General features: G+C 34.2%; 14 protein-coding genes, 4 long non-coding RNA genes, 1 other non-coding gene and 2 pseudogenes across 28 annotated transcripts in view; 10 read left to right on the top strand and 11 right to left on the bottom strand.

Moving 5' to 3' along the window:
* The first annotated feature begins 18,174 nt into the window (after nt 1-18,174).
* Nucleotides 18,175-25,466, top strand: LOC128193032 (uncharacterized). Its single transcript, XM_052866210.1, has 5 exons — nt 18,175-19,375; nt 21,899-21,970; nt 22,136-22,240; nt 22,495-22,566; nt 23,572-25,466. Exons 1-5 carry the CDS (start codon nt 18,964-18,966, stop codon nt 25,464-25,466), a joined length of 2,556 nt encoding a protein of 851 aa, XP_052722170.1. The 5' UTR covers nt 18,175-18,963.
* A 25,154-nt stretch (nt 25,467-50,620) lies between these two features.
* On the top strand, nt 50,621-53,575 carry LOC128165012 (uncharacterized). The gene is made up of 3 exons (XR_008241013.1): nt 50,621-50,682; nt 51,623-51,706; nt 53,260-53,575. It is a non-coding gene; the product is annotated as an uncharacterized LOC128165012 (long non-coding RNA).
* Nucleotides 53,576-60,152: 6,577 nt separating this feature from the next.
* LOC128193025 (uncharacterized) lies at nt 60,153-61,010 on the top strand. Its single transcript, XM_052866198.1, has one exon. It carries the CDS (start codon nt 60,153-60,155, stop codon nt 61,008-61,010), a length of 858 nt encoding a protein of 285 aa, XP_052722158.1.
* Nucleotides 61,011-87,195: 26,185 nt separating this feature from the next.
* LOC128174323 (uncharacterized) lies at nt 87,196-90,422 on the top strand (annotated as a pseudogene).
* Nucleotides 90,423-113,308: 22,886 nt separating this feature from the next.
* Nucleotides 113,309-120,055, bottom strand: LOC128158964 (uncharacterized). Of its 2 annotated transcripts, none has more exons than XR_008240078.1 (4): nt 119,934-120,055; nt 114,792-114,906; nt 113,511-113,661; nt 113,309-113,394 (listed from the first exon to the last, which is right to left on the bottom strand). It is a non-coding gene; the product is annotated as an uncharacterized LOC128158964 (long non-coding RNA). The 2 variants fall into 2 exon arrangements; XR_008240079.1 differs by lacking the exon at nt 119,934-120,055 and adding an exon at nt 115,145-115,246.
* Nucleotides 120,056-139,469: 19,414 nt separating this feature from the next.
* On the top strand, nt 139,470-140,124 carry LOC128185605 (uncharacterized). Its single transcript, XR_008243831.1, has 3 exons — nt 139,470-139,560; nt 139,733-139,910; nt 140,009-140,124. It is a non-coding gene; the product is annotated as an uncharacterized LOC128185605 (long non-coding RNA).
* A 6,207-nt stretch (nt 140,125-146,331) lies between these two features.
* Nucleotides 146,332-148,537, bottom strand: LOC128185516 (uncharacterized; annotated as a pseudogene).
* A 10,216-nt stretch (nt 148,538-158,753) lies between these two features.
* On the bottom strand, nt 158,754-167,770 carry LOC128161880 (gastrin/cholecystokinin type B receptor-like). 3 transcript variants are annotated; one of them, XM_052825224.1, is made up of 2 exons: nt 167,667-167,770; nt 158,754-160,330 (listed from the first exon to the last, which is right to left on the bottom strand). In XM_052825224.1, the coding sequence occupies exon 2, from the start codon at nt 159,979-159,981 to the stop codon at nt 158,809-158,811; it is 1,173 nt and encodes a 390-aa protein (XP_052681184.1). In that variant the 5' UTR covers nt 159,982-160,330; nt 167,667-167,770; the 3' UTR covers nt 158,754-158,808. The 3 variants fall into 3 exon arrangements, with proteins under 3 accessions (XP_052681184.1, XP_052681183.1, XP_052681185.1); XM_052825223.1 differs by lacking the exon at nt 167,667-167,770 and adding an exon at nt 161,850-161,938; XM_052825225.1 differs by lacking the exon at nt 167,667-167,770 and adding an exon at nt 161,554-161,628.
* LOC128161864 (uncharacterized) lies at nt 163,631-167,538 on the top strand. Its single transcript, XM_052825222.1, has 2 exons — nt 163,631-163,765; nt 165,246-167,538. The coding sequence occupies exon 2, from the start codon at nt 165,773-165,775 to the stop codon at nt 167,255-167,257; it is 1,485 nt and encodes a 494-aa protein (XP_052681182.1). The 5' UTR covers nt 163,631-163,765; nt 165,246-165,772; the 3' UTR covers nt 167,258-167,538.
* Nucleotides 167,771-169,739: 1,969 nt separating the features above from the next.
* Nucleotides 169,740-172,880, top strand: LOC128161275 (uncharacterized). The gene is made up of 2 exons (XM_052824532.1): nt 169,740-169,971; nt 170,469-172,880. Exon 2 carries the CDS (start codon nt 171,283-171,285, stop codon nt 172,873-172,875), a length of 1,593 nt encoding a protein of 530 aa, XP_052680492.1. The 5' UTR covers nt 169,740-169,971; nt 170,469-171,282; the 3' UTR covers nt 172,876-172,880.
* Nucleotides 172,881-185,847: 12,967 nt separating this feature from the next.
* Nucleotides 185,848-189,331, top strand: LOC128162978 (cholecystokinin receptor type A-like). Its single transcript, XM_052826431.1, has one exon. The coding sequence runs from the start codon at nt 186,684-186,686 to the stop codon at nt 187,908-187,910; it is 1,227 nt and encodes a 408-aa protein (XP_052682391.1). The 5' UTR covers nt 185,848-186,683; the 3' UTR covers nt 187,911-189,331.
* A 1,828-nt stretch (nt 189,332-191,159) lies between these two features.
* Nucleotides 191,160-193,324, bottom strand: LOC128158938 (serine protease inhibitor Cvsi-2-like). The gene is made up of 3 exons (XM_052821933.1): nt 193,203-193,324; nt 192,739-192,858; nt 191,160-191,292 (listed from the first exon to the last, which is right to left on the bottom strand). The coding sequence occupies exons 1-3, from the start codon at nt 193,246-193,248 to the stop codon at nt 191,192-191,194; spliced, it is 267 nt and encodes an 88-aa protein (XP_052677893.1). The 5' UTR covers nt 193,249-193,324; the 3' UTR covers nt 191,160-191,191.
* Nucleotides 193,325-195,370: 2,046 nt separating this feature from the next.
* On the bottom strand, nt 195,371-247,863 carry LOC128184628 (uncharacterized). Of its 3 annotated transcripts, none has more exons than XM_052854188.1 (50): nt 247,524-247,863; nt 245,286-245,369; nt 243,127-243,289; nt 242,699-242,874; nt 242,460-242,590; nt 240,553-240,691; nt 240,054-240,180; nt 239,201-239,307; nt 238,889-239,016; nt 238,481-238,608; nt 238,167-238,276; nt 237,069-237,221; nt 234,466-234,590; nt 233,931-234,068; nt 233,137-233,346; nt 232,692-232,781; nt 232,473-232,553; nt 232,139-232,262; nt 231,651-231,857; nt 230,266-230,383; nt 229,982-230,124; nt 229,255-229,363; nt 227,038-227,186; nt 226,468-226,637; nt 225,884-226,059; nt 225,253-225,342; nt 223,043-223,199; nt 218,933-219,031; nt 218,540-218,711; nt 217,791-217,845; nt 217,392-217,543; nt 216,906-217,045; nt 216,114-216,253; nt 215,662-215,857; nt 215,184-215,336; nt 214,938-215,094; nt 214,629-214,661; nt 211,421-211,536; nt 210,967-211,136; nt 204,151-204,235; nt 203,780-203,894; nt 203,379-203,534; nt 202,900-203,028; nt 202,251-202,376; nt 199,964-200,092; nt 199,270-199,401; nt 198,778-198,911; nt 197,718-197,805; nt 197,321-197,478; nt 195,371-197,166 (listed from the first exon to the last, which is right to left on the bottom strand). In XM_052854188.1, exons 1-50 carry the CDS (start codon nt 247,711-247,713, stop codon nt 197,029-197,031), a joined length of 6,696 nt encoding a protein of 2,231 aa, XP_052710148.1. In that variant the 5' UTR covers nt 247,714-247,863; the 3' UTR covers nt 195,371-197,028. The 3 variants fall into 3 exon arrangements, with proteins under 3 accessions (XP_052710148.1, XP_052710156.1, XP_052710163.1); XM_052854196.1 differs by having other exon boundaries at nt 214,641-214,661; XM_052854203.1 differs by lacking the exon at nt 214,629-214,661.
* Nucleotides 204,398-210,088, top strand: LOC128184649 (integrase/recombinase xerD homolog). 3 transcript variants are annotated; one of them, XM_052854228.1, is made up of 3 exons: nt 204,398-205,460; nt 206,287-206,667; nt 208,863-210,088. In XM_052854228.1, exons 1-2 carry the CDS (start codon nt 204,880-204,882, stop codon nt 206,321-206,323), a joined length of 618 nt encoding a protein of 205 aa, XP_052710188.1. In that variant the 5' UTR covers nt 204,398-204,879; the 3' UTR covers nt 206,324-206,667; nt 208,863-210,088. The 3 variants fall into 3 exon arrangements, with proteins under 3 accessions (XP_052710188.1, XP_052710182.1, XP_052710174.1); XM_052854222.1 differs by having other exon boundaries at nt 204,398-205,464; XM_052854214.1 differs by having other exon boundaries at nt 205,355-206,667.
* A 4,521-nt stretch (nt 247,864-252,384) lies between the features above and the next one.
* LOC128173185 (nascent polypeptide-associated complex subunit alpha-like) lies at nt 252,385-257,595 on the bottom strand. Its single transcript, XM_052838909.1, has 7 exons — nt 257,467-257,595; nt 256,873-257,005; nt 256,672-256,765; nt 255,969-256,099; nt 255,319-255,456; nt 252,614-252,736; nt 252,385-252,473 (listed from the first exon to the last, which is right to left on the bottom strand). Exons 2-7 carry the CDS (start codon nt 257,002-257,004, stop codon nt 252,459-252,461), a joined length of 633 nt encoding a protein of 210 aa, XP_052694869.1. The 5' UTR covers nt 257,005; nt 257,467-257,595; the 3' UTR covers nt 252,385-252,458.
* Nucleotides 253,336-253,425, bottom strand: LOC128170261 (small nucleolar SNORD12/SNORD106). The gene has a single exon (XR_008241770.1). It is a non-coding gene; the product is annotated as a small nucleolar SNORD12/SNORD106 (small nucleolar RNA).
* Nucleotides 256,376-256,665, bottom strand: LOC128173193 (uncharacterized). The gene is made up of 2 exons (XR_008242445.1): nt 256,509-256,665; nt 256,376-256,413 (listed from the first exon to the last, which is right to left on the bottom strand). It is a non-coding gene; the product is annotated as an uncharacterized LOC128173193 (long non-coding RNA).
* Nucleotides 257,531-268,901, top strand: LOC128173142 (annexin A6-like). Of its 2 annotated transcripts, XM_052838872.1 has the most exons (26): nt 257,531-257,628; nt 258,252-258,378; nt 258,741-258,894; nt 259,239-259,443; nt 259,568-259,709; nt 259,970-260,166; nt 260,556-260,718; nt 261,151-261,254; nt 261,398-261,473; nt 261,727-261,860; nt 262,050-262,131; nt 262,661-262,755; nt 262,865-262,978; nt 263,135-263,225; nt 263,335-263,661; nt 263,888-264,069; nt 264,245-264,323; nt 264,525-264,610; nt 264,855-264,936; nt 265,150-265,244; nt 265,691-265,804; nt 265,930-266,020; nt 266,260-266,586; nt 266,770-266,951; nt 267,072-267,156; nt 268,003-268,901. In XM_052838872.1, the coding sequence occupies exons 2-26, from the start codon at nt 258,267-258,269 to the stop codon at nt 268,014-268,016; spliced, it is 3,333 nt and encodes a 1,110-aa protein (XP_052694832.1). In that variant the 5' UTR covers nt 257,531-257,628; nt 258,252-258,266; the 3' UTR covers nt 268,017-268,901. The 2 variants fall into 2 exon arrangements, with proteins under 2 accessions (XP_052694832.1, XP_052694826.1); XM_052838866.1 differs by lacking the exon at nt 268,003-268,901 and having other exon boundaries at nt 267,072-267,221.
* Nucleotides 268,795-271,756, bottom strand: LOC128173160 (uncharacterized). Its single transcript, XM_052838880.1, has one exon. The coding sequence runs from the start codon at nt 271,600-271,602 to the stop codon at nt 269,905-269,907; it is 1,698 nt and encodes a 565-aa protein (XP_052694840.1). The 5' UTR covers nt 271,603-271,756; the 3' UTR covers nt 268,795-269,904.
* Nucleotides 271,757-271,860: 104 nt separating this feature from the next.
* LOC128173171 (ankyrin repeat and SOCS box protein 1-like) lies at nt 271,861-276,284 on the bottom strand. 2 transcript variants are annotated; one of them, XM_052838896.1, is made up of 5 exons: nt 276,201-276,284; nt 274,772-274,980; nt 273,653-273,873; nt 272,667-273,009; nt 271,861-272,370 (listed from the first exon to the last, which is right to left on the bottom strand). In XM_052838896.1, the coding sequence occupies exons 2-5, from the start codon at nt 274,905-274,907 to the stop codon at nt 272,228-272,230; spliced, it is 843 nt and encodes a 280-aa protein (XP_052694856.1). In that variant the 5' UTR covers nt 274,908-274,980; nt 276,201-276,284; the 3' UTR covers nt 271,861-272,227. The 2 variants fall into 2 exon arrangements, with proteins under 2 accessions (XP_052694856.1, XP_052694847.1); XM_052838887.1 differs by having other exon boundaries at nt 276,122-276,251.
* A 4,599-nt stretch (nt 276,285-280,883) lies between these two features.
* LOC128161847 (dnaJ homolog subfamily C member 27-like) overlaps nt 280,884-286,006 on the bottom strand; it is a 7,884-nt gene continuing 2,761 nt past the window's right edge. The window contains exons 6-7 of the mRNA XM_052825221.1: nt 284,955-285,115; nt 280,884-281,808 (exon numbers count right to left, since the gene is read on the bottom strand). Coding sequence (XP_052681181.1) covers nt 281,676-281,808; nt 284,955-285,115 — 294 coding nt within the window. The 3' untranslated portion in view covers nt 280,884-281,675. The remainder of the gene's footprint in view (nt 281,809-284,954; nt 285,116-286,006) is intronic.

The following is a 286,006-nucleotide window of genomic DNA, read 5'->3' as shown; positions in this document are numbered from 1 at the left end:
AGCATGCTCGACTCCATAGTAGGGGATTGTGGGAATACTGTTCTACTGTAGATAAACTGTACCATTTGAATTTCGTTTTATTTTTTTTCCTCGAAGTTATGTGTTTTATTGTGCATGTAAAAAAGTAACAGTAGCTTATGTCTTCTTATGCAACCTAAGTTATTTTCAAGCTTTATCTAAAAAATTTTCAAGCTTGGAAAACAACTTCGGATATGTTTTCCGAGCTTGACGGAAAGGCCCGAGAAGATACGATTGCTACAAAACAGTACCAATGATTCTTGAAACTTTCACTTCGAAATTGAAATAACAGTATATATTACATAATGATTAAGGCACAGTCAATGACCTATGCCATGTTTTTAGATTCCCAGTTCTAAATTGAGACCCCACTTAATTAATCGATTCAGAAATATAAACCAATATTTTAGAAATCTGCTTCTGTGTTTTATGATGGCTACAGCGCAAGCTGACCAATCTTTTAAAAAGATAAGCTCCATTAAACTACTTTATTACTGTGACTATTTATATATAACTCTGGAGAATTCTATTTATGCTTATTATTTATTTGTACACGTATGCTCCCCTTGTATCAAAATATTTAGTCTAAGTGAATAAATTGAACGAACTTGACAATTGATTTTTTCTATGTTTGAGCCGTGATCCAAATGGATATGTCATATGAAGAGGATAATCGTCATTCAACAGTACCGGTGTTGTATAGCAGTTTTTCCCCATGGTAGCTTTTCCCCCCGGAGAACCTACTATATAGTAGCCTTTCCCCCCGGGGGGAAAAGCTAATATATAGTAGCTTTTCCCCCATAGTAGGGTTTCTCCCTCACGTTTTTGGTTCAGATTTTATAAAAAATATTTATGGAAATCCAGTAAGGATTAAAATCAATGTTTCTACATTCCCAGGTTGCATACATGTATATCTGCATTCATCTGTACAGGTCAAGTTTCGTTTTGCTGATTTATTATTTTTATAGGCAATGCTGAAAGTTGAACATGTGTGTTGTGGAATTACACATAGAACTAAATTTAGGTAATTTATTGAAAAAAGTTTTACAAGTTATACACTTATATGCATAATTCTGTGTTCTGAAATTGTATTAAGCGAGAAGAATTTTTTGAGAAATCTATCAGACTGTTTGTCTGTTTGTGAAAATTTCATCCAGGTTCAACCTCTGTTTTAGAGAAATTTGTTTCCGATGGTTAAGAGCCCGATTTTTAAAATCCTATTAGAATAATTATAGTGCATATTCTTTAGGGTCCAATGTCTCATAAACTAGAGATGACCATATCACCATATTTTTATAGTGGCAGTGGTTTACCACTTTAAGATGACTCTGAAAATTTCAGCCCTCAGGGTAGGGGCCCTTGATGTTTCAGGCCCGATGTTTAAAACCCCATTATAATGATTGAATAGTGTTCTATAAGTGGGGACCCGAATCTCAAATCCTAGAGATGACCAATTAACCATATTTTCACAGTGATTGTGGTATACCACTAGTAGATGACACCGAAGATTTAAGCCCCCATGCAGGGTAGGAGCCTTTGTTGTTTTCGAGCCCGATGTATAAAATCCAATTATAAAGAATATGTATTTTTTAGGCCCCATATCTCAAAAACTATAGATGACCAGATGAACATATTTTTACGGTCATCTAAAAGTAAAAACATCATTTAAAAATACACAATCACTCATATATTTCTTTATCAAAATGATTGAAAATTACGTTTAATTCTGCTGGGTTTTTTTTTTATTTACGAACAATTTTTTTAAAAAAGGTACGCGGGTAAAATTCATTATTCTTCAAAACATTTAATCAATTTGTAAGATGACTAATGATAAAATGAATAATTAGATAGATAAATCAATGAACTTTTATTCATAAAAGGAGAAACCGAAAATCAAAAATAAATAACCAATCTAAGCGCATATACGACTTTTTTACTTGTTAGTTGATTAGAAGAAGCTTATATTTTTTAAAAAAAAAGTCAGCTCATCACAATATATGTGTTGGTTGTTGTTTTTTGTGTTTGTTCTTTAATTACCCTTGTTTAATTGTTCAAAGAAATAATATGGTACACAAGTAAATCTTTATTGCAAAAATATGAAACACATAAGTATAACATTTTTAGGTTATTGAATCGTATATCTTGATTTATATGGCATCGTTTTCAAAATTGTATATTCATAAATCACGTTGCAAACTTAAAAGTAGAAAAATTAGCAAATAGTGAGTGACAATATCAACATAAATTTAGTTCAGGCTCCATTTCACATTTTCCAAAGTACACGTATCCAGCAAAGATACCGACATTGTTCTGGTTGTGAAGACATTTTATTGTTTTCTAAAATGTTTACATCATATTATCTCGCGTTTCGTAGAAATATGCTTAAAAATATGAATATGCGTAACTATTAAACGAAATGGTAAACACTAACTTTACACATGCTTTTAATACATAACTAAATTACCCCTTACCCATGATTTAGAACCCCATCAATCAAAGTAAAACTAAAACATTTCAGTTTCTCATCATATCATTGCATCCTGTCTCCCGTTTGATATTTAGAAGAAGAAATATATAATTGTTTTTAAGATCGTCAATTCTAACGTTATTAATTTAAAATTGTTAGCCTTTTGGACGAAGGGAGTAATAAATTCCCACTTTTTATTCCCTTCCTCTACAAAATTAAGTCAAGATTGGTCAGTTAGTTCCCTGGGAGAAGCTTATACATTGATGGTAATACATTGGAAAATTAAAGTTCCAAACCAGCGTACTTTCAATCAAATGTGTTCTCACGTGTTCATAACGTCGAAGTCAAAACTGTACTGCAGATAAGCATCGATTAGATGGAAAAGATTCGAGGTATTCCGAAATCCGTGTAAAAGGTGTTCCAAAAAGGTGTGAGAGCAGGTGAAATAAACGATGATGACACATGAATGTTATGAAGGCGCATGCCTTAGTTCATATTTGAGGTTGAAAAACCATATATTTTATTCTATGTATTAATAAATGCCATAATTATCCTTTTTTGTGAGAAATTAATATCATATCAGTTATTGCAAATTATTGTCACGAATGGTCCGCAATAAACATAGCTGGAAAGTAAAAATGGGGGGAAATCCACTATATAGTAGGTTTTCCGTGGTGGTAATCTGGCTATAAAAAGGGGAAAAGCCCACTATATAGTCAGCTTTCCGTGGGGTAAAAACTGCTATATAGCCATTTTTCCGGGGAAGAACTGCTATATAGCCATTTTTCCGGGGGGGGGATGGCTAGGGGGAAAAGGTACTTTATAACACCGGTTGAACTTGAATATTTGCTTGGTGCTATATGGTTATTGTATTCTGTAATGAGTCAACACACAGATTGTCCATCAATTACTCCATTTTTCATAATATATTAATGTATGGTTGTTATAGCAATATTGTAATATTGAAAAGGTTGTGGGATTATTTTCTTTTATGAGAAAGTATACTCATGCATATAATCACGTAACATAGATTTGAATGACCAAGAATATTTACTATTGTAAAAAAAGATCTGAACATGTTTCTACAGGATAAATGTTTCTGATTCAAAAGTTTTGGCATTGACACATTTAGCCATTAATTGGGAAAGGAGGTACATTAGCTGAACAATGAACTAATCATCCTTTTGTTTGTAAAATGAAATTGTAAATCATTGCCAATATATTTAAATATGTTCAATAACAAGGTATTTATTCTTTATTTGAGTTTCATTAAGTGTCAGATGGGCAAGGATAGTGAATTTAACATATTTTACTTTATGGGGTCAATTACGAGGATTTAGAAAATGTTTATGCAAATAAATGCTAAGTGGTGAATAAATATTGAAATAGTTTTTAAAAATAGCTTTTTAAAATGAAATATTTCAGTTCTGCAACTTCTTTAGCCATTGCAAACAATTTAAATCAAAGTACTGAAAGTACTGGAAGCGCTAGGCCTGGGAGACAGTGTTAAGATATACCGAATATTCTGAAAATATTTGTGAATTATATTTGAATCGGAATTTGTTCATTTGCGTAAATATGCACTAACCAAGAATTCTGAAATGAAATAGAAATCAGATATATACAATAATCTTTTAAGCGATTAATGCATGTTGTCGTGTTTAAGTGAAATCAAAATACTGATGATTTTAAAAAGGTTACCGCCACATTCACAATTAATCCACGTACATCGTTTATTTGATTGTAAGGTCTAAATTTCTACCTTCATGATTGATTTGAAATTTTAGAAATTTATGGAAATCGAGAAGCTTTGTAGCAATTTTGTAATGTTATAACTAGTTAGATTTAGAAATATATTGCTAATATGTAGCAGAACTTGTAAACCACAAAATAATGAACTTATAAATATCGTGGTGGCAAATTACGTTAGCAAAATAAAACACCAAAAGGTTTTGAAAAAAGTAAGATAATACTGATCGCATTAATGTATTCTTATATACATGTACTTGAATAAAATCTTTATTAATTAAAATAATACTGATCGCATTACAAATCTGTCTAGTAGGAAATGCAAGCTATTCTTCTAAATTTTAGCTTTGTTATTCGAACAACATTAATTTTCTGCCCTTCTGCTTAACATATGGGCGTAAACACCTCTAACTTAATTAGTTAGAATATTAAACAATATGCAGCTGCCTCTCATATATTTAAGTACTGGCTAGATAGTCTATTCCGTGGTTTATTTTTATCATTAAATTTAATCAAGTCAAGCTCGCATCTCAACAGACGAAAAGTGTGTCGTGTTCATACCAAGTGTTACTAAAGGGAGGTGTGTGTTTTCTTAGATGCATATGAGGGTTCATCGTATGTTCTCTTACCGTAGGTTCACGTCAGAATATAGATGAAGCAATATAATCTCTGAATTCTCCTTTGAATTCTGGGCGTTTCGGTCCATAACAGGGGCTGATTTTTTTATGAGATTAAAGTGTAATTATATCAATGATAAATTACTAAATACAAGCAAGTAAAAGTAGACAACTCCATTATGGAGAAGCAAGAAAAGATAAATCTATTAACTCCTCTTGAATTATTTTTAAATGGTTTCATAATATATTAACTTTAATAGAGAGTTTCATTCTTTTTCTTTTTTAAATATGAATTTACTCATTTCTTTCATTGAAATCCTAAGCAGAATAAAATATCCCCCCCCCTCAGCCATAACCCTTGCCTTACATATCGGTTAAATTTTAATTAAGATGACAGCTTAATTTTTTTAAAAAAATTTTTTGTGTCAGTAGACGTTGTTTAAGCATTATATTAATTAATTGACACTAAATGACCATTTTTGCCACACCCTGCATTAACAACCCCTTCCCTATACACTATATGAGTGTTTTGGCCCCGTCCTAGATTCAAATCCCTATATTGGGAGACATGAAATTTAAAATTTTGATAGATTGCTTTATTTTCTTTCTTTATATGCAGTCAGTTTGTACTGAGTATTAGCAGTAGTAAAGAAGGCGAGTTTTTTAAATATTAAATGCATTACTGCTATATGATTATTTTCGCCCTTACCTCGAGAGACATGGAATTTATAATTCTGAGAGGGGTCATCTTGGTTTACAAAATCATGAATTCAGTTTTCCTTACAGGTGAGTGGAAGTAGAGAAGACAGTTTTTAAACATTATAAGCATTAACACTAAACATCAAGTTTGGCCCCACCCTATACTAGAGTCTAAACTGATTTTCTAGTAGACTTCCTGCTTAATATAATTATGAAGTCACTTTATCTTACAGATGTGTAAGAGTAGAGACGATTTCAAATCATTAAATGCATTTACACTATATAGCCATATTGCTTCCTCCCTTACGGTCTGATCAAATGGCTATGGATTTCACCATTTAGCTTCATTTTACTGGTTTTCACGGTCATGACCAAACACGCAAGAAAAGGTAAATTAAAAAATGTCATGCAAAGAAAGAACAAAAATACACATTCAGTTGCAAAAAACTTGTTTTAATCATATGTTATATGTTATGCTACAATGTATAAAAGAAATAAGAATTCGAAAGAAGCTGAAATATATATATACAGGTGTACTAAAATTAATAAATCAATGAGTTAATAATTAGTTAATATATTGACATCACAATTAATGGTAAGTGAAATAATTGAACTATGTGAAATGCTTATTTAAATAAGAATACACCAAATCAACCTTTTCTCCTGTGGAAGTATATTTTTATTGTAGTCCGCAAACAAGTCACTATAAACAATATCCGCTTGGGACTTTCTTCCGTTTACGAAACACACCTGAAAAAGTACGATTGGGAAAAAGAGTTTTGTTACGAGCATGTTGTATAAAACAGATTCATATAGTTTCTATCCAAAAATATGAAGTATTTTGTTTAAGATGCGTACATCTATCAATCTGTCAATGTAGTACAATAATCTAAGCAATGGGCACACTTACAGAGCATTACGGAAAGTATAAAGCGAATTAATAAGTAAACGTGTAATTGTGCAATATCGATTCTCCATCAGTAATAACAAAATTGAAATAGACCTATTGGTTTGAGCAAATAATTTTAAAACCTATCACTTTACATCTAAATTAGGTTTGTAGAACATTTGATCAGTATTATTTTGTTAACTTTATATGGTCATGATATCAGTATAACATTGATAAACAAAGCCTCAATAGTACATTAATGAATGAGCAAGCATAGACATTAATCGTAAATTAAATGTAAAAGCTAACGTGTGGCAACCCGTTTTTCGTCCCACTGTAAATGTGTATGCTTTAGCATAAATACATTTATCTCAGAATGTTTAAATGTTAGTTATTAAGATTTTCAGTAAATAGATACTTAAAATGAAGTAAAATTTCTTTTAAAAATTCAAACAGAGTCTGTTATTACATGGATTATCTGTTGCTCTCTAAATATTGTACCCTTGGCTAGCATAGAGACGATAGAAAACAACTGAAGAAAAATCATTAACTCACTCAACAAATAAGTGTTAACATGGTAATAATGTTCTATCGTAACCACACCCCCCCCCCCGAAAATGATGAATTTCAAACACATTACTTTGTTAAAATGCAGGAGGTAACCTTTTTTTGATTGGTTTATAACTTTTTCATTGTTTATATTTAGAGTAAGAAAAGTGAATGAAGCCGTAAATTTAAAGGAAGACAACAAAGTCAAACTTATTTGAAGATCGGCGAATGCGTGATTTTTATGACCGTTGTTTTGTTGATCTCAGCTAACTTTTATTCTTTACAGGTATTCAATACTGTAACAGTAAATTATGGAACGCCAAATTAACATATATTCAAATATTTGTACCTTTCTTCAAATAATTGTACCTATCTTCAATCAATTGTACCTATCTTCAAATTGAATTAGAGATAGGTACAATTCAATTATACCTATCTTAAATTCATTTGAAGATAGGTACAAATGCAATGAATTGAAGATAGGTACAATTGAATTAAAGATAGGCACAATTGAATTGAACCTATCTTCAATTACTAAAATATTGGCAATAATGAATACTCCCTGTATAGTAAGTGACTTATTCTCTTGTCCTTGTCTTGATGTGAACGCTTGTTTAAAAATGAATGCCACTGAATTTACCTTTATTTCTTCTTTCATCTTCGTTGTTGGTGCTTCCCTCGTTTCCCTCCATGTTGAAATGTCTTCAAGAGAGCGTTCATTATTTTAAACAATACACAATATGAATTGAACCTAGGTATAATTGAATTGTACCTATCTTCAAATCCTTTATAGATATGTCTGAATTGAACCTATCTTCAAATCAATTGTACCTATCTTTAAATGAATTTTACATATCTTCAAATGAATTAGAGATAGGTATAATTCAATTGAACCTATCTTTAATTGAATTGAAGATAGGTATAAATCATTTGTACCTAAGTATAATTCATTTATACCTATGTATAATTCATTTGTACCTAGGTATAATTATTTAGAGAAAGGTATAATTATTTACACCTATCTTCAATTCAATTGTACCTATCTTCAAATAATTGTACCTATCTTTAATTCAATTGTACCTATCTTCAAATGTTTTGAAGATAGGTACAATAATTTGAAGATAGGTACAAATATTTGAATATATGTTAATTTGGCGTTCCATAGTAAATGCAAGTAAAGCCGTCCACATCGCTTAAGGCACAAGGCAAAGGCTAACAGCCAGTTAGCCAGTAAAAGCTAGCAGAAAACTTATTTATGCATTAATCTAGACTAAAGCTAGCTGCCACTACTCTAGTTTCATTAATATTCAACGGTATCAAATTTCGTGGAAAAAGTGAAAATCACAGTTTCAAGGATACGTAAATTCGTGGCCAATGAACCTATCAATACAAAACGATAGTAGAAATTGCACTTCAATGAACATTTAATTTCATGATTAAACTTAACAACGAAATCCACTGAAATTGGTATTCAGTGATTATTGATGAAACTGCAGTATGCCCATAAAATTTAGCAGACAACTTATTTACTTTATTGATTTTATGCATAAAATTTTTTTGATATTTATTTAATTATGTCGATGATAACGTAAAATATATTTTTCTGTTTAAGTACTCTCGGTACTTTGATTATGTTTTTATTGACTTGTACGTTAGTGGCTGATAGTGTCAGCCTGGTTTTTATGGCGACATTGTCTTTTATATGTCATTGCGATTTAATAATGCGTTCACGCATTTATATATGATTTCTATTTCTTAACGTTAATTAAACTACTTTATTACTGAATGACTATTTATGTATAACTCTGGAGATTTCTATTTATGCTTATTATTTATTTGTACACGTATGCTCCCCTTGTATCAAAATATTTGGTCTAAGTGAATAAATTGGACTTGAACTTGACAATTGATTTTTTTCTATGTTTGAGCCGTGATCCAAATGAATATGTCATAAGAAGAGGATATTCGTCATTCAACAGCACCGGTTGAACTTGAATATTTGCATGGTGGTATATGGTTATTGTATTCTGTGATGAGTCAACACACAGATTGTCCATCAATTACTCCATTCTTCATAATATATTAATGCATGGTTGTTATAGCAATATTGTAATATTGAAAAGGTTGTGGGATTATTTTCTTTTATGAGAAAGTATACTCATGCATATAATCACGTAACATAGATTTGAATGATCAAGAATGTTTACTATTGTAAAAAAGATATGAACATGTTTCTACAGGAAAAATGTTTTTGATTACAAAGTTTTGGCATTGACACATTTAGCCATTAATTGGGAAAGGAGGTACATTAGCTGAACAATGAACTAATCATCCTTTTGTTTGTAAAATGAAATTGTAAATTATTGCCAATATATTTAATGTTATGTTCAATAACAAGGTATTTATTCTTTATTTGAGTTTCATTAAGTGTCAGATTGGCAAGGATAGTGAATTTATTTCACTTTAGGGGGTCAATTACGGGGATTTAGAAAATGTTTATGCAAATAAATGCTAAGTGGTGAATAAATATTGAAATAGTTTTTAAAAATAGCTTTTTCAAATAAAAACTTTCAGTTCTGCAACTTCTTTAGCCATTGCAAACAATTCAAATCAAAGTTCTGAAAGTACTGGAAGCGCTAGGCCTGGGAGACAGTGTTACATGTAAGATATACCGAATATTCTGAAAATATTTGTGAATTATATTTGAATCAGAATTTGTTTATTTGCGTAAATATGCACTTACCAAGAATTCTGAAATGAAATAGAAATCGGATATATACATTAATCTTTTAAGCGATTAATGCATGTTGTCGTGTTTAAGTGAAATCAAAATACTGATGATTTTAAAAAGGTTACCGCCACATTCACAATTAATCCACGTACATCGTGTAGAATGTTTTATTTATTTGATTGTAAAGTCTAAATTTCTCCCTTCATGATTGATTTGAAATTTTAGAAATTTATGGAAATCGAGAAGCTTTGTAGCAATTTTGTAATGTTATAACTAGTTAGATTTAGAAATATATTGCTAATATGTAGCAGAACTTGTAAACCACAAAATAATGAACTTATAAATATCGTGGTGGCAAATTACGTTAGCAAAATAAAACACCAAAAGGTTTTGAAAAAAGTAAGATAATACTGATTGCATCAATGTATTCTTATATACATGTACTTGAATAAAATCTTTATTAATTAAAATAATACTGATCGCATTACCAATCTGTCTAGTAGGAAATGCAAGCTATTCTTCTAAATTTTAGCTTTGTTATTCGAACAACATTAATTTTCTGCCCTTCTGCTTAACATATGGGCGTAAACACCTCTAACTTAATTATATTACCGGATGTTAGAATATTAAACAATATGCAGGTGCCTCTCATATATTTAAGTATTGGCTAGATAGTCTATTCCGTGGTTTATTTTTATCATTGAATTTATTCACGTCAAGCTCGCATCTCAACAGACGAAAAGTGTGTCGTGTTCATACCAAGTGTTACTAAAGGGAGGTGTGTGTTTTCATAGATGCATATGAGGGTTCATCGTATGTTCTCTTACCGTAGGTTCACGTCAGAATATGGATGAAGCAAAATAATCTCCGAATTCTCCTTTGAATTCTGGGCGTTTCGGTCCATAACAGGGGCTGATTTTTTATGAGATTAAAGTGTAATTATATCAATGATAAATTGCTAAATACAAGCAAGCAAAAGTAGACAACTCCATTATGGAAAAGCAAGAAAAGATAAATCTATTAACTCCCCTTGAATTATTTTTAAATGGTTTCATAATATCTTAACTTTAATAGAGAGCTTCGTTTTTTTTCTTTTTTAAATATGAATTTACTCATTTCTTTCATTGAAATCCTAACCAGAATATAATACCCCCCCCCCCCCCCTCCAGCCATAACCCTTGCCTTACATATAGGTGAAATTTTATTAAAGATGACAGCTTAATTTTTTATGCAGTCATTTGTTTCTGTGTCAGTAGACGTTGTTTAATCATTATATACATTAATTGACACTAAATGACCATTTTGCCACACCCTGCATTTACAACCCTTCCCTATACATTATATGAGTGTTTTTGCCCCGTCCTAGATTCAAATCCCTATACTGGGAGACATGATATTTATAATTTTGATAGATGGCTTTATTTTCTTTCTTTATATGCATTCAGTTTTTATTCAGTATTAGCAGTAGTAAAGAAGGCGAGTTTTTAAAACTTTAAGTGCATTACTGCTATATGATTATTTTCGCCCTTACCTCAGGAGAGATGGAATGCATAATTCTAAGAGAGGTCTTCATGGTTTACAAAATCATGAATTCAGTTTTCCTTACAGGTGAGTGGAAGTAGAGAAGACAGTTATTAAACATTATAAGCATTAACACTAAACATCTAGTTTGGCCCCACCCTATACTAGAGTCTAAACCGATTTTCTAGAAGACTTCCTGCTTAATATAATTAGGAAGTCACTTTATCTTACATATGTGTAAGAGTAGAGACGATTTCAAATCATTAAATGCATTTACACTATATAGCCATATTGCCTCCTCCCTTACGGTCTGATCAAAGGGCTATGGATTTCACCATTTAGAGGAGTCCGTGGATATCATAACCATGCATTCAGCTTTAATAAAGATTTTCTTAGATAATACATGTTCACATTACATTTGAGTTTATACCTGTTTAATATATGGCCATATTGGCCCCACCATTACTGTCTGGAGCCCTGACCGAGGGCCATGAATTTTACAATTTATGTAAAAAATTTGGCTTTTTGCATATTTGGGTTCAGCTCTAGTGCCCCTGGGGTGATAGAGCAATGAATGTCACATTTAAGAATCTTCTTACCATAGAGATGCTTCAAACCAAATATGGCAACAATTGGCCGTGTAGTTTTCTAGAAGAAGTTAAAAATTTAAAATGTTTAACCCACGACGACGGACGAACACTGATAGAAATAGGTCACCAGAGTCTACTCAGGTGACCTAAAACTTTAATGCTTCATGATAGTTGTTATAAATATTACAAAGGCAGTGATTGTCAAGAGACAGAAACCCAATTATCTGCGAAATATTGTCCAACAACAGCAAAACAGTTTTTCAACGTGACTGCGTTATCATTGTTAGACGATTCTTTCTCTGTTTTCGTTTTTTTGTCCCATGTATTTTTAAGAAACTTTTAATTTGCTCGAACCAACAGTTGTGGAACATGTCGTTTCTTATCTGTGAAAGACGAAGATGAACTGAGCATGACCAAAACATTAATAACTTCGCTCATGTTCAGAAAAAATAACGTTTATATACAATATAATAGCTGTCCAAAAAGACGTTTTTAGGTATATTTTCGCTAACTAGGTGAAAAACACCACAATATTAAAGAAAAGGGTGATTGCGAAAGACACACGCTCGCCGCTTTCGAATGGTATTATAATAATAAAAACAACCATTTTAAGAACTGTCATACACACTGCAGGGCAGATAAAGTTAGGTACAATGAACATTGACCGTATTTGCAACGCTAATTCAGCGACGGTATGCCCACCATGTTTTATAGAATAAGTTGCATTTAAAAATTTCCACTCTCCGTGTTTAGAGTGAGAGATACTCTTTGAATGAAATTGTTTAGAACTACTGACTTTCGTCAAACTCTTTAATCCCTAACAGTCTTAAAGTAATAAGAACAACAACATGTGCATCTTTCTGCCCTTGTGGTAGTAGATCTTTGTTGCAATCTGTAAAAAAAAATCTCAATAAAAACATCTTCATATGTCTTAAGGTGCGCCCAAACGAAGCGATTTTCCATCAGAATTTATCATCTGATTCGCCTTTGACTAAAAGCGTACCGTGTGACCACCTAAATAAGAATCCGAAAGCAAAGTCTGCGGTCGATTAATAATCTGAAAGTGCGTCCAATTTTCAATCGACTTTCTGGTGAGAATCGTGACGTCTAATTAGTTTTCCTGCACAACATATTATCATATCAAAGTAAAAAGCATTTTAAAAAAAGGATTTAAACAGATTAAATTCGAAGTGATTGATTTTATTTTCAGAAAATCTCCTTTAATTTTTTACCTAACCTTTGATTCGTTCTTTGAGAATGTGGGTTTGAATCTTTTATGAAGGACAAAAAACCCTCAAAAACCCCCAGAAGACAAAGAAACAAACAGAAATTAAGGGAAGGAAAAAAAGAACCGATAATCTTTCAATCATTACCAGCCAAATGGGAAGGGATGGAACGAAAACCCTTAGCTAGTAAAGAGGTAATTGCTTGTATCCCGATGTCATAAATGTTGTTTGCATACCTAAATGCGTGCAAATGTAGGTTATTATTTTAAAAATTAACTTTAACGAAGCCGGGTCTAATTTGTTTTGCCTTAGATTTTTGAATGACATTTTTTACATGAATTTCTACTGATATAATTATTATTTTTAGATAAAAAAAAATAAGACATTTACCACACCGTTTGTTTAAGGGGTCATCTCAAAGTTTGTTAATTTTTAACATTGGACCCTGTGGGAATTTGCTTGAAATGTATCAATTTTGCACATATTTTTTTTTACATTTCTTTTAAACTTTTGCCCTAGGGATTACTTTTTCTATTCTACATGTCAAAGTTATTGCGAAAAGGCATCAAATGGTCAAATAAAAAAAAAACCTTTTACCTCGTGGTTTGTTCCAGGGGTCTTATCGAAGTTGTTTGTTTTGTATGCACAATTTCCCAGTTTGTCAGATAATGGCTATTTTTTATTTGACAAAGACGAAAATGGTGATCTTTATATTATTATTAAAACATTCAGACATATTTAAGTAATAAATAAATATATAACATCACATATTAAGGGTCATTAATATAAAATACATGGTTACTAAAATATATGAATTAAGGTATATTTAAGAAAACGTGACATAGGGCTAGGCTTGCTGAACCCTCTTCACGTTTTCGACCCGAGCCTAAATATAGAATATAAATCGAGACATTTTTGTTTATTTCACAATATAATATCAGTTTTACGCATCAAACGAGCTATTTTCAACAAATTTTGCTGAATATCTGCAGTGGAAACTATTACGCCATGGCGTCAACCAAGCAAAAAGATGACGTCACAATACAAATGAAACGCTGCGCGAAAGACTGCGTACACGTTCTGAACTCGTTAACTGAATTTAACATTACTCCCAATCCCGATTAACTGCATGAAAAATTCAACCTTATTCAAACATCCTTCAAAACAAAAAAGCCAGGAATCTTGCAGGAGAAAGAATAAATGCTTCCCTAAATATTCGTGGAAAGTATTCTTCGCCTAGTAGGCATAAATATGCATATAAGAGTACAATTATACATACCCGCGCAAGTGACAAAGATAATTGTTGTTAATTAATTTATCATAAAAAACATGGAAAATTATAATGTAACATAAATGGTATTTATAAGTCTTATGAAATATAATATTTTTTATGATTAAGTAGGGGCTGATAAAATGAACGAAAGCAAATGACCAACGTTTGAACATCTCTAAACAGATTTTTAAAACCTCATTTCAAAAAAACAGAAGAAAACATTGTAAAATCAAGTTGTTATATTTCATGTACGAGACATCTTTACCTAGACAATTTTATTCTTTGCAAAGATAAAATTAGGATTTAATGACCTTAATGAAAATGATTCAATAAATAATAACGTAACTTTAAGTAAAGTTTTTCATTTTCAGTCATTAGCTGAAATTGATAAAAATGACGACAGCTACCAAGAAATGGCACAAACAACTCCTCTATACATACATGCATGATTCCTCACTTACTGTGACAGATGATGTTTACTTAGTAAATAGTTGTTAAATGCACCAGTACTTGTCCAGTTGTTAAAAATAATCCTTGAAATCATCACTGATGACTTTTGCATTTTCGCTGCAGTGATTCCCCCGACCTGCAGACTGACCATTCCAGTACCCTTATTTCATTGCATGTTCAATTCACAGGCAAATGATAGCAATAAAGTTGGGTCGCAGGAAGTTGTGTAATTTACAACACAGTACTATCTTTTTTACTTTTTCTGGTGACAGCAAAATAAATACACGTAATCTCAATATCCTGAACCTATTGCAAATAATGCCAAATGCATTTTCTACGATCCGGTGAGTTCTTGATAACCTGTAATTAAAAATTCTTTGCCCTTCGTCTCATAAGGTATTCCTTAGGATGGAAAGCTTCGTCCCCAATTATAACATCTGTTATAATTGGGGACGAAGCTTTCCATCCTAAGGAATACCTTATGAGACGAAGGGCAAAGAATTTTTAATTACAGGTTATCAAGAACTCACCGGATCGTAGAAAATGCATTTGGCATTATTTGCAATTGGTTCAGGATATTGAGATTACGTGTACCTATTTTGCTGTCACCAGAAAAAGTAAAAAAGATAGTACTGTGTTGTAAATTACACAACTTCCTGCGACCCAACTTTATTGCTATCATTTGCCTGTGAATTGAACATGCAATGAAATAAGGGTTCTGGAATGGTCAGTCTGCAGGTCGGGGGAATCACTGCAGCGAAAATGCAAAAGTCATCAGTGATGATTTTAAGGATTATTTTTAACAACTGGACAAGTACTGGTGCATTTAACAACTATTTACTAAGTCACAGTAAGTGAGGAATCATGCATGTATGTATAGAGGAGTTGTTTGTGCCATTTCTTGGTAGCTGTCGTCATTTTTATCAATTTCAGCTAATGACTGAAAATGAAAAACTTTACTTAAAATTACGTTATTATTTATTGAATCATTTTATTAAGGTCATTAAATCCTAATTTTATCTTTGCAAAGAATAAAATTGTCTAGGTAAAGATGTCTCGTACATGAAATATAACAACTTGATTTTACAATGTTTTCTTCTGTTTTTTTGAAATGAGGTTTTAAAAATCTGTTTAGAGATGTTCAAACGTTGGTCATTTGCTTTCGTTCATTTTATCAGCCCCTACTTATATCATAAAAAATATTATATTTCATAAGACTTATGAATACCATTTATGTTACATTATAATTTTCCATGTTTTTTATGATAAATTAATTAACAACAATTATCTTTGTCACTTGCGCGGGTATGTATAATTGTACTCTTATATGCATATTTATGCCTACTAGGCGAAGAATACTTACCACGAATATTTAGGGAAGCATTTATTCTTTCTCCTGCAAGATTCCTGGCTTTTTTGTTTTGAAGGATGTTTGAATAAGGTTGAATTTTTCATGCAGTTAATCGGGATCGGGAGTAATGTTAAATTCAGTTAACGAGTTCAGAATGTGTACGCAGTCTTTCGCGCAGCGTTTCATTTGTATTGTGACGTCATCTTTTTGCTTGGTTGACGCCATGGCGTAATAGTTTCCACTGCAGATATTCAGCAAAATTTGTTGAAAATAGCTCGTTTGATGCGTAAAACTGATATTATATTGTGAAATAAACAAAAATGTCTCGATTTATATTCTATATTTAGGCTCGGGTCGAAAACGTGAAGAGGGTTCAGCAAGCCTAGCCCTATGTCACGTTTTCTTAAATATAGCTTAATTCATATATTTCAAAACAGTAACCATGTATTTTATATTAATGACCCTTAATATGTGATGTTATATATTTATTTATTACTTAAATATGTCTGAATGTTTTAATAATAATATAAAGATCACCATTTTCGTCTTTGTCAAATAAAAAATAGCCATTATCTGACAAACTGGGAAATTGTGCATACAAAAAACAACTTCGATAAGACCCCTGGAACAAACCACGAGGAAAAAGTTTTTTTTTTTATTTGACCATTTGATGCCTTTTCGCAATAACTTTGACATGTAGAATAGAAAAAGTAATCCCTAGGGCAAAAGTTTAAAAGAAATGTAAAAAAAAATATGTGCAAAATTGATACATTTCAAGCAAATTCCCACAGGGTCCAATGTTAAAAATTAACAAACTTTGAGATGACCCCTTAAACAAACGGTGTGGTAAATGTCTTATTTTTTTTATCTAAAAATAATAGTTATATCAGTAGAAATTCATGTAAAAAATGTCATTCAAAAATCTATGGCAAAACAAATTAGACCCGGCTTCGTTAAAGTTAATTTTTAAAATAAAAACCTACATTTGCACGCATTCAGGTATGCAAACAACATTTATGACATCGGGATACAAGCAATTACCTCTTCACTAGCTAAGGGTTTTCGTTCCATCCCTTCCCATTTGGCTGGTAATGATTGAAAGATTATCGGTTCTTTTTTTCCTTCCCTTAATTTCTGTTTGTTTCTTTGTCTTCTGGGGGTTTTTGAGGGTTTTTTGTCCTTCATAAAAGATTCAAACCCACATTCTCAAAGAACGAATCAAAGGTTATGTAAAAAATTAAAGGAGATTTACTGAAAATAAAATCAATCACTTCGAATTAAATCTGTTTAAATCCTTTTTTTTAAATGCTTTTTATTTTGATATGATAATATGTTGTGCAGGAAAACTAATTAGATTCTCACCAGAAAGTCGATTGAAAATTGGACGCACTTTCAGATTATTAATCGACCTCAGACTTTGCTTTCGGATTCTTATTTAGGTGGTCACACGGTACGCTTTTAGTCAAAGGCGAATCAGATGATAAAATCTGATGGAAAATCGCTTCGTTTGGGCGCACCTTAAGACATATGAAGATGTTTTATTGAGATTTTTTTTTACAGATTGCAACAAAGATCTACTACCACAAGGGCAGAAAGATGCACATGTTGTTGTTCTTATTACTTTAAGACTGTTAGGGATTAAAGAGTTTGACGAAAGTCAGTAGTTCTAAACAATTTCATTCAAAGAGTATCTCTCACTCTAAACACGGAGAGTGGAAATTTTTAAATGCAACTTATTCTATAAAACATGGTGGGCATACCGTCGCTGAATTAGCGTTGCAAATACGGTCAATGTTCATTGTACCTAACTTTATCTGCCCTGCAGTGTGTATGACAGTTCTTAAAATGGTTGTTTTTATTATTATAATACCATTCGAAAGCGGCGAGCGTGTGTCTTTCGCAATCACCCTTTTCTTTAATATTGTGGTGTTTTTCACCTAGTTAGCGAAAATATACCTAAAAACGTCTTTTTGGACAGCAATATATTGTATATAAATGTTATTTTTTCTGAACATGAGCGAAGTTATTAACAGTGCGTCTACGAGAGAGTCAGGCAGATTCCAAAAATGTCAATTTCTGGAGTTTTAATAATTGTTATCATTTGTCTCAAAAATCCAAGAGGGGTTGCCAACAATGAAGAAAATTGATATTAAAGTTTGTTTATTTGGTTTGTATTCTAAGGCCATGGTACCATAATTTCTTGATGTAAGGCGGCGTGAAATCTAATACAACTTAAATGGGTTCCATATATGTGCCTAAGAATTTTGCCATAATTCAAAACATTTCATAGATAACATGTACATTTATTGATTACACTGTAATTAGGGGCCTAATTGATTGCAAAATATCAAAATTCCGATGTAATCTGTTGTCATGACAACCCAATAAATGTAACTGGTAACTGGCCAGAATTAATGTCTACCATTGCGAAAATAATCTCAATATAAAAAAGGGTTTGGACGCCCCATTTCAAATTTTCAATAAATATTTAGAAAAAATGATTGTTAAAAAATGTAGAATTAAAATTTTATGTTTGGGTTTTAAGGGATTATGAAATACTTCTAATTTTAGTGGAGGTGACTAGATAAATTTAGATAATTTAATACAAAAAATCCAAAAATTTAAGTTAAAATTAGTTTTCTGAGATATTATAATGCATAAATGGTTAGAAAAATTAAAATAAACAAATACGTTGCTCAATGTCTTCTAAATTTCGTATCATATGGTGGAAAACAGAGTTTAGATTAATTTCCCTTTGCTTCACCTCTGGTTATCTCCCCTTTTATTGCTCTCCCCAAAGGAGGTAGAAAATTTGTACCAGTGGAGGGAAATAATGGCTTCTCCTGGCAGGAGCTCAGGCAGCCCTTCTACTATCTGTGACTTTGCTAGGTCATACAGACATAGACCATGTGAAGGTTTGACAGAGAGTATTTCTTCCTTGACTGATGATATATTTCAACACTTAAAACGATGTCAAGCATCAACACGACATCAGACAAGAATCCCAGAAGGACTTCTGCTACTGTTTCGCAGTGGCATATTTGTTGTTTCAAAGGATGTTCTTCAATTAAATGTATGCAGAAGTCACAGGAATAGTCTTTGTACTCACTGGTACAAAGACTCTCGGTGCTGTATGCACCCTCTACATCCACCAAATCATAGGGAGAAGCCAGACAGAGGATTAACATGCACGATGGCTAAAGAAATATGGCTGCACGAGAGAGTTGTTGTGCCTGTTGGAGCTGGTAAGTCTTACGGTAAAGTTAATAAAGTATCTTATCTTTTATTCTAAATTCATAAACAAAATGATGTGAATGGGAGAGGGGCGACATGTCATTGAATATTAATTAAATGTGTGACATACAGTTGCCAGCTGGTTACAGGCCTATAACAGGTCAAGTACAATCACTAGATTTAGCTACATAGCTTGATTTAGCTTCATAGCTTTATTACTTTCCTGAAGTAGGATATTATTTACACTTAGGTGCCAAAAGTATGTCAATTTTTTTCTTTTCACTATATATTTCATTGAAAACCAACTTTTTTCAAAGACTCATTTAAAAATAACTCCTTGACCGATTTTAAAAAGACTTGGATTGATAAATTTAAATCTTCTATGACTTTTTGGCATCATATTTAATTATTTTTCCCACCTTCAGTTCTTGAGATTTGATGTTTACAATCCAAAGTAAGATTTTACGGCTCTAATATTGCAAAGGATATATAGTAGAGCACTTGAAAAATATCTTCGTGTTGTGTTTGAAATATGAAATTTTGCATATGAGTTCTCAAAAAACTATTTCATTTTATGTCAAAAAAGTGCAAATTGAATCTACTTTAATCAATAAAAATTTCATCAAAATTTTATTAAAATTAATATAAAAAACCTTTTAAACATAAGCCTTGTTTTCAAATGAAATATATAGGGAAAAAAGAAAAGTTGACATACTTTTGGCACGTGAGTGTAGCTACTTAATCATACTTGTCATAATTAAATGGGCATTTGTACTAAAAGTATCTGAAACAATTCATAAAAAAACACTCTTTAAAATGTTGCTCTTTTTGCACAAATGCAGTCAAGTTCTCAAAGTTTTGGGGCTATATACATGTATGTACAACTCTTTATGTGTTACCAAACAGTTAGTTTTTAAATGGAATAACAACAGGTCCAGCACAATCTCCTGATTAAGCTATATAGCTTGAAAAAGCTATATAGCTTAATAAAGCTATTCCGTATAGCTTGATTTAGCTATTTTGTCAAACAGTTTTCATAAATAAGGATTTTTTTCAGCATGTGAACAAAATCGCACTTTATTGCAGTGATAGTTTTCAACTTTGAACTGTTCTGTAAACAATGTATGTAAAGATAACCCATCAATATGTGTCTCTTTTAGAGACTTTGCATTCAAAGGTCCGAAAGTTTTGGGGCAACTGATTCATGACAGTTACTTCTTGTGTGTATATATAAAGAAGGTATGGTAATCAAGATAATTGATTGGTATTAATTCAACATAATCTTACCCACGCCTCAAACACTAGAAATGCATGTTTTTCTTAAAACTGCATAAGGTGGCTCACTACACCGTGAAATATTTTCTCAAATCAGCAGAAAATTACTTAATTATAATAAATATCATAATGGATAAGAAATTTAATTCAAATAGGCAAAAAATGTGCAATTTTTGATGAAAAATTACATTTTCAAAAATTTAATTTAGTAAACATGAGCAAAAGCTCCAGGCGGATTTGAACTCATGATCTGCGGTTCAGAAGCCCATAACTTTAACCTCTGAGTTGAACTACCATGCTATACAACCCAACTGAACGATATAAACAGTTTAACAAAACATTTAATTAGCCATCTTGTGACGTAGTGTCTTAAAAAGTACAAGTCTAGGTGTAGTGAGGTATCTTTAAAGCAGTGATGTTTTAACTATTTTTGCTCAGAGTTGCATTTATATAACTACAAAGTAAAGAAATAGGTTGACAGTTCCTTGGGACTTTTCGTCTGTTTTATATTTATATAAAAAGCTAAATTGCATAAAGGTAGCTAAATAAACCTACTTCAGGTAGGTTAATAAAATTATGTACGTAAATCTAGCTACATAGCTAAATCTAGTGATTGTACCAGACCTGTATAACTTTAGGAAAAAAATTTGTATAACTTTAAGAAAAAAAAGAAATTATTATGTACATTAAGACAAATGACAGGATTTAATAGTTTAATTAAATGTATTTACAGTTTGAATTACATGATTATAAGATATTTTTATTAATCTATTAATGAAGTAATACCTTGTACAGAACTAAACATTCCCTTGTTTCCCTTGTACACTGGCTAAATATTCTTTTTTTTTTAATCTCAGTGTCGTCTCCTCTACCATAGTACATGTATTATATATATGGACCTTTTGAATTTCTCAATAGAATATGTTCATTAATAATTTGTACACACAGTGCTTAGAATTAAATTCAATGATAAATACATCGGGATCGGCATACTTATTCTTAAAAAACTTGAGCTTTGTAAATAATTGATGATGCATTAAGTATGGTATGCAGGTCCTGTTGTATTATGAGGTCTGTACAGCAGACTGAGCCTTCATGTGCACTCGCCAAATTTTGCATTGCACTTTTGCAGGTATGAGAATTTAGACGAGTGCTTGCGAGCACTTGACTTGTTCTGCTGATCATGCCACACGTTGCAATTTGTACATGTATTAAACTTTTTTTTTGAATGAAATTTAATAACTGATTAAAATTTTCAGGTATATGCAGAAGATGTTCAGAAAGACACAAGACAACCTATACCACAAAAGTAAACATTGAAAGTGATGTGGGTGAGTTCATTTTTTGTAAACTTTCCATGATAAAAATTGGATAGCAGGTTTTATCTCCTTATATAACATTAATTTGTGCATATGTGCACCTTATATACAATGTTTTAGCACTAATACTGATCATTGATTCATCATTAGCATTGATACTGATTTGATTCATTTTAGGAGATTTTTTGAAGCTTGCTGCACATTTACAAGCTAGTGATGATGAAATTTTAAACAGTTTGCCAGATACATGTATATCAGAAGCAGATGAAGTTACTGTTGGAGGTAAATTCTTTTGCCATAAACAGCTCTTAATAAAGTAGAATCAGCAGAATTGTCTAAATACAAAATATGATGGAACATGGTCTAGAGTCATTGTTCAAAATGTATGAGGTGGTTCCATGGTAGGCACCCCCCTTGAATTAAAAAGTGCTTATATATCCTCTCTTATGAAGTTAGCCCTATCTTTTTTATTGCAGTGCTCAATTAGGAAACTTTATAATCACACCACATATAATTACATCTTGTTTATTTTGTAGGTACAGGTAATGAAATACTGGATCAAGCACAACATGCTCAAGAAGACAATAGTTCTTTGCATGATATATCAGGTAATATTTTGTTTCGCATTAGCTACGTTTACAGCATTATGCATTGTCGGAATGAATTTTAACATATTTTATGCCCCTTGAAGAATGGAAGGCATACTGTATGCAGGGTTATTTTCCACCCATTTTATTTCGCCCTTTTATACTTGTAAAAGAATTTGCCCAAACTCAGTTGTCTAAAAGAAATATATCTGAATTGTTTCAATTCACACAGTTTTGAATTTTGCTAACTGACAACAAGAGCAGAAGGGGCGAAAATAAAACGGGGGCGAATAGTTCTCTCTATACAGTATTCTTTGCTGCTGTTGGTCCATCGGTCTGTCTGTCTTTTCACTTTGCAGTTATTATCTCTGCAAAGGTTGCAAATACATGTATTGAAATGAAATTTGATATACAGATTTTTCAATTTTTAGTTTCTGGTCATTATCTCTGCAAAGTTTGGTACAGTAAAACACGGTTATAAAGAACACGCTTATAATGAATTGACGCTTACAGCGAAGTGAATTTCATTCCCCAAGTCTCTATTTCATGTTGTAAACTTGACGGATATAACGAATTACGCTTTTAACGAAGTTAAATTGGCCGTCCCTGAGAATTTGTTATAAGCATGTTTTACTGTATACTGATTTACAATCAGACAATTTTTGACAGAGTCATGCCCATGTCCATGGAAATGAGGGGAGGGGGCATAAATGTTTTATAAAGATCTCTTGTTTAAAAGTGTATGATGTATAGCATAACTTTGGTTACAAGTGTGACATGACATTATAAATGGTAAACTGTAAGATGGATTAAAAAATTACAAACTTGTAGATGAATGAATATCTCTCTCTCTCTCTCTCTCTCGTGAACTATTGTTTCTGATGTTGGCAAATTGGTTTATATATATAAATATACTTTTCTGTTCTAAATGTATATGTGTAGACATGCATCTTCATAATGACCATTCATAACGGTAACAATATTACTTACAAGTATTTACTGATCATTTTTATTTAATTCTTACAGAACAATCTAGTCAGCTCTCAGAATTTTCGTCCACTCAGTCCTCTCATGGAACTGATAACTGGCTACCACCAACATACGATCGGGATAAGTTGAACAGAAGCATGGAAATTCTCTCTGAAGGCAAATTTACTCCAATGCGATTTACCTTAAACACACCATTGGAAGATGTTCAACAGTCTACAAAGGATTATGTGACTCGAAAAGCCAAAGAAGTAATTCACTATGCTTTAGAATGCATTGCACCACAGCAGGAGGAAGAATTAATGCAACTGGTGTGTAGAAAATACTTCAAGGCGGAGTCAGATGGTATTGATATTATACCTGATGCTTTAACAGAAGCTCTTATCAAAGCCTACAATGATGCTAATGGACATCAATGCCAAATCCAAATACTCTCCCTGTTTGTAAACAATTTTTCAAAGACTGAACTTTGTAAAATGGTGCATGGCCTAACAAAGTATAAAATTGACTGTGCAAGAAAATACGCTTCCTTGAATGGACCAGGTCAGATTATTGATCCTCCAAAGGTTACCCGTGTTAGACTTTCGAGATGTCAAATACAGCATTTTATTGAATTTTTGTACAGTCCATCAATTTGTCAAGTGGTTGGATATGGTTCCAAGACTCTTCATTTATCATCTGGATTACAAATAAAAATTCCAAAAATGATTCGAACAATGATTGCCTCAAGAATTATCAATGCCTATGAAGTGCTCTGCACAGACAATGAGATAAAAATGCCATCTAGGGCAACGTTGTACAAGATCATAAAAGTATGCTCGGCCTCACAGAGGAAATCTTTGAAAGGTCTTGACAGTTATACAACAGATGGAATGGAAGCAATGGATTTGCTCCAGAAGATACTACACAGACTGCAAGAAAACGGACTTTCAAGAGACAAAACGAAAGAGTTATCAGAAAAGCTTCTGGATATAAACCAGCACCTGAAATTTGATTTGAAAATGCATCTCGCACAGTCCAGTACTTGTATCGACCACTGCCTAACATATGCATTGTCTGATGAAAAGACAGCAGAATTTACATCGGATTGTGATCATCTCCACAATCAGAACTGCATAAACTGTAGAAGTATTCCAAAAGTTATGGATGAAATTGCAAGTTGTTTATCAGCGGCTAATCTAGCAACTGATCTGCAGAAGGAATTGGCACATGATTTTGAACAGTCAAGAAAAAACATACATGAATGGAAGGCCCATATTGTACGAGCTGTGAACCAGGATATGAGTAAAAGCAACATCATTGAAAACTTAAAGAGTAACCAAGCACTGCTGATAATGGATTGGGCAATGAAATTCCTGCCTCAAAGTTTTCGGGAATCGCAGCAAAACTGGTTTGGGAAACAGGGTTTGAGTTGGCATGTTGCATGTGCAGTTTTTCTAGATCATAGTGCCAATGTAGAGAATCAGGAGAACAAATTTCACCTCGTGTCATTTGTACACGTATTACAAGGAGGAAGTCAAGGTTGGATCTCAGTAGCTATGATTCTTCAAGATGTTCTAGAAAAACTGAAATGCCTTAATCAGCATCTTTCCGAAGTTTATTTAAAATCCGACAATGCAGGATGCTATCACAGCATGCCACTTATGTCCTACATTTGGAAGAATTATGACTTGCTACAGCTCAAAGTAAAAGAGTATAATTTCAGTGAAGTTCAGAGTGGCAAAGATCTGTGTGATTCAAGAACTGGTACATGTCGCATGCATATTTTAAAGTATGCAAATGAAGGTAACAATGTGGAAAATGCACATCAACTGAAAAAAGCCTTGGAGAGTTATGGGGGAGTTAAGAACACATTCATTTCACTGGTTGATATCAATACAGAAAATCCTCCCGATTGTCAGGAAACATTAAAAACTTCAAGATTAGTCAGATGAACAATTTTGTGTTTGAAGAAGAAGGCATCAGAGTGTTTAAAGCTTATGGTGTTGGTCATGGACACTTGATCCCCAAGAGCACTCTTGAAAAGATATCAAGTAACTTTGCCTTTGATGAGACCAGAATTGAGGTATATACATGTAGTTTTAGACTGTGTATTATAACTTCTTTTGGTGCATGTTAATTTGATGAAAGTTCAGTGATCATGAGCATTAAATTTGCCTAAATGAGAATACTGAGTAATTTAATTCTGGTTGTAATGTGACATTTGATTGGATAGAAAAAATTAGTTACATTTGTATAACCTGGCTTGCACGTCACAAGACTTTTCACGATACCCCAATTTCAAAAATGTACTAATCTGCTTGACGTAACGTTTGACTTTGAACAGATTAATATCATTTTTAAAAGTAAAATGTACTCAATTTGTACATCAAATCACAGAAAATTGAATTACAAGGAATGAACTCAGTTTCCACCCAAGTTATACTCGTATAAACTGGCATGGAGCAATTTACGCTTTTTATACCTATTTATCGCAGATGCTTGAAATTTTAACACACTTTTTGTTTGTGCATGACATATTGTGGGATATATTTTTGTACCATTCGGATGCCAATTTTTTGTTAAATGTCGACTGCTTATTATGCATATTCACATCAGAGCCGGGGTATCACTAGTGAGCGTTGACCCACAGATACCTTGTTATCGGCTTTGCGGATCGTGGATTATAAAGCGTAAACTGCCCCAACTCAGGTTATACTCTCATAACTTGGGTAGACATTGAGTTAATTTCTTTATTATATACATGTATAATTTATAATTTTTTTTTTTTGAAGGTCATAGAAGATTCTACAACCATGCCAGCGACACATTTACAAGCAGCACAGTTGAGGCTACCGTTTGGATCTTCAGATGCTGAAGACAGTGGAGACCTGAGCTGCACTGAACCAGGCTGTATTCAAACCTTCAGGAAACCATCTACTTTAGAAAAGCACCTTGCTGTTGGAAATCATTTATACCACAGTTTAAATGGAAGTGCCGATGTTGCCATGGAGTTGTGGGCAGAAAAGTGTTCGGATTCTGTGTTTTATAACCAGTCTCACCTCATCCAATCTTCATTGATTTCAAGTAAAGACAATCAGGTACATACCTGTGTATCAAATTTGAAAACAGGATGGGCTCTGAAGTTGGACAGAAAATTTGTTAGATTTTCATTGGGTGTAAAAAAGTTCGTGAAAGACATTTTTGATGATGGTGAAAAAACTGGAAAAAAGGCAAACCCTGTGTCTGTTTCATTACAAATTCGTAATGAACGGGATGAATATGGCAACCACATATTCAGTCCAAATGACTGGATTTCCTCTCAGCAAGTTCGCAGTCTCTTTGCCCAGTTTCAGATAAAACTGACTAAAGAGAGCACAGACAGAGAGAAGAGACCAAAGTTAGAACTCACTCTTAAATCTGAGGAGGATGAAGATTTGAATGAGGTTATTAGTGATCTGAATGCCATGGAGGCATTCAACACAGTTAATTCTGTTACTGATATATGTCAGCTATGATTTCTATGTGAGCATAATTTACTTGGTAGGCATTTCATCTTGATTTTCACATACCGAGTATGCTAGAAAAAATGCATTTAATCGATGTGTAGGTGCATCAAGATTGTCAAAAGTAAACTTTCAAGTAGAATATAGTAACTACTGTATGAAATATTTTTTTTCATGTAAAAAAACCATGAATAGAAATTTATGTAAATTTATGCAGTTTTTGATGTTTGAGAATCATATGTATGACTTGGAATTCTAAGTTAAACACTGTCCTAGTACACAGAATGGATTTTGTATTTAAAATGCAAATCAGCTGGTAACATTACATGTACATGCACTATATATATTTGACCATTCATTGTAATGTAATGAAACTGTTTACATTTTAGGAAATGCTAAGTTTCATGTATTTAAAAAAATTGATGAAAATCATTAGTTATAGGTGATTGCATTAAAATTGTTTAGAAAAACATGTTACTAAGGGAGATAACTCACTTTTAAAAGTTGCAAAAAATGCAAGTTATAGAAATTCACGCAGTGTGAGAAATATTCAGAACCCGATTATTACCTTATGTGAAAAGATTAAGAAGTTACTTGTTTTTATTTTGACCCATAACATTTTAGTTTTAAAGCGTCCAAACCCAATTTTAAATTTACTTAAATTTTAGCAATTTTTCAATAATTTTGGTTTTTTATACACAAGAGTTATTTCCCTTGATCAAAAAATTATGTGGGGTTATTTTTGAAAAAAATTTAATGTGTCAAAATAAAATTAAATATTTATATTTTCAATTATTTTAACAGTTGTTGTTTTATTTTTATGCTTAGGGTATCAAAATGTCAAATGAAAATGTCAGTTTTTCATAAAAATCAATGCTTCATTATAGTGAAATTGTAATCAATATGGCAACCCCCTTCAATAGGGCTAAAAAATTAAAATTTTCAAAAAAGTGTTTTATAGTAACAATTTGCTTAACTTTAAATGTCTTCTGTGAAAATTTCATTGAAATGTGGTTTACTCCATGTATTACCCCCTGCCTGACTCTCTCATAGACGCACATATTGAACCTATGTAAACAAAAACATGGCACGAGCCTTGTTAACATGACGAAGAATTGTAAGCCCAGTATCTTGCTTAAAACTCAACGACTGGCACCTAAATTTCATATGGTCATTAGAAATGCATTCCTAAAGCATTGCAAATAATTAAAACAGAAAAATAGAATTTGACCAAAATTGTGACCATGCCCCTTTAAACATTAAAATCGGAAAAATAATTTTTGACCAAAATCGTGACCATGCACCTTTGAGTTGTCTTTAAACCATCTTTAAGTTCCCTTTAAGTCAAGTTTGATCAATCTGAACAATAAAAACATATATAAAATGCAAAAGCTCTTTTATAGGGATGGGAGGGGGTGATCCGAGTGATGATATAATTTCCAAGGAAGGAGGGGGGGGGTGTTCCAGGTGGTTTTAATTGTCGCTCCATTTAACATAGATCCCTATCATCAACAACGCTCCGGTGGACACAGACTGCCGTTATAAAATTCTTTATAATTTTTTTTTTTTGGGGGGGGGGGGGTTCAAAATTATTGTAGGGGTGAGCGCAGTCTCTGTATCTAAATTTGTGAATGAAATTATATTTAAGTATGTTTGTTTCCTATTATAAATTAATCGGTGAAATCTCTCTTTCTCTCTCTCTCTCTCTCTTTCTCTCTCTCTCTCAGTTCATCCGGTTATTAAACAAAATAAAGATACTGAACCAAAAATGCATGATTTAATTTAATAATCGGTTTAAGGTTTGTATTTTTTTCAATTTTAATTATTTCTAGGTCTAATTCTAGATCTGCTAGATACATGTTAAAGATGAAAAGACCCTCAACTGCCTTTGTTATATCGGGCAGGATATTACTGCTTTGTTTGTCTAGTTTTGTTCGTTTGTGTATATCTAATTAGAGTCGATTGTTTGTCCAACTTAAGAAAACCCCTGGAACTAACACAGAATGTACAAGATATACCCAACAGGTGTGTCGTGTGCCCAGGTGCAAATCAGGGTTTCAAAGGCGTTGAAATCTCAGTATGTACGTGTATAGTGAATGAAAGTTTATTTACATTTGTATTTAATTTTCATGGTATTATTTCCTAGCTCTGGGTTTTAAAAATGTTACGTCTACAAATTAAAGATACATGTATGTAATAGTAAAATCTAGAGGCTAATTAATTACTGGATCGGTATCATAAATAGGGGTAATTGTTTAAATATATGTATAAAAGTAAATATGTCACATACCCGGCCTGGTACATCATACACTTGTATGTACAAGTATATGTATACATCATTTGCAATTAATTGCTACATGTAGTAAATAAGTCACCCGTAATTGGTAATAAGAAGTAAGAATTGATAGTCTAGTCTAAAAATCATGTATACATAAACATACTGGAACGGCGCCGTGATCATGAAAACCGGGAAAATTGCGTAGAACTAATGCCCTAATAGTTTCAATGCGTTGTATAAAAGAAATGATTTCATCTTCTTCCTTGCATTTCATTTAGCTATGAATTAGATGAACGTTTATCTACTCGGTTTAAATTTATTTACTAAGTAAGCATAACGGTTTCCATTTAGGTATAATATATATTTTTTTTTTCCACAGGATGAATGACCATCTTTAAGTCCTCCTTAAAGATAGCTTAAAGGTGTTTAAAGGTAGCTTAAAGACGATCTTTAAGCCACCTTTAAGCTACCTTTAAGCTATATGTATTGCTTAAAGGTGTCTTAAAGAAAGCGTAAAGATGGCTTAAAGGCAGCTTAAAGACTATCTTTAAGCCACCTTTAAGCCACCTTTAAGGACAACTTATAGGTCCTTAATGTCCAAACTTCTTTAAGCCACCTTTAAGCCACCTTTAAGCTACCTTTAAGCCACCTTTAAGCCATTAAAAAAAAATTAATTCAATATTGTGCTTAATTTCCAACAAAATGTATTAACTTTATGAAAGAAAAGGTATTAAAACGGTTTTTGTTCTAGAAAGAAAAATGAAAAAAAAAAACCCAAAAAAACGGCCGCGATGAGAATTGAACCCGGGACCCTTAGTTTACTAGCATCACCACACATCCTCTGCGCCACGGCAACTTTCATATTTATAAGTGTTTTTATATCCTATATATCAGTGGATATTGAATCACTGTATTGAATGTGTTTACTTGAAAAGATTTTAACAAACCATTCAGTTTGTAACAATCAATTATATCTAATTTATAAATTACATGCATGCATGTATTTAGAATGAAATACAGAACTTGGTCTTCAGTGAACAAAAATATATTACACCTAAATGGAAACCGTAAGGTTCACTATAGTAGGCTTTCTTAGTTAATAAATTTAAACCGAGTAGATATACGTAATTCATCTAATTTATAGCTATAAAAATGTAAGAAAGAAAATGAAATCATTTCTTTTATTAAATGCATTGATACTATTAGGGTATTTGTTCAATTTCCCGCAATTTCCCGGTTTTCATGATCGCGGCGCCGTTCCAATATGTTTAAATATTTACATGTAATTGTATGTACATGATTTTTAAACTATCAATTCTATAACAAACAAAATTACCAATTACCGGTGACGTATTTACTGCATGTGGCAATTGCAAATGACTTGTACATACAATTGTATGATGTGCCAGGCCGGGTATATTTGACATATTTACCCTTATACATATATTTAAATAATCAACCCCTATTTATGATCACCGGTACATTAATTAATTAGCCTCAAGATTTTACTCTTACATACATGTATCGTTAATTTGTAGACGTAACTAATTGGAAACCCAGAGCTAGGAAATAATACTTTGAAAATGAATTACAAATGTAAATTATCTTTTATTCACTAAACTTATCGTATACTCGTACATACTAGGATTCAACGCCTTTAGAAACACTGACGTGCACCTGGGCACACGACACACCTGTTGTGTATATCTTGTATATTCTGTGTTAGTTCCAGGGGTTTTCTTAAGTTGGACAAACAATAGACTTTAATTAGATATACACAAACATGCACCTGGGCACACGACCCAACTGTTGTGTATATCTTGTATATTCTGTGTTAGTTCCAGGGGTTTTCTTAAGTTGGACAAACAATAGACTCTAATTAGATATACACAAACGAACAAAACTATGTCTAGACAAACAAAGCAGTAATATCCTGCCCGATATAACAAAGGCAGTTGAGAGTCTTTTCATCTTTAACATGTATCTAGCAGATCTAGAGTTAGAAATAATGAAAATTGAAAAAAAAATACAAACCTTAAACCGATTAACAAATTAAATCATGCATTTTTGGTTCATTATCTTTATTTTGTTTAATAACCAGATGAACTGAGAGAGAGAGAGAGAGAGAGAGAGAGAGAGAGAGAGAGAGAGAGAGAGAGAGAGAGAGAGAGAGAGAGATTTTTTCACCGATTAATTTATAATAGGAAACAAACATACTTTAATTAGTTTTATGCACATATTAAGATACAGAGACTGCGTTCATCCCTACAATAATTTTGAAACCCCCAAAAAATTATAAAGAATTTTATAACGGCAATCTGTGTCCATCGGAGCGGTGCTGATGATAGCGATCTGTGTTTAATGGAGCGACGATTAAAACCGCCTGGAACCCCCCCCCCCCCCTTCCTTGGAAATTATATTATCACTCGGATGACCCCCTCCCATCTCTATAAAAGAGCTTTTGTATTTAATATATGTTTTTATTGTTCAGCTTGATCAATATTGACTTAAAGGCCACTTAAAGACAGTGTAAAGGCAGTGTAAAGAGAGCGTAAATGCCACTTAAAGATGCTTAAAGGTGGCTTAAAGGTGGCTTAAAGGTAGCTTAAAGAAGTTTGGACATTAAGGACCTGTAAGCACTTGCTTAAAGGTGACTTAAAGGCGGCTTAAAGGTTGTATAGCCTTTAGGCTCCTTTAAGTCACCTTTAAGCCACCTTTAAGGACTTGCTTAAAGATGGTTTTTCGCCCTGTGTTCACTGAAGACCAAGTTCTGTATTTCATTCTAAATATATGCATGCATGTAATTTATAAATTAGATATAATTGATTGTACAATTTGAATGGAAGTCAAAATCTGTTCAAGTAAAAAATACACATTTAATACATTGATTCAATATCCACTGATATATAAGATATAAAAACCACAACGCATATGTAAGTTGCCGTGGCGCAGAGGAAGTGAGGTGATGCTGGTAAGCGAAAGGGCTCGGGTTCAATTCTCGTTTTGGGCGTTTTGATTTTTTTTTTCATTTTCTAGAACAAAAACCGTTTTTAATACCTTTTCTATAATTATCACATAGTTAATATATTTTGTTGGTAAATTAAGCACAATATTGAATTAAAAGATTTTTTCATGGTTTAAAGGTAGCTTAAAGGTGGCTTAAAGAAATTTGGACATTAAGGACCTATCAGTTGTCCTTAAAAGTGGCTTAAAGATAGTCTTTAAGCAATTTTTACGCTTTCTTTAAGCCATCTTTAAACAACACATGTAGCTTAAAGGTGGCTTGCTTAAAGATCGTCTTTAAGCTACCTTTAAGCCATCTTTAAGGAGAATTTAAAGGTGGTCATGATTTCAAATAACAGAGAAAAACGCAAAAAACTGTTTCTTTACTTGAAAGACTAAAACTTCTCTTTTAAACGCTCCAATGTTGTACATAATAACTTAATGTATTTAGATAGTAACAAAAAAGATATAAACATTGTTTTATATTTGTTTTTTATTCATTTTTACACATACAACCTTTTGCCTTTTAGGTGCAGTGTTACTTTTTACGTAAATTAAGGCAGTAACTTCCACATACTACTTTTCTGCATTTTGATATCATTAAACTTAAGTGGATTATGCTTTAAGTGACATTGATTTTTTGGCATTATAAGGTTGATCATGTCACTCAAAGGACAGGTAAAGTTTGGATATGTGCTTTTTTTATAACAGCTATTTAAAAACAAAACAAAGCTTTACAATTAAGCTTTACAAAACAACCCTTTTATTGGTACAAGAACGTATTTTGAAAACAAAGAAACATTAAGTTTAACATTTCGGCACAAAAACAATGGCAATAAAAAGGAGGTCAAACATAAATTGTAGACAAAGAAATTGTAAATTCATAAAATTTCAGAGTTCTGACGTTTGCTGATATAGGAAAACATCAATTATAATTGTGCATTTTTGTTCGTCGTTTAATCTTCTTTGTGAAGACCGTTTATTACAATTTGAAGCATCAACATCTGGAAAATTAAGCACTGTCTAACAAGCAAAGTTGTTATAAAATTATTTTCACATTACAGTGTGTCAATTTGCATAAAAAATGGGTTCCTGTACACTTAAATTGAAACGGTATAATGAAATGCTACTTGGCAAAACTTAACATAGAAAAAACAAAACAAAAGAGTCTCCGGGTGTCATAAGCTTTATGGAAGAAATGTCAATCTGATCGGCATTTTCATCAGGTTCCTTCAATGAATTGCAGACACTTCCCTTATGAGGGAGCTGAGGGTAGAAATCATGATGAACACGGGGAAATACATTTTTCTTGCACAAATCCATTAAGTCTTTGAATTTGGCATCTGAGATTGGGACTAAGAAAGAGTAAAGAGGTTTAAGATGATAATTTTTCATGTTCTTAAGTTTTGCCCCTCTTTATCCGCCTCGAATATCAATGGAATTATACTCTCGCTGACTGATTTCGTATTTGAAGAATATCTTGTTTGGCTCTTCCTTTCGATACTGGAATGAATGAATATCATTCAATTTCATTATTGATCCATCTTCTGCACGGTTCCTGTTGCCTATACAATCATCTGTAAGCTCTTTGAAATTCATAACATCCCTATTTTCAAACTCCTTCACTACATACCTAGGTGGGTTTACTATAGCATTGCGGACACCAACAATCCAATCACTTGGGGTAAATATATCTGAATGTTTTGTTGATCTTTCAATAGTTGCATGTACAGAATCTCCTTCCATCTGTGAGTGTCCTTTTTCAAAATAATTTTGTGTTATTTTTTTAATTGGGAAATTAACCACAGAGTAGAGACATATTCCACTAAATGGCAGATGTCTTTGCTGGCCAGTGCAACTGTCTGAGTAGTACGATAGTTCATCAATAGAACAACACTTTTGTTGTAATCTAGGAGACAGGAAGCTATTTCACAACTTCCCCGGTTTGCTGTGGTTTCCCACCACATATTACAGACAATTTCTTTGGATACAACATCAAATACAGTAAAGTTGGAAGTTGCAAGTTTTCTGCTGTAGTACAGTTCATGAATTTGAGCTTTGGAGGTAACGAGTACCTTCAGCAAATCAAAGTTTATAGTTTTGATCATTTCATTTTCCATCGATCTTTGCTTATCTTCCTGATTTTCATTCTGGCTTCGTTGCTTTCGTTGCTGATGCTTTCCAAATTCATTCCTATTTTCCTGTTTTCTTTCTCAGACATTTTTCCATATGCATAACAATTTGAACATACATCCTTTTTGGGTTTATGAAACCCCAAGTTGAACTCAGTGGAACAAATGTTACCATAAAACCAGAACTTTTGTGCATCTTGTGGTCCTCTTTGCATTTTTCTATGTACAGATTGTATATTTCCTAATGGAGAGAAAGTTGTCCAAATATTCTCTCTGGGTTGATTTTCTACAGTAATGTGATTCAGTTTTCGGAAAAGAAGGAATGTGTTCCCTGATAGGATCTTTGTTTTTATCTGAAATTTTTTTTTTTCGGAACATGTTTCCCTACGGCGGCGTGGAAGGGCCAGATGAGAAAAAAAATTATCTTATTCGTTCGGACGTATTCGCTATTTGTTCGGACGAATAAGTTATTTGTTCGGACGAATAAGGATTCGTTCGGACGAATTAGGATTCGTTCGGACAAATAAATTATTTGTTCGGACGAATTAAGATTTGTTCGGACGAATTAGCTATTTGTTCGGACAAAACTAGTTTGTTTTATAAGTAACTTAAGTAATTGTGCGATTATTACAATTCCACGAAGCATATCAGTTAACTTTGATCGTATACATGTATATGTATAAAGTTAAGGCGAAAGATAATTTCGTATGTCCAGTGTCCCAAGTAAACAGGAGAATGACTATATTTTCAATATAAACATCGAGAATCGAAATCCACCTGCGGAATCATATAATTATGACTATTGGAATCATTTCTTCTGGCATTGCGCGAAATAAAACTTATAGTTAGCTAAGAAAAAACCTGCGCTGCCTACAGTTGGCATACATCTATACGCGGATCTAGAGCCGGGGTGGTCGGGGGACCTTGCACCCCCACCTCGCAAACAAAACTATCTATCAGACCACCCCCTCCCCCCCCCGCCACCACCACCACCACTACCCCGGTAAATTTTTCTGGATCCGCGCATGATCATGTAAACTGATTAGACTTTTCACATTTATGTATGCATGATTATGACATCTCTCTCTCTCTCTCTCTCTCTCGCTCTCTCTCTCTCTCTCTCTCTCTCTCTCATACATGTACCACTATTAATAACTTATTCGTCCGAACAAATCCCAATTCGTCCGAACAAATAACTTATTCGTCGGAACAAATCCTAATTTGTCCGAACAAATAAGTTATTTGTCCGAACAAATATCTAATTCGTCCGAACAAATCCTAATTCGTCCGAACAAATCGTAATTCGTCCGAACAAATCGTAATTCGTCCGAACAAATAACTTATTTGTCCGAACAAATAAGAATTTTTTATTTTTTCATCTGGCCCTTCCACGCCGCCGTATTTCCCCCTATTATCAGTGGAAGTGAAGGGGTTCTCTTTCTTGTTTAATATATATGTTACTGTTTTTTCTCCAATGTCTAATGTTTCTAAAAATGTCTTTTTGCACACCTCTCCCTTATATTACATTTATCTATAGGCAGATAGTAGTGAATGGTGTGTTTTCTTCTTGACTCTTCTTCTGGATTTTTTGTCTTTCTACGCTTTTCAGTCATTCAGTCATAATTGCATAAATCTTATGAAATCTCTTTGTCGATCGTATGTTAGGTTCCAGTAACTTTGAAATATTTCTGATATTTTGTTGTCTGCAATTTTGTTCAAACATTTGTATTTGCATTTACAAGTTATTTTTTTGTGGTGTTTTTTCAGGAATTACTCGGCCTTTATTATTTGTGTATTTCTTTCCTTTATTTCGAAGTAGTTTTTTTGTTTCTTTACCATTCAGACGGATTTCTTTGCTTTCTCCTAGATTTAACTTGATAAGAAACACCAAAGGAAGATTCATTAAGACTGTTGTTGTTATTTCATTCATGTTTTTTTTCGTCTGCTTCTATCGTGCATTGCTCTTCTTTTTTTCTTCCTTCTACATTTAGTTTTCCTTTCCCTTGAAGAGCTTGAACTGTCAGAGGAAGAATCATAAGTTAATCTTTTTCTCTTGTGTCTCTTTGGAGGTACATACTCATCTGAGGAATCATCAAATTGATCAGAACTACTGTCATGCTGAGTTTTAGATTTTAAAGTGACCCTGCTTGTGTACCTTCCAGTCCTCTGACTTTCTGCACTTTGCGTACCATCAATTGGCACAGAGTTTTCAGATTCTGATACATTAATTTCATCGTTTCCTGCATTAATAGATGTGAGCTCAACCATAACTTCATTGCAGGGAATGCCACCAAGGGCATTTAGTATTTGGTTTAGTTGCTCTATCGATAAAGAAGTATCAGGATTTCTGTGGATATTGTATCGTCTTGTGAGCTTTCTGTCGAAACAGTATCACTTGTATTGTGTATCTCCTTAATTGAAATTGTGTTATCATGTGCACCTTCTGCTATCTTGCTTTTTTGGTGAACAGTTAGCAATGTTTGTTTTTAGTACCTTGGTTTTGAATTGTATTGTTTTTGACACCTTCTGTTACAACTGTGTTCTCTTCTGTACGCTCTAACACAACTGTCTCTTCTTGTGAGCCCTCTGTTGCTACTTCTTTCTTTTGTATGTCCGTTATGTTCTCTTGGATACAGTAACTTACAATAGGGTTTTCTTTTGTGCCCTTTCTTACGGCTGCATTTTCTCGTGTGTCCTCTGTTATAACTGTGTTCTCTTGTGTGCCTCCTATTACGACTGCACTATATTGTGTATCCATGCTTTCTACAACATTTTCTTGCGTACCCTCTGTTTCAAATTTGTTCTTCCTTGTACCAGTTGTTACAACTGTGTTTTCTTGTTTAGTCTGTGTTTCGTTTACATCACCTTGTGTGCATTCTGCTTCAACTGCGTTCTCCTTTGTACCCTCTGTTACAACTGTGTTTCCTTTTGTGCTCTGTGTTAAGTTTGCGTTCTCCTGCATACACTCTGTAATTGTCGTGTTTCCTTGTATGTTCTCTATACCAGCTGTATTCTCTTGTATCCCCTGTAAAACAACTTTGTTGTCTTGAGTTATCTCTAATAATATGATATTGTTTTGTGTACCCTTTGTTGACTCTGTGTTATCTTTGTTGTCTTTTCTCGACACTATGTTTTCTTTTGTGGTCTGAAAACTAACTTGTGTGTCTTCAACCCTGTCTTGTGTGCATTGTTTGACATACTTTTGTTTTGTTTATCTTTTGTTTATTAAATATTGTTTTGGGAGTCTTTTGAAGACACAGTGCTGATTTGTGTTTCATCTGTTGATCCTATGTTAAATAATGTTTTTTCTGTCGTCAATAAATTTTCTGAGGTGTTGCTTGTTGATTCTATATTGTCTTTTGTGACCTTTGTTGATACATGATTGTCTTTCTCACGTTTGTAGTTTTGTGTGCTTTTGTGTGCATCATCTTTTGCCATAATCTTTTCTTTTGTATTATTCAATGACTCTGTGCTCACTTTTGTAATTTCTAAGGATTTTTTATTACCCGTATAGGTTTTCTTTTTCTTCTTTTGAACATGTTTATTTAAAATGTTTCTGTATTTTGCCAAGGGTATATCATCCCTATCTAAAATATCACTTTCCCCTTGGAAAGCTTGACATAGTATGAGATCCTCATCATTGTCGAAATCTATTTTAGGACCTACCCTTTGAAAAATGTTGTGCAAGGTGACCAGACTCTACGTGTTCTTTAACTGCTTTGTTCCAATATTTTATCCTATCACAGAGTGAATCACGTCTCATTTTGTCGTTCAGTACATGACTGGCCCACATCAACTTTATTTCAGTTGATATATAGAGTTGAAATACATGTTCTCTTAGAGTTGTACAAGCAAAGGTATAATTGCTCAAAACTATCTCCTGCTGAGCCTCCAATTTTTTCAAAACTACAGGAAGTTTTTGACAGTAGATACAATTAATCATCTGAATGATGTAGATATGACCCTTTTGAAAAAAAATCATAACATAATTATAATGATTTGGTTTCATTCATTTCAAAATGCTTTGATTAGCAATCATTTCACAATTGCAATAATTATGAAGGGAAAATATATAATAATTTAAATTAAGTCTTTTTAAAAGCGTTTCTATAAATAGTCTATTATAAACAATCTCTTAAAGTAATTATGATTGCACTTATGACCTTTTTATATATATCGTCGCCATAGAAGCAAATGGTCGTATGTGGTAGATACTACCCAAAATAGGTTTTTAGCAAAATCCCTATTTAATTGGTCATATCTTTCACATGTCAAAAGGTCGTAACTGTAGCTGCATTTGTTAATGAGGAATACCAAGTACAATTTTGTTGTATATGAAAATAGTTTAATATTTGTTATAAGAATAAGGTCGTAACTCCATTTTCTACAGAAGCAAAAGGTCATAAGTGGCACATACGACAACTTCAATTACAGAAACTACCTAATGTATCTGCAGCAGTAGGTCTTATATACCACTTATGACCTTTAAAAGCTTTTGAGGGATTTAAAAACTATTTCTGAACTATATGTTAGTATATGTTTGGTAATATTGTGATGTTCTTATTAATATCTGTCTGAAATAAGCATCCAATAAACCATTTATTTACCTACACCATGCTTAATAGTCAGTCCGTGTCAGAATCCAGAGATTGACGGATGTGTATGACTGCACCAACATTGGTAAGCAAAATATTCTATTTTATAACATTATATCTTGCACACTTCATAAATATAAAATCACAAATAAAATTATAATGTATTTGTATAAGAATTTTGACTATCATTAAGTTCTGAACCATAGGGATAACATTATATCTTGCACACTTCATAAATATAAAATCACAAATAAAACTATAATGTATTTGTATAAGAATTTTGACTATCATTAAGTTCTGAACCATAGGGATTTGATATAAATGTACCTGTAAACACTATAATATATATATATATAAAGGTCATAAGTGCAATCATAATTACTTTAAGAGATTGTTTATAATAGACTATTTATAGAAACGCTTTTAAAAAGACTTAATTTAAATTATTATATATTTTCCCTTCATAATTATTGGAATTGTGAAATGATTGCTAATCAAAGCATTTTGAAATGAATGAAACCAAATCATTATAATTATGTTATGATTTTTTTTCAAAAGGGTCATATCTACATCATTCAGATGATTAATTGTATCTACTGTCAAAAACTTCCTGTAGTTTTGAAAAAATTGGAGGCTCAGCAGGAGATAGTTTTGAGCAATTATACCTTTGCTTGTACAACTCTAAGAGAACATGTATTTCAACTCTATATATCAACTGAAATAAAGTTGATGTGGGCCAGTCATGTACTGAACGACAAAATGAGACGTGATTCACTCTGTGATAGGATAAAATATTGGAACAAAGCAGTTAAAGAACACGTAGAGTCTGGTCACCTTGCACAACATTTTTCAAAGGGTAGGTCCTAAAAGAAATTCGACAATGATGAGGATCTCATACTATGTCAAGATTTCCAAGGGGAAAGTGATATTTTAGATAGGGATGATATACCCTTGGCAAAATACAGAAACATTTTAAATAAACATGTTCAAAAGAAGAAAAAGAAAACCTATACGGGTAATAAAAAATCCTTAGAAATTACAAAAGTGAGCACAGAGTCATTGAATAATACAAAAGAAAAGATAATGGCAAAAGATGATGCACACAAAAGCACACAAAACTACAAACGTGAGAAAGACAATCATGTATCAACAAAGGTCACAAAAGACAATATAGAATCAACAAGCAACACCTCAGAAAATTTATTGACGACAGAAAAAACATTATTTAACATAGGATCAACAGATGAAACACAAATCAGCACTGTGTCTTCAAAAGACTCCCAAAACAATATTTTACAAACAAAAGATAAACAAAACAAAAGTATGTCAAACAATGCACACAAGACAGGGTTGAAGACACACAAGTTAGTTTTCAGACCACAAAAGAAAACATAGTGTCGAGAAAAGACAACCAAGATAACACAGAGTCAACAAAGGGTACACAAAACAATATCATATTATTAGAGATAACTCAAGACAACAAAGTTCTTTTACAGGGGATACAAGAGAATACAGCTGGTATAGAGAACATACAAGGAAACACGACAATTACAGAGTGTATGCAGGAGAACGCAAACTTAACACAGAGCACAAAAGGAAACACAGTTGTAACAGAGGGTACAAAGGAGAACGCAGTTGAAGCAGAATGCACACAAGGTGATGCAAACGAAACACAGACCAAACAAGAAAACACAGTTGTAACAGATGGTACAAGGAAGAACAAATTTGAAACAGAGGGTACGCAAGAAAATGTTGTAGAAAGCATGGATACACAATATAGTGCAGTCGTAATAGGAGGCACACAAGAGAACACAGTTATAACAGAGGACACACGAGAAAATGCAGCCGTAAGAAAGGGCACAAAAAAAAACCCTATTGTAAGTTACTGTATCCAAGAGAACATAACGGACATACAAAAGAAAGAAGTAGCAACAGAGGGCTCACAAGAAGAGACAGTTGTGTTAGAGCGTACAGAAGAGAACACAGTTGTAACAGAAGGTGTCAAAAACAATACAATTCAAAACCAAGGTACTAAAAAAACAAACATTGCTAACTGTTCACCAAAAAAGCAAGATAGCAGAAGGTGCACATGATAACACAATTTCAATTAAGGAGATACACAATACAAGTGATACTGTTTCGACAGAAAGCTCACAAGACGATACAATATCCACAGAAATCCTGATACTTCTTTATCGATAGAGCAACTAGACCAAATACTAAATGCCCTTGGTGGCATTCCCTGCAATGAAGTTATGGTTGAGCTCACATCTATTAATGCAGGAAACGATGAAATTAATGTATCAGAATCTGAAAACTCTGTGCCAGTTGATGGTACGCAAGGTGCAGAAAGTCAAAGGACTGGAAGGTACACAAGCAGGGTCACTTTAAAATCTAAAACTCAGCATGACAGTAGTTCTGATCAATTTGATGATTCCTCAGATGAGTATGTACCTCCAAAGAGACACAAGAGAGAAAGATTAACTTATGATTCTTCCTCTGACAGTTCAAGCTCTTCAAGGGAAGGGAAAACTAAATGTAGAAGGAAGAAAAAAAGAAGAGCAATGCACGATAGAAGCAGACGAAAAAAAACATGAATGAAATAACAACAACAGTCTTAATGAATCTTCCTTTGGTGTTTCTTATCAAGTTAAATCTAGGAGAAAGCAAAGAAATCCGTCTGAATGGTAAAGAAACAAAAAAACTACTTCGAAATAAAGGAAAGAAATACACAAATAATAAAGGCCGAGTAATTCCTGAAAAAACACCGCAAAAAAATAAGTACAAATGTTTGAACAAAATTGCAGACAACAAAATATCAGAAATATTTCAAAGTTACTGGAACCTAACATACGATCGACAAAGAGATTTCATAAGATTTATGCAATTATGACTGAATGACTGAAAAACGTAGAAAGACAAAAAATCCAGAAGAAGAGTCAAGAAGAAAACACACCATTCACTACTATCTGCCTATAGATAAATGTAATGTTAGGGAGAGGTGTGCAAAAAGACATTTTTAGAAACATTAGACATTGGAGAAAAAACAGTAACATATACATTAAACAAGAAAAAGAACCCCTTCACTTCCACTGATAATAGGGGGAAATACGGCGGCGTGGAAGGGCCAGATGAAAAAATAAAAAATTCTTATTTGTTCGGACAAATAAGTTATTTGTTCGGACGAATTACGATTTGTTCGGACGAATTAGATATTTGTTCGGACGAATTAGGATTTGTTCGGACAAATTATGATTTGTTCGGACAAATAAGTTATTTGTTCGGGCGATTTAGGATTTGTTCGGACGAATTATGATTTGTTCGGACGAACTAGATATTTGTTCGGACAAAACACTTATTTGTTCGGACAAATTAGGATTTGTTCCGACGAATAAGTTATTTGTTCGGACGAATTAGGATTTGTTCGGACGAATTAGGATTTGTTCGGACGAATAAGTTATTAATAGTGGTACATGTATGAGAGAGAGAGAGAGAGAGAGAGAGAGAGAGAGAGAGAGAGAGAGAGAGAGAGATATGCTATAATCATGCATACATAAATGTGAAAAGTCTAATCAGTTTACATGATCATGCGCGGATCCAGAAAAATTTACCGGGGTAGTGGTGGTGGTGGTGGTGGGGGGGGGGGGGGTGGTCTGATAGATAGTTTTGTTTGCGAGGTGGGGGTGCAAGGTCCCCCGACCACCCCGGCTCTAGATCCACGTATAGATGTATGCCAACTGTAGGCAGCGCAGGTTTTTTCTTAGCTAACTATAAGTTTTATTTCGCGCAATGCCAGAAGAAATGATTCCAATAGTCATAATTATATGATTCCGCAGGTGGATTTCGATTCTCGATGTTTATATTAAAAATATAGTCATTCTCCTGTTTACTTGGGACACTGGACATACGAAATTATCTTTGGCCTTAACTTAATACATATACATGTATACGATCAAAGTTAACTGATATGCTTCGTGGAATTGTAATAATCGCACAATTACTTAAGTGACTTATAAAACAAACTAGTTTTTACTTATACTTTATAATATAAAAACTACATGTATATTTAGACTACATGTATCTGCTTTGGTAATGATGTAGATGAAAGGGGGGGGGGGGTCAAGCCACCCCTTTCCTTCAAATGATAAATTGATAATAATATAGACATAGGTGTTACATGTATACTATCTGACATGTATGCAATATCTGACATACATGTATTGTGCTGTTAAGCTTAATTTTCAAACTCTATCTGTCTAAAGGATTGGAGTTATATTATCATGGTGCCATGGGTTTCCGATAGTCTAAAACTAATGTTAACCTCAATGGTTGTCTCATTAGTCAACTTTGAATCTATTTTATTTTTAAAATCAGACATAGCATCAAAAATCGTCGATACAATATCAAAGTTAGTCGTCACCATATGCAGTTTTTATCTATAAATAACCTGGATGCCGCATTCGACCGATGAAAATAGGCGTCAGATGTTTACGATAGTATGATTCATAAACAATATTTTTCAATAATAGTTAAGAAAAATGAGATACAACCTTTTGAAAATATGGTATAAAATTGTCAATTGTTTTGTAAGCTTTTATTTCACCTTAAATCGTCCAATTATTTTAATTTCCCCCATAACTTGATTCAATCAGTTATGATTATTCAATCAGTTATGATTATTGATAATGTTTTTATTTGCGCTCCTAAGATTCCAAACATAGGAAAACTTTACAAAGCCATATGATAATTTTAACATGCAAATACGTCATCAGAGGTCTATTTGACGGGCAATAAGTATTTTTATCATTAAATTCTATTTTTATTACTTTTTTGCATTATAGTTAGGATGTTGGGTTATTTTGCTGACTTTATATTATAAAGTATAAGTAAAAATTAGTTTGTTTTATAAGTCACTTAAATAACTGTGCGATTATTACAATTCCACGAAGCATATCAGTTAACTTTGATCGTATACATGTATATGTATAAACTTAAGGCGAAATATAATTTCGTATGTCCAGTGTCCCAAGTCAACAGGAGAATGACTATATTTTCAATATAAACACCGAGAATCGAAATCCACCCGCGGAATCATATAATTATGACTATTAGAATCATTTCTTCTGGCATTGCACGAAATAAAACTTATAGTTAGCTAAGAAAAAACCTGCACTGCCTACAGTTGGCATACATCTATACGCGGATCTAGAGCCGGGGTGGTCGGGGGGCCTTGCACCCCCACCCCGCAAACAAAACTATCTATCAGACCACCACCCCCCCCCCCACCACCACCACTACCCCGGTAAATTTTTCTGGATCCGCGCATGATCATGTACAATGTAAACTGATTAGACTTTTCACATTTATGTATCCATGATTATGACATCTCTCTTTCTCTCTCTCTCTCTCTCTCTCTCTCTCTCTCTCTCTCTCTCTCTAATTCGTCCGAACACATAACTTATTTGTCCAACAAATCATTATTCGTCCGAACAAATAATTTATTTGTCCGAAAGAATCCTAGTTCGTCCGAACAAATCCTAGTACGTTCGAACAAATAACTTATTTGTCCGAACAAATAGCTAATTCGTCCGAACGAATCTTAATTCGTCCGAACAAATAATTTATTTGTCCGAACGAATCCTAATTCGTCCGAACGAATCCTAATTCGTCCGAACAAATCCTAATTCGTCCGAACAAATAGCGAATTCGTCCGAACGAATAAGATAATTTTTTTTCTCATCTGGCCCTTCCACGCCGCCGTAGGGAAACATCTTCCCAAAAAAAAAAATTCAGTTAAAACAAAGATCCTATCAGGGAACACATTCCTTCTTTTCCGAAAACTGAATCACATTACTGTAGAAAATCAACCCAGAGAGAATATTTGGACAACTTTCTCTCCATTAGGAAATATACAATCTGTACTTAGAAAAATGCAAAGAGGACCACAAGATGCACAAAAGTTCTGGTTTTATGGTAACATTTGTTCCACTGAGTTCAACTTGGGGTTTCATAAACCCAAAAAGGATGTATGTTCATTTTGTTATGCATATGGAAAAATGTCTGAGAAAGAAAACAGGAAAATAGGAATGAATTTGGAAAGCATCAGCAACGAAAGCAACGAAGCCAGAATGAAAATCAGGAAGATAAGCAAAAATCGATGGAAAATGAAATGATCAAAACTATAAACTTTGATTTGCTGAAGGTACTCGTTACCTCCAAAGCTCGAATTCATGAACTGTACTACAGCAGAAAACTTGCAACTTCCAACTTTACTGTATTTGATGTTGTATCCAAAGAAATTGTCTGTAATATGTGGTGGGAAACCACAGCAAACCGGGGAAGTTGTGAAATAGCTTCCTGTCTCCTAGATTACAACAAAAGTGTTGTTCTATTGATAAACTATCGTACTACTCAGACAGTTGCACTGGCCAGCAAAGACATCTGCCATTTAGTGGAATATGTCTCTACTCTGTGGTTAATTTCCCAATTAAAAAAATAACACAAAATTATTTTAAAAAAGGACACTCACAGATGGAAGGAGATTCTGTACATGCAACTATTGAAAGATCAACAAAACATTCAGATATATTTTCCCCAAGTGATTGGATTGTTAGTGTCCGCAATGCTATAGTAAACCCACCTAGGTATGTAGTGAAGGAGTTTGAAAATAGGGATGTTATGAATTTCAAAGAGCTTACAGATGATTGTATAGGCAACAGGAACCGTGCAGAAGATGGATCAATAATGAAATTGAATAATATTCATTCATTCCAGTATCGAAAGGAAGAGCCAAACAAGATATTCTTCAAATACGAAATCAGTCAGCGAGAGTATAATTCCATTGATATTCGAGGCGGATAAAGAGGGGCAAAACTTAAGAACATGAAAAATTATCATCTTAAACCTCTTTACTCTTTCTTAGTCCCAATCTCAGATGCCAAAAGACTTTAGATTTGTGCAAGAAAAATGTAATTCCCCGTGTTCATCATGATTTCTACCCTCAGCTCCCTCATAAGGGAAGTGTCTGCAATTCATTGAAGGAACCTGAAGAAAATGCCGATCAGATTGACATTTCTTCCATAAAGCTTATGACACCCGGAGACTCTTATGTTTTGTTTTTTCTATGTTAAGTTTTGCCAAGTAGCATTTCATTATACCGTTTCAATTTAAGTGTACAGGAACCCATTTTTTATGCAAATTGACACACTGTAATGTGAAAATAATTTTATAACAACTTTGCTTGTTAGACAGTGCTTAGTTTTCCAGATGTTGATGCTTCAAATTGTAATAAACGGTCTTCACAAAGATTAAACGACGAACAAAAATGCACAATTATAATTGATGTTTTCCTATATCAGCAAACGTCAGAACTCTGAAATTTTATGAATTTACAATTTCTTTATCTACAATTTATGTTTGACCTCCTTTTTATTGCCATTGTTTTTGTGCCGAAATGTTAAACTTAATGTTTCTTTGTTTTCAAAATACGTTCTTGTACCAATAAAAGGGTTGTTTTGTAAAGCTTAATTGTAAAGCTTTGTTTTGTTTTTAAATAGCTGTTATAAAAAAAACACATATCCAAACTTTACCTGTCCTTTGAGTGACATGATCAACCTTATAATGCCAAAAAATCAATGTCACTTAAAGCATAATCCACTTAAGTTTAATGATATCAAAATGCAGAAAAGTAGTATGTGGAAGTTACTGCCTTAATTTACGTAAAAAGTAACACTGCACCTAAAAGGCAAAAGGCTGTATGTGTAAAAATGAATAAAAAACAAATATAAAACAATGTTTATATCTTTTTTGTTACTATCTAAATACATTAAGTTATTATGTACAACATTGGAGAGTTTAAAAGAGAAGTTTTAGTCTTTCAAGTAAAGAAACAGTTTTTTGCGTTTTTCTCTGTTATTTGAAATCATGACCACCTTTAAATTCTCCTTAAAGATGGCTTAAAGGTAGCTTAAAGACGATCTTAAAGCAAGCCACCTTTAAGCTACATGTGTTGTTTAAAGATGGCTTAGAGAAAGCGTAAAAATTGCTTAAAGACTATCTTTAAGCCACTTTTAAGGACAACTGATAGGTCCTTAATGTCCAAACATTTTAAAGCCACCTTTAAGCTACCTTTAAACCATGAAAAAATCTTTTAATTCAATATTGTGCTTAATTTACCAACAAAATATATTAACTATGTGATAATTATAGAAATGGTATTAAAAACGGTTTTTGTTCTAGAAAATGAAAAAAAAAAATCAAAACGCCCAAGACGAGAATTGAACCCGAGCCCTTTCGCTTACCAGCATCACCTCACTTCCTCTGCGCCACGGCAACTTACATATGCGTTGTGGTTTTTATATCTTATATATCAGTGGATATTGAATCAATGTATTAAATGTGTGTTTTTTACTTGAACAGATTTTGACTTCCATTCAAATTGTACAATCAATTATATCTAATTTATAAATTACATGCATGCATATATTTAGAATGAAATACAGAACTTGGTCTTCAGTGAAAAAAAAATATATATTATACCTAAATGGAAACCGTTATGCTTACTTAGTAAATAAATTTAAACCGAGTAGATAAACGTTCATCTAATTCATAGCTAAATGAAATGCAAGGAAGAAGATGAAATCATTTCTTTTATACAACGCATTGAAACTATTAGGGTATTAGTTCTACGCAATTTTCCCGGTTTTCATGATCACGGCGCCGTTCCAGTATGTTTATGTATACATGATTTTTAGACTAGACTATCAATTCTTACTTCTTATTACCAATTACGGGTGACTTATTTACTACATGTGGCAATTAATTGCAAATGATGTATACATATACTTGTACATACAAGTGTATGATGTACCAGGCCGGGTATGTGACATATTTACTTTTATACATATATTTAAACAATTACCCCTATTTATGATACCGATACAGTAATTAATTAGCCTCTAGATTTTACTATTACATACATGTATCTTTAATTTGTAGACGTAACATTTTTAAAACCCAAAGCTAGGAAATAATACCATGAAAATTAAATACAAATGTAAATAAACTTTCATTCACTATACACGTACATACTGAGATTTCAACGCCTTTAGAAACCCTGATTTGCACCTGGGCACACGACACACCTGTTGGGTATATCTTGTACATTCTGTGTTAGTTCCAGGGGTTTTCTTAAGTTGGACAAACAATCAACTCTAATTAGATATACACAAACGAACAAAACTAGACAAACAAACCAGTAATATCCTGCCCGATATAACAAAGGCAGTTGAGGGTCTTTTCATCTTTAACATGTATCTAGCTGATCTAGAATTAGACCTAGAAATAATTAAAATTGAAAAAAATACAATCCTTAAACCGATTATTAAATTAAATCATGCATTTTTGGTTCATTATCTTTATTTTGTTTAATAACCGGATGAACTGAGAGAGAGAGAGAGAGAGAGAGAGAGAGAGATTTCACCGATTAATTTATAGTAGGAAACAAACATACTTAAATATAATTTCATTCACAAATTTAGATACAGAGACTGCGCTCACCCCTACAATAATTTTGAACCCCCCCCCCCCCCACAAAAAAATTATAAAGAATTTTATAACGGCAATCTGTGTCCACCGGAGCGTTGTTGATGATAGGGATCTATGTTAAATGGAGCGACAATTAAAACCACCTGGAACACCCCCCCCCCTCCTTCCTTGGAAATTATATCATCACTCGGATCACCCCCTCCCATCCCTATAAAAGAGCTTTTGCATTTTATATATGTTTTTATTGTTCAGATTGATCAAACTTGACTTAAAGGGAACTTAAAGATGGTTTAAAGACAACTCAAAGGTGCATGGTCACGATTTTGGTCAAAAATTATTTTTTCGATTTTAATGTTTAAAGGGGCATGGTCACGATTTTGGTCCAATTCTATTTTTCTGTTTTAATTATTTGCAATGCTTTAGGAATGCATTTCTAATGACCATATGAAATTTGGGTGCCAGTCGTTGAGTTTTAAGTAAGATACTGGGCTTACAATTCTTCGTCATGTTAACAAGGCTCGTGCCCTGTTTTTGTTTACATAGGTTCAATATACCAGTAAAAACTCCTTTTAAAGCTGGTTTGTCTATCTTATTATTCATTTTAAGCATAAATAAACAGTTCCTAACGATTAACACATTCATTTTAGGTCTAAAACTGGAATTTTCAGTTCAACATTCAAAATGTAAACAAACGCTTTGTTTACATAGCGAAGAATTGTAAGTTATGTAACTCGCTTATTACTTATCAAATGACACTCAAATTTTGATTGCCTATTAAAAATGCCTTACTGAAACATTGTAAACTTTAAAGTCGAAAAAATAATTTTTGACCAAAATCGTGACCATGTCCCTTTAAAATGCTTCAGTAAGGCATTTTTAATAGGCAACCAAAATTTGAGTGTCATTTGTTGAGTTATAAGCGAGTTACAGAGCTTACAACTCCTCGCTATGTAAACAAAGCTTTTGTTTACATTTTGAACGTTGAAGTGAAAATTCCAGTTTTAGACAGGGCATTATGAAACAGGGCACGAGCCTTGTTTACATGACGAAGAATTGTGAGCACTGTATCTTGCTTAAAACTCATCGACGGGCACCCAAATTTCATTTGATCTTAGAAATGCATTCATACAGCATTGTAAATAATGAAAAAAGAAAAAAAAATATGACCAAAATCGTGATCATGTCCCTTTAAAGGGAGCGTAAATGCCACTTAAAGATGCTTAAAGGTGGCTTAAAGATGGCTAAAAGGTGACTTAAAGAAGTTTGGACATTAAGGACCTATAAGCTCAGCTTAAAGATTGTATATCCTTTAAGCCACCTTTAAGGACTTGCTTAAAGATTGTTTTTCGCCCTGTGAATGGACGCCTATACTTACGGCCTTTCGCCTCTATGGCGACGATATGCACCCTCGTAAATCTCCCTGGAAAAGATTTTGGACTAGGAACTCTAAGGAACTTTGCCTCTATGGACCTGTGTAGTGAACATTCTCTAAAAATGCCCTATCACTCACTCGCCCAATTATTGTTATAATCATTTTTTATCTTCACATTCTAAGATGAGAATCAATTCTTAATAATTACAGTTTAGGTTATGTTGAGTTTTTTGGTTTTTTTAACCGAGGTTTGAATTCATATTCTTCGGGAAAGATGGTTTCATAGCTAAAAAATTCTGTTGAACAATAAACAACATGAATTAACAAAAAACGAGAAGATTTAGACCAACGTTTCAACACTTAACCGTATACGGTTTTGTTTATTATGAAGATTTGAGGAAAACACAAGATGAATTTCGTTCATTAAGGATTATTAAAATTTTAAGACAAAATGATTATTTTGGGTTGTTGCAATTCTCTCTAGAGAATGCTGTTTCTCCTAAATGAGGTTGTAGTTGCCGTGCAGTAGAATGGTCAGGTGTGTCACGCGTAATTTGAAAGGCGATCAGAGATTTCTTTTAGAACGGAACAACCTCTCTGGGGAAATCATTGATCTAATGATGGGCAATTGTAAAATTTCCTTTTTAAAATGTGGGTTGATGATATTGTATATATAAAGAAATGAAACTGACAAGCGCAGACTGAATATTTTGTAACAGTTTGACGATATATTCTTCATGTGAGTATTTAATCTTTTAAATTCTACCGTATTTTTCATTTGTCATATTTTTATATTATATATATACACAGTAGGTTTGTCTCTATTTTTAACTTTTGTAATAAGTAATTTGTTTAAAGTTATTTTCATAAAATAAATTTCAGAGCCGTATGGTCGACTTTTTGACTGTGTGTGTTTATATTAAAATTATTTCCCAGTTTACCACTAATAGCACGTAGTAAACTCGGCTTTATTTATTCAGATTATTTTCGCTCTGTGCATCTTTTTTACTACGATTACGAGTAATATTTTTATGCATGTATAAAACGTTACCTGAATCATTTATATTATGTTCATAAGGAATTTACAAATATAAAAATTCACACAAAGCTGTTAGTGCAAAGTCAAGAAAGTAGTGCTAGGCACAATGCGTGCGCAAATTAAATTGTAAGTTTTGCCGGATATCTATCAGATCGGATATATACGGACACAGTTGTAATCTGCCGAAGACACATTATCCAAATGTTATGAGATGTTTTGTCGGGGCAATTCTGAATTGCAATTTGAAATACTAATTTGAGAGAATCGTTAAATGACGTTGTAGGGAAATTTAGTTATGCTCATTTTAAATGAATCGTAATTGCAGTCGACATGGACTTACATGTATATCTGCGAATACAGAGAGAATTTCCGTTTAAACATTGATATCAAAATACATGCATTAAAAATATTTCCTTTATGAGCAACAATAAAGCTATTGTTGATCAAGAAATATATGATATTGCTAAAATATTTTTCACGAGTGTTTTGTGCTACATTTCTCATCCTGATTTTACCATGTAGGTACCAGTAAACGGATTATATTTGTACTTTTGGCCAGCAAAGAATAGAATACCATATACACAAACATATTTGATAATATTTTTTTGTGTAAGAATTTATATTACAATTTTGTTTGCAGAATTAACGTGGGCCATGTGTAACACAATTTTTGTGCTGTTTTTACTGGTGGCATTGTCTTCGGCCTTCAGGCTACCAATGGAAGGTACAGAAATAATTTTTAAAAAAAATAACAAAAAATGTTATACGTATAATTGACAATAATGAAAAAGATACAATGTGAATTCATACCCCCCTCCCAAAAAAAAACCAAAAAACAAACAAAGCGAAAAAAAAAATAAAAAAAATAATAATAATAAAAGCCCAAAACAAAAAAGCATGAACCGGAACCGGTTACCTACGTAAGTTTCCGAACTTTTGTTGATCATTGAAGAATTGCTACGTATTTGAATTACTTTAATCATGACCAGCAATGGAAAGGTTCTTTAGACATAATGAAAACGCCTCCTTAGAATAAACGTCTAGTAGATTAAAGCATTCTTAAAACCTTTCCTTGTGATCTTTATTCCCCTGACAGTGTGACAATGCTTATAATAAAAAGTGTGATTAAATTGGATGTATTGGAGCGAATTTGATAAAAAAAAAAAACAAAAAAAAAAAACCGTTGTTCAAACCGTGACCCCCTCCTCCTTCGACCAAAGCTGGGGCCCGAGAGGTGTTCAAAGTATTACCGAGAAACATATTTGGAAAATGTTTAAAAATCTTCTTCAGAAGTATTACAGTGCTACAATTTGAGATATCCTTGAATATTGTAGATTTTAAATTGTTCAAACCGTGTCCCCTGGATCAATACCAAGATCAAAAGAAGAGAACTGTTTTTAGTTCTTAGGATATGATGTCCAAAAAGTAGACTATTCTATGTACTTTTTTAATATATTGTATAATCAAAATGCTAGAAAAAAAACACAAGAAATTATTTCCGTGAACAAGACTAGGAAAACAGAATTGTTGCAATGGCATTTAAAGAGTATAAAAGACAAAAAGATTTTGAAAAACCTAGGAAAAACGACAGAAAAAGATCAATGATGCTGTTGATATTTTACACAATGATGGCATGTGGACAACAACGGAGAGAGTAGACTTGGAAGTGGGGAAAACGCAGAAAGAATGAGTGAAATTTAGAAACAAATTACATTATACAAGAATGTGTTTGCACTTGATAAAACTCTTAAAAGTTTCACAAAATTCAGTGAAAAGAGACAACAGTTTACTTTAGACAAAGTTATCGACAATTTGAAATATCTTATTGAAGGGTACATGTAGCAAATCAGAGGATGGCAACTCTTTCAATCCCCCAAAATAAGTTTCAAAACTATTATACTATGTGTGAACCAATGACAAAGGAGAGAACATTGAGTGGAATGGACAAATAATTAAGTACAAGAATGGATATTTAAAGTAATTTATTGTTGTTAAACTTCAAATGAACACTTTTTGTAACTTAACAAGTTTAAAAGGGTATGGTACTTAGTTGCAGGGTATGGTACTTAAATTTAGCATGTTTATAAATTAAAATATATTTATAGAATTTCAAATTTAGAAGTTTTCAAATAAAATGAGTCAAGGGCTGTTGTTTGGGTGATTGGTGTGACCCATGGTTTTCTTGAAATTCTGTGTAATGTTTATAATGCTTGATTAAAACATTTCTGATAGTCAGTTCAAAAATGCGTCAATCGTAGAGATATTATTTCTTTGTAGGTCTGAACTCGGAAGTAGAGCAATCGCCTAGTAAGCGAGGTTATTACCTTTGTGCCGAGCTGGCTGAGTACGACTGTGCGCGCCACCTGATGGGTGGGTGGATCAGGCTGATGGCTCGACAGAGATCAGCATACTGAACCCAACTATATCATCTTATCATATCTGGATTTGTTATTATCAGTTGGCTTTACTGAAAGATAAAAATAAATGCTTCAATGTATGGAAATGTGCAATAATGCATGCAGCAAACAATGACTTCAAATGTAACACATATATCTTAATGGTAACTTTATACACCATTTTGAAAATAAAAGTTTTAACCGATAGCTTTATCGTCAAATACTTCACTTTAGGATATATTTTCGCATGTAATTTCGATTGTTCTTCGTTATCATAAATTGTTCTAATGATCTCTTAATCACCTGCTTCATAGGTATATAACAATGTCGAGAAATTAACGATTGGTTGCTTTCGGATCAAGACATCTAGATTGCCGGATTCGAAAACCAGGCTGACGCTAGAAGCCACTACATATGTAACAGCAGCCACTAAGTCCGTAGAAGCTAGCAGCCAATAAGGAAATTCATCAAAGTACTGAGAGTACTCGAACAGAAAATCATATTTTACTTAATTATCGACATATTTTAATTATATTCAAACTGAATAATGCTCAATAACTTGTACGAGCATTGACGACTTCCGAAGCAGTAAAGCTCGCCTGGATAAGAGTTATAAATGCGTCTTTGTTGGATAGAAATGAAATATGTCTATGGGATTTTAGTTATGAAAGTAATGTTATCCTTCGTGTAGTCTTATTGATACAAATAGAAAAAAACTATATGCATCGTATAAAGTGATATGCAAACGTATTATGATATAAAAGCTATTATAAATTAAAGTAAATTAAAAGGCCGCATAAAACGATACAAATACAATAAAACCCCAAGCCAATCCAGTGTTCAGATAATTTGTTTACATCGAAGTTGAACATGTGCGTGTTTAAAAATTTATCCTCGGGCCTTTTCACTCCCCCGGAAACAATATCAATCGAAAATTAAAAAGACATCGTATTATTACGAATATGAGACAATAGAACACCCAGCAAGTGGATCCCAGGGGTTCTGGCTCATTTCAAGGGTTTATATCTCATAGGTGATAGGTCATAGGTGCCCTTTAACGCTTATTATGAACACCTTTTGAGGTCCTCTTCTTAATCCTAGTGTTTCCAAGTTCTTGTGGTCAATCTCAAGTGAGATATAAACCCATGAAATGAGCCAGAACCCCTGGGAGCCACTTGGTGGTACCCCTACAGCCCAAATTTGAGACCGCGAAATAATAGCCGATAGGTCCCCTACATTGCCCTGGTATCCGTTTGATGCACACTTCAAAGATAAAAGAGATAATGCCCCGCCTTTCACCCCTATATCATTGTGAAATGCGAAAATATGACAAAGTTCGGGTGAGCTAAACTGACCCTTTTAATTGTCATTGTTGTATTCTTCGAAGGTTCACGTCAAAACATGGCTGAGACAAAATAATCCCAATTTCACCTGATGATTTTCGCTGTTTTTGACTGCGACATATGATAATTTTTTTTTAGAATGAAATCACAATGCTGGGTGTCCTATTGTTTCATATTCGTAATAATACGATGTCTTTTTAATTTCGATTGATGTTGTTTCTGGGGGAGTGAAAAGGACAGAGCATAAACTTTTAAACACGCACATGTTTAGCTTCGATGTAAACAAATTATCTTGCCACACTGGATTGGCTTGGGGATTTTATTGTATTTGTATCGTTTCATGCCTTTTAATTTACTTTAATTTATCATGTCTTTTATATCATAATACGTTTACATATCACTTTATACGATGCATATAGTTGTTTTTTTTATTTGTATCAATAAGACTTCACTTAGGATAACATTATTTTCATAACTTATGACCCGTATAGACGTATTTCATTTCTATCCAACAAAGACGCATTTATAACTCTTATCCAGGCGAGCTTTACTGCTTCGGAAGTCGTCAATGCTCGTACAAATTATTGAGCATAAATCATTTTGATATTAATTAAAATATGTCGATAATTAAGTAAAATATAATTTTCTGTTCGAGTACTCTCAGTACTTTGATGAATTTCCTTATTGGCTGCTACATTGTAGCTTCTACGGGCTTAGTGGCTGCTGTTAGTGGCTGCTATCTTCAGCCTGGTGATTCGAAAGTACATGTAATATACATTAAAGCTGCTTCGTTCGATTTCTTTTAGGTGATACTATTATTATTAACTTATCAATACAAAAAAACCCAATTATTTATGAAAGCCAAAAAGACTAACCTATTTACATTAGCAGAATGATCCTTCAATGGTAATAAAAAAAAAACCAACAAATCTTATTTATGAAAGCCAAAAAGACTAACCTATTTACATTAGCAGAATGATCCTTCAATGGTAATAAAAAAACCCAACAAATCTTATATGCCATGAGCGTGTCCCATTTAACAAAACAGTTAGGTATTGCTTTTGTTTGTTTTGGCGTTGTTTATACTGCATTTTTAGTCTTTGATTGATTAAACATCAGAAAGGTTGGTGAATAAATTTCCTTAACAATATCTACTGAGTTTCTCCTTAATATTATTCGTGTCTTATTCTGTCAAAGCATAATACTTAACATATACTTACAAAAAAGGGGCGCCATCGGCTCGAACAAATACATGTTATAATGACGCAAACATTTTTGGTCCGGCCCCGCCGTCACCAGCTTTCCTCAATTCAATACTCAGCCTCAAGTTTGAGTTTTTACCTCTCAAATGTATGCACTTTCTTCGATGGATTTGAGATGAGGACTGGGTTGAGTGATTTTGAAAATGTTGGTAACGTTGGGGCCAGGCTGAGCTTTTAAGGGTCCGATTATAACATGTATCTTATTCTGTCAAAGCATAATACTTAACATATACTTACAAAAAAGGGGCGCCATCGGCTCGAACAAATACATGTTATAATGACGCAAACATTTTTGGTCCGGCCCCGCCGTCACCAGCTTTCCTCAATTCAATACTCAGCCTCAAGTTTGAGTTTTTACCTCTCAAATGTATGCACTTTCTTCGATGGATTTGAGATGAGGACTGGGTTGAGTGATTTTGAAAATGTTGGTAACGTTGGGGCCAGGCTGAGCTTTTAAGGGTCCGATTATAACATGTATCTAAATAAAATATTGAAGTGCAAGTAGATCTTTTCCTAACAATCATGTATAGTTAGGGATAACAATACTATGCATACACAAGTCTACAGAGAGGTGTAGGTCTGCATCAAAGAGCTGGTAATCTGATTCCACCTGTATGTACGTGAGTCACTTGTATGTACGTGAGTCACCTGTATATACGTAAGTCACCTGTATATACGTAAGTCACCTGTATGTACTTAAGTCACTTGTATGTATGTAAGTCACCTGTCGAAGAACAAGTGATATGTTGAAAACCGTCTAGGAACACGGTGTCGCATTGTTTGCTGGTAAAGGGAATATGTTTCGGAGGACAAGCTATAAGCTTGCACATAAATTTTCAAAGAGAGATTTCATATGAGTTAGAAGGAATGGACCAGATGAAATATGGGTTTTGGTTTTGGATAATAGATCGGAAACGGTAAAAGTAATTGTTACTTATCAATCTGATGTTGCGGTTTGTTTGGGGAGCTTATATACAGCAGATGTTTATTGGAAATGTTCTCCAGGAATGAAAATTAAACACTGTGCCGGATAATTATGCCAGTGCCAAGGTGGCATTTTTGCACCCGCTTAAGCTGCATATATCGAAAAATTCAAATATGTCATATGATAGAGCATTGCTTAAAGAGTTAACAACCACCTTTGTTATCAGTGTACCTCACCTGTCAGGTAAGATATTAACCTTTCAAAAATAAATTCCTATAGGAAAATAATTTTTCCCATAGGAAAATCAATATTCCTATAGGTAATTTGAAATTTCCTATCGGAATACAAGAACTTCCCATAGGAATTTGAATTCCCGATAGGATTTGATAAAATCCGATAGGAAAACTTAATATCCTCTAGGAAAACTACATGTCTGAACCAAATTCCTACAGGAATTACCATTCTCCTATAGGAAATATAATTCCTACAGAACTTTTAAAAAATCCTATAGGATTGTCAATATTTCCTGTAGGAGAGTTAATTCTCCTACGGGAATTATCATTTTCCGATGGGATATTAATTTTTAAAGGTAAATATATCACCTGTCAGGTGAAAAACACTAAAAACAAAAGTGGTTATATACTCTCTAGACAATGGTCTATCATTTGGTAAACATGGATTTTTCCGAAACTGCATCTTAAGCGGGTGCAAAAAATGCCACCTTGGCACTGGCATAATTATCCGGCACAGTGTTATTAGCGCGTTAAGAAGATATTGTTACGATTCCTGGGTTGAGACTATATCATCATTTGTGTTAATTATTTGTGTGTTGTTGTGACTTACTTGTTTTTTTTACATGGCTATATAAATCCTTTTATTCCATTGGAATACTGACTTGTTTACTTTCGTTCGGACTAACCGCCATGCTTGCGGTATATTACGGACTTTGGGCCCGATGTTTAAAACTATTTAAACTCTTTATAACAAAAAAAAATGACAATCGAAATGAACGATAATAATTGATGTAATTTAACTTTAATAATTGTAATTTTGTATCATAATGTAAAAATGTTAAATATCATGTATTTTATGTCGGTACAACGTTATCATATAATTATTATGAGATAAAATGCGCCAAGTTAGTTGACGCTTATGACGTTGAGGTTGTCAACGCCTCAGCATCAACATAACAAGTTAGGGCATAAAAAGACGGTGTTTTGAAAGCAAAGTTCAGTTGACGGTGAAGAGCAACTCGCTTGACAGTGGTATGTATTGACATTATCAAGTCTTTTTGCTATTACGGTAAAGTAATATAACTTTTGTATTAGGGCGTCCTGGATTGGTTCGTCGCTATACTTATAGGAATTAATAACGTTGTACCAACCGTACTGTATAATAGTAATAATTATACGTGTTTTCATATGGAACCATTCGTTCGTTGCAATAAATGGTAAAAACTTTATACGGAGTATTTATATTAGTTTCGGCAAATTGAATATAATAAGTGAATCAACGATTTCTATGAACTGTGACCAAAAGTTAATTCTTTTTGAACCTTGACGCAAGATAATAATTAAACAGCGACCCATAGTTAAGTTTAAGCTTTTAACCGTACCCTCGGTTCGTTACATTGGTGGCAGCGGTGGGATCAGCTGTTTAAAAACTGCAACACTTTTACAATTACGACGATGTCAAGGAACGAAGAAGACGTTATGGAGGAAAACGATCATATTGAAGAACCTCATCAAGGATAATTTATTGATGGTACCCCAAGTAGAGAAGTTCTTTTACGGGTCAATAACAACAACGACCACAGCATAATTGGCGATAGTACCAGTGTAAACCTATGTGCGCAAAATAGTTTACGCATGATTCTCGACGAAATAAAAACTTTGAAATCACAAATGAACATGTTACAAAATCAAGTAAAACCAACAAGTGAAGACAAGCGATCGACTGACCAAAATAATGTGCATTTTGGCATCAATACCAGGTACGAGGACGAACATACGCACAACGTATACCAGCCGTACAGAACCACATCTATGCCGAATTCGTACGATGAACCTCGTAACTATGATTATTCCAGAACAATTTCGTCATATCAAATAACATCAACAAGTTCTATTAATCACGGGAACGACGAATTTCGCCCAATCAAGCGTCCATTTGAAACTATCCAAGAGAGAACGCACGATCGTTATGAACACGACGTACCTTACGATGGCTATTCAAGACGAGCACCGGAACCCGAATTCAGACGAACACAGGAACCGAGAGGAAGAAAACCGGCAACATTTGATGGTACTATGAATTGGAACGATTACTTAGTGCATTTTGACATGATCGCTGAACTCAACTACTGGAACGACGAAACTGAAGCACTATAGTTAGCTACGAGTTTACGGGGACCGGCATTAAGCGTTCTGAGTGATCTACGACCAGAGTATCGATATAGTTTTTGTCACCTCATATCTGCACTATCGGCAAGATTTGAACCAGAATATCAGAAAGAAATTTACAAGACACAGTTAAAGAGCCGAGTACGGAGGAAAAACGAATCTATCACAGAATTGATGCAAGATATCAAGCGACTTGTAAGGATGGCTTACCCAAACGCACCCCTAGATTTCCGCGATCAGATTACCAAGGATTCGTTCATTGAAAGTTTAAATGAGCAAGAGATGGAATGGTCAGTATTCCAAGGAAGACCTAGAAATTTAGAAGATGCAGTACGACTAGCATTAGAATATGAGGCATTTCAACAAGCACGTGGAAGACGAAACAGAGTCACGGTACGGACGCAGAGAGAAGAACCGATGGATGCAAATATCAGAAATGATGCACACCAAATAGCTCTCATCAGCCAGAACACAGAAAAGAAGTTCAACAAAATAGGTCCATGTTTCTACTGCAAGAAAGATGGTCACATCAAGAGTGAATGCAGGTTACTACAACGACATCTGGAAGCAGAGAAAAACAAGAATCAAAGAAAATCGGGTCACACCAACAGCGTAATGACCAAAGTACCAGAGAACCAGGAAAACGTGCAGTAGTTGACGCCAGCGGCCGAACGTCAACTACACAACAAAAAAGGCCACAAGTTTTAGAAATAAAGGGATCAAGTCATAACTCATTAACACTTGATGTCTTTGTTTACAATTTGAAAATAAACTCTATCATTGACACTGGTTCGTCTATCACAGTCATTCATCCAAAGAAATATTATGAAATAGACAGATGTATGAGACCAAAGTTAGAACCAAATTATAGTAATTTAGGAAAGGCAAATGGTGACCTTGTTGTCCCAGAAGGTCAGACTGTACTACAATTCAAAATCAAAGGGGAAATAATCGAACACAGAGCAATAGTTGCTGACATTGATGCACAAATGATACTAGGCTTTGATTTCCTCAGTGAACATAATTGTCAGTTACACCTAGGGGAAGGAACTCTAACACTTGGTGACCAGAGGCTAGTATGCGACACTGTCAGTGATCAAAGTAGTGTGTTCAAAATTTCTGTTCAAGAGACTTTATCTATTCCCCCAAGAAGTGAGATGATAATTGAAGGAAAAGTTCACCAAAATCTAAATTATAAAAAACTCCTCATAGATGGAACGAAACGTGACCTTCAACAGTCCGGATTGTTAGTTGCAAGATGTCTAGTAAAACCAAAAGAATGTAAGGTACCCATTCGTGTAATAAATGTTAGTGACCATGAGCTGAAAATTTACAAAGATACTTCTGCAGCTACATGTATAGCTGAAATAGAACCAAATGTGAGTGAAGTACAAACCAAGAATGACACCAACATGGAGCCAGATGTAGACGCAAGCTTTACAAATTATATGAAACCATTATGGGACTCTTGTACCAAGAACCTTTCTAAGGAACAAGAAGAACTGGTAAGGGATCTTTTGCAGAAGCACATTAAAGTATTCGCAAAATCAAAGACAGACCTAGGGAAGACAAATATTGTGTCCCACAAAATTAACACAGGAGACGCAAAACCAATCAAGCAACAGCCTAGACGGATACCTCTTCATAAGAAAGAAGCAGCAAAAGAGGAACTGCAGAGAATGCTTAAAGAAGGAAATTAGAACCATCATCTAGCGCTTGGAGTGCACCAATCGGATTAGTAACCAAAAAGGATGGTAGCATTCGATATTGTATCGACTACCGAAAACTCAACGAAGTAACGCAAAAAGATTCATGCCCTCTCCCACATATAGATGACTCACTTGATGCATTAAGAGGATCACAATGGTTTTGTTGTTTAGACCTAGCAAGCGGTTACTGGCAGGTAACGATGGACTCTTAAGATAAAGAAAAGACAGCATTTGTTACCACACATGGTTTTTACCAATTCAAGGGCATGCCATTCGGCTTATGTAATGCGGCAGCCACATTTGAGAGACTAATGGAAAATGTATGAGCGGGTCTGAACTTCGAAATTTGTCTCTTATATATCGACGACATAATTGTTTATTCCAAAGATTTCAACAGCCATGTAAATCATCTAGATGCAGTACTGCAACGATTACAAGAAGCTGGATTAAAGGTTTCTCCCAAGAAGTGTGATTTCTTCAAAGACCAGGTAGCTTTCCTTGGTCACATAGTTAGTCAAGAAGGGATATCAACCTCTCCAGATAAAGTGAGCGCAATTAAGGAATGGCCTGTACCAAATCAGTCACAAATGTGCGAAGTTTCTTGGGTACATGCTCATACTATCGAAGATTCATAAAGCAGTTTACAGATATAGCCCGACCTCTACACAAACTGACAGAGAAAACAGAAAAGTTCAGTTGGACCCCTCAGTGTGACGAAGCATTTAAAAACCTAAAGATAGCCCTCACTTCAGCACCTATCTTAAGGTACCCGAACCTGAACTTACCCTTTGTGTTAGACACAGATTCTAGTGCATTTGCTATGGGTGGAGTTCTATCTCAGATAGAGAATGGAATAGAGAGGCCTATCGCATACTATAGCAAGTCATTTAACAAACCAGAAAGAAACTACTGTGTTAATAGACGAGAACTTCTGGCAGTAGTGAGTTCAATAAAACATTTCCATCATTACTTATATGGAAAAGACTTTCTGGTCAGAACCGATCATGGAACACTAACCTGGCTCCTTAACTTCAAAAATCCAGAAGGACAAGTAGCCCGCTGGCTAGAGGTACTACAAACATACAACTTCAAGATTGAACATCGACCAGGAGAACAGCATGGTAATAGTGATGGACTAAGTCGTCGTCCATGTTCACCTTGTAATCACTGTGAACATCGACCAGGAAAACAGCATGGTAATAGTGATGGACTAAGTCGTCGTCCATGTTCACCGTGTAATCACTGTGATAAGAAAGAAATCAATTACCAGAGCAAAGAACCTGAAAGTAATACAATACTGAAGTTAAGAAAAGATCAAACGAGCACTCAAAATTGGTACATGACGAAATCACCAGAAGATCTACAAAAAAGCAGAACACAGACCAATCATTAGCCAAAATCATCAAGCGGAAGTTGGAAGATAGAAGACCAACCTGGCAGATTGTTGCAAAAGAGTCGACAGAAGTTAAAACATACTGGTCGCAATGGAAACGCCTAATTATAAGAAACGGCGTTCTTTACAGGACATGGGAAGAAAACGAGCAAACCTATCACCAGATAGTGGCACCAAGGGCCTGCGTCACTGAAGTAACGAAGGTAGTGCATGACAACCCCACAGGTGGACACTTGGGAGTAGCCAAAACCACCGAGAAAATCCGAGAGAGACTCTACTGGGCATCCTATAAAGAGGATGTGTTGAAGTATTTTAGATGCTGTACTATATTTGAGGCACGGAAGAATCCGTTAAGAGCAGCAAGAGGAAAACTTGATCAGTATCTAGTTGGTGAACCTCTGGAGAGGGTAGCCATAAACATCCTTGGTCCTTTACCACGGACTGAGAAGGGTAACAAGTACATTGTTATCATATCTGACTACTTCACAAGATGGATAGAGGCATATCCGGTAAAAAAAAAAACAGGAGGCAATAACCATTGCAAAGGTTTTTACAGAAGAATTTATCTCGAGGTATGGAGTTCCACTTCAGGTCCACACTGATCAGGCCTGGCAATTGGAGTCAACATTATTTCAAGATTTGTGCAAGATGTTGCGAATTGAGAAAACAAGAACTACACCATACAACCCTAAGAGCGATGGTTCGGTCGAGCGATTTAATCGTACCCTGGAAGACATGATTAGCAAGTACGTTCAACCAAACCAAAAGAATTGGGATGAAGTTTTACCTTTGGTGATGCTCGGTGCACAGATCCTCTGTGCACCAGACCACAGGAAACAGTCCAGCCAAATTAAATCTGGGAAGAGAGTTGAAACTGCCAGTTGATCTTGTGTATGGCCCTCACCAAGGGGAAGACCAGTTATATGAAAATTACGTGTACCACGACTTTGTCGAGAAAATGAAAACCAATATAGGAGTCATCCACGAAAAGGCCAGGCAAAAATTGATTGAAGTAAATGAAAATCAGAAAAGAAAATATGACATCAATACAAATCAAAAGCAGTATACTCCTGGACAACATGTATGGATCGCGTCTAAAGCCAGAACCAAAGGGAGAAGTCCGAAACTTCAAAACCATTGGACAGGACCCTACATAGTACTAGGCGCTGTATCCGACCTCGTGTATAAAGTCAAAAGGTCAAAAACAGAAAAACCAAAATATATTCACCATGATCAGATGAAATTATTCCGAAGTGAAATAAATGAAAATAAATCCCAATAAAGCGCGTTCGATAAAAACAGTTATAATTTATTTTTGTTAAAAATTGTGCGTGAACCAATCCAGTGACCTTTGTTTCTGATAACTTTTCATAATATGACCAATGAAGAAAAATAGTGATGATTGTGCAGTACCAATAACTTTATTTGATTTCAGTACCAATGATGTTGTCTTGTAAAACCTGCTTCAGGATATACCCTACATGGCGCCAACTTAGCAGACACATCAGAAATAAGCATGACAGCCAACCAGTATGTGCAATACTCCCAGTATGGATGTGTTTTGGCCTTGTCAAGATCAAGAAAGAGCCAACTACTGGCTCATGAAGCAAAGTGCAAGTATCACCCAGTCAATGGTGGACAAACTATAAACCATAGAATTCATCCACAAGTTGAGAGAGATATGCCAGGGACACCAGTTCAGGATGAGCGGCCTGCAATCCAACTGGTTGAGCTACCTACCACCCCGTCACAGAGGTCCTGCATAGCGTTATTCAAGACCACCTCACCTCTGCTTTCTCCCCTAGCTCAATCGCCACAGCCAAACCATATACAGGATCAAGAAATGCGGGAGATTGACGCACCAGCAACTATCATCAGCTCCATGGATCAGATGAACGAGACAAATGAAGAATGGAGAGATCTGCAACCTATGGATAAGGAACAGGTAGGAACAAATGTCTATGACCACCTCCATCTGGACCCAAGATTTTTTTTTCTTGGGTGCTCCATCCAGTTACAGAAAAGAACATTGTGCTGAAGAACTTATCAAGGTTAGGGAGAGATCCATTCGTACGGGGACCAGAGCAGTATCATTTTCCCCCCAACCCTAAATCACATCAGGAAGGAGGAAACAGCCATCCTACCTGATGGGACCACCTACCAATTGCGTTCCTTCTGGTATCGTACATCGACGACAACTAAATGTACAGCAACCCAGACGGAGGAGACCATCAACTCATCTTCATCTGTGAAACGTGATGCGCAAACTCAGTGTTCTGTCCATTTGCAACTTGCTGATTGAGTGAACCAAGTGGAAACGAGGACGTTTCAATTAAGAGGGGGGTAATGTTACGATTCCTGGGTTGAGACTATATCATCATTTGTGTTAATTATTTGTGTGTTGTTGTGACTTACTTGTTTTATTTACATGGTTATATAAATCCTTTTATTCCATTGGAATACAGACTTATTTACTTTCGTTCGGACTAACCGCCATGCTTGCGGTATATTACGGACTTTGAGCCCGATGTTTAAAACTATTTAAACTTTTTATAACAAAATAATGACAATCGAAATGAACGATAATAATTGATGTAATTTAACTTTATTAATTGTAATTTTGTATCATAATGTAAAAATGTTAAATGTCATGTATTTTATGTCGGTACAACGTTATCATATATAATTATTATGAGATAAAATGCGCCAAGTTAGTTGATGCTTAAGACGTTGACGTTGTCAACGTCTCAGCATCAACATAACAAGTTAGGGCATAAAAAGACGGTGTTTTGAAAGCAAAGTTCAGTTGACGGTGAAGAGCAACTCGCTTGACAGTGGTATGTATTGACATTACCAAGTCTTCTTGCTATTACGGTAAAGTAATATAACTTTTGTATTAGGGCGTCCTAGATTGGTTCGTCGCTATACTTATAGGAATTAATAACGTTGTACCAACCGTACTGTATAATAGTAATAATTATACGTGTTTTTATATGGAACCATTCGTTCGTTGCAATAAATGGTAAAAACTTTATACGGAGTATTTATATTAGTTTCGGCAAATTGAATATAATAAGTGAATCAACGACTTCTATGAACTGTGACCAAAAGTTAATTCTTTTTTAACCTTGACGCAAGATAATAATTAAACAGCGACCCATAATTAAGTTTAAGCGTTTACCCGTACCCTCGGTTCGTTACAATATTTTTTAAAAGAGACTGGTGAAAAAATAAAAAATGATTAATATTCATAATTATTTATTTGTGTCTATTTGTTAAAGTAAGTGGACGACTCGAACCAGCTGGAATAATTATTCATTGACTCAATCCACCTCGTATCCTATTCTTAGATTTGCATGTTAAAGAATTCTATGACCTGAAGCATATCGAATAAAATTCTTGAATTTGCACTTTAGTGAACACTGGCACAATCATTTTTTGACTCAACCCAGCTTGTATCTCATTTCAAAATATGCATGATAGTATGAACTAATTATTGCGGTTTTGGCAACAACATCGAGGACATAGCTGTCCTCAAAGTACAGTAGAGATATCATTTTTTTAAAATCTTGTTTTTGCATAGGATACTAGTTAAAGCTATACACGCTATGATTTGCGTCAGTGTTAAATGACGGGGAAAATGCACGTGTTTGTTTACTTAAAAAAGGTATCTTTATGCTGACTGTTAATTATAATGCCCAATTCGATCACATAATAAAGTCTAAATAATAAACAACATAAAAGAAATCAAACACGTGCATTTTCCATGTCATTTAAAATTGACACAAATTGCAGCAGGCATAACTTTATCACTTTTCTTTCAATATATTCCCATAGAATATTTATCAACTCAGATGCAGTTGTAGAAGAGACGCATATAGCAAGCGATGGACCCTTGTAAATCTTCCATCCAAAACTTGCCACAAATCTGAAAATCTCTTCAAAACTGGCTGGTTCCCGTTTTTTCTAAAAATGAAATGACATATTTTATACAGTTTCTTCAAGACAACTCTGTTCACTCTACAGTTTTTGAATACATTTCAGTGTTTGAATAATGACATCTTAACATTTTATCAAATTGAAACTGACCTGTTTGTTTTCTGGAAGTCAGTTCGTTTACTTTATCATACTTCTCTTCTGCTATCTTATGACGCTCAAATTCATCGTGCTTACTTAGTTTCCTAGAGGGATGTGTTCCAAGTGTAACGCCTTGTGTAATAAATTTCAAGTCTTTCCGTTAACCATTTCTAGAACTAAAAAGTTCACAATATTTGCACTTAACTATTTTTGGAACTACTGAAGTAAAGCTATGGGAAAAGACGCTCGAATTGATGAATGCGAATTTTCTCTGAACAGGAGCTATCGAAAGAGTGCTGCTTGTATTTAACATTGTCGAATCCGATTTATCAGGCCCAAAGCTGGATTTGGAGTCGTCCGATGATCAAGTTGTGGAACTGTTCTGCATCTCAACGCAGTCATGCTCCTGATCGCCACATGGCTTGAGGTTGAGGACTGGGGAATTTCATCTGGCAACACAGGCTCTAATTCATTTAAGAAGAACTAATTATCCTGCATACTTTTTGTCTTCTTTTCTTAATTCTTAGGGATAGTGTTTGCTGTAATGTGACATGATCTTGTAACATCACCGTACATCGGACATGCTCGCTAGAGATAATTCTAGAACAACTCATCATGATACAGTATGGTATGCACAAAACTGACCAAGAGGTGCCGAATGAAAAATTAAATAGTTTGTACTTGAAATCGGTATCCATAATTAATCAAAATTAAAACAACACATTTTGTGGAAAATATTTTTTTTTTGAAATTTTACCAGCAAATTCGGGAAAATGAGCCTATCCTCGATTAATTCTACTCGATTAGGAATAGGGCCGAATATTGGCCCCCTGAAAAGGGACTGATAAATTCCTGGTGTACAGTGAAATATCTTTAGTTAAAATATATTCGCTAATAGTTGTGAGAAGTAGTATAAATAGAGCCAATTGATCAGTATATGCCACAACCATTGCAGATATAGTAAAATTGACAACTTTCACCTTGTTAAAACGAATGTAAACACTAAAAGCATGGAAAATGTACACTAATGAGCCACAAATAAGTAAAAATGAGGTGAAAAACCCCACAATAAAAAAGTACCAAATTTATAAAAATATATGTACAGCAAGACTTAAACCTACATTGTAGCCAAAATATGCCCATTTAAACTAACAAATGTAGTGTATACATATATGGCTTGGTTACGTATATTTCGGTTTTTAGACAACATAACACTAGCGTCACAAGCGCTTAAAAGACCCAGTGTTTTATAACAGGTGGATAAATGACAGAAAAACGCCACAAATATGGTGCTTGTCGCTAGAAAACAGAGGTGTACGGCCATTAAAGTCATTAATCTGGCAAAAGTCTTTACTTACTACATTCTCAGGTAGATGTAAGCCAGACATACAAAGTCATGTGCGCCTCGAATATTTTTCCATTCCGTCTATTTTCTAAATTTATGATTGTGGAGATTAATGAGTTCAGACATAATGCATTTACGCAGTTTTTGATTGCAAGAATATCTAAGAGTATATAACCGTGGATTTCCTGGTGCCCTACTTTACATTTGATTTCCTGGTGCGCTACTTTACAATTTTGATTGTCGTTGCACAAGTACTTAATATTTACTTGGCACATGTATTAATTTTACTTGGTTCAGTATACCAGTCACACTAAGTAGACATCAATACATTTAATAGTATCTTCACAGAATTACAAATTTTAAAATATCATTGTAATTTGAAAAAAATTACTAAACTTTGAGTCGAGTGTGTGTTTTTACAGTCCAAAGTTTACAAATCTCCACATTAAAATAAAAAAATAATAAAAACCACATTTAATAATTTAAGGTATCCCACTACTCAATGTTGTTGTATAAAGATTTTCTTGAGAAGTATATCATTGAAATCTGTAGACAAAACATACTTGAAAAATACAAAGATAATGGGGGGTCAGTATCCATCCCTCTGAGTAATGGCCTATTTAATTTGACCTTTTCGCACCTAAAATGCAATTTCATCCTGATTAGGATTTGTTATCAGTATTTTTGATTAAGCGAACTTATTTCTTCAAATATTGTTTTTAATAATGCACAATGGTCACACTGAATAGAGGGATTACGAAAAAAAATTGTACGAAGCTGCATAAATTTTTGTGTGACCTTTTTGCACTTAAAATAGACAATTTTTATAATAGTTACAATTTGATTTGAAATAAAAACTTTTTGAATATCAAGAATTTTATAAGATTAAACCAGTTTGCCTAGATATGTATTCAGTATTATTTTGACATAATATAACATGGGGGTCAGTGATGTCAAATTTTAAATATAGGGCTTCAAAGGTAAAATTCTCGCAAAATTTGGCTTAAAAAATTCAGACATGTTCTATATATTTGCATGATTTAATGCTAAACGGCTATCACATTTTCAAGATTTGATTTTGTACATGTCACACAGAACCTAAAAAATATGTTACAAACCCATCAAATGTTAAAAATGTGAATAATGAATAAAGTATTATAAAAAGAAAAGTATATTGAAAATTCATAAAATTGCTTGTTTCTGTCATTTTCGTCTAAAAAACCTTCCGCACGAAAAAATAGCTCCCCAAAAAACTTGTTTGTTTCTTCAATTCAAATGGATTTTCTTTATGAATGTTGTGTAATTATGAAATAATAATCTATCTGTGATGATTAAATAAATAAAATCATATTCATTTTAAATATAATGATCATCTGCGCAATGAAATCAAAACATGAGGCGTGAGTTACCTTAAACCAGAGCTGAAAAGGAGAGCTTCTCTATGTATGAACCTGATATCCAATGTATAAACAAAGACATTCATCAATCATTAAGCAGTGTCCACAAAATTTCTTCAAAGTCGCTGTTTAATCAAATTTGTCGTTGCAGAAGTAAACAAAAATGATGCATCACATATGTAGACTACATCAGTTTTCACGAGCAATTTGCTACGTACATTAGATTTGAATACAAAGATAATTCATCACTGTTGAATCAATATCTTTTGCAATCCGCTCAATTTTACTACGGCATTTATTATGGTGCATGAAATAAAGTTCAGTGGTTATATACAAAAAGTTTGATACCATATATATCTACGGTAATGTAGTGCTCCGGATTGTAATCTGGGAAGGGGGCTCAAATTTTAGTTTGTTTTGAGTAGAGCTCTTCAGTGCGGGAAGTTTATTTTGTATCACATGCCCGCCAATAAGGATCTGGAAACTGCAGTGTCTCCTCCATATTTTTCAGGTAAATATGCATAATGTACTTGTTTGCATAACAATGACAGTTGGCAAGCATAGGTATTATGTTTCATATTAATCGGCACAATAAGCTGTTGATGTATTTTTGAACGCACCAAGGTATTTTATTAGATTTTTCGGAAAGCAAAGTTCAAACCGCATGGTTGTGACGTCACATCAAATTTTTGTGTACTGAAGTTCTAGTCGGTTTATACTGTAGCTTTACATATTTTGATATCTAGTCATTCATTGATAAATGTTTTTAACTTTATTCATAAGCATCATATCTGAAAGCTGTGTTCAACTTTCTGTCAGTATTAATTATTATATAACATTGTTTGGTCGGTAGGTAATTAACATCTGGCTCCAATGCCTGTCATCTTAAGAAAGAAGGTCATGCATCTGTCAATGGAGTTATAAATAAGTTATTGTTTAATTTGTTGCATATTTTAATACAACTGTGTATAAAGATCTCAAGGTATATTATAGGAGACCTAGGGCCCATGTACATGATTATTTGTGCATAAGCACTCTGAAAAACTTTATTGTTATTATGAGGACTGTATATTCTCGTAAATTTTGTATCATATGCCCGCCAGTAGAAATCTAGAAACTGCAGTGTCTCCTCCATATATTTCAGACCCGGCAACATTAACACAAACTTCCCTTTATTATTGGTCTTACCAAGGTAAGCTTGGCTAAATGTTAATAAAAATCGAAGTGCCCACCAACTTAATACGGACTACACGCCTAACATGTTAACTTTAGTACAATAGAATCCGAAGCAAAAAATTTAACAATGAAAGGTACAATGACACAAGACTGGAGACGGGGACTTGGACCACCCATCTAACCGTGAAAGTGAGCTGATTCGAACCTTAGAGAAGGTTCCACACCCGCTTCCAGAATAAGGCAAATCCTAGCAGGTCTGTAGCTCCCGGTCGGAAAAAATTCGGATGGACGGCATTGGAGCTACAGTGCCTCCCATAGTTAAAAGGCTTCTATTTACGGCGCAGAAAAAATGCACCAAATTTGGACTGATTATTTCTTATATCCGAACATTCTATACAAATATGTGATTCCTTAAAAAATCCTCGGACATTTTACTACTGATATCATTACTTTACTTGCTTTACCTATTTAATCATAGGGAATATAAAAACTATCAAAAATAAAATTTAAACCGAACACATTTTTTTATAATTATTTTTTTTTTTGAAAAGGGTACAACTCTTCAAGAAAAGGAAAAGGTCATTTATTAGGACACACACCCCTCTTACATTTTGATACTTATATATAAAAATTTTGTCCAAGTATACAATATCTGTTATAAATCAAGATTCTTTGAATCTGGTGCTATTATGGATCGAATACCTTGAGTGGTGCAGTTATGATCACATGTAAAAATGGCGACTCTCGATCTCGACGTGAATTCACATACTTCTATTTCCGAGGTCTGCAGCGTTTTTCAGAGAAAGTTTGAGGCAAGTCAAGGACCGATATCAGTGGTAAATTGAATGAAGATTTTAATGGTACTAATTTTTTCCACAGAAAATAAAGAATAGGTATCGAAAATTTCTCGCGCGCGAATTAAATTTTGTTTACAGTATGTACTCATAACTAGCGTTAACAAAAGTAACGAGAACGTTAAAAGTAACGACGAGACTTCTCACTTGTAAAATCAACTATCAGAACCACGTTTTGTTTATGTTACAGACGAACATGTCTGAATACTAAATATAATCTTATCACATAACATGCACTAGTAAACCATTAAAGACGTAAACAAAACGTGCTTAGGTCCAGTTAACAATCGGAATATATACTCGTACTTCGTCGCTCAAGATTGATATATTGTAATATGTTGTATTGTTATATTAGAGTTATTAGTTTTTATTCGAGCTTAAAGCTTTTCGAGGTTACAGACAACCCAAATCAATATGGAAGATTCCTGCAAACTTACTATCATGAGCGTCTATTCTTTCTTACCAGCACCGAAGTGAATACTACTTTAAGCTTATCTGATATGTTAGGGCGGTTGAATATTGCGAAGTATATCAACTTGTGTGGGAGCGTGAGTAATGTACTAATAACCATATTCATAATCAATACTATTTGTTTGTCTCAAACCTCATAAAATGCAACACATGTGCCTTAGCCATGCTTGTTTACAATGAATTCTAAATGACCTTTATAAGATGCATCTTATTAGCTGTGATAACAGATCCTCTTTGTTCTCACAAATGTCAATTTTCTTCGAATACCAAAAAATGTATGATCATAAGATGCGCTAACGAGGATGAAAAATAAATTTGACGTAAATGATTGTTAATTTATTAATAACTTAGTTGTTTTGATGAAATATTGAATTAACTTGCGTCTTCGATGAACGTTCGTACAATAGTAAGACTTCATAACTAAAGCCAATCGATGCTAGATGTTTTTTTATTGTTGTATACGCTTAAAAGGTACCATTTTTGGTGAACATCTTAAAAACACAACGGATATGAATAATAAAAATGATCAAAATTAATTAAGACTTTACTCTGTTCTTCTAAGATCTTGAATGAGCCTCATGTTTGTCATGTTTTCTTGTAACTTCCGGTAATAGATTCGTATCCAAGCACTCATCAGGAAGTTGTTGCAGCTGGTCACCGACATCAAGGCATAGAACTCGCAAAATGCGGGCATGTTCTTTTTAACTGGGAAACGCTCCACACCACCTAAACCAGGTCGTAAAAAAGAAATAATTACATTTAATATAAGAATACATAGTCATTTTTTACTAAAAAAGATTCATAAAACGTTATTAAAAATTAATATAACGAGATAATACGGATCTTCAAAGCGTGGTTAGTAGGACGAACCCAGACCGATTACAAGATCAAACACTGAAAATTTTTAAAATTAAAAGAGTTTGTTCCACTCAATTAAGATTTTGTCAAAACTTCAATATTTAAAACTTAGTTTATTAAGTTACCATCAATTTTATTTAGATTTCAATACTGATTGATGATTGTCGAGTGATAACTATATTAATTTGTACCTTCCCATTCATCGTCAAACAGGTTATAATAGAGTATTTAACATAACGGGTCTAGAGGAGGTCAGGAAAGGTGGTTTTCCTCCTTGAAAATTCATATTGAATAAATTCACATGATAAATTTAACGAAAATAGGCCTCGGAACACCCCCTCCAAGTACGACCCCCTTAAAAATTGTTCGCATGTAAAAATTGTCAAAAATATTACATTTAAATTGTAAAATAAAATATTGCACAATTAATAAGTTTGGAAAAGGAAAAGAAGTAACAACTAGCCATTTACAATATTTTAACCGACTGACACTCCTTTTATAGGAGAACAGTTCCCTTGTCCTCTTAAAAAAGCTAATACAAATCTGTCGAATTTATTCTTACCATTTTGTTGTTCTCCATTGACAAGACAGCAGCATAACAGGATACCAATTGTGTACAACCGGCTTGAACACATGCTTGAAATCGCTCTCAATCAGACCCTGAATCCATGCATCCGAGCACCTGCTTTTATATAGCCTGTCTTCTTATTAACACCTTGTTATAATTATCCAACCACTCACTTTGATTAATATACTTGCGCATTCTTTTAAAAAATTAATCCATAGTATTTTGATTATTATTTTTATCGATTCCAACTAATAAGGCGCAAAGGCCAAACGTTTATACCTAGTTATTACAGTAATAAACACTAGTGGATCTATGAGCTGTGTTCCGGACCACCCTACTTCTGGAAAATTTCAAACTTTTAAATTGCATGTAGTAAAATTACCAGCAATAAGCTTTGACCCCCCCCCCCCCCGAAATAAAAAAATAATAACAGTTTTCCTCCTTGGAAAAAGTCAGAGATGCGAGCATAAAGCAGATGCGTCATTTACTCAGGCTGCCTCTGGATTGGACAGTGGTACACGTATTAATCATGAAAATTCGGTTAAAGTTCCCAAAATCAAGTTTTTGTTGTCAAAAGCGTTTTTGATGATGAAATCCAACATATTCAGTTGTGGAGAGGGTAAAATCTGATGTCAATGTGTGAATTTTGAATTATTACGATGCCCTTATTTTATTTACAGGACAGAAATAATTGTTTAGCCTAATTTGATCAAAATCGGACGTCACGAAAAAGAACTGTTGTAATCAGGTATTAAAAAAACCTTAGAAGCAAAAATGTAGGAGACATAATAGTGTATATTATATTGATCATTGGATAGACAATACGTTTATCTATAATTTTCTCCAGAAAATGTAATGGCATGAATGACGTTACGATTCTCTCTTATCGATTTACATTTTCAGTAAGGTTACATGCCATTTGATAAAACTGATCACGAAGTTACGAAGATATTAAAAAATTACTGATTCACAGAAAAAAGGTATCATTTCCTTAAAACATTTCACAAATTTTGATAATTTCCATTTTAACATTCAATTACGTTACGCGATCTTGAATACAATGTCTGAATGCTGAGTCAGTCAACATTGTTAAACTTGGTACAATACTGAATTATATAAAATCTTGATCTGAGACATCAACAACTTGATCAGAAAAGGAAACATTTCTCTTCCCAAATCTACAGCTGCCACTGGGTGACCTGGTCAACCATTTTTGCAGTGATTATTTTCACCCACTAAAAAACAAAACAAGTAGCCACGAAAACACATAATTTTCTAAATTTGACAGCATTTGCATGAAAAAATGGCAATTACAAACTGTCAATCATGCATCTTAAAAAAATCCATAAAACGAAATACAAATTCAAAGCAGAGCAACACGGACATCTAAAAAGGTAGAGGTAGGATCAGGTGTGCGTGTATCTAAGTGTGCCAACTCATGATGGAGGTCAATATGTCTCTTTTGAAGTTGATGACTTTAGACTTAAATTTTCTTTTAAGATTGCCAAAAATTACAGCTGATGGGTTCGTTGGGGCAAACTGGAGACGCAGCCATTGTTCTGAATTGTATTCTCTGGGCAAATTCCCTGAACATGTCGTACATGTCGAAGGTCTTGTACCGACATGGCTAAGTCAAGATGTGTGAAACACTCATGTCTACGTTCAACAACTGCAGTCTCTACCACACTTTCCAAGTCCGGAAGCTGCTTAGCATGGTCAACAAAAAATTAATATTCGGAGGGCGGCCCTATTAGGGCCGGTACACACGATAAGACTTGTTTTACAAGTCTAAAACTTACTTTTTTTGCAAGCCTTACGTCTCTAGTGTCCACAAGCTAAGACAAGCCTCAGGCACGTAGCATCGTTTTGAAAGTGGGGGGGCCAGACTCATCCAAAAAATCTTGACAAGCAAAAAAAAAAAAAAAAAAAAAAAAAAAGGAAATTTAAACTTCTCCAAAATCTTCAAAATCCAAATCCGTTGGGGGGGGGGGGGGGGCGGTAGTGTATAACTTCAATTTCAATCCTCATTTCCCAATTTTCATAGCAATTTTTCACATACTCCCAATAAAGTGGGGGGGGGGGGGCCAACTCCATGGTAACTTCGATAATATTGCAGCGTAAAGTTCATGTTAACTTTGTTTGTTTGTGCATAACAGAACTATAAAGAAAGTGAAAGCAAATATTAAACTACTCGGTTTTCTTTTGACGATTGTGGGATAAATATAAGAGCTGAACACGATGATTTCCGATTGATGCAAAAAGGTAGATAGGCAGCCGATTGCCGACTTTAAAGAAATCAAAGTACTCAAAGTACTGGAAAGCGCTAAGCCAGCCTCAAAGCTACTTTTTTCAAATCATTGTTAATTGTTAATATTTTAAAATCATAAATATACAGAAAGAAAAAACAGTTTCACAAAAATGTATCATATGTATGAGATCCTGACCATACCATTTCAATCAATTTGAAGAGAGGAGTTTTTAATTTACATGTATGTTAACTGATTAGACAGCCCACGGACTTACTAATTAAGTTGGGATGAAAATTCGATTGTGCTTGTGTACATTGGAATTCTGGGAAGGAATTAGACAGTCCTCGTTCAATTTAAGAAATTCGAAGTTATGGAACTGGCTGTCCTTGGGTTCCGGAGTCCGCATATGTACATTTCTCGAATTTGAGAGGATATGTGGTTTAAAATTCATAGAGCGATCTTTACAATTTTATTTAAAAATCTAATTATAAATAACTTTAGTTGGTGCACAGTCATACACTGTAACGCTGCACGGCTGTCTCCTACCTTATAGTTATAACAGTAAAGCGTGCAAACTCAATGTACACCCGCATCATATTATTGTTCTATACATTATATATCTTGTATTTTTATAGGTTGTATATTCACTTTTGCTCTAAAATTAATTTTCCGCTGGCTGACTTTATTTCCTTTTTTAAATGCTAACCTTGTTGATATATATAGTGTACGGCAAGTTTTGAATACACTTGCTCGGTGAGTGAAAACAAGACTAACCGTACCTTTTCACCAATTGAGACCGTAAAATTTGACTAAATGTAATTGAATTTAATATCGACAAATTGCACGAGAAAATCACGACATGAATCAAAAGATAAAAGTTACACGACAAATACTTTTAAAAACATCAAGTTGATAAATTTGTCGGCCTTTGAGGGTCTCAAATTTTTTCAGTGTAAACTTTTGGTATAGCAACAAGACAAGGGAATATCTCTGATCGCATGCTTTGACACTCCGAGATCCGCACCACTGGCCATGGTTTTTTTTAATAGCACAGTGGTCACCCAACTTGCATCTCATAATCATGATAACAGCAGCATGGAATGTCTCGTGGCAAAAAAAAAAAAAATATTTAGATATTTTACCCCAGAAATTCAGAAAAAATTCTTGGTAAATTTTCGTACTTCAAATCATCATCTACCAGTTGAACTGGGAAGATAAGAGGTTATCCCTTTAAATGAAAGATTTTGTCCTCTCTGTAAAACAAAACGTATAATTGTGTATATTTATTACAAAGATATACGAGGTAGGCTGAGGTTCATTTTGTATAACTTTTCCTAACTCTATAACCCTTATTAAGGTCTTCCGTTTCCAACGGAAGACCTTATAGTTTTTGTACGGTTTCTTCTTATTTTTTTCCACAAATTTTGTGCACGCGATATCTCCAAAACTATTCGGCCGATTTCAACCATTTTTTCACAGATGATTGCCAGTGGTCATTATTCTAGAAGTTTTTTGAAATTTTGAAATCGTCACTTCCAGTTCCGATTTACGGCCGATTTTGTAAATTTTTACGACCAATTTTGTGCAGACATAAACTCAGAGACTATCAAAGACGTGAATATAAAATTTTCAGGATAGGTAGACCATAGTTTGAAGTTGTGCACAAGACATATATAATAAAAGTGGTAGAGAATTAAAAGTTCTTTCCAACAAAACCAAGAAATAGGGGCTGGTCCCTTAGATTAGGGGCCAAGACACTCGTAAACTCTATTACAAATAACTTAAATACGATAAAGATTTTGTAATGCATTATAGAAGCAAAGTTGTTTTATCTATCAGGTAAAATCATTGCCACGCCCATTTATTACGTAATAAGACGTGATGACGTAATTACGGATTTTAGGGGACTAAAATCTTAAATCTTTAATGTTTTGTATGTGAAAAAGCAAAAGGTTTTGTTAATCATTTAAAAAGATATTGACAATCGTATACATTATCTAAAAGGGAGGGGTTGAGTGGAAATTCTGAAATTTCATTGATATTTTAATCGTATCGTTGAAAAATTGAACGGAAGACCTACTCGTTACTCGTAACGAGATCGTATCTAGTATTTATATATGTTTACCTCTGACCATGTTATATGTATATTATAATGTTTTTTTTTGTCCTCATGTACCATATGTTTGAAATGGTTTTGAGCGAATAAATGAACTGAACTGGCATGTTTAGTTGTGTAATCGCCAATGCACCCTCAGACTTCACTGATATCGTGAAAGTTTGCCATTTGATCTGATCTTGACTAAATAAACCCACAACTCTACGTTCTTTTGCAAAACCTGGGATCTAAATAGAAACTTAATATACCATGATCTTGCTATTTTTAGAATTCGATTGTCGGTCAGTATGATCACTAGGTGGCGCTTATGAAAAGATCATGAGATTTGGTGCATCCCTAATAAGCGCTAGCGCATGCGCTTAGCGCTTAAAAAGATGGATCACCCTAATCTAACTGAGCCCGAAATTTTCTTTCCACACATCCCCCCAAAAAATAATACGTCGAGGAAAGCCATTTTCAGAGAGACGGGGATGAAAATCTAAAATAATTTTATGTGGCCCGAGACAAGCAAGCTTTGTGTCAAATTTTAGCTTCTGATTATTTCCATTAATACAAGACGTGACACAGACAGGCATAAAGCATTTTTTAAACAATGACCTTGAACTCTCTCAATTGACCTTGGGTCAAGGTCATGACACACCCTTAGGTCAGAAGCAATCTTTGTGTGGAGTAAGGACTTCCAATGTTTCTCCAAAAGAAAAATATAAACCGGACACGAATTTTGCACCTTTTCTGCCCTTGACCTTGCCCGAATGACACATACTTAAGTCAGAAGCAATCTTTGTGTGAAGTAAGTACTTCCAATTTAATGTTTCTCCATAAGAAAGATATAGACCGGACACGAATTTTGCACTTTTTCTGCCAGTGATCTTGACCGAATGATTTAAAAGCAATCTTTGTGTGTAGTAAGATCTTCAAATGTTTTTCCATAAGAAAGATATGGAGCAGACACGAATTTTGCACAGACAGACGGACGGACAAGGTGATTCCTATGTACCCTCCCCCCCCAAAAAAAAACTTCGTTTGCGGGGGGTATAAATATTTATCAATACATTTCTACTATGTGGCCATACTGGCCCCACTCTATGGCCAGAAGCGATGTCCCAGGGACCATGAATTTTCTACTTTAGGTTGAGAATTTCTGGGAGAGAATATTTTCTAGGATCTAATACTTCTGTACTATATTCTTGCCAACTAAAGGTGTGAACCTCTAACAAATTAAAAGAGCTATAAATTTCTCAATTTTGGTGGAAGGCTTCAATGACACGGTCAATATACACTTGCATTTAGTTTTCTTTCCCACATGTGTTTGAGTAGAGAAGATTTTTAAAAATTTGCCCTTTTTCGTTTTTGGTCTTGCAAATGTGATTTTTCTTACCATAAAGATGTTTAACACCAAACCTACAAGAAATTATATTGACCCAAGCGTCAAATGAGCCGCAAAAAATATAATTGTTGTATGAATCATTAGTTGTTTACATAAAAACACACCACAAAGAATAAAATAAGAGTTGGTTGTACTAATCTTTATGGTAAATTTTAAAATAATTTCAGCAACTTGTTTTGAAGTTTTACATTTTACTATTATTATACTTTCATGTTAAATACTGAAATCTGATTGGTTAAGACAGTTGATAATCCGTCCTATTACCCTCAGCGTTAGCAACACACTTAGCAACGGGTAACACAACGAATTTTTACATGCTCGTAAATTATGCGCGTACGGTTCGGCGTAGAATTCACGTCATTTCTATACAAAGGCAGTAGAAAATTCTTTAATATTAAGACATTCAGTATAATAAAATAAATAGTGCCTGTTTGGGAGGATAACAGTTGGAATTGACACCCCTCGAAAACCATTGTCAACCTCCGCTTCGCGTATGTTGACAATGGTTTCCTCGGGGTGTCAATTTCAATTGTTACCCTCTCAAACAGGCACTATTTATATATTATCATGAAGAATCGAGTTCGTTACTGTAAGCATTTCTAACGATAATTGTATGATTATCGCCATAGTATGAAGTAATTGAGAACACATTGATTTGAACATTACTCTAATACAAAGTTCAACTCATCATTTTTGTCCCCCGCCGCAACGCGGTGCGGGGACATAGAAATGCCGGGCGTCCGTCCGTGTGTCCGTGGGTCCGTGTGTCCGTGTGTCCGTGGGTCCGTGCGTCCGTGTGTCCGTGCGTCCGTCCGTCACACTTTTTTTGTAAGCGCTCTCATGCCAACAAATTTTGCCGGATTTTCATTAAATTTATACCAAATGTTTATATCACTATTATCTTGGTCAAGTTCGAAAATCAGCATTGGTCGATACTTTTTGTTGGAGTTATGGGACTTTGACCACAATAATGACTCCGTTTTATCAAAAAATTGACCTTGTAAGCGCTCTCATGCCTACAAATTTTGAAGGATTTTCATTAAATTTATACCAAATGTTTATACCACTCCTTGGTCGAGTTCGAAAATCAGCATTGGTCGATACTTTTTGTTGGAGTTATGGGACTATGACCACAATAATGACTCCGTTTTATCAAAAAATTGACCTTGTAAACGCTCTCATGCCTACAAATTTTGACGGATTTTCATTAAATTTATACCAAATGTTTATACCACTAATACCTTGGTCAAGTTCGAAAATCAGCATTGGTCGATACTTTTTGTTGGAGTTATGGGACTTTGACCACAATAATGACTTCGTTTTATCAAAAAATTGACCTTGTAAGCGCTCTCATGCCTACAAACTTTGACGGATTTTCATTAAATATATACCAAATATTTATACCACTAATACCTTGGTCAAGTTCGAAAATCAGCATTGGTCGATACTTTTTGTTGGAGTTATGGGACTTTGACCACAATCATGACCCCGTTTTATCCAAAAATTGACCTTGTAAGCGCTCTCATGCCTACAAATTTTGACGGATTTTCATCAAATTTATACCAAATGTTTATACCACTATTACCTTGGTCAAGTTTGAAAATCAGCATTGGTCGATACTTTTTGTTGGAGTTATGGGACTTTGACCACAATAATGACTCCGTTTTATCCAAAAATTTACCTTGTAAGCGCTTTCATGCCTACAAATTTTGACGGATTTTCATTAAATTTATACCAAATGTTTATACCACTAATACCTTGGTCAAGTTCGAAAATCAGCCTTGGTCGATAGACTCGATACTAGTTTGCCTGACTGGCGGGGGACCCAGGAATTCTATTCTTGTTCTCTTGGAGATTATGAATTTCAAACCATTTTGGGTTTTTTTTATTGCATTGTATTGAATAAAAACTTCATGCTTTAGTTTATATGATTTCAAGGTACCACATGATAAAATAGAAATGGATTAGTTCAAATTTTCCAGACAATTATAATTTTTATTTTTGTCATATTTTTGCGTAAATAATTGATATGGATGTCGTTTCATTTTACATGGAAATATAATTAATAAACACACAAAGTCATTTTATTTGACACGGCACATAGAAATTCAAATAAATCATTTATATAAAATTTAATGACATTCAGGTCTTTAGTATTTCAGGTCTTTAGTGTGTCCCGCATACCGATCCCGATGCATTGTTTTGAAAAAAAATGAAGAACGAGAAAATTATAGTCTCGATAAAAACGCACCAAACACGACAACCTACTAAGTATGACCTATTTTTCATTTACGAGTAAAACAAAAATATGTGATATTTTTTAAAAAGCATAAAACATATTTCTACATGCAAATTTACTTTTATTTCATAAAAATAAGCATAATTATATTAATTCTATTAAAAAAGAACTATCTCGCAGAAACGCAGTACCAGTATTTAAATGTATATCAAATAACGGACCGCCTTCCGGCGACCCGTAATAACAAATGCCCTAGTAGTTTTCAAGTTAAAAATGTAAAATTGCGATCGCACCACACCACAGACAACACTCGACGCACAAGGACCAATTGCATAGGCCACCTGAGTGACTTAAGTGACCTAAAAAATCAAAAAGATTTGCATTCGTTTTTATGATGCTTATGTCCATATATTTATGTAAATTAATATGGATGTTTCAAAATGACGTATGATAGAAAAACTGAAATTGAAATTAATTGATATTATTTGATGTAAAATAAATAAAATAAACATCTTGTCAATTGTGCTTGGTAGTTATTCCCATCTTCTGTAGTTCCATTTGAAACCTGTGGTAATACATGCGCACCCAAGCACTCATCAGAAAATGTCTACAGTCGGTAACCGATTGAAGATGATGAAGCGAGCAGAAATAGGCCATGCTTTTCTTTGCTGGGTGGAGCTTTATCTCACCAGAATTCACTGCTGTAAAAAAAAAAAAATATATATATATATATATATATATATATATATATATATATATATATATATATATATATATATATTATATATATATATATATATATATATATATATATATATATATATATATATATATATATATATATATATATATATATATATATATATATAGTTCGTTTAAACATTCATTACTTTTTAATATGTAACTCGTCTCAAAAGTACAGTTTATAAACAATCAGAAATTAAACCTATTATTCAAGAAACTTTCTCTGCAAATACAATAAATTTTCTCAAAAAACAATAACATGGGGCCGATGGGCGCTCAAAAGATATTGTGCCACATGGCCTCTCGGAAGAATAAAAAAAAAAATTTTTACACTTATTATGGCATACATTAATTTTTGCCATTGTACCTTTATGGAATTCTATTTTTACCCAGAATAAAAAAAAATCCTACGCAAGATATAAAACTAAACATTTGGTAAAGGTACACAGTTTACTTCCAATTCCCTATATTTTCGTTCTGCCCCCCCCCCCCCCTTTATAAAGCGATCAACATATATGAGAGTATGTAGGTACATTTCCTTCCTCAACTACTTACTAGTTATTGTATTTTAAAAAAAAATATAATAGTTATTGTATTTTATATTAAAAAATCCTAGATTAAGATCATAGATGTTAAGAAGAAAACTGTTCCTCCATATTCAAAAAATTTATTCTCTTCTCCATTATAATTAAATGACTGTTGTTTACCTGGCGTAAACTCGTGCGTCTTTTATAACTTTACTCACACTTGATTCATAAATACACTGGAATGAAAAATGTTGTTACGTGACATGTTAAAGAGCTATAAAAATCAATGATACTGTATTGACAGGCACATCACTCTATTTACTAAGGCCCACCCATTATTTTCATCTTTATTCAAAAATAAGAAATCGCTACAAACCAGGATATTTTTCAGCGGTAATATTGTCTTAGGAATAGCGATAAGATCTTTCTCCCTGCAACAGAGATGTGTCAGAACTATGAAAACTGTTTTAACGGTGTCCTTTTATTTACTCGTGTCTGAAAAACTATCAAATTTGATGTAGATTTCACATTATTCATTGTATAAAGAGGGGGCCCAAGAGAGTACATGTAGTTATATACAGCGTATCATCCTTTAATTTTTTTTGTAAAAATATTTAGCGAGACATTTCTAATGATCAAGCAAAATTTCAGCGTCAATCGTAGAATTATAAGCAAGATACAGAGCTCACAATTCTCTAGGTTTGAGTCGGTCATATTTTGTTCACATGAGTTTATTACATTCAGCTTAAGATTTTTACATTGGCATTTCCTATTCAGTATTTAAAATGGAAAAAAGAATGGCCTCAGATCTGTGTACAAACATACAGTTTGCGCAAATCTCTGTATTTTGCTTATAATTCGAAGCTTAACACTCAAATAATTATGCTTATTAAATAGAAATTGTAAACATATAAACATAAGAAACATGCACTTTAACAAATAAAGAGCACAATTTATTTTTCAAAATGAATCATATACATGTATTTATATTTATTTATATAATATTTATGCACCGAACAAAGAAACCTGCAGAATTGATTTTTTGAAAGGAATGAAAAGATTTATCATTAAGAATTCTATAAACACAGAAAATGTTATCTTATGTGGAGATTTTAACTGTCATCTTGATGGGGAAAATACTGATAAAAGTTCAAAAATATTGAGCGACATTATTGACAGTTTACATTTAAATGACTTATGGAAAGATAAGTATGTGAATAGCAGTGGTTACACCTGGTGCGATGCAAACAATATACCAAAAAGCCGTATAGATTATATCTTTATAAGTACATCTTTGTTGATAAAAACAAAACAAATAAGTATTCGTAGAATTCCCGGTACTCATAACAACGGGACCAGAATGTCTGACCATAGAGCAATAAAATTTCATCTATCTGTATATGATAATGAACGGGGAAAGGGGTATTGGAAACTAAATACGTCACTTTTAGGAAGTAATGAATATAAATGTCAAGTCAACAAAATAATCTCAGATATAAGTAATAAAGAAGGTTCTTCTATTGAGAAATGGGAGTCTCTAAAAATATCAATTAAAGATTTTTCTATAGCTTTTTCCATCAAACGCCAAAAAACATATAAACAATTAGTATTCCAAATTGAACAAGAAATTTCCGAAATTGAAAATTCTAACCATTAAGCAATGGATATGAACAGAAAACGTGAATTAGAAAATCAGCTAAACAATCTATATGATAAAAAAAGCACAAGGGGCACAAATTCGTTCGAGAGCAAAATGGGTTAGTGATGGTGAAAAAAATACAAAATATTTTCTTAGTTTAGAAAAGAAGCACCAAACACAAAATGTTATCCACGAAGTTTTAAGTGAAAATAGTCTTCTCACCGAAGATGACGATATTCTAGGTGCAATGTGTGACTACTATGAAAACCTGTATAGTTCAAAACTAATATCAAACGAAGACATCGACTTATATTTAAAAAATTGTAAAGTAAATACACTATCTGAAACTGATAAAAACATGTGTGATACATTTCCGTCAATGAATGAGTGTAAAGAAACCGTTATGAATTTAAAATCAAATAAATCCCCGGGCCTCGATGGTATACCCAATGAATTTTATCAATGTTTCTGGCACCAACTATCCTCCTTATTTTATAACATGTTAAAAGAAATCTTTTTGAACGGAAAAATGACATTCTCTCAAAGACTTGCAGTTATCTCCCTTATACATAAAAAAGGAAGAAAAAATGATTTAAAAAATTACCGGCCGATTAGTCTTACTAATACAGATTACAAAATCATAGCATTTATTTTTGCACGTAGATTACAAACCTTTATTTCAAAGCTAATTGGTAATGAGCAAACAGCTTATATAAAAGGCCGATATATAGGTATTAATGCCCGTTTCATTTTAGATATTTTTGAATATTTTGAAAATTTTAACAAAGAGGGGATCTTGCTATTTTTAGACTTTGAAAAAGCTTTTGATTCAGTAGAATGGAATTTTTTATTTAAAACACTAGAAAAATTCGACTTCGGGGAAAACTTTCTAAATTGGATAAAAATTTTATATCAAAGCCCAATATTCAGATTAAAGAATAACGGATGGATTTCAAAAACATGCGAGATGAAAAGGGGAATAAGACAAGGCTGTCCAATATCAGCCATTCTATATCTTTTTGTTGCCGAAATTTTATCTGAAAAAATAAAGAATAATGAAAATATACAAGGCTTTAAAGCTAACTTTATGGAAAAAGAAGTAAAAAATATACAACATGCCGACGACATGACATTAACTCTACAGAATATTGAATCACTTAAGGTGGGTCGCGGGTTTGCTTTCGTCATCAATTTATGTACGCAACTTTGACGACTCGAGCGGCCGATTTGTGTACATTTAATTATGACGTCACAATGGAGACATTTCACACTATTTACATTCTATAACCTAACTCCACAGGTTCTATTAGAAAAAGATAAAGATAACGTTTGATTCTATGGCTTTAAAAATTCATGTATGAAGTATAAGGAGGAAGTGCAGGAACAAAACATATTAACGTTGATAATCTGTAAAAACTAGAGCTAGCGACATTGTGTTTCAGTATAAGTGAATACATCAAAACTCATTAATGTCAATAGTGTAGTCACAGACTTGGGTATGTAAAATAATTCGACGATTAAATCTTTAACAAAGAAACTTCAAAATGAGCATGAACTGTAGTTCAGTATATTATGTATGCCTATATGGACCCAGAAATAGAGAGGAAAGTAGTCAAGTAATTTTATAAATTGCCAATGAAAAGTCCATAAGATAATACGTTTAGAAAGTGAATATCACCCATTTTTGAGACTGTTTACTAATCAGAACATGGAAACATTTCGATGGGGAACCGGGTACTCTCACAAATATTTTTACAAATCTAAAATGTCTTCCTTTCCCTGTTCATAATAAATATGAAATATTTATATTATTCTACAGTATATATTATACAGGACATGTAATGTACAAACAATATTATGCACGTTCCAATATTAAATAAGAGGGATGTGGTAAGGCATTGAACTCTGTTTTCTGATATTAATCAAACATATTAGTTTATACATTTTTTAAACAGTCTTTTTAACAATACATATAAAGAAATTGATAGAAGGTGTTGTGCTCCCTTTAAATTCATCTTCACAATTTAGATATACGTAACAATGGAAAATTAAACAATATTATGACAAGTTGTCAATCCTTATAATTGGGTTTTTTTTTCTGTAGTTAGATGTTTGCGTCTGACTTATTATTATAGAAATTTTCATTTTTGCGGGAAATGGCTTTACTTTTTATGTCATGTATGTATATAAAATTACGTCATAATAACATTACCTGTCATGGATTCAATATTTGAATTCTGAAAATGCGACACAAAGGAAGGATCATTTCTGCAAAAACTAGTAAGAAGTTTTCCAATTTAAAACTTTTCACCAAAAAAGAAGAAGAGGAATGTGTTGAAGAAATTCACACAACAGAAGAGTTCGACCGTCAGGCCAATGTATGGAACGGGGAAAGGAGAGTGATAGAACTAGACATTTTGATCGAGGGATTGCGATCCTGTGTCCATTGCTCCAATCCTTTAAGACTCGAATGGTGTGTCAGTGAAAGGAAATATGGTCTAGCCTCCATTTTTACATAAAGTGTTCGGAGTGCAATGGCATCAGTCCAGTATATACGGGGAAAAAGCACAATACAGCAAACAAGTCTGGTCCCGCTAAATGTTTTGACGTAAACACAAAATTCGCAGCAGGTAAGAGGGCCTTAATTTTATTAGATTCAAATAGTTGAATAGGAGTACATAATAAATTTATAACAGGTCAATATGTACCTATAATTTCAAGATTAAATTTAAGTAGGTTAAGATGTTAATTTGTAAGTATATCAATTTCTGAGAAAACATAAATTTAATGTCGATCAAACGTTTGGGGAAGTGTAGAATGTGGGCGCTAATCTGAGACAATTGATAAAATTTGAGAAGCATTCCGAATAAAATAAATTAAACGTTAACACGGTTAGAAAGAAAAACCACTCTTGCAACTTTTGCACGAATTGTCCGAAGCGTTACAGTTTACATGAAAAGCTATATTGCTTACACAAAACATTTCTCGCATGGAATTTGTATGCTTTTTGTTGTATATATATGCATTTCATATCAAGTTTTTAATTCAATTAATATAATTTAAATATATTTCTAGATTTTGAATGACAAAATCTTCATAGATTTAACATGATGACAAAGATATACATATGTTTTAAATGTACTTCCCATTCTCTATGCAATATTATATGATCGGCTGGCATATTCAGATTGGATTTTTCACAATTACAGCAATGATTAATGTTGGCATAGGGGAGCAACAAATGAACAACATTTTAGCAGAATTAAATATTCCATCAATTCACCACAAAACTCTAAAAGAAAGAGAGAGAGAAGTTGGACGTGCATTCGAAGAAGTTGCAGATAAATCATGCAATAATGCACTGCTGGATGAAATTTTATGTACTAACAGGTATTACTTCAATTAAAGTTATTTACAGTATTTAAAAAACACACATTGGAAAATGACTTCTATTTCGTGATGCAAAGTAAAATTAACTCTAACACTTCCCATGAAAAATGTTTATAGCTGTTCATATTATGCTGCGTTTATCAAGCGACATGTGTTAGGCAAGGGGGGGGGGGTGTGATTATATATAGAAGGGATTTTCAAACACAATGTTGCATCAAACTCACAGACGATATCGGGATATTTGTTCAAATAGATATTTAAACAATCCGTCTTAGTAAGCCGGGAAAGAGGGGCGCAGGATAATTTTATATGGAAAAGTAACTTTGGACTACCCCTTCCAAACGCACGCACGCACACACTTCCCAAACATGAACACTCTTAATCATATCCAAAGAGTAAAATATGAAATGCTTATCTCATGAATTATACACACAACATATAATATCTACAAATGATTTTTTTTATCTGTTCTAGCGGTGACAGAACCCAGGTTCCACAGGTTTCCTGTGATGGGGCATGGCAAAAGCGAGGAACGGGTCAGAATTATGACAGCCTTTCAGGACACGTAACCGTTGTCGGCAAATACACCAAAAAATGTCTCGGATTCGGTTTAGCATGCAGATCATGTCGGAAGTGTACATACGCCAGATGGAATAAAACGCAAGTTAAAAATCATAACTGCAAGAGAAATTGGACAGGATCTGCGAAGGGAATGGAACCATTTTTAACGGTGAAATGTCTCAAGTCATTGAAAGAAAAAGGCTTTAATGTCAAAAAGCTAACCATGGATGATGACACAACCACATTCATCAGAGCGAAAAAAGCAATCTCCCCGGAGTTAACGAAATCTAGCGATAAAAATCATGTCATCAAGAATCTTGCTAGCAATTTATACAAACTTCGACAGGATAACAAGAACTTGAGTGTGAAGATTATCAACTATTTCAAGAAATGTTTTTCATACGCAGTCCAGCAAAATCGAGGTAGCCCAGCATCCCTGCAGAAAAATTTGGAGGCTATTGTTCCCCATGCATTTGGAGAGCATGTCAAGTGTGATGCACACTGGTGCGGATTTTTGAAAGCCCCAAATTTGTACAAGCACAAGTCGCTACCGCACGGCAAAGACCTACACGACGAGGGTCTGCGGAAGTCACTGTCTTGTGTATTCGCTAAATATGCCGCTAATACCGACAAACTTGCTGATTTGGAGTCTTCAAATTCAAACGAGAATCTCAACCAAATGATTGCAAAGAAGGCGCCAAAATCACAACACTATTCTGGGTCAGAGAGTTTAGCCTATCGCCTATCTGCATCTGTAGCACAGAAAAATGAGGGACACAAATATCTGTTAGAGGTCAGTATTTAAATTTAAAAAAACCCACGTTTATAATTCGTAAATTAGGGGGGGGGGGGGGGGGGGGTGTCAGGGTGATGGGTGACCGAATTATCGGAATATTTTTGTGTAAGAATGTTTTTTTATAATCTTGTTATACATAATTGTCTCTTCTAATTACCTAGGTCAACAAAACGTGCAATCTTTCACCTGGAAAACACACAGCAGAAAGGCTTCAAAAATTGGACGTGAAGAGAAATGTAAAGAGAGCCAAACAGGGAACTGTCCAGGCGAAGCGGGATAGGCTAAGGGCGAAGGAAAATCGGCATTCTGCGCAAGCACTAGAGGAACTTAAGGAAGGAACAACGTACGAGTCGGGTGTTTTAATAAATAAAGAAGAGGCTCAGCTTGAAGAAGAGATACAAGAAATTCCTTTACCAGCAACCGACAAAAAACGGACTGTGGTTTCCCCTGCTCCGTCTTCTTCTAGTTCAATTATTGTTCTTGATCTAGAAACTACAGGATTTGGTAAGTGTTTAATATACATTTATATAATGAATTGATGAAAATATAGAATCTAAGTAATTATTTGTTTCAAAGATGTGAGACATTTTGTGTATTTATTTTCAGCTACAGAAAGCAGTATTATACAAATTGCGGCAAGAGATATAAAAACATCTGATCATTATGTGAGATTTATCATGCCAGAAAATGGTTTTGTCCCGCCTGCCGTATCAAAGCTGACTGGCATCGAAGTTCATGGACTGACCATGTATTTTAACCTTGTTCCGGTAGAATTTACATCATGCGAACGTGCAGTTGATGAATTCCTGGCATGGCTGAAACAATACAAATCGCCGCTGCTTGTTGCGCACAATGCAAAGTTCGATGCGCGCATCCTAGTGTCCACCATGTGCAGACTTAAGATGGATGACCACCTAAAGGACATCGCTGGATTTAGTGATTCAATACATCTTTTCAAAAAAGAATATCCAGGAAGAGGCTCCTACAAACTGGAAAGTCTATCAACCGACCTAATGGAGCAGCAGTTTGAAAACATGCATAACGCCGAAGTCGACGTCAACATATTGACAGCTCTATTGAAAAGAGTGTCAAACGTAAATGAAAAACTGATAGACATATCATTTTCAACTGAAAGTGTTCTCGTTAACAATCAAAAACTGATCAACAAAAAAATGTATTTGTCAAGTTTCAGTGGTTTAATAAATGAACAAGTACTCTCTAAAACACAGTGCAGCAATCTAGCCGCGCAGGGAATTGGCGAATTCCACATATCTTTAGTTAGAAAACGGGCAGGAACGGAAGGGATAAAAAATATGCTGAGGGGGAAAATTACAAAACTTGACTCTGTTTTAGAAAAACTTTCCAAGTTCTACAGTTCAAATAATGCACAATGAATCATGGTTAATGTATGCATGTGATCTTACAAAAACAACGTGTTATAAATGTATAATTAGGGTCAAGTAAGCCTTCTCTTTTCTTGTCTTGTCAGACAAAATGATCTCTTTTGTGCTTTCAAATTAATATCCAAAATCTCATTATTACCATTTTTTTTTAATATTATGTATTTTTAATTAGTTTACTGATTATAAGCCTTTTTATCTTTTGAAAAAAATCACTTTTACTCAAATGTTATAAATGTATGAATTTGTACATGTACGGACTATCAGATAAAATGTGCTTATACTTCCACATTTTTTTCTCTTTTTTTTTGGGGGGGGGGGTGCTTTATAGTGCTATGTAATGTTAAAAGGAAATCCCAGACATTCATTCAATATAACTCTGAAAAAAGCTGCAGTTTTAACAATTCTAAGTTAATTCTCTTGTAAATCCTATAAGAAAATTTAATGAAAAAGATTAATAACGAGTTTTGACGTTGTACTTACAAGCATGACGTCAAATACGGAAAAGCGACAATTTTCGGTAAATAATCGGAAATAAAAAATTAAATAGCAAAAAATCTAGCGAGAACACATATCAATTTTTTTACATAATTAATTTGTAAATCACCTTTACTTTACGTACAGAAAATGTTGTTAGATTCGTCTAAGTTGTTAAAAAGTTATTTACAATATCTTGAAATAACTTCAATTCGAAAATGAAGAAAAAATGATCATTTTCCTATATATTTCATTAGAAAAGCGTCAAAACAGCACAAAAAACAATGCTAAGTTTGAAGCGGCTTTGCATGAAAATAATTTAGGCAAAGTTAATAATTTTTTTCTATAATGAAGTTTAAATGCTAATAAACAAATAGACAAATTTTCAGGGTATGTTTTCTCGTAAGATTTTTTAGGGGGTAAACCCGCGACCCACCTTAAGCATGCTTTAGAAACAATAAACAAGTTCTGTATTCATGCGGGATCTAAGGTTAACATTAGTAAAACTGAATGTATTGTGCTTGGTCCTTTTAAAAACATGTTTACAGAAATCGATGGTATATCAGTCACGAACAAAGCAGTAAAATGTTTAGGTATTCATGTAGGTCATGATAAAATTGAATGTTATAATAAAAATTGGATGAAAATTTATCATGATATAGACACTTTATTCGAATCTTGGAAAAGAAGAAAATTAACATTATTTGGGAAATGCACCGTAATAAACTCTTTAGCATTATCAAAACTCATATATGTTGCAAGTATTTTGGAAATTCCCGATGAAGACTATATCAAAAGTATTAATAAGTTGATATATAATTTCATTTGGAATAAAACTTATAGGATCAAAAGAAATACGTTAATTGGTCACGTAAAAGAAGGCGGACTAGGTATTACTGACGTCGAATCAAAGATTAATGCATTAAAAGCCGCATGGGTCCCCAGATTAAAAGAAACAAAACATTGTATTTAAAGTTATGTAAATAGTTATTGCACTCCAATCAACATAGACATCAACTATTTAACTAATACAACTGAAAATAAAATTGAAAATTATGAAATATTAAAAACTACATGTATGCCGCTATTCTATAAACAAGCTTTTGCATGTTTTAACACATGCAAAGACTTACAAAACAAACCAAGCCCCGAAACATTTTTGAAGCAACCGATATGGTCAAACCTGATGTTTTTATACAAAGGGAAAACAATATTTTTCAAAACTTGGCTTAAAAGTAATATTTTGTTTGTTAAAGACTTATACTCTGAGGCGGGAACTTTAAAATCGCCCGAGGAAATAGCAGACATATTGATAAACAAAAATAACTGGTTGTGCGAATATAAGATAATTAAAACAATATTCAAGAATTATGAAAACAAATTGGATCTTAGAGTTTGCCAGTATATGAATCAAGTACAATTATATACCCCTTCGTACAATCAATACTCAACTAAAGATTTCTATAATCATTTTATAAAGAAGAAATTTCAAAAACCAACCATGCAATCAAAATACAATAAAGAATTTGATATTCTCAAAAGCGATTGGGAAAATATCTATATGAATAAAATCGTTTTGACAAAAAGATTTCGGAATTCAATTATAAATTGTTAAATAATTTACTTTCAAATAATTATTTTGTGAGTAAGATAAATAAAAATTGTGATTATATGTGTAAAATATGTACAGAAAAAATTGAAAATTCACACCACCTTATTTTTGAGTGTGTGAATGTACAACATACATGGAAGTTAGTGAGCAATATTTTTGGTTTTGATGTTAAATGGAAACACATAGTTATTGGTTTTTACTCTGTAAGAAATGAAACCACTGCCATGTATAATTTACTTCTATCTTTTGTTGCATTAAAAATTTACAAATATAAGATGTTTTGTAGACTAGAAAATATTGTAGAAACATCAGAAGGAATCGTATGTAATTTGAAATTATGCATTCAGAAATACTTAGAAATTCTACATTGTATCGGAAATACTAGATATTATTCATTCTTCAAAACGCTCTTGGATAAATTGTATATAATTTTATGTTTCCATGGGTGACCTGGCCCATGGTTTTTCACATAAATAGGGAGGTAAAAAGAGACTGTGGTGACGATGGATCTACCTCCCTACAAAACGCTTTTCTTATTACAACCCATCAACTTCAATATTTCTGTACACTTCTCTTTATTCAGATCAATCAATAATAATATTATCTTTGTAAAAAAAATAACAGTGATTTGTATGAAATATTATTGTAACTTTATATATATATATATATATATATATATATATATATATATATATATATATATATATATATATATATATATATATATATATATATATATATATATATACATATGGTACTTAGTCAGATATAATAGCTGTTATTACTACTACTATTGCTCTTATTACATGTATTATTATTATTATTATTAGGGTCTTCCGTTTCCAACGGAAGACCCTCTTGTTATTCTTCGGTTTCTTTTTATTATTATTATTAGGGTTTTCCGTTTTTCAACGGAAAACCCTTCTGTTATTCTACTGTTTCTTATTATTATTTTTTTTTTTTTCCCGCAAATTTTGTGCACGAGATTTCTCGAACATTTTTTGTCTGATTGCTATGAAACTTCCAGGGTATGTAGATGATATTAATATCTCTAGACGTTTTTTTCAAATTTTTAAAATTCACTTCCGGTTATGAGTTATTGCCCTTTAATTGAAAATTGGGGGGTCTTTTGTCCAGAGTTGATCTCGGGAACTACAAAAGATAGTTGCATGAAATTTAGCAGAATTGTTGGTAACATTTTATAGTTTTGCTGGCATGAAAATTTTGGTAATTTCTTTGTTAGTTTTTGAGCTATTTGTCGCCAAAGTTTAAGATTTTTTCGGGGCTGAAATTTTGTTGCTTTTTGTATTATAACCTTTAAACTAAAAATATTTTGTTAATACATATAGAACACAAGTTGTTTAGAATAACGAGAGCTTTCATTTAAAATTAAGAAAAAAGGGCTGGCCCCTATAATTAGGGGTCAGCAGCTCATACACGTATTTTTCTGATAGCAAAAATCGTTATCATTTTATGAAAAAAAATTAATTCAGTTATTGTTAATATATTAAATAATGTCATTTGGTATCAAATTAAACAAGTTCTGTGCTATATTTTTTTTCAAATTTCATAAAACAAATATGTGAGAATCGTACATGACCGAGTTAATATGTCTACATAGACACACAAGCGAACAAATGCCACATTTAGGCCCAGGCATTTACTGCATTACGTTGTGTTGCGTCTTAGATAAATTGTTGTGATTCAATTTCATTTTTTTCATCTATATCATTTATGAATTCAATGAACACACATTATTTAAACGTTCTATGTGCAACTATTTGTCGGGGCGCCCCTGTTTGTAACCCCCGCGCGCGCGCCGAATGTAAACAGTAACGAACGGCATTGTAGAAAAGAAAGAGCCGTAATGCAGAAGAGAAGTTGTGTATTCTTTCGGTGTACACATGCATTTTCAATTTGCTGTGAAACATATGAACATGCACAGGGAACAATACTACATATTTGTTTAAGGAGGATATTTTTCTCGTGTGAATCATTTACGAGGAAATTCTGACAGCCACATTTCTGTCGACGATCAGCCGTTGATAAGCTACGAGTAATAAAGGAGAAAAGATGGACATTAAAGTGTGTGATTTATGTGGATGTTACTGAAGAAGGTGAGGCTTTTACTCCTTTTAAAGTTTCTTGTTAACTGGTTAAAATTTAGTATATAGTATAGATGTACATGTAAGTACGTGCACACTGTTAGATGTTTTTGTTATGGTGTGGGTGTTTGTTTACTAACGTGTAATTTTTACATGTTTACTGGATGTTTAGACTCGCTCGAGGTTCATGGGGGACTGGAAAGGGTAACTGAATTTATCTATTTAAAAAAATAACAGATTGTGAATTTTCAACTCAAAATTCAAAGCAGGGTCTAATTAGAAACATATCATATATTCTTGTGCAGAAGACTCCAAATGTAGTCATGAATACCCTGTAGACATGACTTCAAGTAGGCCTAAATAAAATTGTATACTTCAGACTTCAGAGTTAAAACATGACTTTAATATCTTTATGATGCCGATCATTGTATCATTAAAGAGGTTTAGCAGACCAACGGGTACCCGGTACAAGTACTTGTACATGTACGTTACAAGTTAGAACTATGCCTACCATTCTACCAGTTCACATAATTTTTCTTGTTTAGCAGTTATGATGTGTACTTGAATTGTCCTTGTTAATGTTTTAAATGTAATTTTTTATTCTCTTTTTTTAATCTGACTACTGGCAGTATTGGCGTGCGAGCAGTTCTCGCCGAGGACCATTTCTCGCTGGTGCACTGTTACATCATATTTTCGTATATAATTTTATGTGTTGATAAAATGACGTAACAATGCACTGGTGAGAAATGGTACTCGGCGAGAACTGATCGCACGCTAATATTGATTAATTACAGACAAAAACTGAAGGTTGCGAGTGTTATTTTTTATTGAACAACATTGTTTAAAATAATTCTTTATATATGTGACGATCAGACCGGTTTGAATACCAGTGCCAGATAGCTCAGTTGGTGGAGCACCTGACTAGAGATTCAGGGGGCCCAGGTTCAAATCCCGGTTTGGTCCTTCATTATTTCTCCCATCCTGTTACAATATTGGTGTTGTGACCAACCCCTGGAACTAACAGGTTAACTCGATCCTGCCAGGGATGATCTTCGAGGGTGAAGATCATTTAAGGGGGAGGAATGTGACGGTCAGACTGGTTTGAATACCGGTGCCAGATACATGTAGCTCAGTTGGTAGAGCACTTGACTAGAGATCCAGGTTTGAATCCCACTTTGTTCCGTCGTTATTTCTCCCATTTTTTACATATACATGTATATCAGATATATGACAGATGATTAAGGTCATCACATGTTTTGCAAGATGCAATAAGTGTTAAAAACCTTTACTTTACAACAGAATACATTTAAGTGAATATTTATGTTTCTTGTTATTATTTGGTGTGGTTTTCTTGACAGTGTCACATAAACAATTTACCCGCTCCTAAAACACAAACTTTCTTTTTGTGGATTCAGCTTACCGCTGATTGGCTGCTGTTGCAGCAGACAAATAAGATATGCACGCACAAAACACAATGAACTTATCAGAGAATGAGTTGAGTTTATTTAAACTGTTGGAATTTGGGTATTTTTTTTTAAAATGTATACTTGTGACAAAACATATTTGTGGTACATACAGCTGTAGCTTTATGAAGAAAATTTTGGTTAGACCATATATACCTATCATGCAAGTAAATGATATTTACAAAAAACTTGCAATTTATGGCGCACGAAATATACGCTAGTTTTATAAAGATTGACATACATGTAATGTACCACATTCTTTGAAAAATAATCTATTAAGAATTCTTCATTAAGTTTACTCATACATGTTTTATGCTTATTACACGTAGTATTGTTTTTAAAACATGTAATTTATAAGAAAATAAACAAAAACCCTCGCTAAATTTATTTGCAAAAAAAAAAAACACAGTAGAATTGATAAAAAAATGGTATACCAGAAGCTAATACCAGTACATGTACTTTGACGCTGTTCGGTGGGTAATATTCGTTTGTAATTTACGAATTGAAATATTGACTGTTGCACTACAAGTACGGTAATAAACTCTCTCTCTCTCTCTCTCTCTCTCTCTCTCTCAAACTCTCTCTCTTTCTCAATTTGATAAGTGTTTATACCTATGAAATTTTTTTAATATTATATTATGACTTGATATGCAAATTTTTGATCTTGTACTGCCTAAATGTTATGTCATGTATTGGGATATGTCATACTTATTAAACTGCATGGTCAGTGTATTTTTTACAGAAATACTATGCATATGTTAATGTAAACACAGCTATTACTAGTACATGTATGTAAACACAGCTAATTATTTTTTTTATTTATTTCAGCTCAAAACAGACTCTTGTTTCCACATGGCTTTAACCGGTACCTGTTGATTCTTGTGGGTCAGCTCCTGAGATTAACCTGTCACCTCTATCCACATGCATATTCCTTGTGTTCTACAGACTATTTACCGGTAATTCAAATTAAATCCGATAATGCATGAACAATAATGGAACTTGAAGAAAGCATCATGCCATGTTGTGGTTTGTGTTTGATAAGAAATTATGAAACAAAATTAAGGCTGTTTAAAGAAATTCATAATTGCTGTGAAAATTTGTTTTTCAATAAAAGTATACAATTATGTTTCCTTTATTTTTTATTTCATAAAGATATTTAGATGTGTTTACATAATTGAACCCCCCCCCCTCTATTTAATTGTCAGCATTAAAATTACATGTAGGATATGTAAATGTACATTTGACTAATTTGAAATAACATCTGCTATGATAATTACTTTTGAAATGAACAAGAAACAACCTATTTCTACCTTTCTAAGGTATATATGCATAAAAAAGTAGAAAAACATGTCAAATTTGAACATTTTTCATTGAAATCAACTCTGTCTCCAGCTACCTGGGTGTGTTTGAATTTAATTCTAATTTAAGGCAGATGTCTAACTTGTAGGTTGTAACTTACTGTTTTAGCATGGTTAGAAGAAGACTAGAAATCAGAATAGATTAGATATTCACTAAATATGATTGTTAGCTTACTTTTTTCATGAAAACAAGAAATCACAAGCAGGACAGCTGTCTATTTGTTAATTAAAATGGTACAAATCATACAGTAAACAAATAAAGATCAAATTTTAGAATCATTGATGATTGTTTTCAAATATGTGTGAGAAATGACTCAAGGAAATTGCCACACGTTTCATAAAATTAGGTAAAACATTTCAAACCATGACTTTTTATGAAAATCAAAAGATTGGGGGGTGGGGGGTATACATGTAAGGGTATTTCTAAGTGATGTGAAGCTTTTATCATGATTATATCATGTAGGCATATGTTGTATTGAATAAGGTTTCTTTTTAAAGGTGGTTGAACAAAAGTTGACCTCTAAAAGGTCAGGTAAAGATGTTTTACTATGGAGAACCCTGTAAATCTGTGTTTACTAAAGGAAATTGGAAATGGTGGGTTCACTTAAATGGCCATATTTTTATTAAACCTCAATGGAATTGGCAATATGTTGTATTCTTTTTCTCAGAATTGCATTAGCTTTCTTATTCTAAGACAAACCGTCTTTTCATAAAAATGTTAGTGTACTAAGTTAAAGATACAAGGAACAGTTTCGGATAAAGTACCGTCAATATTTTTGTAAAATTGAGAGTGACTGTACTTGAAGGTTTATCATTGTTGCGTAGATTCATGAAATGAATTTTAATGATTATCAATAGTTAGAGGGATGTCTCTTGTTGGAATTGGTAAGCAATATTAAGGCCCCTAATTTTAAGTACATGAGAAGCAGAAATAAATTGTGAAACTTGCGGCTATGACAGATATGTTGACTTTACAGTGAAATTGAAGGTTACAAACGGGAGGTTATATAACATGAAATGTAGGTGGATGGGATATTATATGCCTATTTAGTATTTACTGGGTATGAGGACAATAGCAAGTTTATTGTCCCCCAAGACAGCAACTATTTAATGAGGCAAAGCCAAGGGAAATAGTTGCTGTGGAATGGGACAATAAACTTGCTATTGTCCGAATAGTCAGTTAATTGGTATTTCATTATACAGAAGAAAACTTTATTTGTCAGCGATGCAGAATTTCTTGATGATAAACAAATTAGAGTTAAATCAAACTTTGTAATTAATGCGGCGATCTTATTAGGTCAGAGGTGTTCCGAGTTTAAGGTGATATGGGACACTTCCATGTTGTGACGTATTGATTATCGAAATAAACAATAAAATAAAGTGTAATTATATAAGTACATGTAGTTTCTTTTCAAAAATGGTCACCTAACTCCTTAGCACAGTGGGTTAGAGGGTTTACTAGGAACCTGTAAGTCATGAGTTCGAATCCCGCTGGGGTTTTTACAATTTTTACCTTTTCAAATATTTTTAAAAGCTATTTTTTGGTTAAATATTGTAAAATTTGAAAATTCTAAACCGGTGAAAAGTTTTCAATTATATAGTACTTTAATCCACATTAATATCGACAGATGTCCCATACCACCTTAAAAAGGAGGGAAATCAAATTCTGCTGATGAATGGTTTTGATGACTATTCACCATGGGCAGGTAGCATGGATACTATTTTAAATTAGATAAAAAGGCATGTTTATGCGGGCGCCTTCTAGTGATCAATTTGTCCGTCTGTCCATCCGAGATGGCTTGACAGGAGCATAGCTTCTCTCCCCTTGGCCCAATCTGGCTCATACCTCATCCACAGGGTTCCTTTGGTTGAAGGATGTGCAGTGACCTTGAACCATGTTTTTAGGTATAAGGTTAAGGTCATAGTAGAATTATAAATATAAAATCCTTGTCTGGGGCATATCTTTTTTCCCTTTGGTCCAATCTGGCTAATACTCACAGAGTGTCTCTATGGTTAAACGATGTGCAGTGACCTTGCATGAAATTTCTAGATAACGGGTGAAGATCATATCGGATCATGCAAAAATCCTTTTTTGAGAGCATATATAATTTCTACTAACCCCTATTTGGCTCAGAATTCACATAAGCAGAGCTTTTGAGTAAAGGGTGAAAGGGTGTGTAGTGACCTTGAACCTATTTTCAGTGAAAAGAAACTGCGAAGGTCATACCAGAATTATATTTTTAAAAATCCTTGTCCGGAGTATAGCTTCTCTCCCTTTGCTCCATTCAGCCTCATACTTCACCCACATGATGCCTTTGTTCAAAATATATGCAATGACCTCGAATGATATTTGTAGATGGAGAGTCAAGGTCATATCAGATCACACAAAAATCCATATTTTAAGAGCATAGATATACTCTCCTTTTAGCCCCTATTTGGCTAATATTTTACCTTTACAGAGTTTATTGGTTAATGGCCTGCAGTGACCTTGAACCAAGTCCGTCAATGTGAAGGTCATAGCAGATCTTTTTAAAATTAGTTTTAAATAGTAGATTATTTTCCAAATATGCTTAATCTTGGTCAGATTGAACAAAAATGCATGTATGTTAGGGGGAATGAAATTGAATTAAAAGTTCTATGCCAGCTGGAAAAATTTCAAGTTATAGGTCAAGGTCAAAGCAGAATTCTCTGAAATAACATAAGCGGGGCCCTTTGAAATGTTCACCATTTCAATGTTGTCTGGTTCATAGTAATTTTACATAGAAAATATTCACAGAAGTACAGTAAAGTAAACTTTACATCGATAAGTTTCTGACAATTAATGACGCAACGATTCAACGGATTTACATGAAACTTTCAGGGATTATGACACATCACTGTCCCTAAAAGATGTTAATTTTTGAAGTACAACATCACTTTCGTTTTTACGTTACGTCAATTTTTAAATTTTAAAAAAGTGATTTTGTCCAGGGCGTTTTTCAAAAACGCTTAAAGATAAAGACTTGGAATTTTCTGTGTTGAAGCATTGATCGTTTTTATTTGGACATAAGGCTGGAATTTAGTTTCCGACACTTCCGGTCCAAACCGGAAGTGTTTTAAAATTTTCAAATTTTCGAATTTTTTGTTTAAATTTCAAATGTTTATGAGGTTTGTAGAGTTGGTCATACTGAATACGAAACTGAAATCCGTTTGAAAATCGGAAGATGCATTATAGAGATATCGGGGTTTAAAAATTGATTTTTCCGGAAATTTTCTTTCCGCGTCCTTGGTTTAAAAAATAGCGTAATGTTCAAAGTAAAATTAACTCGTACCAAAAATAATTGCTACGTCGTACTTGAACACATTCGGATTTTTTTTGTTAAGTCGTTCTTAAAATCAGAGAGGTTTTTGTTAATTCGTACTTAAAAACATTCGGATTTTGTTAAGTCGTACCAAGAATAATTTGATTTTTTCATCTTTTTATTGTTGTTACTCTTGTTATTGGTTCAAGAGCTCTGCTTCTTATAGGAACTTCCAGCTTTACTTCCGACATTAACGGAAGACCCACTCGTTGCTTTGCAACGAGCTTTGCTCTAGTTATTATTCTTTTTCTTTTCTTCTGACTCCTTTTTTGCCTCATAACTCAAAAGGTTTTTAACCGATTTTAATGAAATTTTCAGAGATTTTTGCAAGTTGGCGTCCCTCAAAAATGTAAAAGTTTTAAAGAGAACGTCACCTCCGTTTTGACGTGACGTCATTTCTAAAAATTTCAAAAAGTCATTTTGTCCCGGACTTTTCTCAAAAACGCTTTAAGATAGAGGCTTGAAATTTTGAATGGTTATGATTTGATCGATTTACCTCTGTAATAAGGCTGGAAATGAAAATCTATCACTTCCGGTCGAAATCGGAAGTAAAACAAATTTTTCGAAAAAATGAATTTTCTGATTTCATCAAAAATGTATATGTGTTTTGTAGAGCTTATTAAGCTGAATCTAACACTGAAAGCCGTTTTAAAATCGGACGATGCATTACAGAGATATCGGGGTTTAAAAATTGATTTTTCCGGAAATTTTGATTCCGCGTCCTTGGTTTAAAAAATAGCATAATGTTAATCGTAAGGTTAACTCGTACCAAAAATAATTGTTAAGTCGTACTTAAACACATTCGGATTTTTTTTGTTAAGTCGTTCTTTAAATCAAAAAGGTTTTTGTTAATTCGTACTTAAAATCATTCGGATTTTGTTAAGTCGTACCAGGAATAATTCGATTTTTTCATCTTTTTCTTTTTATTACTTTTGTTATTGGTTTAAGAGCTCTGCTTCTTACTGGAACTTCAAGCTTTACTTCTGACATTAACGGAAGACCCACTCGTTGCTTTGCAACGAGCTTTGCTCTAGTTATTATTATTATTATTGTCACTAATATATTAAATATTATATATTTGTTACTACAAATACATTTGAATATTGTAACATGTACTTTTGTAAATAAATAATAATTGAAAAAAAAAATATACATGTATATACTTACATACATGTATTTCCGTCAGCGATATTAAACTTTATTTAAACTGAATAAACTCGAGAAAATGCTGAGCATCTCAACAAAACACATTGTATTCATCAACCATTACGCAGAAAATCATATCGAATTACCGATAGAATGAATTGCATTTTGATACTTTGTTAATATATCAGATTTTGCTTAATTTGTGCAGGTAAACAGTCAACTATCTGATTTACTAGTTCCCAGGTTACAAAGTATAAATAAAGAAAACAAAACGAAAATCACAACAAGCTAACCCCACCGTCTTATGTGAAAACTGTCAACGCATTGAAATTTTTAACCTCAATTTACTTCACAAAATCGGCACCAATGTATTTTGCATGTTTCATAGATTCCCTTCGTAACAACAAACAAATTCATCATTGTCAGACCGACCCGATTATTATATGTCATGGCTGCTTTAAACAAGGAACCTCGTTTTAGAAGTATTAAGTACGCGGTATGAGTCTTGGTAAAATGGGTAAGCAAATCCGGGCCGGGGCAGATCGGCAATCGTCAATTCTAAAATACGCATTGTTTTGCAGCAATATTTACAGCGAATACAAATATACTAGTCCGTAACACATCCTGAAAATTTTAATGAGATTGACAGATTGATAACTGCCAATCTTTTGTTATGCCCCGGCTCCGGGTTTTAAGAGAAGAAGTTCAAAATGTAAAAAGTTTACAGACGGACGACAGACGGAATGTGATCAGAAAAGCTCACTGGAGCTTTCAGTTCAAATGAGCTAAAAAAAAACTGTACCAAATGTTTTGGTGACCATTCATAGACGAGTGAAGCAACCGAATAATGAAACATTAGATAACATACAACATGACAGAGTATGCAAAAAATTATTCACCACACCTCTTACAGCTGCATGCAGTAAACAAAAAATATAGGTGATCTAATCACTATATCCAAGTGAAAATCAAATGAAATTCAGAGAAATTAATTGATTTATGGTTAAGGCTAACTCCTGACCTGACGTAGCGGCCCTTATTACAAATTTAAAAATACATATGATATTTATACTGCCGATACCCTCTTGTTTACTTATGGCATAAATCAATTGAACAAATGCTTCATTAAGGTCATCGGCATTCCCTCAGTGTTTTGTGTGAAGTTATATTTAATAAGATATTTTGATTTATTACTCATTCATGCCATAAGTGACTTCTCTGGTGGGCGTTTCTTACATGCTGGTTAAAATTTTTTAATGTTTCAATTATAAAGAAAAATGAAATATTGTAATTGAAAAATGGATCTTAAACAAACAAAAGAAACAAAAAAAAAGACGTAAACCAAACCTTACCTTTCTCTTTTCCGAATACGAAAGTATAAAGTAATACTATCCCAAGTAACGTATTATATAGTTGCATATTTGACTTTCAACTGAAAAAAGCTACGTTTCTGTATAGAACTTTTCACCCTTGCGTTGTATTATTAAACCGCTGAGGTTCATACTTAAGGCTGCACATTTGTGTATATATAAATATTTTGACGTCAGTGTATCCAAGTGTTGACTTCCTTGTTTATACCATGTTGTATATAGCTCCAATACGTCTTTTGTGAATTGATTAGCACATGTTAGTAAGTTGTATTCGTAGCTTTTCATAGATGTAATAAATACATACTATATATACGAAATAATTTTACCAGTAAACGGAGGCGTCTTTGTAAGATACACCGATTAGTGTAAATAACTAGAGACGAGCTCGTTGCAAGCAACGATTAGGTTTTCCGTCGTAGCTGCGTCATACTTGTGACGTATTACAAAAATTGATAGCTGACCATAGTACAATATTAGATGTGTAAACACTGAGAAACAAAAGTATTATATTTCTGTGACCGCGTAGATTTTACGGTGATAGAGAATTCGTCTGGATCTGCATCGGTCGTGTGCAGTACGAACCGGGTGATGGAATGTTGGTGTAAAGTGTATAAGGTAAAAGGTTGGGGCGCGCTGTGGGCCGTAAGCTAAAACGAAGGGTAGGTTTGCCGTATTCCCGTAGGTCCACCAGTATACAGTTCCAGAGTAATAAACAGGCAATTGATGCAGGATTCCACATTATTGGACGAGACTCAACGATGGCAACATTATAACAATTTAACAGACAGACATGTTACAAACAAGTCGGATATGGCCAGAAGTGGCCTCCGGACTCAAGACTCTGGGAGAGTCGGACGTGGCCGGGGCTGGCCGCCGTATTCCAGACTGCGCATTGACAATTGTACATAACTATTTATAAGAATCTTAACAATGAGTATAAATTGACAGGTAATGATATAAGTAAGCTGAGTGAAAGGTTCGCAGATATAAAATAATTAAATAAACTCAATGAGTCTTTGATGTCCAAGAAATGAAAATCTGATAATTGCACAATGTTGTTTTAAGAGATTAATAGTCATTGAGACATGACACTCTGTCTCTTTGAAATCACATATAAAGTCTGAAAAGTGTCAATCACTAAATTAAAAAGTACTATGTAAGAAATAAACTGTGAGATAAAATTACGAAACAGATGTTGAATTTTACAAGTAAAGTAAAAAAAAAAATATAATTAAACAGTGCATTTTGCACGATGATACTACATGTTTATAAGCAAATACAAATCTTAACACGTTGTGTTTAGTTTGATTCGCAGCATTTTATTCACAAAGTGGGACTGTGGTTATGACCGGTACGACGGTAAAAAGACCATTGGCAAACGTTTTACACGCATTTTTATCGAACGCAAGCGCCAATGAATATTTTAGTATATATGCGGAGATCCTGGAAATTTTACAAGGGGTTTTGAAGAATAATTTTGTATTTCGAGGAGGGGGAACATGCGCGGATCAGAAAATTTTTCCGGGGTAGGGGTTGAAAAGTCAGACGGTTATTTGAGTTTGTCAAGGGATGTCCGAGGCATATTTGGTAAGTTTATAATGTACACGTAATTGAAAGAAATTTCGCTGGGGGGGGGGGGGGCTTGAACCCTTCCCCTTCTAGATCCGCGCACGGAGAAGACCGATGCCGGTAATTTTACTGTAATTTTAACCATTTTTATTTAATTATTCATGTTCATAATTATCAGAAAACCAATATTACGTTTCAAAGCAGTTAAAACTTAAAACGTAAGATACGAACCATTTAGTCTCGGTGAGTATTGCGTCCGCGTACGAAAATAATGGCAATTTTCAAGAAATTCGGATGGACGATCTGTGTCCTAGGTCGTCCATCCGATTCTTTTTCTGACTAAAAACTACAGACCTGCAGTTAGAGATTGTCAAACTCTTATTGATTATGTCAATTTGTTTGTCTCAAAGAATCATTTTTTAAATCAATAAAGTTTTACCTTAAAAAAAGAAAGAAATCCGGCACACTTTTCAATGTTAGCATTTTACAATTTTATAGTCTAATAAAATTTCAAGAAACAACTCTTCATTGCTTTATCCGAAATATTGCATGAAAAAAATTTACATCGCATTTTTTAAATTAAAAAAGGATATTCAAAATGAACTTGGATTAACCGCTAACAAACAGGCATAAAGAGAGACTAAGAACCAATTTCTTCTCTTTTTTTTTTACATCAAAAGAAATTCAAAAATAAATCAAAATATATTTTTTCTTTGTATGCGTTAATGAAAATGTAGATCAGCAAGGGGTTCTTTTTCGTGCAAGCACCTATTTAACAGATTGTTACACGGGTCTACAACGATGACAAATATCGAAAAGGCAATATTGTGGGTGAAGGATGAATGTGTAGTTTGTTTTTTAAGTTTATTTTTGATACATGTAATTATATTTATCTGGATCGGTTATGTTTGTTAGTTTGTTTTGTTTATTAAAGAGGGGAATAAAGAAACGAGTAATTTCCAAGCACGTAGCATCGTTTTTGAAAGTGGGGGGGGGGCAAACTCATCCAACAAATCTCACTCATAATTTCATGATTTTCAAACCATTTTTTGTACATGCTACCAAAATGGGGGGGGGGGGGGGGGGGGGGGCAACTCCATGATAATTCAATTTTTTAATGTAAATTTTATAAAATAGTTGCTTCGAGAAAAAGTGGGGAGAGGACATCTTTATGTCATATAACATGTGAAACTGATTTCATTCCACCCACAAGCTTGAAATAATGAAATAAATATAAATAGACGTCATAAATCCCATATCAAACGACAAATTACCACTTGATTCTGTGCGTCTTTTTAATGAATTTATAAACAGCGGCAAATTCTAAAATGTATTTTTAAAGGTAATGTTAGCTGCAAGTCTGTAGACCTTGTATGAAAAATTTCGGATGGTAGTCAATTTTTCCGTGATACAGACCGAGCGGTACATATATGCAGCTAAGGTAACTAAGAATGATTCCAATAAAATACTTTGTTGACTAATGCAAGCTTTTAAGAAAGCAATTCTTATATTTGTTTAAAATATAAACCCAAATACTTTGTCTTACATTCGCTATTTGAAGAACAAGCAGAACCAGTATCAGTCTGACCGGCCTCACCATATACATTGTTGGAATTTTATTGTCCTAGCATTGCATTGCTCTGCATGTACACAATTTCTTTTAAAAATTAAACACTTAAAGTGTTCATCTATATGGCAACACATAACGTACACACGTGATTCAAAATAACCCAGACGGAAAACGGCAAAGAATTAAGTCATTGAGTCTACATTTCATAGAACTTGTAAAAAAACACATTGCGGGTCTGAATCTTTGTTGATATGTCAATCTATCAATACACAGTTTGTTAATTATTTTCGATTGCTAAGGCTACAGCGTATTTGATGAACATTGAACAACATTTTTTCCATGCCACTTTTTTCCATGGAAGATAGCGAATACAAGTATAAAACATTTATAAAATTTATTTAATTACCTCTTTAGAATTGTGTATGGAATAAATAATTTATAAGTTGCTGCTGAAGGTTGTTTGGTATTTTCGTTTGTAGATGTTTTGCAAGTAAAAATCCTGAAACGCGGGGCAAGTCATAATTAATATCCCTAATAACCGTAACTTAAAACTAGCGGCTTTGGATTCAAACATTATCGTATACGAATATTAAGTTCACTTTTTAAAATCATCTCCACGATGATAATTATATTATATCCATCGCAAATCAGTTTTTTATTTTTTTGCTTTAAAAGAATTGTTCTATCGGGAGCAATCCCGCGTTCGTTTAAATTGCCAGCGTACATTTGTCATGTCAGTAATACACATTGTGCTTTATATGACGGCTGTGTATACGTATTGTAGAAAAGTTGAGTTTAATTACCATGCATTGGAACCATTTTATTAACACATCTCCCAGTACTGAAACAATTCAAATGTCTCTGTTACAGTAACACAGTGAGGCGTTAAACGTGTACGTCCAGCTCTACAAGCACATGCACTGTCGTCTAGGCGACGGCCTGAATACAGCTAGCGACTCTCCTATCGATCGGTTACCTGAGTCTCGTAATGCATCTAAATATAGACAGGGGCACAGTTATGAAACAAACAACAAAAATAAGGTCGAAGAGGTTTATCTATATGAAATGAAAATGTACATATGTATAAAAACATTTGGAAATTTTATGTGGAATTATTTTTACGCGCTACATGTATCAGTTAGTGCATTACAAGAAGCCCTGTCATAACCTCATAAACGTGCGCACCCCCACAAAAATGGACCGAACTGACAACAATTGTTTCTGCAAATACTGACTATAAATTACGAAAACATTAAATTGAATACTATAGAAGTATTCAAAATTAATTTCTTTACAACTTTGCTTCAATAATGCATTAGAAATGTTTATTCCTTTTTAAGTTATTGACAAGAAACTTTGGACGCCTCTAACTCCGTAATTATAAGGGCTAGCCCCTTTTTCGGTATACCGAATGAAAGGTCTGGGTAAGACCAAGAACTTTTAAAATACATGTTATAACAAATTTTTATCAGGTAGAAAACTAACACGGAAAATACGCGAATTTTTTTGATTTTTTTTCTTACCTTTGTTTCAACATCTATACCACCCCTTTTAATTGCATTTAAATAATAAATAAAATATATCTCGCACAAATTCAATGTATTGGCTTCCAAACCAGCCCATCTTTGAGACTCTGCCAGTCATCGTTAAAGCTAAACCTCCTGGACAAAAGAAGTCGTTAAATTTTACTAAAAGGGAAATAACTCAAAACCGGACGGGGATTTTCCTCAACTAAAATATGCAACGACAACATCACGCGGCATGTTATCAGTCCTGAAAATTTCAAAACAATCGGTGAACAAACGAGCGAGATATTAAGGATCAAAGTTGGCGTCTAGAAGAAAAAAAAAAATAACTAGAGCAAAGCTCGTTGCAAAGCAACGAGTGGGTCTTCCGTTAATGTCGGAAGTAAAGCTGGAAGTTCCTGTAAGAAGCAGAGCTCATAAACCAATAACAAGAGTACCTTAAATAAAAAGATGAAAACATCGAATTATTCCTGGTACGACTTAACAAACACCGAATAATTTTACGTACGACTTAACAAAAACCTTTCCGATTTCAAGAACGACTTAACAAAAAAAATCCGAATGTGTTACAGTACGACTTAACAATTAATTTTTAGGTACAAGTTAATTTAACCAAGAACTTCATACTAATTTCTTAACCAAAAACGCGGAATCAAAATTTCCGGAAAAATCATTTTTTGAACTCGTATATCTCTGTAATGCATCGTCCGATTTTAAAACGGCTTTCAGTGTTAGATTCAGTTTAATAAGCTCTATAAAACACATATTAATTTTTGATTTGATCAGAAAATTCATTTTTTCGAAAAATTTGATACCCTTCCAGTTTCGACCGGAAGTGACAGATTTTCATTTCCAGCCTTATAACATAGGTAAATCGATCAAATCATAACCATTGAAAATTTCAAGCCTCTATCTTGAAGCGTTTTTGAGAAACGCCGCGGACAAAATGACTTTTTGAAAATTTTAAAAATGACGTAACGTAAAAACGGAAGTGACGTTTTCAAAGAAACTTCACAAACTTTGAGGTATTATATTTGCACACAACCTCTGAAAACCTCATTAAAATCGGTTGTAAACTTTTTGAGTTATAAAGCCGAAAAGGAGTCAGAAAAAAAAATAAAAAGAATAACTAGAGCAAAGCTCGTTGCAAAGCAACGAGTGGGTCTTCCGTTAACATCGAAAGTAAAGCTATATGTTCCTGTAAGAAGCAAAGTTCTTAAACCAATAACAAGATTACCTAAAACGAAAAAAACAAAAATCGAATAATTCTTGGTACGACTTAACAAAATCCGAATGATTCTGAGTACGAATTAACAAAAACCTGTTCGATTTCAAGACCGACTTAGCAAAAAAATCCGAATGTGTTTAAGTACGACTTATCAATTATTTTTGGTACGAGTTAATTTAACTTTGATCATTACGCTATTTTTTAAACCAAGGAAGCGGAATCAAAAGTTCCGGAAAAATCATTTTTTAAGCCCCGATATCTCTGTAATGCACCGTCCGATTTTAAAACGGCTTTCAGTGTTAGATTCAGCCTAATAAGCTCTACAAAACACATATTCATTTTTGATTTGATCTGAAAATTCATTTTTTCGAAAAATCTGTTTCACTTCCGGTTTCGACCGGAAGAGACCGATTTTCATTTCGAGCCTTATTACAGAGGTAAATCGACCAAATCATAACCTTTGAAAATTTCAAGCCTCTATCTTAAAGCGTTTTTGAGAAACGCTGCGGACAAAATGCCTTTTTAAAATTTTTAAAAATGACGTCACGTCAAAACGGAAGTGACGTTGTCAAGAAAACTTTAACATCTTTGAGGGATATTAGTTTTACATTATCTCTGAAAGTTTCATTAAAATCGGTTGGAAACTTTTTGAGTTATAAAGCCGAGAAGGAGTCAGAAAAAAAAAGAAAAAGTATAATAATAATAAAAAGAAACCGAAGAATAACAAGAGGGTCTTCCGTTGAAAACGGAAGACCCTAATAATAATAATAGAAAGAAACCGAAGAATAACAAGAGGGTCTTCCGTTGAAAACGGAAGACCCTAATAAGAAATTTGAAAATTTTTCAGAATAATAGTAAGGTTTTCCGCTGAGAGCGGAAAACCTTAATTACTTCGATGTTGTTTTGCTTCAAGAGGACACAAACTGTGCAATTAATAACAAGTAATACGTCAGGCAATCACTCACATTTCATGGGAAGCAAGATTTATAGCGCACTAAGGTGACATATTGCAATTGGTCTACGTCTGGCGTCGTGTGTTAAGAGTAACACAGTTTTTACTTCTTGAAAAACATCAGACCAATTTTCCATTATTTGGTGTGAAGCATCTCTGTAGAAAGAGGAATGTAAAATGTGAAATTCATGGCTCTTCCACTTATTTGGCCCAGCTCAGGTGACCAATTGCTATCTGTTTTCGTCCGTCGTCGTGCGTCGTCCGTTAACAATTTTACATTTTAACTTCTTATAAACTACAAGATGAAATTGACGTTAACTTTTTTGACTCAATTTTTAAGCGTTAGTTTTTTCATATTCGATGATTAAATCAATAAAGCAATTCTTCTATTGAACTGAAGGAAAAATGTGTACAAAATATAAAAAATTTACATGCACCGTGAAGAATATTTAATCATAACTGGACAACATTGAGATGGTTACCATCACAAAGGGTCCCGCCTAAATAATGGACAGAAGAATGAAATGCATTTCAAAGAATTTTTCTTTGACCTTGCCCTATAACTTAGAAATTTTCCAGCTGGCAATAAAAAAAGGCAGAATAAAAATCATAGTGATTCTTCTCTCATGAAATTGAATTTACATGACTGAAGATGCGGACCTATTTTGATATAGTTTTAGTTTTATTAAGATATAAAATTTCCTTGTTTATTCAGTAGGCCATTTACATATATGATATTATTTAGTTCTTTCCCTATCATAAATCTGTAACAAGGTATTAAAATGAATTCTTATCCATGTAGAATTTAATCCTTTTATATTATTTTTTAAGTCAAACATTTTCAGAATTTTTGTGCAACAATCTTTCTTTTTACTCCATTAACATCATAGATCAATAAGAATCTTAATATAATGCTATTTAGTTCTTTAAATATTACAGGTTGTGGGTTTGGTAACGTTATAAATAAGTGGTTAACTTGAGATATGATTAGATATTTAACAAGAGTTATTCTTCCAATTGGGGTTAAGTTAAGTTTGTTCATTGTTCTTAAATACTTTTTATTTTAACCAGTTTTTGTCATAATTTATTTATTTTCTTCAATTTCTTTTTTTTTCAATTAGTCTAAGATTACACCTGTTTTATGTAGGAAACTTGTTAATTAACAGTGTTCAGCATTCTTTTAACAATTTATATTGAACATTCACATTCCAAATGTTTATTCAACATTCACATTTCAAATGTTTATTCAACGTTTGAACAGCTACCTTGTAAACACTTGTCATCTTGATCTGCAAGAACTTTATTCATTCTGGTCCTCCACAATGAAACAATAATGCTTTCCTTTGCTTTGGGTCACTTGCCATCTTTCCAACAGCAAACTGTTCAAAACTCCATTGCCACCTTTTCCACGCCTTATTCAACTGCAAAGGTTCTGCATTTGGGCCAAACTTCTAACTACTTTAAAGGTATATTCGTTTCCTACCTCCAGAATTTGGACCTGAATATCTCATTTGTCTCAACACTGCAAACGAGCAAATTAGGATTACTCTTGCAGCTCTCCAATCGAGTCTATCACTGTTGCACTCTTTACTTTTTCTCGCCAGTGAAGAATATAAAAAATATATTTTTATTCATGGAACATTTACATCTACATCATGCACTTGTGAACACACCTATCAAATCTACCAATGCGCGATTGTCTAAATTTATTAATGTAAAAGAAAACAATGCCACGATAAACCGTCATTATCTTCCACAGTCGTAAAAGCACTGTGAAGATCGCGCTGTAAACTGGTAGCGCGATGAACAGGAAACAGCTATGCAAGATGAGATAGATTTTCAAGTTATGCAGTACCCATTTTTGACAAAATTAATGATCTTTTAGAAACTCCTTTTAATAAAATACACAAACTCCAGCCTTGTGAAATAAAATATTACACAGATTTCCCTTGAAAGAAGTAAGTTAAGTAGAAGATTTTGCATATTAAGTTCCTTAAAATACTACATGTACTCATTTATGTATGTAAAAAACGAGCCTTGGGCATCCATTTCGGGGTAGGGAAATGCTTTAAATTATAGGCTCTCCGTACAAGTCTGGTTGTACGGAGAGCCTATAATCCGTACAAACCTTTCATCAATATTGGAACAAAGACATTGAAATGTCGCGGAATGCTTTATCTGCCAACTCAGTAATGTGGACAAGAGAGTGAAGCACACGAAAAGGGTTTAAACGTTCACATAGCATTTTGTCTCCTACTGGCAACTCATCCGAATCTTGCACCATTTCTGGTAATATTTCACTTCTGTATAACTTCAAAAGTTCATTAAATGTTTTTTGTTGCCGCTCTCTCTGTCATGGTATTCTAATAAAATGAAATATATATGAATAAAATATTCTGAGACATAATGGTGTTCTGTGTCGTGTAGTCTAAAAAATCTCTTTTAAGCCATGTAAAGTATATTCCAGACTTAGTTATCAGTTCCATTAATCCAGAAACAAATGGTGTCCCCATTTATAACATTAATATCTGCACATTCAGATTGATGACAGTGGTAGCTGAGGCAAGCGGTTTCCCTATACCAGCTAGCTTCAGTCTTGCAGCAATGACTTGCATGATTTTCCAGGAGACTGTGTTCACATAATTAAAGTTCCTCTTACTGTGTTCGACAAAATTGTGCAACTCTACCTTTACAAATTCTACAAACCGGTAGGGGACGTGTATTGCTTATGCAATACTCTCAGAATGCTTGTTTCTGATGTTCTCTCTTGAACTTTGTGAGGACGGGATGCTTATTTTGATGTTTTATAGTTCTTTTCCTATCTTTCTTAACACGACACTACCTGTTTCTGGTTTTGGATTTAGCTGTGAGATTTGTGTGTTTGACTGCTGAATTGGTAACACAGATTTTTTGTTTCAGAATTTATCAAGGTTCTTTTCTCCTTTTTGAGTACATTTTTTGTATTAAGTTTTTTTTTAAAGTCTCTGATAATCTCTTGACTTGTTAATAACAAATATTAAATTTTTGGGAGGCTCCATCTATTACGTTGGCTTTTTTAAAGACAGTGATTGTGACTTTAATGATTTCCCATTTTTCAGAAGTGCATTAAAAGTCAATATTTCGAAAGTGTGTGTTTGTTTTTGACTGGAACTTCAATTCAATAAATGCAGTCCTAGTGTTTTCTTTAAATGGAACTTTCCCCCCTCTAGCTTTTTCATTGGTTCAATATGGTTCTCATAGAATAAATCAAAACAAAATACTCTTATGTTATCTAATACATGAGTTTTAAAACACAAATATTACAATTCCCATACATGTGGATTATGTGTTATTTGAAATATATTTCTTACATTGATATATTTAATTCACATTTTAAAAACAAACACTTTAGTATAATTGGGACTACATGCAGGTGGTTTTTCAGAATCGGAGTCGGAGAGATAATCACTGGATTCAGAAGTTAGTGTCCAACTGTTGTAAAAAATAATAATACACAAATGTAGGGTTTAGTTTTACTAGTTTTATTTTGTACTTCTATTATCATTAATAAAAGAGTTACTTTAAATAATATTTATAAAATAAATTACCCCTTGAGAGCCTTCAATATCTGATTCTTGTAATGATAAAACTTCTTTCTTGAACTTGGAGTTGGTGGAATAATATTAATGCCAGTTGATGATTCCGAGTCTGAGTCCAACTCTGTCTCAGAGTCGGAGTCTTAATGTCCAGAAATTTGCTCTGAGAAAACGACATCACCAATCAATATTTTGGTTTGCAGGGTTAAAGTGTTAACAATTATAAGTTGACAAGGGGCATTAGTCTGAGTAGAATCTTCTGAAGAAATTCGGGTTAGTTGTTTTGATACCGTAGCAAAGATAAGTATTCCTTTTAAAGGAATGATCGGCATGTAATAACATTGGTAAGCTTTGTGAATGTTTTACTTAGCATTACGCTACATGTAGTAAGCTATATTTAGCATTTTTATTGATTTCTGAACAAGCAAGGCATAAATATAAGCTTTACTTTTGGTAGGCGCATATTATACTTCCGATAAATATACTAAAGTATATGAAAAGAAAGGCGTGATTTTGAATCATCATGTATGTAACTGTATAAATCTTCTTTATTTAAAGGCACGCTGATAAGAGTAAAGATATTAATATACCTTTAATTGAAGATTTAAATGAGGTTGTTATTGCATAGAAAATTAAGTGGTGCAGCGGAGTGCATGCGCAAATATTAAAAACAGGCGGATGCTTCATATAGGCACAATTGTGATCGGCCGAAACCGAAGACGATCACATAAACAGAATTTGATGATAAATGCAATTATGTAATTTGATATATGGATATGTAATAAGAATACACAGGTCAAGTTTGAATTGTGCCTCTTGAATTTCACAGTTTCCGCTCTTTAACTTTTGAGGGGATGCATTTATAAACCTGATATTTCATGTGAAGTCTATTTACAAGAAAGTAAAGATCAATTGTGAATATAATTCCGGTCCAATGATTTGTGATAGACGTATGCCTCTTGAACTTAGAACAAAATGAGAAATTCTGTTTCAGATTTCATAAAAGATTAATTTATAAGATTCAATTTAATAGAATTTGAACTTGGTTTTAGTTCGATAATTTTAACAGAGTATTGCCTCTTGATCGAAAAAGAAAATGAGTAATTTTCATAGATTTGTGATTTATTTTGCAATCAAAAAATTGTTCAATAAAATTTGGCATTTGAAACTTTGGTCGACTGCGGGGGCATTTGTGGCGTTACGAAACATCTTGTTTAGTTAATCATAAATATTGTTGAGGTTAATACACAAGAAATAATATCATTTTTTTTTGGAAAATTATAAAATATTTACCGTAGTCCTCTCGCTAAATCAGGCCTATCAACAATTTCGGCCAAATATGTTGGAAGTCTGGAGAAATGCAAGTCAACATCCGCAACACTGCCTACTGCTCAAACCCAGTATCTTTCTGTTAGATGGTGTATTTCATCAGTTAGTTCATAGGTGTTGTAAAATTTAAAATATGATATTATACATGTGTATTTGAATTTTTTTTTATACATTGGACCTTTTAATTTCATGTTGCTCCAATATTAAATTGCAACTGAAAAAAAATTTATCAGGAAATTAATCTAGGCTTAAACGTGAAGATATCTTGACTTTTGTATTAACTCTGCTAAAATGAACATTTCCTTGTAAATAATTACTCAAGATGATAACTGGCTTAAGTGTATCACAAAGAACTGTTGCAGATGCAATGGTCTTCTTTTCTGTAAGCATGTTTCTGAAATCAAGAATCACATATTTGGTATGGTAATATGTCAATTATCATTTTAAAGACTTCCGACTTCAGTATATTTAGCTGCACCATCTATCTCTGAAATTTTAATTTCTTGGCCAATGCTTTTCAAATTGAGTATGATGCATCTTTGGGATAAGAGGAATATAAATTGTAAATTTCATGACTCTTATCTCATAGGGACTGTAAAATGTAGTGTTAATTTAAACAATACATAAATCTTCCTCTTTACTACAGCTGGAACTTAACTGAAACTGGCCGCATATTTAGATAGACTATAAAGCCCTTCATCTAAATCGTTAATGATCCTCAGGACAGGGATTCCAACTTCAGGGTGTGGCAAAAATGGGCATAACAGTATTAAGGTAGTCAATCCATAACTGAGGTGATTTTAACAATTTTGATTGATTTTAACTATTTTGAATATCCATTTTAAAATTGCTATGAGGCCGACATAAACCAAATTCGGGAACATGTATGCAGTCGACTAAATGAACTTTTTGCACTTGGAACTTTTTTAAACAGTTGTCTGCCCCTTGCAAAAATTAAAAAAAAATTCGATTATCAAAAATATTTGTGGTAAATATTTAATTTTTTCAGCATTGTCGAAGAAAAGAAAAGCTTTTACAATTTCTTACCAAGAGATTTGTGAGAAAATTATTTGTACTATAAAGATATATTTAAAAATGCATTTTTTCCCATAAACTTCAATGTTAACTTCAAGATGGGATAAATTTGTTTAAATTCAAAATTTTAATTTATTTTAAAGATAAATCATTATTATTACATAAACCCCTTAAAACCACACTAAGATATTAGTAATCAAACTTGCAATCTATTGGATATGAAATATGATTTTTATGGATGGACTACCTTAAAGGTCATATGAAACGATATCCTGACCATATTGAGTTATATACGGGAATGAGTTCATAAGTGCCTATTTAATAAGACTGACATTGTTTTTTGGATATTTTATGCAAAATGTGAGCGCCACAGTCGATCAAAATTACTTAATCGGGAAAAGGAACATTGACTTACGCGGCTTACCTCCCTTGCTTATGACGTCAGTAAGACCCAATCGCCTCATAAAGATATGTTGTGAATACAAATATCCATGTCATTTTGCAGCATTTTAAAAGAAAAAAAATACTATTTAATATAAAAACGTGTATAATTATACAATAATCAACCACGTCAGTATTTTTTCTCTCAAGAAATGAAATCGTGTGCGTTTTTATTTACATGTAATAGTGTGTACATAATGATATTCAGTTTCGAGACTGCAGGGAGAATAAATGATTTTCTTCATAGATCCACATGCAAGTATAATATAATTTTAATATAAGCATATTTATATGTTTTATTTTGATCTTTTTAATGAAATTGACAAATTCAAAAATAAGTCTGATCGTTTTTTCCCATTTGCACGTTCATGCAATTCATTAAGATTTTTTTTCTAAACAACTTGTAGGCCTAATTGTGCCTCATTCGCTTCACGATTATATTGTTTGTGTTTCACTTTCAAATTCACAAATATGTTACCATTTAATTATTTTTAGTCTAAGAGAAATTTCTTCAAATGTTTTGTTTTTGAAACGTGTACTTGAATGTGCCGTGTTTTGATTTTAAAACGTGTATGTGAGGTGTTTGCTCACAGATCCCTTTTATCTCACTTTCTTCCGCAATGTTTTCTTTCGGTTTTTTTTTTTATCATTATTGATGCTTGTTCTTAATAAAATCTGTTGATTATCTTCACATTCGTTCACAACTATTTTTATCAAACAACCGATTTATTTTACCGATACATTTCTAAATCCTTAAATGCCATATTTCCGCGATCTAATTTAATAAAACGTTAATACACGTGTACACAAATTATTTTCTAAAGATATTGCTACATGTATATATCAATAAGTCAGAAATTTATATTATTTCGAAATAAAATTTAAGAATAATTTTGCGGCATTTTATAGCAGCTCTTAAATACAAACTATGTACACAATGCCTCAAACATTTTCATTGGCCTGCCTTATATACTTTTTTATGTGACAAGATAAATCAAATCAATTTAATTGCTTTAATTCCCTTTAAATGTAGCTCAATCATTATACGTACCGAAGAAGAAAATGATGTTTCTATTTCAAAAGAATAAGGTTAATTCATTAATCAGCTGTAAATGTTGGAGCATTTCTTTCGTTAAATTTCCACTCCAGTATGGGATCTTCATCGTGATTTTACTTTTGTGAGAAGCTGATATTAGATTTATTCATTCAAGAACGATAAGCGGGCAAGAATTTTTTCAGGTGCTCAGTTTTCACGGTTATTTCTATGTAATGCAAAGGCAAAAAAATCTTACATCATGTATTTTAACATTTGTTTATACCAAGTTTTATATTCATGAATGAAAATCATAGTGTTAAAAATCGTTTCATATGACCTTTAATGAATAAAATGTTTGACCATTTTTTATGTTCACTAACAAGAATAGAAACTGATGACTGGCTGTATATTTTGAAAGACCATCAGCTGACATTTTTTTTATTAAATTTCATGACACCTAAGGTAAGGATTATGACTTAAAGGATGTACATTATGTTTAAAATTCTTGTAATTCTAAGAATTCGAGGGGGTGGTGGTGTTGAAACTATTTATTTTTCGTTGGTCATATCTAATAATTAATCGTTGTAAATAATATAATTTAGAAGTTCAATGATTGAAAGAATAATACAGGAATTAATTTTTATTATATACAACCAATTTTTTTTTGGTGAAGTTTTTAAATAAACAAAATTAAGACTTGCTGATTATTATGTAAAACTCGACTGCCCCCCCCCCCCCCCCAAAAAAAAACCTGATGTGTTTAACGGGTTCTATGGCTTGAGGGTAAAATATTTGATAGTGTCTTCTCATTCATTGGGTGAATACTGAAATGCTTAACGAGGCCGGGTGTAATTTGTTCTGCCCTAGATTTTTGAACGAATTTTTTATTACATGAATTTCTACTAACATAATTATTATTTTATGATAGAAAAAAATAAGACATTTACCATATTGTTTGTTTAAGGGGGCATCTCAAAGTTTCTTAATTTTTAACATAGGATCCAATGGGATTTTGCTTGAAATGTATCGATTTTGCACATATATTAAAAACTTCTGCCCTAGGGATTTCTTTTTCTGTGTACATATTAAAGTTATTGCTAAAAGGCATCAAATGGTCGAATAAAAAAAGCATTTCACCTCCTGGTTTGTACCAGGGGTCTTATCAAAGTTGGTTTTTTTGTATGCCCAATTTCTCAGAGTAGGCAGATAATTATGGCTTTTTTTATTTGACAAAGGCGGAAATGGCGATCTTTTTAGTATTATTAAAATATTCAGAGATATATAGTAATAAAAAAATATATAACATCACATATTAATATGAAATACATGGTTACTGTCTTGAAATATATGAATTAAGCAATATTTAGGCTTAGAAAATATTTAGGTTAAGAAAACGTGACAGAGGGTCAGGCTTGCTGAACTATCTTAACGTTTTCCTTAAAGCTGACATGTATTCATGAATACGCATCATTTCCCTTTTTCTCCGACTAACGTCATATTAGTTGTCGATTTCTATTGTTCTGCTTATCGCTACACACCCCCTATATAAGGCCGAGAGCACTATTCATGCTTCACCGCATTCAGGTATTTCATTCACCCAAACACGTTACCTTGGACGAAAAGACGTGTAGAAACACTTTGGGAACAAAAATAATATGACACCACCTTCGCTGGCAAGGCATATCAAATGAATGACGAAACAAGACAGACTGAAATCCAGCCACAAATACTTCCAAAATCCTCGATAAGTGTAGACCGTTTTCCTGTGTATATTATAACATCGCACATGCGCAAACTGCACACTGTGGCAGATCGAGCAATGTCAATGATCGCATGGATTTTAGAAACGGAGCGTTTTTGTAGGAACGGATGGAAACGATGTAACGTTGTTTCTTTCTTGGATTGACTATCATTTAGCTACTGTGTTTGATGTACTGCCGCCGGGGTTTTAAAAATGATGCAGACGTTATGCATTCTGTATGAACGGCACACGTGTTCGATGTGCTACAAATGATAAAATAAAGATGAATATGAGCCAGAGAATGAAGACCATAAAGGGAATATCAACTAGCTTTTAAAATAAAAGAGACAGTTATTGTTCAAGACCGTGAGATTTCACGTGGTTGAGATGTTCTTATGTCTCTTATTAAGGAACTAAAATCTAAAGGGTTATACAGCCAAAAACTGGAGCAGATCCATTTACAGCTGCAGCAGATGAAATCCAAAAGCATTTTTTCAAAAGGATAACTTGTAGCATGTTAAAGTAAATTTGCACGCAAATATATTGAATTGAATAAAAGTACGTCTTAAAACAAATTTTTGAACACTCTTAGATTTTTATATTTTAAAACAAATTCATGATCATTGATTCATGCAAGAAGGTTAAACAATTCCTTATACTTTGGTCGGAGATCAAGAGAAGAATATAGACAGCTCAGATGGGGAGACGTAAAAATAAACAAGGGAACCTCTAAGCAGAGCATCCCCTCGTGACATGAATGTGGGGAATGCATTATTTAGAATATATAGTTATGTAAATGAGGAGATCTCATTCTACTAACTCTCCATTACTACAAAAACTAGTGTTTCTTTACCTGTACTAGTTCTAAATCCAAAAATTTCAAGTTGTTGATTTGAACTGCTTACTTTCACTTTGGTTTCACAGAAGTGAAGCGGAAGTAGTTATTGTCAAGTCGTACATAAAATTTCTGTATAAAACTGTGTTATTTTTACTATAAATTAAAAAGTACTCAACTAACTGACTTGAAAAATTATCAGGCTTTATCCTTTTACCATGCCAAATACTTTTACGAATTTTGATAAATATCCGTGCAATTGTTTTTCTTTAAACTTGCTTCCAAGCTGAACACACATACACACGCACAGCACCGATGCTATATCCCCTTCGCAACAAGTTGCGCGAGGGGGTAATAACAAACTTTCAAACACACATTGCATTTGTTTTAATCTTTTACAATGAGGCATATTTGTGCAAAGGTTGAGGAAAATCTATTGGAAGGTTTTTTTTTAATTTACTAGAAAATTGAAATAGAGTGCACACACACACACACACATACACACACGCGCGCACGGTAGCGATACTATATCCTCTTCGCAACAAGTTGCGCGAGGGGATAAAAAAACATATTAAAGGTAAAAAATAATGCCTTGAGCACATGTATACAGAACGACTTGCAGAAACATCAATGGGCATGCCTAGGATGTTTAGACTATTTGGTGCCAATTGTTTGCAGGGCTGGGTACTTCAATGTTTGTAAAGAAATATTTAATGCACAGTTCAGTTCTACAAGAAATACGACCGGCACCGCCCAGTACAAATGACGGACCCAGAAAGTCTGGAATTTTTTTAAATTTTTTAAAATAATTAACAATGATGTTTGGTATATATCAATCAGACAATGGGTAAGAAACCCCTGTCCAAAAGTGCGACAAGGCCAGAGTAGAATGTCGGAAAACGAATCGCAGCTTACAAAAAATAAGCTACTCTCTGGTGCACGCTGAATCTCTACCTTCCCAAGGAATGCAAATCAGCGACCAGAAAATATATAATATATAAACACTAATTATTACAACTCTGATTACATGTATATGGAACAACATCCTCTGTGGGGTATTTTCTTAATTAAGATGCCTTCAATGATATCTTATTGGGACTGCTTTGGGAGAAATAGAAAACTTAGAATTTAGATTTAAAGCCCCAATATTCCCCAAGGTAAGTTTCCCCTAGTTTTAAGGAGCGACAATGATATACAATGTGACAATATCATTTTGCATGAAAATTCTAACCAGGACTAGATATCATAGGACTATATTTGACGAAAGTGAAATTTGCTATAATAAGAATTAACATTTAACTATGCTTCTTGATTTAATTAATTTATTGCGTAAAGCTTTCATTTGAATGTTTTTATTAAAAATATTTGTCTTTTATTATTAAAATTATTTATGATAATTTATATTTTCTAAAAGTACACGGTATAAAAATCATGACAATTTTGGTCATTTCATCACCCCGAGGTTGCTATTATCAGCCTGATATCCGAACCATCTATGAGGTCGATAAGCCCGATATACTTCCGTAGTCAGTCGGTAACAAACCTATTAAATATTGGTATGGTCTTAAATATTCAAAGTGGCTTCACCCATTATAATTACGCCCTTTCATCATCATAGAGCTCCTGGCATTAAAAGTCTACAACTATTTTTTGGATGACTCTGAGAACAAATTATTAACACAGATAAAGTATCACGCTCTAGTAAAACAAATTCTTTTCCAAAAACATACATGATTATCCCGCATTCGCTACATATGTATCGCTAAAAATGTTATTGAAACAATACTTTGTTCACTTCTACTAACTATTGATAATATCCTATAAAAATGCAAATAAAAATTTTAACAATTAAAAGTGTTTTATTAAACTTTTAAAAATATGCTGACTGTGCTTCTGGCGGGAGGCGGCAAAAGAATGGTACATTAAAGTGATTGCGATTATTATATTGTTACTTGAAAGCCTGTTACCTGAAGGTGAGTTGCGAATAATTATGCTATGCATAAAATCCATACCTCTGTTTTATTCAATGAAATCATTAATTGATATCAAATATGATATTTGAATAAGGTACGTAGCACAGAAAACCTAACCTACATTTTTTTTCTGGAGTTATTATGTTTATTTTAAATCGAGAAATAATGTGCAGTATCTTAGACTGCCTTTAGTAAATAAATCGATGTACATTTCAGTACTAGTGTATTTAAATATACACAAGCCAATATAGTCATACTTATCAATTTCTTGCTAGTCGCTACACCCACTCATTCAAATAATAAACATAAGCCGTTTACCTCACACGTGTTCGATGTGCATGCTAAGAAGGGCAGCACTGTCTGCAAAATAATACGGATACCTTGAAAATTCGTTCAAAGAATGAATATATTTTGTATTTCATTGATTGTTGTTTCCTTTATTCTTTATTTCATCATTTTACTTCAATGTGTAGTTCATGCATTTAGACGTCCATGCAACCTGAATGCCTCGATCGGAAAGCAACCGACCGTAACTTTCACAACCGGTATATATACCCCAGTGGCAATAGAGGAGCGATCGAAACTAATATGGCGACCAAAAGCTTTTATGAATTCATGTCAGCTTTAAGCTTGTTTGTCAGTAACTTGCCTCGCCTTAGAAACTATTCATACGAAGAGCATGCTGTTGTGTATCGAATTAAATGAGACAAAAATCAGATATAGTTTTCTATGTAAAACTACGAATACGACATATTTTGAAACAGAGTAATACTTACCTTGACTGGAGGGACGGTGTAATGACCTGATGTGTGAAATGTCCTGATGAGATATATTTTGTAAAATAAAACATTTAAGAAAATGCACCTAATAAATTTATATTTAATGTTATTAATTATATTTTCTTTCCATTTAAAGCTGAACACCGGTCGTAACTAGGCACTGTCTACCAATTTTTTTTACCACTGCTGTTCACCTGTGTGGACGTACATCTTGTTTCGCAGTGCTACTCGGTCGCGATAAAATTATGAAATTTATCACACTTTTTTCAAGCCAGGAGAATACTAATATCAAATAAATTTGTCAATGCATTATTTACAAACAGAATATGCTCAAAGAATAAGAAATAAATGCAGAAAATCCAAAGACCACGAAAGGAAAATTACACGTCGGCCACGAGTTTCAGATAAGCAATCGGGTGTAACGAGCGGTGTTCAGCTTTAAGTAAAAGTTTTGTTGTAATTATTTATAACAAGATGTAATTTATAATCTCTATTCCAAAGTTTTTAATGAACTGATATTTTGTGTAATGACCTGATGGCACTTTTTCTCGTTTTGCTTTAAAAATATGGATAGAAATTATTTTTTGACGCTTGATTTATAATAACAAATTTATTATCTATGATATATAGTAAAAATCTTGTAAATGACGCCAAACATCACATTCCTCTTCTTTCCGGCCTTGCAACCGACCATTTCCTGCATTAACTTGGGAAGCCAACACTTAGTGCAATCATTATTAATGTCGATATAGTTTACTTTCTTCTTATTCAGTTTTGCTTTCGTTTCGATAGGAGGGAAGGGTGTAAAAAGGTCCTTTTTCAGGCAATACACTAAATTGTCTCGGAGATATTTCTCGTTATACATCAGGAGATCTTTGCCGATGTAATTACTATAGCAAAACTGAGCAAGGTTTGCTAAGACAAATAGCCCGCAGTCGACGCCATTGGTCTGCTGTTGAATAGACGATATGCGAACTGTAATATTGTTAAAATCTCCATATTAAAGACTTGCTGCTGGAGACACGACTTTCTGAAAGGACTATATATGGTTTGAGCCTAAAATGGCCCCTATAAATGAAAATTGTCATTTTACTTCAATTCTTTGTTTTATATGTACAAATATACATTTGAAGTTTTTTCATAATTTTCATTTTGATTTTAGTGCCCACAATTTAAATATATGACATCATAAAGTTTACCTTTTCCCGCCATTTTCTCATTTTAAGCATAAACGGCTTGTTTTGAAGCAGTTTTTCCTTAAGGAAACATTGAGCGACTGCATGAACAAACAAAATATTTTCACCAAAGATGTATCTATCCTATACTTATAAGTGACAAAAAGTTCGTTCTTGTTCAAAGAGTCGCTCTATCTTTCTCATTCGAAAAAAGATAAGAAAAATGTCAATTCTTGACTGATTTTGAATGAATTGTAAAAATAGCGTCACTTCTGACGTCATATACTGCCAGTGAGTGCATATAAATCAAATAAATAGGTGAAAAACATATTTTATGTCAACTCTTTTATAAAATATCACAACAAATTATTGTACCTGAATCATTTTAAAAATAGCGAATTATGGGGGCCAAATTTGACTAATATCATATATAGTTCTTTGAAATGATATTTTCATTTTAAGCTGTCCTCATCCCACACTGGAATTCTTTCGGTTGTCTGCAGACATTGGATGTCAGGAAACTATCGTTTTATCATTTGCTAAACATGGTTCATGATGTCAGAGCAGAGTTCTTTGTTGTTGCTTATCGTGTTTTTATGCTCTTCCGTTAAACTGCCTTCCCAAAATGTAGAATTGGCGTCTGTATCTGGAATTGTTCTCTTCTTGGCTGGAAGACACGTTTCTTCTTGTTGTATATTCGATGTTTAAAATCTTAATTTCTTTTTGGTTTTGTGGTGTTTTGGTGAAGTAGAGTGCGCTTTAGGGTTGTTAGATTTCAGCTTTTTCTTTTATTAGCGTGTTTGGTTCTGCGTTTTGTTCTTGAATGGAATCTGGATGGAGCCGGATGGACAGTTGTGTTTACGTCTTTAGTACGAGGCTTTTTCCTTCGTGATTTATTGTCACTTCTTTTCAAACTTGTTTTATAGAGCGAACTTAAACTGACTTCACGGTTGTCTGCATCAACTGGGAGACCAACAAACATTCGTACTGCAAGATGATGGTGGCATTTTGTTGATAACGAACACGGGCATATCTCCGTGTGCAATGTAACAAAATATTTCTTGTCATTGTGAACTATATACGCATTGCATTCCGGAACATGTGTAACACCTTTTATTATCGAAGATATACTTCGCCAAGGATGTTTTACTCAATTCCTTAGTATCCCTGTGGTACATGGACTTTTCTTCGATTTTATCTGTTTGACTTGGGCTATCTTCATGACTGGAAGAGGTATTGAAACTCGGCGATTGTGTCTAACAATAAGCAATGGGATTCTCTTCCTGATAGTTGTTATCATCTACAGATGGTTGTTTTCTAGATATTGTTGATTGACGATTTTACTTATTCGAAGATTTCGTCAGGATTTACAATTTTGTACGGTACTCTGATCTCATCCTTGTTAAGACGAGCTTTCATGTACTTGGACTTAAATTTGTAACACCCAATTCTAGCCAGTCTTATCTGGCATTTTACAAAATAGTTATTCTGAAGGTGAAACGAGTTAAGCATCATGCAGTCAACTGGAAGTTCTTGCCAACCTGTCATTTCAAAACTGCATTTATGCTTTCGGATGGGTTCGTGATCCCTGAATAATCCATCGTCCAGAACACGATAGCAGATCTCTCTTCATATGCCGACCGAAATACTCTTTAGCCTTTTCCACCCACGTTGCTGTCAAATTCTCATTTACTTTTTTCTAATTTGTCCTCATTTTAGCACTGGGCAATCTTTAGTTAGTTGAATGAACAAGTAAAATTATAAAATGGTGTATAGCTTTATCAAAAGAACGTGGGTGAATAAGCCGAGGCATAAAACCACTTAATTCCATTTGAAAAACCAACATTTATTCTTTACAAATCACTTTTGTTACATTTTTTAAACCTATGTATGCATTTGCATTCAGTATTGCCAAAACCTTAAAAATTGACTTTAAATTTTCATGGTATTTAGACATTATAGCTGTTTGGTCCGGTTTTTTGATATTACAGTATCAAATAATTTTCCAAACAAACCATTTGTTTTAGAAAGTAATGGACTCTCTCTTATTTACACCAGCAGAATCGGTCTCCTTTCAAAGTTACAAATATTCAAAGTAAATAAAAATAATTTCTTTTTGGGCGAACGAAAAAATAAACTAAAATGCATCATGGGATCTTTAGAAAAGGGAACTGTTTGGTTCCGTCCCCCAAATGATTGGAGTTATACAGCCCGCTTGCTATACATTGATTGTAAACAAAGCAAACCTCAGAAATTTTAGCAAACAAAACGTACATGTACACAGGTTTATTGTAATTTGCCTGAACATTATGACCTTTATTTATAGCGATGTCAAAATCGTAATACAACCATACCCGACGTTAGGAGTGAATTTTAACATGAGGCGAAATAAAGCTTTACCCATTTATGTCGTTTGCTTTGTAAACAAATTTTGTACATATTTTTTTTATTGAAATTTGGCTCAAGGTATTCGATGTATAACGACCACATTTTGTACCTAATAAATGAATGGTCCGATATTCTTAATCATGATATCATTTTGAAGGTTTTATAAAATAAAATTACTCCACCAAAGGAATTTTCAAAATATTAATTATGGTCCCACTAATTACACCTTGAATTTTGCATTGAAGTCTATGGGCAACGTGTGTTTTATTAAGATATTGTGAAAAGTAACGTAAAATTAGTAAAAATCTCTTGGTTAATACATGTATAAACTTTCTCTTTATTAAAATATGAAATAAAATGAATCATTTACCGCAGATACTTTGGCGAAATTAAAATTTTCGTCTTTTTATCAAGGGGAGATAACTCAAAAAAATTTTAAAGTGCAAAATGACCGGCTTTTGTTGTTAGTCATGTGAATTTGGTTCATTTCACTTTCATTGTTATCTAGCAATACATATTTAACTAGTTTAAAATGGTTCAAAATTCTTCAATACCCCTTCATTATACATTGAATACCTGAATTGACTGGGAAAACTACTGCAGTGTCTATTATTATACATATACTTAGCATTACCATCGTTTAGAAACGTGCATAAAATTTGATATAAAATCGGACTAAGCAGCTTTAAAATATGTACTTGTATATGCTAATTGAGCAAAAGGATGCTAATAAAATTCAGACTATAGTTTTTTTAAAGAGTGGGTCATCATACATGTACCAATTTTTAAAGAACGTGTACTGATAAAACATGTAAATGTGTATCTTTTTCTATTTAAAATAAAATGGTACTAAGACCCACTCTGTGGTAAAAAGCAAATTGTTTTTTTCCTTCAATATTCCTGATGACCATCAAATGGCATTTGCACAATACTTGATTGAGTTTGTTTTTTAAAGGGAAAAAAATTAAACCATGCGATTCCATGATGTAGTGGTTAGCGAGAAGTTCTTGTTACATAAGTCCTTAACAAAACGGTGCTACATATTGAAACGGAGGTTTGCCAAGAAAAAAGTCGCGATTCGCGACCCTTACCAAAATATAAGGCCTCTGGCAAACATGTTTATACATGTACATGCATGCATATTTATTGCAAATAGCGTAATGCTTTCCATTTACATTAACAGAACTGACCAATGATATTACATACCTATCATTTTTTTAAAAGGAATACTTAGATAACTGCTAAATAAGTTATCTTTAGCAGGTACAAAGTATGGACAAAAGATTGGAATTCCTTATTCTATGTACAAGCACATAATAAATTCTCTGGAGATTATTATGTAAGCAAAGGAATGAAAAATTTGAAGTTAATACACAGATTATACTAATTGGTTCATAATCATTTGAAAGGGTTTTGGCCACTTGTGAATATATGCCTAGGCCTATTTTCCCAGGTTCCTATAGGATATAAAATGAAATTATTTGTTCTTTATAGGTATCCGGAAACGACTACTTATCGGCACAAATGAATCCACGAGCGTTCCCTCTCACATCACTAGGGTCGGATTCACAGCTGTTACAACGGATCACCAAATGAATATGGGAATGGACCAAACTGTTCAATTTCCTAAAATTATCACAAATATTGGTAATGGATTTGATTCTTTAACTGGGATTTTCAGAGCTCCCGTTCCTGGTTTATATCTATTTAGCGCATCTATTCTTAGCCATGCTGGAAATGAAGTTCGATGCCAAATTGTACATAATGGAGAAGGACTGGTCTTTATATTTGCCGGAGATACTGCGACATTTTCAACTGGGGCAAAGTCGATTGTTCTGGACCTCGTCAAAAATGATGAAGTATGGATAAAAATAGTTCACAGTGATGATAACATATTTGGAAGTTCTTGGTCTTCTTTCATGGGAGTTCTGATTATTCCGTGAATGTAAAAAATAAATAAATGAGGTCCTTTGTATTTCATATCTACGGTTTACCTTGTACCTTGTATAAATTGTTTCGATATAACAAATAAGTATAGGTACTTCGCTACAAAAACATAAATGTCATGCGTTTAAAGAACAAGGGTTAATTTGGTCGAATCCTGAAAAATAATGAGGTTTATATGAGTCATAGTTGCGAATTTTATCTTTCTTATGAGACATAACTTAATTCATCCGATCATTTCTAACAATCCGGATTTAGTGTTTAAGGAAGTTGGATCCTGCGATCAAAAGTCTTTAAGTTTTTTTCTTAAGTATTTTTTAAAATAGGCACACATACTAGATTAAGCAAATTTCAAAATAAAATTTTGAGTCTATGTGCTTCTTTCAGTGCTACGATGTATTTAATGTGACCTTTCTGCACTGAAAGTGCAAATTGCACATAAATCGCTTTTCTTTCTGTGACTTTTTTATCGGAATGAACCATGACATTTAATACAATTTTATACTATTTAAAAATTAAGATTGAAATAAACAAAAAGTTTGAAATATTTCTTCACCCAATTGATATTTTGACCTTTTTTCCATTCACAATTCAACATGCAATGAAATTATTTAAAAGTCTTAATCTTTTTCTCAAATTATATTAGACTTGTCAGAAAAATCTTTTTAAATTCAGAAAATAAAACCAAAAGTATGGGTTTATGATGTAAAATTTGAGATTTGGCGTGAAATAAGCTGATTTTTCTTGACTTTTATGAAATATTAGTTTAATATGCCAATATACAGTCAAGGGACAAAGCGTTGCGTTTTCTCCGCATGGTCTGTAAAGCAGGGCTGCGCACTATAAATAGACACAACATATCTCTTTTCTAATTTTAACTTTATGATGTAATACTAAAATTGATGACGTACATACAAACGATTTTTGTCTCCAGCTGTATTGTTTGCTGATAAATTTATACGAAAACAGCAGTGCTGAAAGGGAAAAGAATTATCGGTACGAACGTCAGAAATATGATCGTGAAAGCTTACAGAGAAAACAGAAATACATCAGAGTTGGAAAGAACGTTAGGAATTCCTAGATCTACAATACGTAGTATCGTGAAAAAATTTGAAGAAACGGGACATGAAGAAAATCAACAAGGAAGGTGAAGGAAGAGAGTGTTTACGGACAAAAATAAAAACGAACTTTCGCACGTAGTTAAAGAAAACAGATGAAGTACTTACGAAGACATACTTGTAACTGGTATTGTTAATGAGGGCAACAGTCATAGATGTTGTAACAGAACCATAAAATGAAAAATTCAAGAGCTTGGATACAAACGGAGGTTTGCCAAGAAAAAAGTCGCGATTCGCGAGGTCAACAAAAAGGCTCATGTTAAATGGTGTAAGGAGAGGAGAAATTGGACTGTTGATCATGACTGGAATAAATGGGTGTTTAGTAATGAAAGCCGGATAGTAATTGGAAAAAATAAGAAAGTTTATATATGGAGAAAGACGACGAAAAATACAATGCGCAACTTGTGTGTCCGCCATCTCGACGACATCTGAGTATCATGATCTGGGGATGTGTATCTATAAAGGGAGTAAGGAGTTTGACTGATGTAGAAGGTAACATAAATGGCAGAAAATATATTGAAATATTAGACAATAACCTTTTGCCCGTTTTAGCCAGACATTTCCCTGATAACCAATATGCATTTATGGACGACAATGCTCCCGTACATAGAGCCAATTTAGTAAAAGAATACATTGCCGATAACAATATAGTAACAACATCATGGCCTGCCCAGTCTCCTGACCAAAATATCATCGAGAACATTTGGTAAAAAATTAAAAGAACACTGGAAACCCGTGCCGAATTCATTAACACCAAATAACAACTCATGGCGGAAATTCGGACTACCTGGGAAAATATACCTACCGTTTATATTGAGGACCTTTATGCAACTATTCCTGTAGGGATTATTGAGGTTTTAAAGACGAAAGGCAGTCTAACAAAGTATTGAGGTAAGATAAGCATTTATTAAATTTTTAATGCATCCCAATTGTCAAGGTGCGCAAATTCGAAGTCCGGCGGCCATTTTGAAGTGGCGAATAATTACTGTAAACGAACTACACTTGGCTGTGTATTTTTTAGCGCTTTTGGCGGAATGTGGCTTCCGCTGAATTAAGTACATCGCTAAACGACATGCATATATGTATAACAATAGTCATATTCAGGAATACGCTTATTCAAATCCACGCCAAAAACCAATTTCCCCAAATATCGTATACCCCAAATCTAATACGTTTACAGTATGTCCCTTGACTGTATGTCGAAAGAAATATTGAAAAATTGTTAAAATAATTATGTACTTCGGAACAACTCGGAAGATATACCAATGCAGAAACTATCTGGAAATTTAGTCTGCACTGAAAATAAGGAAACTTAAGTTATGGATTTCTAAAACAAATTATTTATGAAAAATGTTAATTTTCTTCCTAAAAACGTTACGCCACAACATATAGTCCCTTACTAGAGTCTATAAATATGTAATTTTCCCTTATCTATTTCATTCAAAATAGTTTAATTTGGCATTGTTAAATATGAATTTACAAAAAGAATTAATATATGATATATGATTTCCAGACTTCACGTGACCCAAAATGGCTACCTAGGAACGAGGAACGAACCTCTTTAAAGCGGTTTTTAAAACTCATAACGTCAGTTTTGACGTTCATATTCTATACGACACGACGTCATTTATTCTTTAAAACGTTCGGTGATAATCGCGTTTTTGTCATTTTGAATTGGTTAATAGTACATATTGAGTACTGAGATGTATGCCATATCAATCCAAAAATAATTATAGAGGTTCTGAGGGTTTTATTCTAAAATATTGCTGTATTAACTTATCCGATCTATATTAGGACCTAATTGTTCTAAACTTGAATATCACTCAAGTATTAGATACTGTTATATTAATTCAAAGCATTTTACAGTAGAAAAAGATCCGAGAGAAATGTTTGAAAATATCCTTAATTAAGCAGTAATTAATTAATGAAGATTGCATAAAGGTCTCTGGCCTCCGATGGACTTTTATGGATCCAATACCTTGAAAAGACTTGGACACGATTTAAGATAAAAAAAATATTGTTTTTATGTGTAAAATGGTTTACGAATGCATTTTTAATGATTGACCAAAATATTGAATGTTAAAGTCAAGTTACAAGCGAGATACAGAGGTAAGAATTGATTGTTATGTATACAAAGCTCGAGTCTTATAGTTGTTTACAAAAAATGTATTGTAGAGAATTACCATTTCTTATACAAAATGACATGTAAAAAACATTTTAAACTAATTCAATATCTTCATAAATACTGTTATCAACAAAAGAAAGAAACATTATGTACATTTGATTGAAATTTACACCAATACAAAACATATGTAAATCAAAGTACTGAAAGTACTGTTAGACGGTGGCGCCGTTTGAAAGTGGCATATTACATGTATGGTAATTATTGTTGTTGAAAATCCACAGCCAGCATCTCATACGTGTACTAATACCTGACGCTTACTCGCACAACTGGACATGGATAATTATGTGGAAATCGTAGTTGTGATCACAATCCACTCTTTACAAATGTTGTGTCTCTTTATCGTCATCTTTTGGGGAAATCCTATAGATTTATCATAGTAGCCTTTGTAGTATAGAAGTTTGTATCTATATGTTTGTATCTATATGTTTGTATCTATATCAGTTGACATTAAAACTCCGTTTTCGGTTATACATGTACTACATGTACGTATTTTGATTGCACCAAAATGACTCATTAAATATGTGGGTTGCCACCACATATCAAATGAATAATTCCAATCCAAAGCGATTTTATCACAGTACGCCCAAATATTTGATTGTATAAAGAAGGGGAATTTTTTGGGGTTTTTTTCTTTTGACCTTTGAGTTGACCCCGCAAAGGGGAACAACTTTTGAAAATTGTGGATTGGACTATTGTGCTTTAAAGATATTGTAGATTTCTCAAAGTAATGAGAACAAATAAAACTTTGGTATCATAAAATACTTATCAGGTTTTTACTAACTATTTGGGCATACATGTAGTACGGTTATTGTCCCTCTCGACAGCATTTTCCCTCAATTTCTTCACGGGGGGAAAAGTTGCATCATCACACTTGCTTGTGGACCATGTGCATCACACTTGCTTTGTCCTCATAGTCAGTTAATAAATTTAGGTGTACAGAAAACGGAATGGTTTAGAAGAACCTGTTTGAGAAAACTGGTATTGCTTCTGGAATGCACGTCATCATGAAACAGAAGAGTCAATCAATATTTTATCTTCGACTTAAGTGGATTATTTCCATTTGCTCGCAACGAAAGTGAATACAAATTTGAAAAAAAAAATCATACAATATTCAGTCGCGGCAGTTTCATTAATCCAAGTTTTAAAGAACATTTGTCTTATTGTATTTAGCTATAGATTTATTCAAATCATTTGAACGAATTTGGGAAAGTCACATGTATATCTTATCGCTTCTCAGTACACTTAACACGCATAATTTACTTGCTACATTAAACTTTTTTTAGTAAACTTATAACAAATATTGATTAATTATTCAAAATTCAAGTTGAACGCATGTTTTTTCTGACCGTACAGCTGTGTATATAAATTTCATTTTATTCTTTGCATGTATTATACAATAGATCTAGGGTTTGCAAATCCCGGCAATATTTTCGGAAAGCTATATAGTTCTGTAGCTCAGCAGAATACTACAGTTATCTATGAAGCACATTTTTTTACCTTCATGTTTCATTATTTATCGCAAATATAGCATGGATGTATACGCTACGGCCGATGTAGCATTTCGTTGAGTGATGACAGGTGTGTATTTCGATTGCAAACTGACGCATTTATATAGGCCCGCCTATTTGTAAATGAAAACAAATGTCTAAGATAGCTCATAATAGAGTTGTACTCGCGAGTTAAAAATTATTTGAGAACAAAAGGGGCGATATTTACGTACATGTGTAATAATGTTATCTGTTAGCGACAAAATCCCCCAAAACCAAAGAAAAAGTTCTCTTATAGCAGAGATGGGCGCATATGGATTAAAGTCCGAATTGTGCTTCGCTCATCGAATTGCGTTATTCAGTTTATTGTGAACAATTCATCAGAAACTGTTAAGTGAACAAAATTATTATATCTTACATTACCGTTCACAATGTACCATAAATGAATATGGAATATTGCATGAGTTGAATCGATTGTTTTTTCTCACAAAAAGCTAGCGTTTGCTGCAAATTAGAGATACACGAGCTGACACGCCGAGAAATCCATAAGACGTTTTACAGCATGTCTTTAATCCCTTATTTGCTTACAAAAAAATTTGAACTGAAAATCTTTGAAGCATCGTAAAATGTGGTTTGTTTATTCATGTATACATGTAAAGTTGTAAAATGGCGACTTGATTGTTGATTTGCACGTGAATTTTCCAATCCGAGGTCGATCGATTAGCGTGTTTGAGAGAAAGTCAGCAGGAAGTAAAGCGTCAACATCAGTAGTAAATATTGTCTGATGAATATTGAGGTGCCTGTAATAAAATTAATGTTCCTACAGACTGAGTGGGTTACAAAATTAGGTAAATCACAGGTCAGACCAAAATTAAACACATTTGTATCGTAAATTTCAAGCTTTTTGTATGTTTAAAAACACATGCACACTTGTAGAAGAAAGTGTGCCATTGATCGGTTTAAGTTCAATAAAATGTAATATAAGTAATATTCATTGTCAGTATATGTTGTGAATTCTTTAGAATAAGCTACAACAAAAAAAAAATATTCTGCCTCAACTAAAATTAATGCGTTGAAAATGACTGAATTTATCGATGAAGCATAATTGCTGAAATATGAAATGGCAAACCTGTTTAAAAAAAAAACAAGAAGCGATTATTGTGAGATTATTTAAATATAGGTACAAAATGATTAGCAGCTTTAATGCTTAAAATATCTGATAAGATTAAAATTAGTTCTCATACTGAATTCGACATATAGATAAAACATTGCGTGTAACACTGCATACCGAACAGAGTTATCGTTCCTTATCCGCTAGGGTCCCCGTGAGAAATACTCTTCCGGTCAGGACCGTAGCAATAGACCGTGGCTATTTATAGCCACCGTCTAAAAATGACAATATTCGAGCTTTGTTTACAAAACAAAGAATTATGAACCCTGTATCTTGCTTATAACTTGATACTTGACTTTCAAATTTTAACATAGCATTATAAACTTCTATATTTATCAGTATAAACATTGAAAATAAAAAAATAAAATTTATAAATTTTAAGTCAAATCGTGTCCAAGTTCCTTTAAAGTATGCAGCCCAGTGTAAAAATTGTCCAAATTTCTTCGAAGATGTTTAGTTATGAATATTTCCAGTTAATTACAAAGATGTCAAAATATCATTGATATTTGAAGCCTTTAAAATAAACATAGTTTTGAAAGTTAATACGACAAGAGTATGTCTTTAAAAACGCCAGAAAAAGCGATGTCGGCTGACCGCACTGAACAGCGCACCTAAAAAAAAATCTTGAGTTGACTTTGGTGAAACATCGACAGCAACGGTGCAATTGGCTTAGCAAACTGGAAAACATCGAAATATTTCACGATCAGTTTATCAAAAGTGGCACAATGGATATTTTGATGGAGGCTGCGTGTACCCTCTGAACAAACGGTTAATGCGCCTTATTACTCCAATATAGGAATGTAAATTACTATGATTTTTATATACACACATAATAATATCTATAGTCAATATTAAAATATTATTATAACAAGGGCACCGCAAAGCGGAGCATCCCCTCGCGACATGACTTGTTGTAGGGGGAAATGCATTATTAAGGAAAATACATGATGTAAATTTTTCAGATCAAAATTTATCAGATCAAAATAAATATGAGACAAGTATTTCTAAAAACTATTTTGAATTCATAATATCTATTTTATCCTAATCCCCAAGCTTTGTGGTGTATAAATTGGGGGAGAGGGGGCGGGGGTTACATGTATGTGGTTGCACAGTTTTCCTATTCCTAGCAGAAACTCAACACATGTACACATGTTCTTTAAAGTTAAATAATTTAGATTCATTAAGTGACATTTATTTTTATATAAGCATACATAAACGATCCGTACATAATATGAAACGTAGCTGAAGATTTAGCGATCTGTAGTCTGCTCTGATGGACAATTCTAGTTCCTTGTGGTATGTCAACCCATAGTAGGAGATATGCAGCTATTATTAATATGAAACAATCTTCGCGTGATAAATGTGTGATATCTGTCAAAGTCTGCTCTTTATTTTGGACTAGTTCTATTGTACATGGAAGTAATACGGGAAAATTTGTCCGAAAGTCAACTGTTTGTTTCGATGTCAATTGGATGACTTTAATTTCTTGCCCGCTTCAACTTTTACCTATGGGCAATCTTCTAACCCTCCAATACTACAAAACGTTTGCTTTTTTTACCTTTGATAGATAAAAATCCCAAAAATATCAAGTTGTTGATTTGAACTGCATGCGGTAGCGATTTACTTAAAGTCGTACATAAAATTACCGGAAATGTCTATTGTCAAGTCGTACATAAAATTAATGTTTTAACTTTGCTTTTTTACGATAATTTAAAAAAAATTGAATCAATTGACTTGGAAATCAATAGGGTTTGTACTTTTACCATGCCAAACAAGTGTACAAAGTTTGATGAGTATTCATTATAGGGTTTTCTTGGAATTTTGCTAAAGAGCTGACAATGGACACACTCACACATACATACATACATACATACATCATGTACATACACACACACGCACAGCAGCGATGTTATATCCCCCTCGCAACAAGTTGCGCGAGGGGATAATAATTTTCTAAGAATAGCATTGTTATTTAATGAAATGAAAGTACATGTGTCCACGAACTTTTTAAGCAACCGTCATTCATCCATATAGTAATGATAAATGGTGCGGTAAAATATTACATAGATTAAGCCATCGCCATTAAGAACAAAATATCTTGATAACAAGGGGGGGGGGGAGGAGCAGATCGACTTATTTTGACATGAAAATGTATGCTGCACCATAAAAACGCGCGTATTTAAGTAACAAAACATCGTCCAGGTGGTCCGCCCAGATGCGTACTCCTTTCACCGATGTGGACTGGTGCCGTGCAAATGCAAGGTACCAAACTTCACTTGTGATATGCGCGCAGCATCAGACGACACGCTATCCAGCCTTGCATATGCAGTACGAGGATTCAATAGCTCCTTCGCCGTGGCGTATCCAACACAGATATTTTTGGACCGAAACGTAGCGACTTCGAATGTTTGCGCTGACGATTTATGGCACATCATTTGATATGAGAATATCATAGGCGCCATTTTCATGTAAATGTTCGTATGAGTACGCCTTAGGCATCTTTACCTGGTAAGTTCCTAATGTAACGTTGCGAAGTTCTTCTTCAGTAAGAACAGGAAAATCCGTAGCTACATCAACAGGATCAATCACTTCCCACAGTGTAGACCTTTCCCATCTCTCATTCTCCACCAATTCCCGCAGCTCATTTCCTTGTGATAAATAAAGCATTTTTGATGCTATCGCCTGGTCATCTTCAGCGGTAGTATTTGTTAGAAATAACGGAAGCGATGTGTTCATAGCCCCCTATGAATGGAATTTGTGTAATATAGACAAAGTCCATTACACGTACCTTTATCACTTTATTCTGCCGGTTGATGACTTCACCACCCAGCACACCTATTCAAAGATTATAAAATACTTATTTTTGATAATTTAAAACAATATTTAGATAAACGAAAATATAACACATAAAATTCAATGATGGATTTTGACAATATTAATTTTACATGCTTATGTTTTGAATCAATTAAAATAATTTCCTTGGTTATCAACCTGGAACTGTAAGATTGCTCGGTTGTGTGTTGCTTTGTACTTTCAAGGAAACATGGCATCTCCATTTGAATGCTTATATCGGATAAAATATCAACTGTCCCTGAAGCCACGATCAACAATGAAAGTGTCACCATCCTGTTACCAGTTCTGCATTTCTTCTGCATATTTGGGAGTTGATTTTAATCAACTCTTCTATGCAGTTACTCAGGCAAACCGAAAGTGAAACAGTGTTTGGACATAAGCACAAATTAACACCGCTCACAACATTTACTTCTAATCAATAAATTCGATGCAATGAGATCTTAAGCATTGTTCTTCAAAGAAATTCATTTATAGATACCTTGTAAATAATCAGATTTTAATTGGTACGAACATTTAAGATATTTTTTGAAGTCGTACATTTTATGTATTCCTACGCCAGAGTTCAATATAGTCTCGTTCAACCAGACTGTCTCCGTAAATCTCCGACAAGCATAGAGTCTCTCTTGCTTGTTGGAGATTAACGGAAGATTAACGGATACAGCTGATAGTCTGGTTGAACGAGAGTAGAGTTCATTTTTGCTTGGATATATACAATTTCTCATAACTATTTCGATAACTAATACGTAGTTTGATGGAGTAATTCTTTGAATATTATACAACATGATTGATATTTGATTTTCACGAAATTCCTGTAGGATTCATATATGCGTAATTCAAATACTTAAAGAAATTTTCTTGCCATGCAAAATAACATATCGTTGATTTTAAAATAAATAACAATCGATAAAATCAACTCCCGTCAGTACTTTGATTATTAATCATGTGTTTGAGGATGTTTGCGTCATTGTTTTTGGAACCTAGGACAAAAATCATTATATCCAGATGTTCTGAAAACCATCGTGGGTTTTTACAAGCAGTCTCTGCTTAGGCTGGCTAAAGGAACGCATGGAAAAACTGAAATTGGCAGACTTTTGGACGTATATCTACATTTCGTCAAACACAAGCAACACTGCGATAGACTTCACAAGACCGGATGAAAAGACCTCATGTGCTAATGGTATTTTACATGTTTGCTTGGCTATGACATCGTACGAAGCCCAAATTGTGGTTTGCTTCATCAGGGAACGTTTGGCGGAGGAAACAGCTCTGTGTACCTAAAAAAACACAGAACTATACATATCAAAAGTTGTCTTTTTTATTTGGTGACTATATTAATGGATGTAATAAACGGTTATAAGGCAAAATTCTCAAGCCTAAAATACCTCCTCTCTCCTCAATAATAGCATGACTAGTACTTATTAACGCACCTGCTATATTTTCATATTGAAAAGGATGACATTCATATTTTGTCTGAGGGACATCTTAATTTCCTCAGCGGATGCTTTTAGATTTTGAAGTATTTATTTCCCCCACAGAAGCCATAAGATCATCAAACTGGGGCTGTGTTAATCCTGTCAGGAAGATTTTAATAATCGTCACACGTAAGTGAGTCCTCGCAGTCAAAATCAAGACAAATGGAAGCATTTCTTTTCGCATAAGTTCTGAGACTGTTCAGGAAAGACAGGAAGTTTGCGTGGTTTCTTTTCATAAACTGCACAAACATCATGTCGATATCCAGTAAACGGAATAGGAAGTGCCGTACGTTTTTCCGTTGGGACAAAATTCTTTTTATCAGCATTAGGATGAAGTCCGGGGCATAGTGGCCTTCACGGTTACTGCGGAGCTGTTCTCCGCGCATGCGTACAAACGCTTCCGCAGGGCAATTTCGTTTTAGTGAAAACGCCTCTTTCGGTTTAATCGGCTCTAAATTGATTACGATGGTGCGAAGCTGTAGTGTGTACATGTGTACTAACAGGGAAGATGCGAAGGGAAAAGAGAAGGGAATTAGTTTTTTCAGGTAACTGAATAGGTTTTTATTTAAAAACATATGGGAAGCGTACCCCTTTTAAGGCGGGTTGTGTGGGTTAATGATTGAGAAAGGCAATATCACTGGGTAAACCGAAGTCGTTTGACAATTATTTTGCAACAAAATAGATTTGAAATACATTACATAAGCATTTTTTTGTACAAATGGATTGCTGAATAAATGTAATTGTATTCTAACGTGCATATAAACAAATAACATACATGAATATTTGACATTTTTGAGGATACATGTACACATATAGTAGTCTAAACAGTCTGTATATATAGTAGAAGTTTTATTGTGCATCTTTTGATTAATTCAAGATTCCCTAAAGATGCAAAGAAACGACGACTCTGGGTGAGAGCTCTGAATAGGTAAGATTTTGTTCCCACTGACCACTCTTGTGTGTGTTCAGAGCACTTTATTTTTGGTTGGCACAGTGATGATCCAGCGGATGAGAATTATGTTCCCACCATATTCTCATACAAGGAGAAACCAGTGAATGCTGAAAGGGAGAACAGAGCAGCCAGAAGAAATATTCGAAAGGTACATGAATTAGAATTCTACCAGTATTTTATTTAGTGTTTTAAATTAAGGTTAGGCAATAGACAAAATAAAACATCATGAAAATATAATAAAATATTATGATATCATACGTAATAAAAAATTCATTGCTGTTTTAAATGAAGTTGTAACATTGTTCTTTTATAAATTGTAGGACTTCAGAGAAGAAGAGTGTAAGCAGAAGGAGTAAGAGAAGAGACAGTTGAGTTTTTCTACCTTTATTCATCCATCCTACACCAAGAGCAGAGACGAGGAACCCAGCAGTGATACAGAGGGATTGGTGATTGAACCAGATGATGTTGACATTGGGGCCAGACATACAAGAGATGCAGGTATTTTTAAACTTTAAGGCAAAATTTAATGAATTAATATAAACCTTAAGATTTGCATTTGCACGATATGCCTGTAAACATAATGCAATTCACTGTAGGTGTACAGAGTGATCCAGACCCACTCTTACTAGAAAACCTGGCTCTGAAATCTGAGACCAGAAGGTTGCAAGGTCTACAATGGTCTGTTGACAAGATAAAGGATGATGACACCAAGCTCCGATTTCACAAAACAAACTTAAGTTTAATCTCAAATCCTGAGAATTTACTCAGCTGAGATTTTTCTCAAATTGCGTTTCACAAAACAAACTTAGTCAATTCTCAGCTGAGTCAAATTTTTTACTTAGCTGAGTCAAGAATTGTCATAGTCACAAGTGGCCCCTTATAACTTTTCTTGTTTTTTAAGTTATTCTCATTAAAAACAATCGTCTGCTTATGTTTTCAACAGAGGAAAATCGGATTAGATTTACAAGAGTCATAAAATGTTCATAAGTCATGAAATGTACACTTTGTTATGCTAAGTATTGATGACATATCTACATGATCTTATATATTATATAACAAACAAAAGACCACATTAAATACATTATGGTTACCTTAAAATCATTAGAAAGTAGAATCACTGCACAGTTATTCCATTTAACACAAACAAATGAATTAGTTCCCTTTGTTTACATTTTTGTCAAGGGAGATAACTCCGCCAAAATTATAATTTTTTAATGAAAAAAATATTTATCAAACCTGCATGAAACATTGCATAATCGCTGATTATTGAGTGGAATAGATCTAAGAAATGAACATTAAAGACAATAAAATACTGAATTAATGATGTTAATGACATATTCATATTTGAGATTTGACTTAAGTCTGCTATGGAGGTAACTTAAGTTTTTTCTCAAATTGAGTAAAAAACACGACTAAGATTTTTTTGTGAAACGCAGATATTTGAGATTTCTCAAATTTGAGAAAAAACTCAAATATTTGAGAAAAAACTCAGACTTAAGTCTGAGATTTGACTTAAGTTTTTTTTGTGAAATCGGAGCCAGGACAAAATGCTATACTGGACTGCCTAGCTTTGCAGTGTTTATGTGGTTATTCAAGTAAGTGGTTGTTTTTAAAAATTTAAGTTTTCTTAAACTCAACAGCCTTGTTTGACATGTGATTATTTTACTAGCATACCTCATGTATTAATCATTAACATTAATCACAATGTTTAAATTTCCGAAACAAAATGATTAGATGTACAATTTGTATGATTTCCAAGCAAAGAAATCAGTTGATGGAATTCGTATCTGCAGCTATCTAGTGCCTAAGTGCGAGAAGATGGTATATTATGGAGAGGTACCTCTATGACCCCTACGGAGAGGGCACGTCCAAGACGATTGATGTCATTGGAGCCCATAGACCAGTTTCTTGTAACACAGATGAGACTGAAAGTTGGATTGTTTGTCGAAGATATTGCTGAACGCTTTGGTCTGTCTAATGTGAACCCTGTGCCAAATGTTTCACCAGAAATTCATTCCCTACATTGCCTTACAAATTGATTGTATATTCAAGATATGCTGGTATATTTCTCTATGGGCATGTTGGAATAGACAGATTTTTCTATAAATTTTCATGAATATTTTTGAAAAGATATTGGAAACTTTCACTTACACATGGAGAGTTGCTCAAGTATCAAATATGTCAGTACTGACCATGTAAGCCCTAAAATTTTGTATGACAATTATAAAATTTTACCATCTTATCTTTGTTCCAGGAGTTTCTGTTGGAACCTACTCAGAGTATTTCACAACCTGGGTCTGCTTGCTTTACCAGGAGCTGAGGCCATTAAACCCCTTTCCTTCCAGGGATATCATTCAAAGGAATATGCCTTCTTGTTTTCATTCTTTCCCTAATTTAAGAGTTATTTTAGATTGTACAGAAATACTTGTTCAGAAATCTAGCAGTCTTGTTAACCAGAATATTAGTGTAGCGGCTTAGGTCAATATTTCAGCAAGATATTTCACTTGTGGATACAAGCACCAAATTTTGCATGAAGGTTCCTTGAACATTACTTGATCAAAAAATATCGTTGGCCATTAAAGTTTTAGTCATTTTCAATATGGCCGCCTCTTATTTCAAAATGGCGTCTTTTTTCATAATGTTTTCATGATATTTTAAATCTTTCTGGGTAATGTTTTTATTTTCTGTGAAATTATGAAGAAGAATTTGTTGTATAATGTAATTTGATGTTCATTTCATATATGAACACTCTGCGCATGCGTTTAAAAAGATGCTGCAGCTCATTTTTGAATGTACATGATCTAATCGTCTAAGGAGATGCACTGCAAAGAGCAGTGCAAAATAATTCGGACTTGAAACATTTGCATTCCCCAGAACAACTAATATTACATCAACATTTCAGTAATTTTTGACATGAAGCCGCAATTGATGGTAAGGATGTCCCGTGTGAAACCGAAAAACCGCAATCTTATCCCAACCCTATCTGGAAGGGGATGCTGTGGTTTTTTACTTACATAGTAACTGACCCAATGTATTGTGACCCATGGAAAATGCACAAGTCGGTTGGTATTCGTTTTACAAGATTTATTAAAACTCCGCAACTTATTTCACTGTATTGGAAGTGCTAGACCGAACGTACATGATGTGTACAAATTCTTCTAGTTTATTAATTATATATTCTGTCACACTGTCATAAGGAGAACTTAGCAAAATCTGAGTACCTCTGTTACGTTCTCAAACACATTTCAGCCTGCCATTCTGTCATTTTACCTGTCTCAAAAAATGCGAACTCTGTATCCCAGCCCGTGAATGCATGAAAGAATGACATTGCTTTGATCTTGGACCCAGTGATCCAACAATGTCATGAACTGGTATCCATCGCAAATCCTTGCCCTTTCCAAATGTCACCCATAACTCATCATCATTTTAATCATCAAAAACAACGACACCAATAACAACAACAATCTGTATCCGAACTCACTGTGATGATTGAATTGATAGTACCCACGGCTGCATGTTTTGCATTTGCATTTTGCATTGATTTGCATTTTTTCGTTTGTAACAACTATAGTAGTTTCTGTCGTAATAGTAGCTGATACGATTTGGTCTGCTTAAATCCAGATGGTCTTGTTTTGTTCTCGTTACACCGAAAAAAAAGTGTTCCAGGAGTTTGGCGGTCTAGTGTTTCTAGTTATCTTCCGTCTAGATCTAATGCCTCTTTTTCTTCTAGTTTCACCTTCAACTTAATGGTTATCATCTTTGTAAACATTGAAGACAATAGCCTTGCGCAAGCGAAGTGCGCTAGGATAATGTAATTGACATAGTTATCAAAGGTTTGACATTGTTTGGTTGTTTTGAATTGACTATAATGATGGGCCGTCAATAACAAATGAGGGAACTCTCGGTACACTGTTTGGCAATACTTGAATAGCTTCCAAAATAGGCATCGACTGAGATTTCACACCAGTATTCAAAAAAACATTTTGAGAAAGCGAGGGGGGAATTTCTGGTTTCATATTCCAAAAATTCTTGTAAATCACATTGCTCTGACAGGAAATAAAAGTCTAGATAACAGGCTAAAGTCATTTGCTAACTATGTCTTTGAAGAATCAGCTTTTTGTTTGAAAACTTTACCATTAGAAAAAATGAATCACTGAATTTTTAAAGCATAGCCATTGCACAAGCCCATTAGCAGAACAGTGCAATTGTAAAAGGTGATGATGGTGCGATATCGCTAACTGTCAAAGAATCTAGAGGGTAGGTTACTGGAAACAGTAGACTTGGAACTCTTTTTTTCGGTGTATCGAGAAAAAACTGAACTATTGGGTTTTAAGCAAACAAAATCGCATCTGTAACTATAACGACAGAAACTACTATAGTTGTAACAAAGGAAAAGATGTTGTCAGTAACAGAGCTATAGATACAGACTTTGTATCATCTTGAAACCATGAAGAAGCTGACACTTGTATGTTCCTACATACAAAACATGCAGTCTTGGGTAGTATCAAATCAAGTTCGGATACAGATTGTTGTTGTTATTGGTGTGGGTGTTTTTGATGATTTGAAGATTGATGAGTTATGGGTGAAAGGGCAGGAATTTGCGATCGATACCAATTCATGATAATATTCGAACAGTGGGTCCAAGATCAAAAGCACTTTTATTCTTTCATGCATTCACGGATTGTGATACAGAGTCCGTATTTGATTGGATATGTAAAATGACAGCATGGCAGGCTGAAATGTGTTTGAGAACGTTGAAGAGGTATTCGGATTCTTAAGTTCTCCTTGTGACTGTGTGACAGAACATATAATCAATTTGTACACATCATGTACGTTCGGTCCAGCACTACCAATAGAGTAAATGACACGCGCCTTGACCTCTTTGCTCGTAAGCAGCGTCCGTACAATAGCATCCCTCGATCCCTCAGAAGCTGCTCTTATAGAGCATATTAAGAGATCTGTATTGCAAGCTAAACATACATTGGGTCAGTTACTATGTAAGTAACAAAACTCACCATCCCTTTCCAGATAGGGTTGGTATAAAGATTAAGATTTTCAGATTTCACACTGGACATCCTTACCACCAATGGCGGCTTCATGTTAAGAACTACTGAAATGTTGATGTAATATTAGTTGTTCTCGGGAATGCAAATGTTTCAAGTCCGAATTATTTTGCATTGCTCTTTGCAGTGCATCTCCTTAGCCGATTAGATCATGTACATTCAAAAATGAGCTGCAGCATCTTTTTAAACGCATGCGCAGAGTGTTCATATATGAAATGAACATCAAATTATATCATACAACAAATTTTTCTTCATAATTTCACAGAAAATAAAAACATTACCCAGAAATATTTAAAATATCATGAAAACATTTTGGAAAAAAGACGCCATTTTGAAATAAGAGGCGGCCATCTTGAAAATGACCAAAACTTTAATGGCCAACGATATTTTTTGATCAAGTAATGTTCAAGGAACCTTCATGCAAAATTTGGTGCTTGTATCTACAAGTGAAATATTCCATCCGCTACACTATATTTCTTTTTCACATTATAACCATCACACAACTATTAAATTTCTTATAGGAATCACTCCATCAGGTGTCATTTCTCTAATTTCAGAAGGATTTGGTGGACGAGTCTCTGATCGACAGATGATTGAAAAATCTCTACTTCTTGACATGCTTGAGGAAGCAGATGGAGTTATGGCAGATAAGGGTTTCTATTGCAGATATGCTTGAGAAAAAGGGCTGTTCTTTAAATATTCCTCATTTTCGTTCATCTTCTTCACAGTTTTCCTCTCAGGATGTGTTAAAAACTCAAGAAATTGCTAAATTAAGGATTCACGTAGAAAGGGCTATAGGGCGTGTTAAGAATTTTCACATATTTGATGGAGTACTTTCTCTTTCCATAGTGCCACTGGCGTCTCAGATGTTTGCTGTGTGCTGCTGGCTTACAAACCTTGATGTACCATTAGTTGAAAGCTAGAACATGTACATGTAAGTAATTTCGTAAATCCCAACGTACTAAATGTGTGAAAGTTTGAGTTTATCCATATGATTAAATCTGTGACATTTTATGTTCGCTACTCACAAAAACAACAAAATGAAAAAATAAGGGGCAATTATGATTTAATGTATGAGGGTGAAATATTTGAAATGAACCATTCAACAAGTTATGGTAACATAAAAGAACAGAAATCAGGATCAAAATAAATTCGCTCCACAAAACAGTTGCTCTGCTCACCTGCAGTCCACACCTGAATCTGGGCATAGTAGCTGTGATCCCTCATAAGTCTTCGGCCATTCTCCGACTCCTCAAGACAAAAACCTTTCATCCCTACCAACTCGTGAACCTATTGAAAAGCAAATAAATGTACTGTTCATAAATTGAGTTTATTGACTCATAAAAACAATAAAAATAATAAACACATTAAGTTTACATTTACCGGTATAGAAAAAGTGTACCTCTCTGTGTAATGACATCATTAGAGACGGAGTACGGACACTTTATCTCCAGAACTCCCTTCTGGTTTCCCTCTGGCATGGACTCATCATACACCTATCCATCACTGGTAGCTCCTAGAAATGCATGGGATGGATATATGGTGAGTCCAGACTCCTCCACTCTCAAACTGGTAACGGCGTTCTGGAGGGCCAAGTAATCCCCCAGGGCATTTTGGTCATGCTCAACTCCCCACCTGACTGGCACAGGGAGTGTCGGATACCTAGAAAATTAAATTACATATGACATAAATTCTTTGAATTTACTTATTAAAAAATTTAGTTAGATTCAGATGAACAATGGTATTCATTGGTATTTTTCAAGCATTTAAAGTCTCAATATCATACCTGTCCAACAGTTTTGAATAGTACATGTATAAATTCTCCGTTAATTATTATTATTATCACTATAATTAAACTAATGACTTGATATCTTACAGTTCTCTGCTGACAAGATGAGACCCTTCATGGCAGTCTCCATTGGATCTTCCAGTGTCCTAACTTCCTCTTCCATTACAACATCAGGAGTGTCATTGGGGATGCTCCACAAGTGACTCATGCCTAGAATTGATTTTGTTTTTTTATTTCATAGACTTATACATGTTCAATTTTGTGAAACAAATAATATAACCCATTGAAAAATGGTTTGATTTTATTTTTTTGTGTGTATCCTACCAGTTTTGGGAAATAGGCTTTTAAGGGTTTGTAGTTGCTTAAGTGCATTCATTTGGTTGAATGTCCTCTCTTCGGAATGCCGGGGATCAAAGTTGATTTGTTTTCTCTCTTGAAACTGGAGTTCCCCTTCAGCTGAAATTTTTGGTCTGCCCAAGTTCCACTCTTTTAGGGGTTTAGAGTCCATTTTCATCGGACAAGGAACATTCCACTGTCAGATCTTTGATGTTGCACTCTCCGACTTCAGGACTTCGGTCAGATGAAGGTGGTGCAGATGAAAAAGCAGCCCCCTATATGACTGCATGTCTGGGCAAGACTATAATAGATATTACAAAAACATTTAATTTTCTCCCATTCGAAATTCAAATGTAATATTTTCTCAATATATGATGACTTTCACTTTTCCAAATAAATTTACAAGTCCATGCATATATCAATGCTCATCATTCATAAGAGTTATAGAATATAAATTTTCTTTAAATAATAGTTGTACAATTTAGCATTTTAAGGTGGTATGGGACACTTCCATGTTGTGACATAACGTTTGTTGAAATAAACAATAAAGCCAAGTGTTATTTTATAAATAGTTTCTTTCCCAATTTTGTCATCTATCAACATAGCGCAGAGGTTTAAAGGGTTTACTACGAATCTGTAAGTCACCTCAACAAATATTTTAAGAAGCTATTTTTTGGTTAAATATTGAAAAATTTGCAAATTCTAAACCGGTGAAAGTATTTTAATTATAATGTACTTAAATCCACATTAATATGGACAGATGTCCCATACCACCTTAAACTGGTAATATTGTGCCTACCCAACAGGACATTCACAAGAGGCAAAATGGACCTTTGTCTTTTCCTCGATACAAAGGAAAACTTTGTATTTCATTTTTTTCATAGATGGCAAACAGATAGCTCTGACATAGTCAACTGAGTCCTCAATCTGCAATGTTAAAGTTTAAAATGAGTGTTTTGAAGGAATAGTTTTACAATAGTGTAGACACAGAAAAATTATGTTCTTGTAAATGCTTATCAGCTATATAATATTTTAAAGATGAGAGCAGGCTGGAAAACCATTGATTTGATACGTTTATATACGTTAAATTTCACCTTGATCTAATCCGAGGCACGTTTATAAGCATTATGATATGTCGGGGGGGGGGGGGGATGTATTTACATGTACATTTACATGATACATACCTGAGCTGTCATAATTTGTGAATTATCTCCAGCCTCAAAATGCTTAACAGCCCTGTCTAGTCCTTTAAAGTTTTTTACTTCTTTACCTTCTTCTGTATGTCGCAATACCATCATATGATAAATTTGCTGGAAGGAGATCTTTGGCAGGGAGGTGGGCGTGACGAGAGAATACGCGGCTGACTGCACTGGGGGGGGGGGGGGGGGGTTCTTGGCCAGAAACCTCTGGTATAATACCAACTGATGATGTTGCCTGGTATTTGATAAGGATTTCCGTTAATGGCCCTCTCCTTTTTCTACTATTTCCATCCTCAAGATTACGAGCAGCCATCTTCGCACGTAAACAATCTCGTAAACTTGCCCGTTTTGCACTAAATTCCGTTCTCGTTTTTAAATAATTTGCAGCAGATACTTTTATTTTTAATGCATAATATATACAATTAACACCTCAAAATAACATAGCATAAAAAATCAAACACACTTTCATATAAGAATCGTTTATTTCCATCAAACAAAACGGCGCTTTTTCTATCGAGTACTATGTATCCAATGTACACATTTGCCCTGCGGAAGTCGTTATGTGCATGCTCCAAATTTATCGTGAAACAGTCTATTGGATTCTTGTTTCAGGGAACAGTAGTTAAACACTGCGTCATGTTCATGCAATTCTGTAACAAACTTCCGTGAAGCTTTATTTCTAGAAAGCGGTCTTCGTTCACTAGTCTTGATGCGTTTACATCGCACGAGTATTGTCTAAGTTTGGATGACATACTTCAGAATCAAATAAAAATGCATAACTTTTTAGGAGAAATATTTAGACTGTTAATGTTCTAACAATTAAAACGTAGATATTTTATAGACACGAATAAAACGATTGAACTGAATATGTATCAATTATGTGTATACCTTCTTTCGGTATTACATTTCTTTGTATGAGGTGATCAGATAAGGTCAAATGTAATCAATCTTCGGGCTTTATGATAAATCACGCCAAACCGTATTTGATAACTCATAAATATTCAAAGAGTAATTCCTTATTCATTATATTATAATTTTCAACAAGATAACGATTAAATATTAAAAATACTCCTTGATGAAACGTATTGGGACTACGTTACAAAATCGATTCGTATTGTTATCACAGACAAACACACTGGATAATGTAAATATCTACAAAGAAGTGACCATTTTACGTTTCAGCTGAATTTCACGTACTATGAAATTTAAATTCACTAAATCTGTATCTAGTTATAAAAGGACATTTATCTTTACAATATATCAAAAATAATTGGACTCTCAATAATATTGCAAATATATTGTCTTAAAACTGGACATTTTTCTACTTTTAAAACTCTTCAGAATCTGTAGTTTGGCGTTAGCTTTACATTGTCACATGTATATTTTGAGGAAAAAAACCGACATATTCGCGAGCCAAGCAATATTTTACTGAACTGAAGGGTTGCTTCAACACATTTCAGGTTTTTTTTTTTAAATCAATGCCATTTAAACGCGAGAAATCATGGGAAAATGGGAATTTGAATATACGTGTAAGCTGAAGTGGACTTAACAATTTTTTAAAAATCTTATATTTCTCACTATAAATGAAAGAAAAAGTAAGCAAGCTTACATACCCCCATTGTTTGCCAGTGCTACACATTAAGGCAAGCAGAGTGGCCATTAGATACACGAATGAATAACTACAGGGGCTAAACTACAAAATTCAAAGTACTGAAGTACTTAAAGCCGGGCTCTTTTGGTGTGTAATTTTACATATTGTTTACTACAGATTCATTGACAATCTCTCCTCTCCCCCCCCCCTCTCTCTCTCTCTCTCTCTCTCTCTCTCTCTCTCTCTCTCTCTCTCTCTCTCTCTCTCTCTCTCTCTCTCTCTCTGTTAATTAGATAAACATAGTGATACATGTATTATGTATTGATCTTTTCATTTTTTTATACTTGAACTAGTGGTCTTTTAATTCAGGAAGTAGGACCAAATTTCAAAGCCCCCCCCCCCCCCCAAAAAAAAAAACCCCAAAACAAAACAAAACCAAACAAAAAAAAACCCAAAAACAAGCAAACAAACAAAAACCAAAAGGATCACCTCCATGGAAAAAAAAATGATTAAACATATCTTTGTTGAATTTAACAGACAATTTTTTAAAATGTGGAAGTGGTAAGGAACCCATTGCCAATGAATGTCCGTCACATTGAATGATCATAGAATAAGGTACATGTAGATTTGGTAATTATTTTTGTCCGACAGTATAAAGGATTGAACTTTTATTGTGTGAGGGGTGGAGGGACCCGATATCAAGCCTGAAAAATTGTTAATAAAAAATATAATACATCATAAATTACGCTTAAAATTTGTAAATGTCAGCAGAATATCAGCGTAATATAATATAGAGACACATTTTATAAGCATTTCATTTTTTCAAGTTTTTTAATCACAAGACAATAAGAGAGTGTAAAAATTTTGACTTTTTTTATAAGACTGCTTCATAACTCTGGGACCAGGTCTTCTTATGATGGGTTATGATTAAATAACATCAGAAATAACAATCCCACAAAAACAAGTTATGATGTCTATATCAATATTTGGGATAACTTTTTTATACCGGTAGTTTATGTTTATATTTACATGTATATGCGGTTTTCGCAGGTTGAGATCCCCGGGGAAAAGGGTAACCTAACATCACTCATTTTTTTCCTTTACAACTATATTTTAGTTTTAAGAAAAGGTACAAACTTTAATTTTTTCCAAGAGGAGATAAACTGCTAATAGAGAGGTAGGGAGTAGAGCTCTTTATTAATTTCAGATGTACTTACTGTGTTACATTCTCAAGAACTAAAAAAACCCTGGCCCCCCTCCCCGTAATTTCAAGATTCCATGGATATTATAACTTAGAAAATAGTCTGATTCATAAAAAACCCAGAGATGTTTGTAAAACACTTATGCCCCCTCCCTTGGAAACATCCACAAAGAAAATAAACGGAAACTGCAAATAACTGGAATTTTTTTAAGTCCAAGGACCATAACTCTTCCGATAATTGCTCTATCATACCCTATATCGAACTTGACCTAGATATTCTCATAATAACCCTGTATACCAAATTTCATTTCAATATGTTTATACTCTGCGAAGAAAATGAACGGAAACTGCAAATAACTAGAATTTTTCTACGTCCAAGGACCATAACTCTGTCGAAAATTGCTCGATCGTACCCATGCAATATCGAACTTGACCTAGATATTCTCATGATAAACCTGTATACCAAATTTCATTTCAATATGTTCATCCTCTGCGAAGAAAATGAACGGAAACTGCAAATAACTGGAATTTTTCTATGTCCAAGGGCCATAACTCTGTCGAAAATTGCTCGATCGTACCCAATATCGAACTTGACCTAGATATTATCATGATAAACCTGAATACCAAATTTCATTTCAATATGTTCATCCTCTGCGAAGAAAATGAACGGAAACTGTTGGTGGACCGACCGACCGACAGACAGACCGACCGACAGACAGCAGCAAAGCAATATGCCCTCCTTTCTTCGAAGGGGGGCATAAATATGTGAAAAGTATGGAACGCCAAATTAACATATATTCAAATATTTGTACCTATCTTCAAATAATTGTACCTATCTTCAATTAATTGTACCTATCTTCAAATCATTTGAAGATAGGTACAATTGAATTAAAGATAGGTACAATTGAATTGAAGATAGGTGTAAATAATTATACCTATCTCTAAATAATTATACCTCGGTACAAATGAATTATACCTAGGTACAAATGAATTATACCTATCTTCAATTCAATTTAAGATAGGTTCAATTGAATTATACCTATCTCTAATTCATTTGAAGATAGGTAAAATTCATTTGAAGATAGGTACAATTCAATTATACCTAGGTTCAATTCGTTTTGTGTATTGTTGAAAATAATGAACGCTCCCTTGAAGACATTTCAACATGGAGGGAAACGAGTGTGTGTGTGTGTGTGTGTGCAATATATTTGCAAAAGGCATCACTTACTTATTAAAATATACATGTATATCAATAAGTAAGCCAAAAACATGTATACCCGAATACCCCAAAAGTGACGGAGTTAGGGTAGTGACGTAATTAGGGTCACTATATACCTAAATAAAAAAAACTGGCTTTATTTTTTTCCATAATTTTATCAAAGAATGTATAATTCAGTTGATAATCACTCTATTTATTAACGCGGTAACAATTATTATGAGTTTGTGTTTGTTTTAAGGCTCAATCTTTCGAAAAGTTGACAAAATCATATTGTCTATTTTATCATCCCGATCCCGATTTTATTGTGACGTAACGAAAATGACGTACTATACAGGGAGTATTCATTATTGCCAATATTTTAGTAATTGAAGATAGGTTCAATTCAATTGTACCTATCTTTAATTCAATTGTACCTATCTTCAATTCATTGCATTTGTACCTATCTTCAAATCAATTGTAGCTATCTTCAAATGAATTAAAGATAGGTATAATTGAATTGTACCTATCTCTAATTCAATTTGAAGATAGGTACAATTGAATTGAAGATAGGTACAAAAGAATTGAAGATAGGTACAATTGAATTGAAGATAGGTACAATTATTTGAAGATAGGTACAAATATTTGAATATATGTTAATTTGGCATTCCATAGAAAAGAAGGATCGAAGAAATGAAATACAGCTTACATCATAAATTCTTCCATTGGGTGGATCAAAACTGTCAATGGTACTGCGCAAAGGCATAGTTATATTTGATAAAATTGATTTAATTATGATTTTAAAATTTAAATGCGAATCACATTGAAAATGTGTGCAATTACTCACTTTTACATGTATTTATTTGCTAAAGAAATTCAAACAGTCAAAATTAATGCTTATAGGAGTCTAACCTTAACACCTGCAGGGTGGTTTATAGATGGTCAGTGAAATGTACACGTATAGAAATGTGATGTCTCCGATGATAACGATGAAAAATTGCATGAGGCATTCCTAGTGAATTCCGAGTTATTTCAACATAGAAAAAATAATCTACCGTGACCAGGGTACGCTCAGGTGGTGTGTTCTCCGAACGCCTACTCCTCAATTAAAAATAATAATTGGTCAAGGCAATTATGGGGCCCTCTAAGGGGACACAGGTAGACTTTACCTGTATATACTTTGTGACACAGGTAGACTTTACCTGTATATACTTTCGTTCACGGGTAGACGACATTGTCTTATTTTTAATTTAAAAAAAAAGATGCAAAAAATAGTGCTAATGGCTGCATGTACCTGACATTATATTAAAAATACCATATTTTTTTTAATAACCTAAATGTTTCACTGAAATAAAATAATCATTAAAAAAAAAAAAATTAAAATTAAATATTTTTCTTCATTTTTAAACTTACATCTTAACAAAATAAGAATAAAACATTATTTTTTAAGGTATGAATTAAAATCAGAGATTTTAAATGATGATTATCTAAATTATGACTGAGATAAAATTATGATTAGATAAAAAATCACTTTCTTCAACAAGTTTGTCCAAGCTTTGAATAAATAAATGAACGTGAAGAAACTGATAAGAAGAGCAGCCGTCCTACCCCTAGTTCCTCTAGACAGCATCGAAGACGTGTGGTCCTGGAAGACCGCGATGAAGCCGACCTTACGGAAGTGAGAGAGACCTTTACAGACTATGTGACAGAACAGTGGGTGAATGGTGACAGACTTATTTGGAATCATTTCGGAACCAATGGACCACGGACCAATAACAACTTAAAAGCATGGCACGGGAAGCTGAAGAGGATGGCCCTACACGCGCACCCAAACATCTACACTGTCATCAAGATCTTCAAGGACACCCAGAACGGCAAAGAAATTCTACAGATCCAGAAACAAAGAAGTACGCGAACATCAAGAGGAGACTGCAGACCCTGAAGGAGCGATACCAAGACGGGATCATCGACCTTATGACCTACGCAGATTCAGCTTCGGAACTTCTTTATTTAGGACATTGACATAGTGACAGTGAAAGAGAAAAGACATTATGACAGACTCCGTGCCCATACTAGTATATGTGTAAATATTGTATATATACTGGTATGAATTATACTTTTTAAAACTTAATGTCATTTTGAATTGTTATTTATGTTTTAGACAACCATGTATTTATGAGTTTGTTATAAAATAGTGCTATGTGTCAAAATAAAAAGAAAACTGTATATAAAATGTTATGCAATTTTAAAACATTATTTTATTGTTTTAAATTATATGTAGTGCTAATAAATTAAATAAATATATTAAAATTGATTCAATGTTTTCTTTTTATTTATGCAACAATTTTAATTATAAAGACATTCAAAATTTAACAAAAATTACAAACTGTTATATTATTTTTCATTTAAGGAAACACAGGTAAAGTTTACCTGTGCCCCTTTAGAAGGCCCCATAATTGCCCAGTATAATTGAATAATGATAATTGGGCAGTAGGCGTTCGGAGAATCAGCCGCTCAGGTCAAACCGGGTCCGTAGGACATCCGTCATTTTCAACATACCCCATTATAAATTAATTAAAGCTGAACACCGCTCGTAAATAGGAACCGTCACACAGGTACCTGGTATATAAACCCTTCGATTTCGTTACACCCGATTGCACATCTGAAACTCGTGGCCGACGTGTAGTGTTCCTTTCGTTGTCTTTGGATTTTTATGCATTTAATTGTTATTTATGTGCACATTATGTCAATAAATAATGCAATGACCAGTTCATTTGATGTTAGTACTCTCCTGGTTTGAAAAAAGTGCGTAAAACTTGACAATTTCATCGCGACCGAGTAGTACTATGGCGAGGCAAGATGTACGTCCACACAGGTGAGACCTCTACAGCGATATACTTTGAACTGTTAAGAGGTCTATGGCTTATATAGGGGTGTAGGAAGAGCGGTGCTGAAAGAGAAATATGGCGGACAGTGCCTATTTACGAGCGGTGTTCAGCTTTAAATCTTTGTAAGAAACCAGTTTTCGTTTTTGTGGATTTTTTCGAGTAAAAAAGTATAATCTGTGAATGAGATTATCTTGGAAAAATTCCCCTTCATCTACTTTAACTGCACTTCTATCACAAGTTTGTATATTTTGATTAAAAATCGTCCAAATGTGCTGCTTAATTATATCGGGACAGAAAATAGCAGTTTATAGACTAGATACAAGTCTTCATCAAGCTTCAATATGTGATGTAGTGAATAACACTAACAAGATGGGGACATTTTTGTGCAATTAAAATCATTCAATATCAAAACATATATTAACAACACTTACAGCATTTCTCAATACTTAGCCTGAACTTGAACTTGTTTAGCTTTGTCAACATTCTGACTAGTTTACCTTCTCTACAAAAGAGCGCAACAATTCTAACAGTAGTAATGAAATGCAAATGTAATGAATAAGAATTCTTTGAGAAACAATGATAACAACTAATTTAACAACAATAAAAGCAAAATAAGGTGGGTTTTTTTCACGTTTGATTACAAATATTGACTTCAGTGGATTAAAATCGCTTGTAAAATAAAATTTCAAAAACCAACAAATTTTTATTTTATTTGAAAATGGGATGTTTTTGTTAATTTATTACTTTTTAGTCTTTAATAGTCCAAAGATGGATTTTATATATTTGTAACAATACATCAAACAGTTTCTTATTAACAAAAAATTTCAAAAAATAGTGCGCCACTTTCTGAGAAATTCTTTCTGAAAAATTGACAGAAATGTATAATTATCATTTCTTGGCATCCTGCCAACATTTACACCCTTGGGACTTCATGGTGTAAATAGAAATATGAAAAAAAAACGCAACGATTAAAGGTTTGAACTTCCTCTTTAAGAATATAATTTTATTTTTTTCAAACATTGTTTATACATTTTGTAATTAATTACTGAATTTGACAATTTTTCTCTTAACTTTTCTGGATTTTAAAGCCTAATTAACCAGAATGCAATACTGGCCATAACTATAAATACAAACATCCAGTACAAAAACAAACATCATATATCGGACACTAGATGGGTATCCTTTAAATCTATGATAAAATTCTGTTCATTCTTGAGACTTGCTGCCGCAGCTTTTTTCAATATTTGCATGGTTTTCTCGTAGACATGCTCTTAAATACACTTACAGTAAAAATATGCCAAATTCCTATGTCTCTACCAGGGTCCTTCCACCTAGGAGCAAACAATATACTGATTTTGATTTTATGGAGAAAGTGCGTTAAATTTAAGACGAAGTAAACCCACTTTAAAAAAAAATTTCAAAGTACGTTATGAAGGTATATCAACATTTTTTTTAGTATCGAGACACTTAACGCACTTTGGACGTTGTAACAGGGGTCTATCCTACATGTAGAACACGGGGAACACAAGCACAAACTGTCTTCTTTCCGAGGTTTTGTTGTATTTTTTTTCATTCACCTTATTTCTTTTTTTTATATAACATTTAATGGACACCAGTTTCAGTGTATCGGATAGACAGCAACGTAGCTGATATCAGCAAACGTTGTCAAAGCTCTGGATATTCGCCCGTTACTTTATGATCATACCAGAATATTTCAGCAATGAACCTAATATATTCACTTTATTTTGAGATAGATACATTTTGGTACAGTACCTTTCACAACAATGTTTAGTGCAGTATTTTAGTGATTTATTAGATTTTCGTTGTTTAAAAAAAAAGAATTAGTAAAAATAAACCTCCCCCTCCCTAATATCGCTCTACGCCATATTAATTAGATTCACTTGAAGAGTGTTTAATCACATAGGAAGAACCCTAACGCGAAACTTCCGGAAAACAGAGACAATCGATTAGTACCATCGGCGACTCACCCATCTCTCGAGTCGAGTGCGAGATACAAGTGCGAACACTCCCGTGAACGGTCTCAAGGTCATTGCGATCATGATTCCTGGCCGTATGACAATGTGTCACAATGGACGAGTCGGAAGCGAGGTGAGGGTAAAATGCGGAAAAAACGAGGACGTTCAAGAGTGCTCGGTGGTCTTTGCCCCTCTGGCGTAACAGTTCCAAAGAACGTAATGAAATGTTAGGTTGACTGAAGACTCTTAGCAAAAGCTAAAATATACATGTAGAAATAAAATGGTTTGCAATTGACAGCATTTCGAGTATGTTGATTTTACATGATTTTGTTGGAAATATGACATGTAGCACATACCGTAATATTCGTTTCGTTTGTTAAAGTTAATTTATTCAGTATATTTTAGTAACAATTGTATGCCTATCTTCCTGACAATATATTTAGATAAGCTGTTCTTTGCATCAATATCAACGTTTTTTGGTAGGTGGTAGGTGGGTGGTGAAATTATACAATCGCAACTGGGATATACAGAACTAAATATGTAAACGGGAAACCATGCTTTCGTGATGTCGATTTCCTTTTACATGAAACTAATTAAATATATATAAATACGATTTCCTAATTCTTTGCCATGTTGATGATTTTAACCCTTATAAGCAGATAACAGCAGCTGTATTTAAACAACCCTGTCTCAAAGATTTGTCAAAGAGGGGAAGCACATCCGTAAAACCAGGGACCATTGATTGCATTGTCTGTGTAATGAAAATATAAAACCATTTTAATAGGGATATTGAGAAATGAATAACAGTTAGCCGGTCAAATTCTGTAAAGTCATTGAAAAGCATTGAACGCTAAAATATAGATTAGATTCACTTACCCGCGGACTTTGAGTTTTTATTATTTTTTTATTAATTTCTAGATATTGAGCTTATTCTAAGTCAGTAAGTCACTTTTAATGTTTTAGACTTAATTGACAAGCTTTGTTTAAAAAAGTTGCTCGACACTTTTTGCCTCGTTGGATTCTTTTTGATTTTTATTTTTATCATCTTTTTTTCAAAAGGGGGTATTTGATTGTTATTTTTTTGTTTTTGTTTTTAATATAATAAATTTGAAGTCAATTAAAACACTCAGAGGATTCACAGTTTTTGAACAAATGGGGATGAAATGAGGCTGCCAAGTGTCTTCTATACTTTATGAACTTGCAAAATAAAAAGCAACATGACTGTTTCTTGTCAAAGATTGTTTTAGATTAAATTTTTAGACTTTAAAATTACACAATTCTATCATTAAAGAACAATGCAATCAATTTAGGCGAAACAACTCCCATATTTTTTTATTTTTTTTTATATCAGCTCTTGAATTTTAAGAAATATGTTTCTAACGAAAATTTATTTTTGTTCATTAATCTGATTTAAAACTCCTTTATTCATTCGCAACTTTTCGGGATACCATTTTTTATTTTTTTTGACATTAGTATATGGGTACGAATAACCGTAGATTAGATTTCAATTAGGCGTCTCATAGAAAAAAAATCTTTAGTTTTTAGTATAGTAATGAACGTATTTTAGACAGAGTATTATGTGATTATTGAATCATTAAACAAAAAATATGCAAGTTTTATAGTTACATTTCATTTCAATGTTGTCTTGCGCATCGGTACTTCCAAACAGAGGAAACTTCGATATTATAAAATTTTGTCCACTGATGTAATGATTTTTTTTACAGAATTGTGACTAAAATATTTGGAGAGAGAAAGGTCAATTCTAGATGGACGTAAAGAAGGATATAAGCGAAAACTACGAAATATTTATGTAATTGAAGTTTAATAGAACAAACAAAATATATTATATATTTTACAACGAATTTTTTTTTTCTAATGATTATTATTTATGAAAATATTATCAGATCTTGATAATCAAAATCAACTGCCTAGCAATCCCACACCTGTATGCATTTTTGAAATCTTTAAACGCATATGCCTGTACCATCAAATAACATTTCATTTTTTTTTAAATCAAAAACTAAAACAAACGCATAAGAAAATATAAAGAAAGTGACTGGGGTTTTTATTAAAATATTTTAAAATGTAACACTTTTTCTAAAAAAAAAAATAAAAAATAAAATTCCACATAAATTAAAATATTGCAATGAAGGTCCGTTCAGCGACGACAGCATTTAAACACCGAGTACAACTTCTTGCATTCCCGCCGAAATCGATCGTCAAAAAAGCTATACACAATAGGGTTTGTCACATTACTCAAAAAGTACCCACGTAACAGGAATCCTATGAAGGCGCCCAGCTGTGCCGTCATGGACCGATAAAGAGTACTGTTCACCGCTTTTATTATCAGAATAACACTATTGGGAAACACCCCAATGTAGGACACGCCCGTCGCCACGATGAACATGATGGTTATCCGCCTACTGCGTCCCACGCCGAGCTTTCTGCGTTTGGTGGACAATCTGTTCAGAGCATTTAAAGGGACAGAACTCAGGGAGCGGAGAACACTCTTTTTACCTCCCACAGAAGAACTCTCCCGGGAACCGGTCGTCACTGAGCTGGACTCGCTTTCTACGTCATTTGCTATCATTGACTGGAGCTGCCCTCTGTGAGTTTGCTGGGCTTCCATTCTGAATTTCATTTGTTTATATAACACTCGGCCAACAAATATGTACATCACCGTACAAACTAAAAACGTGCTAGTACTAAGAACAAGCAGGAGGCCGTAAAACATTTTGTAGAATTTGTTTTTCCGGTAGCTAGGTAAGACTTTACAGTTGTACACTATTAATCCGTGCGCCTCTTTTTCGGCAGATCCATAAAAAACAAGCACAGGGATGCTAGATATAACAGCGAATACAACGGTCGCTATACAAGCGACAAAAGCTCCCTTGGTTGAGAGTTGTTTTAGAAAAGGTCTACAAGCCTTTCGGAATCTTTCTACAGCTATTACCCCTAACATTAGACCCGAACTCAGCACAACACAGTGATTGATGTAGCGGAACGTTTTACACGTATTTGTCGAGGTAAATGTGTATTTGTACCTCATGTCAAAAATCTCAAACGGAATAACTACAAAGCAGGCAAGAAAGTCAATCAATGCCAGCGCTACCACAAACGTCCGATGGTTGGAAGAATTGTACCGGAAAAAGTAGACACAAAAAACGTGACCATTTCCCACGGAACCGATGACGGACAGCAGGGCCAGAAAGACGGCGATAGCCAGGTCATTGTTCCTAAATTCCTCCCACTCCAGGGCGGCCACACTGACTAGGGAGGAGTTGGTCAGGTTAGCACCCCCTCCACTGGAGTTGTACCCCAGCTCCATCATCTGCCTCTATGTCCAGTCGATTGTTTATGATACTACAGTGTTATCTCAACGAGGAAGCTGTGGCAAGCTTACTTACGGATCTGCCGGAAGTGGCTCTGTCATACACTTATCGTATATATTTCCGCCTTTTCTTTTCAATCAATATCGATCTTAACGGGCTCATTAACAAATAATAATAATAAGTAATCTTTCTGTAATAGAGATCCGAAACGCATGTGCTGAATGACGTTCGCTCAAGTTTTACACTCCTCCCGCCCTGCTTAAAGCTCAAGCCGACTTCACAATTCCACGTAACACTGCAGTGACACAATAATGTTCCCGTCTCTTGAGGTCATCTGCGTGAGGTCATCTGCGTAAATTAACAAACTTGTTATTATTTACAAACAATAGCCGGATCGATATAACCTTAAGACACTTAAACAATCAAACCAAACTGTAGACGCTTTCTTTTAAATTTAAAACACCATCTTTACAATGTTCTAAAGGATAACATATTTTAACGTGAATTCAGGGCTCATTTCCATGTGTATGCTCTTTTTAGCATCTTAAATGCTTTTAAGTAGCATAAGAAAAGATTCTTATTTGTCAAATTCCCACTTATCAAAATTTTTTAAAAGTCATAACATGACCTTAGAGTGGAATTATTTCCGCAAATTAAATGATTTTTTTTTCTCATTGATGTTAGTTTATTTTGCTTGTTTTCTAGATGTCTGTTTTTGTGTTGTATTAATTTGTTTTAGTTTTTACCATTTTACGCGTACATGTATTTACATAATTTGATCGGTGTATTATTATAATGATGTGTTGCTCAACGTGCGTTTTGATTTGACCAGTCTGCAGTTCTTGATAAATGACATTGATTATGTATTTGACGTCGGGTCCCGTCAGGTTCAGGTGAATACCAATAGATAAAAAAAGTTCTAATCATAAAAATTTAGTTGTTTTTTATCTTGTGTTTTAAGTTGATAAATCAAATGGATTTACATTTAGATAAAATATCTTACATGTGTAAGACAACGTGCAACATGATACCCGATGGTTGTAAATACATAGTATAGAGAGCTTTAAAGTGCAATGAATAGTTCAAATAAAGGAAGATGCAAAATTCAGATATATATCTAAAAATAATATCTAATATCTATATAAAAAATATCTAAGATGGCCGACTTTGAAATTCTCATTGCGCAATTTTTTGAGCAGCATTGTTAAATACAGTGCATTTACGCGCCGTAATTTTCTATTTCATATTTACTAAACATTAATTGCTCTGAATATATTTATATTGTTTAAAACATACAAATGAATTTGCTACGAGTTCTTTCAACTTAATATTTTTAATCCTCTCTAAAATACTTAATAAAGAAAAAAATTAAGGTAACAAAGGCTGTCACATGAAGTTCGTTAAATATTAACCATATTTTGAAAATGCTATATATACTAAATTAATTTTTAATGTACTTTTGTATGCATGAACATATTTTTTAGTTCATATCATTAACTTATTCCTTTAGTAATACACTACAAGTAAAAAGTAAAACTTGTCAAAGTGAAATTTTAAGATGTTTCTTAAACCCAAAATGGTAATATGTTGTGGTTTTTGTGGCCTCTTTTTCGTGAATCTTTACAGCTACACTTTAACGCCACTGTCTGCAAAACTGGTAAAGAAAAGGGTTTTAATGGAGTGAAAACATTAACATAAAAGTATATATAACGATATTCGCTCCCCTAGGCTACATGCATCGTTGTATTCTTAACTAGTTTGGAAAATTGTCTTAAAGATTATTGTGTATTGTAATACTTTGGATAAAAAATAAGTAAAATCAAGAAATGAAAAAGGTTGGTAAATGAAAACTTTAAATCTCACTAACCCCAATTGCGAGGACAAATCCTGCCAAATAGTTACTTCATAAATTGAAAAAAGGATGAAATGAAAACTCATCTGTATTATTCCATTATATTGTTAAAAAGGAAGTAAGAATACTCTCTTGTGAAAATCAATCTGGAGTATGAATATAGTGTTATTTATAGATAAAAAAAATGAAACATCAAAAGATAATTACTTTACTAAAATTGTGAATACGCGGAAATCAGTTTACAGATCAATTGATGCCATTACAATTGTATATGTGTACAGTTTGTTTCGTCGTATTAGTGCCCATACATTTTAAAATAAAGTTCCGCCAAATATTAGAAGCATCATTACCTTAAACAATTTCCCTTTACAAATACACATACAGTACCGATCAGACCCAACCTAACCGAAAGTAAACCCCAACTAAACCCTGTGTTTACTTTCTGGGTTTACTCTGGGTTTACTAGAGTGGACCGATGGTAAACCCCAAGTAAACCCAGAGTGGAGACAGAGAGTAAACCCCGATCAGAAGTATACCCTGAAAGCCGACGCAGTAGGATAAGATACATGTAAAATAAAGGTCTGCTTTACACTTCAGTGCATATAGTTGACTCCAAAAGCAATTCTCGAGTAAACCCAAAGTAAACCCCGAGTAAACCCAAAGTAAACCCCGAGTGGACCCAAATTTTCAAAAAATAAACCCAAAGTAAACCCAGAAAGTAAACCCCGGGTTTAGTTAGGGTTTACTCTGGTGTTAGGTTGGGTCTGATCGTTACTGTATTCTTTTCTCACTGTGTCAGTCTCGTTGTTACTATTTTTAGACAGCAATCGCAAATACGTGACACTTAAATAAAATATATATCGGATTAATTCTGATGGCATGGGTTGAAGCTGTAGGTAATCACTATGAAAGTGTGAAACCTCCCGTATATTTAAACTTAATTTTTTTTAATGCCGTTGTCACAGTCTAAATGATTTAATCGTATTAAGCCACCATATCACTTTAACGTCATAGATAACACACATATTAACTAAATATATAGGGTATTAGAAAAAAATAGGCCACTATGATAATAAAAGAAATATGATACAGATATAAATAGTGGTAAGAAGGACAGCACTGTTCTTTGACACGGATAGCGGGGGAACACCCAGTAAGTGTCACAGTGACTCACCACATCCTACCATCCCCCACCGAGGCTTACTCTAACGGTGTCCCCTGAAACCACTCGGATGTGATACAGAGTCCTTATATGTTATACAGCACTTCATGTACAGATGTTTAATGTTGTACTTCAATAATGTTTTTATTGTTGTTTAAGTACAGTGCGCAAGTTAATGGTTACTGTAATGTGTATTATCGCCATTGATATTGTTGCCAAATAATGTATTTTTTTTAATTGAATGTTTCACATAAGGGCACTGTGAAAAAAGTAATTCTTTATCTACAATCGCGTGGATAGATAAACATAATAAACACTCGAATGTTTGCTTTGATTTTTTTATGAAGAGAATTGAGATGAACGGTCAGCATATCAGAACCAACGAACCCCCTTTGCCTTCCCCTTAAAATATTAAAATGCTGTATTTTACTTCCTTTGAATTCTTGTAGAAAGGCGATTTTTGTTTAAAACCTCGTTGCAAGTGAAAATTCCGCTTATGTTGACTTCGTAATAAGGAAGTTTTGTTCAGGTAACATATAGTGCTAAAACGCGAAGGGCTTATCTCCCACAATTCTTTATCGTCACGGTTGAATATTTACATTCTTAAGTGCCTTTGCTTGTGATTACACTACGTATTGATTTTTAACTAATCTTTACAGTCCACTTAATTCAAATGACCTAAAATAAAAGTAAACTGTTGTTCCGAGTGTCATGTACTTTGTCTATATAAGGAACATATATTGTAAAGTATCAGGGAAGACAACATATGGTGAGTTTTTTTTTAAATATACGTAAAACTTTAGGAAACTATTTTACAAAATGACGTAAGTTTGCCTTGTATATCACATTCTGTGTCCTGATTTGATTATTGAAACGTGTTGTGCGATAAATCATGCTTTCCTTATTATGTATGTACTAAAAAAAACATTATTTTGAAATTTTAACAGACAATTTAACGGGCAATATGTTCGTTCAACTGATTCAACGAATATAAGCTATTAACCAATATGTCAATAGGCTATCTGTCAGTCAATTTACATTTGTATATCGAATCTCAGTAGTTTATATAAATGGTTTTTGTACTGGCAGAGTTTGTTAGAGGCTCTGGGTTTACGCTTCTTTCTATTTTAAAATGTATTGGGTTTTTTTCTCCTAAAATTGTTAGTACATGTATGACATCATGGGTAATTAAAAAGCAAAAAAAAATAAAGGCCTTAACTACAATGTAGTTCTTTTTCTATATACAGTATGCGTACCCCTTTCTCGTAACATGTTTTCAGCAAAATTTAATATTTTACCATTTTAAATACATTATAAGGCAAAACAATTTTAAGTTTTAAATTTTCTTTTTTATTCAATGATAAGTACATTGCAGTTGCCGTTTCATTTACTATCAGATGAAACAAAATTCACTTTATAAGGATAGCAGATTACCTATTTAAAAATAACCCAACATTTGACATAGTTTGACTATTTTTGTAAGATTTATACATGTATTTTGATATTGAACTTATAGTTACTTATAATTTTTCTTTGATAAAAGTCGATCAAAAGCAGTGCATCGAAAAGTTGAAGCGAAGATATGTTGTCGTCAAAGAACTATTTTAACAGGAGCTTGGGTTTTGTGTGGTTGTGTCAAACAGCAATGTGACGTAGGCCTGTCTATTTTATTGGCGGCCATTCGGCCATGACTTTTTGAAATCAACAAGATTTGTCTTGCTAATGACCTAAGACTACGCAAACTGTGTACATTTCACTTGAAACCAGCGTCTTTTCAACTTGTTCTGACGCAAGAAAAAGATACGTCCCACCGATCGCCCTAGATCTTATTAAAATGGTTCTAAATTAGTTTTTAACCTTAAAGGGTTAAAAAGTATTAAAGTGTCAACTTTCAGGTATTCATTGACTTCCTAAATTCTAGTCTATAAAGGCAGTACCTATAACTTGTTTGCCTTTTTGAAAGGGCAACATTAAATAAAAAATGTCGCCTCGAATATAAGTTTTATTAATCTCTAATTTTTAAAAACCATCGGTTATAAAAATAGAATAAGTTTAGTTTGATCAAGATAACCGATTCAGTCTAAACATATAAAACAAAAGTTGATAATAATTTTTTTGAAAAAGGTTTGCACAGCAGTGATCTTATTTAGGATAATGTCATTAGATTTATGACGATCTTATCTACAGATAGAGATTATTTTTATTGTGTAACAGAGAACTTATCGGTGATTTGTTTCATTATATTTTAGAATGTTCGGCATTAGAAGGAATGAGAAAGACATATCTAAACACGAAAAAGGCTCGATATGTTAAAGTTCTCTGAACTCATGTCAAATCAATCAGTTCTGTATCTGTGCAAAAATTGTGTGTATTGATTTCGATGCTGTCTGTTTCCCTTTGTTCCTGATACCGAAGAGTTATATAAATATGATTTCTGTTATACGTCAATTTTAACTGTCTTTTTCCTGCTTGACTATGCACGTATACTTCTGATAATTTGTATCCAATTTTATTCTGTATATATGTTTCTCTTGTACCAAATTATTTTGATCAAGTGAAAACTTGAATCAGAACTTGATAATATATTTAAGGACCTTAATATATTTAAGGACCTTACTACATAATGACTGACGCATTCGTAAAATATATTAACAAAACTTTATGTGAATTTCAAATCGAGGCCGATAGAGTGGCGACGTCTGATATAGAAGCTGGGATAAGAACGATCATAAAAGATATTTTGGATGCCATCAAATAAACAGTCCCAACATTTGAAATGTCGGATGTTATACCAACCGGAAGTTTTTATGAAGGTACGAAAATTGGAGCACCAGACGAGTTCGATTTCATGATAGTTTTAAAACAGTTGACAGGACCTGACAAACTCAATCTACACAGAGGATGCTCTGACTGGTACCCACAGATAGAACTAAAACAAGGAATGGTATTTTCTCGAAAATACATGGTAAATACATTTATTAATGACGAACAGAGACACAAGAACTATCTTGGGAGTCCTAGAATCCTCGTTTTAGACTTCTGGAGGGAAGTTAGAGAAATGCTAAAGCGAAAAACATTTAGCATTGACACTGCTCGGGGGACAATATCATCTGAATCCTGTCAAAAGAAAAAATTGGTGTTCTTTTACAAACACAAAGTGAAAAAGTCATTACCAAAGCCAAAGAATGAAGCGGAAGCTAAACTTGCCATGGTCTTTGTAGAAAGCTTGAAGATTGGAGTAGACCTTATGTTAGCAATCGAACATCCTTGTTTAGAATTTATTCTTCAACTTCCTGGGTTTCCAAATAGCTTCAAAGAATTACTTTTTGAACATAAATGTCACATTGTTGCCAAATCCTGCCACAAAGATCACTCATGCTTTCCTGCGTGTTGGTTTATTTCTTTTTCCACTATGGAACGTGAACTAATGAACGGCATGAATGAACATCATAAAAAATGTTACAGAATTCTTAAATCGTTGATTGCGAGCGATATTTCGATTTCTTGGAAATGTATGAATCTGTCATCGTACGTTTTGAAAACTGCATTTTTATTTCATGTGTATGGAGAAACCAAGTGTTTATATTCGAGAACGTTGTCTACTTGTATTAAGGATGTCCTAAACTATTTATCTACCAATCTGTTTCACATTCGAATGCCGTGCTTCTTTGCAAGAGATATGAACACATGGGGTCATATTCTGGAAACTCCTTGTTATCATTGGGGAAAACCTAATTTGCTTCATCATGATGAACCTGAATCGCTTAAAGTCTCAACTCATCATTTTGAACCAGAATCGCTCAAAGACTCGTCTCATCATGTTGAACCAGAATCGCTCAAAGACTCGTCTCATCATGTTGAACCTGAATTGCTCAAAGACTCGTCTCATTATGTTGAAATGGAATCGCTCAAAGACTCGTCTCATCATGTTAACCCTGAATCGCTAAACATTTTACCTCATCCAGTTGAACTTTGCTGGATAAAACTTATGTATAAATTTATACAGTTTCTAATTGTATCCTTTGAGAAAGCGACACTACAATCTCAAAGCGAATGGGATGATGTCATTTTTAAATGTTCATATTTCAGAGCGGCAGTATCAAGGTTGATGGCACTTTATTCGGACCGTACAAAAAACGATATATTTAGACTTGAAGGAGATCTAGGTACTTTAGCCCCTTGCACAGATGAATTATTTAATGACTATATAAAAAGTTTGGATGTGAATTTCTCCATCAAGCTTTATTTCCTCATGCCTTAATTACTTCATGTAAATATTTTGTATAACCATGTACACCTGTATTAGTAATATTTAGAGATGTTTTATAAAATTCTGTCTTATTCATCATGTCCTCAAATAAAATCTTTTTTTACAAATGCAGCTGATATGTTTCTACTCATTTAAAAACTTAATTTTAAATGCTAGTACGTACGTTCCTATTAATAAAAAATAGAATTAGAATACTAATGAAATTTATTAAAGATATTAAATTATTTTTATAATGTAAGTTGTTGATTTTTTTTTCTTTCGGTATTAGAATTTAACTATTCTCTGATTCAGGATTTCAACGACCATGATTACTTTAAATATGGTGAATATATTAATGGTTTTCAGTTTATGATTTTAAACATAATTAAATCATCACGTAATGTCAATAAAACTCGCTTACCTTTATGATGTCTTCACAATTCAAATTGTTTTATCGAAATGGGATTTTGATTATTGGTTCGCATGGTTTTAACCTTAATGAGTAATATAAGTGTTAAATCTGAAACAGCTGTGTATCCAAATGCAGCTTGAAACATGTTCTTCCGTATTGGCTGAAAATTTATCACATTCCTTTACTAATTTCTCATTAGCCCACGCCGTTAGAAATTCTTGTTCAAGGTCCCACTCACTCGTGACAAATCTTACAAATAGTTTCATTTTAAACTTCCCGCATCAAAGATTCGTTTTTTCACTTTTATTGATATGCTTATATCAAATATTTGATGTCTGAAACTCCACAGACATTTGAATACAGATGTTACTACTTTACTTGACTCTGCACTTTTTTAAACACCCTCACTAGCCCTATGAAGTAAAATAAAATAAAGTGTGGAAAATGTTTATTCTCGAACTTCGATTCACATTAATTTTATATTATTTTCTTTTTGAGAAGGTAAATGTGTTTGAGAAAAGTCTTGGGGCAAGTACACTGACGACATAAGTAATAATATGACAGAAGAATTTTGTATAAACCATATCTAGTTGCAAACCTCTTCATCAAAATTTCGGATGTCAGACCATTCAACAAACCGTACTTGCAACACTTTAACAATTTACTGAGAACAAAAATGAAAACTTGATAGGTTGCTTTTTCTTAATATATTAAGACAGGTGTCCAAAGAACAAGAAAATAAACTGGTAGGACCGTAATTGGTTCGACATTGAAAAAAAAACGCACCTAAAATACGATTGAAGTACTGCTCAAAGATGCTTTGTACTTGACTTGGAATATTCATTATAATTCTTATTAATTCATCTTGCTTTAATTATTTGAAATAATAGTCATTAGTGTATTTGTACAGACAATTGCGCACATAAACATATGAATAAAACACAATAAACATTAATTATATATATATATATATATATATATATATATATATATATATATATATATATATATATATATATATATATATATATATATATATATATTATCATTTCCAAATTAAATAATTACCATTCTAGAGTTTGTTAAAAGTAATGATACTAATAACTTAAGGAGAAAAATATTTTAACCTAAACATTGCTGTTTATAAATACACCTTAATTTTTTTTTTATAGTGTGATCTACATTTCCAGATTATTCATCTAAATATTCATTTCCTTATTGTTCTCAAGCTTATTGATTTATTGTTGCGATCAGTTATCATCAAATTGTGTTAACCAAACATGGTCATCTCCTCCTCTAACACAGATTCATGTCATAACTTCCGTATCGAATAAAATTAAATCACCCTCCTCTACAAGTTTCTGATGTATTTGTTGACCTTTTGTTTTTAAATATTTATCGATGCTGAACCCTGGTCTGCAGCAACAAGAAGGTACAATGTAGCAACTGTTAAGCATGCAGGTGTCCTGGACGGTGCTTAAAGCTTCCCTGTTACTATAAATATGTGTTACTAAATTGTACAGCAATGAGACAAGTCTACCGGATGTTGATAAAACAAGGTACGGATATTACAGCGGAAGGCGGAACAGAAAATTTTGTATCAAGTTATTCACCTAACATTCAAATTATGATGTAAGCGGTTAAGACATATATTTTACAACCTCGTTTTATCATATTGTTTTTGTGAAAAGTTATGTATTAGAATTTGTTGAATTTAATGAAACATATTAACATTATAAATTTTCTGTTATAATATGGATCGGGTTCGGAATTCAACATTGACAACGCACCTTCATGGACTTATTGGATAAGAAACTATTATTTAACTGACCGATCACAAATTGTTGGGCTGTCGGCAAAACCAATCATACGTGTTTACTTCACATGATGTTAAAATTTATCATCAAAATGGAGCCACTTTACCGTAGTTAGATGGCCTAGTCTGACCTTGTTTTTGTGATCGGCTTCGTGAACTGACCTCAATCATAAGAAGATGCCCAATGAACTGATCTCGATCTATTGATTTTGCATAATAGAGGCTAGGAAGACGGCTTGATTTATAAACAAGGTTACGTTATAATGCGACCTTGTGACAATCACTGTTCATATCGAACACACCCGATTTTATTTTTCCCATAATTCTTTGCAACGTGCTTGGCCGACCCTAACAATAGGCGCTAAGTTATACCCGGCCGAGCTGTCCAGCAATAAAGACGTGCTTAGTGTGTGAAGGGGGTATCGTGTTAGAAGCCTGTGTGGCATGTTTTAGTTTCACAAGTTCAGCATTTGACGCGGACACGGATAGCTGACCGTGGTAAGTATTTATTTAGTTTGGTGTAGTTTATTTGTAAATTTTTGCCTTTTTATTAGTATTACGCAGTCGTCCTATAAAGTCACCTTGACCATTGTTCACTGTAGAGTTACCTGTGTGTTCACTGATGTGTGACTTTAGCGAGAGTGTTTAAATGGAATTCGTCTTTTTCTATAGTACAGTTTTTGCTATTGCTGTATAAAGAAACGGTGATTTAAAGGGCTATTTTCTATGCGTTATTTTATTTTACAATTTATTGTCACTTTTTCCACTTAACTACTTGGGCGGAAGTGCGTCACCGGAAGTCTCAGACGCCATATTGTTTACTGTAAACAAATAACTTAGTTACTATATACTTACAATATTTTGAGATGTTGCTTTTAATATAATACTATTTATACATTATCATAGTTTGATACTATCAGTGAGATACTTATATGATGTATTATACAATATTGTTTTATTATGGTGTTATGGTGTCACTTGTACACTTATTGTAGTGTCATATTGTTGATGTTGAGAAGATGATGATGTTATGGTGATGTCGATGACTACGACGATGATGATGGTCATGTCGATGATGATGGTGTAGATGATGTCGTTCATGGTGAAGTCGATGACGATGCGATGTTCATGTTGATGACGACGATGATGTTATGGTGATGATGACGACGACGATGATGATGGTCATGTCGATGAAGATGATGTAGATGATGTCGTTCATGGTGACGTCGGTGATGATTATGGTGTTGTAGTTGATGATGTTGACGATAGTGGTGATGATGATGATTGTGGTGACGAAACTACTCTAGTTGTGGTTGTCCGTAGTTGGTCCAGGACTACAGCCCCGGAGATTTGGACACTCTTCTAATTTATTTTTGGTCATTTGTATAAACATCATATTTTTTCTTGTTGAGTGAAAGTTGTGTGAGTGTTTGTGTGGTTTAGTGTTTATATTTCTATCTTTTCTTTCTTTCTCTTATTTTTTTTTGTTATTAAATTTTGTTAAATTTAAGATGTCTTGTTGTTGTTTGGAGTAGCCTCCGCTCATCCCGTTACAATTGGTGGCAGCGGTGGGATGAGTTGACTCCTCCAGATACTACAAGATATCTTTATAAGTGAACAGTTGCCAAGGTTTATTTTATTTTTCATTTTTTGATCTTTTTTGTAGTACATGTAAGAGCAAGTGTAGGTCGTTGTTTCCTTTTCCCTTGGTGAGTACATTACGTTAGGCAGATTGTTTTGTTAAAAGTTGAGAAGTTAGTCCCTTTATGAGATAATTTTGAGGTAAGTTGGTCTGTCAGTCAATGCACCATGTCTACTGTCAAGGAGATGCTGGAGCTACTTGAAGTGGGGACCAAGATGGGGATGAAGGATGAAGACCTTCAACAATTTGTGAAGGACGAACAGGCCAGAATGCGGGACGAACGTGAGAAACATAGAGTCGAGAGACAGGAGGAGAGAGACCGCGACTTCAAACTACAGATGGAGAAAGAGCGCGCCGCAAGAGAACATGATGAGCGAGAGCACGCCCGATTGAGAGAACATGATGAGCGAGAGCACGCCCGATTGATAGAAGAAAAGAGACATCAGCAAAAACTAGAAGAACTGGAACTTGATCACAAACTGCAACTCGAGAGATCTCACATGAAGCCGAGTGTTGTGACTAAAGAGGAGAAAGAAACTTCTCAAGTGATAAAAGGACCAAAACTTCCTCCGTTTGAGGATTCGAAAGACAACATTGATGCGTACATTCAAAGATTTGAGATATACGCAACAACGCAGAAATGGAATAAAGACACGTGGGGGACTCATCTTAGCGCATTACTCAAAGGAAAGGCACTGGATGTGTTCGCAAGACTCTCACCCGAAACAGCACTTGATTTCAACGAGTTGAAGAACGCCCTGTTGAAACGATTTGACATGACGGAGGACGGTTTCCGCAAGAAGTTCCGATTTTCAAAACCAGACGGAAGTGAAACTTTTATGCAATTTTCTACCAGACTGGACAGTTACCTTGAGCGGTGGATTCAGCTGTCTAAGACTAACAAGACATTCGATGATCTGAAGGACTTGTTCTTACGTGAACAGTTTTTATTGTGTTGCTCGAAAGAACTTGCCTTATTCCTAAAGGAGAGGATTCCTATGTCGATCCAAGACATGGCGCGATACGCGGACCAGTTTGCTGAGGCCAGAACAGTGACATCTTCTTCACTTACGCAAAAACCGCTCTTTGACAGACGACAGCAGTCCGATAGACAACCGCCGTACAAAGATTCCGTGCAACAAAACCAATCTGGAAATGCAGTGAAGTGTTATGAGTGCGGACGACAAGGACATAAAGCCTTTAACTGCAACTTCCGCAAAAGTCCGAATAACAGGCCGTTTAATTCGAGCGAGAAACAAGAAACAACACCGAAACATACTTACCCTAGTGATTTTCAACGTGGGTCGTACAATAATGGGAACCATGGATATCCAGGACGCGGTAGAGGTCGCCAAGGAGCCGCGAGTGTCGTCGAGAAACATGGAAACTTACCGTGTGTTGGTGATTCGGTTGCTTTCTGTGAAACGGAAATGCCAGTTGTGAAAGGATGTGTTGGCAATAAACTAGTGACTGTGCTAAGAGACACAGGTTGTAGTGGTGCCGTTATTCGTAGAGAACTGGTAAACGATGATCAACTAACAGGGACATCTCAACGATGCAAGTTAGCAGACGGTCGTATTATTGATTCAGATGTGGCTAGAATTGATGTCGATACTCCTTACTTTACCGGAAGTGTTGATGCTTGGTGCTTTGATTCGCCTTCGTACGATCTTATTCTTGTTAATATTCGTGGAGTAAGGAAACCACATGAACCAAATCCAGCCTGGATTCATTCCGTTGAAAACATAGCAGCTGTTTAAACGCGTGCGCAACTGAAAAAGAAACAGTCTCCATACAAACCATTGAAAGTACCGGAAGCAATACGGGATGTATCGCCGGAGGATATCTTACAAGAACAACGAAACGACGAGACACTGAAAAAGTTATGGAGCTTAGCTGAGAGTGGACAGCTTAAACATTTCAGTGACGGCGGATTTTCAAAAATGTGTGAACGGAAGCAAATGTTGTTCAGAGAATTTTGCAGTCCCAAAGTGTCCAGTGGAAAACTTTTCCGACAGTTAATCGTTCCTCGGAAATACAGAACTATCGTTATGAAGATAGCACATGAAACGCTGATGGGTGGTCATCTGGGATCAAAGAAAACAACCGACAGAGTAGTGTCCGAATTTTACTGGCCAGGAATTCAGTCAGACATTAGACGGTTTTGCAGATCATGTGACGTGTGTCAGCGGACTATTCCGAAAGGAAAAGTACCTGCAGTACCGTTAGGACAGATGGATTACAAGATCGATATGGGAGGTAAGCTGAAAACTTTCCACGCAAATCTTCTTAAGAAGTATGTTGAACGAGATACATTGAACTGTGGTGTTTTGTCAACATGTGCAATTTCACTCATAGACTTTAGTGACCTAGATGATGATGAACAACAGGACTCTATTCTTATGCCACCTGTTACTCAAACCGAAACAGCAAAGGACATAAAGTTTGCAGACAGACTAACATCAGATCAGTTGGAAACTGCTAAATCACTGTGTGATTCGTTCTCAGATGTATTTACGGATATACCTGGAATGACGAACTTAGTGGAGCATAAGATTGTTGTGACATCGTCTGAACCTGTGCGTGTGAAACCATATCCAATTCCGTTCAGTACAGAGAAAACAATTACAGAAGAAGTTCAGAAAATGCTACAGTTGAATGTGATTGAGCCATCATCTTCCCCTTATTCAGCTCCAGTTGTCATAGCTCGGAAGAAAGATGGAACGAATCGATTTTGCATTGATTATAGACGACTGAACTGTGCTACGGTATTTGATGCAGAACCAATGCCCAGTCCAGAAAGCATATTTTCCAAAATGACCGGAAAGAAGTTTGTGTCAAAGATAGACTTAAGCAAAGGATACTGGCAAGTACCGATGGCTGACGAGAGTAAGCCGCTTACAGCCTTTTCCACACCATCCGGATTGTACCAATTCAGGACAATGCCGTTTGGTCTTGTAAACGCGCCGGCAACATTTAGTCGTATGATGAGAAAACTACTTCAAGGTATGAACGGCGTAGGAAACTTTATCGATGATGTCATTGTTTTTACAGATACCTTTGAAGAACATCTACACATACTGAAGACTGTGTTCGAACGACTCAGAGATGCGGGACTTGCGGCCAGACCGACAAAATGTTTCATCGGATTTGACAAGATTGACTGTTTGGGACATATGGTGGGCAACAAGTGTCTAGAACCAGAACAGGACAAGATTGATGCAGTCAGAAATGCGCCAATACCACAAACCAAGAAACAGGTTCGTGCCTTCCTAGGCTTAGCAGGATTCTACAGAAAGTTTATTCCGAATTTCTCTGCGATAGCCATTCCACTTTCTGATCTTACGAAGAAGGGCCAACCAAATAAAGTTATTTGGACTGAAAGTCAGCAACGAGCTTTTGATACATTGAAACACATGTTATCAGAAAGGCCAATATTGAAGTTGCCAGAATTTAATGAAACCTTCATTTTACGCACGGACGCTGCAGATGATGGGATAGGTGCTGTGCTGTTACAGATGGAGGATGACGAGAAACTACCCGTAGCGTACGCCAGTAGGAAACTTCAACCAAGAGAAAAGGCATACGCTGTTATCGAGAAGGAGTGTTTGGCGGTAGTGTGGGGAATACAGAAGTTCCACCAGTACCTTTATGGACGCGAGTTTCTACTTGAAACTGATCACCAACCCCTGACCTACCTTAACAAAGCAAAGACAGAGAACTCCAGACTGATGCGTTGGGCTTTGCAGCTTCAGCCATACCGCTTTAGGATCATTGCGATCAAAGGAAGCGACAATGTGGGTGCGGATTACCTGAGTCGTCAGTGAGATGTATAGTAGACAGTACAGGTATGTATATAGGTTTTATTGTAAATACGTGAGAATTTTCAAAATTCAGTGATTGTTTATTTGAAATTGCAGGACAATTTTTTAAGGGGGGAGGTGTGTGACAATCACTGTTCATATCGAACACACCCGATTTTATTTTTCCCATAATTCTTTGCAACGTGCTTGGCCGACCCTAACAATAGGCGCTAAGTTATACCCGGCCGAGCTGTCCAGCAATAAAGACGTGCTTAGTGTGTGAAGGGGGTATCGTGTTAGAAGCCTGTGTGGCATGTTTTAGTTTCACAAGTTCAGCATTTGACGCGGACACGGATAGCTGACCGTGGTAAGTATTTATTTAGTTTGGTGTAGTTTATTTGTAAATTTTTGCCTTTTTATTAGTATTACGCAGTCGTCCTATAAAGTCACCTTGACCATTGTTCACTGTAGAGTTACCTGTGTGTTCACTGATGTGTGACTTTAGCGAGAGTGTTTAAATGGAATTCGTCTTTTTCTATAGTACAGTTTTTGCTATTGCTGTATAAAGAAACGGTGATTTAAAGGGCTATTTTCTATGCGTTATTTTATTTTACAATTTATTGTCACTTTTTCCACTTAACTACTTGGGCGGAAGTGCTTCACCGGAAGTCTCAGACGCCATATTGTTTACTGTAAACAAATAACTTAGTTACTATATACTTACAATATTTTGAGATGTTGCTTTTAATATAATACTATTTATACATTATCATAGTTTGATACTATCAGTGAGATACTTATATGATGTATTATACAATATTGTTTTATTATGGTGTTATGGTGTCACTTGTACACTTATTGTAGTGTCATATTGTTGATGTTGAGAAGATGATGATGTTATGGTGATGTCGATGACTACGACGATGATGATGGTCATGTCGATGATGATGGTGTAGATGATGTCGTTCATGGTGAAGTCGATGACGATGCGATGTTCATGTTGATGACGACGATGATGTTATGGTGATGATGACGACGACGATGATGATGGTCATGTCGATGAAGATGATGTAGATGATGTCGTTCATGGTGACGTCGGTGATGATTATGGTGTTGTAGTTGATGATGTTGACGATAGTGGTGATGATGATGATTGTGGTGACGAAACTACTCTAGTTGTGGTTGTCCGTAGTTGGTCCAGGACTACAGCCCCGGAGATTCGGACACTCTTCTAATTTATTTTTGGTCATTTGTATAAACATCATATTTTTTCTTGTTGAGTGAAAGTTGTGTGAGTGTTTGTGTGGTTTAGTGTTTATATTTCTATCTTTTCTTTCTTTCTCTTATTTGTTTTTGTTATTAAATTTTGTTAAATTTAAGATGTCTTGTTGTTGTTTGGAGTAGCCTCCGCTCGTCCCGTTACAGACCTAAATAGCAAGTTAAGATGGCATTCAATGTTTTTCAGTCGCATTAAATTATTTTAATACAACTCATTCTTTCTATACGTGTTAATGCTCTTTGAAGAGCCCTACTCAGTATTCTAAAGAAGAAAAAGATACATTAACATTTAATAATTACGTTAAAGAAATAAAACTAGACAAGGAGTTTACGAACGGCTTTTCCCAAATTTATTTCGAAATTAAATTTGTTGACGGTTTATAAATAGTGATGAAATTATGGTGTACAGATTCAAAATATTCTATAGTTTGTAAAAATACAGTACCTTTTTAATTATTTTACATTAAACTGATCACGTTGATTGCTTCTAGCTATCAATACATCATTATTGCCGATCATTCTTTAAAAGGAATACTTGTTGTTATATTTTATACATACTATTAATATGATAGAAATTTGAATTAATTTGAATATTGTGCACTTTCTAAATGCCCATAGTGTCTATAAACTTGTAAATCTAATACGTTTGAAAGTATATTGTTCACAATACACAGCTTAGTGCATTGAATGAAATTTATAATCAACGGTGCTGTACATAAGTTTGAACTTCGTACATTTTTATTTAGATATTCGGCTTTGTTCAAATTTCAGGTAAAGATTCAGGATTTCCTGATGGTTTGAGATCAGTACATTTTGCATTTTGTAGAATAAAAAAAAAATGCAATGCTGTCAACATTGTATATTGATATAAGTATTAGTTTTCTTCACCATAATCTTCTTTAAACTTGTGTACAAATGAAAGAATTACGGTGTTTTAGGCACCGAGATTTCTCCGAACCAGCAAAGACGTTAAGGCACGAAGACGTTTTGGCACTCATAAATACAGGCACCAAGAAGTTAAGGCACCAAAACGTTTTGACACTTATATGTTAAGGCACCAACTTATGCCCTTTTGGTACTCGTTATTTATGTATATTTAAAAAACTTTTTTGCACATCTGTATGCTGGTATGTACTTGTATAATCAAAAATAAAATCTTAAACCATGAAGACCTTAAATATAAAGTAGAGTGACCTGAAATTGTATTACCCGTAAATGATTTTATTTTTTATTATCAGTAAAAATAAGATGAAAGTCACTACGTACATGGTTTTTTCATATTTAATGTGAAACGTGCTATAAAAATACAATGACACGACATCTAATTTATATTATTTGCACGGTTTACATTACTTTGCATGATTCTTACCAATTAAGATGAATGTTTTGCTTAAAATTATTTATACATCACACTATATCACTATATTTAAATTTCATTATGAATATAGTTATTAGGAGAAACTGTGCTCTACAAAATACCAAACCGTCAAACTTTCTACGTTTATGAGCACGAAATACATGTTTATTAATCATCATTTCAGCCAATGATTGTTTTTTAAATGTTGCGCGTTCAACATGTATGTAGATGATTCTCAGTCTCAGCTGTGATCGTCTTCGGCCGCCAATCACAGTTGGGTCCGTTTGAGGCATCCGGCACATTTTAGAATAGGCGCACACATTGCGACTCGCACTTCTTTGTTTACTATGTAGTGACAGTTTCGTGTAAAACTACATGTATATTACTAAAAACAGCACTACTGTAATGCGATTAATACCTTGAGATTTAAACATTTATACAGTTACATAATGATTCAAATCAAGTTTTTTTTTTTGCATACGGAAGTATTTTAAACGGTAAACACTTCGCCTACTAAGAGTGAAAATTATTTATTCCTTTTTCGGAACTCAACAAAATAGTGCGATATGTTCTTTTTATCATGTTTATTTCATGTAGTGCTTTTGCATTACATTAACATAAAGCTTACTGATGCCAATCATTCCTCTAAAAAGAAGACTTGTTTCCTTCTGAGATGTCAGTAACTTGTTTCGTTACACCCGATTGCACACCCGAAACTCGTGGCCGACGTGCAGTATTCCTTTCGTGGTCCTTGGATTTTATGCAGTTTTTTCCTTATTTTATGTGCATATTCTGTTTCTATATAATGCATAGACCTGTAATTTTTAGTTAGTATTTTACTTAGAATTTTTTTTTTTTGTATTTTAGTTAGAAAATTAACAACTTTCTTAACTCTATAGTTTTAGATCACTGTTACTCTAGTCTCCTAATTTTAAGCGCAGACCAAACTATAAGATATTTTCGGTATAACTATATATCCATGTTCTGAAAACATTTTTGAACAAAATTTTGATATTTTTATCAATATATTTTGGCATATTTAGCTTATATGTCAAAGAAGTCAAGAAAAAATGAACTTGAATTTTTGCCTAAAATTAGCTTATTTCTTGTCATATCTCAATTTTTTGAGATGTGAACCCTACTTTTTTTACTTTTATATAAGGCATTAAAAGTATGTCTGTTTGTATGCAATGTTTATGAAAGATGGCATTACTTGTATTTTTTTTATTTGTGTTATAATTTGATTACTCCAAAAATTTCTACAACCTTTACATTTGCTGTTGTATTTATTATATACTTGCATTTCAAACCATCAGTAAAGCAAGGTTTTTAAAACTATAACTTGGATAATACTTTTATAGTCACTACATATGTTCAACTTCATACTGTATTGAAATCATAACTAAATAATAGTTCAAACTATAAATATTTGTTTGATTTCTTCAATTTATTTAATCAATTTCCTTGCCAAAATTAAGCCATAATTTCAGGAAAATTATCATTTCTGTTTGGGGACCCATATTTCAAAAAAATGGCATGTGACATAGGTAACAAATAAAATAAATGAACATGTTAGGTCCCCATCTTTATATCCAAGATGTTTTTGGGTGATTGACAGTACTAGTATTTCAGGTGCTAATCTCCTTAAGTCAGAATATAAACTGATGATTTTAAATTTCTTTTATTTTAGATGTTATTATATTTTAAAAACATTGTAGTTTTAAAGTAGACATACATGCGTACTTTAAATTGGTATTTTGTTATTAAAGTTTGTGTTTAATTTTAAACTGTTTCGATTTTTGGCTATTTCAATGAAATCAAATATTATAACAATAAAATTGGGAAAAATTTAGCCAAACCACTCAAAATCAAAACCTCTTATGCTAAACAAATAGAAAAATAATTGTTTAGGAAACGGATACAATAGCTTGTATGGTGAATTTCAATTACCATTTTACTTTTCAATGGTCTGAACTTTACTCATAAATAACAATCAACGTCCGGTTTGAAGTCATTAAATTAATTAATTAGATGTTTAAATGGATGTCTGAGTAGAGAGAGAGAGAGGTTGCATCTTTTTTTTTTTTTTTTTTTGCTTTTCATCAGAAGTGCATTTGTTTCACAGAGGTATTGCTCATAACCACCAAATAAACAACAATGATTTGTTTAATTAAGAATAACAACTATTCAGCTAGCTGCTTGATATCAAACTTTTAAGATACTAGTATCCTCAAGAAAATCTGCGACATATATGTTTATATTTAAACAAGATTATCTCTTAAAAAAGAGATTAAGAAACAAGCGCAGTTGAATGCACAGTGTAAATTAGCACAGAAAAAAACAATTTAATAAACCGTTGGTTCTGAGTATATTTAGTTCCCTAATTTTTATCTTTGCTGTCATAGTTTTTTAAACTATGCAAAAACCTGACTATACATTGTTTATTTTGTAATATTGCTAGTATTATGTGTTATTTTAGTATCTTCAATGAAAATTTAATTTGAAATTTTACATATGAGAAAACTTTAATAGTATGTGGATTATATGACTTTTTATGATAAGGTTTGTTACTGACTGGTTAAGTTGTTAAAGTACGTAGACACACTGTGAAGTAAACTACATGCAGGTTTTAAATTTTGTTGCAGAAGACCAAAACATATTGTGTATAGTAATGAAACAAAATGGTGTATATAAATCTACAAACAAAATAATGGCAACAATCACTTGCAAATTCTTGGCCCCTTCCGCCAAACATATAAACCCCAATTTTTTTCTAAGCTCTGTCAGCATCAATCACATTTTCTGTTGTTTTAAGGAGATATGGGACATCCTTCATATTGTTATGTACCTTATTTCGAAATTACTGTAAAATTTAATCCAAGTCATGAGTACAACAGCTTTAAATTTACAGTTTTTACCTTACTGTGTGACCGATCGATAGACTGGTTAGAACTGGATCGTGTAGATTTCAGTCCTGTCAGTTTCTTTACAGCTGTGAATTACAATCGATTTTCGTACGAACCAGAGGGAAGAGAGAAGCATCCCTAGTTGATGCAAATATTTATGTATGAATATTGTATTATCAAGTATATGTTGCACTTGTGTATGCATATTTTACGTATTATTTAAGAAATAAACAACGTTATCTAGTGAACATGGCGTTATGAATAGCAATTGCTCTGTTGGCATATTCCATGATGCGCGCTAGCTGGAGAATATGCCAGCAGAGCAGTTGCTATTCATAACGCCATGTTCACTAAATAATCGTTGTTTATTACTTATATTTGCATTTTACCACTCGCAAATGCCCTGTATTAGCATAGACCTTGACATTTAGCTATTACATCAAAAGTAAACATTCAGACTGTAATGTATCTTTTTAATACTCATATATTTGTTAACAGAATCAATGATATGTTATAACAGTAATTCCTTTAAAATGTTATCAAAACATGTTTTAATATTACATGTAAATACGTCAATTTTAATCGAGTTGGAGAAAAACACATGATGTATCGTATAGTGATTTAAATCTATAACGTCATGGAAAAGTATATATAACGTTACACCTTTATGACGTCATAGTATACTGACAGAGCAATTGCGATTATAGAGAAATAATTGCAGCTCCTCCGTATGGGCTTACAATGGGAAAGAACAATGGAAATGCAAATATATGTTTGTAATTTTTTTTAAATATTCTATCTTTGGTTGAACTAGTGTATTTGTACGTGTCGTATGTTAATGAACCAATGTGATAATGTTTATATGTGTAATGCTATTATGATATTGTTGTGTAATACTTGTGGTCCGAAACGATGCTTTACGAGTATCCTTATTTCAATAAAACATATGTACGACTCACTTTCTGATTGACACTCATATTTCTAAGAAATAATGTAAGCAATGAAATAAAATACATATATTCACATAGCATTTACCTCTAAGATATTCTTCTAAAGACATTTCGATACGAGAATCATTAGAATATTTTATGATATAAAGCATCTTTTAAATCTAAAAAGTATAGTCAATGAAAATTAAATTCTAAAAATGTAAGCAGTAGCTGGCAGATTCCTATAAACCCCAACAGCGGTTTCAATAACTAAGGAGAAGGTACCGTTAAACATTTTAAATGATAATCTTCTTCACATTCAAACTCGGAATCAGTTGTTAAAAGTAGCAAATAATTTAAATCGACCTTTCCAAAGTTCTCCTTATCAAGTTTAATGTATTGACATTATGGAAAACATCTACGGGATTCAATTCAACTCAATTCTTTTCGCTCAAGACCAGTTCACTTGCATATGAGGTTCAACATAAGTATATACAAATGAAGACAACCACAGGCATGGATCACAAGTTCAGTTTAGTAATAAAGATTTTAAGAAGTTGGATAGTATAAAACAGTAGTACAGGTTTGTTTTAGGAAGAGCAGACTTTGAAAATTTTCTTAATAACTTACAACTACAATGATTTTTGTTTTTCTACATCATATGTATTTATCAGGATGATAGAGCACATCAAAAGGTCACATGAAACGATTTTAAACACTTTGATTTTCTTTTTATGATATAAAGATTGGCATGAAGAATGTTAACATACGTGTGGTTTGCTTTTGCATTACTTAGATATCAACTTCAAAATAAAGCATCTGAGAAAATTGCTTCTCGCTTATCTTTCCTGATTTCACGACGTCACACAGACCCACTGATGCAATAAAAAATGCATTAAAACTAGTGTCATTTTACATTAGGCTGGTTGAGGGATGCTCGAGCACATCAAAAGTCACAGAAACGATTTTAAACACTTTGATTTTCTTTTTATGATATAAAGATTGGCATAAAAGAATATAAACTGGTTTGTGTACTCATATTAGCATTAACAATTTAAAATAAATCAGCAGTTGTTGTACATTGATAGAACATGGACGGTTAAAGAAATAGCATCTATCATTTTCTTAAATAGAATAGAAAAATACTTGAGTTATAATTTGTTTCTTAGCGAGGTTATCAATCGCAAGCTTTACCACAGAGCCTCTAGTTTGCACACAGAACAATATTGTAGTAAATATTCTTTTTCAATAAGTTTTGATCTTTTGATTGGAAAATTAAAGCATCATTAAATCAGAAAATTTCCTTTGTGTTCGGTTATTAGATAAAACGTTAAGATGATCCCGAGCCACGTGACAGAAAGCGGCTTTTTTGGAGAGGTTATAAAAGGCCGACGCTCTTTTGAACGGAGTTGAGTTGGCGGATAGTTACAGAGAAGAGAGGAACTCTACGGGTAAGAATTATAGGTCTCATTGGCGGTGTCTCAAATTAATGCAGACGGACCATTTTAGATTAATATATTCTTCGGTACTGTACAAGTAATTAATACAAAGCCAAGAGGGTGATTTTAAGCAAAGGTTTTAGACTGTGGTCTGGGTGGCTTTGATTCAATAAAGGTCTCAAGCACAGATGGTTAAAAGGAAAATCTATTATATCATTCAATCATTTTTATATTAATTATGATAATCAAACTAAACGTAAAGTAACATTAGGAAAAAATAATATCATTCGTGGTTAGAACCCATAAAACACATTGCAATATGTAGAATCTCATGTGTATTGCTTTTTTATATTTTGGCAGCAGTTTTGGACAGCTTAGGGCAAAAACAAGAAATGATTACATGCTTATCTTCAAATGGACAAGATGTCACAGAATCCTCCTGAACATTCTTTTAATTCCAATTTATTACATTTTAACTGTTAATGCATGAATACTTTTGCATTCTTATGATGACAAACATGATAATCCACATATCTAGCGACCATTTGCATTTTTTGGTTTACCAAGTCCCAGTTTTTGAAGAAGAAAAATTTCCACACACTTTTTTTCCAAAAAAGAAGAAGATAAAATACATCGGGGAGGGCTATTTCCAGAGAAATGGGCGGAGATAATAATCTAGCAAATAATCTTAAGTGTCCTGACACAAGCAAGCTTGTGACAAGCGACAATGGTCGCTTGATATGTGGATTATCATGTTTGTCATCATAAAAATGAAAAAGTATTGATTGATAACCTAGCTAAGAAAAAATCATAACTCAAGTATTTTTCTATTTAAGAAAACGATAGATGCTATCTCTCCAGCCAACCATGTTCTATCAATATATTACAACTGCTCATTTATTTTAAATTGTTAATGCTAACATGAGTACACAAACCAATTTCTATTCTTTTATGCCAATCTTTATATCATAAAAAGAAAATCAAAGCGTATAAAATCGTTTCTGTGACCTTTGATGTGTTTTAATGGATTTTAAACCGATTTTAATCAACCAAAATGTGGAGAGATGACCCACTATACTTTAAAAATATCATTTTGTAGCCCAACAATTGAACGTTTTAGAAAAATAATACAAGTCCGTAAATTCGTGGCCAACGTCTCATAAAGCATTTAAACAAGACACTTTGTTGTGAATAAAATGGCTCAGACATTAGGTAACTTTATAGACTGTAGGTTTTTAGGTTGTAGGTTCGATACCACCAAAACTTTAGGATTTATTATTTTTTCTTATCATTTTTTGAATAATTTTAAACTGAATATAGTTAGAAATTACCCTTTTGTAAACTTGTATTATAGCATATCAAATATATTTAATTGAAAAAAGTGTTAAATTTGAAGTTGTATTTTACGACTAATCCAAATGGGCAGTTGTACCATCTTATTCCCCCATCTTCTTTTTGATAGTGTTTCGAACACAAGTGTATGAAAGCGACGCTTTTTAAACAGTTTCCATAGTCCTGCCACATTATTATTATGAGAATAAAAGCATTATCGCTGTTCTTAAAAAACTACTGCAATGGAAAATCATCTTTGTTTGTAGACATTTGTGGGGGTTTTTTTTTAATAAAGATGAAAATAATGGGTGGGCCTTGGTACAATAGAGCGACATGTCTGCCAATACATTAATTTGAATTATAGCTCTTTAACATAGGTGACATCATTTTTCAGTTAGGTTTATTCTTCAATCAAGTGAGTAAAGATATGAAACGTCATACGTATGAATTCATGCCTGGTAAATGACAATTGTTTATAATGGAGAAGGCGAAATAAATTTTTCAATGTTATTAATTTGAGGAATTGAGCGCATTTATTCTGGTGCATTGAGGTATACTTTTCTTCTTTCACATATAGGATTTAAAAAAATAAAATACAATAACTAGTAGATAGTGGAGAGAGAAAATGTACCTTTATGCTCTCATTTATAAAGTGATGGGGGGGGGGGGGCAAAATAAAGGGAACTGGAAGTTAACCGTGGACACCAACTAAAAATTTAGTTATTTATATTGCATATAATCTTATTTTCGGTAAAAATGGTATTCCATAAAGGTAAATATGTCAAAGATTAAGGATATGCTAAAATAGGTGTAAAATTCGGATATTCATTTTTGGTTAATCTACCGAGGGGCCACATGGCACAATATCCTTTGAACGACCATATAAAGCCAGTGTTGCTCAGGTGAGCGATGTGGCCCATTGGGCCTCTTGTAATACATTGTTTATTGCATCAGTGGGTCTGTGTGACGTCATGAAGCCTAAAAATCAGGAACGATAAGCGAGAAGCAATTTTCTCAGATGCTTAGTTTTGAAGTAGATATCAAAGTAATGCAAAAGCAAACCACACGTATGTTAACATTCTTCATGCCAATTTTAATATCATAAAAAGAAAATCAAAGTGTTTAAAATCGTTTCATGTGACCTTTTGATGTGCTCTATCATCCTGATAAATACATATGATGTAGAAAAACTAAAATCATTGTTTTAACTTATTAAGAAAATTTTTAAAGTCTGCTCTTCCTAAAACAAACCTGTACTACTGTTTTATACTATCAAAATTTTTAAAATCTTTATTACTAAACTGAACTTGTGATCCATGCCTGTGGTTGTCTTCATTTGTATATACTTATGTTGAACCTCATATGCCAGTGAACTGGTCTTGAGCGGAAATAATTGAGTTGAATTAAATACCGTAGATGTTGTCGGTCGATTTAAATTATTTGCTTCTTTTGCCAGCTACTGCTTATATTTTTAGAATTTAATTTTCATTGACTATACTTTTCAGATTTAAAAGATGCTTTATATCATAGAATGCTTTGAATAGAATCTCGTATCGAAATGTTTTTAAAAGAATATCTTAGAGGAAAATGCTATGTGAATATATATATTTTATTTCATTGCTTACATTATTTCTTAGAAAATGAGTGTAAATAAGAAAGTGAGTCGTACAGATGTTTTATTGAAATAAGGATACTCGTAAAGCATTGTTTCGGACCACAAGTATTACACCAAATTATCATAATAGCATTACACATATAACCACCATCACATTGGTTCATCAACATACGACACGTACAAACACACTAGTTCAACCAAAGAAAAAATATTTTAAAAAAAAATTAAAAACATATAATATGAATGCACAAGTGCAACATACACTTGATAATACAATATTCATACATAAATATTTACATCCACTAGGGATGATTCCCTCTTCCCTCTGTTTCGTACGAAAATTGATTGGAGATGTAATTCACAGCTGTATAGTGATGCTCACTGTTAAACAAATGAAAGTCTTTGCTGACCTTTACAGAAATCTACAGGAAATAAAAAAAAATAAAATCTGAATAGATCCAAGGTAAGATTTATGATAAACATTATGGTTTTATTTCCTGTTAATGCAGATTTAAAATGTATATTTAGTTTGTCCGTTAGGTAGCTGATTAAAGTTTTCGAGACAATGCTGAGTAGTTTTTGAAATGTGATACGGTTGACTTAAACAAAAAAATGTTACGAATGCAAGTGATAATCACTATAAGATATTGTTCACATCTTATGTACTATTTATTTGAAGTATTATATTGCCGAGGCATAAAGACTGGTTTGTCGAGAGGTCGGAAAGATTAACTCCACAAATCCTTGTTGTTTTTATTATGGATAGCGGCTGAGAGGTATGCGGGTCCTTAGAGCCTCAAAGTGCTTTTCCGAGTGATTACTTTCCGGAAAATGACTTCATCAGGATTATAACTCAGCGCAGCAGCAGAAAGCTACGAATCTTCAGATTTGAATGAGAACAGTTCAAGGATGGACTCACAACCAAATGTCAGTTTGAGCAATTCAACGGGCTCAGTGATATCAATCGAACAGTTCGAGTTTCAGGAATTTTTGAAAGACGACATTGCTGTTGTGATATACTTAATCTTTTTGTGTTTCGTGGGAACCATTGGGAACGGCCATGCTTTCATTATCTACCACGTCAGGTACAAACCTTCTAACCACAGAACGTTCGTTGTGTGGCTCGCTGCCATTGATTTCGTCGCATGTGCAGTGAGTGCTCCGTTTGAAATTGTCGACATCAGGCATGGCTATACTTTTAACTCGGGTGCCGCTTGCAAGTGTTTTCGATTCATTAACCATGTGGTCAGTATTGCATCAGGTCTTATGCTGGGCGTGATTGCTGTAGAGAGGTATCGGAAGGCGTGCTGTCCTTTCGGAAGGCAAATATCAGAGAGAGAGGCATCCATCGCCTGCATGGTGACTGTTGGAGTATCCATTCTTCTGTCTACAGCATCGTTCTATTTGTATGACGTGGCGATAAAACTAACAGACATTCCAAACCTTTCAGGCACTGATTGTACTGTAGGAGCCAGTGACGGTCAACAATCTGTTTTCCGGTTTTACTCTTTGGTGTTGCTGTTGATAAGTACTGTTATATTTATTCTGTGCATTGTAGCCTACTCCTTTGTAGGTAAGAGTCTGTACAAACAAATGAGGTTCCGCCAGTCAGCGCAGCTAAAGAACGTTCAGAAGACGCTAAGCGGGAACTCGGTCAGCAGCGACAATAAGATGAGCGTGTCTTCTCTACGTCATAAAATGGTTATAGAGAAACCCGAAGCAAGCAGCTCGCAGCAAATTCACGATGAGGAATCAAGCATGTACTCAGATAAAAACAAAGTAACTCTAAAACCCCTGCAACAATCAGCCAAAAACCCCATGGTTCCGGGCAAGAAGCGCCTAGACCGTACCCGACGGATCACACTAATGTTCCTGATAGCCACGGCGGTGTCTTACGTCGGCTACCTCCCCAATCTGATCATCCTGGTGGTGCGCGCGGCCCGACCCTCCGCCTACCTGTACCTGCAGGCCGGCCTGGGCATGCTCACACCCGTGCTTCTGCGCGGTTACTTCCTCAGCAACGTGACCAATCCCCTGGTCTATTGTTTTGTTGATGACAGATTTAGACATGAGTGTAGTTTGTTATACAGTAAAATATTCCAATTTCCAGCCAAGCGGAAGCCACTAGCGCTTTAGTTCAAACTGGCATCAATTAAGTCTTTCCGATTTTTGGATCATTGTCATAATGAATCATGTCCAAAAAAAATAAGTGTCTTATGAGATGTTCATTGTAAACGAGATTTGACACTTCCTTTTATGAAGATTTTTTTTTACATTTAAATACAATATTTTTGTATAAATCGGTTTACCTTTCTGTGTTATACACTGTTGTTATTTAAGTTCATGTTGTAAAGTAGCATTGTAGCCCCAAAAGAGCTTTTTTTTAATTAACATCATAACAGTTTTTTAAAGATTTTTTTTTATATTTGCGCAAACGTTAATACCAATGATAGACAAAAAGTGCAAAAGTGTCCAGTGATCACTGAATGGTTTTCAAATATCTGGTTTTATATTGTACATATCAGAAATGGAGAACTAGAACATAACTTCTTTTTTTCATCATAGAACACTGCCTTACAGACAATATAAAAAATTATTCCTGTTAATTATGATTCATCACCATAAATGATTATGTTTAGTAAAAATGAAAACTCGGATAACGAATCATTATGAAATATTTTTATAAGTTCGTATCGCTGTTCGTCTATCCTCCTGCTAATTTGTGAATAAATCATTAATTAATAGCATTAACATGGAGACCATGCATAACCCATACACCGTCAGTACGAAACATACACCCATTTTTGGTGTTATGACGTCATACTAAAAAAATTAAAAATTGTATCACGTTTGTAACACGTTTACGTTTCGTTGTTTATATTTTCTATTTATGATGTTCACAAAGGCAGTCGGAAAAATATATTCGTTTCATGGTTTTCAGTAGACATAATATGGTTTATACTTGGTCGCCCTCGCCCCATATGATATCTACTGACCAGGTACATGAATATACCATATTAGGTTTACTACAAACCATGTTAATAATATATAAATATATTCATTTTCAGCTCACAGATTTAACATTCTATAGATGCAATACTTTTATATATTCAATGTAGACTAAATGTATTTTAATCTAAAACCTGTGAGATTTTGTAGCATGATTATAAATATTATAAGAAAGACTTGTTGAAAACCGAAGTGAACATTTTTCAAATTGAGTGTATTATATTCATGTTGATGATTTTGTGTACAATTATTCGGAATAATGTCACCTTCTTAAAGATATTGAGCGGTGTAGCCAAAAATATTTAATCTGTTGAGAAAAAAGTGAGAAAAAATTACAGTTAGGAACAGAACGAATGTTTGTCTAATCTGCTTAGTATCTTAAGGACGATGACCTCATTACGATATTCACCGAAGACTATCTGTATAAACCGATTTCGTTCAAATTTTGTCTATAGTATGATACTGTCTGACTTCGTGCACATATTTTCAGTTAACCTTTGTACATTGTGAAATGTTTTACTTGTGTAAATAAACATTTTGAAAACCTACTGTTGTTGGTAACAAGTGTTGACGTCCTGTCCGCACGTGACTAGTATCTAAGACCGCGGACAACGGAAGTTAAAGAGGCAAAGTAAAGGGAATTGCACTCGCTATGAGTACCTGTTTCCGGACAGCACTCTCAAAAAGTATTCACAGGTACTTTATGTGCGATAGATTTTATTGTTTGAGTATGGTGATGCACTGAATTGATTCATGTTATCAGTACTTTATAGCAACATTATTATATTATTATTAACATTTTCTGATATACGAAAGCAATTTGTTAAACGTTATGCAATAATCATATAATGTATGCTGTCTCTCTCTGATGTTTATTTAAACAATAGATTGCTTTCATAGGTGATTTATGCGGGATATGAAGGGAGCGACATTGCAGAAAAATACATAACCCGCGTTATCTTAACTATCGTAAATTTTTTCTCTAATGATCGCTACCTAAAATCCCGTATGAATCATCAAAGAAAGCATTTTATTGTTTATATTAACATCTTTCTTTTAACAAATTATTAAAGTAAAATTCACTAAATTTATCTTAATGTTTATTAGTACGTTAGCTAAAAGAAACAGCCAAATCGTCTCCTATGGGAATTTGAGTCTATACTCTGTCCCAAGATATTCTGGATTCACATTTTGCTTAATTGCTTGATATTTATAAATACCTCAGGAGTCAAACAATGTTCATTCAAAAGCATGAAAATTTTTCAAGATTTCTCAGTCGAAACGCCCCTGTTAGCTTATCAGGTTTCAATACAATGCTAAAAAAAGTGATGTCTACGGAGATTTTGTATTGCAGCAAGCCCGGATGATAACGTTGAAAAATTGTGCGATATATTCCGAGTGTATTACGAATAGAGAAAAGATGTAAACATTCCCCATTATAAATCTCCGTAAGGAATCTGTTTTCGTTCCTGTGAATTTTTCCGAGTGAAAGATGATAATGTGTCAATGAAATTATCTTGGAAAATATCCCTTTCAACTATTTCAATTGCACTTCTTTCACAGGTATGTGTATTTTTAATAAAAATCGTCCAAATGTGCTGCATAAATATCTTGGGACAGACTCTAACATCATCATGATTATTTCGTTCAGTCCGTGATTTTGCGAGGTCGTTGTAGGTATCGACAAATAAAAAATGTGGCGTGAATATTTTAGCCCTGTTAGTGTCTACGACTGTTCTATAGAGCTATGTTTTAACTCTAGTTTCCGTAAGAAATAGAGGGAATCATGCACGGTAGACGTAAATATGTGTCAATACGTGTAGGCTGTATGACAATCTAAAAAAGAGTCTGGCCATCCCCGTATCTGTAAAACTCATCTCACAGTAATGGATCAATCCAAATAAACTAAGGATAGACATTTTACTCATAAGGCATATATAAAGCTTACTGGTTTTAATATAATTACACAGTGCAATATAAGTGACATGTGTGAATTTTTTTTGTACATGGGTATATAAACATGTATAAAATAACAATGGCTACCAAGCAATAGAAATTTAAAAGTTAGCATTTAATAAATGATTTTTTTTTAAAAAATTATCAGTAATTTTATCGTAATGCTTTATGTGTTAAATATATCCAACCTCTGGGTTCGAAAACAGAAAACACTCAATTAACACTGAGGAACCTTATCTTCAACTATAAAGGACTAAAATGTATATTAATTTGTGTCTCTATTTATTTAAGGGCACAGACATACGAATATTATAATGTTTGTGATCAAAGTCATATATTAGATCATAAAGCCCTAACAATTAATGAAACCTAAGTATCGTGCAAATAACCATCTTTTCAAAAATATGACGTAAAAGAACACTCATTTCAACTGACGTTGTTTATTATTCTGTTCAATTGTCACCTAATTCCCCACATTTGCAATGGCCGTCGATACAGTGATAATGATCATGGTGAGAACACGTGCGTCGGCAGTCATCCTTCTGTGAACAGGCTAACCAAAATGAAAACAGTAGAGTTACAGTGAATGCACTATTAGAAATATCCTCAAGGAAAGTATTTTTTCGAGCTATTGATAAGAGCGCCATAGTCGTAAACCCATGACCAGCTGCCTAGTCATTAAACTTTGTTATCTAAAACTAGATTGGACTGTTTAATAACTTCAAGATACCTAAGTATTCGAGATGTCGAGGGTTACGTGATACCTCAAAAATAAGTGGTTGGGACTTACAAATCACTTCGACATGTCCATTGTATTCGAGATATCAGTTTTGTAGATATCGAAGTTCAACTGTAATTTTTGAATATATTCTGTGAAAAGTCTGATATAAAAGAATTCTTGACAAATTTTACTTTTGGTTCACCACTTTACTTGCCTCATACCTTATGTTAAGGTATCGTATTGTCATTTAAAGTAAAATGTCTTCGGAAAATTGGGGGATTAAAATTTTCACAGAATATAGTCCTAAATTAGTTTTATAATCAACTTTTTGTGCGAAATAGATATACATGTACAGTTTTTTTTGGAACTGTAGCTCCACGGTCCGCCACCCAAATTTCCCTGGAGCGACAGTTTTGCAGCAGGCATTGAATAAACGGGAGTTTGTAAGTTGAAAAAGAAAATCATGATTCTAGTATATGATTAAATATTTCCGGTGTCATATATTTAGGCTACCCCCACCTCCCCCCGGAAGAACCGCTATAATATGTTGTGAGTCTTGTCCCTTGGTGAAAAAACAGCTATATAGTAAGGTTTCCATCTCACTTGTTCGGTTTGAGATTTTATTTAACCAAACGATATAAACTGCATTAGAGCCTGTTTCATAAAAATTAATTACAGTATTAAAACTATCATCATTAAAATTGGAAAAATAATTGATTTACTTATTCATTTTACCATAATAAGCAATATTATTGCAAACACCATATATGAAGGGGGCAGTCTCGCTACGAAGGAGGAAAGGCGGGCTATACAGAGAGCCCCCCCCCCCCCCCAGGAAGCACGGCCATATATTGAGTCCCCCCCCCCCGGAAGACTGGCTATACCCCCCCCCCCCCCCCCCCACAGAAGAATGGCTACATGACGAGACTTTCCCGAGGAAGGCTTATAATATAGCCAGTGTTCCGGGGAAAGTCCTGCTACCAGTACACACCACCGGCGATATTAGATGTATAAAGTTCACCTTAATGCAGTTGCTAGGCCAGCTGATTATTTAAGCCCATATATTCCATTTTTCCTATACTACAATTTATATGATTATAGATAAAGTTAATTTTTGTCAAACATTAGCAACACTAGTATCGACTCAGCGAATTTTTGGCTGATTTAAAATTTATAGTATTATAGTTTTTTAAAAGCATTGATAAAGATGGCTACAAAGACAATATTATTAATAAGAACATCCGAATGTACAAAAAATGATGAAAGCTAATAGCTTACTTCCAGAAGAACTTCCGTTTGGTCTACACACGCAAGCGTGATTGATACAAGCCCAATGATTGGAGGAAAGGTCACAGCTTCCTGAACATTCAGATGCTATGGAACATGCATAGCTCGAGGCTGAAAATGTCAAATTGTATAATTAGATTTACCAACATTGTTTTTGGCCACTTTCTGTGTTGTTAGAGATACAGAAAAATGCATCGTATAAAGGTAAACAAAGACAATATTTGACAGTGCACTTTTAAAACTTCCTAATTTTGCTGTCATGTAAGGAATTTCGGTAGTCTCTTGCTATTTGTTACCTGTTTTGGCATTAAAATCCAGAAACCTAAATGTTTGGTTAGACTAAATTCACATTTTGCAAAGTGTTGATTGGAATTTATCAAATGATGGAACTAATTTATACTAATGATATCAAACAGACAACAGTTCTAAGGTAGATGTGTTATAAAGACACTTACTTAGAAGGACCAAGCCCAAAACACAGAGGGTTAAAACTGCTTTCATGTTGACTGGTGAAATCCTACGGTCGATATGGAATCCAACAATATCAGGCAGTCTTATCTATAAAAGCGTGAATACTGATCATGCTAACCCCAACGTATGTTATCTCCTAACAAGTCTAATTTTTGTTGGTAATTTTGAACTGAAAATATAAGTAATTCAACGTACGCTTCTGTTGGATATGAGTTATACGGCATCTACAATACTGCCTCTTAACTTGTATTCAAACTTGCCACATAAAAGCCATTAAGCTAACACATTTACTGTAAAACTAAACTTGTGGGTGGGTGGCTGAGTGCGTGGGCGTATAATACATGACAGGATCAGAGCAAAAAGCTATGATTTTCTTACATTACGGAAATTCTCGTTTTATTCTTAGTAGTTTCGTCACACACGAGTGACTTGGCGCGTAATTTAAATAGGTTTTCATGTGTCATTTTGGTCATTGCGACATTTGTCACAAGATTGTTAGGAGTTAACCCTCCTTGCCCGCCCTGTATACTGTTATGCATAATTTACACGTTTGTTGATATATAATGTGATTATGTTACACTGTATAGATACGTTTCGTTTCGTTTATATGTATGTAATGTGATTAAAGGCGATCGTGTAACGAACGCACCAAACCTTAATTCGTTCAATATGTTGGGGTTTTTTTTAATTAGACAAGAAAAGATATATTTTCGGAGGAGTGAAGCGAGGGAGAAATTGATTGGAATTATTGACTTATCCCGAGCGCTCGACAAACTCATGCAGATCTGTAGAGAAAGGAATTCGGGTTGACATACCGTAGAGCTTCAGTTCAGACGCCATCGTTTTACTTGACTCTGTAATTATTTATTTGAAATATTATTATCCGCAGTCCGATAAAGTAAAGTGGTTAGATATATAAATATCATTTCGGTTCAACCGGAATGCATTCTTTTTGTAATCAAAAAGATGTACCAATCCTGTTAAAGATTGCCTCTGCGTGTCTTAAAACATAATCCCCACTCTGTGTAACCATATGATCTTTCCATTACGTACATGTTTATTGTTTACTTTTGAATGTTTTTAAAATATATTGTAAAATTAATAATTTTTTCTGAATAGCTGTACGGATAGGCACACAACTAAAAACGTTCATATCATAAAGCTGCCTGTAATCTTAGTTCTATAAGCTTTTATTTGATTATATTGTATTCGCATATGCATCATTTTTTAGTACATCTTTGAAGCAGTTGACACATTTGGAAATCATTCAATTATTTTTTTTTATCTGAAAGGTGTTTGTATATTTGCGTATCTTATATCAGTATTTTATGCATGTACAAAACTTTCCCCATCTTTAAGCACATTACTCGTATCAAATGGTTTGGAGGGATGCTTAGGACAAACACAACTGCTTGCTTGGATACTAAGTATCTCATGTCTGGTTTTACTTTGTCACGTAAAAAGCTCAAAATTGTCGCTGTTCCTCGTTTCCTTAAGTTTCAAGTTCCGTTTTCCGTAAGCCGTTTTTTTTTTATCTTATAACAAACATGCATTAAATTGGATGCCAATTGATTTGGTAATAGTTTAATGCATTGTAGTCCTTACCTAAAGTGGATTTGGGCGATCCTCTTAAAGACAGCTGTTGTTATACCGTGTGGTTTGTGACATTGCTAATGGCCGATATACATCAATATGTTACTCTTAAATGAAATTTAATTCATAACTAGATGATATCCCGCGATGTGATATAAACACAGTGTAATTTTGATATATTTGTTTATTTATGGGTTTTATTTTACTCCAAAATAAATTTTCTATTTAAACACTAATTAAAAGGATAAGGGAGTTACTAGTTCAGTAGGCCTAACATATATTGAGTTCATGTGCGAACCATATGTAACGACTGTAGCTCCACTGGAAATTCGGGATGACGATCCGTTGAGCTACAATTCCATCCATACAAAACATGTATATTTCTTGCGCACAGAAAGATGCGCAAGGTTTAAACCCGATTTTCCCGTTGATCTAAAGTTCTGCAGCTAGTAACGAATTTATAAGGATTCAATTATACATCCAGGTTTTCTTCTATACCTGCAATCCTTACACTGTTTTTCTTTTTTTTTTTTTTGTAGAAAAAGACTACATAAAACAATTAATGTACGTTCATTTAATGTTGTCTGATAGTATAAAGAAGCAAGTATAAAGTAGACGATTTCTTCACAAAAGCTTAACTGATTAATGAACAACAATGTTACATGGTTTATTTTACTATTGCTTAAATTCCATTCATTGTAACACAGACTTGAACACGTTATAGTATACATTTAATTATCATTTTATAAAATGCAACTTCTTGTATTAAATTTATGAACGAAAAGACAGTGATACCAATTAGTAGCTGAATAATGTTATTGCCATCAAAATAAACTACAACATAATATAAACAAAGGAGACATACAATAAACAGTGATTATTATGTCATTATAAGGAAATTTGTTGGACAAAATTGATTAAATAGAGACATGGTGTAGACATTATGTAGACTAAATATATACAGTGATAACAAGGGGTAGACATTATGTAAGCACAAAGTAGATATACATTGACGAGAAGGGTATTGTAATACATAAATATTTTGTTCTACAGTAGTGTTGTTCACTGGAATACGTAATATCCGATTGTTACATGCAGAAATGTGGCAAAGTATATAACTATACTAGTCAGACAGACAAGAAAATACATTGACATTAATTACGGAACAAACATCTTCATTTATAATGACACAGGCATAACTATCTATTATGGAAAATACATACTTATTTACTACGTTACAGATGAACTTAAAAGACTATCTATACCATTAGTCAGGTACACTTCAATCTATCTATATCTAGTATGGAACAGACACACAAAGACTATCTGTAATTAATACGAAGCAAGTAGACAGAAAATTCTCATTTACATTCTAGCATGTTTACATTCAGCAAACAGACAGCGATGTCTATCGAGACTTCCTATGAAACACACAGACAGGACCATGATTTAACCTAAAGATACCAAAATCTACTGTTTCTTTACTTTAAGCAAAGTAAATTCGTTGTCTACTATCTAGCAAAAACTTATCTATTCCCTCTCAAAGTTGTTCACTTTGTTTTCACACATTCACGTCAAGTCAGTCAAGTATTCTTCACCAAATTTGCGTGCAGTATTTATCGTTAAGTAATGATGCATGTAAATACCCAATGACTCAAACAATCCTATAATTATATCAAGCAAATGAACAGCATATTAAATTCTCATTATGGAAAAAAATACATGTGCGTCTATTTGACTTATCTCTGGATGAACAGGAAAACATTTGCTACAAACCTTGTAAGGTGACTGCATATTAGTTACGTTAATTCAGTGTAATAACTGGAGTTGTTTTAAATATCTTTTTTGAGCAAGATACTAGTAATTTGACAACGGAAAAAAATATTTTGACGACGGAAAAAAATTATAAAAATCACTGCATATATACTTTCAATCATACTTCAAAACTTATACAAGCACAAACATTCTAATCCATCTTATGGTTTTGGCACAAAATGTACAATGAATGAATTGATCAATTACTCATAAGCAGGATATGTAACAATCATTTTCTATGAGAAAATGGGTAGAATCTTTAAATATTACTACTGAAGTATTGTTATCACACATTATTGCCATGCTTACTATACTGATGTTTCAACAATGCCAATTTGACTCCTTGTAAGAGAGATTGAAGATTGAATTTGATGAAGAGATATTTCTGGTTTCTAGCTTCATTCACGCGGCTGTTCCTTCTACAGAGGGTGTGTCACTTGACTTCCGGTCCACTGAGGATGCAGCCTCGTTATCAGATTTCGGGTGATCGTAATGAGGATTAGAGAAACCATGGAGACCGTTGTCATCGTCATGCTGTAGCTATCAACAAAGACTTTGTAAATAAGAATGACACACAAGAACAATTGATGAGGTCACAAAACATTTTTGAGAGACAAAAGAAACAGATACTTATTCGATTAATTTTTTAATTAAGGTACAGATTCTTAATTAAGAACGATTGAAAACTACTCACAGATCGGCTGAAATTCATTGTGACACTGTTACCACGATTTCTATATTTTCTTCTCATAATAAAGATGGTGAGCATGGCAACCAATACAATGAGAACCAGTATACACACTACAACACCGGCCACTTCTCCTGCTGTCAAGGTCACAGCCGCTGGGGCTTCTGAGGAAAAAAAACGTTTTACAGAAAATGAAATAAAACTATAAAAGATTCACGCTTGCTTCTAAAACGATAAAATCATATTTTTATTGGGTTTTCACGCTAGTGAATCGGCAATTCTTGAAGAATCCCAATTATACGAAACTATTTCAATCATTCCATTCATACATTAATTAGTTAAGTTTGCATATTTTTGTGCATTATCGTTTCAAAGCCTACAAAATCAGATAATAAATAGTAACCATTCGTGGATTTCTGTGCTGCAGGAGTACCATAAAGTGTCTGTGAACAGTCGTCACCGAAAAACCCAGGCTTGCAGATACACCTTCCCTGTAAACAGAGATTTTGATTATAAAAAAATAAAACTATTCACCAGAATTCATATTTTATTAACCCCTTTTCATAAAAAAAAAAGTATCAAGTATTCGTGCTATATTTCATTCAAGAGCGATGCACTGGCCATTTTAACAAGCATTCTGAGAGTATTGCATAAGCAATACACGTCCCCTACCGGTTTGTATTATTCTATGAAAGCCTCCAAGCACACAACTATTTCAGAGCTATTGTAAAATGTAAACGAGATATCATGCTTTAATCAGAGAAAAAAGAACAGAGGAAATTAAAACTATATGGTTGATATAGAAATTAAATACAAAATAGGTGAAGTAATACTCTTTATTTCATCTCCTGTAATTTCGCCAAGTCTATCCTGAATTCGCTGGTAAAAATTTGTGAAAACAATGCACTGTTATGCACAATATCATTTCTTACCGTCTTCTGTACCCCGAATCAAACCAAACAGTTAAACAGCCCAACCCGACAACGAACCCGATTGTAATAATTCCAAAAAAAACCCTGCCGATTAAATTTACAACTGTTCAGCAAGTTTCATATTATTCCTCAAATGCATAAAGAAAAAAAGTGTGGAAAACTGAAGTGGGACAGACAGACGGACTGACGGACGGACAGACAGACGGACGGACGGACGGACAGACGGACTGACGGACGCAGAGGAAAGCTATAGTCCCCTCCGGTGAAACCGGTAGGGGACTAATAAAGACGTTAGCAATTATTCTTCGGATTATTAGAAATAACATGTTTGTAATTCCTGTGTATACAACCGCCATATTTTTAATCCCGGGATCAGAATTTGAACAACAATCAGATCTATCACCTTTATCGGTATAAACTTAAAAGCATTTCGCCTGGTCATGTTTGCAAATTAGAATAACACAGTATAGTACAGTCCTAATAAAGTAAAGATAGTTATAAGTAGTACAGTGCTCTCAGTAATGTACTGACCTGATGACAAGTTCCGCCGTTCAAACACGCCCCCGCCAGGCATGGACAGTGACCATTATTTGGTAGGCAACTCTGTCTACACGTAGAGGGACAGTCACTCTGGCAATTCACTCCCCACGATCCAGAGGTACAACCTAAAACCAAGGCTCACTAATCAATCTCAATCAATCAGTCAATCAGACGACCCAATCATTCGTCCTTGTCATTAATGTTGTTTGCACAAAATCAATAATAAAATACAAGTATATATCCAAATTATGTAAAATCGATACATACTGTAGTATTCGTTTATAATACAGATGAACACATTGCTAATATAAACAAAGTTTTCAAGCTTAGTATCTTTACCCATTTCTTTATCTTCTAATAAAAAACCCAGACCTCCTGTTGCAGACAAAAGTTGGGTGATTCATTGCAACTTCCTTAATCCCAAAAGATATATTTTGTTTGTTTGTGGACGAATAAATGCTGTACGGCAGGAATAAGTCTTACTCTGATCGCAGATATCGCCTATGAACCCCGGGGTACACTTGCACTGTCCGGTCACACTGTCACACACCCCATCATTCCTACATCCGGGGCACTGACTGCTACATCCGGCACCGTATGTTCCTTCGGGACAACCTGTAACCATTTGTCAGGTCAGTTATCAGATCAACATGGACGTAATCACGTTGACTTGATTTTATTTTTGAAGTGCATTAAATCAACATATGATTGAATCGACAGATCAACTTGCAATTATTCATTGATTCATCTTATCAAGTCGAAACATATTGTAACTCATCAAATCATTTCAACTTGTTTTCTTTTGTCCATACATAAGATGAAATTGTTATGAATACTCATTACATAAGAATGTGAAAGATAACGATAATGCAACCTATCATTATGTACCTAATCGTCGGTCCAACTTATCATTCTTCAAAAACTTGTCAATTCATCAAACCCACTTAATACTTGTCGATCCTTGATGTCAACTTTAATTTTCTTAATTCGTTATTTGAACTTGCGAGTGCTTGTATTTGTCATTTTGTACTCACTCGCCGATTCGTCAGTGTTAATGTTACTCACTTAATTCATCAGATAACAAGGACACTAAGTCATACTCATCATAACAACTCATGAGTACTCGGAAACTCAGTAGTGTTTACAATATTACCAGACCGCCAAGAAGCACACCTACTTTTCTCGCACAGGTTGCCGCTCCAGCCCGGCGGACATTGGCACTCCCCGCTCACCTTATTACACACACCTCCGTGCTGACAGCCGCAAACCTGGGCGCATTGAAAACCAAAGTAGGCTTCTCCGCATTCTGAAATAATCAAGTATATTTTAAAAAATGAAGGAGCTATGCAAATCTTCATAGCTTACTTTAACATATACACAAAGAATATTGTCATGATTTGATTACATGTTTTTTATGTTCTTGCAGCAATGAAAATGTCTTTTCGTTCATTTTCTAGTGTGTAGTGTGATATCCATTGTAGATTTATCCATTTTAAAAGATTTTGTCTTTACATTTTCGAAAAAGCTAGAATGAATTTTCATTAAACACCCTTCACATTTTTAGGTTTACATATACAGCTACATTTTTTATCTCTACTTGATTACATGGTTTTGAGTAATGACAATGATTGTTTGTCCATTTATTCATTGTATATTACATTGTAGGTTTTGTTACATCATTGCGACTTTTCTAACTATGAAAAATTAAAAATTTACTCATTAGCATTGTACCTCTTTGTGAACGTTGTTACATATTACCGTTGAGTGTACCTCTTTATAAAGGTTGTTTCTTATTACTGTTCACTGTACAAAATATTGTTACTTGTTACCGTTCATTGTACCTCTTTATTAACATTGTAACTTATTACCGTTGAGTGTACATATCTATTATCGTTGTTACTTATTACCGCCCAGTGTACAAAATAGTGTTATTATCAACGTTCAGTGTACAAACTACTGTTACTTATAACCGTTCAGTGTACAAAATAATGTTACTTATTACCGTTAACAAAATAGTGTTAATATCAACTTTCATTGTACAAAATAATGTTACTTACTACCGTTCAGTGTACAAAATAATGTTACTTACTACCGTTCAGTGTACAAAAAATGTTACTTATTACCGTTCAGTGTACAAAATAATGTTACTTATAACCGTTCAGTGTACGAAATAATGTTACTTACTACCGATCAGTGTACAAAATAATGTTACTTATTACTGTTCTGTGTACAAAATAATGTTACTTATTACCGTTCAGTGTACAAAATAATGTTACTTATTACCGTTCAGTGTACAAACTACTGTTACTTATAACCGTTCAGTGTACAAAATAATGTTACTTATTACCGACCAGTGTACAAAATAATGTTACTTATAACTGTTCTGTGTACAAAATAATGTTACTTATTACCGTTCAGTGTACAAAATAATGTTACTTATTACCGTTCAGTGTACAAAATAATGTTACTTATTACCGTTCAGTGTACGAAATAATGTTACTTACTACCGATCAGTGTACAAAATAATGTTACTTACTACTGTTCAGTGTGCAAAATAATGTTACTTACTACCGTTGAGGGTACAAAATAATGTTACTTATTACCGTACAGTGTAGAACATACTGTTACTTATTACCGTTCAGTGTACAAAATAATGTTACTTATAACCGTTCAGTGTACAAAATAATGTTACTTATTACCGTTCAGTGTACGAAATAATGTTACTTACTACCGATCAGTGTACAAAATAATGTTACTTATTACTGTTCTGTGTACAAAATAATGTTACTTATTACCGTTCAGTGTACAAAATAATGTTACTTACTACCGTTCAGTGTACAAAATAATGTTACTTATTACCGTTCCGTGTACAAAATAATGTTACTTATAACCGTTCAGTGTACAAAATAATGTTACTTACTACCGTTCAGTGTACAACATAATGTACTTATTACCGTTCAGTGTACAAAATAATGTTACTTATTACCGTTCAGTGTACAAAATAATGTTACTTACTACCGTTCAGTGTACAAAATAATGTACTAATTACCGTTCAATGTACACAATAATGTTACTCACTACCGTTCAGTGTACAAAATAATGTTGCTTACTACCGTTCAGTGTACAAAATAATGTTACTTACTACCGTTCAGTGTACAAAATAATGTACTTATTACCGTTCAGTGTACAAAATAATGTTACTTATTACCGTTCAGTGTACAAAATAATGTTACTTACTACCGTTCAGTGTGCAAAATAATGTACTTATTACCGTTCAGTGTACAAAATAATGTTACTTATTACTGTTCTGTGTACAAAATAATGTTACTTATTACTGTTCTGTGTACAAAATAATGTTACTTATAACTGTTCTGTGTACAAAATAATGTTACTTATTACCGTTTAGTGTGCAAACTAATGCTATTTATTACAATTCAGTGTACAAAGTAATCTTTTTATAATACCTTGTTCGCAGTGGTGCCCTATTTTCCCTGGGGGACACATACAGACCCCTGTGACAGGGTTACAGGTCGCTCCCCCACAGTTACAAACACTGATACACTGACTTCCCCAGTACCCCTCTCCACACACTGTAATAGACAAATGTTAATCTTAAATTCATAGGCAGCAAATCTTCTAGCGCGAGGTTGTCTTTCTTTTGTAAAATTTAAATCCTATTGTTGTTGAAATTTTAAACATATATTTCCAGATTATTTAGTGAAAAATTATTAGCAAGATTTATCAAGATTTATCAGACTCTTGTGTTTATGTTTTTTCTTCATAACCTTGATTTCGACGAAAAAGTAATATAGTTTTTGGAGTCGAAAATTACAGGGAAAATAATGAAATGGAAATATTAATTATTTACTTTTTTCGTAAGGGGAGGGGGCTTTTTGTATGATGGCTTGTTAGCTATCAAAAATATCTTTTCTGAAAATTCTGAAAATTCAGAATGTAAAGCCTTGCCCAGAGATAGAACACGTAAAAATTGCTGTTAACAGATAACTTATAAAACCACAATTGATGACAATATTTAATAATTGACTAGCTAACATCAAGTGCTTACATGGCGTATGTAATGGTATGTCGGATTCTTTACGTCGGTAGACATACCTTGATTACAGTAGGTTCCATTGTACCCAGGGTCACATACACAGACCCCAGTCTCTCGGTCACAGTCTCCATTGGAACCACACAGACATGTCTGAGAGCAAGAAATTCCCCATGTACCACTGGGGCAATCTGAAAACCAGCGAGTCGCTTATACATCAAGTCATGCAGCATAACATCTTATGGATAGAGACTATGTTTATTTCACTCTTACAGACAAGTTCAGGTGAGCTAAAATGTCATCATTTGCACCCACATAAAATAAAATAAGAATTTCTAAAAGCAGTGGTATAAATATTAAACAAGCTGAATAACGTTCATTATTATACAGCGTATATCACGGGGACTTCAATTTAAACTTACTGTATGACCTTGTATAATGAACTAATATCATATCTAATGTAATTAACTTATGGATAGTATCACAACGACTGTATACTGAGGTAGGCACGTGTCTAATTACAGTAACAAGAGTGACCTACTTTGATCACATCTTGGTCCGGTGTACCCGGGTCTGCACTCGCAGCTGCCGTTGACAGGGTTACAGTTCAGCATCCCGCGTACATCACAGACGTCCCGACACGACCGCTCACAGTTCGCCCCATAGGCCAGGCTGGGACAGGACTTCTGACACTCGTCTATTGCAGTCATAGATTTGGAAAACTTGCCATAAGTTAACAATATGTACAATTTTTTTTCTATTAACTATAATTGTTTGTTTTGATCTATCAAAGAATATTTGTTTTGTTTAAACTAAAATCTATGATGTGCACTTCTAGTAAAATTTTATTTATATATTTACCCACATAAAATATGATCACAAAATAAACTTTGCTATCATTGAAATATTCAATTAAAACATGTTGAGACAAAAGAACTTTACCACCAGCATATCCAGGAAGACAGATGCATTTTCCGGTAAGGGCGTTGCATCCTTTGGAAAAAGCTCCACACGTGCAATTGAGGGAGCAGGCTGATCCATATTTCCCTAAGGGACACTGACAAAAGAATTCTTAACTGACATTTAATCGCAATGGGCAATGCCACTGAATATGATATAGTCACGTGCTAATGAAAGAAGATACAAGGATTGAAATAATGTCATTAGCATCATACAAGCCTAGATTACTAATATCATTAGTCTGTGGAAGTGTAGAAAGTCTACAGTTATATTTTTGTTTCAAAATATTTTTCTTATAAGTCATATACAGTACTGCTATTTGTACTATACAAAGTAGCAAGGCCCCTACTTACTTTCTGTGAACAGTCCGCTCCCATGAACCCCGCGGGACAAATACAGGTTCCATTAATCGTATCACAGTCTCCTCCATTTAAACACCTATAGAAATTTTTCGACATAAATTAGTTATATCTTATTAATAAAAATGATCTTATTAGAGCTATAGAAGAATGTTCAACATACATAATTGATAATATTATGTTAACAAGATTTCATCATTATCAATAAACCCCTTGTCATTTCATTCTAGGTTTTATCAAACAACAATTATGTTAATAATTGTATTTATGTGTTGAATGCTATAATTTTATTTGCTTATTTATTGTATTTTTCATGTTTATGTTTGATTAGATAAGTTGCATTTCTTTCCCAGGCCTTGTAGTGGTCGTTGGCCATATAATGTGAATTTCCCTGCAGTGGTCACTGTCCATGTCTATTTTTAGCCCAAATTCTTAGTCTAAAAACCTCCCAGTGACCTATCATGTAATTGATAAAAATCCAATGGTGAAATTCTCCCCAAATTTAATTTAATAGCCAATCAAATTAAGCGATACGGTAACGTGGTTTGATGCGGTCAGTATCTGACCGGTGAGATTAGGGTCATTCTGTCTTCATCTCTGATAGTGTTAGCACGAGTAATGTTTTGATACAGTAAGTTTTGAAACGCAGTTTCTAGTTTTTTGTTGTATGCGATATCGCATGATTATTTGTGCTGGTTCTGGTTGGGGTACAATATGTAAACAATGAGTATTTTAAATGTGTGCGTGATTAGACATTCTTACATCAGAAGATTAAGAGATTATGGTATGCAGACAGAAACAGACAATCTAAATTTGGACCCTGAAGTGTTTAAAGTATCATTTAGAGGAAAAGGGGGTTTGAGATTAAGCAAGCGTGTCTTCAGGTCGGAGATTCTGCATTTTGACTCAATTCCCGATGTGGTGTTTTTACAGATTGGTGAAAATGATATCTGTGAAAATACAAACAGTGAGAAATTAGCTAGGGATATTATATCTGTGGGACAGTATTTAAGAGATGGTGTTGGAGTAAAGGTAGTGATAATAGGCCAGTTAATTCGCCGAATGCAGTTTGCATCATGCCAAAATTTTAACGTCTTTGTGGTTCAGACTAATGAACATTTGAAACGTTTTGCTGAGCCACTTGGTGGAATTTATTTCTGGGGACATCGGGGGTTTTGGAAGGATTTTCATAATTTAGGCCCGGATGGTGTCCATCTGCTGTGTACCCCTGCCGAGGACCAGCCCATGAGGAAGTTTCGCCGCAGCATTAGGAATGCGGTGATCCTGCACTCAAAAGTTTTGAGGCCAGTATGATTTTAGATCTTATGTGCTATCACTCTAGAATAATGATATTCAATAATATGTGAATGTATATATCCATATTTATATATATTTACATTTTATTTGTTTGAATTAAGACAGTGTAGGGGCACTTTATGTGTTAAGTCCCTGAAATTTAAATGCGTGATTTTTCGTGTTGATGAGCATCAGTTCAAATTCTACCTTTCATTTTAATTAAGCGTTTTGGCTGGAACTGATAAATTTTATGTTTGTTGAGTTTGCATACTAAAGAATGATGAAGGAACATTGGGTCTGTGTTACCCATATGGTCAGTGGGACATGTTCCTTACAATTATGAATTTAATGTTAATAATGTTATGTAATTAAAGTCATGTTGGGACTATTCAGTTACATAATGTTTGAATCTTCATGTACTAATAATGATGAAGGAACATTGGGTCTGTGTTACCCATATGGTCAGTGGGACATGTTCCTTACAATTATGAATTTCATGTTAATAACGTTATGTAATTAAAGTCATGTTGGGACTATTCAGTTACATGAATGTTTGAATCGACATGTACTAATAATGATGTAGGAACATTGGGTCTGTGTTAATCATATGGTCAGTGGGACATGTTCCTATTATTATGAATTTTATGTTAACATGTACATGTAGATCAAAATCTTGTTGGTATGCGCTTAACTGATCAGGTCAAAATACCAAGTACATGATTGAAATCATCTGTTAATGCAAAAGTTGATTATGAAAAAAAATTTTTATGGGTTAGGCTAATCATATATGTGAAAGGATAGGATTCATACCTATTATTCTTATTATATATTTAGCCATTATGCCACCCAAAAAGAGAGCCAGGAGAGATGATGTGGCAACTGGAGGATTACCACCAACAACACCACCAACTGAAGTAAATAAGGGGGAAAAAGGGCAAAAATGAACCCGAAAACAGTCGGAGAATGACACTGTCAATGTGCTACCAAATATTGATTATGAACTTCTGGCAAAAGAAATTGTAAACCAACAAAAAGCTGATAGTGAGAAACAAAACATCAGTGAAAGTGTTGGGCAACCTCCGATGGTGAATTCTGTTGAGGATACTGCACCAGTAGTTGGGGAAGCTACACCGGCCGCTGCCACAATTCCTGCCTCTGCGGCTGCCACAATTCCTGCCTCTGCACTTGGAACATTACTGGATAATGTGTTCACAGGTGAGCCCGCAGGCAATTTATCTCGGAGTACTGGTAGTAGTTTTGCATGCTCTAGTAGCCCTCAAATTCACGTATCAGATTGTGTGCCTCTAGGGGCATCAGTTTCCTCAAAACTGAAACTTAAAATTTGGAACAATGAATTTGTTGACTTAAAAAATTTATTGCCGACCTCAGGAGATGAACCCCTTTCAATTTTGGTACAAGCGGGTAAAATTGAGCTACAACAAGCGGCTTCACATAAAACACCTATTACAATCCATCAATGGACAGATGCTTTTCTGGTATTCAGTACAATTTACTTACAGAAATTTCCCCATGAGGCATGCAATCTGTTAAAATACATGTTTACAATTAGGGAGATTCACAAGCTTCATGGGGACCAACCCTGGAGAATGTATGATGAGTCATTTAGGAAAATAAGAGAGACATCCCTCCTGCCGTGGGAGAGAGTAGTAACAGAGTTGCGACTTAAGGTAGCCTCTATGGGTTTAAAGTCTCCTACCCAATTTCAAGCTTATAATGGTAAACGGCAGCCCTTTCGGGCAAAACAGTGCTACAATTATAACAATGGGCAAAAATGTCACTCCCTACCTTGTCGATTCGCCCATACTTGCCAAGCCTGTAGTGGACCCCACCCCCGATTTAAGTGTAGAAACATGTCATCCAAATCTTTCACTTCAAACAGGAATGATCCTGGTTCTTCCAACTCCAGTAAACCCGTTAAGACTTCACAATGAACTATTAGGTTATGAGGCAGATGAATTGAAATTTTTAGTGAATGGCTTTACATTTGGGTTTAGATTAGGCTGTGTTAAGTCCCCTTCCATTCATCCTCCTCATAATCATAAGTCTACATATGAGCACCATGAAGTTATTGAAGATTACATTCATACGGGTTTAAGTAAGCAGAGGATAGCTGGCCCATTCACAAGACCCCCTTTACCTCTTTTTAAAACTTCTCCTCTGGGGGTTGTACCAAAATCCGAGAAAAACAAGTTTCGAATCATTCATGATTTATCCTTTCCTGCTCAGGACTCAGTTAATTCTAATATACCTAGGGAATACTCTCAGGTTCATTATGATTCAATTGATACGGTACTCAGTTTGGTTCATCAATATGGGATGGGTTCTCTTATGGCAAAAACAGATATAAAGGATGCCTTCAGAATAATCCCCGTGAACCCAAAGGATTATCATTTTTTGGGTTTTACTTGGAAAGGTCAATTCTACTATGAACGCTGTTTGCCAATGGGGGCAAGTAGCTCCTGTCAAATATTTGAGAAGTTAAGTACAGCTCTTCAATGGGTTATGTTAAACAAGCTAGAAGCAGGGGGTATGTCTCATATGTTGGATGATTTCTTTTTCATCGGGCCTCCTCAGTCTGAAAAATGTAAAAATGATTTGATGAATTTCTTGGATTTATGTGGAAGGATTAATATTCCAATTAATGATAAGAAAACTTTCTGGCCAGTAACATGCATCACCATTTATGGTATTGAGGTTGATTCTATTGATATGATGAGTCGGCTGCCACCAGACAAATTAGAAAAATGTAGGACTCTTGTATTTCAGTTTAGTAGGCGTATAAAAGTTACTTTGCAGGAGCTTCAATCATTAATTGGAGTCTTAAATTTTGCTTGTTTGGTAGTAGTTCCTGGTAGGGCATTTTTACGTCGTCTGATTGACTTGACTATAGGTGTGAAAAACCTTATTATCGAATAAAATTTAATAATGAGGCAAGAGCTGATTTAGCCATGTGGCTACATTTTCTTCAAAATTTCAATGGAAAATCAGTTCTTCTTCCAGAGGAATGGGAATCTTCAGATGTCACGCGACTATTTACAGATGCTTCTGGTTTGTTAGGATTTGCTGCTGTTTTTGGTTCAAAATGGTTTGCTGATGAGTGGAAACACACTCTTCTACCTTTGCAAATTGCCGTAAAAGAATTGTTTCCAATTGTTTTGGCTTTGGAAATTTGGGGTTCAGAGATGGCAAATAGAAAAATCTTATATATGTCAGATAATATGGCAGTGGTAGAAGTAATCAATAAACAGTCCAGTAAGGAAAAGTGCCTCATGCATCTACTTCGGCGTTTAGTATTGGTGTGTTTATCAAAAAACATATTCTTTAAGGCAAAGCATATTCCTGGAAAATATAATGTGGTAGCTGACTCCCTGTCACGTTTGCAATTTCAGAGAGCCAGGGAGGCAGCACCATATCTAGACCAACAACCAACTGCCATTCCCGAGCATCTATTGCAGATTTGTCCTCAACCACCCAAACAATCTTAGTAGCAGCTTTGTCTCCCTCTGCACGTTTATCATACAGACGTTCATGGGAACTTTTTCTCACATTTCGAAATAATCCAGTGTCGTTACCTTTGTCTACCATTGATATTTGTAATTTTATTGGTTTCCTGTTTGAAAAACAATACAGTTCCAGCAGCATTGCCTCACATGTATCTGCTCTGAGTTATATACACAAAATTGTAAATGCGCCTGATCCAACACAAACATTTATTGTTCGAAAACTCCTTAAAGGATGTCACAAGCTTCTTCCTTCACAAGATGCTAGATTACCAATAACACTGAGTATAATGCACAAAATTCTCTCTGCATTAGTTTTCACTGTTCCAAATGCATCAAATCGGGTACTTTTGCAAAGTCTTTTTCTTCTTTGTTTTAACGCCTTTTTACGTTTAGGGGAAGTTGTCACAAAAAAGGTATCAGATAAAGACAGAATACTTCAAGTTCAAGACATTACTTTTATGGGAGATAAGAACAATCCTTCAGCAGTTCAACTTGTTTTACGATATCATAAATCACAAAAGAAAAATGATCCTATAATCATATCTATAGAAACCAACCCTGTTTCCAATTTCTGTCCAGTACAGTATCTCTATAGATATAGATCACATTTTCAACATGTTTCAGGCCCCTTTTTTCAATTGATCAATGGCTCTCCAGTCACATATTCTTATGTTAGCAGTGAGCTTTCGAAAGCCATAGCATTTGCGGGTCTTGACCCCAATAGATATAAAGGGCATAGTTTTCGGATAGGGGCAGCAACACATGCTGCACAGTTAGGCTATTCTGAGAGTTTTATTCAGCATTTAGGCCGCTGGAACTCCAATGCATTACACAGATATATTAGAATACAATCGTTTCAACTGTAATTATTTCTATCTACAATCTTTCTTTCTTGTTTAACTGTTGGTACATTTCACTATAAACTGTGATTTGTGTATGTGTTCACATCAGCATCAACAAGTGCACAACTCACCTTGGATGGCACAATGGAATTGCCAATTGGCATTATGCAATTCACATTTGGTGGCATGTTTTATTTTTTGAGGTGCCATCTTTTTGCTGGTTTTGTATATATTGTATATAATTTTGAACAAAATATTGTTTTTCTGTATTTTAAGGGGATCAGCATATCGATAAGTTATTTAACATTTTGTGTGAACAGCTTTGGGTCTGATCCCCTACTATGTAACTATGTTGTTTATATTTTTCTTTACTTTCGTCATTTTTAATAAATGACATATTTCATCATGCACAAGTGTTGAGTTCATTTATCAGACAGCAAAAACTGAGCTGCGGTGGGGTTGTGCAGCATGAGAAAACATAAAACAAGATTATCATTTTTACAACTCCACATTAGGATAATGCAAAGCAACACATATTTTAAAATGGGGTGCAAACTATTTAACGGTGGGATTATAAAAGTATTGTACAGTTCCTGATTTGTTGGAATTATTGGTAAGAGTTATCAGGAGCATTGAGCAACCGCAAACAACATTGATTTCTAGGTACATGTATTTCGTTTTTGGATAGTGTTAAATTACTAGTAATTTTTAAGCAGTAAGCATAGCTCAGTGCTTTATTGTCGTTAGACTTTTACTTCCGGTGCAACGAATAACCGCCCCTACGAGCATAAGTTTACATCATTTAAACTGGTTAGGAAACCAGATCCAGGAGCTGCACGGGCTAGTACGGGCTTCTGTGAATTTAATGTACGGGGCTTACATACATCATTGCAGGGGCTAACACATGAGGAAATATATTGCGTATACAGAAACTGAAATGTTATACACATATATCTTTTATATACAAACAGAAGCTGGGTTAGCGCTTTTCAGTGTTATCAGTACTTTGATTAGTTTTATCTACGTACAAAACTTTCCTTTGGTTACTTTTTATACAATTTTAAAGAAGTAATAGCTTAAAATGCAGTCTTGAAATATTCATCAAAGCGAAAATTTCTGTCAGAGAGTACAAAACCCCAGAATCTCACCGGCAAACCTGTTGACATTGATTGCCATAGAAACCATTAGGACATGGCTGCGTGCAGAAATCCCCTGAGTACCCGGGCAAGCAGTGACACTGGCCAGTGATAGAGTCACACGAGTTGCTATGGACACACTGGTCACACTGGTATATACAATCTGGTCCATACTCCAAAGCCTGCAGACAAAGGAATAACACAGCAAATTTAACCAGTTGCAGAAATACTACTGGTAACTCATTATGTTGTTTATAAGCGAAAGTAATTATATATGCTGTGTCTGCATACAGAACATTTGCTCGTATAATACAAACAGATTTGCCGATACTACATGTACAACTATTGTTTATTGTAGTGATATGTATGAAGTAGATAGTTTATTCTAAAGTACACGTTTTATAGAAACATATTGTAATCAACAATAAGTTACAACAAAGTAATGCTCTGATTCGTTGTTCTTTACCTTACAATTCTGGTCACAGTTTCGTCCATAGAAGCCAGCGTCGCATAAACAGACATCCTCGTTGAAATGACATCGACCATGAATACAGTTCGGACATGCTGGTGTACAGGATAGGGCTGTTACCATGTAAAGTAAAGCTGTGTCATTTCTTGATTACAGTAGCAGCTTTTGTAAAGTTACTTGTTGAGATATAAATAATTACTCTCTTGATTAAGATAAACCACAGCTGAACTTAATTTGCCACATTTATGTAAATACCAAGTAAAACAAATATAATTCAAAAGCAAAGTCTGTATTACTTAACAGAATTGAAATTTGAATATACATGTACATATAGGCTTAAAGGACTTTTGAACTGGGAAACATCGAGCGAAGGCTTGCTCAGGTACCATTTTTGGGTAAGATGTGTATAATTTTAGGAAGAAAAACAAACTTTAAAATCGTATTTGAGCAGACCTGCTCTCAATACTTCTGAATGCAAAATATAAAGAAAAAATGACAATATTTAGATTTTTTTGCAAAAACGTCATAGATAAACAGCGAATGAGTAATGATGACTAAAATCAAGATTAATGTGATAGACATCCTCAGTACAATGATTTATGGAGGTCTGATTTTTATACGACACTATTTATAAAATGGTTAAAATTTGTGGCAGAAATGTAACCATACCAAATATAGTCCTTTTAAAAGAATTATATTTTATAAAAATTCTCAAAATTGATACAGCTGTAATATGAAATTTCATATCTGATTCAATTGTCCTTAATGTTTCACTCTGCTGCTATATTTGCAGGAAAGGACTATATATGATAAGGGCCTAAAATGGCCCCCTAAAATGAACATCATCATTTTACTATCATTCTTTGTTTTCTTAGTACAAATATGTATGTGATGTGTTTACATAATATTCATTTTGGTTCAAGTGCTCACAATTTAGAAATATGACAATGTAAAGACAACTTTTTCCCGCCATTTTTGCATTTTTAACGTAAAACAGCTTGTTTTCAAGCAGTTTTTCCTTCCGAAAACATAGAGCACATTCTTGAACAAATAAAATACTTTAATTAGAGATGTATCTAGCCAAGACTAATAAGTGACAAAAAAAATTTTCCTTGTTCAAGCATGCGCTCTATATTTCCAAATCGTAAATAGATAAGAAAAATGTCAATTTTTGGCTGATTTTGATTGAATTATAGAAATGGCGTCACTTTTGACGTCATATACTGCCAGTGAGTGCAAATAAATCAAATAAATAGATGAAAAATATATGTTATATCAACTCCTCTAAAAAATTAGTTAACATTTTATTGTACCCGAAACACTTAAAAAATGGCGAATTATGGGGGCCAAATTTAACTCTTATCATATATAGTTCTTTTATCAAGTTGTTTTTTGGTAATTTTCCACGTTGTTCTACTGTTGATGTATTTAAAAGGAAGGTAGAGAGGTTAGATTTCAGTAGTTCAAAATTAAATTCCCATAATCGTGCCATAGAAAAAGGTAGACACTTATCTATTCCAAAGCATGGAAGACTGTGTTACTATTGTAACACTGGATCAAATGAAGATGAATTTCATTTTTATTCAGCTGTTATAAGTATATTCATTTGAGGGCAGTTTTTGAAAGAAATTTACCTACATGTTTTCATACTAGAAATAATTTTTCAAAAATGTCAGATATCCTTCAGGCTAAGTTCTGTTTAATAGTAAATCTTCAAAAGTGTTCTTACTCTCGCTCTCTCTGTTGTAACCAAGGGTTAATACATGTTGAATATTATGAATCACCACGTGAATTCTCACCTGAGGTAACTTTGTGAATACAAAATTCTATCAAGTGACTGTAAGGTACCATGTTATGTGCTAATTAGGACAATGTTTTTCAACACGTTAAGTTGTCAAATATTGATCCAAAGTTTTTTGTACTTACATGGGTATGGTCTTATTGTTAAAACTATAGTAAATAGTATACTTGTACGATATAGAATGGAAAGGGCTAAGGTGAAAGAGTGATCACATATTTTTTATACCTAGCATAATTGTTATTCATGCTAGTCTAATTTTAGTACCATTCTGATAATGTCAGCTCCACCTCTCGTGCATATGAATTTATTGTATCGTAGTCTTAAATCTTAATTCATGTTTGAAATTGAAAAGACTCTTAAATAAAATAAACAAAAGTGATTTTGGTTTAGAAATAAACGCAACATAAGCGACCAAAAAAGACCTAAAACCCGGCGCTAAGACTAAGTGCAGTCATCCTTGCAATTATATTCGATTTATTGATTCAGATAAGTGTCTTCATGCATCAATAAGATAAACTATATCTAAATCGTAGTTGATAATCCTAAAAATATCATTCTAATCATAATTGTCTGTTATATGAAACAAAATATTCAGCTTCACTATAAAACATGATTAAAGCTTGCTTTTTTCTATATTCGGAATATCGGCGGTAATTTTAGGTTTCATCCAGCGTTAATAAACAACTTTTCACAATTCCCGATGCATGTTAGGTACATTTTTTTTTAAAAATGACTAGTAACCTCTCTTTGGATTTTAAAGACGTGTTTTGCCTTGTACCAAAATTCAAAACAAGTTTTAATTTAAAAGGAAGCATCTAACTGTAATTTTACGATGTTATATTCCACTTTAATATTGAATCAGATACAAACAATAGATATGCATGAATTAGGCAAACACCAGATGTAAGTTTTTTCTTAACAAAATCCTATTTTCACATAGTTACATATCCATTACTTCTGCAAGACTTCCTTGAAAACAAATTTTATGCATATAATTTTAAGTATAACAAAGACTTCCAAAATAACCTTTTTACGAACGTTTATAAATTTCCAAAACTTTGAAAAAAAAACTGTTTCATTTTTGGAATATTTAATTTGTTCTTTAAGTGGCTTAATTTTTTGTGCTAAATATTTTTGATTATTCGTGATAAACATAAGTGTGTTATACTTGCGACACTTTAAAGAAAGTCTATTATTTGTTCTGAATGGATTCCTTATTTGTTCTGAACAAAGGACATGTTTATTATTTGTGATATGAAAACATTGGTACAAAGGTTTATTATTTGTGCTATAAATAGGTTTATCAATTGTTTATTTTTGTGCTATACATAGGTTTATTATTTGTGCCATAGATAGGTTTAATATTCGTCCTATACAAAGGTTTCATATTTGTGCGAAATTTACTCGTTATATCACCTCCAGGTGAGCCAGAAGCGTCTGAAAGAAGTAGATGATTACCATCATTCCTAATAAAAATAATTTCTCATTGTCCAAAGAAAACAGAAAAATTCCTGTTTTTGGAATATTACCTCACCAAAGGTTTTATCCCCCTATTTTTTAAAAATGTCGATTTTTTGACAGATAATTTTGCATTTTGTTAGAAAGACTTTTGGAAGTCGAATCTTATTTTTTACATCAAAAATATATACGCTGTCATCTTTAGAAAATCTGAATCAGTATATAAAATTGAATGATTAACCGAGCCGCACGCACCTGGGTTGAGACATGGAGTATTGCACAAAGTCCCTTTCCATCCTTTGTCACAAACACAGGACCCATTGAGTCCGCAGTAACCGTGCACACACTGGCACGTGTTCTGACAGGAATCGCCATGGTAACCAGAGGGACATTTACAAGGACTGGTTTTATCCTATAATAAACAATTTATTATAACCATTAAACAGTTCAAGCAATCTGTTTAACAATTCTTCTATCATCACAAACTTGTAGCTTTGTTACCTGACATATACATCGCCCAGTGGTCGGGTCACATACTCCAGGGTTACATATAGGACATCTCTGGCCACAGTTCGGGCCATAGAAACCACTGGGACATGGGACTTCACAGTTTTGCCCTGACCATCCTGGAGGACAAATACAATTCCCGCTGGTCTACAATTTACGATTTGAACCCATCAAAGAGTTAAAAGACAGTATTTTGCTGTTGCAGAATTGCATCAGTTAAAACATATAATTTCTAATGTAATACAAAAAAATTCATTTTTAATCTGTAAGTTTTAATTAAAATAATAACTCGATATTTATTGTACGAGCATGCAACATTAATACACATTTAAGGAAAAAGCATTCTACTACATGAGACACAAACATATTTCACTGGTAGCTCTTTACAGGTTGTTTTGCTCATAATAATTCATCGCCTTGAATTTACTTCGAACTTTGGCAAAGATGCTTGTTTTATACTTTTACAACTCACGGGGTTACATGGGGCGCTGTGTTGACACAATGGACAGGTCTTGTTACAGCTCGCGCCATAGAATCCAATGGGACAGGGATGTTCACACCGTGAACCAACAAACCCATCCTTACAGGTGCAGAAGCCATACCTGTTGCCACATGACGCTGTCTGGTTCATGACACACTGACACCGAGACTGGCAGTTCTTCCCGTATCTAAACAAAGAGTGGTCCAAGTCCACAAACACATTTTTCATGTAAAGGATGCGTATTAAGTTTCTGAATGACTTTTGCAGACTATGCATTAAATGTATGATTGACTATATGGTTTTTATTTTAAGGTCATGAACATTAAAAATTATATTGTTCCGATATTATTCAATTGCAAAAAAAAATTATTTTTTTTTTTGCTTATTATGAACTAAATAGTTTATATACTTTCCATGATAAATCTATATTGAATAATACTTACGCTCCATTAGTACACGGGAATTCACAGTGTATCCCGAAGAAGCCCGGGGGACATGTACAATCCCCCGTGACAGGGTCACAGCCCTGTGGGCAGCCACAGAACTGGAGACACCCCTCACCATATCTCTGGTACGGACAGTCCTTTGAACAACCAAAGTTATAAAACATGAAGTATATGTACTTATATACGAGGTTTTTGGTTGCCACGATTCAGGGTGATATACTTTGATATAGATTTTCCCTATCACGATACCAATATAAAAATTATTTATTTTCTTCATATTTCAAAGCTATTCAATTGAAATTATTTATCATTGTCATTTTAGTCGAAAAACTTTTCCCACAAAAACACATATTTGCACGCATATTCATAGAAAATAAGATCATACACATCACATCTACCTTTAATTTAGGAATAAGGAATCATTTTTTTAGTAAAATGAGGTGATCATATAGTCAAGGCGTGGTAAAATCCAATAAAGCCCAAAGAAATTTATGATAGATTTCATCACGCCCGATCGAAATTATCACCTTATAATATTCAAAGAATGACTCCATATATAATTTTCAGCAATTGTACAATTGAAGATTTAAAAATTTACAAATATATTTTCATTTTATTAAAATGTGCAAACCCTGTCCTTTGCGCCCCAATAATACGTCATTTGAATTGGATTGTACATTAATAAATTGTTCAATTCGTAGTGTTAATGCTGACAAAGAGGCTGAACAAGTAAATATTTAATTTGTAATTTAATTTTTACCCCCAAAAAGTTGCCTTTTGAATAGTCACCTCTTGACATTTGGATCCCGTTTTTCCGGCTTTACAATTGCACTCCCCCGTAACTGAATCACATGGTGAATTATTGCAGTCACATGACAGGGTACAGTCCACTCCAAAGGTGTAGCGGTCACAGGGTACACCACAAAGCTCTAATTCAAACAAATGTCATTTATGTGTGTCAATTATTATTGCTTGATACTTGTTATTCTTTTTTTACTTACTTACTTACATACTTATTTTTAATGACTATTGTAACGTCGAAAATTAATGTAATTTTATACAATATGTGTTCCTGAATTAAGAAAACCAATTCATTATATGAGGAACAAAAATTATTGATATTGATAAAATACTAATGCAATTTTTGTTGTTGCACTTTTAAAAGACTTATGTCTAAATTGTGTAAATGATTGAGCAAAAGAGAGAATGATGTGTAATAAATGCAAAAACAAAATGTTGAGAGAGAGAGAGAGAGAGAGAGAGAGAGAGAGAGACCTTCGGTCCAGCCTGGGTCACATTGACAGACTCCATCCACCGGGTTACAGCTTCCATGCTCTGTGCACCGGCACGACTCTGAACAGTTCCGACCAAAGAATCCCTGGGGGCAGGGTCTGTCACACGTTGGTCCGGTAAACCCGTTTTTGCAACTGTAATATATTAAGACTGAAGTTTCTATTAAACGAAATGAAATTATAGGACACATTACATTTGGTTAAGTAAGCATTATAGAAAATCTCGTAGAATTCCATAGGAATTAAATCTTCCTTTCATAATATATAATGACATTTATTTTTTATATAACGGCAATCCATTGGATTGACTTTACCAATCAACTTACAAAGCTAAATCAAGCATCTTTGTGTTCAATACACCGGTATAAACTGTTACACTTACTAGCAGGCTCCTATTTTATTGTCACATTCTGTGTGACTGGAACATTCACAGTCCACTGCAAAAAATAAAAATAAAAATAAAGGCAATCACTTGTACCTAAATTTCACGTAAAATGTTTAATCTACATTTTATTTGCATGAAGAGTTTCAGGTAAAAAGATCAGCAAGACACATCTTGTCTACAAACACAATAATACAATCATTATCAAACAGACAAATTTTGTAGAACATTTGCTAATTTTTGGTTTGAACACATTTGATTCATTTTACATGCTTTTGATAACAATAGGGTTGGACACAAGTTCTTCAAAATTAGAAAACTTTCTCCTACATTATTTTAACACAAAACAATATTCAATATTTAAATTAGCAGCGATACTAAAAGGTTCTAGTATTTATTTCGGTTCTTCGAATCTTTTTGAAAGGGAATTCTGATTTAACATTATACTGACTTTATTTGGATTATCACTCAAAATAGTGTATGTGACTGCACATATTTTCGTGACAAACACGGTATGTACAGCACAATTATACCAGTGATATGTTTAAATAGTTATTCATAAATGACATAGCAATACTATAACAGAATCGTCAGGATCTGCATTTCGTCAATTTCTTAAACACCATTTGACATTTCATTGTAAAGATTCTTTAAGAAGACTGGTTGGTCAATCATTCACTCCTTATATGTTCATTAAATTTATATCTACGATATCCCCCATAAACATTTAAAAAATAAAAAATCCTTACATTTGCAGCCTACACCATACTTCCCCGGGGGACAGGGATCCTGACATTGTCTCCCTTGGTATCCCATCAAACAGGTGCACGCCCCCGTATCTTTATCACAAAAGGCAGTTGTTGTCATGTTACAAGGACAGTTGAACTTGCAGTCTGGTCCGTAGGTACCCGGTGTACAATGCTATAGAGAGATTTAAATCTAATTGTTGCTTGGTGCGACAGGTAAGATCTTCGGAAATATTTAAAATATCACTGCAAAATTCTGCTAAGTAAATGTGAATTTTAATTCATTTACAAAAAAGAAACTTAAATAGCAGTAGAACATAAGCACAAAATAAAAGAAATGATAACATAAAAACCAGTAAGAGTTATAACTAGATAATTATGAACAGAAAACGGAACCTGGTTACACTGGGGCCCGTGGAACCCTGACGGACATTGGCAATGGATTCTATAGGAAGTCGTTGTTGTTTCTCGACTGTCGCATTGTCCCCAAGATTGCTAACAATGGAAAATAAAGTTCAGTCCATCACTTATATATATATTGCTTTTTTGATTGTATGATTTTGTATTTAAACCTCAAAAACAAATTTGAACGCAGCGTTGAGCAAAGTTTGTTCAAGTTGTTTTTAGATTTAAAAAAACACACCATGGATGTATTGCATAGGCGCTATATATATATATTTTTAGCAAAGGTACATTTAGCTTAAGGATCATGTCCGTCCATCTTGTACACATATGGACCAAAATGTAAACATTTCTTGAACTAACTTATTTGTAACAAAAAACTGACCACAAAAGAAACTAGGTAATTAATATGACGTTTTACATATTGTTTTGTACGCAAGTTGCGCATACAAGTGCAGAATAAGGCCGTTTTAATCACTTAGAACAGCTGTAGAACTGTGCAGCTGTTATACTAACTTGGAGATTTAAAAAAAATTAAAATACAAAAGGGGTTAATTTGTGTCCTTTCTACAACCATTTGTTGGGAAAATGGTTGATGCACATATATGTTGCAGCTTTGTTTCAAAATAGGGTACCCTGCTTTTTCAGTCATCTCGGTTAGAACAAAAAAACTCCAGCCTATACACAGAACACTTGTGTCTATGGAAGTACATTGCCGTTAAATTTCCATAGACAAATTATGTCAATTTAAAATAATCCGTTTTGTATGTGATAGACCTCAATACCAGTCCCATGTTGGTTTTAACCATTTTTATATGTATAAATCAAGTAAATTCTTTATAGAAGTGGGGTAGGGGTCCCATAAAAGTATTTGTCTTAAAACATAAACATATATTTTTCAATACATCAGGATACGCAGACAAATATATATCTCTGCAACTGAAAGTTTCCGAGATCCATTTTAAGAATTATTTACCCTATTTTGGACAAAGCTACAACTTAAATGGGCAAGCTTCGACCTTTTTCTCAAAAGTGGTAGTAGAATGAACATAAATAGCCTTCTTTCATATTTTCAGGTTTTTAAATCTTTAATTTAAGTCTGTACTGCGCAGTTTTAAGTTTAAAAAGGCATTGTTCTATTCCATAATTTGCATACAAAACGACTATTTATTGCTTTTTAGCTCACCATCAAGTGAGCTATTCTGATCACATTTTGTCCGTCGTCCGTCTGTCCGTCCGTCTGTCTGTCCGTCTGTAAACTTTTTACATTTTGAACTTCTTCTCTAAAACGGCTATTCCAATTTCAACCAAATTTGGCATAAAGCATCCTTATGGGAGGGCGAAAATAAATTGCAGAAATAAAAGTCCGATCTGTTTTTAAAGCGGAGAAAACCTTTTAACTGTAAAAAAAAAAAAAAGAAGGAGGGTGCATTTTTAAAAATCTTCTTCTCAAGAACTACTGAGTCCAATTCAACGTAGTTTAGCAAAAATTATCCTTATGGGAAGGAAAATATAAATTGCAAAAATTAAGGACTAGTTCTGTTTCAAATCTGAGTTATTACAAAAATAATAATAAAGGAAAGGCGTGTTTCAATCAGTTTAATAGCTTCGGGTTCGGCATCCGGTAAAATGGGTAGGCAAGACTTGGCCTGGGCAAAACAAAAGATTCGCAGTTATTAATCTGCCAATCTCATTAAAATTTCAGGATATTTGATGGACTAGTATATTGTATTCGCTGTAAATATTCCTGCAAAATAATGCGTATTTGGAATTGACGATTGCCGATTTGCCCCGGCTTTTATTTTGCCACGGCCAGGGTTTGCATACCCATTTTACCAAGACTCGTATTCCATACTTCTAAAACGAGGTTCTTTGTTTAAAGCAGCCATGACATTATACGAAAAAGGGTCGATCTGACTATGATGAATCTGCTTGTTGTGCAACAGTTCGCGTATGAAGGGAAATTTTTGAAACATGCAAAATGTATTGGTGCCGATTTTGTGAAGTAAATTGAGGCTAAATATTTCAATGCGTTGACAGTTTTCACACATGACGTTGGTGTTAGCTTGTTCTGATTTTCGTATTTATGCTTTGTAACCTGTGAACTATCGTCTGTATTTCGTGATGTTTACGTATCAAATCAAACAGAGACATCGGTATATCAAACAGTTAACTGTTTACCTGCGCAAATTAAGCAAAATCTGATGTATCAAAAAAGTACTGAAATACAATTCATTCTATCGGTAATTCGGCATTATCTTTTGCGTAATGGTTTAATTATTAATGCAATAGATTTTGTTGAGATGCTCGGCATTTTCTCGAGTTTATTCAGTTTAAATAGAGTTTGATATCGCTGACGGAAATATGTAGGTATATACATGTATATATATGATTCATTTCGAAAAAATAAATTGTGTTCTTTATTTGTTATAGTGCATGTTTCTTGTGTTTAATTGTTTACAATTTCTATTTACTAACCATATTTGAGTGTTAAGCTTCGAATTATAAGCAAGATACAGAGATTTGCTCACAATTCTATGTTTGTACAAAGATCCAAAACTAAAGATTAAAAAAGTAAAAAATTTGTCAATATTTATTAAGAAAATTTTCAAAGTCTGTTCTTCCATTTTTCATTATTACTCCTACTGTACATGTGATCCTTGACTGTGTTTGTGTACATTTGTGTAAACTGATTTAGAACCTCAAATACCAGTGAACTGGTCTTGAGTGAATAAAAGAATTGAAAATCTTAGGCCATTCTTTTTTCCATTTCAAATGCTGAATAGGAAATACCACGTTAAAAATCTTAAGCTGAATGTAATAAACTCATGTGAACAAAATATGACTCAAACCTAGGCAAACTGTGAGCTCTGTATCTTGCTTATAATTCTACGATTGACGCTGAAATTTTGGTTGAACATTAGAAATTCTATATGAATTAGAGTATGTTAATAGTACAAACAAAATAAAAGAATGATATTCTGTATACACCTACTCTCTGGGGGCCCCTCTTTATACAATAAAATAATGTGAATTCTACATCAATTTTGATAGTTTTTCAGATACGAGTAAATAAAAACGACATCTTTAAAACAGTTTCCATAGTTCTGACACATTTTTGTTGTGGGGATAAAGTAATTATCGCTATTCCTAAGAAAATATCACAGCGGAAAATTATCCTGGTTTGTACGCGAGGTAAATAACAGTCATTTAATTATAATGGAGAAGACAAATTAAATTTTTCAATGTTTTTAATTTGAGGAATTGAGCACATTGAGGTACAATTTTTTCTTCTTCACATCTATACTTGTATGATTTTTTGAATAAAAAACAATAACTATTAATTTTTTTTTAAAAATACAATAACTAGTAAGTAGCTGATGAAAAAAATGTACCTATATGCTCTCATATATTTTGATCGCTTTACAAAGTGTGAGGGGGGGGGGGGGGGGGGGGCAGAACGAAAACATAGGGAATTGGAAGTTATCAACTTAACAGTGTACCCCTACCAAATGTTTAGTTTTATATCTTGCGTAGGATTTTCTTATTCTGGTAAAAAAAAGGGTTTCATGAAGGTACAATGTCAAAGATTATGAAAAAATAGGTGTAAAATTCGAATACTTTACAATATTTATTTTTTGTTATTCTACCGAGGGACCATATGGCACAATATCTTTTGAACGCCCATTGTTGCTCAGGTGAGCGATGTGGCCCCATCGGCCTCTTGTTTTTTATCTTTTGACAACATGTTGTGTAAATTTTGGGCTGAAACAAGCTAGTTAAGAAATGTTTATACTTTGTTTCTTAAATGTACGAGAGGACTAGACATCCCCCTTAAGCTCCTTCAAATATTAAAACTGTAATTTATAGCCTTGACATGAATCTGAATATACTGTAAATTAAAATATCATGTTTTATTTTATTATCATATTCATAACAAAGCTTCAACTGACACCAGTATTGGATAAAACATGTGAATATTCAATAAATAACAAATGGTTTCCAGCATTTTGTTACGGAAAGAAAGTCAGAGAACATTTGTTAACACTATTATTTAAGAATTCAATAAAACTAACATACAATCTAATTTTGTTACATACTTACTGGCGATTGTGTACCGGTTATACACCAAGGTTCACACTTTTGCTGTACGCCTGCGTGAACAATAGCAGGAGTACCAGGGGGAGGACCAAAGACTTGGATCCTGTCTGTACCCCCACAGGTCATCATACTGTTACCGGCGCACGGACTGTTACATTGTCTGCAGAATAAAAGGTAATTATAGGTAGAAATCGTGCTCTTGCTTTTCTGACATAATTGATGCGTGTTTCTTCTATGCCCACTACCTTCATACCCGCATCCTTATGTGGTAGAACAGATTTATTATTATCTATTTCATATGTATTCGTTTTTGGATTTTCTATCTTCGTTTTGTGCAGCATATTCTTAAATATTATTCATCTAAAGTTTTCAATCGCAGCTTCTCGGGCCTTTCCGGCAAGCTCGGAAAAACACCTCGAATGTATTTACATTACCGGACGTTAGAATTTTATACAAAATGGAGTCGCTTCCCATTAAAATAAGTATCGGTTAGACAGCCTTATAAGTCGCTTGTGTGTTGTATTTTAGGGTATATCATTTACTTTAATGAAGTCTAGCTTACATCTCAACAGATCGTAAAATGTGTTGTATTTATATATATTATATAAATAGTGCCTGTTTGGGAGGGTAACAGTTGAAATTGACACCCCGAGAAAACCATTGTCAACCGACGCGAAGCGGAGGTTGACAATGGTTTTCGAGGGGTGTCAATTTCAACTGTTATCCTCCCAAACAGGCACTATTTATTTTGTTATACTGAATGTCTTTTTTAAAATTTTTAAGAAAATTTTACTGCTTTTATATAGGAATAACGTGAATTTTACAGAGAACCGTACGCGCATAATTTTCGCGCATGTAATATTTTTTAATGTTACCCGTTGCCAAGTGCGTTGCTAACGCTGAGGGTAATAGTAAATATTATTAACTGCGTCTTAACCAATCAGATTTCAGTATTTAACATGAAAGTATAACAATATTATATATATATTTGGACGCTTAGGTAATACATTCGAGGTGTTTTTCCGAGCCTGCCGGAAAGGCCCGAGAAGTTGCGATTGCTGAAGTTTTATTGCGCGCGTACGTTTCTTTAAATTTAATTGGTTCATATTATTATCCAATAAATTTGATTCTCTATTAGTATAAGTAATCGTTCAAACTAAGTCAAATTGGGCAGTATTTCATTTTAACGACGTCGGACAATCCAGTGTATATCAGCTGCATCTTGTGGTAGGTTAATATTATATTTAGCTATATATTTCTTTACTACCATGATAGTGATTAGGGCATGTTATTTTAATTGCAAGATTTATACTTTATCGTCTTTTGCAATTAAACTTGCCATAATAATTTCTGAAACTTGTTTGCAAGTTCTAATATTAAATTATTACAAAACATGTTTTCGCTTATAAATGAATACTGAAGTAACGGTTGCTTTTATCAACGAATTATCGAAACTAAAACATATTGAATGTACATGTAAAATTGTATTTTGTCTAATGTATTTTTCTTTTGTTTATAGGTCAATGCTTTAAAATGTTTAATAAATCTGTTAAACAAAACGGCTGTCTTTTGGAATTCCTTACTGCTCGGTTACACATGGCGCTGCGAGAAAACATCTTCAAGCATTGACCACCGTAGGAATTTATTTTCCAACTATGCAGCTAAGTATGTGTTATAGTGAATTTATCAGAAAGAACTTGGATTTTCTATTGACAGTATTAATGTATACAGATATTCTTAACAGATATGTTATTAAGGTTTCCACTGTTGTATGCAGGGTTGAATTTTCCCTCTTAGTAATGTACTACACTTCCAAATAGTCTCGCTCCGTCTTAAATTCGCCAAGACACAATGTTGACAAAATAATTTAAGACATTGGGATTCGCACAGTCTCAAATTCGCCCGCTGACAACCAGGACAAAAGGAACCAACAACGGGGCAAATATTTCCCTGTACACAGTATGTATTTCTATGTTGAAATTTACACCCATGGTGGGGCCTAATCACTGTCCCAGAAATCACGATTTTGATAATTTTGCATTAACACCAGATATTGAGATAATGAAAATTTTTTGTTAATGTAATTGGCATTTCTGTTACATTGGATGAAGTATCTTTTCATAACGTAAAGACTTCATTTGTTCACTTCTTTCAACAAAATTTCTTAAACAGGTCATGTAAAACACGTCCCTCTAGAAAAATCGATCACTTACGCGTCATCCTTCTTCTTGCTCATATCGAGGTGGTTGTCACAGAAACACAGATTTGGTGGTTTTGTTCCTGAAAATCGATGCCCTTCACTTCTGGCAAAGGTAAAAAAAAAACATCGTCAATTTTCGCTGGTCATTTTATATGTACAACAATTTGTCCATTAAAACAAAAAATCAAATTATAGAGAAGAATTATTTTAATGAATTACTTTTGTCCCTACATGGCAACTAGAGCCCCCTTTTCCGTACTTTAGAAACCTGAATCAGACGTAGCCACTCGGTAGCCAGACGGTAGAGTTGCTCTCGTTCATCATAGCTATATTCATGTACTTAGTTTGTCACTTCATAACCCTTAACCATATTTGGCAAAGGAAATATTGCTCTTCACTTAAATATTGCATTGAATTTTTCAGTTTTTACCTTATATTTATTGCCCCTAAGTTTCACAATTATAATCTGCCCTTGCTGATTTTACAACTTGATCAGTTTTGTGTTTTTTTTGAAAATAGTGAAAAATATATTCAAAATCTTAAACCAATGCAGAACGAACAAGGCTAAACAATAGAGAAAATAGAATAACAAAAGAATAATTGTATTTTTCAGTTGAATTTTAGAAATGATGCAATCATTTAACCTGCACAATCTGATGCACCATTCAGGTGTCATGTGTTGTAAGTTGTACACTTCCGTAGACATTTTAAAAGAAAACAGCTGATCAGCTGGCGTATCCTCAAAACAACCACGGTAAACCTCATCTCCAAACCGAGTGCTCTTCACATTGATTTTACTTCTCCCCGGTAGACTGTGATCCTTATGTAGAACATGGATATAATCAAGGAATAAGGAATCATTCTTTAAGTATTATGAACTGATAATTTTGGTCAGGGCGGGGTCGAATCCAATAAAGCCCGAAGGTCTTTATGATTGATTTGATCATGCCGCGACCAAAATTACCGTATCACCATAAATATTTAAAGAAAGATTCCTTATTACTTATATTTATATAATTTTTAGCAATTTTCCGATTAAATATAAGAATATATAAATAAGCAACCCCCGCTTGTGTCCCATTATACGTCATTCGAATTTATTGGACTGTTTAGTACAAAATGGATATGTAGTGTTATCACAAGCAAAGACACTGAAAAATCTAAATATTACTTCATGATCTACCGTGATTAAAAATAAATTAACAAAAAGAAAAAGTCTGTATCATACGATGAACGTCCTCTCTTTAAGCACAGTTGTGACTGCAGCTTGTTCCGATGTTGGGGTTCCGTGTAAGATTTCAGCCTCCACCCGAACGCGACCCAGGCCTCCAAAGCCACCACAGTATTTTTTAACTCCGATCCCCCCGTCTCCTCCCTGTGCTGTCACAGACAACTGACCTGTAAAATCATTCATGGCCTGGCATTGATACAGTCAGATCAAATCACAGAGCATCTTTACTAAGTGACATCAATGGTGCCTCTCATACAGACATTCTATCTGTATCTTGCAAAAGCATGATGTTACTACAACATTTTATCGGGGTTGTAGGACTTTGAAAGGGAAGAACGGAAGGTCGAAATGACAATTGGACATCAGTACTCACTTACAATAGATTTACTATTCAATTAAACACAAATAGAAGAATCATACCTCCAAAATATCATTGGTTATTGCAATTTTTAGTACAACCAGGTTTATTGGAGAACGGTTTACTTTTCGTTATATGATTGTAATCCTGATATATAGCAACAAACCAGTACTGTATGAATGGCACCCCTGGACTTTAGTGACACTGACCTAGCTTCACCACCTTCCCAATGATGTGAATGCTGCCCCCACTCCCTCCACCGCCGGCTCCTGATTGGCTCCAGCATTCCTCTGTGACGTTTTTATCCTGACAACTTGTATTTAGTGCATGACAGGAAGAGCGGCACTTACTTACACACCTAAAGAAGCAAAATGGATAAGTTTCTAGACAATGTCATGTCATGCCATTTGTTGTTATACAAGTATTTAATTTTTTTAATTGATTTCAGGCTTTTTTGCATTTTATTTTTCAGTCTGAACTCAAAAGTACATATAATAGTTAATCTACAGAAGTGTCGGCAATACAACGTCACTCATTATTAACAAATGTATGTCATTTAAATAAAAAGCACACTTTTAAATATATATGAACTCTCTTCTAACGTGAATTTATAATTCAACAAGGACACTGCAAAACGGAGCATCCCTTCGCAAAATGAAAATATTGTGCGGGGAAATGCATTTTTTAGGAATAAGTATGTACCAGTAACTGAAGAGACCAAATATTTAACTTGTTATAAACCACTTTAATTAAAATATTTCGTTTATCCCTCTCCCCATGCACGCTCTAGGTGTATCCGTGGGGGATGGGTGCATTTACGTGGTTGTACAATTTCCCCCAATACTTGCGAAAACACACCACAAACGTGTTGAATTTTAGAAATATAGTTTTATAAATTCTCTTTATCCAGTGACATACATAACGCATTTAGACAATTGGTTTTTCATATTGAAAATGAAACGTAGCTAAGATATGGCGATTTATAGTTTGCTAAATTAGAAAACTCGAGTTTACATGTCGTAATTTTAACCCCAATATTTTAAAAAGAGTAACGTATCTTCGGCGGTTTACATGAAATGAATTCCCGGTTAATCATGTTTACGATATTCGTCAAAGTCTCTTCTGAATTATGAACCTGTTCTTCTCTAAGTAATTCGTTAAGGTGGAATAACACACCTGGAAAAAGTCACTCAAATTAACAGGACATTTTTTGATAATGAAAGATATAATGATAAAGAAAATGTCAAATAAGCGAAAAATTTGCAGTTTTGGGATAAAAAATTAATATCTAACATAATTATTCCAGTAACAACAACAGCCCCTGCGGGATTCGAACTCGGGATGTACGGATCACAGGTCTGACACTATATCCACTCGGCTATATGGAGTAATTTTCATGTTTTAGTCCATGAAATCCTTTTAGTAAAACGAAATGTCGTTTCGATCAGCGGTCAGCCATTTTGTGATGATGTGTTATTCCACCTTAAATATATATAGCCCGACATTCGGCTCAGACAGCTGCTTGTTTTGATTAAATTAGGATGAACTTAATTAATTCCCTGCTTGCTTCAGTTTTTCACTTTGGACATCGATCCTTCCAACTCCCAATTTCTCAAAAAACGTTTGCTTTTTCCCTTTACAGGGCTTACATCCAACAAAATATCAAGTTGTTGATTTGAAATGTTTACTTTCACGAACCGGAAGTCGTTCATAAAATTTCGATAAAAATAAAAGGTGTTGTAATTTTATCGATACTTAAAAAATATATAAAAGAATTCCTTGAAAAAAATGGGGTTTGTCCTTTAAAAATGCTTATGAAGCGCACGGAGTTTGATAAACATGCATGCGAGGGTTTTCTTTGAATCTCGCTAAAAAGGCTGAAATGGACACACACACACAAACATACACAAACACGCACAGCAGCGATGATATATCCCTTCTTTTTCATAAACATGTAATTATGGGGAGGGGGGTCATTTATCTTTTCTCCATTTTTTGAATTCTGTGTAGACTTGAGCCCGTATTGTGGTCCCTTTCTGACCCAAAGTGGTACCGATACCAAAATACTGTCTTAATGCGAAGCAAAGTAATGTTAAGCTATTGATTTCGTTAATCTATATCAGGTTAAGCTATTGATTTCTTTAATCTATATCAGGGTTAAGCTATTGATTTCGTTAATCTATATCAGGGTTAAGCTATTGATTACGTTAATCTATATCAGGTTAAGCTATTGATTTCGTTAATCTATATCAGAGTTTAGCTTTTGATTTCGTTAATCTATATCAGACCCTACCATCACCAACAATCCTTAAGTCATTACTCAGCCTCAAATTTATTTTCCTTGAGTTAAGGACTGAGTTGAGTGATTTGAAAATATTGGTGACGGGGAAGCCTGATTTTTCATTGGATGAACCTAAACAAATTACCGCACGGTGTTTCCTCCATTACCACCATTCACTGCGACTTTGCCGGAAATGATGACGTTCATTTCCGCCTGCAAACGAATGGCCCCGCCTCCGTTTCCACCTGCCCCACCTATCAAAAGAAAGAAAATTGTAAACTTGCTTGGTATGGATGTGTTCAACTTAATTAAATAAACTACTGATGAAACATAAATGCACTCGGTAACACACACTATTTCAGCATGACTTCGATCATTTAATAAACACAATGAACTTTAAAAACTAAAACTACAGAGTATGACAAAGTTTAAAGATATACATGTATCATTGGTCGTATGAATTGATCGATATTACAATATTTTAACAAACTTAATAAACAATAACTTTCTGTGATATTTTATAAAGTATTATAACTGTAATTTTACATTTCGTACGTCAGCATCATTTAACACGTTCATCATATTATCGGAAAATACAGCAAATACGTCAGAGAATAGTCATTTATTTGATGTAAATACAATTCAAATTTTTAAAAACATATTTTCTAAACATCACAAAAGCATACAATATTAGGACTAAACGTGAAGAAAGAACTATTTAGAAAAAAGGGTCTAATAAGTATGGCCGCCGTTTTTGTTCTAATTGTTTAGAAAAAGATAAGATACATGTATATTACGTGTTTTGCATATCAGAATTAAACAATGTGTTTCCTTATCATCAATGGTATCATGGATATACAATTACTTCTTACCTGGGGGGTTGTTAGACGTGTCTTTGGCACGTCCCCCGCTCCCCCCGCCGGACCCCATCAACAGTTTGCTCATGGTCCCGTCCCCGTAGACCTGTCCATATTCTCCAGCTACGCTCCAGTTCCTATACACGCCGATCATCGATCTAATGAAAAAAATAATAAACAAACAAAAAACTGGTGAAAACAAAATTGCCAGTATTTTTTGTGTCATGCTGCTGTTTGAACAAAGACCCTCTGAGATTGCACTCTCTTTCCTACACAAGCGTCCGTCCCTTGTTTCTTACCCCGTGGTGCCGAACCCCGCCCCTCCTCCAGGCTGACCTTTGCCACTATCCATCTGACCTCCGTCAAGTCCTCCCCCTCCTCCGCCTCTGTTGCGCTTAGTACTGATCACCCCCTTACCTTCAAACAAATTAGATAACTTTATTATCCAATATAGTATAAATTATGTACATGTACATGCATTTATTTCAATTCAATTCCACATAAAAACATACTTTCAGATAAAATGATTAAACGACATTTATGAAAACGATAAAGTTTCGTGCACATCAATCAAATTGTAATTAAATAAATCGAATTAAAAATATTCACGGGATATAAATCTATGAGGTCCCCTTAGTAGCTCAGGTGATCTATTGCTACTGGTCTTCGCCCGTCGTCGTGCATCGTCCGTTAACAATGCTATATTTTTAAATTCACCTCTTGCATACAAGTACGCATAACTTTTCTTGTTTAACAGTTGTCAAGTAAACCTACACTTGTAAATGTTTTAAATGTAGTTTTTATTTTTTTTTCCTTTTATTTTGAATATTGTCTTCTTCATAAATTGTGAAATTCACTACAAATGAGGCAGGGTTTGAGGCTTTTTATTGGGGGGGGGGGCAAATCTGGCTATTTAGTGCACGTGTATTGTTTCAGGTCACCTGAGTCTTGGGTAACCATTTGCTGTTGGTCATGTGTTGTCCGTTAACAATTTTACATTTTTAACTTCATCATGAAAACGTTAATTCCCTATGCATTATACGATTGCAGCAATAAACTGTATGCATGTTGTGTGCATTAAATATGAAACGGAATTTCATAAAAGACTGACCATTTTTACCAGACGTTTACAGTTTTTGGCCTTTTAAGCAAGGGTATAAATAATCGAAGAATCTTCTGACTCTTGTTCTTTATTTGAATGCTCAAGTGTAAGAATTATGTCTAACACGTGAGGATTGGGGAGGAGGGGTGGTAAAGCATGTATACTTACCATCTTTAGTTTAATTATAAAAACATGATTACGTAAACGTTAAAGCTATTTTGACAGTGAAATAATTATGGGAAAATCATTTCCTATCGTTTGAGTCTTGCGACTTTTCAATATCCGGGGTTAAAGTTGTTTAGCGACATTATAGATTTCATGGTCCTTGTTGCAAGATTTTAATGTTGGAGCGGGGAGAGGGGGTGATCATCATCATGATTTAGATTATTTTAACCCCAGAATGAAGCTCAATTAAAGGCATATTTGAGATTCCATAACAGGTCTGTGTGTAGGTTAAGGTCCTCAGGTGACCGTTAAGGCCTGTTGGCCTCTTGTCATGTGAACTTGGTAAAACAAATTGAAATTCTAATCAATTTACAAAGAGGGAGGGACGAATAGTTGCTGGTATGATCTGTAACCGACCATTGATGGAGTCGCCCTGCTGTCCCCCCCGGCTGTTGGGCTGACCCCCGGGGTAGCCCGCCTCATTTCCCGTCAGTGTCCCCTCTATCCTGATGTTGCGGGCGTCGATGACCAGGACTCCCCCCGTGTTTGTGGTCCTGTTGTATGGCGTTACAGACACAATGGTGTCCCTCGGTATGTGAAACAGCAGAATATTGCAATGAGTTCCTAAACGAGAAAAAAGTTTTTGCTGTAGAAAGAGATTTTTATTTAATATGAATAATGTTTCAAATACTCATTCATCATATAAAACCTATGCTCATGGTGTGTCTTTTGAAAAATCTGAACATGAACTGTTGCATTTTTTTTTGGTAAAATTGTTTTCATATTTCTTAATCTTCTATTGCATAATGTAAAAATAATCAAACTTTTCTGTTTTTTTTTACATCCAAACACTCAGAGAAAAGCAGGGATAAATGTTTGTAGATAAACAGATGCGCGATGTTTACCAGAGATGGATGATTGGTGCCGGGGGCTCCAGTCCTGTCCCCCGTGGTCAGTCCCTATACAGTGAGGTTTGATGTCCTCCCCGAGTTCATAGTGGCCCACAAGTCCCCCCGTCAGCGCCTCAACCTAGATAGAGGATACAAGGAGGGATGACATTTTGTTCAAACAATATTGTGTACTGTTTTATTTATGGTTTTACCTTTTGTTTTTATTCAATGCATTTATTCTTACGGGAGAGAACTCATATCTTATGGTAGATAACTCATATCTTATGATAGGTAACTCTTATCTTACGGTAGATAACTTATATCTTACGGTAGATAACTCATATCTTACGGTAGAGAACTCGCTCCCAGTAGTGCTCATACTTCTATTGATCTCCTGGTACGACAAAGCTCGGTTCCATATTTTCACAGACTGAAAAAAAATTTAACTGCATACTCTAAACTCGCTTGTATTATCGGAATAAAAAAGGACAAGTTTTTATGTGCAGCAATGTCCGAATCTTTTGTCTTTGATATAGTCGATTAACCAATCAGTTGATTAATAATTGACCTTGATCATGCCCTTGAACCGCCCTGTGGGACAACACTCCTCTCCCCCGATCCAGAAACTCGCTGTAGTCGGCAAGAAATAGGGAGTGGCCTACATAGAAAAGAAACACGAATCATCTTGTATTTCAGAGGGTACTCGCAAAAAAAACTTTTGTAAGATATACTTGATGTCTCTCAATTTCTGTTCCTTGATCTTTGCAGATACTGCTGTCTGGCATTTTTTTTTATTTGCTAATAAATGCGTCGATTGGTACATGTATGTGTATGCACTTATTCCTTGTGGAGAACTTTAACTATATAATTTATTTAGTTTGCCAAATATAGGGGAGTTCCAACCAAACATTGTCTCGTCATTTTTCACAATCAATTTTATTCATTTCATTTAGCAATCATCTGTTATAAAACAATGAGAACATATAAAACAGCCCTCCCCCAGATATCCTTACCTCCACGGTGACACTGTGGTTGTTAGCGTAACCAGTCACGTGGGTGCCGTTATTGATGATGGCCACCAGGTACCACTGCCCCGTCCTGATGGCTAGGGTGGTGTCCACCCCCTTGGTACAGGTCCAGTTCCTCCCTCTGTAGTACACCCAGAAGTTCTCAAAATTGTAGATCCCGAAATCCCGGCAGTATCCCACACCCCCAACAATGGTCTGAATAAAGAAAAATTAGTACATGATTTATATTTTAGAACCTACCTGTGGTTTGCATGCATATTCTCACTAGCTATATTCACGTTCATATAAAAATTAAAACAAGTTCATAGAGATCTTTAAATACTCTGGTGTCAGCATTATTCGATGAATACCAATTTTCGTGTATTTCGTTGTTGAGTTGATCTCATAATTCAAATGTACATCGGAAATCGTAAATGACGACGTACATGTATTGCTTTGACGGCGAATTAAATAAATAAATAAAGCCTCGAGAACTAATCCACCAAAATTTATAACCAGGGCTGCGTTATACAATAGAACTTACGACTTGCGACCAAATTTATAAAATCTCATTAATAATAAGCTACCAATTGTTTTAACTTGATACTAATAAATCATACTTACAATAACTGGAATTTTTTTTTATACAAATTGTTTTGTATACATTTTGTACGTTAGAGATCATTCTATGAAACTGAAAAATTTACGACTCTGTCGTAAGTTCTTTTGTAAAACGCAGCCCAGGAAGCTAAGCGAACCTATTTTAACATCCCTAAGACCCCGTTCTCCGTTCAACATACCCGCCTGGTCCTGTCCGCTGCTGCAGGTCTGACCCACGCTGCAATCGTGTACTTGTACCCCGGGGACCACAGGCCAAGGTCAATGTACCCCTCACGTGACCCATCAAATACAGACCCACAGGCGAAAGGAGGGCTGGACTGTTCACATACATGAACAGATGAATATATGAATATACGAATATACAATGTTTCAATCTGATTGTGTACTATATATGTTCATTAAAATGCACGATATATATTTGTTTTCTTCATGGCAAACGAAATATTTACGAATTTCATATTACTTGGGTCGTATGGGGATGTTTATTCTAAAATACACTCGCTGCTTGTTCAAGTTCTACAGAAAGTTGATTTTGAACGTAAACTATTGCACATGATGCAAATCACGAAATGGCGGCGGCGGCCGTATCAAATATGATGCATTTTAACTTTTACCTTATTCCTGTATGTGGAAATTAGATATTTTCTTAAGATTCTGACAATAAACTTTACATTTATTTTAAAATGCATAGCTCAGTCTATTTACTATACTGACCATATTTTCTTCTATACATTTTCCGTACATTTGGTCTTTGTAACTGAAAGGAAATACACAGTGGTCTCCCCTTTGGTCGCCTCCATAGGCACGGATTCCGTTTTCCGGAACAGCATGGCACTGAGCTAGGAATCAATTAAACATGATTACACGTATAAATATGTTAGACTGAGCTAGGAATCGATTAGACTGTATCACGAGTACATGTTACACTGAGCTAGGAATCATGTAATCAGCATCACGTGTACATGTTACACTGAGCTAAGAATCAATTAGACAGAATTACGTGTACATGTTCCACTGAGCTAGGAATCATTTAGACAGTATCACGTGTACATGTCACACTGAGCTAAGAATCAATTACACAGTATCAGGTGTACATGTTACACCGAGCTAGAAATAAATTAGACAGTATCAGGTGCACTTGTTACACTGAGCTAGGAATCAATTAGACAGTATCACGTGTACATGTCACACTGAGCTCGGAATCAATTAGACAGTATCACGTGTACATGTTACTCTGAGCTAGGAATCAATTAGACAGTATCACGTGTATATGTTACACTGAGCTAAGAATCAATTACACAGTATCACGTGTACATGTTACACCGAGCTAGAAATAAATTAGACAGTATCAGGTGCACTTGTCACACTGAGCTAGGAATCAATTAGACAGCATCACGTGTACATGTTACACTGAGCTAGGAATCAATTAGACAGTATCACGTGTACATGTTACACCGAGCTAGAAATAAATTAGACAGTATCAGGTGCACTTGTCACACTGAGCTAGGAATCAATTAGACAGCATCACGTGTACATGTCACACTGAGCTAGGAATCAATTAGACAGTATCACGTGTACATGTTACACTGAGCTAGGAATCAATTAGACAGTATCACGTGTACATGTTACTCTGAGCTAGGAATCAATTAGACAGTATCACGTGTACATGTTACACTGAGCTAAGAATCAATTAGACAGTATCACGTGTACATGTTACACTGAGCTAGAAATAAATTAGACAGTATCAGGTGCACTTGTCACACTGAGCTAGGAATCAATTAGACAGCATCACGTGTACATGTTACACTGAGCTAGGAATCAATTAGACAGTATCACGTGTACATGTTACACTGAACTAGGAATCAATTAGACAGTATCACGTGTACATGTCACACTGAGCTAGGAATCAATTAGACAGTATCACGTGTACATGTTACACTGAGCTAGGTATCAATTGGACAGAATTACGTGTGTACGTGTTCCACTGAGCTAGGAATCAATTAGACAGTATCACGTGTACATGTTACACTGAGCTAGGTATCAATTGGACAGAATTACGTGTGTACGTGTTCCACTGAGCTAGGAATCAATTAGACAGTATCACGTGTACATGTTACACTGAGCTAGGAATCAATTAGACAGTATCACGTGTACATGTCACACTGAGCTAGGAATCAATTAGACAGTATCACGTGTACATGTTACACTGAGCTAGGTATCAATTGGACAGAATTACGTGTGTACTTGTTCCACTGAGCTAGGAATCAATTAGACAGTATCACGTGTACATGTTACACTGAGCTAAGAATCAATTAGACAGAATCAAGTGTACATGTTCTACTGAGCTAGAAATAAATTTTAAAGTATCAGGTGCACTTGTTACACTGAGCTAGGAATCAATTAGACAGTATCACGTGTACATGTCACACTGAGCTAGGAATCAATTAGACAGTATCACGTGTACATGTCACACTGAGCTAGGAATCAATTAGACAGTATCACGTGTACATGTCACACTGAGCTAGGAATCAATTGGACAGAATTACGTGTGTACGTGTTCCACTGAGCTAGGAATCAATTAGACAGTATCACGTGTACATGTTACACTGAGCTAGGTATCAATTGGACAGAATTACGTGTGTACGTGTTCCACTGAGCTAGGAATCAATTAGACAGTATCACGTGTACATGTTACACTGAGCTAAGAATCAATTAGACAGAATCAAGTGTACATGTTCTACTGAGCTAGAAATAAATTTTAAAGTATCAGGTGCACATGTTAGACTGAGCAAGGAATCAATTGGACAGTATTACATGTATATGTTTCACCGTTTTACTCCACCATAAAATGACGATGTGGTATGTACATTGTAAAAAGTGATCATATGAAAAGCGCCATATCAGTTGAAATATCCTTTCCATTTCAATTTCGAATTCGTGCTTTGTATGCTTTTTAGCCCACCTGAGATACAATCTCAAGTGAACTTTGTTTTGGCATCGATCCATACGTTAATTGTTCACCTGTTTGACTATTTTTCTAGAGCCACTTGTTCAATCGAACCAATCTTGACATCAAGCATTCTTATATAAAAGGGCCTCGAATGTGACGAATAATTATTTTAAGGACACCTTCAATTAATATCAGAGGGATGTTAGTTTAAGTTCTAAAAAAATGGAATGGGTGTCCTTACATCACTGCAAAAGAAATGTCATTTTTAGGAAAGCTTCTTGTGTATCATTGATAAAAGCTAGAGTGCTACAGAATGACTCGGAATGGGGGGGGGGGGCTTCTCTATATAAATTCAACATGTGATTACCGGCCCCGTAACACGGCAGGTACCCCATCTCATTCTCGTAGAAACTGCAGTAATCAAACGTCTCGCATTTTGTTCCGTAGTAGCCGTCCTTACAAATGCATTCCCCCGTGATTTTGTGACATCGACCTCCATTCTTACAGCCACAGTCATACTCTGCAATCATAAAAAACCCTTGTTGTACCTCATCCCAAATCAAACAGTAAAATATCTATATCATGCATTTTATACATGTAAATCACAATATATATATATATATATATATATATATATATATATATATATATATATATATATATATATATATATATATATATATATATATATATATATTGTGCCTCATCACAAACCATAAAATATCTACAAAATGCCTCATCACAAACCAAAAATATTATTATATCTCATCTAAAACCATGCAATATCTTCATTTTACATTACATGAAACCATAAAACATTCCCATTATGTCTCATCTTAAAATATACATAGAACAAATATCTTCACTATGCCTCATATGAAACAGAAAACATTTACAATAAAGCATTATTTTAAAACATTAAATATCTGCATTTTAACTAGTTTAAAACTTAAAAGATACAATTATGTCTTATGTTTAAACGACAGGTTAAATTTCGAGATAAATTATATCGCGAAATAGAAAAATTGAAACCTTCCTGTACATAAAAAAGAAACAAAGAGTAATGTATTTAATATAAAACCAGAAAAATATGTAGTGAAATTAATGTCATAAAACATTCCGCTTAGTATGCATCGTCTTAAAAATTAAATATAGATATACACTATGGCGCTTCGCTGTATGATAATAGTTCGCCGACACATGTTGATACATGTTGATACATGATGGTACTTTTTATTCATAAGATATACCTTTTTTGTTGTGTTGCGATACTTTGAGAAAACATTTTGTTAGTTGGTTTTTTTTATATACTGATACTGTGCTAAACATGCTGACATTACCATGCTATTTGATGACGTCAATTTGTGATGATTCATCAAGCAGATCAAAGGTTAAATTATTTGATTCTACATGTAATTTTTTTTTCAAATATAGTAACTTATTATATACAAATATATATACCTACTTTTACACCTGGCCTGCAGAGTGCACGTGAGACACTGATGGTGGAGAGCGCACAGTCCCGAAGAGTAGCGGACATTGTCTGCCTCACCCCAGGAAGGCCTCACTCTGTCACTGAAAAATCACACTCAAATAAGTTCCTAAAGACGTGTCTACTACATTGATTACATGTATTACTTTATATCCATACACTACTGGAACGGTCAAAAGAGAATGGCCACTATTGGAGCTGAATATTTTCAAATTCCATCCAACTTTTAGCTCATATGTGTATGCGATAAGATAATAAGACAAACAGACATGCAGAGTGAGACTTACTTGTCCCATACTGAGCACCATACTAGTTTGGTCCCGGGGGGACAGGATACTGACTGCTGGCCAAGACTGCCGTCAACATTGAACAGAGACACGTGGGACGAGTTACTGGGAGCGCAACCAACCTTTGCCTTAAAAAAAATTGATTTCAATTTAGCAATCGAGTAACATGAATTTCCTCTATAATGTACATGTATGCTATAGTTTTAGCAGCAATTTTTGTGAATCTTGTTATTGAGTCATAATTCTACTCCAAGAAACCAAAGTAGCGTATCTTCACATGTGCATGGTCTATAAAATACACTGTACACTACAAAAATTGATACACACAAATATTACTGTAGAGAAACTAGCTATTTGAATACCATTGTGGTGTCCAAATGATTTCAAAAATTTAGCAAGACATCTTACTATGCCAGATTTAGTTTGACATATGTCTCCTATAAACCTGGCCCCAAAGCACTGCAAAGGGGAGACAGGATCACAGGCACAGGTCTCCGGCTGGTATTGTGGCGAGCAGACTAAACCTTGATAAATAACTACAAAATACGGATTTTTATTATATGCGAACTTCTTTTTTTGTCACTTGCTTATAATTTACATGCGATCAATATCATCTTTGAAAAGAGGTTTCTTTTTGTGAATTAAAGAATATCAAACAGAGTTGTATATTAAGTTTCTTGATTTCAAATCTTTTTGGAAACTGTTCACCCAGATACATACTATTTGGAACTTCACAGTTGAAGCCTGAGAACCCTTCAAAACATCTACATCGGTAGCCCCTCCCCCCATCGGCCTCACACTGCCCCTCGTTCTTGCAAGGACTCAATCTGAAAAGAAACGATTTATCTTCGTCTGAAGTGTTTTCTTACAATGGTAACTAGCTATATATGCTGTAGACAAGGTAAATTTATTTAAGTAACACCACATCGCTCGTCTTCAGAGCGACAACAACTTTCATCAATTCAGCTTCATTGTATCAAATATGAAATATCTTGACAATTACTTGAGTTGATATTCTTTAAAAAGATTTTAAAAGATTTTTCTCTTATTACATTTAAGTAAATACGCTACCCCCTACCGTTGTAACACGACCCTACCCCCGAGAATCATGATTTGAACCAACATGTACACTACCTATGACACACCAAGCGGTGCAGACAAATTATCATACTGCGCTAACGCGCGCTATTCAATTTGTCTGCACCGCTTGGTGTGTCATTGAACCGACGACATCCAAAAACAAGCATTCAATGCATAAATGTATCAATACATTTGTGTGGCGAGAATACCATCATCTGATCATGCCGTGTCTTAAAAACTCGCACATCGGTCAAATTTTATTTTCCTGGACATATGTTCGCAAATCAACTTTATGTTAAAAGTTAAAAGTTAAAGTGCGAATATTATTCATGAATCAACAGTCCCTAATCCGGTCAAAGTTTGAAATCGTTGACCGAGAGTTTGATTGATATTAGATTCCAGTTTCTTGGAATGAGAAACTTTGGTTGATATTTATAGAGGGGGAGGTACTCGTACAATGTACAAGGGGGCGTGTACATGTGTGATACTTTACGGTTGTAGGCAAGGATGAGAAGGAATGAGGGTCAGCTGAAGCCTAGTCTGGTCTGGTTTTGCCTTCAAAGCAGGGTAACATCTCCCAGGAAAGCCCCCACAAAGACCCTGTATCGCCTGGGGGTAACCTAGAGGGTAACAAAATTAAAATATATTACATGTTAGCTTATAGTGCTCAAACAATTTTGTTGAAGTATTGAAAAATGTTAGCACCGACCTTTACGTAACTCTATATATATATATATATATATATATATATATATATATATATATATATATATATATATATATATATATATATATATATATATATATATATCTCAGATAATTTACTCCTACTACGAATGTAATGATAAAAAATGTAAATAAGGTGAAACAATATGATTGTGAAGCTGAGTAACTGACCCAGTAAATATAAGGATAGTATTGCAAACATACTAAATGTCTTTTAAGAATCAGAAACAGTTTAAGAGAAAATAGTACTAACTAAGCGTCCATACCCGTGTCATACACGGAAATCCTGCCCACACCCCCACACTTCTCCTTGGCATTACCCACACATGGAAGGTTACATTCGGCCTCGGACTCGGCCCTCGGGTATCTATTGTGGCTGTCTCCACAAAAACATTGACTGGAATTCTACACACCCAAAATAATTATGTTGAAACTAAAAATTACATAGCATGCATGACATAGCTATATATTGTTTTCTACTTTTAAAGACAATGTATTATGACGAAAAGCAATTCTTTCAGTCTGTCTTTTTGAATGTAATTTTGAATCAGGCTTTTAATTTTGGTGTTTTCTGGCACCAGGTATTATGAATAACAATATAAACCCATGATGAAACGTTTAAATACTCTGATTCATAAAAAAGAACAAATTAATTTTTTCATTTTGTTCGAACCAAGGTCCCTTGGAATAGGTGGACTGTCACCTATTCCACTGGACCAAGTTCGATGTAGTGTAATTGGTAATTAAGTTGTTTTGTTTTGCTTTTTTAGATTAAGGGCACTAATTTGTTTACCGTAGTGATTTGCCGTAGTGATGGTGCGAAGCCATTAAGAAAACTTTAAATCAATGTGGATTGACATATATATGGTATCAAAACACAATAAATTTCACTACCTTTTCAAATGTACTGATGTATATATATCCAATTCAAGGGTTATATGTTTACCAAATTATTTCATAACAAATCCAAATGTTGTAAAATTTGAAAAACTGTTTAATTTCACAAACATAAACCAACTTACCAATATTTGTAAACTATTAGATACTATATTTGAGAGAGTTAGCTCTCAGACTCTTGGTTAAATTATATCGGTTATCCCTTCATCATGCCTGTATAGTACCAATGATTTTCATCTATTATATATTGTAGTGTGTACATACTGTACATATGTATTTTCTCTACACTGTAAACTCAGTTATGAGGATAAAGTTTATGGTCATTGTCATTGCAGGTGTTTGGCTAAGAGGTATTTAGATTCTGGAATCGGTAATAGTAACCACTCGACAAAAGTTAGCCGACAGCTTACAAGTTTCCTTGATTTTACTGCTGTAATTTTAGTTTTCTTTTAAAGGGGCATGGTCACGATTTTGATCAAATTCTGTTTTTATGTTTTTATTATTTACAATGCTTTAGAAATGCATTTCGAATGATCAAATAAAATCTGAGAGCCATTCGTAGAGTTATAAGCAAGATACAGGGCTCACAATTCTTTGTCATGTAAACAAGGCTCGTGCCCTGTTTTTGTTTACATAGGTTCAATATACCAGTAAAAAATCTTTTCCAGCTTGTTTGTCTATCTTTTGATTTATTTTAAGCATAGATAAACAGTTCCTAACGTTTAACACATCCGCTTTAGGTTTAAAACTGAAATTTTTACTTCAACGTTCAAAATGTAAACAAACGCTTTGTTTACATAGCGAAGAATTTCATGCTCTGTAACTCGCTTATAACTCAACAAATGACACTCAAATTTCGGTTGCCAATTAAAAATGCCTTTTTGAAGCATCGAAGATATTAAAATCGGAAAAATAATTTTTGACCAAAATCGTGACCATGACCCTTTAAGAGATATTGTATGAAGTTTGTTCAATATATCCAGCTGTTTTTAGAGTGTAATACCCATCAGGACTTCGTCCGTCTGTAGCAGTTCATTTCGACTTCAATTTATATATGGATGCTGAATAGCCCTCTTATGGATTCGATGATCTTTGTTCAGACTTAATTGACATTAATAAATGGCGAACTATGTATTATCGAAATGGCTAACTATGTCTTATCCTATTTCTGTGTTTGTCTTTTTGTATTTGGACAGGAACTGATTTATGTTCGGCTGAGCGAGGCGAGAGAGAACACAAACGCATAATGCAAAATTGAATTATATAATTGTTCTACCTGCATCCCAGCAAAGGGGAATCCCCTGCTGTTACAGAACTTGACACACGATTCCACAGTGACGTAATCGCCAGTGAAGTTAGCACTTGGCAAAAGTCGCTCATCTGTATCCATGAAACACCCGATGTATGCTGAAAGGGTGAAACGGTAAAGTGATTACTAGTACCGTCTTTACATTGTTTAGACGAATCAGTTTGAAGTCGTTAGTACTAGTAGTATTTTGAAATGAATCTATTTACTGGAGTTTGTTATGAATATGGATTGTTTTTGGGAGATCCCAGGGGGAGAGGATGCGTTCAACGTCCACTGAGTTTCCTGAGAGACAACGAACGGAGATCCGGTTAAGTCCAGTTTAAACGTTCCCATGGGGATACACTGAGGGGAGACTGTGAAGTGGTCCCCGGCCGTGGCATAGCTAGACATACAAAAAAACCTCTGACATATATAGCATTCCATTAATTTTGTAAAATACTTTTTCCAGTTGAGGTCAATACACTATAATACATGTACATGTAACACAGAAAAACGAAGAAATATATAACAGTGTATAACTTATAGAAACGAAATAACAAAACGGTATGATAACTTATAGAAAAAAATAACAAAGTAATATGATAGCTTATGGAAACTAGTAAAATGTGTGTATGGAGAATTGAAGATAACTTACGGAATTGCGTTGGGTCCCCTTTGAATGGTAAACCGTTGGTCTGTGATGCTGACAGACAACTGTGCAACGTTCAGCCTGACCTTCTTGTATTCGGTCCGCCCACGCTCAGGGTTCAGTTGCCGGGGACGGGCGTCTGAGCATGCGGTTACCACAGAAGACGATCCTTCAAAAATATAGTAAGGCTCTTTTGACTCTCGGATAAAATAATAAAATATAATCTGAAAACAACTCGATTTCGAAAACAACTAATACTGGTAAATTCAATCTAAATACCCAAGCAGCAGTGTTACAAAGCACTTTGAACAATTATGCACTTTGAAAAATTTGTTTAAGGTACATCAATCTTGGACCAAGTCAAAGCACTTTGAAAAAAAATTCAAAGTGCGTTGATATGGTTGATGTTAATGCAATTTGGGAAAAAAAACTGTGCAAGGTCCAGTCGAAGTGGTTAAGACCCTAAAGTATGATGGTTAAATGTTTTAACCTAGGCTTGCTCGATAATACATTGAAAAGAGGAGATTTTTAGCTTTCCTAAATAGCAAATTTCGCACTGAAAAGGTTTGTCGATAAGATCGTTTTGAAAGTCAATTGAAATATGCATATCGAGATATCACATCTATAACAACTACAATGATAAGTCGTCAGCCGTCCTTCCAAATAAGTTATTTTTTTTCTTTGTGAATACTTACTGTCTAAAGAAAAAAGAAAATGATAAATTTTGAAGGACACAACAGCTTACCTATACACGGCGTTTATAAGCTAATGAACAAATATAATGACTTTGCATTTCAACTTATACTTGTATGCCGTTTTTAACGGCATTTTTGCGATGTTGAAAAAAAAAGACTCAAACTTTGTCAGTATGACTAGATATATGAAAAACAAGTTTATAGAAAATTTTGGAATTTTTTTTTATTAGTATTAATATTTGAAAATGAATAACGGCGGTTTACAGAACCTATGCATATTCATAAACAATTAAAGCTTGAGGTGGATTTGCGCATGTGCGCGGGAATTGTAAATTCAGAAAAGCCAATCGCAACTTCTCGGGCCTTTCATGCAAGCTCGGAAACGCTTGCCGGAAAGGTCCGAGAAGTTGTGATTGTCAAAATAGCAGCATAGTGAACGAGGTAATACGACAGGTTTGTTAACAGTTGTTTGAATTCATATCAACAAATGTTTGTGCTGCATCAAATATGGTCATCAGCATTTTATGTGGATGATTGCGTATCAGTGTCGATAACAACTGAAGAGAGCCTTTTTTTTTTTTTGCAATTGACCATTATTTTTCTACATTTGATAACAGACGTCAAAATTATCCCCTCTGGGTCCCCTCGACTGAACAGGCAAGAAATCGCTAAACTCATTGTAAAATTTAAACGTTAAGTTTAAATTCATTTCCAAACACGTGTCTACCGCTCAAAGTGGTCTTCAAATAGAGATTCTCATTTTGCAACTTCCTCTTTTAAAATGTTTCTTTCTTTCGTTTCTCTCCAAATGCATTATTCCACTGCTAACTAAACGACCACGTTTTCGCGTCGACATCTTGTGTACGTTCTAAAATTAGCCTGTCACATCCCGTGCTTATGAATATTTCAAAGTTGTGCGTTTATTGACCGACCCGGTCAGTAAATAAATTAATTAAAATCTATATTTAATACTTTTAGATGCATTTAATTTAAATTGTATGATTTGCAAAAGGTTAATAACTTGTGTAGCTGAACGGAAAAACGCAAACATTTCTTTCTTTTAAAATTTTCATTATATATATATATATATATATATATATATATATATATATATATATATATATATATATATATATATATATATATCTTGTACAAATGCAAAAAAGGGCAGACTTTTTTTTTTGATTTTATATGTTTTAACGGCTGTACATGCAACTATCTTACTTTAAAACTTAGTTTGATGTTGTTATTGATACTAAAAATCATTTGACCAAAATAATAAGAGATTTTTTTTTTAATTCCAAAGTTTGGTAAAATCTAAGAGTGACTAAGAAGATGCCTTGTGTATTCATTTACCTTTTCAAAGTTAAAATACTTGATGAGTATTGCGTAAAACCAAAATACGAATTTTTTAACAACTGCAGCCATTTTCCCTTCCTCTTGAGATGCGATGGAGAGAGCTATACTCACCAATGTTGTCGTAGACCGAGGCGTAGTTGTTGCTAGGACCCGCCCTCAGGGTCAGGTATTCCTTTGGGATGGAGGTGGCCATGTCTAATTGAAAATGATATAAAGAAGATGAGTGGATAAGGCGTGTAAAATGCCCATACACGGTCGGACAGGCTAATTAAAGTATCAATAAATCTGATGTTTTTAAAAAAAATCATTTAAAACAATATATATTTAACGAATCATTGCTTTTTAACCTATAGGTATATTCAATACTTGGAATATATTGACTCAAACAGGCGTATAAGTATCAAAACCTGCAAATACTGTCATTATTTAGAACTTCAAGGCATTTTCTTTTATAGAGTGGGTCTGTGCTCCATATTTTTCTCATTGTCTAATTAAGGTCTGTTGGAAACAAAGCGATTTCAATCAACAAAAACGTGGAGAGATGACCCACTGTATATTAAAAATATCATTTTATATCCCAACAATTGAACGTTTTGAAAAAATAATACAAGTCCGGTAATTCGTGGCCAAAGTCACACATGATATTTAAAAAGCCCACTTTGTTGTGTCTGAAATGGCTCAGTGGTTAGAGTACCTGACATAAGCTAACCTTATTTTTATATCTAGGGTTTTTATGTTACGGGTTCGATACCACCAAAATTTCCGACATTATACTTTTTTTCTTATTTTTTGTTAAATATATTAAAAACTGACTATTGTTAGAAATTTTGCTTTTGCAAACTTGTATTATAATATATTTGAACAGAGTTAAAAATAAAAAAACAGAGGAAAAATAAATTCAAAATTGTATTTCACTACTAAACCGAATGGGCATTTGCGCCATCTTATTCCCCCATCTTCATTCAAAATTTCGAGAGGCAGCACAAGATGTGGATAGCTAGTACATGTAGACGGGAAGCATGAACATAGGATGCCATGCATATCATGGCATATACGGACATTCATATATAGCAAAGCGCACAAACAAAAACGCAAGATACACACAAAAAAGTTACATTTAGACAAAATGCCATATCGCTCACCTAAACAACTATCCCGTGTGTCTTTCAAGGAAGTTGTCCCCCAGTATATTTCTATGTTAACCTTGAACTCCTCCTGGGACCCCGGTATTAATCTGGGGGCCACAGTTTTAACAATTTAGAATCTACAGTATTTGAGGATGCTTACATGGGAATTTCACAAATTGTAGCATTGTAGTTCCTTAAAAGAATTTTTTAGACATTTCTACTATATATTTTCATGTAAAACTTTGAACTCCTCTTGGAGCCCCAGTATTAGTCCTGTGTTCACGGTTATAACAATTTTGATTCTTCACGATTTATACAAGCTTGGGTGTAAATGTTGGCACTTCTGGTGCAGTGGTACATAAAAAAAGTTTCTTATGGGATTCCCATTTTAATTTTACAATTTCAAATCCTCTACCATAAGGATGCTTTATACCAAGTTTGGTTTAATCTGGCCCAGTGGTTATAGGGAAGACGTAAAAAAAAATGTGAAAAGTTTACAGACAGACGGACAGACAGAGGAACAGACGGACAGACAGACGGACGGACAACAGGTGATCAGAGCTAACTTCATATTCATATTCATATTGCAAGCAATATCAAAAGACAGCAAGCGACACAGACAAATAGACAGCGCAAAAACAGGCAGCATGAATTACACACAAATAGACAAACAAATAGCGCAATTCACATATAATTAAAACAGGCAGTAAAGTAAAAGAATAACTAGCACAAGTAACAGATATGATGAAAACCAAACAGACACATAGCACAAATCACAAACAGAAAAATAGCACAAATTACAAACAGACAGACATATAGACAGACGAACAACAGGCAGACAACACGAATAAAAACAGACAGACAACACGAGTTACCTATAAACAGACACACAGCCCGAATTCTAAACAGACAGACACGCAGCACAATTTACAAAACGAAAGACATCAAAATTAAAAACAGACAGCATGTAGCACAAAAAAAGACAGACAACACGAATAATAAACAGAAAGACAGACAACAGGAATTATAAAGACAGACGGATAGACAGACAAAACAAATTATAAACAAACAGACAGATAAATTAAATAGACAACGCAAATCATAAACAGACACACAACACGAATTTTAAAGAGGGCGTTATACATGTAAAAAGAAGATACAGAGAGAGAGAGAGAGAGAGAGAGAGAGAGAGAGAGAGAGAGAGAGAGAGAGAGAGACTTACCTGCACAATATATAGGTGTGACGAGTTTGTTCTTGATAAGGAGGGGGTAGTCTCCATCTTTAGTGTTCGGAGGATTAGAACCGTGTTTTACATCCAAACAAGATCTATATGTGGTTAAACTTGAGATTCCAGAAATAAACACAAATAAAACACAATAAAATAAAGTCCCTGTTAACATGGGGGTCTCCATATCAGATAGCTAGTTATCTTCGGCTACACTGCACATCTATCAGTGTTTGCTTTGCTGACTTTTGAACCCATTTATGAAATTTCTTTACACAATAAACTTGATTATCCGGGCGCGCTATAACAAATTAATTAGGTATAGTGACCAACATACAAACAGAATATTTTTGAAGGAGTGTTAATTTTTACATAACTTAGCAAACAGGTCTAATTATTCGCACAATGCAAATGTTTTACCTGGAGATCAGGTAGTTTTTTCATCATATTGCTCGCGTGCCATCAATCAAGGCTGTATACATTACCTGTTGTCTCTCCTTCTCTCATAGAAAGGACAGAATTTCTTACTATTTGTTTTGCTGTGTGAGTATTGCATATAGAGCAAGGTAAATCCTTGCTATAAAGAACAATTCAGAACTACAATACTGACGAAAGAGGTGACTGGGATATATTGCTCTAGACTATGCTTGGTGTAAAATATGCAAAATATATCATATACGATTCAACTAGCTATAGGTCTGTAGCTCCCGGTCTGAAAAAAATTCGGATGGACGACCTGGGATGTACAGACCTGCAGCTACGATTCAATACGCGTTTTGCATACCTTTACCATTTTATCTAACGCGCACTTTCATTTGATTTAACATGTGGTTGATTCTTTAATGCAAGTCTAAAAACCAACTGCAGCGACGCACACATGCCCTGGGCAAATCTACGACAAAAACTTGACAAATCCACATTGTGCAATTTTCAAAAATTTGCCCAGTGATATATTCCCTGACATCATGCAGTAATATTAAGGTAGCTTACAATTAACGTAGCTTTCTATGCTTCTACAATTTTCATTTAATAAAAATAGTCAATTACATACGTTTAGAATATATTTTTTTTCATTAAAGCATGATCACGAGACATGCACGCTCATTATGATATTGGCGTAATGCACCAAGGAGCGAATTGGTCCGACTCAGATGAAATGTCATAGTCACTATCTAGTCAACTAGTATGCAATAATAAAGGCTAGGTGCCAGCATCCGTAACCTCGTAATATTTACATTTTCAACTGTCTTTGTCTGTGATAACATTACGAATCAATTTTGAACCATATAACCCAATAACTTTATAAAACATGAGCGACACAAAATGGGCATGTCTTATAGCATAACCGAAAAAACGTATTGTCTGCACCGCGTAGTAATACATAGCATGTGCTACATAAAAAAAAATAGTGGTTTTAAAATAATGTTGATTTAAAGCGTACAAATTGGAGATAATATAAATATAAGTAATGAGGAATCATTCTTTGAATATTATTAGGTGTTAATTTTGGTCGGAGCGTGGTCAAATCTATCATAAAGCCCTTCATTGGATTCATCGCCTTCATCGCCCCAACCGAAATTATCTCCTCATAATACTCAAAGAATGATTCCTTATTCCTTAAATAGACATTTTGAAGAATCAGTTCTCCAAAGACATAAGGCTTGATAGTAAACACGCGGTGAGTGTGAAATAAAACATACCAGATTCTTTGGAAGAATTTTAGGGCAAATCACAAATTACATATATTAAAAATATCTATAATTTTTTAAAAAATAGAAATGTTTATCTCTTTTTATTTTTAGAATAAGAATGGATAAAACCTTAGTTGCCGAAAAGGACTATTTGATGAGTTCGAATAATAACCGACCATCTATATAAAAAATATCATGTATCTTCACAATAAGCAGGATTTGTGGGTGTCCTTTATCGGTGGGTACAGATAAAGCACGGGTTCAATATAGAGGGACCCTCATCGGGTAACCTAGATGTAATGGACAGGTATATATGTCAAAGTGCTCGTGTACCGATAGCTAACCTTTCGGTGACGGGTGACTATATTCGATTCTTTGGTCTTATCAACATCCATCAAGTACGATTCCCTCCATTGCGTACGGAAATGGATTGCAATTCATAGCTCTGATGAAACTGACAGGACCGAAATCTACACGCTCGATTGGTCGAAACCTTCAACCTACATCAAATCGCGGACCGGACTGCACGAAATAGTCATGTTAGACTCAAATTCTACCTAACGTACTAATCATCGGTACAATAAAATTTAGTTAATCTGTTAATTGTTCTAACATTTTACATTTACTAAAATGGTGTAGCGGCTTTTCCCATTATTTCACCAACACCCGCGGCTGAATGGAAAATACCTTTTACTAAAAATAGATGCAGGTACCATTTCCGAAAACTAGGAACTGATTTTATTATGGTGTCTGTATCCGCTAATTTGTCATAATTCAGGAAACCTGCATCGAGAAATGAATATACAGTACTGTGCATAAAGTACATTGATATTCTAAACTGTGATAACTTCCAGCATCATGCAATGGTTGTAAGTTTAAACAGAGTGCAGTGTTATGGAAGAGATCTGTTTATGGATCAATATATATGGCTATGTACATGAATGCGTTAGAAAAGTCACAAATTGAAATATTGGCCTAATTTTCAGTCCAAAGACCACGTCAAATCAAAATTAATTCAATGTATTTACATCTTCCAAGTATTATTCCCTCTATTTCTTACGGAAACTTATAGTTATAGTCTGTCCCAAGTTATTGCTTCCATCACTTTTTGATGATTTTTAATAAAATTACACATACCTGTGAAAGAAATACAGTTGAAATCGTTAAAAGGGAATATATCTAAGATACATGTATCTTCATTGAACAATTATCCCTTTCCACTCAGGAAATTCACAGGAACGAAATCAGATTCCTTACGGAGATTTATAATGGGGAATGTTTACATCTTTTCTCCATTCGGAATACACTCGGAATACATCGCGCAATTTTTCAACGTTATCATCCTGGCTTATTAATGGCTGTTGCAATGCAAAATCTTCGTAGACTTTCAATTTCGGGATGTGTATTGAAACCTGAAGCGGTAGAGGGGGCGTTTCAAAGCAGTATAATAGCTCTATAGAAACAACCAGACTGAAATATACACGCCCCGTTTATTTACAGCTGCTGAAACTGACAAGAAAGTGACCACTGAAATTGACACGCCCTGTTTATTGATTGGTCGAGACCTACAACTACATGTACCTAAGAAAAATCACGGACTGCACGAAATATTCATGACGGTGTCAGACTGATGATTTGGCTGTTTCTATTAGTTAACGTTCTTATGTACATTAACAGTAATTAAGTGAATTTTACTTACTTATACGCCCAATTTACTAATTAGTTAAAAGAAAGATTTTAATATAAAAAATAAAATGCTTTCTTTAATGATTCATGTGGGTTATGAAAGTAGCGATCATTGCAGAAAAAATTTACATAACCCACTAACGCGGGTGATGTATTTTGTCTGCAGTGTCGCTACCTTCATATCCCGAATGAATCACCAAAGAAGGCATTTTATTGTTTAAGTAATCGTATACTACAATACCGGTAGAACAATTTTAATCAGATTTCTTTGGTTTAAAGTTGTTCTAATACTCAAATATCTAACTTTTTATAGCATCCTAAATTTTTCCTACATCTTAAATTTTAATGATGTGTAATATAATTAAGACTGTTTTAACCCGATTGAGTAATTTGAGTATCTTTTAATTAGAATTTAAATATTGTTTAATATTAAAAATATATGATGTTTACAAAAATGGTATCTGTAGTAGTCGAAATTGTATATTAATGCGCTCTACCTCTTCGCTGTAAGAAAGATGTAAATATATTTAAACAATATATTTACATCTACCAGGTATTATTCCCTCTATTTCTTACGGAAACTTATAGTTATAATTCATAGCTCTATAGAAACTATCGATTGGTCGAAATCTACAGCGGCTGAAACTGACACGCCCTGTTTATCGATTGGTCGAAACCTACAGCAATCTAAGAAAAATCACGGACTGCACGAAAATAATCATGATATCAGACTCCAAATTTCACAGGAGACGAGTTGGCCGTTTCTTTTAGCCAACCTACTTGTGTACATTAACAGTAATTTAGTGAATTTTACTAACTTTTCATAATCAATTTATTAATAAGTTAAATGAAAGATGTTAACATAAACAATAAACTGATTCATGCCTGTTATGATCATTGCAGGAAAAAAAATTGCCCAACCCACGTTTTTCTGCAATGTCGCTACCTCCATATCCCGAATGAAACGCCAAAGAAAGTATTTTATTGTTTTAACAAGTGAAAAGCTGTCAATGCGACAGCAAACCAGGTTTTCATTTATGTGAACTGTTTCCATAATCCATGTCAACCCGTATCCAGTGAAATGGAGTACCCTATATGCAATATTTTGCCAAAAAATGACCAAGTTCAAAAGCTGGATTTTTTCATGAATTATCGGAAATCAAAATCCTAGCAATATGCTGAAAACAGTAGGAGTTATCCGTACAACGAGGGTACCCTTTTGGCGGCCGCCTGCCCATTTCATAACCGGATTTTTCCGTTGGAAAACCCGGTTAATAAAAATGCTTTCTTTGACGATTCATGCGGGTTACGATGGTAGAGATCACTGCAGATCTTTGTTATTTTTACATATCCCACGTTATAAGCCTTATTTTGCTATGTCACCACCATCATGTCCCGCATGAATCTTCAAAGAAGGCATTTTATTATTTAAGTAACTGCCTTCCAACTTGACAGAGGAAACTCACAATTCGACAAATTGATTATTTTTAAAGTTTTTAATATCTGAGAAATACATATAAAACATGGAAGGACAAAACAGGGGAGGAAACTGCTGCTACATGGTCAGCTCCTGCAAAAACCAAACAAGGAAAATCAGTCAAATTACAAAAGTCTTGATGTTTCATAGATACTGTTCAAAATAAGTAATAGGATAGCAATGCACTTAAAATCTGAGATGTTTCAGTTTTGAATGAAATTAAAAATACAAACCATAATAGCATTGACAATGTCGTTACTATTGTTCCGAAGTGCTTTGACGGCCTTTGACCGGGACACGTTTGCCTGTGACATGACCAGTTCAATGTCTTTGCTCTCAACTCCTGTCTCATCCACCTACACAAACACAAAACTAAGAAATGATTCACTTCATCACCTAAAACGCCTTAAAGGCAAATACACAGTACATTCTTCTATAATGTTTAGTGCTTGCATCAGTCTTTGGCTTGACATAACAGCATAGTTATCAGCATCTGTCGATATGTTGGGGAAAGTTCTCTCATCATCACAAGCATTCAACAAAATAGAAGAAAATCCAAAACTGTTTGAAAGTTGAAAAATCACTACATACAGCTATTCAGACAACATTAATGTAGCCTTAATCCTTTTCACTATAAGCAATTAATTTCTGTGTACACGACCTATACATTCTTTGCAGTGTTCAGTTTACCTGCATTCAAAGTTGCCACACTTTAATAGAAACACAAACCTTATATCAATATATCTTGTATACAAGGTCTTTAAAAATACACAACACTTGACCATTTCATATTATTAACACTAGTGTTTTAAAATCACCGTATGTATCAACTCTACTTAGCCTATTGACAATTTTTATCTTTTATAATATTCAGTATTCCTTAAATGTTTCATTACCAAAATTAATAAATTTTTCACTATCAATATCACATTGCGATTTTTTTTTAACATGAATAGTGCCTGCATCAGACTTTGGCTTGACATAACAGCATAGTTATCAGCATCTGTCGATATGCTGGGGAAAGTTCTCTCATCATTGCAAGCACATTAATCTTTACCTTTTTTTTTTTATCATTTAGAAGCTACTTGAATCAGGTTTCACAATATAGAAGTCCTTTATCAAGGTTTAACACCTCTCTAAAGCCAAGGTAAATGTTTTCATACCATAAAAAATTCCATAAACGGGTACTACAGGACACTGAACACTTGATTTACAATAAAGTGGTAAGTCTTTTTTTTAAATTAACGATACACAGATTTTTTTTATATCTTTTTTCCCCTAAGTCAATCTTATTAATAGTTGTTCTAAAGATTTTGTAATTATTTCGTATTATGGGATGAATAATTTTGAATGCCTGCCTGTTAAACTTCAAATCAACAAATTTTTTAGGATTCATAATTTTTTTTTTTTTTTTTTTTTTTGTGTGCCTGCATCAGAGACTTTGGCTTGACATAACAGCATAGTTATCAGCATCTATCGATATGTTGGGGAAAGTTCTCTCATCATCACAAGCAATTTTAAGCAAAAGATTTCTCTACTTTAAGTACTCAGAGTATTAAAGTTTGTTGGCATACTTAAATACTTGGCCTTACTGTATTTGTTATCAGAGTGTTACATGGAAGTATATGGTATCAAACATTTATGAAACACAATTAACTCTAAATTACATGTAAAGTCCTGAATCCGCTACCTCTTCTTATTTATTCAACGATCTTTCATGCATATAAATTAAGTTCAGTAAGACATTTGTTTCATTCACATAAACCCTGACTCCCCAAGGTGTAGCAAACAAAAGCAGGTTTATGATAACTTTTTCTTGGAATGTCATGGTGAAAAACATACTTATGTATGGTTCGTATATTTCAAGGAATTTGTATTCATTTATAGAACTGCGTTCCCCAACTTTCTTATGATATATACATTTTGTATGCCATTTAATACATTCATTCAGAGAATTTTATAAGACCTGGTCAATAATCATATGAGTGCCTGCATCAGAGACTTTGGCTTGACATAACAGCATAGTTATCAGCATCTGTCGATATGTTGGGGAAAGTTCTCTCATCATCACAAGCATCAATTTTTAAATTTTTGTCTTAGATAATCCAAAAGCAAATTTTTATTTTTTATGCACACTTATTCATTGTACATGTATTTTCAAAACAATTTTTTGGTTTATTCAATTTTTTTCAATAAACTTTTTGTTTTAGATTTTTTCCTTTCACCACACCTTCATACATACACTCACAAAAGTAAATTATTATCATGAAGTGTCAATACCCAGAAAAAGTTTTTCAAACTGTAAAATATTACTTTACAGCAGATTTAAATTAGCTCCACCTATTTTTTCTTCAAAAAACCATTTTTGCCTATTTCAAATTTGCTCAGACAGTTAAAACTTGTTTTTAAACAACTCTACTGGCCCACTGTCACTGTAGGCAAAATATGTTGACATAAAAAAAAATCATAACAGAATCAATGAAAAGAACACGGTTGTTTGCTTCCAAAATGTGTTACTGAACTTGCATCTTTAAACTGGTCATTTCATATCTCAAGTAGATTTTACTTGCCCGAAAGCATCATGGTATGTTTGGTAAACAAATATTTATTTTGACAGGTAGCTTCATAAGAAGGGGGGAAGCTTTAATATCTGCTTGCATCAGAGACTTTGGCTTGACATAACAGCATAGTTATCAGCATCTGTCGATATGTTGGGGAAAGTTCTCTCATCATCACAAGCAATTTTAAAGCTCTTCCCACACAGTGTGCATTTCAACAGAGTAACTATGTACAAGTATTGCAATTGCTTAAATTGGGATGAAATCTTCATTCTTTTATAGACACATTTTTGAGATAAGGAATGTAATTTTAGAAACTTATCAATGTGGTATCAAAACAGCTCCCTCTGACATATATATGTCAGGGACGGGTACATTACCTCTCCCTCATCCTCTGATTCCTCTGGGATGGGTTGGGACACGGTGCTGGAGACTTCTCCTCCCAAACCAGCGGGGTTCTCGGGGGTCTTGAATTTCTCAGCAGCTGCCATCTGGGCTTGTTGACTCAGATCTTCGATCTAAAGCAAAAGATTTTTCTTGTTAGAAAGACTTAAGTATACAAAAAAGACTAACTTCATTCATTGATAATGGTGTGGGTTTATCCTTCTTGCTATTCTGAAGAAAAGGAAAGCAAATTAACAATTTATTGTGAAAATCCCTAATGACTGAATAAGCATAACCCTAAATTTGGCAGTGGTAAGCTTCCTTTAAATGTTGTTAAAGATAAAGTAGCTATATGGTGTAACATGGACAGGAGACTGACTGTGTACATAATATAACCAGTCAGCACTATGGTCCTGTAGTTAATCTGGCCTCTGTACTGCTTGTGTGGATGCACCCTTCCTCAAATAAAACATCTGAGTCCAGGTACATACAACAGAATCATTCTACACACAGTATCAGTACAGAGGCATCCTGGGCAAACTAATAACACAACTATCTTATTAAAGGAACATTATGATGCAATTTTTTTAATAGTTTGTGAAGAGATGTGTTCAAGTTTGAGTAATTGTACATCACTTGGTCTCACCTTGGCCTCACCAAACACGATGTATGTGTCTGAAGCAGGACTTTTGTAGACATCAGGACGATTGATCACAAATAAAATGTTTTTGGATTTCCTGATTGTTACTCGTGTTACACCTTGAATTTGTTTCAGACCTATGTAATGAAAAAAAAATAAAGAATGGAAATAAACTAAAATATCATATCCCATCAGACTCATAATTCACATGAAGTTAACTCCATGCAGACAAATTTAATTTAAGGTGGATCTTGACATGATAACTCAATGTTACCTCTGCACAGTATTTTCCAATATTTCAGCAGCAAGACCTGATGCTTACTGGCATATTAAATCTTTATATATTTTCAATAATTCATTGTTTTTACCTAGCTTAAATATGCCTTGACAAGCAATGTTTAACAAATCTTTGACATACCTTTTCTTATTCAACAGACATGCCTTTGTCAACCTAGTGTACAAATGATGCCTTACCAAGCTTAGACATGCCTTTGTCAACCTAGTGTACAATGATGCCTTATTAAGCTTAGACATGCCTTTGTCAACCTAGTGTACAATGATGCCTTACCAAGCTTAGACATGCCTTTGTCAACCTAGTGTACAATGATGCCTTACCAAGCTTAGACATGCCTTTGTCAACCTAGTGTACAATGATGCCTTACCAAGCTTAGACATGCCTTTGTCAACCTAGTGTACAATGATGCCTTACCAAGCTTAGACATGGCTTTCCTGGCCTTCTTTTCACTACGGCTCTGCTTAGCTTTACTAACGAGTTCCTCGGGGATACCTGCAGCAGCAGCTACCTGAAATATATCATACCACAGATTACAAATCAACCTCTGATAACCTATCATTACATTCATTAGAAGGCAATGTTAATTGATATAAATGGACTGATGTCACTCCTTACCTGGCTCTGTTGCTGAAGGTCACCGTCCTCCAGTTCAGGGACATCGTCGTCACTGTCTGACTCTGTCCCAGATCCTGAAGCATCTTCAGGCTTGGTGTCTTCTACAGGTTTCTCTACTGCTTCAGTTGGCATTCTAAAAACCAAATTTTACACTTTAAATTTTGATAATGATTTACAATATTTTCAAGCTTAATTAATAATTAAATGATAAATATCCAGGGGGATCAACCACTGATTTATCTTAAATCAGCGGTTCCTTGGATTATATTACAACTGCAATTGTACGTCATGTTTCTTCATTTCTTTTCTTCAAAACCAATGCGTTACTTATTTAAACAAGCAATAAATCATCAATTTCATTGTAAGTTGATTAATTTCTCCTTCCTACCGAATTTGGCAATGTTTGGGCAGTTTTAAGTGAATTTTTCCACGGTCCCGCTTCGTTACATATTTTAAAGTCTCTAATCAGTAAAATATATGAAATCGTTACAAAAATAAGAAGCATGAAACATTTCTTTCTCTTCTATACTACTTTAATGACGAAAACTGTTCAAAACTGCTACGATTTTGGTCGATTGAATAATGGATACTCACATGCTGTGTTTGTTCTGCTTTCGATGGCTGAAAAAGGAAGTGTTATCTACCAAACTTCCGGCAGGTGAGTGGAACTCTTTTTAGAGTGGAGGTGGGTTTGGCGGCTTGACAACACAGAAAACAGACAAAAACACGGGTTTTGAGATAATTTCTTCTGATCAGGTAAGTGTTGATTACACATTTTCTGAGAGTCTTGTTTGGGAGGTTTTCAGTAAAAGAAATATTGAACTGTTAGGGTAACGAGTTATATCCATTTATTGCATGAAAATGAATAATTAGATCGCTTAATTATGAGTTTGGACACGTTCAACTCCTCAAATTGAAGATTTATACACTTGTATTCAACAGGTAAAACTTTTAAATAATTCAGATCACTACAGTAAATAAATAAATATACACAATATCAGTTTAAGCTTCAGAATGCAGCACCGTTATCCGATGGTAACTCCATGTGTACAGGATCACACATATTAAAATTAAATATACATGCATTGCTACCTACATGTACATGGTTATATACATATTTCATTTTTGGTTTGTATTAATTAACCTGTAAACGTGCTATTTTGGTCAAATACACTTGAACAGAATTTGATTTTTGAATTTCTCCTGATTCATTTATCTCTTAAAATTGAGACTTGGTATACACATGTATGATATAGTACATGTATATGGAAATTCCATAGCCTAAATACAGAGTTACAGTATAAAATCTTTGATTATAAGATGTAGAATATGCTTAATAAAACAAAATCTGGATTTTATAAAACTTTTATTTATTGCAGTAATCATCAGCCACCATGCCCAGTGCTGGGGCGGTTTGTCCTCCACTGATTGTGCCGGTCAGGCGACAAATTCCAGGCCTCGCCACCAACAAGATAGACACCACCACACTAATAGAAATCACCACAGGTAATGGTTCATTTCATTGAAATCTCTCAAACACCAGCAGATTGATAGAGATAACCACGTCATGTAATGGAGCAGAGGTCTTGCTCCAACTAACTGCTGTATTAACTCTGCTTAGTAAAGTTTGTGACAATAATAAGTTACATGTCTTGAAATATTGTGCTTAGTTAAAATGATTGTCACAACATCACTATTCAGGGCAACTTGAACAATATGTATGTAATAATTACGCAAAACAGCATGCAGATGATTTGAAAAAAAAAATTCATACAGTACCGGTACGAAGAATTTTCTCCCACTTCTTCTTTATAAAAGATTTTAGGAATTTTGTATGTTTTATTAAGAATCATACTTTTTTTTTTCAGAAACACCTGACTGCAAAATATATTTCACATCAGATGGGTCAAAACCAACTCCTTTCCAAAGGAAAATTGGAGGACGTGAAGTGACCTTTAAATATACAGCTCCTTTCACTCTAAAAGCAGGGAAACGCACACTCAAAGCTGTTGCTGTAACTAGGTATTGTATATAGAACAAAACTAAATGGAATGCGTGAACTCATCTATAGTCAATTGTATATATCAGAATTTTATTGTCTGATTTTTAAAATCAATCCTTGTACCATTATGATGTATATTGTATAAAACCAATTTACTTAATCAAATTCATGAAAATTCTATATCGAGATGTGTTCAATAGCTAGAATATTATGATCAAGTTTTCCTCTACATACTCCTGCATTATTAAAATTCATATGTCAATACAGTAGTTACAACTAAGGTTTATTGTAAGGTCTTGTCTGTGGAAAGTACCTTTATATATATGTACAAAACTGTAATACAGTGATTCATTGTTCTACACAGGGATGGAGTCCGCGAGAGTGATGTCATGTCTAAACAGTTTATGGTGGAGGAGGCAGGCCGGGCCACCTTGACCGATACCTCCACAGACTGTTACTCCACCGAGGAATACACCAGCTTCTTTGAGACCTCGGACATAGACACAGACACCACCTTCAAATCATCCTCCAGTGCCTCCACCCTCAAAAATAAAAGGAAACCGAAAAAGGTTAACCTACGTGTTAGAATGAATCAAGTAGATCACTACCCAAAATAGCCTAGTCTAGAAAGTCATGATCATTGAGAATGTCAAAAAAAATTCTGACTCATAAAAGAATTGGTTTTATTTGTAGAGCAAATCTCCAAGCAGGGCTAAGTCTCCTCTCCGGTCCTCACTGCGCTCCTCATTGAGGACATCACAAAACAGGGTCCCAAAGGAGGCATGGGCCAGCAGCCAGAACTACGATGACCTCGGTGCAGAAGATGGACGTCACAGTAAGACACCCTGAAACATGTTATCCATAATAGGAAACGTAAAGGATTTTCTATAAAATATCTATCCTTGATTTTTTTTCTTATATACCGGTACACTGTATCATTTTGAATAATATTTTTCTTGTCTTTTAATGTTAGGCTATTCAATGATGCAAAAATCTTACCCATCTTTCTTTCTATCTATTTATCCATCCTATCACATCTACTGGTTGGTAGTTAGTAAATGTATGAAATTCAGTTTGTGTGCCCTCGTATTTCAGGTCCTCCACAGCCCCCAATGCCGGAGGGACCCTTCAACCCAACCAACTACTCTGGTACACAGATTAATGTGTGGGGAGCCCCTCCAGGCTCCTGGCCAGGGATGAACGCTAACAACGGGGCGGTCACTTTCGGAGTCCCTGTGCAAAACAACCCCTACCCCTCCCAGACTGGCTTCCTCACGGAGAACATGATCAATGTAAGGAGTGAATGTAAACAGTTTCTGACAGAAATGTTGTTACATCCTTAGTTCAGATGTGTGTTTACTTAATAGTAGTATTTTTGTATCACACAACTGTAAAATTGCATGGAAGATCGACTCCATATACATATAAAGCTCATGAGGAGCAATTACATGTACTTTGCATGTTTATAATATACATTAATTTAGGCATGTATTTTATTCATCAAGGTATATCCTGCTGTTAAACTCACATGTCAGAACAGCAAATAGAAAGTGATCTGATTGACTAGAGTGTAGAAATTAATCTGATAGAGTCTACTAAATGAGAGGAGTTATCTTAATAACTATTGTTATTATTTTCATGTTTCTGTCATTTATATTTGGCTGAATACTTCACACTGTAGAACTGTAACCCAGAGAGCCGCCACGTGACTGTGGGAGACATAAGGCAGATGATGAACAAACGACCCAAGGCCATAGAGGAGCCACCAAGGGAGCCACCAAAAGCCATCGAGCTCCCCCCAGCCCCAAAGGAGCCAGAACTACAAGCAGTTAGCCCAGGAAATGGTAAACATATGTTGTAATGTTTTGTTATTTGACCATCAGATTTATGGTCTAGCAAGTGAAAGGTTCAATTTTAATCAGACTGGAAAATTTCAGAACATGAAAAGAATTCATAATCGGAGGATGTGATACATGATAATTCTTACTGTGGTTTCATTAATTTTCGTGGGTATCAATTTTCGTGGATTTTCTAAAAATCACAGTTTCAAGGATACGTAAATTCGTGGCCAATGATCCTATCAATACAAAATGTTAGTTGAAATTGCACTTCAATGAACATTTAATTTCGTGGATCAACTTAACAACGAAATCCACGAAAATTGGTATTCAACGAATATTGATGAAACCACAGTATTTTCTTTATTATATCCAATTTTGGATATTTATTTTAATTATACAAATAAGCATTCAAGAACTTTTGTTAATTCTTTATAGGGGACTTCAAAGGCAACATCAGACACATATATGCCCACATGTTGGAGTTTGCAAAGGATAACAGAGATTTTCGATTAAGAGTCGCAGAACCAAAAATTGGAAGAGTAAGAATTGGCTGTCTAGTAACTCTATTTAAATATAACTTCTCTCTGATAAATTAATGCAAGATTTTTACATTTATATAGACTTACTGGAAATTTTAGCAAATTTGAGGTCAAATATAAAAGTATGCTGATTTTATTTTTAGATGCATGAAGCCAAATTGGAAGACGAAGGAGATTGTTACAGAGTAACATTAGTGATGGGAAAACCTGGCGTTCCAAGTGAGTGAAGCATATAACGGAATGGTTGCATGCACATGTACTTCACTAGACAGGAAACATCAATGGTCACTGTCTAGCTAATCTAAAACTGTGTGAAATCTTGTAAACACTGAACAATCACCTCAATCTGTTCCAGATTTGTTTTTTGTCACAATGCTTTTTTTAATAAATATCATTTGTTATCTTTTTTTTAAAGTTTATGAAAGTTGAATAAAATTAATTTTAATCTGGGTTGTTTTTCATATGATAATAGGAGGATCACTACGCAAACCTCCCAAAGTAGAAACCAAACCCAAGAAGCCCCCAACATCCCAATCCTTTGCTGAAAAGAAAAAGACTCCTCCCAAATCTGACCCTTATTTTGCAATGGAAACAGAAGATCTTCCGGTATAAAAACTGTTTCTAATTCCTGGATATAAGATTTGAAAGATCGAAGCAAAAATTTTCTATTTATTAATTATTACATTATTACAAATGTAACTTACACCTAGAGGTATTTCAATTGCCAAAAGTCAATTTTCTTGGAATTTTGCAATGGAGAAGTGCTCTTCATAAAATTCTGTTGTTTATTACTAGGTTGAAGGGACAGTGAAACCTTATGACAAATTCAATGCTGAACAAGATGCAGAAGTCTTAAGGGGAGCAATGAAAGGTCTAGGTAGGAATGGATTCCACAGTTAACAGCCTTATATAAGGCTGTGCATTAAGGATTTGATTAATATTCTACTTGACCTTAAATCTTTTGAAAGAGTATACATCAATATACTCTAAACCCAAAGCCAGTTTTGCTTACACTTAAAACCATATGGGTCAATTTGCTAAGTTTTTCTTGTTTTCATGAATAATTTTAGCACGAATGCTCTATTCTGATGGTCTTGATAAATCATTGATGGACTGAAAATAATTTATAGATATTCTTACATCTCAATAAAAAATTATTGAGGTGGCCCATGGTCAGTTAAGAAGAGCAAGCCAAATTACACGTAGTCGTTGATTTCTGACGATGGCGTAATAGTCAGCTTTTCTATAATACATGTAAACAATATCACATACCAGCAAATTATATAGGAAGTATTAGGAACTACTGTCAGGAAAATAGGGTATTGTTATGTTAACTTTATTTTCTTCATAGAAATATCTTGTTTTTTGATGCATGATTAAATGGCATTCTGGGATTATGTCCACAGGTACGGATGAAGATGCCATTACAAACATTCTAGCCTACCGCTCCAATCCCCAGAGGCAGGAGATAAGGAAGGCATTTAAAACCATGTTTGGAAAGGTCAGATACATATGTAGCTTTTAAGCGAACTTAAGTGAAGATCTCTCTTTAAAACATATTCCCATCATAGTTTTTCCAACACTTGTGACACTGTAATATGGCATTACAGGACCTGATAGAAGAGCTGAAGAGTGAGCTGAGCGGCCATTACCTCGACGCCTGTAAAGGGTTACTGATGGCTCCTGTTGAGTTTGATGCATACCAACTTCGTAAAGCCATTAAGGTTAAAATTTGTACTCAGATTCAATAGTGATACTCTGTACTCCTATTAATTCAACCATTTCCAAAGACTTGCTTGACTGTTTACTGTTGTAAATCATGTTAAATTCATTCATTGATTGCTGTATCAAGTCATTACTGATTTTAATTTCTCATGCAGGGTCTAGGCACAGATGAGGATGTGTTGATTGAGATCCTGTGTACCAGGTCCAATGCCCAGATCAAAGAAATCATTAAAACATATAAAACATGTAAGTAACTTCTAATTGATTATATCAATAACAGCTAATTTAGTGAGCTGTTCCATAACTGTAGTGTGTATGTTGAACAAGTATTAATAGTTTGTTGGGTTGTTTTTAGTGTTTAACAAGGACCTGGAGAAAGATATTATAGGCGACACATCAGGACATCTGAAGCGGTTACTGGTGTCCTTAGTGCAAGCTAGCCGAAGCGACAGCAAGGAGGTGGACCGTAACAAGGCCAAACAAGACGCCAAGGCCTTACTGGATGCCGGGGAGGGGAAATGGGGCACTGACGAGTCACGGTTTAACGTCATTCTCGCTTCACGCAGCTATCCACAGCTTCGAGCAACGTTTGACGAGTATGAGAAAATTTCAAAAAAGAAGATGGAGGAAGCCTTGAAAAGCGAGATGTCAGGAGATCTACTGAGAGGAATGCTGACTATCGGTAAAATAAGGGTTTATATTTTCATGAAGGCACTTCGTTTAATATATGGTGTTCAACAGTTCAACCTATTATATAAAATTTGGAAAAACCAATTATTCATATCATATATAATGATAATCTGGTTTCAAAGACCAAAATAATAAACTACATGTTTTTTCTACAAGTGAAAAGGGTTCAGATATTTTTTTGCTTTGCCTGTCTAATCAATTTTCATTACTATTTCTAGTCCGATGTGTGAGGAACAAGGCAGCCCACTTTGCGTACCAGCTCCAGAAGACGATGAAGGGGATGGGCACTGACGACGATACACTGGTGAGGGTGATGGTGTCGCGGTGTGAAATTGACATGGTTCAGATCAAGGAGGAGTTCCAGAAGATGACTGGCCAAACGCTGGAACAGTATATTGCTGTGAGTACAATGCTTACCAGTATCATAGACACAGTATGCTGTAACAAATGTCTACATTGTGTACAATATTGGCTGTAGTTCGTGACTAGTCCAGCAAGAACATTTATATTGTAGTTGAATTTGAGAATTTTTATCATCAAAAGCTATATTAAACATATGTGTATTTTATTGACAGGATGACATCTCTGGTGATTACAGGAACGTTATTCTTGCTCTGGTGGTGGGAGGACCACCCCCAAATAATGCCTCCAAATGTAAGCCCAGCCCTCCTATATGACTAACATATAAACTGTCAAATACTGTGTTGCTGTTAAATTAAAATCGAACAACTCAAATTTGTCACAGAATATATGAAAACATGGGATTAATCCCTACCATTCATTTATTGTATCTAACATATGGTATACCTAAAGAATGTATATGTCTAATGCGCTTGAGTTTATTGTTGTTTTCAGCTGGTAAAGGTTTTGTGGAAGCTGTGAAAAATAAAACAGAGGAGGAACTGGATGAAGAAGTCCGGATGGAATCAGAAGATGTCAAGGTAAATCACAGTACACAGCAACATATATATGGGCATATATACTGTAATTTGTATGTAAATCAATTTAGTTATTAACAAGTCAGCTAGAACAATTGGTTTATATCAATATAACTATGTACATGTAAATTATGTTGGTAATTTTAGTGAAGGATAATGTCTTGATGTTATAAATGTTGATGATAAAACTATAAATTCCACATCTGAAATTACGATTGACTCCACTCTTGCATGATCTCTTTAAAAGGAGGATCCTACTGTGAAGCCTGCGGAGAATTTCAATGCGGAGAGTGATGCTGAGGCGTTAAGGAAAGCAATGAAAGGATTCGGTGAGTTACAGCTGTCCTGTTTACTGAAATGTGGGGGACCTGAGTCAATATTATAAGTTTGTGTTGTGTGAGGTTTTTCTCTGATCTAGTTTGTTCTGCCAAGGGAGAGTACTCTGATGAGAGTACTCTATCAGACTAAATGTGATTCAAAAATGGAGATGATTAATATTTATTTTCTTCATGTAATTCAGAACTTGCATCTTTTTCATTCAGGAACTGATGAGCAAACCATCATAGATATTCTTGGATACAGATCAAATGCACAGAGGCTTGAAATTGTCAAAACATACAAAACTATGTTTGGAAAGGTACGTATGTTGCCATAGAGTTATACACAAAGTACATAAAAGGGTTTTAACTTAACCTTAGATATCTAAGAAAATGTGCACTGTCTCATCATCTCAATATTTGTAGAAAGTAAATATTTCCCACATTATCACTCTCTTGCATATCATTTCTAGATCATTCTTGATAGTAAATTAAACTGTAAAATTGAGAGGTATAGCTAGTAAAACGTGGTTCAAGCCAACATAACAATTTCACGCTTACATCAAAATCAGTTTCATTCCCCCTTTTCATAAAGAGTATTATTAATTTATCAAATATATCTCATTAGGTCTTTAACAAATTAAAGTCATGCAGTCATCCCTTGCATTTGTTGTGAACTTGCTTTAACGGGTTATATGTGTCACTTTGCCATAAGTGTGTTTTATTATATTTATATGTGTATAACCAGTTGTTGCCCTCTATGTAGGACCTGATCAAGGACCTGGAGGGGGAGCTGAGTGGGGGGCTGAAGGTTCTGTGTCGCGGTCTCTGTATGAGTCCTGAACACTTTGATGCCATGTGTCTCAACAAAGCCATCAAGGTAAGCTAGTATTACAGGTATCAAACCAATAAATAACAAGTGTTTTGTAATACTGAGTGTTTTGATAGTACTTCTGACAACCAATAAGTTAGCCTGTTTTAATTCATATTTATCATTTTTTTCAGGGCTTGGGAACAGATGAACAGGTGCTTGTTGAGGTCATTTGTACAAGAACAAATGAACAGATCCGAAAGTTCAAGGAAACATACAAAAAATGTATGTTAAGTATACATCTATCTTAACAATTTATAATTCTTACACATGTATCAATACAGCAATTTTTTTTCATCCCATTATGGTATTTTTATTTCCCATTTACATAATATTGTTTGGTTAAAACCATATCATCATGAATTGCGAATAAAGATTCCAGAAAAAAAAAACAATTTTAAACTTTTATTGTAACCTTGTTATGTCCTTGACCTGTTACCTAACCTTGACCTCCGTGATTTTAGTGTATGGTAAGGAGCTGGAGGAGGATGTAGCGGGGGACACCTCTGGTCACTTCAAACGTCTGCTGATTGGTCTCCTTCAAGCCGACAGAGATGAGAGCAAAGAATTTGACAGAAACAAAGCAAAACAAGATGCCCAGGCAATCTTTGAGGCCGGAGAAAAGAAGTTGGGAACTGATGAGTCACGATTCAATGTCATCCTGGTCTCAAGGGGCTATGCTCAGCTACGAGCCACATTCCAAGAGTATGCTAAGCTGGCCAACAAAGACATTGAGGACTCGCTAAAGAGCGAGATGTCAGGGGACCTGCTACAGGGAATGCTGGCCATTGGTATGTCTCAAATCTGAGAGCTCTCTTATATTGAACAAGAGAAGGGTGTCAGATATTTAGTACTGTTTTGATTAACATATGATACCAGTAAAATTAAAGATTCAACGCTGTTTCATGTGATTAACTCTAGTATCCTATTTCATATACCATCATAACTGTGTTTACCACCTTTTTTTTATTTAGTTCGCTGTATTCGGGGCAAGGCCTCCCACTTTGCAAAAGAACTGTACAAATCAATGAAGGGTCTCGGAACGGACGACGATCGTCTCTGTCGGGTCATCGTCTCTCGATGTGAAGTGGACATGGTGCAGATTAAGGAAGAATTCCAGAAACAATACAAGCAGACGCTGGCCATGTTTATTGCTGTGAGTATAAGTTGTCCATCAACGACTTACAGATAATGCAGTGTGGATGCATTTTTCATTGTATCTTCCTTTATATTGCCTTTACAGTTTAAACATGCTTACTTTGATCTGTGGTTTTAGGATGACATCTCTGGGGATTACAAGAATCTATGCTTAGCCCTGATTGGAGAATCTGCTCCCAAGGCAGAAAAGAAGGAGAAGAAAGGTCAGTGGGGAGTAGGGACCATCAGCATCGGTGTGATAGAACAAGTGTAGCCTTTTTCTTTGTTTGTGGGAAGGGGGCAGGGTATATCTTCATCATCACTGGTGCAAAAGAATACATATTGACTGTTCCTGTTTGGGAGAGGAAGGGTGTACCTTGTCAAAAGTGAATCTTATAAGATTCAAATTACCACACTCAGAATAGTCAATTTTCCTACTTTCCATGCAATGCATAACAAATTTGTTCACAATCTAATTAAAATTAGATATCTAATTCAAATTAGATATTAGATCTGCACCCTTCGTTTGTGTAGTGAGTAAGCGAGCGGATCTAACATCTAATTTTAATTAGATTGATTTGTTCACAAACTAGTATCAATTATCATACTATCTTAGTCTTAAGGTGGTATGTGAAATACATGTATGTCGATATTAATGTGGATTAAAGTACATTATAATTGAAATATTTTCACCTGTTAAGAATTTTCAAATTTTACAACATTTAATTGAAAAATATGTTTAAAAATGTTTGGAGAGGTAAAAATTGTAAAACCTTGAGCGGGACACAAACTTATAACTTACAGATTCCTAGTAAACCCTCTAACCCACTGCACTATGCTGTTAGGTGACATTCATGGGAAAGAAACTACTTATATAATTACACTTGGTTTTATTGTTTATTTCGATAAACAATACGTCACAACATGTAAGTGTCCCATACCACCTTAAATACTTGTACAAGCAGATATACTGGTAGATTTGATGCCACCAATGATGACTGATAAACCAGTACATACAGTATAGACACCATGGTTTGGGTTTTCTGATGTATTGATCTGTTTTATTTCAGGTTGGTTTTCATAGGCTCTCTCTCCTCTTTCCTCAGCGGTGTATATTCATCCCTAGCCTAGCTTTGGAGTCCCAATTCTTCGGTGCATAACACTTTCAACAGAGAAATCCATAACGTGACCTACCAATTATTTATCTTAGGGCTTTCATTGTTGTTTTACTATACACAAAGACTTTGTATACTTGTATCTACCTATGATTATGTAGATAGATTTTATTTTACATTGAGAAATATTACACAGGTACATTTATCATTCATCAATGTAATGTTGACGGGTAAATTGTTGTTAAATATATGATTTGGAGACATATTAAGGTTGTAATTCATACCTATAACAGGACCTTATGAATGTACATGCTTGTATATCATAATGGCGAGGTTCAGAAGGATAAATATATGTATACTTGTATTAGATTATATGTTGTTGTATTAGATTGGAGATAGATTTGCTGTTGCAATGCATTGGTATTCAAACGATAGGATTTTTACAGTTGAACTAACCATTTTTAAGACTTAAATCAGTTATGTCCTCGATAGTTTTACATAAAGAAACTATATATAGTTTTAGTGGCATTTAGTCATTGATGGAAAATTGTGATGCAATATACTCAAGGTCTTGCTTCTATTTCTTAAAGCAAATTATGGAATGCATCATTGAAAGACAAAGAGATCTGATCCAAATCCATTGGATAGTGGAAATGTAACAACATAAAACTTCTGTCCGTAGAGCCAAAGCACCATAGTTTGGTGAATTTAGTGGGTCTTTTTTTTTAAAAAGAAAGTTAACAAATATTTACAAAGCATTTAATTTATTTAAATGTTGTCTGAACTGTGATACGCTGTTTATACAATAGTAACTGTTTATATAACATAGTTTATAATAAATTAAAAACAAAGCTTTTCAATTGTTAGTTAGTCCATTGATACTACATGTACTTGTAGAGGATTCATGGCTCTACATCAAATATTAATCATGAAGCATTACAGAAAAATATGTCAGTTTGATGTTGAAATTAATTAAAATCCTTCCAGAAATTGGGGTTTAAAAATTTAATCCTAGCGAAATACTAGAAAATGAATGGAATTTAATTCAGGTTGAATAGGACATTTTAGGATAATAAAGTGGATTAATTAAAGTACTCTACATTCAATATATAATCACTGTTTTCGATTTTTAAACTGTACAAATAGAATTTAAATTTTCTAGAAAGTCAAAAATTGCAAAAAATGGGATTCGAACTCTTGATCATTGACCAATTTCGGACATCAATATTGTGCAAACATTTATTTTTTAAATTGTGCCGAAATTCATCGTTCATTTCGATAGAAAATACGTCATACAAGGGAGGTATCCCATACCTCCTTACTTCTAAAATTGGTTTCTTTGGAACATAAAACGATTGTTAATCAGAACTACGTTAGGATTCAAATTTTGAGATTGAATCAATGTCAACATCGCCCCAAAACGTTGTTAAGATTGAGCTTTTTCAATAATTTTTAACAAAAAATCTTCATCTAGGATAAAAAAGGCTGAGCAAAATTTGACAATTTTTAACAGTTTCGTAAAGTAACGATGGTGCATAAAGTTTAAAATTTATTAGTCATTTTTAAATCTTGATCAGCGGTATCACTTTATTCATTAAAACTTGTGGTTGAATTCCTTTATGATTGGCATCACCTAAAACGTCATTTGGTCCCAGACTAAAACGACGTTCAACGAATCACTTGATGGTCATCTAAATCTCTATTAACGTCGAGTGGCAAAAGACGACAACATGGCGAAAAATAAGCACGCCTATTTTTATATAAATTATTCATAAACAATGTTTTGTTCTTGACAAAAAATACATCTTCGTGGCTTCTTGTATAACGATAAAACTACACCGCGGAGTAGATCCGACGTCACACCTTGATCAAGTGTATTTTGTCTGTCTCGTCTTCAGTGATCACAAGCGTGTCGCTGTTGACCGTGATAGCGTAGGGCCGCTTAACACCTTCACTCTTCCTCACCACCGTCCTCATCTTCTTCCCATCCTCCTCGTGCAAAGCGTGAACCTCGTTTGCGTCCGGAAAAGATACGTAAAGCGTACTGTCGTTATCTGACGTCACGCAACACGGCATGCTGGGAAAACTTTGGTACCAGACAAGGTCGAGGTTGTCATCAAAGCAAATGACATGATTAGAGTCGGTGAAGTCGCAGACGATTATCTTGTCGCTAGCCGTGGACGCTAGGAACATCGGAATAAGAAACAAAGGGGCGGATCCAGCGGGATTTCGATGGCCAAGAATCGTTTTCAAAACTTTCCCGTCGTCCGATATGATCTCGATTCCCGGCGGTTCCTCGCCGTCATAAAAAGAGACGCAGAAATTTCCATTTGACAACAGACAAATTCCAATGTACGACTTCTTTGTCCTGATTTGGTCTCTGATGTGTATTTTCTTTCCAAGTGAGATGTAGGCAATTTTACGTTTGAATAAGCGGGTGGCCGCTATTTCATCGTCTGACACGGCCGTCATTCGACAGATATTTTCTACTTTCATTGAATCGACGTAAGAACCATCCAGCAGGAAGCGTTGAACGGCCCCGCTCTCTCCGTCACACGTCACGATGTACTTGTCCGTCATCACTACGTCATAATAATTGCTTTCCTCGTCGTTTGCTGTTTGTTGACCTCTGAACTGTAAATTGGATGCCCTCTGTAGAACTCCACATCGTTCCTTGCTGCGTATCATGCCTAACAACTGCTTGTTCGGTATAAAATCTAAGGGAAACTTCTGAGGTTTGGTTTCCAAAGATTCTTCGAATTTCTTTAATTCTTGTTTCTTTCTGTTGACTGAAACGAATTCTGTTAATAGATTGGGGATATTTTCGTCATCAAAATTTTTATTGAATACCAAATATCTTTTAGCTATTTCATCATGAAGCACATTATCACTTTCCGTGTCATTTACCACTTCAACTTCTGCCACTTTGGATTTCAATGCACCAAGATCTGCTTTGCACGCAGCATAAAAATCGTCCAAACTGGCTTCAAATGCGCCCATTTCGCTCAGTACTTCTTGCCTAGACTCAGAAATTCCGCTTCCACTCTGGAAGATACGTCTAATTTTCTCTGACTTGATATAAATCTTTTCTAGATCTCTGCTGTAGCTGATCAAGACGGGCATCACACGTTGATAAGCCTTCTGGAGATTGACGCAGTCGCAGCTCGGCTTCCGGTGGTTTTCTACCGCGTTCTCAGCACTTGTCATTTCCTGACATCCGAAGCAGAAGAAATCCAGTCCCTCCCCATCCTCACCCACATTGGACTGTCTCGTGTCCTCCTCTACCGCCCTGATCAGCGCCTCGGCCAGGCCGTCGACGGGGAACGCTCGCGCGCGCGCCCAAGGGTCGTCTGCTTTATTAGTTTGGATTTCCTTTTTGTCAACTGGACACACAAACACACTGACGTCGGAGGAGGTTCTGATGTGGCTCGCTAGACAAGACAGACAAAATGTATGCTCACATGGTAAGGTCCGGGGTTCCCGGAAACGCTGTAGGCAAATCGTGCAGGTTAGGTAGTCCTCCGTCACGTTACGGGCAAGACGGCTGGCGGACATCTTGAAAACAGAATCACCGGGACCACTCACGAATTGTCGAGGTCTCTCTTTAAATGATTTCTAATACAAATTGTGCTTATATATGAAATACAAGCGAGGGGTTCAAGATTAAGTTAAATTTTAGCATTAAAGGTAATGAATTTATGAATGTTTTGAGAACCGATCAGAGATTATGGAGGATTACCAGAACAGTACATATATGGCTATACTCCCTTTACTGAAGTCATTTCAATGAAAAATTAAATCACAAGTAAACATATGTTGACTGGAGGTTTTATTTCCTTTAAATGTATTCAAAATAATGATTCGTTGCCAGTGAGCAATAACAAGAGGGGATCAGGGATTAATAACAGTCGTTATAATTACTGACCTTGAGAATTATAAATACATGCACTAGTAAAGTTCGGAAACCTTTCCAAACCCCTTACTGCCGAGAGACAATGAAATCAAATACACATAACAATTCCATTTATCTCTAAATCTTTTAGTGGAACGCAAGCGGTATGGGCGACAAACGATACCGCGGGAACACGAGGAACAGTCCTGCATATGTAGCCATGGTTGTAATTTGTACAAGAACCGTGCTGCAAGGTCAAAATGACAGAGCACATAGGAAGTTTTGCGTTCACAAAAATCGTAGGTCTTCAAATTTGAGATAATCCTTCACGGTTGGCGGTAGGGGTAGAGGATCCACAAACTTCAGTGGTCTTTTCTGGAAGGTACGATATAAATGAAGCCGACAGATGGACATCAAGGTGCGCGGAGAGGCTGCAATTAGAAATACAGAAAGCTTTTATTGAGGCAGGCACGTACACAAAACTCTTAAAACAAAGAATAAAGAAGTTCCTCGTCCTTTTTTGCTTTGTTTTGTGCTATTCTTTCTTTTTAACTAATGGTTTAAGGGGGGGGGGGGGGGGGGCATTTCAGTCACAATCCACATAGCTACGAAAATAAGTTTCATTGCCAGTCAAATCTAGATTCCATGCTTACAAGCCAAAACATATTTTTGTCCAAAATTCATGGTCTATGTTGGTCTCTGACAGATCTAGCTATATAGTACACACCTGCTTTCTGACTGACGAAAGCTTTGAATGTCTCGTTGTCCTCTCGTCTGTCGTAGAGCCGGTTATCTCGCCAGTTGAAGTCCCATCTCTTGCAGCCAAACTCGTACAACATCAGCAGGACGGCCATCGGCTTCAGGAAGAAGATGCAAGCAAACATCGGAGACATGGCCATTCTACGACATGTCCTGGGATTGTAGTCTATATCACAGCCATGGAGGAGCAGCAGCTTTATCAGATCAAAGCATGTCCCACCATCAATGGCGGTAGACAGGAGGAAGTCCACTGCGCAGACTCGACCGTTACTGAAGGTTACGACAGGGCTCGCATTGTATTCCAATAAAAGCTGGAAATAATGTGTACGTTTACTGTAGATAGCTACTCTAGTAAAATGTTTTCAAGAAATATTCTGATTCAATTTTATCCTATACAGTGTGTGGTGCCGAGATAAAGCATTGAAAAAAGCTTAACAGATCACCACGCTGCCGCGCCTTCACTCAACGCGCCGCCTCGCTAACACACCTTCACAGAGCGCACCGTCACATAACGCGCCGCCTCGCTAACACACCTTCACAGAGCGCATCGTCACATAACGCGCCGCCTCGCTAACACACCTTCATAGAACGTACCGTCACATAACGCGCCGCCTCGCTAACACACCTTCATAGAACGTACCGTCACATAACGCGCCGCCTCGCTAACACACCTTCACAGAACGCACCGTCACATAACGCGCCGCCGTGCTCTATGTAACCGAAAAAAAACTTTTTAGAATTGTATTAGCGAGATACCGTTTTGCGTGATAGCGCGATGTTGTGTGCGAGGTTGTGTTGGCGTAATGGCGCGTTGTGCTAATGTATGTTTGTGCAATGGCGAGTTCTGAAAAGTAATGCTACAATGTAGCGCAAGTAGTGTTGTGCGATGAATCTTTTTCTGATTGCGCTTTTGGGTTTTTGCAACGGAAACGATACTGTGTCTGTGACCCATACCTTCAATATTTCGACATCTTTGTACATGATAGCAATACATAATGGCGTGTTGAGATTCTTCTGACTCCCCTCAGGATCTGCGCCACGCTCTAACAATAACTTCACGGTGTCGTTATGGCGATTGAATACAGCAATGTACAGCGGCGTCTGACCTTTCCTGTCTGTGACCTCCAAGTCTGCGCCTGCGTCAACCAGTAGTCCAACATAACCAGAGGCCCCAACTTCCAAGAAATAAAAATACCATTTGAATATCACATCTTTTTACACATCTTTTTAATCAATCTATACTGTCTAGTTTTGTAGAGAATGTGATAATTAGCTAAATTTGAAGATTGTTTTTGTTAATGGCTTTTTTTTGTTAATGATGTTGTATATGGATGATTAATGTTTATTTTAAACATTTAAGAAACAGTAAAGAAAATTCATTTGTACAATTTGAAAAAAAAGATTGAAGCTTGGCGGAATAATTAATACGACTTCTATTGAGGTCGCAGAGCGGTTGGAAATTTGAATACAACGCGATTGAAAGCCACGTTAGAGTCTACTTAAGCATTTTCAGAGGAAACTCTATCGCAGATTCAGATTTAAGAACATAATGATTTTCCTCCGACATTATAAAGATAATTAAAGCTATTCAAGTTTTTTTTACGTAACAAAACGGACAGAAGCAGAAAGTGTTTAATTTGACCGTGAATGGACTAAACACGAATGGTCTGTAATATATGGCGTTTGCTATTTTGATCAAGGCTTGTTATAAGAGTCGGAAAAGAAATATTACTGATTTTAACTCATTTGACCAATTGCGAATGTAATTTTCAAGAACGTTTGGTAACGATGTCGATTTATAAAGATCTTGACTTATGCTGATGTCATGCAGGAATAACAGCGGATAACTCAAACATTGTTACATAGAGGAAAACAATTGCAAGTGTAAATATTAAAAAATACATCCAGTAAACCATCTCAATAATATAATCTCAGGCCCCGCCGTCATCAACTTTCCCCAAGTCAATACTCAGCCTCAATTCAGAGGTTTGACCTCAAGTTTATGCACTGTTCTTTAAAGGATTTGGGTTGAGGAATGAGTTGAGGGATTTAAATATCTGGCTCAGTTCATACTAGATGCGGCTTGGTGTAGTGCTGTTTGTCCCAGGAAATTCACCGCATGTACATCTACACCGGCCTTAAGGTATTCCCCTAGCCCATCCACGTGACACTGGACAGCGTGCGGAGGGTCACACAGATCAGCACACATCGGAAGTGGTCTCTCTGCTGAGACTCAAGTCTTCCTAAGAGACTTCATCCATGGCTGGTCTTGTGATGGAGTTCTAAAATTAAGAGCACCTAATTACGAAAAATAAATGGGCATATCTTGTAAATACTAAACGCAAGAAAGGAAAGTCAACAATGAACACTTATACAATTTTATGAATACCAATAATAGTCTTCACACAAGCCTAGTTTTGTTCATCCAATTAATGTTCTGTCCATTGTAGATTTATTAGTTAATGTTTAACTTTTGCATGCTATGTTTAATGGTTTGTTTTATGTAACTTATATTCATGACTGTATGCCGACATGGTAATTGTCAATAAATAAATTGAATTAAATACTACACATGTCTTCTAATACATATAACAATATTATATGGTTGAAAAAAGAAATTCATATCTTAAAAGTTTAGACTAAAAGGCCTTTATTTTAAAGTCCACCCGAACAATGTCTGCATGGTAAAAATTATAGCAAGTAAATAAAAATTTTGAAAAAGTATGGCAAACCAACATCCCTTCCCCAGCAAAAAATATATAATGTAAGGTATCTTTTTCAGCATTAACAAAATTTCTGGCAAAATTAATATTAATGGTTTCTTAGAAACATGTTTCACCTCAATATTTTATATGCAGCTATTTACAGGCGCCGAAACAAACATACGTAAATGAATTCTGTTTAGCAGGTTGGGACCACTCTCCCAAATGGGATATAATAGCCCGTTTGGGATATAATAGCCCAAATGGGATATAAATTTTAAGTGCAAAAAATAAAGAAAATTGATTTTGAAATTTTTGATATAAATCCGCATTAGAATAGATGAAATACAACAACTTTTGGTAAACAACTTTTTCTGTAGCTGCACTATTACTGAGATTGATCCCTCAGTTTATCCAAAACTTCTTGGGGATCAATCTTACAAACTATAGAAATATAGCAAAACTTCTTAACCAAAAGTTGTTGCATTTTATTCACATTAATGCGGAATTATTTCAAAAATTTTAAAATAAAAAAAAATATTTTTTTGCACTTAAAATTTATATCCCATTTGGGCCATTATATCCAAAACGGGCTATTATATCCCATTTGGGAGAGTGGTCCCAATCTGTTTAGAGAAGCGAACGAGCTCATTTTTCTAAAGAAAAACCCACTGCCTCGTGTTAACGAATGTGACCAGGTGAGCTAAATATGTAGACCTACATGTATGGATGGCAGTGTTTACAGCACAGTGTTAATGAACACTGAAAACAAATCACAGCGAGTGGGTTAAACAAAATACCAGAAATTCCTTGTTTCTCGAACAAAAATCTGTCTGTCCACTTCACCGGAATAAACAGACAGGAAAAGAACAGTTGAAACTCGCATGCTCTGAATGCGTTAATCCGGGTTTTTAAAATCCATTTTAGTAAGAGGAATACCTGAGTAAGAGCCCCTCCTGATTTTTTACACATGTTATGCAATTTCATGCTTCTAAAAAACTATATTGGAAAATTAACCATTCACACAGATAAAGGGAAAATATATATTTATGTAGGAACCGTCTTCTATAACAAAAAATCCATTATTTATCACAATTGGCGACGGAGGGGGTTGTCAAACTAAAAAATAATATATAGGCCAACACATCCTTCAGAAACTCTTTTTTACCTTATAAGCTCGCCGAGACGAAGTCAGAGGGAAATTTATACCCGTCATCGACGTCGGGACCTGCATGGTTAAGTTTCTGTAACAGGTTTTCTAATAAGTTATAAGTTTCTATAAGTTATTATACCTGTTTTATTTTCACTAATTAAGCTTGCATGAATGATGCATCTTGACCCACTTCTGAACTTAACTGAACTTAAATAATTTGGATGCTGAATTTTAGATGCTGAATGAGGTTAAGCTTTTGGAACAGGTGCCATTTGACAGCCATATATCTAAGTTACTACTGGTCCTATCTTCACCAAACTTGCATAGATGGTGTGTCTTATATAGTATAATAATTATGATACTTACGCACTTGACAGGCTTGAATGCTGAATCTGAGCCATAGGTTTCGGATGCTGGAGGATGTTAAATAAGAATTTTGAACCTGGTTAAAGATATTGGAGCAGGTGCCCTTTGCTGACTTTATTCAAACTTGAATGCTGAATCTGATTCATAGATTTCGGATTCTGAATGAGGTTAAGGTTTTTGGAGCTGGTTAAAGTTTTTTGAAGCAGTCGCCCTTTGATAGACCAATCTGAGCTATTATTGATTGAATCTTTACCAAATTTTGATAGATGATGCATTTCTTGTGATTTTGATGCACTCCACAGGCTTTGATGCTGAATATGAGCCATAGACTTCGGATGCTGGAGGAGGGTACGGTTTTTTGATCCCAGGTCTCATGTGTATGTAAATAATACCCCGGTAGTACAAAATCACACTTGCGTGGTTGATTTAACTATGTAAATGAATCAAAGAGGTAGTTATACATACGGAGAGTGATCTTGATTATCTAGATGCTTAGGCAGGTTGAAGATTTTAGAAAAACTCAAATTGTGTAAGGGTCTTGGAGCTGGTTACAAAATGAAGTAATTAATCTATTACCGGTACGTTCTCTTTCGCTTTTCTCAGTCGAACATAAATCATTTCCGTACGAGGGCAAATCAGATTCCATATAGCTGAAGTCGAAATGAACTGGTACAAACTGACGAGTTCATGGAGGGAATGCACTTATTAGGTTAGTTACTGACTTTAACATTATTTGATTTTGAAAGGTACAAAATTGTATTGCAAAGTTTCAAAAATGTTATTTTCGGCCATCGTGTAAAAATCTGAGTTCAAATCTTAGATTTCTGACTCTTGAAAGTGAATACTGCTTGTAAGGCGTGCCACCAGATTTTCTTCGAAACGGAGCTTGTTTGCTGATATATTGAATAAATATATGACTAGTCCTTTGTAATTGATTACGAATATCATCCTGTCTACATGGTTAAAATAAGTAAGTAAAAATATTTTGATAAAAAAGTATGTAGTGTTTTCTGCTCAGGTAAATTCTATTATTGTTCATTGTAGTGTTGGCGAAGATTTACTGAGCAACACAGCTGTTCACTGCATTATCATGTTCAATCATCATTTTGCGTCGACACAACGCTTTAAGGCAAAGGACTTTTTAGACGTAACATTGACGTTGGTCAAGTATTTCTCGTACGTGAAATTTGTTATACCGGTACTTCTTCAGTGATTGACCTGACCAGAATAATACCTACATGTACATGTCGCGAACTGCATGGTATATCTGATACATTTACCATGCATGTTTGTTTGCAGTCCGTTGAACAGTTCTATCAATACCTGTACTTTCGTATTATTATTTAATTTCCCTACCCAGGTAAGCTTAGTCTTCCCTGATCTGGCGTTTGGTAAGCCTTAGTCTAGCCTAGTCTGGCGTTTGGTAAGACTTAGTCTAGCCTGGTCTGGCGTTTGGTAACCATTAGTCTAGCCTGGTCTGGCGTTTGGTAAGCCATAGTCTACCCTGGTCTGGCGTTTGGTAAGCCTTAGTCTACTCTGGTCTGCCGTTTGGTAGCCATTAGTCTACTATGGACTGGCGTTTGGTAACCTTTAGTTTACCCTAATTGACGTTTGGTAACCCTTAGTCTACCCTGGTCTGGAGTTTGGTAAGCCTTAGTTTACCTTAGTCTGGCATTTGGTAAGCCATAGTCTACCATGGTCTGGCGTTTGGTAAGCCTTAGTCTACTCTGGTCTGCCGTTTGGTAGCCATTAGTCTACCATGGACTGGCGTTTGGTAACCATAAGTCTACCCTGGTCTGGCGTTTGGTAAGCCTTAGTCTAGCCTTGTCTGGCGTTTGGAAACCCTTAGTTTACCCTGATCTGACGTTTAGTAAGCCTTAATCAAGCCTGGTCTGGCGTTTGGTAAGCCTTAGTCTAGCCTGGTCTGGCGTTTGGTAAGCCTTGGTCTAGCCTTGTCTGGCGTTTGGTAACCCTTAGTTTACCATGGTCTGACGTTTGGTAACCCTTAGTCTATCTTGGTCTGGCGTTTGGTAAGCCTTAGTTTACCCTGATCTGACGTTTGGTAACCCTTAGTCTAGCCTGGTCTGACGTTTGGTAACCCTTAGTCTAGCCTGGTCTGGCGTTTGGTAACCATTAGTCTACCATGGTCTGGCCTTTGGTAACCTTTAGTCTACCCCGGTTTGGCGTTTGATAAGCCTTAGTTTAGCATGGTCTGGCGTTTGGTAAGCCTAAGTCTACCCTGGTCTGGCGTTTGGTAAGCCTTAGTCTACCCTGGTCTGGCGTTTGGTAAGCCTTAGTCTACCTTGGTCTGGCGTTTGGTAAGACTTAGTCTACTCTGGTCTGGCCTTTGGTAACCATTAGTCTACCATGGTCTGGCATTTGGTAACCTTTAGTCTACTCCGGTTTGGCGTTTGATAAGCCTAAGTCTACCCTGGTCTGGCGTTTGGTAAGCCTTAGTCTACCCTGGTCTGGCGTTTGGTAAGCCTTCGTCTACCTTGGTCTGGCATTTGGTAAGACTTAGTCTACCCTGGTCTGGCGTTTGGTAAGCCTTAGTCTACCTTGGTCTGGCGTTTGGTAAGACTTAGTCTACTCTGGTCTGGCGTTTGGTAACCATTAGTCTACCCTGGTCTGGCGTTTGATAAGCCGTAGTCTAGCCTGGGCTGGCGTTTGATTAGCCTTAGTCTAGCCTGGGCTGGCGTTTGGTAAGCCTTAGTCAAGCCTGGTCTGGCGTTTGGTAAGCCTTAGTCTACTCAGGTCCTGCGTTTGGTAACCTTTAGTCTACCATGGTCTGGCGTTTGGTAAGCCTTAGTCTACTCTGGTCTGCCGTTTTGGTAGCCATTAGTCTTCCATGGACTGGCGTTTGGTAAGCCTTTGTCTACCCTTGTCTGGCGTTTGGTAAGCCTTAGTCTACTCTGGTCTGCCGTTTTGGTAGCCATTAGTCTACCATGGACTGGCGTTTGGTAAGCCATAGTCTACCATGGTCTAGCATTTGGTAAGCCTTAGTCTACCCTGGTCTGGCGTTTGGTAACCTTAAGTCTACCCAGGTTTGGCGTTTGGTAAGCCTAAGTCTACTCTGGTCTGCCGTTTTGGTAGCCATTAGTCTACCATGGACTGGCGTTTGGTAAGCCTTAGTCTACCCTGGTCTGGCGTTTGGTAGGCCTTAGTCTACTCTGGTCTGCCGTTTTGGTAGCCATTAGTCTACCATGGACTGGCGTTTGGTAAGCCATAGTCTACCCTGGTCTGCCGTTTGGTAACCTTAAGTCTACCCTGGTCTGGCGTTTGGTAAGCCTTAGTCTACTCAGGTCTGGCGTTTGGTAAGCCTTAGTCTAGCCCTATAGAACCAATTTTAAGCAATCAGTTATGTGGAAGCCGTGTCATTTTATAAATAAAGGACTCTACCCTTTTTTATCGTAAAATGATTATTGTTGACAGGCATGTGGCATCGATTTTGAAAGTACTTGGGGCCTTGCTTATCCCAAAAAATCTTGACAAGCAAAAAAAAAGAATAAATAACAAAAGATTAGGGGCAGAGAAAGTGCGTAAATTAAACCTATATCTTTGATTTCACTGTCGATTTCCTTTTTTCAGGTCAATTTTCCATTTGTAGATTTAAGAAAAAAGGTTGCTGCGAAGAAAAGGGTGGGGGACAATCTTTTTTATCCAAACTAAATACTAGTTGGATTTTCCTGAATAAAGCCCGCATTGTGCATTTATTTTGCATGCCAGTATGCTTCAGAATGTATGCCATGGTGAGAGCAACAGGGTACATTTATTCCCAGAGCATGCCATCTGCTAATGAAGTCTTTACAACATATTTATCTATATTAAGATTGACTATATTTAGTGTCCCGTTTGATCATCACATTTAGTCAACACGCACTGTTACGATCCCAGCTTTCAAAGTCGCATTATTTTGAAAACAGATGTTATTATAGCAATTCATCAATTAAAATACAAAAAGATATTATTTTAAATTTTCTTTAATTGTAACTAAATAACTATTTTTTAAAAGTACTTTAAAAAATATTGTAACTGTACATGATGGCAGAAGATTTTTGTGATTTTTCACAGAATGCACAGAAAATCAAAACTGAACAAAACAAAAAACAAAAACCAAATTCACGCAGTGCGTGCAGGGCTGGTTTCTAATACTGAACCTCACTGTTACCATATAGACTACAAATAATACATAAATCACTGTCAATCATAAAATTGTCTAACAAAGAACATCTACAATGGTACCCCCAATTTGTTCCACGCTAACAAAATGGTAACCGGATGTGTGAGTAAATAGTTGTGATACTGCACCTGGTGGCTAAACATACCCCACTAAACATTGTCAGTAAACTAGATCTTGAACCTATTGTCAGTCACCACACTCTTGGTACAAACTGAAAGAGTTTTTGGAAATTCGAAAAACTATGAGTACCGTACTAACATATTGTAAAAAAAATCAATAAAACAAAGAATGTAAAGCACAGACACTGATTGAACAAACACTGTGTATGGACGGAGCACTACCGGTATATGGAATACATGTATACATTAGTCAAATGGCCTTAATAGGGTCCTTCCCTTGCAGACATTAAGAAGGTCTCGTGCTGTTGATGATGTCATTGTCACATTTTTGTGTCCAGTACTGTTTCTAGCCAGACTTTCACACACATACATGCACCAATGGCAGAATACAATGAATGTTGGACAGATGAAATGTTGAGAATATCACAGAAGACAGAAAGACAAAGGTAGGGCAGTGTTACTGGCACCGCTTCAGTAAGGTGGTGCGGGCGGCTACCAGGAGCTTGAAGGCTTCCTCACTGCCCGGCGCCACGCTCTTGTCCGGGTGAAGAAGGACAGCTAGCTTTCTATAGGCTCGGTTCACATCGTCTCTGGATAAAAAAAGAAAGAACACATCATTAAGATTTACAAAAAGATTCATTGTAAATTAATTTCAGACATAATATAATACAAACAACACACACATTTCTATTATTGTGTAGAAAATCTATTTTTTAAAAATACTAAGGATCAAGGTCACTACACAAACTTTACCCGTGAGCTCACTATAAGAGAAATATAGGCCATATATTATAGGGTCAAGGGGAGAGAAAATTTGGACATGAAAATAATTAAACACAGAAATATAAAACCTTGGTCATTGTTCTAGAAAGTTGGTTCAAGGTCAATCCATTTTTGAACTCTTACATGGTAGTAACCACTGGCGTCGGAAGCAAATTAAAAGTGGGGGGGCTAGACTAATCCTCATAAATATTGAGAAAAAAGTAATTTCCAAAATCATGAAAATCCTAATCCGTGGGGGGAGGGGGGGGGAGTATACTACTGTATTTTCATTAATTTTCAAGGGTATCAATTTTCGTGGATAAAGTGAAAATCACATTTTCAAGGATACGTAAATTCGTGGCCAATGACCCTATCAATAGAAAATGTTAATAAAAATTACACTACAATGAACATTAAATTTTGTGGATCAACTCAACAACGAAATCCACGATAATTGGTATTCAACGAATATTGATGAAACCACAGTATACCTATACTTCCAAAAGAAAAAAACTTCTCAATCTTTCAAGGTAAATTTAGGAACAATAATCTTTCCTGAGAGAAAAATCATACTATGTTTCTAATGGTTAGGTATAAATTTGCAAAAAAAGTGGGGGGGCTAAGCCACCCCTAGCCCCCCCGGTTCCGACGCCTATGGTAACTATAGTTCACACTTATACATGATCAGAATTCTATTGTAATACAAGGACATGAACTTCATAAAAATGTAAATTCAAAATGTTTGTGTTAGTATGATATTAACATCAATAATAAAATAACTCCCTTACACAAAGCAAATATTAGAATGTTATACATATACAGCCAAGAAAAAAAGGTGACTGCTGATTAAAATAAAATGTACTGATATTCATATGCTTAACAAAATCTACAAAACTGCAGCTACTGGTACCTGAATTTATCATGGTAACAATGTACGGTGCATGACTACAGAAATATTTAAATTTTCAAGCAATTAGAATTCTTGCATGAAATATTGGTTGAGTGCAGATCGAGGGAATTCCAATTTGCTTTAATACACTAAAAATGAAACATCACTTCTACTTAAATTCTACCAAAATAGGAAATAATTAGCATCAATTAATGCCATTGACAGAATAAATAAAGTGAGAAATCTATTTCAAAAACCTAAAAATTTTAAATTATAAAACTTAAATAAAACGCATAAATTACACATCATAAAAAAAGAATCTGCAAAATATAGAAACAGATATTTTTGCATATACAAGAATATACCATCAATAATATTTGATAATCCAAATACACACACAAGCATAGTCTAAAATCAGCATTAAGTGTGGACAGATCAGAGTTTGCTTGTGATCTATACATTGGCACCCTAGTCCTTGTTATTTGTACAGAGCTCTCTGAATAAGAACTTAATTTCAACAGAAAAAGGAAGAGCTACAGAGGTTTACCTCAACGAAAAGGGAAGGCTTCCAAAGAGCTAAACAAAGGTCAAAGTTCAAGGTTAATAGAATCAGAAATAGACACAATATAGCTGTCTGATTGTTTTTCTAAAACTGTGAGTTTGAAAGATGATTCATGACAACAAAGCCACTCTCATGCACACATGACTCAGCAATTGTTATAAATAATCAATCAAATCAACAATTACATTTATTCAGTAAATTCCAAGATAGATTCTTAAGCTGTGCATGCAATGTTTTGCAAAAATTTCATAACTTGAAAAGTCAACCGCATGCTTCCTTTTATTTTCAATGTCAAAAGTACCTTGGTGTGTAAATTGGTGACTATTAGTACATTGTACTGATTAGCTGTCATTGGTTGCCATGGGTTGGTCATTTATACTGATTAAAAGTAACAAGACGATGTCAATTTTGATATTCAAAACATTTAAAAAGTCTAATTTCACAGAGTTATATTTCAACATTTTTCTCGTTCTGAAAGTGTTTACCAGTGGTTCAATAACTTAAACAAAATACAATGAAACAAAATAAAAGAAAACATCTGGTTTTTGAAATAGCAGACCACCTCTACGGGGCTCAAAATCAGTTCGCTATATCCGAAAATTTGTTATATCCGAATTTGATATAACCGTAAAACTGTTGAAAAGATTACTTAAAACTTTTGCCGTGGACTCAACAAAAAATTTGCTATATCCTATATTTCGATATATCTGTGTTCGTACTAAACGAGTTTTACTGTATTATCAATGTGTTCTATAATGGTGACCTTGTAACTTTGCTTTGTAACCAAGAATTGTATTGATAACATGGAGATGAATTGAAAATTATTAGTGATATGAAATAAAGTTTGACAATCGAATAGAACTATTGATGACAAGCAGGTAAATCTTATGGCAGTCCAAACTACTATTTGCTCAAGTGACCAAGTAAACTAGGTACCAGGTAAATATTAACTTCATAATCAATATACCAGGTAGATCTAAATTAGTCATATAATCTTTTAGTTTCTAAAGGCATTTTTCAAACTTTATATTCCTGAAAAATTGTATAAACATTTACAATTAATAACTGATAATATTTTGATTAACAGTAGTTATTCACATTTGAATAATTAACTTTTTTGTATTTGACTGCAAAGAAACTTTATTGTATTTGACCTGAAAGATAATCAATGAGCTCTTAGGTCTTAGAGTTTGGTGTTTGGTGCTAAAATAATATAGCAGAAATAACATATATTACACTAACTAAACTAATTATAGTTGCAGCTATTGCAGCTTTTCATTCATTGTGAAGCTACATGCAGTTACAGGTATATTCAGTTTTTTGTACTGGAGTGCCACTCTAATCAATTACGTACAATGTTTGTCTAACATGAATTTAAATTGAACTTTTCTGCATTGGAAGATTAAATTAGACAGTTTGGTTCTATACATTGGGCAATGCATTATAACTGGTAAGCCTTCCCTCTTTGAGCAAGAAATTTACTCTGTAAAACAAAACAGCTGTTCATTCACTCATTAACATACTTTGTAGCACCAGGTGGCAGGCCGAGCCTCTCATAATCGTTTTTTGCGTTGCGGAGCTTCTGTATGGCGTCTGCCTGTTCCTTGGAGTAGCCCAGTGTCGTTTGTACAGGGACTCGCTTACCACCATTCTCAAACGCCATCACCACCGACTCAAACAAAGTCTGTAACACAACAGTTGGCAATTTGTGAAAATAAGCAACATTGATTATTAAAGTAGTCCGAGTATCGCACTACGTCATTATACGGATTTTACAATATTGGTTCGACTTTTACGAAGCGTTTTTGATACCCGGTATTGATTTTGCTCTACATCGCTGTTGTAAATAATGGCAATAATAAGCAATTAGAACGGTAATATATGTATTCTATGAGAGATCGAAATGATTAATGTTGAGAAACTCGATTCTGTTAAAGTAAAATGAAAAATGAAGTTTCTAATTAACCAGGATGTCAGGTATGCTTAAATTTTCTTTGTTTTGACCCCCCCCCCCCCCCCCCCCCCCGAATTTTTCTTTTTCTTTTACTAAAACCGGTTTAAATTTAGAGACAGAAGCTATTTCGAATTTAATCAATCGTCAATTAATTAATGTTCAAATGATATCTAACATTATTGACAGATCTAGGCAGAAAACTGTAGCAAAATGTGATTTTTACGGATTTTTTCGTCAGGGTCTACTTGGTTTAGAGCTTATAGCGTGAAAAGTAATCCGTCAACATATAATTTATTTTACCAAATCTGTTTTTTAAGATGTCAATCTATAGAATAAACACCATGAATTTAAGTTTGAGTCCATAAAATAGTAAAATTATTTCCAAACGCGATACTAGCATTGCATTTTTTGTATTCTATTTTGATACATCAGGTCCATAAAGCGTACTTACTTACAAAAATTTGCGCAAAATTATTGATGAGATATGGCTTAAATAAATATTTATACTCTATTTTGTATGTTCATTTCTAATTTTCCCAAAATGTGTTATTATTTTTAGGAAAAACGGACGTCTGGCAAATTTCATAATTGTCAATAATTTTTGCAAGGGGGTACACCCGT

This window comes from Crassostrea angulata, chromosome 1, assembly GCF_025612915.1.
Source record: "Crassostrea angulata isolate pt1a10 chromosome 1, ASM2561291v2, whole genome shotgun sequence".
Lineage (NCBI taxonomy): Eukaryota > Metazoa > Mollusca > Bivalvia > Ostreida > Ostreidae > Magallana > Magallana angulata.
Note: the sequence above shows the minus strand (reverse complement) of the source record. Positions and strands in the feature narration are given on the sequence as shown.

Coding starts and splice junctions, on each gene's coding strand:
- LOC128193025 (XM_052866198.1), top strand. CDS start 60,153: ATGAGACCAAAGTTAGAACCAAATTATAGTAATTTAGGAAAGGCAAAT.
- LOC128161880 (XM_052825224.1), bottom strand. CDS start 159,981: ATGATGGAGCTGGGGTACAACTCCAGTGGAGGGGGTGCTAACCTGACC.
- LOC128158938 (XM_052821933.1), bottom strand. CDS start 193,248: ATGAAAGCAGTTTTAACCCTCTGTGTTTTGGGCTTGGTCCTTCTAA. Junction 192,859..193,202: donor TTTGGGCTTGGTCCTTCTAA/GTAAGTGTCTTT, acceptor TGACATTTTCAG/CCTCGAGCTATGCATGTTCC. Junction 191,293..192,738: donor AAACGGAAGTTCTTCTGGAA/GTAAGCTATTAG, acceptor CATTTTGGTTAG/CCTGTTCACAGAAGGATGAC.
- LOC128162978 (XM_052826431.1), top strand. CDS start 186,684: ATGGACTCACAACCAAATGTCAGTTTGAGCAATTCAACGGGCTCAGTG.
- LOC128184649 (XM_052854214.1), top strand. CDS start 206,535: ATGGTGAATTCTGTTGAGGATACTGCACCAGTAGTTGGGGAAGCTACA. Junction 206,668..208,862: donor ACTGGATAATGTGTTCACAG/GTGAGCCCGCAG, acceptor TTGCAATTTCAG/AGAGCCAGGGAGGCAGCACC.
- LOC128173171 (XM_052838896.1), bottom strand. CDS start 274,907: ATGTGTGCTGATCTGTGTGACCCTCCGCACGCTGTCCAGTGTCACGTG. Junction 273,874..274,771: donor ACTACACCAAGCCGCATCTA/GTATGAACTGAG, acceptor ATTTCTTGGAAG/TTGGGGCCTCTGGTTATGTT. Junction 272,371..272,666: donor TTTCGTCAGTCAGAAAGCAG/GTGTGTACTATA, acceptor TTCTAATTGCAG/CCTCTCCGCGCACCTTGATG.
- LOC128193032 (XM_052866210.1), top strand. CDS start 18,964: ATGGCTTCTCCTGGCAGGAGCTCAGGCAGCCCTTCTACTATCTGTGAC. Junction 19,376..21,898: donor TGTTGTGCCTGTTGGAGCTG/GTAAGTCTTACG, acceptor TAAAATTTTCAG/GTATATGCAGAAGATGTTCA. Junction 22,567..23,571: donor TTCTTTGCATGATATATCAG/GTAATATTTTGT, acceptor TAATTCTTACAG/AACAATCTAGTCAGCTCTCA.
- LOC128173185 (XM_052838909.1), bottom strand. CDS start 257,004: ATGCCAACTGAAGCAGTAGAGAAACCTGTAGAAGACACCAAGCCTGAA. Junction 256,100..256,671: donor GAAAGCCATGTCTAAGCTTG/GTAAGGCATCAT, acceptor TTCATTACATAG/GTCTGAAACAAATTCAAGGT. Junction 252,737..255,318: donor AATCAGAGGATGAGGGAGAG/GTAATGTACCCG, acceptor GTGTTTGTGTAG/GTGGATGAGACAGGAGTTGA.
- LOC128173142 (XM_052838866.1), top strand. CDS start 258,267: ATGCCCAGTGCTGGGGCGGTTTGTCCTCCACTGATTGTGCCGGTCAGG. Junction 262,132..262,660: donor GGGAGCAATGAAAGGTCTAG/GTAGGAATGGAT, acceptor TTATGTCCACAG/GTACGGATGAAGATGCCATT. Junction 263,226..263,334: donor CATTAAAACATATAAAACAT/GTAAGTAACTTC, acceptor GGTTGTTTTTAG/TGTTTAACAAGGACCTGGAG.
- LOC128184628 (XM_052854188.1), bottom strand. CDS start 247,713: ATGGAGACCCCCATGTTAACAGGGACTTTATTTTATTGTGTTTTATTT. Junction 226,060..226,467: donor TTAAAGAGAGGACGTTCATC/GTATGATACAGA, acceptor GTTCTACATAAG/GATCACAGTCTACCGGGGAG. Junction 211,537..214,628: donor ACCTGGAGGTGATATAACGA/GTAAATTTCGCA, acceptor ACATGGTAACAG/CCCTATCCTGTACACCAGCA.
- LOC128161275 (XM_052824532.1), top strand. CDS start 171,283: ATGTCTACTGTCAAGGAGATGCTGGAGCTACTTGAAGTGGGGACCAAG.
- LOC128173160 (XM_052838880.1), bottom strand. CDS start 271,602: ATGTCCGCCAGCCGTCTTGCCCGTAACGTGACGGAGGACTACCTAACC.
- LOC128161864 (XM_052825222.1), top strand. CDS start 165,773: ATGTCGGATGTTATACCAACCGGAAGTTTTTATGAAGGTACGAAAATT.